The sequence below is a fragment of the Perissodus microlepis genome, chromosome 1, assembly GCF_051167445.1.
Source record: "Perissodus microlepis isolate ML-2025 ecotype Zambia chromosome 1, ASM5116744v1, whole genome shotgun sequence".
Taxonomy (NCBI): Eukaryota; Metazoa; Chordata; class Actinopteri; order Cichliformes; family Cichlidae; genus Perissodus; species Perissodus microlepis.
This window is the reverse complement of record NC_140461.1, coordinates 20,355,878-20,615,314: the sequence shown is the minus strand read 5'-3', so window position 1 is coordinate 20,615,314 and position 259,437 is coordinate 20,355,878. Positions and strand designations below refer to the sequence as shown.

The following is a 259,437-nucleotide window of genomic DNA, read 5'->3' as shown; positions in this document are numbered from 1 at the left end:
CTTTGCGTTGGAGTACAAAGTCTCACATAAATGAAATTCAGATGATTGGTAAAAATGATATGATACACAAACACGAGTGTCATCAGGCTGTCATGTCTGCCTTGTTCCCCCTCTTGGTGTGTAGTGGCACGCCTTGGGCCTGCGTCGCCTCGCCTCTCCTCTCCTCTCCCCTCCCCTCCCTCCACATGCAGTCCAGGGACGCTGGCCGTCTGGCTTACTGACAGGCAGAGAGGGAGATGAGCTGGATTGGGCTGCGTATGCCCCCTTAATGCAAGCGGAGAAATAAAGAGAGACCAGCAGTCAACAGCTCATAAGTAAATCTCTTTACGAGTGAAAGCGAAACAGACGCCAAGACAGCGACTATGAAACTTTCAGCAGGGCATCATGGAGGTTGAGAGAAAGGGAACGCCGTGCTGTGTTTTAGTGCGTGAAGAAGGCACAAAGAGACGAGAAATGAAGAATGAGGGGATTTTGGATGTCTCAGACTGCTTTTGTTTGAGTTTCCGATTAAGTGCCGCCGATATTAACATTTTAGCTGACGTCCTTCAGCAATTCTGAAGCAGTAGTCTGTAATTAGGTAAACAACTTTGCAGTGCTGAAGGATCAGCATCGTATTAGATTGAGGTGCTTTTCTTCTGGCGACTTCAGAAATTTTAAATAAAGGCATCAGTCAGATACTGAGGCCTCTGCTCTCTGTCTAAGGATATATATGATTGCTTTTTTAATACATATATATAACTTTTTCCGCCAAGTAAAACCATCGCCCAGCATCCACCTCTGATTACTAGCTATGCCTGCAAGTCCATCATTCCCCTCGGCAAACAACAGGGGGAGCACTGACAGTAGACACTGATGGTGTTTATTGGAAATTAAGCAAATTGGATCATTTGCTGCTTGGATGCAGTAGAATGATGTTCCTCCTCTTCGAATTTACAAGTAAAGTACCTAATAATGCCAAGCAATTAGGAAGGACTGTCACTACACAACAGGGACTGGAGTGATTGCTAATGTGGATTAGGCTGCATTATCCAGCCAGTGGAAGGAGTAGGGTCGACACTGAAAGGTGGTGTTATACGAGCACCAAGGACAATGCCTTAAATGCCACACTTCAGCAGTGAGAAGGGATTTGTCTCTAATTAATTTTCAAAGATTTCTGTCGTCCGCGTTTCTGAAGGCCAGCCCTGTAGAAGCTCACTAGTGGAGTGCCCTCCAGTAGTTAAAGCCCTGAACAAATGTTCAGCATCATTAAAAAATATCAAGTACCTTCTGCTCTCTCATCTCTCTCACTGCATCAACAGTAGTTCTGCTTGTAAAGTGATAAAAGAGTTCAGGTTTCAGCGTATAGTACAATGCAAAGACAGCGAAAATAAGTAAATCAAACACAGATGTTTTTGAGTTTTGGTAGTTTCTCTTTCAGCTTGTTTATAATGTGGCATTTGGTACATGAGACCAACTTCGGCCCATTCTGAGGGAATATTTCAAGCATTTTTCCTCTGTTTCCTAAACTTTGCACCATAAACGTGACACTCTTTCATCGGAGAAAAAGCTGCAGGACAGTTTATCTGAGCTCTGCCATCTGACGAAAGGGTTTAGTGGCGACGAGGGATGTGGTTCTGGATGACAGATTTTAATTACAGGAACACAGGGTAGTGACACTCGAATGACCAGTCGCAGCTTAGCATCAGCCAATCACCGCTGATAACCAGATGATGAGCGCAGAGCGACCAATTAGCTGTGAAAGGGCAGCAGTGCCACATCAGCTATATTGCTGCTATGCTGCATGATCTTCATTGTAGGTGCAAATCTCAGAAGACAGACCGGAGAAGTCCTGTCACAGTGGTTAGATGTGTGGATCTCCCAAGTCACTAAGGAGGTATAAGCATCTGTAAGGCAGGTAGCAGGTGTAAATTATGTCAGTGTTCACTAGATTCCTCATGTGGATGCCTCATTAGTTCGTAATCCTGCTTCAAGATGCGGGCTTCTGACATTGTTTGTCGCAGTATGCATGGGTAGCATAGCACCAACACTAGAATAATTACTACAAGGAGAAAAAAAATCATGATTTCAATCTCTTGTATTTTTTTTTCACTTGGCTAAAGTTCTTGAACCAAATATTTGCAGTGCAGCCTCGACTAATTTGCTCGGCTATCATTTTTTGTGCAATGTGTATACAGCAATCAGCCACAATATTACAGCCATGTCCCTGATTTTGGTTTCTTCCCCCTAATGCAGCCAAAACAGCTTTCAGCTCTTGGTTGGGACAGTGATATCCAACAATGTTTGTAAGGGTGCTACATAAATACTGACACACAGTCTCCTAGCAGAACTCTGCTTTCTAACAAGACCATTTTCTGTGGTCAATAATAATAATCAGCCCTTTTGTCAGGGCTGATTATTGTATGCTTGGGCTTGTTTCTTGGGCCCAGTTGAGCATATTTTGTGTCACCTGGTGGCATCTCAAGCACATTACATAGAATTAGGTCCATGATTTGTTGAACAAAGACTATTGGACTTTATCAAATGCACTGTTTAGGAGTTACAGACATTTTATGCATAGTCCCCTGTTTTCAAAGCTCAAACTAAACTAGACAAACTAACATGATTTTAAAGTTAAGGATTTTTGTAGGGTATATAAAGCACCCTAAGGTGACTCCTATTGCAATTTGGCACTATAAAAATAAAATTGATTTCAATAGATCTTTTTTAATACTTGGATGAAAATCCTTTGCAGTCAATGACCGCCTGAAGGCTAAAACATATGGACATCACCAAATGCTGCATTTCCCTCCTTGAGATGCTCTGCTAGTGCTTTACTGCAGCCACCTTCAGTTGCTTCCTGTTTGTGGTTCTCTCTGTATTTAGTTTATTTTTGTATGTAATAACTGTGTGCTGCTTGCTCTGTTGGGTTGAGATTAGGTGTCTGACTTGTCCATTGAAGCTCTGTCTGATCAATTTTGCAGCATTTGGCTGAATCTGAGCAGAGAGTATAGCCCTGTACACTTCTGTCAGCAGTCACATCGTCAATAAACACTAGTGTTTCCGTTCCACTAGCAGTCATATGTGCCCACACCATAACATTGGGTCCACCACGTTTGATAATGTGGTGTGCTTGGATCATGAGTTTTTCCCTTTCATTCCACACTTTTGTTTTGGCATCATTCTGGTTCAGGTTATTCTTGGTTTCATCCAAACAGTTTTCCCAGACGTGTGCAGGTTTTAATCTGTCCTGCTTGTTCTAGATCGTAACCAGTGGTTTGCACCTTGTTGTAGACGCTAAGTATTTCCATCATGAAGGTATCTCTTGATTGTGTGACATACGTACCTCCTCCAGAGTGATCCTGACGTGGTTAGATGTTGTGAATTTGGTTTTCTTAACTTATGTTAACTATGAAAATAATCCTGTCATCAAACACTTTAGTAGTGTTGTGTGGTCTTAACTCACTAGAACCTCCTTGGGCTTTATATTTAAAGTTACAGTGAAAAGCTATCAAATATAAATTCAGCATTTAAGATAGTATGTCTGGTTCATATGTCACGACCAGAGATGGGCAGTAACGCGTTACTGTAATCCGATTACTTTTTTCAAGTAACAAGTAAGGTAAGGGATTACTATTGCAAAAACGGTAATTAGATTACCGTTACTTTCCCGTAGGAACGCTGTGTTACTGCGTTACTAAAACCGTGATTTTTTTGCGAGAATGTCTCATGACAGCAAGTGCGACGTTCGTGACAACAGCTGTGTGCAGATCAACAATGGATAATATATCGAGTGTGGGAGAGAGTATGAGCGTGCAGCGTTTAAAGCGTGGAAGAACTGACCTTACTTTGAGTTTGATTCCATAAAAAGTGACAAAAACATTAGTGTCCGTTGTGCGTGGGAAGAAAACTTATTTTTACAGTGAAAAAAACCCCCTAAACTTCCAAGCAAGCACCGAGTGCACTACGACGTAATGGGAAACTCACAGAGAAACTCGCGGATTCTTCCACTGACCGCTGTGGCACACCTGCACCAGGGCAAACCTCCGCCTACCCCACTCCTGCTTTACAGGTGAAAATAGAGCAACAGGATCGTTAAGTCTTTGACTTTATTTATTTTCTGCTGTGTTTCACTTGCATCTATTTGAAAGAGTGAGTGTAAACACAAAAAATATATATATATTTTATGTGCTGGAATGTGCAGAAAATAGGTTTAAATATTAAACAAATTTCTTCCAGTCAGAGAATGTTGCATATAATTAAATTTTTGCTTGATGCATAAAGTTAAAAGATTAAAACTAATAAAACAAGTTTTAAAAAGAGACTTTTCCATTTGATTACATTTTGTATGATGGATTATGCAGAAAAAGTAGAATTGGGCTGAAAGATCTATCACTTTATCACCTATTCAGGTTGTAAATCGCGTTTTTAAAAAGTAACTAAGTAATTAATTACTTTTGAAAATAAGTAATCAGTAAAGTAACGGGATTACTTTTTTGGGGAAGTAATCAGTAATTAGTTACTGATTGCTTTTTTCAAGTAACTTGACCAACACTGGTCACGACATAAGAAGGGACCAGGAGTCATCAGGACATGAAAGTGCTTGTCAGTCATTTGTGCAATGTTAATGTTAGATTTTCTTTAAAGTTTTGGACCAAACTCTGGATGTTTGTAGATTACCCCTTGGCATTACATTTAAATGTAAGTGTAATTATAGCAGTAGTTTTGGTGCCTAAATCGTCCCACTTTCTCTTTTTCTAACATGAAAGTCAGTTGATATGTCAGCAATTTTCACAGGAACAACATATTCGAGTCGCTACTTGTGTTTGGTGTTGGCATTGTGAGTTAAGAACGAAGGGTTTACTGCAAAGTATACAACAACTTTTAACAGCCAGCTTCACTGCTTGATCACTCACGAGTGAAGCTGTTGTTGCAAGTGTAGTTAATATCCTTAACTGCGATCATATTTGCTTTAGACCAGTGGTTGCTTCACAACTGGAGCCAGGCGTTGTGGTAAGAGTGTGACGCTCAGGCCAACAGCAGCACACAGCAGAGGCCTTTGCTGCTTTACACAGAGCGTAGAGTAGAACATGAACAGCTTCTTGTTATTTTGTAGTCGCAGCCTGCTGGTCTGTAGATACATAGGCATTTGGGCGAGTGGCTGTGAGTAGTGCGGTGTGAATGGTAACACCCAGGACAAATTACATGGCGAGAGAAGAGGGGCCTCTCTCCTGCTGAGCCATGGTGGCATCACAGGGGCGGAAAATGACAAATCCTTGAAAAGGTCATACAAGACGCCTGCACCGTGATACGAGCTTACAGCCAATCTGACAATCTTAATTCAAATCATGACATTCCCCCAAAAAGTAGAACGTTTTCATCTCGTTTTCATGTCAGAACAGCAGCCTGACCTTTACCATGTAAGAACTTCACCGAGTTTTAACAAATGCTAATCAGAGTCCTTCATTAACAGGTCTCTTATACCCCCCCCCTCCCCCATTAGCAATTTATGCATTTCACACTCAGATTCAAAAGAGTAATAGGGTTTCTCTTGTATTCTATTAATACATCTGTCTGGATTGAGCCATCTGAAAATGACATGATGGATTTGAAGATGGCAAAGTGGTCATGATGAGAAGAGAAATGGACATCCTGTAGCATTTAAAAAAGCTAGTAATCTCAGTTAGTAAAAGTAGGGCTCATTTCCTGTTTTTTCCCCCCATAATAGTCATTTTTAATCTTATAAACTGGAAGAAAATATCTGTCAATGAGTTTTATGCTTCAACCAGCTCTATACTTGTACGGCTACTGTGCAGTACTGTTAGGGTGTGTCCCACAGCCTAATACTACTACACAAAAAACATCATCAAATATTTACCTGCAGGGTTAAAAACCTTACTGCTGCTCACCATCTCTTTTTTAAAAACTTGTGTTTTTTTGTCATAATAAACAATAAAAATTAGAAGTAAATTCAAATAATTTTTACACCAAACTTTGAACTTTTTGTTTGGGAAGAAGCACATTAAGGTGTGCTCGTTTTAGAAGCTTTGACAGATACCAAAAAGCTTTCACTGGCACTTCTTGCCTCTCCTTGCCCTGCCATTACAAAACATTACTAAGTAACGCCCCCTGGAGTGATTTGGTCTGTAGTTTGTTGAAATTATGGTCCATTAAGTACCAGTTCATAATACATTACCTCCATGTGACAGCTGTACATGCCCAAAATGTGGACAGGGAGTTCTGATCTGAGAAAATGTGCTTATAGCTTAGTTGGTTTTATCCTGTTTTTTGTGTTTTGTTTGATTGTTAGTTTTTTGTTTATTGTGTTTGGGCCACACACAGAAATCTTAATAATTTTTACAATAATAATTGTAAAAAGTGAAATTTTGTTGAACTTTTGCGCTCAAACGAAGCAGCTATTCAGATTCTGCATTTCGCTAACACATGTAACATTAATGTTACAGACTTATTTTAATGCTTCAACAGCGTATACAGCTACAACAGTGTATGGGTATATCCATAGACAGTATTAAAGATGTGACGTCACCCTTTTGTTTGCGAGCAGATGCACTGTTTGCCACGAGGCAAGGCCGGCAACTGTTTGGAGTCCCAGGCTAGTGGGGGCCCCCGAGGGCTAGCAACCTTTCAACTACGGCAGTGTCAAAGTTTAGTAAAGCGACGGTAGGAGAGCTTTGACTTCCCTTAGGAAAAAAAATATGGCCATTTGTATTATTATTTGTTATGTTATAGGACTATTGTTGTTGACAGAATATTTGAAGTATAATGATGCTGAATGCTGAAGGGGGCTGTGAATTTTTGCCTGGGGCCCCAACAGAGTCTAGAATCACCACTGTCTGTGAGGTCCCAGTTTGAAGCCTGCCAACTGACCATATTAAAATGTGCTAACATGCCGCTTTTGAAGTGAGAGAAAAATTTGCGAGCCAATAAACATTAACCAGCATAATTCTCCTTTATGACATCGCCTTTAAAATGACACAAAGTTAGCAAATTAAAATAATGTTATTTTAAGCATGGCCTGTAAGTAGTGGTCATGCTAGTAGTAGGAAATTGTTTGCAGAGGTAGGGCAGAGGGCAGTCTATAGAAGTGGTCAACAAACCTTTTTGGGGAAAAAAAACCCCAAAAACAAACCTTTTTTCAGTTTATGCCCGACAATATTTTCACGGACTGGCCTTTAAGGTGTCACAGATAAATACAACAAAATATAATTTATTCATAACACACGGGAAAAGACCCAGGGAAACCGAGTTAACGATGAAAACGTTAAAAAATAATGATAAAAACCCTGAAAACCATAAATTTCACACCCGAGCCTCAACTCTCACGGCCTGGTACCAAACGACTCGGTCCGTGGCCCGGGGGTTGGGGACCGCTGGCCTATAGGACTAGAAGTTATTTTGCAACCACAAGTGTCGCCCTCTAATTGTCATTAAAAAGAACGCAGGGTTAAGGCACTTTAAGCTACAGCTATCTTTTATACTGTCTACAGTAAATGTCAGTCTTATACAATCCAATACAACAGCCCTGCCACCAAGTGTTTTAATTCCCAAGGAGAACAAATGTGTACACCTAATTACGTTTATTGCTGAGACGAACGATCACACAGTGTAGTTCAATTTCAGTTAACTAAAGTAAAAGAAATTAAAGATCTTGAAGTTGAAGATCTAAAATCTTGACGAGTTGCTGTCTAGGGAGATTTTCACACAATATATTCACCAGTGTGCTCTGATTTTTGTTGCACTGAAACAATCCTGAGCTCTTGATGAAATCTAAACATGGGCAGCAATACCAACAGGCTACTGTGTGGACCAGAGGAGATAGGGCAGCAAAGCCCCGCTCACAGCTGGGTGCCCAGATTAATAGGCAAGATAGACGTAGTGTATGTGTTTACTCATCACTCTGATTGCGTCTGTCAGGGACAAAGGCTTTGTTTAAACAGGTTAGGACTGTACAAGACTGAATGCAAAGCTTTATAAATGAAGATATGCTGAGAAGCCCTGGTAGCGGTATAATGACTTCCATCATAAGACACACAGCGAGCTCATCCCTCACATCAGCGCAGCTTGAGCCACCTTTGCATTTGCATATTTAAATCTACTTACAGTATCATACACAATTCCCCATCCTGCTCACAAAAACTATCCAACCACTTCAGAGGAAAAAGGTCTTTTAATATATGAAATGCCGATGGTGCTGTGTCAGTTGGTTAGAGTTCAGGCTTTACAAGGAGCAGCACTTCAGCATGTGACCCGGTGCCGCGCGTATTGTCTGTTTCATTGTAACATTTCTTTTACTGAGGTTAATGAGCTTGACACCGGGTGCCCTCAGCCTGCTCAACAGAGTTACCTTGCACCCCGCCCTCTTTTCTCTCTGCATGCCATCAACCCGCAGCCTAACATCTCCACAGCTGAAAACAGCAATTTCACTTAGCACATGCAGCCAAGGGAAAGTTATCAAGCAGCAGAGTGCTCACCTGTGCTTTTCAAGGCTGTTCTGCAAGGTCATGCAGCCGGGAACGAGCTTGGTCTGTCAGTAGGAGCCTCTGAGGGATTAATCGTCCCTGCACTGTCTTATTCATGCTCTCTGACAAACTGATCCATGACTTTTCCTGCTTGCTAATCATCAGAAACAATTTTAACACCGTGCTGTGCTTTTCTTTTCTTTTCCGATCTAATTATATAATAACAACCAAACGCGAGCCAATTTAAACGACCTATCTTGAAATGTGTGGCCTCATGCATATTTAATTGAACATGATTGTAGCATTAACAGCTGAATATGCAGCCGGCCTTTTCTCACATTTGTTCCAGCCTTAAGTGAAAGTGCCCTTAAATTAAAAGGCTATAGAAATCAATACAAGTGGCATCCATGGGAGAGCGCACGGCTTTGACAGTCTGTCTCCTAATGCATCTCTCACCACATATTCTGCTCGTGTTTCTAAAAGCACTTAATGTGCAATAAGCAGCTGCCCACCTCAGAGCCTGCCAAATGCTGGAGATGACTTGTCTGAAGAAGCTTAAAAGTTTGGGCTAATGCTATGTTAATGGATTATCTAGCCCTGCCTCTTTGTGAAACCGAAACTCGCTGTGTGGAGAAGCACTGTCAAAACGATTCTTGACGTAAACTGGCGTGCAAAAAAAAAAAAAAAATCCAAATCTGAGATCGAGCTTTTATGTGATGCAACAGCTTTGACCAACATCTTACAATCAGGCAAAGTGCTTTTTGAATTCAGTGAATCTGCTTCACATTAATTCATTATAGAGCACATCATGGACCTTATGTTACCTGGCTGATTGCTCGTGTATTTAAGCAGTTGTATTAATATATTTAAAACCACATCAAATAAAATTCACTTCAGAGAGAGCAGAAGGCGCGATGGGGACAATCTAAGCTTCCTGACACACACTGAGATGGAGGTCTGAGCTGTCCACTCTGGGTCATTTCCACAAAACAATTTGATACAGATTTCTTACTGGTGGGAGATTGCCTGTTTTCTTCCTCTTAAAGGTATACTTCCTTTCTCGTTACATATCCCTCATCTTGCTTCGGTTGGAGGCTTTATCCCTGCACATACACTCAAACGCGGAGATTTGTAAGAGCAGAAGAGTGAATCTGCAGCGCCAGCGAGTGAAGCTGCGAAGGACTGCATGAAAAGAACTCATTAAAAACTGTGACTCATACAGACGCTCACAGCTTGCTCCCGAGTTTAGATAATTTGCGAGTAAATCCAAGGCTGTTGTCCAACAACATATTTCTAATTGTTCCTGCACTCACGCACACTCGTTTACACGTGCGCGCGCGCACAAGCGCGTACTGTATGGCACATAAGATCTTCCCTCACGCAGTTAGAGTCAAAAATGAAAAATAGATGAGATCTTTGTCACTCAAATGGCTGTGGGCTTCTTAAGTGCTGTCAGAGTACGGATGAGGCCAACATGCATTATGGAAGACAGTGCCTGGCTAAGCACCTCGACTCTCCGCCTGGTCCGAGGCACAAAACTGTCTAATGGAGTTGAAGACATGGTTGTGTAGCAACCTTAGATTCTATAATAATATCTAAAGTTAGAAGTTAATTAATCTCAGAGGTATATCGTGGGCTTAAAGGCCTCTCCGCACTGTCTGGTGCTGCTAATTCCCTCCATCTGGGGTGCTGAGGAGCATTTATGGGAGTTTACCAGATTAGTCCCAGAAACAGGATCTTTAAAGGGAACTGCTTGTTCTCTTCAGATTGGAGATCTGTCTTCCTTGCAGGGCAGTGTGGGGGATAGGCTAGTAAAGCTCTATTCTATGCTTATGTGACTTGTTTGACTAGAGGCCTAAAAATGGAATGTGCTGCACGGGGAAAGCCTTTTATTACTGATGTGTAAAGCAGGACATGTATGGAATTCATTTGAATTTGTGCAGAGTGCATGCCTTTCCAATTACACTTGTAGTGGATTTTCTTCCAGATCGTGCACATCCAGAAGAGGCTTAGGTCAGTTTTAGATACACATCTATGTAGATTAACCAAATACTGTGGTATCAAACATTTTGGAATTAGGACTTATCTAAAAGTTGTTCGAGCTGATTAGGTGGCAGAGATCAGTGGCCTGTGGCTCACAGCCACAACTCAGTGTGGCTCACTGGAGCTAAAGTTGCACGCAATAATAGATGAACAATGATATTTGTTTCTTTTGGTTCAATAATATCGTGTCCTCCAACTTTTGGCAAGATCTAGACCTGTCCTGATAAGACCAAGGTCATCTGTTAGGAGTGTCTGCATAGGAAATGAGTGCAAGCTCCCAGCAGACTCAGCAGGGAGGCTGGAGAGTTAATAGTCGCTGCTCTGGTTTTAAAATCTGTCTGCAGTCCTTGCCGAGTTCCCTATTCTCTGACCACGGCTGGCACACAGAGCGGATACCGTTTGAAAAAGACACACGTGAAGCAGGGGGGCTGGAAGTAAGAGACAAAAGTGATAGTCAAAGTGAGATTTAACAACACAGAATAGGGGAAGGTTCATGTGGCACCGTCTTCCAGCCCTTTCCCCCAATCATTTTCAAATGTTCCCTTCCGAAAAGCGCAACTTTCTCTCTTTATTCACATACCAGAAATTCAAATTACATACAGTGCTGCAGACTGGATCCAGAGTCAACTGCATTAGTTAAGTGAATTTCCCCATGTGCCATTTTGGGTGTGCGCGAGAAGCCGTCTTACCTACAGTTTGTGTCAGTCACAGCTGGCAATGACGAATTATTAAGGTGGATTTGACATAAAATGTTGGACGTAGTCCCCCTCTACCTTTTCTCCACCTATTAGTCTCTGAGAGCCTTACTTGACAGGGAGTGCCATCAGCTAGCATCAGCTCAGGCAGCAGAGCTTTCTCTCCTCCCCCGCAGATGCACCTTAGGCCTGCAGTGGTCTCCTCCTCTTCTTTGTTCCGCGCATCTGTTCAGCATCAGATGACAGCACTGATTAGCCTCACTCAGGGTCTTAATAAGACAACCGGAGTACAGAAAGCCGGCACAAGGTGAACACAGACACACAAACACACAGGATGTACAGCTGTAATCACTACATGCTCTTTCTACACTTTACCTGCTCCCATACCTTTAACCTAACTATGACTCTGTCCTTAACCCTAATGAGGTCTGGAATACGTCCCTCAGTATTGGTGAGCTGTCTATTTTTCCTAATCTCAGCATCTCGGTTGGTAAAGTCCACCCTGCTCGGACAGAGAACTACTTATTATAATTTTCTCATAATGTCGACCTCTGGACTGTATCCAACAGCGCTTCGGGGAGAAATCAGGCTTTTTTTATTCATAGCGCTCTGAATTTTTATTTGATTTGTTCTCCTGAAATGCAGACGATTTGAAAATATCATTAATCTTCTTAAAAGTTAATCAGGTCACTCTGCTGTGATTTCTTTGAAACTAAAGTGATGCTTTCTGTAAATAACAAAAACTGGAACAGTAGTGTGTTCCTGTCAAATGAAAGAGTAAGAAGCCAAGTGTGACTGTTCCAGGTATTCATACACTGCTGCTGGCCTGCAAATTACACCTCTCACTGTGTCATCATTTCCTTTTTATTCGCAGTTTTCCTGCAGTTATTTGTATGTTTGCTAACACGACAAAAGGGGGCACGAAAATAAGCAACGTCTACACCAATTGACCGGCCTAGCTTGTTTCTTCGACCTTAAACCAATGGCGATATATTAAATTCAAACATAATACACAGTCTTCCACAAGTGTAACATGCACAGTGTTGAAGAAAAACAACCATTTAGCTGTTGTTCTTGCTTGCTATTTTTTCTTTTAGTCAGATGTGTATGTACTGCTGGTACGAGTGGGTGTGCAACCTCAGCTCTCGATAGTGCTGTGTTTCTGCAGGGTGAACTTCTCCCACTCGTCTTCACCATCTCCCCCTCTGCCTCCTGGCGGATGCTCCTCACTCTGATATGTGTGTCCCAGCCCACCTGTTCAGGCCTCATTACTGTCAGGCCTGTGTTAATAAATATCCAGGTGTAGAGCGCTCCTCAGTGCCTGTACTTCATCACCAAGGAGCTCAGTCTGCTGGTCGCCCCCTCCTCTCCTGCAGCAGGGCTGACAGGAACCATGATTACACTGTAAGCACTGTAGTTATTCACCTTCTGCCCAAACTCCGACACTGCACTCCATCTTACGCACCAGCACAGGGACACGCACACATACAGCACTCATGTGCACGTACACACCTTCTTACAGGAACACACACACACACTGACAAACAAACACTCGCAGATATTTGCTCTTTCATTCCCATTAGTTTTTTCCCCTCCAGTGCAACGGGGTGTGCAGGCAACATGGACGACATGTTGCCATTTGCACTGTACGAATATCCCTACAGCAATGTTTGGTGACGGCACCCTCACAAAATCATTATTGTAGTGTAGGTCCACCGCGCTGAGCACTTAATCATGCATAACATGAAAAACATGTTGTTTTGAAATACAGTCCAACACCTTCCTGTAACTCTGTAAAAAAAAAAAAAAATAGGTTGTGTATTTTATAATCAGATTTTTGCTGTTTAAAAAATGTCATTCTGAGCAAGTAATTGTTATGTCAAGAAGTCTGAAATCTCTTGAATGTTGCATGAATCAGTTTTTAAATGTGTGATGTTTGTTCTCTGTTAACAGTCTATCTGACATTTTAGTTTTATGTTAGCATGCATTTCACCAAGATTCCCATTGTGTGCCATTTACAGTGCATGTTACTGTGCAATTTTTGTCTATGATTGACTGCTAAAAGTCTTCAGGTTAATTCAAAGATTTCTTTTTCCCGGTGCACTCAGACTATGTCAGCATGTTTCAAACACAAATCTGCTTAATTCAAGTATTTTATGGAAGTATATGTCAACAATCACTGTGCAACAATGTGGAACAAGAAGGGACACTGATACTGTAACCAGAACCAGGAAAAAGTAGCCTTTTAAATGATTTTAACCTTAGGTGAAGTTCACATAGACTATATGGAAAAACAAATCGGGCGTCTCCAAGTGAAAAAGAATCACGCACCCAGCCATGCAGTCTGCCTTTACAAACATTTGTGGGGAAAAATGGGTCGTTCTAAAAAGCTCACTGAATTTGAGCACGGTGCTATAGCAGGATGGCACCGTCTGTGAAATTTCTTCCCTTCTAGATATTCTGCCATTCACTGTAAGTTCTATTCCTGCAAAGTGGAAGCATTTAGAAACCACAGTGGCAGACCACAAAATGTTACAGAGCAGGGTCACAGAGTGTTGAGGCACATTGTGCTTAAAAATCACCAAGTCTGCTGATTCAATAACAACAGAGCTCCAAACCTCCTCTAGCGTTAACATCAGCTTGAAAACTGTGTGCTGGGAGCTTCATGGCATGGGTTTCTATGGCTGAGCAACTCCCATACCTCCCTCCTGGATCACCTGTTGAGAGAAAAAGAAGAGAAAACAAGCAAAAAAAACAGAGCAACATACTAAACACAACACCATCACGTTAATCTAGCTAAGTGTAAACAGCAGTAAATACTAAATATTGAATGTTGTTGTGTAGCAAGCAGGACCGACAGCGCATAATGTGCTTGGAAATAGCAGCCAATAAAGGTGTAGTTTATGTCTATGAACAGTGAACACCCGTGTGCACACCTGTGTGGATCAGCGCGCTTGTATTCAAAAGGTTTCCCCGTGTAATGGTCTGCTAGAGGATGTAGAGAGCCATAGCCCCGTCCCCCAGGGCATGAAGCAGGCATGGAGGAGATCCAGCCTCCAGACATCCAGAGGCACCAGAGTGCGAGAGCCCAAGGAGGACCACCGGAGGGACATCCGTGACTTTTGTTCATAATGCTCATAAAGTCTATTATAGATAATAATAGTCATTTAAGTTGTATACATGCTATTTGTGAAGCACAATAACTTTTTTGCATTGACTTTTTGTGATGTGGTGATGTTTGTATTTTAGTGTAGTCAATTATCAGAACTAATACATCATCATCATAATATTGTATTAATGAATTAGCCATTTCACTCTCAAAATGTAAACTTTAAACTAAAAGTTTGTATGAGAGTTAAATGCTCTCCTCAAAAGGCGGCTTCGAATTACAGAGCATAACTGTTGAATATAAAAATACGAGTGGGTAATTCTTTTCAGCATAAAAAGTATATGTTTACTGTTAGGAGTACTTTTATTTAAATGAGAGAAAAGAACACTATTGTATATATTACTTATAACTTTATTATAAGTAGTCTATAACTTTACTGTTAACTTTACTAAACCTTTAATGAGGACTCGCTTTTAAAGTACAATCAATACATTTTTAACTTTGCTTCCTTGCTCACACAATTCACTGAATATTACAAAACATCCCAGCTCATTTCTCCAAAAGTAAGTATTAATCTTCAAAACAATCCTGGCAGCTTATTATGCAATCACAACTCCTCTGTGTGTTTTTGTGCAGGCCCTTGTCTTGTTGCATTTATGAGGTCAGTGTGTCTGAGTAAGTGGGTCAGCCAGGCCTGTGTGAGGGCTCTAGTCTCAGCAGCTCTAAGCAGCCGGCGCAGTGATGGCGGTGGCCTGGGAAATGACAGGGAGGACGCAACCACTTGACTCTGGAGAAGCAATCAGACTCTAAGGGGTTTAATGCACTGCCTTGGGTCTGAGCCACAGCAATTGGGTTTGATAGCTGTGTCATTATGTGAGGAGGACGTCTGGAGGTCTTCAACGGCCAGGGATTAGAGGGCGGACACAGAGGCGGAAAAAAGAGAAGAGGAGGAGAGCGGGCGGTGGGAATCCCTGTGTCTGCTACTTTGGACGTAGGCCCCCTCTCACCTCCCTCATCTCCCTCTTCACTCAGTGATTTCCTTCCACAAAAGTGACAAATAAAGCAGGCCTTAGGGACACAATACTCGAGGTCACTCCCACATTGTGTTTCTCTGCTTGTTATACACCAGACATTTTAATTTGGTGCCATGTGCACAATTGGAGTTTATTTTTCGCAGCAACAGCTAATTAAGAGAATATCAGTGACAGTGTCTAAAGCCTTTTCTCTCTTTGCTTATACGCACCTCTTCCTCCCGTTACCTCTCAGCACAGTCTTAGCGCAAATCTGAGAGATTCCGGGAGAAATGACAATTACTGAGTATTTGACACGGAAATCTGACACCTCACTATAATATCGCTAGGCAATTTTGACAGTCTCATTTAGTGCTTTAAACCCAATGATATAACTTTCTCAAGGAACGTGTTCACAAACAAGTTGCGACTGTCGAGTGAGAGCTCACAGAGCAGCCTGTGCTCATGAGTCTATGAGTGAGAGCGAGAGTGAAAGAAGTCAACCTGTGATGGATGTGATGGCAGATGCTAGGGTAAGAGTTGTCATCAGCGTTCCCAGCACCTTATGGAAGAGTGCCAGGTACGCGGCTTTGATTGGGCCTACTGTGGCTGTGCTGTTTGCCACAGCACCGCTTTGATTAGTGCCTCCATGAAAATGTATGCCCTATGCTCAAAGAAAACTGGGGGAGTAACTACCTGTCAGGAAATCCACAAACAAGGCTACTTAGAGCATGGGGAACTGTATATTTTAAAGTCTAATATTTCGTTTCGTTTCATTGTGGGGGGCTTGCCAAATCCCTGCTGATACCCCACCCAAGCAAAAGGTCCCCCGATAAAGAGGTGGTACCCGATAAGGAGGAGGTACACTGCTAACCCCCAACCCGCTTGTGCGTGCACACACAGACACAGACACACACGCACACACAAAGATGAGAAGGAGAAAGCACTCTCTCAACCACACAACAAAGGCTGTCTGCCAGATGCTGTGAATACCAAAAAACCCCTGCAACACAAAATATATAAATTAATCAGAGTGCAGGTAAATAAATAAATAATGTATATGAGGAGCTAATTAAATGTGTTTATTCCTGTTATCATATGCTGCCCTCATTTCCACCACTTGAAGTCATGAATCATTAAGTGGCTGCTAAATTGGTCTCTGGGGCTGTCCTAGTGGCAGGGGGCGGTCAGATCCTGTCTGGCAGAAGGCAGGTGTGCAGCGGACGGACGGATGGCCTGTGCTCCAGTAGTCCTCGGACAGTGGCGCCTGACAGAGGGGAAGCAGGCATCATGCTGGGAGGTGAGCGGCCAGAGGAGAGCCTGTAGCAGAGCGGCTGACAGGACCGCCCGTCACCACGCTGGCTCCGCTTTGATTAATGAGGGCATTTGAAAGACAATTAGTGGGAGCAGATTTGCCTTCAACTACCTTATCAATCAGAACTCTTTTAATTCAATGTGTAGCACCCTCTGCACCAAAATGAGTGTGTAAGCATTGTGCATCAGGGCAGGAACAGCCTGCCAGTCAACAGGAGGTGGGAGAGGAGAGCCAGAAATACAAATGACAGTTCTCCCAGGACTTTAGAGACATACGAAATGGGGTGGGTTGTTCAGCTTGTAAATGTTCAAGTGAAGGCCAGATTTGTCCTGTACTCTGCTACTTATTTTACCATCACATCTGCAAGAAATCATCACTCATGATTCGACTTCCCTTCTAAAAACCAGTTGGTTATTATAGCTGGTTTTTACATGTAGTGGATTAAATGCTGCTATTTTGTAGGAAACCTGGCATTACAAAGAAATGTGGTATCCTTTTGCCTTTTATTAGCTCTGTTCATGTCACGTCTTTAAGCTAAGTTTTGAAAACCCAAGGTTAAAAATAATAACAAAAATTAAAGGAACAGTTTAACACATCAGATCTCAATAGGAAAAAAAAGTCATGCTGGATTTCTATACTGATATCGACTGGGTAATGTGTTAAGAATGAAAGGATGCCACATCTTTTCATGGAAATTAGATTAATCATCCTACACAGGGCTAAATTCAAAGATGCCTGGAAAATCAAAGTGGAAAAAATGATGCAGCAGACAATTCCATTTTGACGAAATTTCACTGCAGCAACTAACAATGGTACTCAGTAGTTTGTATGGCCCCCACGTGCTTGTATGCATGCCTCATAGCATTGGGGCATATTCCTAATGAGACAACTGCTGTCCTGGTGGATGTCCTCCCGGGGCATTACTGAGCTCCTGAACAGTCTGAGGTGCAACCTGGTGCCTTAGGATGAACTGAAACACAAAGTCCCAGAGGTGCTCTGTTGGATCAAGGTCATACCTAATAGCAACCAGGGTGCCGCTGGCTAGCCTGTAGAGGTTTGTGCCTCCCTTCAAGGATATGCCGCACCATCGATGACCCACCACCAAACCGGTCGTGCTAAACAATGTTACAGACAACATAATGTTGTCCACGGCTTCTCCAGACCCTTTTACGTCTATCACAGATGCTCAGGATGAACCTGCTGTTATCTGTGAAAGACACAGGGCAATAGTGGTGGACCTGAATATTCAGGTATTCTATGGCAAATGCCAATTGAGCTACATGGTGCCAGTCAGTGAGTACAAGGCCCACTAGAGGACACTGGGCCCTCAGGTCACCCTTGTGAAGTCTGTTTGATCAGAGACATTCATACCAGTGGCCTACTTTTAGGCCTTTTAGGCCTCTGGCGGTGCTCACCCTTGTCCTCCTGCTAATGGGTTAGGGTCCTGTTTAGGGTTAAGGGTTCTACGGTCCTGTTTAGCTCTCCTGTGCTTGGAGACACACAAACCTTCTGAAACCTGGAGGTTTGTGTATTGCCCCATGCTACCACAAGTGACAGTGACCCTCAGAAAAGGGCTCCACCTCTAAAATAGTTCATGTTGATGGTTGTCTCATTGTTGTCCTTCTAATGCACCAACAGCAACATATACTATACTCTGATTAAAAAGGTGTTCCTTTAAACGTTGCGCAGTGTATGTCAGCCAGCACAAATCCACCAACCCTCCAATTGCAGAACCCTCTAATGGTAGAATATGGTATATCATCTTTAGATGGAAGCTAGCAAGCTAACCTTTTTCTGTACTTTATTGTAACAGCAGGTAGAACAGCCACACTGATCATTTTATTCGAATTTAAAGAATTCGGACTGTTTTTAACTCTGAGTGGAGCCTCAGTGTTTCTTTTTGGGAACTGAGGGAGTCTTTGGAAATGGCTAATAGCTTCAAACTGGTTTAATGTTTACAGTGTGGAGAATCAATATAAATGACTATTTAACAAAAAAGCATGATCATTACCTAAACCTAACCAAAGAGGTTTGGTCCCCTAAAATTAGAGAATGAAAAGAAAGCAAACAAAATAAAAGACATAAGCATGTAATTTATGCCTTGCCAACCTCCTTGCCTCCTTATATTGACGTAGTTGGACTTTCTAACAGAACTGTTAATGGTCAGCATTCAAAACTACTAAGCAGTGTGGCGAGACATTGATGCCAAAGGGCACCTCGTGAGTAAATCTCTTGACGACAGCAGCCTCAGACGAAACCGCATTTATGTGAAGAATTTGACGCCCTGGGATGAGAACACATTGATTATTATGATGCTGCTTGTCAACTGAAAACCTCTATTTTGTTGACCTATTCATCAACCCCGAGCTCAAAAGACAATTTATAATGTCTGAACCCATATTTCGGAACATGATGTTGACATAATGACTAATGCTGTTTGGTGAGTCTGATTTTAACCCATCATAATTACTTCGTTGTTGCTTTAGAAGAAAGCAGGATGTTTCATTTATATTTGCTGCCATTAGCCAGAGAAATAATGGTCTCAACCAATCTTTTTTACAAGGTTTTCTAATTGTTACGACTTTCTGAAATTAAAATATCAAACCACTTATGAAACGGTGGCTGCAAAGGTCATTATACAGGATATGTTTTTTTCTCCACTTCATGGTGGCTCAGAAGAGAGCTAAACAAATATGTATGCAGACTTCATCTCAATGCCGCAGCATTTCTTTTTATTCTTTAAGCCGCCTTCTTATACAATTACACTTGTCAATCAATTGAAATGAAATTTTTGAACTACCGGAGAAATGATGTAGATCTACCAATGCGCTTAAAAGTCTAAAAGATATGTTTTCATAAAGCTGAAAACAGGCAAGTGAGGAAGTGTCTCTATTGATCCACCTCCCTGTAAATAAAACAGGGGCAATGGGCAAAAAGAAACAAACAACCCTGGCAGAGGGATGGGGAGAAAAAAAATCAATAGGTTCCCTCACTGGTGGGTCTTCTCTGGTCAAACTATTCTCTCTGGGTTTGACTTTCTGCAGACAGGAGGAAGCACACAGCCAACATTCTCTTGATTTCCACATTTCTTTTATAATAGGACTTCACTGTGAATGCAGCTCGTGTGCATTTAATCCACACACCTACCGGAGAAGACTGCAGAATTGTGCGGTTCGGGGTTTATCACACAAATGTTACTGTGAGTTTTCAGAGGGGCTCGTGTGATTCTATGCTTATATTTTAAAGGAGCACGTGACCAATTTCAAATATCAAAATCAGTTTCCGAACAGCGTGATCTGTGAGAATAGTTGTGAAAATGCTTGTTTGAGTTTGAAACTGTTACTCAAACAACTTAGTTGATTATTTTTAGAGTAGGTTAATCATTTAAAGACACTGTGTTGCATTACTGTAAATCTAAGATACTTGGTTGTGCAAAACTCTCTACTAATATTACATAACAACTGCAGGTAGGGTGAAGATAACATGGTGAAATATATAAGCTATCTTAAATAAATACAAACAGTGAACAGACCTCAAAGTAAAATTCCATCCGTCAACCCTTTTTTTATTGTTAATGATTGATTAAAAAAGAAACTGCACAGTGTGTGGACTGAACTTTTTGAGCTTCTGGACTGAGGCATGCCAGAAAAAAAGTTTGAGAACCTGTACTAAATTAAAAACTCAAACCCCCGAAAAAGCAGATCAAATTACTTCGTCCATCTTTTATTTACAGTCTGTGGATTCCCAAGAACTTTTTCAGTGAACTAAAAAGTTTCTTCAGACCCCATACAGCAAAAGCAACGCTGTATATAATGTAAGAGATAGGAGATTTTGTGCTGCTGCTCATTGATATTTAATATTTGCAAATGATGTCACTCAGTCAGTGCATGACAAGACAGAGGTAGAAAAACGGATATGCAGGCTAAAAAATTATTGACTTTTTCTTTCTCATTTGTGATGGAAAAAGCAATTGCTGAAAGTCCGTATTCAGCACTGCAAGCCATAAACCCAAAGTGCCTGAGCGTTGTGCTGTCCTCTCCACATGTGACTTTCTGAATACAAGACACTGTGGCAGGTCCTACAAGGGAGAGATGTATGAACTATGCACAGTTTTTCACCTAAACTGAGAAAAGAAGCACTGTGCAGTCAGTCCTTGGTGTGTCCAGACAAACAACAGATCATTACATTCTTACAAGTGAGGCTCCTCCGGTAAGTGAACTCTGCTGGATCCCTCTTGTGTCTGACCTCTGTAACCCCATCCATCCTTCCATCCAATTTCCAAACAGCTCATAACAACCCCCTAGTTTAGGGTCGCTAGTCTAACCAGGGCTAACACAGACAAACATTCACACTGACATTCACACCTACGTCCAGTTCAGAATTGCCACCACACATTAACCTAACCTCACCTCACCTGGAATTAACCTAACACAAATGTATTTGGACTGTGGAAGGAACCTAAATTACCTGGAGGGAACCCACACAAACTCCAAACAGAAAAACCCTCTCACTGCTAAATTTGAACCCAGGACCTTCTTGCTGTGAGGCCAGTACACCTTCCTTGGTTGGTATTTTTTTTCCCTCGTAATCCCATCCAAGGGGGGGGAGATGATGCTTTATAGTTTTGTGTCACAATCATAACATCATGGATCTAATTGGGGCACAAGATCTTGGTTTATTTGCCATCTCCCTGTCTGTGTTAAGTGTGTGAGCTTTGTGCCAACAGATTGTTTTCAGTGATGAATGAAATTATAACCAGATCACATCATAAAGCATCAACAATTAAGCCATGAGTTTAGAGCCTTTGCTGAATATAAAAGAACGCGTGACATCATCTTGACGGGGCAAACGCATTTAATCGTCCTATTTCCGTTATCCCATTTGATGTATTTGGCTGCAGAGTGGGTAAAACCAGGACAGTTGTGGACATTCTCCTCTGCATGCCTCTTTTTCTTGTTCCAGCTTAGTGGGCAATAAGCAATGCTGCCTGTTTCCCATTAGCAGTTTTATTTCACGGGAAATTTGCTTCCTGCTTGCTGTAATTGGTATGTAGGCACCTCCTGATGTGGGCATTAGGATTTTTAATACAATCTTTTACACAGGTGGGAATGTGCATATATTACCCTTTTACTTTACTTCCACAGTATTTGATTGCCATTCACAATTATTTACACTTATATTTTGTGAAACAAACCTGGAGATTATGGCTAATGTTTTTTTTTTTTTTGTTCAAACGCTTCACAACGGCGATCCTAATGCTGAAAACTTTTTTTTTTCTAGAAAAAAGCAGAATGGTTTCAACAAAAGACACCGCTGTTTAAATCTCAGCAAAAGCAGACTTGTAGTAAAAGGCAACACACTGAGACGCTTCTCCCTAAAGACACAGTAACAACAGAATTGGCAACAACAAAAGGGCCGCATGCAACATGTTCTTTTAAGATTATTTGTCCGTGTAGCAAGAAAAAAGGAGTTACTTACATCCTGCTAATTAACTCTACCGGCACCCTTTTAATTCATAATATTTCTAAAGGTTTTGGTTACTGCAAATTGATAGTCAATTGTGTGGTTGGAATTCAAGACACATGTGGTACTTAATGACAAAACTGCAGCAAGTCTTTTATCCAGCAAAGGCCAGAGCTGGGTGCCATAATGATATTCATTTTCAAACAGGAGAACATTCTAATGGGCAATTAAGATGATCAAGCCTGCCAAGATACACGTGAGGAACGGTGTGCCGGTGCCAGTGATTACGTGTCCTCCACCCCTGCCTCCTTCCTCCGCTGGCCCGGGCTTTGTCTTATATGTGTGCATAATAGCAGGAAGGGAAAGAGGGAAAAGGCTCCAAAAGCACAATATAATTGAACTTTCCACATTATTTCTCACTAATATGTGCTGCCACTTGGTCTCATTAGTGGAATGATGTGCTCTGCCATTCTGGAATGAACTCTTTGCCCAAGTAATTAAGGCTCCTAAAGTTTCTAGTCCTTTGTTTAAAGAATTCGTCCTTGTGCTCTCCATGCCCCATCAGCTGCCTAATTAGCAGGGCCTTTGTGTGATTAAAAATTCTCACAGAGATTCCGTTGGATATTTTCCTCTGTTAATGAGTGTTTGTGGACAGCTGGGAATGAGCGCGGGCTCCCTCCTCGTCAGACCTCCTGTGCATTGGGCAGACCTCTGTCAGAGCCCAAGAGTGAGAGCTGTCATTTTCGTAATGGGGATGGAAATTGGTCAAAACCTACCAAGTCCCCCACAGGAATGGAAATGCCTTGAAATATAAATGAGGATGAATATTCATATTTCTTTGACTTCAATAAAAAAAAAAAAGTGCTGAGTATTAATATACATGTCTGTCAGTTAAGGCAGCACAAGGAACTCGCTGTGCCGTGTCTGCCCATTAACGCAGCCCTTGGCTTCATTTGCTATTATCCTCAGGTTCTTTTTCTCCCTAAAGTTAGGGTCAGCCCCTTCCACTGAGAATTGCACATTGGAGGCTTTCCTTTTGTTACAGTTCTCCCACTTAGTGGAAAGCGAGAGAGAGAGCAAGAGAAGGAAGGCCCTGAAAAAGCCAGAAAGACATTTAATGAAGCCCAATCGGAAGTAAAGTAAGCAGGGGTCAAATCCAAATGAAAGGAACAAGCCAGTTATGTGTGCACTTGGAGGACAGCAGAAGTCCAGAGGGAGAAAAAGGGGAGAAAAGCGGCGACACTGAGAGGAACGGGAAGTAGTTCACACCGGTTTAGCTGTCTGGGACAGAAGCACTTCAGCCTCGCAGCCGATTCCCTCCAAGCTGTCTTCATTTGTCTCATGATTCACTCACAATGCAGCGACAAAAGAACATTAATGTAGTTGTTCATACGATAGCTCATTTCTGCATATATATTTAAATAATCAGCTGAATCTGTTTCACACATTGCCCCCAAAATTTCAAACAAAATTTGAATTTGCACACTTTGAACCACAGTCAGCATATTTTTTAAAAGATCCGTGTAAACACAAACAAGTATAATGTAACTATACACTTCTCTTGTACTCATAGTGCTACTGTATGATACGACATCTCATAGAAGAATTTTGATTATTAACCTTTCAATGTGATTTTCAGACTCATTGAGGATGCACAGAAGTGTCCAAAGTGAAGGTTAAAGAGATTAGGTTGATTATCAAATAATAAATCAGCCAGCGATTTTCCGGCCTCACATGATGTATTTGTTGATGTTTGGACCCTGTCTCCCTGCCATCTTATCATATTAAATTTGCATGTTTTTTTGATCTATAAAAGGCCTTTGATGTGTTTACTCCCCTCTCCCCGCATTAACCGCTATTTATGTATACCTGTAGACCTCTCACAGGAATCCTTCCATGGTGAAAAGTTGGGTCCTATTTGGATGGAGTTAAATTTCCTGGATGCATTGAGCTCTGGGTAATTTGTTTGTTTTTAATTAAAATCTAATGTAGCTTTCTCAGGGCCTGGAAACAGTGCAGCTCTGCCCAGTGACTGGGGGATATTTAATAAGCTGCAGTGCTGAAAGTTGTTTCATTAGGTGTGAAAAGGGCTGATAACTCAATAGCCACCAGCCAAACATCCTCTCTGTGTTGGTTTCCTGCCTCTTTAATCTGTTTTTTATTCTGCTTGGCATGCTGTAGCAGTAAAGGGGACTTCACAAAAAGGAAAAGACATTCATCACCATCGGGCCTCCGACAAACCAGGGTGACAGAGCGAGCCAGCTAGTTTGGCTGCGAGAGGAGATGATCAGACTGCAGAGCACCACAGCTACAGCACCTTGTGTGAACTTAGGGATGAAATTGTGTGTTTATGTGCTGTCATTTCATTTGTGCATCGTGTCCTTTGAGTATAATCAATAATTGTCTCACTCACAAAGCCCCATAGCCATCAACATGTTCCCCCATCTATTTCCCCTTATTTATTCCATCCTTATCTTTATACACCAACATGGTGTCAAGTAATAATAATATGTGGATAAAGGCTGCAAAATCACTGATATTTAGAGATATTCAGTACAGCGCCCATCATAATCAGTCATCTTTTAACTCTTTACCCCTTGAAAAACTATTAAGAGTAACCCTTGAAGCTCTTTTCTGAAATGAGTGGGTTTTGTCATATTTCAGACCTGCTTATTAAACAAAATGACTGGGTTTGCATCAGAAGTTAGTCAGGGTGGGCTCTGCCTGCAGCTGCCGTTGGGAAAAAAAATATCCTAATGGTCATCAAACCACATCATTGCTGATATATACTGAGGTGTCAAAACTTGTCATTAATTATTTCACTTCAGTGAGGTTTTCAGGCATTCATTTATTCACAGCTCTCTTTAGTTCGCACCACAGCATTTCAATCAGGTTGAAGCCATTACATTTTTCAGCCATTCTGTTGTAGATTTGCTGTTGTGCCTAGGATCACTGTCCTGTTGCATGACCCAATTTCACCCAAACTGTAGCTGTCATTCAGACAGCCATACATTTATTTTACTTTAAGATTCTTTAGTATATGTATAAGTTCATGTTTGCCTGTGGCTTTTAAACAAGCATAAATCGTCACTCCTCCACCACTGTGCTTGACACTTGGAGGTGTCACATGTATGACAGAAGCTGGACTCTCAAGGAAAAATTCAATTAAACCAAATAAAATACACATATATATTTAGATGGAAGAAGTAAAAAAAAAAATCTAAACAATGAGTTCATAAACTCCCCGAGCTCCAGAGGCACAAATCAACACAAGATAAACAGGCTAGAGATTGGAGCAGTAAACAGTCTTGAGACACAGATGATCTGACAAAGGCCAAAGGGAAGACTACAACCATAAATACACAGAAAGTAATGAATGTAGAGTGGAAACACTTGGGGAACAAAACACAGCTGAACCAGATCAGAAAATGAAACACGGGGAGGTAACACTGAAAACAATGCACAAGAGACAACAACTGAAAATATAACATGTAGTGAAATGACGGAGACCTAACACAAAGACAAATATTTGGCAAGATACGAGAGATTTGCTGGGACACCCACTCCTGAGAAGATTGTGGTATTTTGTTAACACACACCTGAATGCCCCAGACCACCAGTTTTTATACAGGTACTCACAGGTATGATTCAAATTTTCTATCATAACATAAACTGTGACAAAACGTGGTTAAACCAGCAGGTGTGTAACATACACTTTTTATGCAAACAACTGGTACAATAAAATCAGAACAGACAACATCAAAACATCCCAATCCTGCGTACACAGTGTACACAGTCATCAGTTCTCGTAGAGGAGCTTCTTTGCCATGTTGAGCCATTAAGGTCCTGGGCATTTAATCAATGTGAAAATCTACAGTAGAGGTTTTTTCCCTCTACCTGAAAAATGTTACAGGCCAAGTCTCTTTCTTCGTTCCATACTGAATGTATAACACAGTCCCTAATTTGCTGCCAGAGATCTGTGGCATACTTGAGTGTTCCCCCTCCCTCATGCACTCACTCCTTCAGGGAGGACTTCTGAAGCTTACAGTAATAAGGCGACAAGTATGCCTTCGTGTGTTGAACTACATCAAGCCCACTAATCCTTATAGAGTGATGCCGCCCACTGATTTAGATTGCCATTATGTGTTTCATAAACGTTCCACTCTGAGGTTTTATATTCAAAAAATCTGGGGAGGTGGAGGTGGAATAGACAATGTAAATGGTCCTTTCATTACCATTCATCCCTCCGCATGCCAGAGTTTAAACAGGGCAACATAGATGTGCTCACTCAATGGCTCTGTTCCACCTGAGATGAAAGGCTATTTACATCCAGCGATGATGATGATGATGATGGTGATGGCAATGGCTGTAGGAGCTGGCATCGTTTCCAGGCGACCGGGTTTCCCAGCTCGCTGTCATTTGCCAGGCTCTAAGAAGCATACTGCTAGAGCTTTGCGGAAACTGTGGCCAATACACCTAATTGACCAGAGGCACTGTGCCTTTAAGTGAAAAGACAAGTAGAACACCTGAAGAAATGAATCTCCTCCTCCTCTGTAGATGTATGTGACCGCACAGAGCAATCCCAGGTCGCCGCTTTATAACTGCGAAGCCCTATAATTGTCTAATTTGAGATACAGTGTAGCTTGATCTGTAAATGTGAAAACCTTGGGAAAGTGGACCACAAGAATAACTGTAAAGCCAGAAGGAAAGTTTTTTATTTCATGCAGCCCTGATAAGTTGATTGCTGATAAGTGTTATTCATTACAGTGAGCAAGCCAATTAAAAAGACAGTTTTATCTAATTTGATAGTTAGACATAATTTGAAAGAATTTAGACTGCAAACTCTCAGTTAATAGTGTGGTTTAATTTAATTTTACACTTTCTTTCCAGAGTATTGGATTAAAAGGATTGAAACTTTGTCTTCCAATTGCACAACTCCATTGGGCTATTTAATTAGCCATTTTGCTGCTCAGACACGTGCATAAAGCAAAACCCCATACTCCATATCCCAGAAAATAAATGAATAATTAAAATAAATGTATGCTTAAAGGCAATTAAAGCAGTAACTGCTTTAGCAGCTACATTAGTACCACTTGTCCCGGAAAGTGTCTGTGAGGAGAGTAAATGCGCACACGCTAGTACTGCCTTGTGGTCTTCCGGGTGGAAAATGGCTCCACAGCAAACTTGAGGTAAGAAAATGGAACAACTGAAACAGGTTCCTCTATTTTTCATGAATAAGGTCACTTATCAGTGAATGTAATGTCACCAAGTTCTCTTCATCAATTCAATAACAGTGTGAAAGTGGGAAAAAAATAGTTGGGTCATTTCTTTGTAATACACCCCTGGGCTTTTTATTATGACTTCATTTCCCGTTGTAATATTGGGACGTCTCTATAATTGTAAAAGTGTAATAGACTCTAATATAATTTCATTTTGAACCCTGAATGGTCTATGCCATCTCTGCTCAATTTGAGTAGAATAATGATTTTTAATGTCCACACATGGCTTCCTGTGACCTTATTCAATCTCTGGGCTGATCAGGAAATATATTGATTCAATTACAGTGCTGATGACAGGCGAACAGAGGAGAGGAGGGAAAAAAGGTCAGCATATATTTGAAAATGTAAATCTTAACAATGTCTTTTAGGTTTGCCGGAGAGAAAAAAAAGCCATTATCAAATGCCATTTGGCTCCAGTGGCATGTAGCCTTCTGCCTTTTTCTCCCACACCGATGGGAATAGTTAGAATATTTAGGATATCCATAGTGGATTTTTCCGTTGTCAGCATGTGAGTTACATTCAGAGCATGTGCCTCTATTTTGCTGTTTGCTGTGATTGTAGTGGAATATAATGGTTCGCATTACTTCTTGAGCATTACATGTCCACAACTGGCCTTTTGGAGACTTCCTAATGACCTTGAGGTAATGACTTTACAGTGCTTTTGTATATACCACACAGCTCTTTTGCTGCATAAGCTTCTCTATAAGTAAGTTAGCTTAGGCTGTCTGGACTCAAACACTGAACAAAACCCTCAAATTCATGCCTTTTCAAATTACATGCACACCACACCAGGCTCTGCTAATTATTTGTTTGGTCATTAAAAACTCATTAAATTTAAACTGTTCATTTGCATACCGCTGTGTGTTGCATCATAAATTATTAATTGTAGATAAATAAATGATTTCAATTAGAAAAGTAAGTAATGTAACATATGCGCCGGCAGAGATCTCGTGTTCGTCTTTCTTTTGACATTGAGGGTTTTGTTTTTTTCTCTCTGGCTTCAGATAAACAAAGTGCCGCGGCTCCTTTTTCAATTGTCCGCATCAAAAGCTCGTCATGAAACAAATGAAAAAAGTTATTGTTGAAAGGGAATGACTGAACAAAATGTGAACTCCAGAAAGAAGATTTGAGGCAGTGCTGACGATTGCGGATCACAGCCGCTTTGCCGAGATGAACATGCTAGTAAATTCTTTCAGCAGACAAAAGTGGAAAATACTTTTCTTTTCTTTTTTTAATGTTTTCTCCAATTAACTCCCCCCGCCTCCTCTGTTGTAACTGTTTGGCTTTGATGAATATGAATAAATTGAGTTTTTCTCTTGCTGACAAATATTTAAGCAAACCAGCCAAAGAAAGGCAATTTTCTTTAACCCAACTCATTACTTCACATCTGTATGTGTTTTGTGGTTGGATCATCTTGTCTCAGGGCTCAAATAATATCCCATCTCATTCCAAACAATTACTCCGCAACCCAACTCTCGTGCTTTTATTTTGTGTGTGCATGTGTGTTTTATAACTGCTGCTGTTGCTGTTTGTGCTGTTTCACTTACTTTATATGCCCACTATTTTCCAGTTCCAGGGATTGGTAAATGTTCACCCTTTTTCAAATCACTTCATTAATTAAATGGGATTGGGAAAGGTTCTGAGCTAATGGATTAGACTGGGGCTGGCTGGTTCAGGCCTTTTACCAGAGGTCACATTTCATTTGCTGCCTATGTCAAGCGACCAGCAGCAGGGCCTCAGAGGCAATCTAATCAATGTCTGCGTGCCATAGCCCTTGAATGAATCCATTAAAGTTATGTGGATGCATCCTGCACAGAGGAAAAAAAACGTCTCCAGATACCTCTGATAGAAATTAGCCATGAATTAGGAGAGAGGCTGGGCTCATTCTGGATTCCAGCCAAAGCAGAATTAATAGGCCATCAGAGCCTCTTGTGTGTTAAATCCCATTTGTTCGCCCGTGGTTTATGAAAGTGCCTTCTGCATTGCTCCTGGCTTGGTGTGAGACCCCCGAACACCCACCACAAAACTTCGCTCATTAAATAAATTTCTGGGAGGAGACGAAGCAGGGAGGGCTGCAGATCAGGGACAGAGCTGCAATCTGGGCCTGTCTTGTTGGAGATGATCATTCTGAGGGGCCCGGCTGAGTCGGGGTTGTGATTGCATTTGGGGTTTGAATGGTTTTAGTCTGCAGCCAGGAATGGAGCTAAGAGGACTTTAGCTGGACACTGGGGGAACAGCAGCCGTGTGGGCTTCTTCGGCACCAACTTTATCTAAGCAGTGTCCACTAATCCCGCAAATTGATCCTCAGTGTTTCTCTGTTTAAGCAGAGGAACAGCTCTGACCAAATCTCTTTGGAAAAGAACGTCTGAAATGCCTAAACCTATCAGAGGGAGAGGTTTCACCACTTCGTGGCACACCATCATTATTTTCTGTATGCCTGAAAACATACTGCATCATATGAGATAATTACTGGACATATTTTACTTAAAGAGTAACAGCTTTTGGCATGTCTGACTCACAAGTCAGAGTGTGCAGATTGTTGCTTATAATGCACTTGCGCATTGTTATCTTCATCCCTGTATGCTTGTTTGTCTGTGCAAGTGTACACACTTCATTTTAATTTCTATAAAAAAATTCAGTTGGACCAAATAACCAACATTATTACAATTCTAACTCAGTCAGACAACTACCATTTCCATCTGTCCGTCTTATCCATTTCAGGGCCGCAGGAGCCTATCCCAGCTGTCATGGGGCAAGAGGCAGGGTACATCCTGGACTACACACCAGAATGTTGCAGAGCTAACACAGAGAGACAGACAACCATTCACACTCACATTTACACGTCCTTCTTGCTGTGAGGCAACAGCGCAAAACAGAAAATAGAGTTTAGTAGTTTAGCTCTAAGATCCTCCAAATATTGTTACAGGCACAAAATGGGGTGTGATGAGCATTTTTTTTTAGCAAATAGCTACCTGCTTTGAAAGAATTGCTGACTAATACCAACCAACCACAGTCCAATCAGCTCTCCACATGCTGAAACGGTGTGCATGACCTAATCGTAACATGATATGGAAAATTATGCATGTACACGGCTGTGTGGGACCACAACATATGAATTCAGGATACTTAGATAAAGACAAACAATAAGAGAAGACAGAGTTGAGCAGTGTAAATGTCAGTGTTCATTTTTCAGCATGACAATGGTCTCAAAAACTTTGTTAATATGGTACAAAGCATACTTGGATAGATGAACACACAATGGAACACAATCAGTCTTAGACTGGCCTTCTCAGAGCCTGGACCTCAACATTATTGAAGCAGTGTAGCATCATCTTAACAGAGAACAAAAGACAGTCAACATCCAAAGAAGAGCTCTGAATGTCCTTCAAGAAGTCTGGAGAACTATTCCTGAAAACTACTTACACAAATTACAAGAAAGTTTGCCTAAAAGAGTTCAGGCTGTGCTAAAGGATACAGGTGGTGATACAGAATATTAACTTTCAAATTTGTTAGACTTGTTGAAACTCAGTTTTTCCCTTTTACACTGTATTTGCATTTGTATCTTTGCATGTTTCAATAAATCAGTGCATATCTTTGCCATTTTCTTTACAAAATATAAATAAAGGAGAGAAGGCTCGTAAATTTTGCACAATACTGCAGCTTCCAGGTGAAAAGTGAAGCCAGTTACAGAAGAAACGAGAAGTGCCTCACTGACTAACTACATTAGCTGCATTTAACAGTAGTTACATGTTACATTTTGAGGGTGTCCTCACTCTATACCCAAGGTGTTCATGTGTGATTGCAAATCCCGCCACAAGCACAGATCTCTTAATGCCCCAGCCATTATACTACAGCTAACTTACTGTATAGTCACACATATTGACATATTAAATATTCAAATCAACCTGGGCCCATGATGCCTGTATTTCAAAATATTCAGTTTGTGTTACTCAAAAAAGCAAATAAATACCAATTCTTTTTTTTTCATTTTCAGGTTCGCGTGTTAGCTTAATTAGCTAGTTAGCAACAAATAACACCTGCTGGTTACAGATGTCAGATTCACTATCTGAAGCCTATTTTTGTCTGCTGAATAATTACTTAGAATAATAAGTGATAAATCATTTTAAAAACCGTAAACTGCATGTGTGCCATACGAGAATGGAAAGTTAATGAGTGCAGAGCCTCGCAGACAGTCGAGTGGGCAGGATGTTTTCAGTGGCAAGTTAATTACGAGTCTTGTGATGTAGCGTCACAGACGGCAGATGTAGTGATCTGCTGGTAAAAAGCAGGTAATACTAACACGGTTATTGAATGTCATGATGTTACAAAAAAAAAGTTGCAAACTTGGAGGTTTTTAAACTGAAAGTTTGGAGTCAAAAATGAAAATAAATAAATAAATGTAGTTCCACGTTCATCTGAGCCACTGTATGCAACAAAAGGCACACATACTCACCTTGACAACACGGCAATAATCTCCAAATGAACTGTTCCCAAACAAATCAAGCATTCAACCAATATAACATGGAGATGTGCAACTCAGAGGGGACGACTCAAACTGCTGCTGCACAGAGAAGTTTGCATACTGAAGCCACAGGAGAGCCATTACAGCTCAACCGTTCTCTTCACTGCACTGATAAACAACAATTCCCAGAGTCCCCTAGTCCTCCATTGTCCGAATTTACATGAGGTTTGGGGACTTCGGCACATGCGGGTGATAGAGGTCAGAGCAAGTGTGTATCCACAAACACACGCAACACAAGGTGAACGAAAACTTCCCCTAAAACGCCACTCGATTCAGAAACTTTTAAATTGCTTGGATGCAGAATTACACCTGAATGTACACATATACTGTACTGATACCTATGAATGCGTGCATGAAGCATGCACATGGTGCGTTCATGTACACATGCACACGCATGCCAGTGCAGTTATTTTCATGCTGTTGTAGACACACTATATGCAAATGAGATCTAAAATGGCTCTCATGCTTGCCCTCTTCCTCCGGTGCCAGAGTCACGCATCATTGTCAGCAGCCAGCAAAACAAGATGAAATAAAATTCTAAGCCGTCCTGGCAGTCAAGGACACCATTCCCTCACCGTAATAGCCTGTATCGCCTAGCCACTCCATGTGTAGCTTTTCTTCATTGCTCTGGGCTTTTATTCCTGGCAATAAGCTCTTTATCACTCCTCAACACAATTCATTTAAAACCACCGTCAAGAAGCAATCAAACCTTAAGTAAGAGGATTCAAAGTCAGTGTGTTATTGTTAAGCAAAGTAGCATTACTTCATTTACATAATGCACCCAGACAGAGATGCCAAATAGGTAATAATAAAGAACAGCATGCAGGAAAATAAACAGTTAATATTTGTTCTCGATGATGGGGCCCCAAATTTAAATTCAACACTTCATGCGCCTGTGTTGTTTCCTCTTCTCTTCTTTCTCCGGATTGCCTCCGTCCCTGCCTCTGGAATGGCATTATGTTTAGGTTAGTTGTCTTTCTGCCTTGGACACCTATGATTTAGCAATTCTTGACATATCCATTACGCCACACAGATTGGCTGTTGTCCGTTCCCTGTGTCTCGGAAACCTATAGAAATGACATCTACCCTTCCATTTTTTTCTCAAATGTCCTCGATTCACAGGTGGTGCATTTAGAAAGAAGTGGATTCTAATTTCAGGAGTGTTCTCTTACTATTAACTATAGCTACAGGAGGAACATCAATCTTGACAAGGTCTTTTTGAGCCATGTCTAAAAATGCAATGCCATTTTGTGTTTTTCACCTGCTCGCCACAGTCTGACCGTAGAGGGGCATTTCGATTGCCGGTTTTAAGATTAACTATCTGCTTTATTTTTCTCTCTATAACAGTGTTTGGGAAATGGTTCACATGTCATCACTGTATATCTTTTGTATGTTGATTGCTTAGGTAGAACAACCCATCTCATCTCTCCCAGAGCAGAAAGTCAGTCAATTTTATAACAGGTGCAATCAGTGTCATCATCAGCACCATCATCTTCTTCATCCCTGCAGTGTTTACTTTACTGTGAGCTTCATCTTCCACCTCCAGCACCTCTCTCACTGATGTTTGCTCGTGGATTGATCTTCATCCTCACATATTTGCAGTTCTGTTGAATCTTAATTTTTAAATTCATGACTTTCTACAATAATTGATCAGGTGAAAGAGGAAGTTCATCAAGCAGCAACTGCATCAACCTGTGAAAACAGACACACACACAGCTTAAAGTGTCCTTACTGATAATGCTATAATTTTCCAATTTCTGCCCTTTTTTAATCTCCATGTACCGTACTGTGCAAAAGTCTTGAGCCACCCTTAATTTATGTTTTGCAAAGAAAATGGGAAAGAGGTGCAAAAATGCAGAAATTGTGCAAACTTTCTTGTAATTTCCTTTAAAGTAATCTTCAGGGATATTTCTCCAGGCTTCTTGAAGGGCATTCAAAGCTCTTCTTTGGATGTTGGCTGACTTTCCTTCTGTTCTCTGTCAAGATGATCCCACACTGCTTGAGCCCCAGGATCTTGGGAGGCCAATCCAAGAATGATAGTGATCCCTTGTGTGTTTTTCTGTCCAGCTATGCTTTTACTGCACAGACAGTTTGTTTGGGATCTTTGTTATGCTGAAAAATGAACAGTGTTTGCCCAACAAACACTTTCCAGATGGTACTGCATGGTGGAAGCAAATCTGACGGTACTTTTCTGAGTCTATAGTTCTATCAGTTTTGACAGGATCTCCAACACCACGGCTGAAATGCAGCCCTAGACCATGACAGAGCCTCCACCATGTTTTACAGATGGCTGTAGACACTCACTGTCGTACCTCTCTCCTGACCTTCTCAGTGCATACGGAGGACAATTTCACATTTGGATTCATCACTCTATGTGAGTAGTTGCCACTGATTTTCACCCTAGTCCTTGTGTAACTGCATACCTCAGCCTGTTCTTTCGATTTCCCTTACTTAAGAATATCTTCTTGATAGCAACTGAGACCATTTCTGATGAGACTTCAGTGAACAGTAGGTGGATCTGTTGGAGGACCAGATGTATCTCTCAGATCCTGTTTTAGGCCTTTGCTGGATTTTTTTCCTATTTCTTAAGGAAATGACTTTGATAGTACTCCACTTGGCCAGTTTCCTTAAATGTTTTAATGACACACTGGACACAATGCCAAGATATGCCAAGTTTTGTGGTAATGGATGTTTGGGAATCACCTGGTTGGTGTATATCTGCCAAACTGTGTTATCATTGGCATTTTTGTAGCTTCAACTAAATAAATTGGAATAAATAAGTGTTTTTGAAACAGGTTGCCCAAATACTTTGTAAATACTTTGTCATCCCTTGAGTTGCTTGAATGATTCATAGTTCAGTCTAAAGTGGAACAAACAGAAGAATATGTTCAGGTAAAAATGTGCATGTACAAGGAGTGAAAATGAGTTTTAAAAAAAACAGCCAATTTCCAAAGAAAATTTTCAAAAGAGCCTCAGAAAGTCTGAAGAACTATTTCTTAAGATGGTTTCAAACAGTTATAAGAAGGTCTGGCTCCTTGGAAGCAAAATCTAAAGAGATATATAAAGGGGGTGGCTCAAGACTTTTGCACAGTACTGTGTTAAATGATCCTTTTCCATAAATTTGTCTTCTTGAACGATGACCTTGAGCTTGAAACTTCCACTTCACTGTATTTGTTTCATTTAATTGGATATAATAAGACGGTCCTTCACAAACGCAGAGGTATTTAGAATTAAGTCACAACTTGTGAAGCTGTTTTGATTGAAGTTATTATCCACCTAATAAATTGTGGTGTTTGTTAATCATAGTTATATGTGTGATGGTTTAATTCCATGTCCACTGTCCCCTTGTTCTACTGCTTTCCATTTAATATGGCAACTTCATCACCAGGGAGATTAAAGCTAATGCCTAAAGGAGCACAGCCCAAAATTGAAAAGAATTAACTCTAATTAGCACACTGACAAATGGCTAATACGGTGGCAATTGTTATATTTTTATTATATAACCTGTAATCGTACCCTTGAGAACCTCATTTTAAGTTATGCTGAAATGAGGTTGAGGGTTATTTTAATAAAAAAAAATTCATTTTAATTTAGTAAAATTAAAAACGCAGGGTTAAAAAGAAGCATTTCTTCTGTCACAGCTCTACTCTTGCCAGGGTCTTCACCCTTCATGTTGCATCCTTTAGCAAGTGCGGCACAGTACCTAACGATAGGTAAGCCTACCACATCAAGCTCAGCATCATTACACCGACACCACAACCCCAGCAGGCAGTACAGCACATAAAAGACCCTGCAAACGGTCCCGTCAGCCTGTAAACTCAGCTAATTAACAGTAGCTTCATGCTTTTTGTACGTTGCCAGCTCTGCGTGCTTCTTCAAGGCCACAGGATGTAAGCCATGCAACAATCTGCAAGCCAATTGTCACACACCGAAAAAGTGAGACGGGTAGTAGTGAGCAGGGATTTACTGGCTGTGATAGTTATTGAATGGAGTATTTTTTTTTCGCTTTTGTCACCTGCTGCTTGCCGTTGTCGCTGCCCTCGCCAGCGTCTTTCCACACACAGACAGTAATGAAAATAATAATAATGATAAGAATAGCATCACTTCAATCTCACTTTCAGTGATTACATTGTTCCTCCCATTTCCGTTTCTGCTTAAATTATATTTAACTTCATCTGCTGTGGTCCGCAAACAGGATTACTGGTACTTATCTGAAATGAAAGTGCATTTTTAACGCAGTTTAATAACGAGAGTGGAAAATCCAGTCCATAGCAATAAAGCTGAAACTAATTCATTTCGATGGCTGTCGGCACAGAGTGTTTCCATTCTTCCTCGCATGCCCATTCTTACTGTTTAAAACTGTAAAAGAAAGGCGGCAGAAGGCCATTTGTGTAATCTGCCGCTGCCTGACACGAACATGGTGATCACAGAGCCACTGAGGAATCTTCATCCAGCTTTTAAGAGGCTCTTCAAAGAGCCACTAAAAGGCTGGCTTAAAAGCAACCGAGATCATCAAACTCTGCAACTTTTCTTAAGAGTCTTGAGCAGAGTGGAGGGTGAAGGGTGTGGACCGGGGGGGATGGAGGGCAGGGGGGAGGAGAAACTACCGCATGTCCTCGTGCATCTAAAGTGGTCAGCAGTTTGAACCTGTCCGTGCCTCCTGTTCCATTATGGAATAGTAACACAGGGGCCTGTTTGTTCGCCAAACACAATTAACAAGGTTTCTGCTGCACATCAATACTGCTATTTGCATAGGGTATTGATCTGAAGTCCTTATAATCACAAAATGTTAATTGCACCAATTAATTCTCAATCTGTTTGTGCCCTTGTCTGGCCGCCTTGAGCCCTGAAGGTCAGTGTGAAAATGAACTGCTCTTTGATTCTCCTCCAGGAAAAGATTTTTCCCAAGACAACACACTTTGCTACTCTGAAATCAAAAGGCCCTACCATCCTTTATCATTATTATCATTCCATGTGAGTAGCAGCTAATGGGTTTAAAATCTTGTGATCTGATTTGTCCTTTTAAGCAAGGTTTTTCTTGTCTCATTCATTAACCAGGGCTGGCTCCACTTCTCTGCAGCAGAGCTGTGGCTATTTACACCTCAAAGACACAGTATCCCCTTTATATTGACTAATAAGTCATTTTCTGAGACAATGCATTGCCCATTTGATTCATAGCCTATACACACTGTGTGTGAGTTTCCTCTGTCTCTGGTCCTGCTACACCATGTTATTACATGTTGAAGCATGACCTCCTGGTTTATTGTCTGTTTGAGATGATCAGAATAATAAGTCAGAGCTGTCTATTCGCTTCTCTTCTGTCTGTAATATGTAGGTAGGCCTCGCTCCTTTCTTCTGTGCCACACTCATATTTTTTCTACCTAAACATCACAGCGTATATATCACTCTAATTATCATTTTAAATGGGGTATACATGCATTTTGTATATACTGTATACATAGTGAAGATAAACAAATGTGAATAATAACACTACACATTTAATATGACTTATTTAAGCCACAAGAACTAATTATATTTTTTGCACTGGCTGTATTTACCAGTATTGATTGCAGTCTCCGTTAATTGCTTTTCCCTCTATCTTGATACAGTCAACAACAAGAACGCAATTATAGGTTTTGCAACGTGTTTCGCTCGCTGATATCTGTACATAACAGTGCACAAGGACCTCTCTTCCAGTCCCCGTCATCCATGCCTGAGCACAGCCAAATGAAAAATGAGCCACCCTGTGTGAAAGATGAATTTCAATCCACTACACCTGTGCCACCCCACCAAATGAAAGGACTGATTGCCTCCAATTGCATATTTAAAATGCTTAATTCCTCCATTAAGGAACCTATTTACATGAATTAGGGACAATTAGCATTTTCAGACCCACTTCAACTTTGTTCGCCCCCATCCATTAACATTTGAAAGTGTCGGCTGCCAGACACAAGAAAGCCCCTCCATCTGATTTGTGCTGACCCCCTATGATGGCTGCCTGAATGGACTTTTTTATCTGTACCACTTCACTAAGGAGGAGGGAGGGGTGAAGAGGATAAACTGGGGGACTATAGTAAGTCACCTCATCGTGGTTAATCAACAAAAGCCAGTGAATGAAAGACAACAAAGTGAAGGGCAAAGGGGTGTCTAATGGAGGGCAGCTAAGGTCCAGGTCTTCAGCATTACACACCTTTTATCTAATAGATACTACATTCATTTAATGCAGTCGAGCTCATGTTTTGTCCCTCTAATAGTGGGTTACACACTGAACAACGGTGGAACGCGGACCGTTGTTCAGTGTGGAAATTATGAAGAAAAAAGTTTCTAAAAGAGAGGAGGATGAATTTTAGTGTGTACACCTCTCAGATTTGTGAAATTACTGAACCTTGTAGCCAAATCCAGTCGACATAATGGAAAATGAGGCCTCTGTGAAGACTGTTTGTGCACAGCCTTGAGTATTTCCATCGGTCAGCAATTACAGCTTGTGATTCAAAGCGCTTACACATCCTTAAGATGAGCTTTTTGATGGAAGAAAAACTGCCATCCTCTAATGAAGATGACAGAGGCCGCCTTATTCTCCAGAGAATTTATTAGAAGGGGAAAAAAAGTGGGGCGTCGCATCATGTGAGTCACATGTAATGCGTTTTATTGTTGCAAGAGAGGAAGGGAGAGCTTGAAAATACATTAGTATCTCTTTGAGTTGCATAAACCTTTGTGTGTTTGTTTTTGGTTGTGTACTGTATGCACGTGAGAGCGGGAGAAAGCGAGGGAGTATGATTCTGCAGACATGTACGCTATGTTTTTATGGGTTATGGGTGCAGTAAATCATATGATTTGCTCTAAATCAACATCATTTTTATTATAATGTACTTTTTGTTACTACAATGACGAAAGGGGTTTGAAATATCACCTACACGTTATCACATTTAAGCAAAGAACATTTGAAGATTTGGAAATATCGAGTCAATGTCACGTACTTGCATTTAACTTTTCTTATACTCAGGCTTTATGCTACTTTTTGCTTCATTTCATCCATTACTGACTGTTAACCTAACAGGCTAATGCATCATATTGACTACACTCTGTCTCTCTGCTTGTCACACTGGGCATTTGCATATTGAATTGCATCACATGACACAGATGGATGCACTAAATTGGCACAGTCAACAAGAACAGAGGAGAAATTTCTTCATGAATTACATTTCAAAATGAGCAAAACACCACTAGATCTGCAGCTTTGTCAGGACTTTCTGAGTTTGGGTCAGATAGCAGAGCTCTGTGTGCCACATGGTCAGATCATGTAGGAAGTTAACATACAGGTGGTAGTGCTGAGTATTTCATTCTCGGGGAAAATTGTTTAATGTATACAGTTTGCAAAAGCAGAAAAAGAGATATTCTCCCATTGACCTCAAGTGGTATTAAACCAAGAAAACACCAATGAAGTCCACGATTCACTTTAACCATCTTAAATTCAAACTTGATTAAAAATTCAAATTAAATGTAAAGAGGGAAAGTGCAACAGAAGCAGGCTGAAAAGGCCATCCGTTAACTCCATGGCAGAGTGGAAAGAAGGTTGTTTTCTGCTCAGTAGCTTCCTTAGAAAAATGAATTTCATCTGACCAGAAGTTTTGCTAGCTAGAGGGATTTGCTCTTGAGCTGAATTTGTACAGTAAAGGGAGTGGGTCGACTTGAACTGGCCTCCTCGCCGGTTCAAATACCACTTTGTACAACAAGAGGTAATGCTGAGATGGCTGACCCTAAGTTTGAAACACTCTGCTCAGCTGCAGGAGTGTCTTTGCAAACACCATGAAGAAATCACACTAGCTGCGGCAGAAGGAGTGAAAGCCTATTCATGCAATCATATGTAAACATCATCACATGCTATGAAATGTACAGCGGGAAACTTTTATGCCCCGGCCACCTGTGTTGCCTTTTTCCTTTAAATCTTGATTGGAGGTGCTGAAGGTGACTAACAATCAGCTTCTGCAGAACATCCGCTGGATTTTTGTGCTCGCTGCAGCTTTAGTCGATAGATTGCATCTTGTATATTCCTTTGCTTGTTACATCCAGTATGACTTCCCGAGGCTGACTGATCTAGCCACATTCAACCTGAATGTTTGAGTACCTCTGTGGGTTGGGTGTCAAACCACATTAAATGGCCTTAAGTTATTCTATGTGAAATTAAACTGTGGACGGCATTGTCGCCTCACAGCAAGAAGGTCGTGGGAATCCACCACTGAATCTATTGAATCCACCAGCTGACTGGGGGTGAGTTCTCTCTGAATACTCTGGCTTTACTCCCCTGGTCCAAACACATGCATGGGGTTAGGTTATCTGGCAATTCTAAATTAGCTGTAGGTGTGAATGTGAGTATGAATGGTTGTCTGTCTCTCTGGGTCAGTCCTGTGATAGAGTGGTGACTTGTCTAGGCTGTACCCTGGCCCAATTTTTATGGGCCATTAATTGCTGTAGCTGTTTTTTATGTTGATATATATATATGTTAATTGCTGAATCTCAAAAGGTGCACCACATCACCTTCTAGTGCTATATATATATCTGCTCTATCTGTCTATGTCATTCCCAGATTTGATGCATACATCGTGAATATTTGAAGCTGTTCCTGTGGCCTGGGCCAGGTGTTTAGTGTATGCAGAAATAAAAAAAAAAAAACAGCTAACCAAATATACTGAGAATCTAGTTTTAAAAAACTAATTATGTGTGGGGTTATTTTACTTATTTTTATTACTGTTTGACCACCGATATCAGATGGAGCCGCCATGTGCCACTCTCATGAAACACCTTGCAGTCCTTCCAATATTTAAGGGCACGCCAAAGGACAGGCAAATACCATCATCTCACTGGATTTAGCAGCCTTATTGTACTCCCTCTGCACAAACTCCTTCTATGATATTTCAAAATTGGTAACTTCCATACTCTCCAGCAATTCATGACAATATAATTCTTCTTCCCTTACACTACACAAAGAGCCCCTGATATATTGATTAGGACTAACATGATTGGTCCCGTTTTATCATCATAAATGGTGCATGAGATAGTGTGCAGATAGCATAAATCTCACTCCTGACAACAGATGCCAGTTTAAGTCCACACTACACAAGTTAATGCTATAATGAACACAGCCTCTTTGAATGCACATATTGTCTGTATTGCTAAGGACAGGTCCTACTTACTATCATAATTGTGCTATTGATTACACATAACTCATTTTGTCTGATTATGATTACAATTTCACATTGACTTTCCGTGTGCGATGAATTCACTTTCCTGGTGTCACTCTTGTTGACTTGTATGATCTATGATTCATCGATACCATCGACTCTCCCAAAGTTCATCCATCCATATGTGACTGGCACACCAGTGTTTTACATAAAAAAAAAAAGATTGAGGGGAGGCAATCTGCATGTCAGCAAAATGTCACCATAATTGAGCTCGGCTGATGTTATTGTCCCTTAACGAAGTTCTGGCTGTTTTATAAACAGGGCTGGGACAAGAGGCATCAGTCACAAGGGAGACTGTTAACATCACCAAGGACAAGAGCACCTCATAGGGAGGGCCACTCTCCCTCATATCAATTTAAATACATTGATTTATTTATCTATCTTCAAGGTGTGGCTATCTATCTATGCATTGGCTCACTACAGCGATGGCAGATGTGTTTACAGTTTACAGAACAAAAGGAGAACGTCTACTATTTACAACAGCAAGAAAGACAGCACACCGAGGCTAATTGGAAAGGGCCTGTCACTGATTATAGACACACTAATGCACACCGTTTGCGTGTGTGTTTGTGCGCGCACGTGTGTACACATTGCCCATCTGTGCCCTGCGTGGGTGCATGGCTATTTAGTCCGCACACACCTGTGTAGCTCTGGCAATTGCTCCGCTGGTGGACACCGCTGTGACAGTGAGCTGCCCTCAGAGGTCTCTGGATATCCAGTGTAAATCCAGCCCAGTGGAGCTGTGAAAAAAGCTAATAATATGTTATTGCAGTCTAGGTCCCCCCGTCGCCTCTCCATCAGAGCACCACTGTCACCTTACACATGGACCACTGTGTGATAATGGACAATAATGCGGAGTAGCTGAGAGTGAGAAGTCCAATCTGCCTCCTAAGTGGTAAAAGGGCTGAGAGGAAAGCACAGCCCATATGCTGCGTGAGCGCTCCTGACTCTGAGGCCGTGTGTCATCTTATCATGAACCTGTGGCCACCCCTTTCCATAAGGCGATCACACTACCGATTATTATCTTATTTCATCAATCACAAAGGTTCCATCTTAACGAGAGGAGGGCCTGCGTGAGATTTCTCAATACAAAACTCACTAATTACTTCCTCTTTCCCTGAGAGGTAAGGCTAATTAGCGAATACAACTCCTCAGCTTTGTTTTTGTTATTACCATTTCTTTTTTTTCTAGTGATGCAGATACTTAAACCAGCAACACTTAGGACCATTGCCTAATTGTTTCATCATGATGTGTTTATTCATATTTAATGTAGAAGCATTTTCTCCTGCAAAAACACGGTCATTAGCGAGAGCTCTGCAAAGAAATAAATAAGCAGATTTGTTGTGAGAGGGTTTAAATTTCTCAAAGAGAATCTAAAATGATGCTATCAGTTGTGACTTTAGGCATGTTTGCGGCTAGTGAAGCACCGCTGCCCGTAATCCGGTGAGCTATTGTTGTGATTTCTTTGTTTAGAGCAAAGTTTTAAAAAATAACCTTCAGAACATAAATAACAAGTCCGTTTTAAAACCTAAACATATTAAACATGCTTCCTTTGATCAGGCTAGTGTATCTGCTGCTGCTTGCAGTGAACCATTTCCCTTTAGAGGAATGTAAAAAAGCACAGTGGTAGTGCTTTCAGCCAGACTGAGGCCTCTAGTGGCAGCTGAAGGTAACATCCTCGCCAGTAAAACTTCTCTTAAACTTTCAGTATGACTTCATTAGTTAAAGGTTAACGGCAGTTGTTGAATTGGTTAATCTTCTGAACTTTTATAGTCTAGCCTTTTATACCTTGCACCTACAAAATACAACTAATTTTCCCATCACTGTACCTCTTCAATGGGTGCTTTGTGATTAACACACTGCCAGCTGTCACACAAGCATCACAGCCGCATAACTCCTCAGGTTAGAGTGCATTTAAGACAGCAAATTACGGTCTGCCTTTCTAATTGTAATTTATTTAATGCTGTGAGGGCGCAGGGGGCATTTTATTTTCCGTCCGATGATTGAATTTCTGCCTCCTTTCCCGAGTTGTATTTTGGTGCGTGACCATGAGCTTTGTGGTTTTTCAAGCCTCATGGGACCAATTCCTATTATTTACTTGACTGTGACCCTGTAACGTGACCCTTGAAGTCTCTCATTCTCCAGGAGCCTTCTTTTAAATTGCTCATCTAATGGCGACCTGCATTTTTACTGAACTGTAATGAATGTTCCAATTACGCTGAAGGTGATGGAGGCGATTTTCGTATGATGGAAGAGGTGATTGGATCTCCCACACTCCATTTCACTATCTCTCTGCTCTTCAGGCATTCCCACAGACCTGTGGTCACCGCTAGCAGTTGGGAGGAAGCTAAGCCTCCACTTGTGGTAATGCACCCTCTCAGTGCACTGCCAAGCCGTGCACCAATGAGGTGACTACAGAATTAAGTGCTTGAAATAAATGAATTCATTCTGGCAGAAATGTGTCAAATGACCTTTCCGCTGCTCATTACACATGGTCCACATTACACCAGAGAAATGCTCCTGTTGTCTGGGGCTCCTTTGTCCCCCCCCACCCCACCCCCCACCCCCCACCCCCATCTGCCTTGTCAAAGGGGAATGGTAATTAATTGAAATCATTTCCATGTGTTAGGTTGTGTGAATCCCTCCTCAAGGTGTGTCAATGGGTCGATAGATATTTGGAGTGTATAGTGGAGTCAGGTGATAAGAACTCCAGTCATACTGTGCTAAATGACTGCCAAAGCTCCATAAAACCAATTCAAGGGCAGATGAGTTTGAGGGCAACAAGTAACAGAAAAAGAGGGGAAAAGGCATTGTCCCCAGCGGACTGTATTCTGACAGCAGACGATGGTCACTATCCACAGAAATTGCAGTGTTTTGGATCATTCAAGGCTGGGCACATATTTCATTTTCCACTCTTTTTTTCCTTCTGATTAAAAGGTTGTTTGTGAGAACCCAAGAGTCTCCTTGGAGGTGGCATCCGCCTGCTTGACTGAATGCGGGGCATTTCACCGAGCTCTGTGCACAAGAGAAGGGAGCTTATCCAAATGCAGAGGCTTGCCTGTCTGCCTGCCAAAGAGAGATGTGGCTTTAAGAGGGCCATACATGGCGTTGATTAGTTTTACTGAGCGGTTATGCAGAGACCAATAAATTAAATATGAATAAATTAAAAATGTACTCTAGCAGAAAATTGCTTGGAAAACAACCACCTCCCCATTAAAATATGTATAGTAATGCCTTTTATGTGAAGTAACTTGGGATTAGATATCACTGTAAATTAACACACCATCCAACCGTAGTGAAGAACTTTTCACTTTTAACAAGGACTTATAAAAGAGGTATTTACTCCAGTGTGTTCAGTAATTAATTTGATATTCAAATGAGCTTACAGTATGCATTATAATTGCAAATATCCCAAATAAGAGTAGTTTTAAAAAGGGGGTAGTGTCAACAAAGATTGATGAGGCATGCTTTGAAATTGCCATCTGTTTCAAATGTTTACTTGACGCCGGCACTTCCCCTCCCCTCTTCTTCTGTGGAAATAGAGGCATCATGGCATCCTCCCGCCATCCGGGCCATATGTATCTGTTATTTTACGAGGGGAGGTACGCTGCGGTGTAATACAGCCGCATCTCCGCACACATCGCAAACACTGAAGGGGATCGAGAACATCGGCATGTGTGATGAGCTCCCGCAGATAACGTCTCTGCAACATTTCCATGACATTGTAGCTGTGTTCCCTCATTACCACAATGTCATAGCAGCATTGTGAGGATGTTGGGTTGGGGTGAGGATGGAAGGGTGTGTGTGTGTGTGTGTGTGTGTGTGTGTGTGTGTGTGTGTGTGTGTGTGTGTGTGTGTGTGTGTGTGTGTGTGTGTGTGTTGGGGAGTGGGGGGGGTCAGCAGCAGGTATCGGGCTTCTGCAGATGAGCTGATTAATTAAAGGGAGCTCTATTAAGGTTATTGAAATGAACCCTCACCTCCTCTCCTGGAGCAACTCCCTCTACACTCCTCAATGGAGAAAGGTGGATGAAGAAGGGGGTGGGGAGGGGTGTTTGAAGAATCCTTGCCTCTTTTGACATTAGCCAGCGTGCACACGTCACACAACTACTCGCCACAAGTGCCTCTTATGCACCCCACCTTTGCAGGAGTGACACTGTTTCTACCCCAAAAAATGGGGCTTCAGAGTTTTAATCCCTCCAGCCCATCAACCCACCCACTTTTACTTCCATCTGTCGGGAGCACTGCTGGAGGGAAAAGGGGTGGGGGAGGATTGGAGGGAATGAGGGGGGGCATGGGGCGCATCCCTCGTTCCATCCCGACGAATTTTCTAATTTCCTTTGCTTCCATGCTTTGTCCCAAATTCACGCCCCTAACCTATCCACCATACAGCCTCTCATTCTTTCCCCTCCTCTCCCACCTCTGTGCTCTGTTGTTTTGGCAAAAGGAGTGAAACTGGAGGCTGCTGTTTGCTTGAAACACCATGACAGTGTTTTAACAACATCTGACTTTAGCAACATAGTTATGACTCTTCCATGCGTCCTTCATGAGTTTCACTCTGTTAGAATTTGTCCCAACCGGAGACACATATAAGCACTCCTATATCTTGCTGTACGTCAAATATCCACACCCCACTGCTGTCCTCTTTTTCTCAACTTATCGCCACAATCATAAGGCAGAACCCAAAAGGAAGTATGTCTCAACATTTTATTTATTTTTCCTCTATGGACCACGCAGATATAAGCATACAACATATTAATTAGTGCCACATCACATGGGTGTCACAGTTTTAATGGGCAGTGGCTCAAGCAATCAATTCTAATTACAGAGCTTCATGCACAAAACTAGGTAGCTTCAGGGACGACACCCTGTGTCAGATTAACTTCAGGGAATTATTTCAGAATCAATTCAACAACTCACTACCAGCTACCATCTGCTGTTCAAAGCAGTGAGTAAACCAAAATCATGTTTTCAGGAATGACGCAGTCCTTTTGGCAAGCAGCTTTAATCAAAAATAATTCACATCTCATTTGCATATCTACTCACTATGTTAGGGAACATCACCTGAGATTACTGTAGAATGTCTGCCTGGATAAAATTTGACTTAAAAAAAAAAAGAGTCCACTCATTCAAGAAAAAGTGCAAACTACATTTACACATACACACTAAAACACAGAGCCTGTGCATGAAAACGGGGCCCCATTGTTGGCACTCATTCACTTCAAGATGCAAATGGGTGGATTTGAAATTCACCCTCTGTGTGTTATGCTTGGATACTTTAATGTTGTATCTATGCTGGGGATTATTCTCTCTGCAGCGGAAAAACCTGTGCTTGAATGGCAGTGCCCTCAAAGTAGCTCCTACTGCTTTCAATGGCCTCCAAACGAGATTAGACCCGTGGCTGCCCCCAGTCCCAATCCTCTGCATTCAGATGGAGCGTAACCAGCCTGTGTGACAGTTTTTCTGTTTTGACACTGAGAGGGTGCAGTCACTGCATATCGGACGTTTTGGAATTGAGAGGTCAGAACAGAAAGAAAGAAAATCCCTATTGCTCACTCTTTTTTTTTGTTTGTTGTTTTTTAAATAATATCCAGTAATCTGCACGAGTATTTTCTCTCCTATTTAGCAGCTATTTATAAAGAAAATAACCTAAAAGAAAAGTGACAAATTAAAAAAAAAAAAGACAAATATATATACCTAAACAGTTTACAGCAGCTAAAATGAAGACTTAGGGAAGAGAGAGATGTCAAGATAAAACATCAAAATCTTAACTAACCTTGTTGTTGCTGTAAGCTAAAAGTATCAGTGTTACACATCAGGCTCATTCAGGCTCCACATTTGGCAGCAACTATAGAAATGCATGAGTCTTTATGTTAGCTGTTTGACGTTCTAAAACAATTGGCTATTTAATACAAATAATTTCTCCAGGAGTTTCTCCCCATGTGGGAGATTATCTCAGACGGAGTCTCTTTCTTTTGGCACACGGCAGTCCTGAAGCTGAAACTGAAGCTGAATCAGCTGCAGTGGTTTTCGGCCTCTTTGTACTATTTTCACAGTTATGTGACACTGTGTTTGCTGCTTAGTGTCCGGCCATCACAAAAAGGCTGCACCATTCCTAGTATTTACATTCACATTACTGTTAAATAAGAGATCTCAATTAAATAACAGAATGAAAAACAAAACAATAAATGTATGTCCAACACAGCCACAAAAGGTCAGGTTTGTTTTTGTTTTTCTCTCTCTCTTCATGTTTTATAATGGGATATGGCTCATTTTTTAGTTTTATTCTAAATGGTTTTCAGTCTTGGAGCTAGCTGGTGGTTTGCAGGGACCAGCTGTACTTTACTGGGGGTAGAAAGTCTCTGGTCGTCTGCCTTACTTGGGTTTGGGGGATTGTTTCTGTCCTGAACTGAGGTCCTTCTTGTCTGTAGGCCTACGCTGCTTTGCACTCGGCTGTGTGGAGAGTTTAACAAGAGCATGAGACTGCAGGCATAAGACTCATATTAATCTTACATAACAGAATTAACTATGACATCCATATAAAAAAAACAGCTGCATGGCTACACCTTTATTAACATCTTCTAACATCTTTAAGAGGTGAATCTGGCACCATCTAGTGGTAGTTAAACATGAAAGCCAATATACAGAAATTCAGCTATAAAGAAAACATTTTTTAAAATCCAAACGGTAAATCAGTAGACATTTGTAAACTGACATTTTAGATTAGACATGTATGCTACTGAAAATATACACTAAAGAAAACTTTAAATTAACCAAAAAACATAGGATGTAGGAGGTTCAACAGACCTGTGTGGTTGCTGGCTGTGCTGGGGTGTCAGAGCTGTTTATTTGTTTGTCCTGCTGATGACTGCCACTGCTTTCTTTAGTCTTTATTCCACCGTCCTATGATAACCACAGGGAAAGCACAAAACATGGACTTCATGACCACACATAATGGCCTATAAAGTTTAAAGGAAAATTCAGGTTTGTCTTGTTTCATTTTAAACCTTTGACACACACACACACAAACACACACACACTGAGACTCAATTTAAGTGAATTATTAGCAGTATTAATTGCTAACAGGAATAAAAAGAAATCAAGACACTGATGACATTACAGTAACTTTTAAAACTGTGTATCAGTGCTTCTAAAATGTTTTTATATTTAAAAGAAAACATGGAGCTTTTAAGGAACCAGGGACATTTTTTTGGGTGGGAAATCAGAGTAAAACAAGCATGTGACAAACACATCACACCAGCCATTATGATATAATACAGATGAAATCTAACAACTCTGTAACTCTGTTGTGCTGATCATAAACCTACAGTGATGACTCAAGATAAAACCCAATAATTGCCAAAAGGGGAAAGTGGGGTGTTTAATAGTGAGTGATACAAAACCTACATTAATCACATATAGTACTTAAGTAGATAATAAGAGACCTTAAGAAACACACATTTGGGGTCCTAAAACACACACATAGGCAAGTACTGTGAAAATGTTGAGAGAGCTGTGCTAAAGAGAAACACATTACCAGTTTGGTGGATGTGGAAGATATGTCAGAGCTGCTGTGTCTCATGCAGTTGCTGTTAGTTTCTGCTGAAAATGCCGGGTGGACTGGGACTGAGTCCAGGTTTGCCTCAGAAGTGATGAAGGGTGAAACTTCTGAAGTCTTATTTCCTGTTTTGGAATTTTTTTTAGCAACATCTACATTAGGTAGATTCACATGCCTTTGGTTTATCACTGTCTCTGATCATCTGTTTCTTTCTAAATGAAAACAAATGCCTCACATTTAAATATTACATTACTAAGTCAATATCACTGCCTTGGCCTTATCTGGCAACTTTTCCAGATCCATTTGTACTGTGACCTGCGTGTCTGCTCAGTTACATATCAGGAGAACTCAAATATAGTAATCAGCATATTAAACTACAGCTTATCAAATCATAGCAACAGTACTGATAAAGTGATCAAATCAAAATCAAAATGATCAAGTGATGACTTGGGAGATTTAATTTAATCTTCATTATTACTTTCTTCCTGCTCCAGGTACTGACGCATCATCTCCAGCACATTGGGTGGTACAACAGGCATAGTAGAGTCACCCTGTTTGACAAAGTGCACTATAAGACTTCATGCGACTTATCTGAAGTTCATGAATGCTGAAAGTGCCTTACTGTAATCCAGGGGTTCTCTAGTAGCTGATTAGCAGACATTCGGTATGCGGGGTCCACCTTCAGTAGGCAAGTCAAAAGATTTTTAGCTGTTGAGACAGACTCAAGACGATCAGTGAGTGTTCGTAATACCAACCTGCCCAGTAAAACTGCACATATGAAGCATTTGCACTGCTACTTTACATTACCATAAGAATGTGATTAAGATCATGAAGTGTTACCTGCATCACTGACTGAGGCCCAGATGGGTTGAGAAAATTTGACTCCAGTGTTCATTATCTTCTTAAGTAGGTTTTTCCTTGTTTTGGAGACAAATGGAGGTTCTCCACACAGTCTACAGGGACACATACCTCAGACATGTGCACTCATGAATTGCGTGTACATGTATAAAAATAGTATGTGTGCGCCTACTTACAACATATACATAATGACTCCTATGCTCCACACGTCGCACCACTGGGTATAACCTCGACCGCTCATCATTTCAGGGGCTGGAAACAACACAAATGCACAAATGTATGACTTGGTCTGCATGAGCTACAGAAATTTGTGGTGGAAAAACACTTTGTTAAATGATGTTTTTTAGCACCAGCAGCGCTGCTGAGCCCCATTTCAATAAGTTAACACTATAATAATGTGTGTGTTATGTTTTGTCACCATATTTGCAAGGACACATACACATGCAAGCTGAGTGACACACAAGGTGAAAGTGCAAAACCACAGTTAGAGGTAGTAATGAGCCATAAAAGTTAGAGATGAATAAATAAATGTGGAAGAGGCTCCTCTTTTGAATATATTATTATATATTTTTAATATATAATGATTTATATCTTTTGTAATGTATTTTAAATTATATGCTGGATCTACAAAACATCCTTTGTGCAACCATGAAACACTCCAGAGACATATTTATATGCTGAGAAAGTAACAAAATAACAGAAGGAATTTGCAGGCATATAGCCCAGCACATAATTGAACAATTATACCAAACAGGTGCTAATGAATCAAATCATTAACGTGGCTAAACCAAAACCATTAACTGTAACAGAAACAGCTGTGTAGGAAGGATTAAAGTGGCTGATACCCTGACATAATAAAAAGGTAAGGATTCTGAAACAGTGACAGTTCGAGCTAAAAATCTTTAACCGTGAAACAAAATGAGCACAGCAGGAAGACAGAAGGTGGTCAGCCTGCAATGCTTGGTCTCTCACAGGCCAACATTTTGTGGCAAACAGGTTTTTCTGGACGTGTAGTCCAAGATCATCTGTAGAACCACACAGAAACGGTTACGGTTCAAAACAAAGAGGCAAGCCAAGGAAATAGAGTGCAGCAAACAATTGATGCATTAAGTTAACATTGCAATCTGAGGATTTTCCAGCATTGCCGTCATGGAAGACTTCCAGCCAAATAGCCAATCCTCTGATGTAAAGACAAAGCCAAGTTAACTCACGTATGCAGAAAAACACGAGATGTGGAGTGCAGAAATGGAAGAGCAGGTGCTTTGGGACAAGTCATAACCTGAAATATTTGGCTCCAAGAGGAGGCGGTTTAGTCGTCTGAGTGTTAACAAGGACCTGAGAAGTCCTGGCATTAAACATCATCAAGAATAAATTTAATTTGTCCCAGACTGAGTACCTCAAACGTACAACCAAAGTTCTAAAGATAAAAATTCTCCTAATATCTTTGATAATAAAAGGAATGAAGGGGCACAATCCCAGAAAACGCTGATCTTAGTATCACAGAGTAAGTCAAGGATTACCAAAGAGAAAGTGGCAGCTGAGGAAGCATAAATTCACTGAAAGACTGGCAATAACTTTATTCCAACTTTTACAAACAGTTAAAGTGAAAATCTGCCTGTAGAAGAATCGGTACTTTTTAAAGGCATAGGGACACCACAGTTTGTATCCCGTTAAGTTAAAAGATAAATATTACTTTTGAAAGCATGACCACTTTACTGGTTTTTTCACAAGGACTTATAGCTTTTACACTGCACTGTAGATATAAGTATATAATAGCATATTTAGTCATAACATTTAACAATATACTTTTTATATAAAAACAAAAACAGCATTTTACAGTCCATTTATGAATTTTGCAGTCTGTATTTAAACTTAAAAATGTCATAAAAATACTTTGACGCCCTCAGTGGTAGAATCAAAAACAGGAGTGATTTCTGCTACTCTGTTCATCCGCACTGTCATCGTGTTGGTCAACTAGCATGCTACAGGAGATCCAAATATCTTACCCATATAGATAAGGGTCCCACAGGCGTGTGTCATTATGTTTTCGATCCCGACACCACCTGTCTTCACCGATAATCCAAAGTCTGCCACCTAGGTGGAGAACAGCACTTAGGAAAAAGGTGTCACAAATAAACATGATTCAGTCATGCTGACAAAATCCATATTAGATTCTTTGTTAAAGGTGCTTCAGTAAGGAGCTAGGCAAGTAACATCAATACAAGCCGACACTATACAGAATTTTTCTAGAGGAAAAAAAAATCGCAATACTTGCAAAGTTTTAAAAAAAGAAACTACTCTGAAAAACAATTTATGCTCTGCTATGACAAAACTTTCTAACAACATGTACTATAAGTGTGTTAGTGTATGTGCAGCCAAAGACAAAGACAATCCTGGCCTTGTTTTAACTCATACACCAGGTATCTGCTTTGTCTGGCTCGCCATCAATACAAGCAACATGCTGTGCTCAGCATGTCATCTGTTTAAAGACGCAGTTTAGACTCCATTTGTAAAGGTGGACTATAAAGGAAGACCAGAGGGAGACTATCATAATGAGATAGTATTTAAAGCCTTTACTAACTATAGAGGAGACAGTGGGCGAGGAGAAGGCGCCTATTCGAGGCTTTTTCTCAGTGTGGCAGAGAATGGATAAGATGCATTGATGGAAAGCTCTCAGTTTGGTTCAACATTTTACCTTGACATCGATTTTGTCACCATCCTTATCAGGAGAATTTTTCACAAGAATGTTCTCAAGTTTCAAGTCCCTGTGTACAATATCTGTAGGATGTGAAGAAACAGGAAATTTTACACGGACATAAAAGCTTCAAATATTTTTATATATATTTACAGGATTATATTTACAGGATTAGGTGCTGCAATAAATATCTCAATCATTTTTTTTAAATTAGAAGTAGACCAGTGGTTGCTTAATGATGAGACCAGTGATAACTATTTAACTTTTCATGAGTCATAGATAAAACATCAATCCCAACATAATTATTGTAATATCACCTGTGCAAAAGGCAGAAACAAAAATGTGGCTGCATTTTGGAGGTTACCTGCTTTTTCTAAGTAGTTAATGCTAGTAAAGCAGGGGGCAAATGTCCCCAAAGGGGGTTATAAATACTAACTTAACTAAGCAGATTCATGGGCTGGGCCAGTGGAACATGACAAAACCTTTATGTTAATATTTTGACTTCTTGTGTTGAATTATAAGCCAAGAATTGAAGAAGCGAACAAGAGAAAAATACATATGTAGCCTTTCATCAAGGTATAATTTTATGGTCAGTCACTAGAACAAATTACATGTTCCATACATGCTAACACAGTTATGTTTTTCCTGCTTACAGCAGACCAGGCTGAAGGGCCTTGTTAACTTAGCACAGAGAGGGAAGGCAGGAGGAAAAATACAATTTGCCCTGGGCAGTCCTATTCAGTGCACTATTTGAAGCAACCAATTATACAATGCAACAGTGCTGATGGTGTGTGAAAGGTAAGTTAGAACAAATGATGCGCCCAAAACAAACACCTGAAAATGTTTTTTTTCTTTTGTCTATTTAACATTTTTTTGGTATGGTAATTATTTTTCTTTAAAGTGCTTTCTGTCACCTGAACTCTCAATTTCTTTTTTCAGTTACGTAACAATTATACACACACTAAAACAGAAGTACCAGTTGTTAAATACACTACTTAGTTCTGCTTTTTTTCTAGTTACTTAATGAAATACTAGTGCAAAGAAATTAATTTCGAACTATAAACTACACAATATAAGGTTTGGTGCATTTAATTCCATTAAGGAATAAGAACAATAAGGAACAATACAGTTCACAGATCCACACAGCAAGCAACTACCAGTGATGCGGGAACCAGAGACCACTGCTGAGGTGAAGTGGGCAGCTTATTTGTTAAAATTTTCTCAGCTTCAAAGCGAGCAATTAAGGAGACTACCAATAAGAGAGAAGCATACCACTGACTGACATATGAGGGGTAATTCATTGGAGGCAGGCAGTGGGCAATTACTTTTTCCAAGGGGCAACATGAGAAACTGGGACTGTTTTGGACAGTCGCACCAATAAGATGAACTAAACTCTGCTCAATATTAACTTTATATCTTCAGAAGCTTATTGGCGTGGCCCACCCCAACAGTCCCAGTTTCTCATGTGGCCCATGGGGAGCAATAACTGCCCACCCCTGCACTAGAGTGTTTCCTAGACAATCAGAGCCTGGTATGTCCGCTAGCGACAAGCGAATCACTTCCTGTGTGGACGCCCCTTAATGTGCCGATGGTACTGACAAAGGTCAGAAAAAATGTGATCTACAAATTTAAGCCAAGTTATGCAACTTGTCATTTGACAAAGAAAGGTTTCTGGAGAGCTCATTCAAGCACTTTCTCATTACTATCATTAATAAAAATGAAGCTGAAAAACACCACCACAAAAGGACTTTCTATGTGAAAAACTCCTGTTAATTAGTATTGTTCCCTAGTTTGTTCTACATTAGTTATTAGCCACATGAAATGATGCCTCATTACCAAGAACTGTCCTAAATTACCTCTAACCTCAGATTTTACCAAAGGGGAAACAGCATTTCCAAATAAATGGTTTAATTAAAATGTTTATTTCCTGGCAGCTGGGCATTACTGCCATTTTATCAAAATAAGACACCTTGCTACAGTGACTGAAAGCCCTAATGGCAAGGAATATCACATCATTGAGGGCAAAAACAATTTGAATACAATAATGGCATTATAGCACCAGTATAAATTAACTGAAGCACAATTCATTCAAAACACAGGCTGAACTACATTTTCGACAGTATAATTAGCATAGATTAGATCAATCTAGAAAATGACGTTACCTCTTTTATGAAGGTGCACAACAGCATCAGCTAAACTACAGATTATATCCCTCGTCTCGTCCTCTGTGAAGAACTTTTTCCGCTGCAACAGCTCCCTCAAATCACCCCCTTTGCACAGCTCAGTAACCAAATAAATCATCTAGAAACGAGAAGATAAATGCATCTTACTATACAGTCAATTTGTGTGTTCATCAGTAATATTTATGCAGAGCGGCATGCAGTAATAGACACAGTGATATGTTACATGCATTACATTCACCCACTCACTTAATTATGCTAATTTTGAGTTTGTGATTTAAAGGATAGCAACGCTTACCGTGGTTGAGCGGTAGACTGCCTCAAGATGTATTATGTGCGCATGATTCATTTGTTTGAGAAGGTTTATTTCGTTATCCACCATTTCTACTTTCGAACTTCCTGCCTAATGCAACAGAAAGTCAAATCACAGCTGGATTTGTTACCCTCCAAAAATAAACTTCCCTTATTAGTGCAACTTTTTAAACACATTAAAAAACAGGCTTCCTCGAGGGATGCCAAACACACTCACCGGTGGTCTGCAAAACGTCTTAATGGCCCATTTTGTCTGTGTCTCTATGTGGGTGGCTTCATAAACAACTCCAAAGGCACCTTGACCCAATTTATTTTCAAATTTATAAATTTCCTATGGGCACAAAAATACGAGAAAACATTAATACATTTGTAATATCCATCTGTTCACCGTCAGTCATATACAGCAGAGGATTTCCCCCGAGCAGGTGTTGAAGACCTCAGGATCATTTCACTGTTGTTTTTCAAAAACATTATGTCCTAACTTAAGACCTGAATTGCAAAGTTGCGAAGCCCTCTGAAGGAAAAAAAACACACCAGTCTCTGGAGCCGCAGAATATAGTATTTTTAATCAAGTTACAAATGATTAAGTTGCTGCTGCAGTTCGCTCAATCTCAGGTCTAATTAAGTTGATTGTTATCTGTGTGCACGCAAGGCTGAGCACTGGCTGCTTTGGATTTCGAAAAGTGAGCAGTGAAATTAACCAATGAAGGAGGCTATACAGCAGCAAAGTGGAGTTTGGTTTTCTAATGCTGCACATAGTGTGTAAAACAGACGTCATCAAAGACTAGGTTTTACTTTGTCAGTGGGATCGTGTTACAGGATCAACATACCCTGATGTCTCCATCATTTTTCAGCCGTATATCTAGCACATTCATCTCCGAGGTGCATCTACTGGTCCGCACAGACTTCAGGTTCATATCTAGTCCACTAACATCTGCTTTTGTCATCTACAGAAGGAAGGAGAAGGCAGTCATAATCTTTCTTGAATTGGCATGTGTATAAAAAAAAAATTCATTCTTAACTGACGAGTAGCTGTAATCCTTTGGCTAATCAATTTTTTTAAAATACTAAAATCTGTCAAATTTGTCAAATATTGGTATTACAGCAGGTTTTTCTAAAAAAATAAAAAAAGCAAAGTGATTTTTATATTGTTTTATCTTAAAATCCCAACATCATAACAAGATTATTTTTCATCTTCTAGTCAGTCAAGAAAAGTAATAGCTTTCCTTCATGATCCAGTTTGCCATCATTCCTAATCATTACAGCCCAATCAATCCTTGGCAACCATATTTCTAAACCCTAAGGCATTACATGTGTCGTGGTAAGAAGGCTTAAAAATAAGGAAATGCTGAGAGACACATAAATATTCTCCAATGCAAGAAATTATCACTGCTAGTTTCAAGCAAGTGTCAACGATTACGTTGATTTTTTAAGCTTCATCTACTAATGCTGTAGACATTTTTAAAAGTTTCCTAATGACTTTAATTCCAAAAGTCTGGTGTTCAAATAGTGTACAGAATTACTAAAACTTTACTTCTCCCAGTCTAAGTTGTCGCCTTTTTTTCTGGTTTATGGTTTATGACCAAACTCTTGTCTCTGTCTGAGCCCATATTCACTTTAAGCACAATTTACCCAGCTTGAAAAACAGTCTCTAAAGCCAAATTAAATGTAAAGCAATTATCAAGTGATGACTGGGAGCGATGAAGTGGATCCACCACACGCACAGCAATTAATTATTAACAAGGAAGTGGTGTCTTTAACCTCTTCACTCTGATGCATTATTTTAGCCCTGACAGGGCTCTCATAACAGGCCTGTCTCTCCCATTTTCTCCTGTCTATTTTCCAATCAAAATGATTGTGACAGCCTCTGGAAATTCCAGTCACCTCAATCATAGCTCATTTGTGGAGACAGCAGCATGTGATGAGTGTATCACTGAGGACTTGAGGAGACTGGAGGAGGGTCTCAGCTCCTCAGGTATCTCCCAGACAGAGGTGACTGGTCCTTGGCCCCAGATCTCTGATGCAAAGGAAATAGGATATCAAGTTCATGTTCAGGTTAGGGTGAGAGGTCTGACCTTAAAAGGGTCACAGACACAGGTCTTGAATTGCTTTAAGCCTTGTGTGCCTATCTAGAATATCTATACCTGTGATTCTAACAATTCAATTGAAATGCATGACTTACTTAAATCTGTTTGTTTTTTTAAACTTAAAGTCAAAAACAATTCTACTCTTCTTGTGCCCCACCACAAACCCAAACTAAGGGCCTTAAAGGAGCAAAGAAAAGAACCGAAGAGAATTAAAGTAAAGACAAGCACTGTACCGCCACCTCTCCCATCAAGATTTTTTTTAAATGTAAAACATAAATGCATCTGACAAAAGCTACAAATTGCCTCCATTGAGGAAATTCACTGAGAGGTTGTGCTCTTTAGTGAAACAGCCACTGACAACACTGAAGAATTGCTAATGGAGTGGCAAAGACATGGTCATTTAGTGGCTTGCAAAGCATGGCCACTTGTGTTTGTTGCATGACCAAATTGCTGGAAATACAATTGGGATTTGAACCACTCTGCAGTGGTGGGGAAGAAGTGTGCCCCTGTGCCACCTGTGTACCTAAAATGTTTTCCATTAAGGCTACGCCTTCCTTCCAGCTACCCCTACATCAGTACTTACAAAATGCGAAATTTTGAAACCTCCCTGAAGGCTAGACTCCTTATTTTCCTTTTCTTGACTTGATTAAGAAAGTGCTGGAGTACCACCAAAATCTATGTATGGATCTTCTTTCCAATCTCTATAGCACTGACCCAAGAAAATACACATAATTATTAACTAGAGCCAGTGAGGAAGGAATTGCAGTGATGGCACAAATAACAAGTCTGTTTTCAACCACAGACACACTGACGGGTGAGCAAACATCAGTACACCCTTTTATATTGAATTTGGTCTCATCTCCAGGTTCAGGAGGTAGTAATTAGAGCCCCAGGTCAAGCCCCTACTTGTCCCACCTCTCCATCATTCTGTCAGACAGCAATTTCAGCTTATTTACATAGCTAACTAAATATACAAATGTTTTCCAAATATAAGCATGCTATAACAAGCAAAGAAAAAAGACACATAAGGGTTCATTTAAAACCTTTTCCTACTTTTCTCTACTTAAAACAGCTCTTCTTTCATTTATTCATGATCATGTACATGTAGTTTTTCTAACCCATCAGTGTCAATCATATGAAGCAAGGACTCTGCTGAACATAAAAAGCAAGAATAGCCCCTTGCTGTGGGAAATGATATACATAATGATTTTTGTGATCTTATAGACTAAACAACAGATTTAGTTATCTATTAACTGTAGTCAGTCAATATTGGAAATAGTTGGTATAGATTAGCTGCAGCATACTAAAGGTTGATGAGATTGCATGTAAGTGAAAAATGTTGGTAAGCACACAGAAAAACACTTAGCCCTCTCTGTTTACCCAGACCAATAACATATTACACATTTCAATTATTGTTTGGGGCCTTTAGAAGTTCATGTTTCTCTAATTGCATAAACTGTAGGAATAAGTTAGACTCAAGCTCTGCAGGACTGCCTCTAGCTGTAACGAGCAGCTGCTTAAATATCGCCTGAAAATCAAACAAAAACAAAATCTTCCTAACTGCAATTAAAATGTACACTGCCATCCGTTTTGCTCGGGCCCCAATATTACATTTTACTCATGTGAAACTTAATCATTTATTGACAGCTTGGCTTTGATGACAAATGATAAACTTCACAGTCCTAATGAAGCGTGGAATTACATTACCTGATGAGGCAAGAAATTGCATGTTTAGAATGCGAATATCCCATCTACTAAGTTATGGAGTGAATCCTAATATTATGCAGAGATAATCAAAGCTTCTGGTCTAAATGCACTACACCAACAACATTAAGCCATTAAGGCACACACCAGACTAACTAAAGAGCAGTAAAATGACACTGTACCTGGCAGCTGATGGACAACAAGACTGACAAATAAAATGGAGGTGCAACTAAGTTGCTGCTCCCACACTGCAAACAAGAAATGCATGCAGCTTTCCTATAAACAAATCATTTTAAAGCCCCCCCCCCCCCCCCTCAAAAAAAAATCCTGCTGTGTTCAATGGTCATGTTTGATAAGTGTCTATTGGCAAGAAAACACGCTTTGCCAAAAGGAAGCAAAAGATCAAATTCTGCCATTTGCTCAGGGCTCTCCACATGTTGCTAGGAGATAAGGGCCAACAAATTCAAATTTTCTCATTGGTTTAATCCTGGTTAAAGCTAATCTCTGCCCTTGCTGGGTTCAGCCTTGGGAAGCTAGGGTGGCAGACGTGTAGGAAAATGTAGGCCAGTGCAGAAACAAGAACACCTCAAATTTACATCGATGAGAAGCCGGAGAAAAGTCACATTCATATTGGAATACACAAATGGCCCCACCTGTCAAATACTAATGTCATAACAGCTTCTACAGTATTCATCTGTTTCAAAAAAAAGAAGCAGTGGGCCTCTTTATGGCCAAATAAAGTTTTAGGACACTTAAAACTACTCCCTTTTACACAGACTGTTTCACATAAGTCAATATGACAACAATAGTACACAAGTGTTATTAATCACATCATTTAAAGCTTTTCTTATTAGTAGCATCTATGTTTCATGTCACCTGCTAAAAAAGTGCTAGCATTTAAATTGTTGTTTGACCGATTAGAATTCAGCAGGTCATTTACATGGATAATGCCGAGTAGAAACTGCAAAGTGACTTTATATATCCAGCTAAAAAAAAAGTCTTTTTTAAAGAGAGACCAAAGAGAGACCAAAAGGGCAGCAGAAATTGCAACAAATATAACATAAAAGTTCTATAAAGATATTTTAAGCAGCCCTTGATACTTACAAAACATGGCATTTCGTTATTTTATATGGAACCCATTCATAAATGCTGTTTACTACTACTAATTACCAATATAAGCAGACATTAGACATTTAAAAAAAACACACAGAAACGTCTGTAATCACTTTTTGGCACACAATACTATTTCATGTCAAAATGGCTGCAGTTAAAAGGGAATGCCGGGTGGTTTAAAATAAGAGGACAATGTTAAGAGCCAAGAAACATAGTCACTATAACCGCACGAAACACGCATTCAACATCGACTACCCTAAAGTATTGAATAACCGGGTCATTAAAATGAATGTTAAATTATTGTCCTGCTCGGTGTGTAACCTCTGTCATTATACTGCCAGTTAATCTAACACAGAGCCTCAATCCTAACACTTGACGCTTGTAACCAAATGTGCTAGTTAGATAATAACGATAGCTAGTTGAAATCTACAATAACAATAATTATAATAATAATAATAATTGTGATATCCCAGAAACGGCAGGGAGACATTCGGTATCTAGTAATGTAAAATAAAAATCAGCTACTCCTCGCATAAAAACAGCGCAGAAAGCTTTAAAAAAGTGACTTTTTTTTTAATAAGGTAACGTCTCCCACGGTTACACGTTGTCATGGCAACGAAACGTGAGGTTGCAAAAACGTTTCCTCTTGAGAAGACAGCGTTAAATAAAGGCGACCCCACTCATACACGTACGGCTGTACCGTGTGTACAGTGCTGCGGCTGTAAAATTCACCAAAAGTTTCTTACCTGTTGGAATGAGACATTTTTCATTCAGCAGGTTGGGATTCACGCGAAAACTTTTTTTTTTTTTTTGGCGAACGACTACGGGAAGCCAAGAGGGACAGAAAGGGAGTTAAAACTCCACTGAGTGAATAGCGACTGCTTCAGGGGCTTGTAGTAGTGTGGTTTTTTAAATCTGATGCTTAAAGAGAACCCTATTAATAATGAACCTGACAGAACAAAAGAACAATTCATACCCGGATATTTAAGCATAAGGAGACATGTTTTTTCTTTGCGGCATCTTGAATTTTTCTTGGTTCTTAGTCTCCATCTAGTGGACACATGGAGAGCTTGTCTGGTGAGTTTGAGTTTTAGATTCATTTTGGAATAATTATTCAGGGATGGGCAATTAATGTTTCCCAGGGGGCCGCATGAGAAACTGGAACTGTTATAGAGGGCCGCACCAATAGGCTTATAAAGAAATAAAATTGAGCAGAACTGAGTTTGGTGTATTGGTGTGGCCCCTTGGGAAAATGATCTCACATTATGTTTATCATTTTAGATAAGTAAGAAAACATTTATATTAATTTTTGTTTGGAGTAAGATCCTAAAAGACACAAGTGGTGAGTAAAGCAAACTTTAGACAGACTTCTTTTTCTTACACTCTGAAACTTGTTAACTCAGTCAGATGTTAACACGAGCACAACAAGCTGACACTAGTGCAGCCTTGCAACCACAATGTGGTTTCTACACTAATATATAGAGCCAGAGTTCCTGTCACATCAGAAAAAAAGAAAGATCTACTCCAAACTCAGAGCTATAGTCATGTTTTATTTTTTGACATTTCCTTTGGTGTCGGTTGATTTTCATTTGACTCTTTTAAATGTTATTTGAAGATTGTTTGTTTGTGTTAATTTCCTTTTACACTGAAATCTCAAATGGCTTCGTGAGACTCATAATTTGTAGTTGTGTTGGATCCAGGTTCACCCACTTTATCTTGCATTTAGAAATATAAGAATGTTGATGTAAGCTATTTTCTACCCACAGAAATCATGTATTTGAGAGGATATCGCTACAAGAAGTTAGAAAATAATAGTGTGTATACCCCTAACATCCAGCTGTAATACAAACCAAGATAGGGAATCATAGTTCTATCACATACTGTTCCTGTTTGGAAATAATAATTAAAAATGTAAATTTTACTAAAATTTAACAAACTAATTTAACAACTACATTTAAAATGTCATTTGAAATGTTTGAATAAAGCTGGTATTCTGAAATGCTTAGCAGATTAGTTCCACATATCTGGTGATGAGTGCAAAAGGCTTGAAGTATCCAATAAGCAGTTTTGTGTGGTAACATGTAATTAGTAACCACTGACTTCCTTCGTTAGGCAGACTTCTGCCTTTTATCTAAGGCATTATTGATCATTTTGGCCATGGACTTGGAGCCACTGTATTCTCTACAGTCTACACAGTGCTTAAGGACCATTACATGATAAATGAGCTTTGTAAAAAGCTTGGATATCTTCAACTAATTCTCTGCTCCAAACACCTCCTGGAAGTGGCAGCACTCTTTCTGAGCCTGTGCATATCTGCTGAGCGGTCCTGCTCGCTGCTCACTAAGAAGACTGGAACGCCCATTAATGTGCCACAGAAGAATAAAGCAGTTACACAGTAACCAGTGACCCAAGCACTTAAGGTGACTGAGTAAGTCCACATTCACAGTTTTGTTTTATTTTTTTACTGCCTCTATGATGTTTAAAATGTGTAATATACTGAACTGTTGCAAACTTACAAAATAATTCAGTAAAATAAAATCCCCAGTATGTTTACTTTATCCATTTACAATTTACATAAACATGCAAGGAAGCACACAGAGGTTATTTGATTTACCCAGTTAATGGAATGCTTTAAGATCCAGTATGAGTCAGAAGTGTCTTCATCCCTGTGCTCCTGCTCAGATATACTCTTTCTGGCCACAAATATAACTGAACTTTGGGCAGGGAATCTCCAAATCAGTGTGTTGGAATGCAGACCACAGCTGACATGATACCACATGGATCCTCCCACATGGATCCTCACACTGATGGGCTGATTTAAGAAATGGGGCTCATTAGTTCATGAAAGTAAGTCATCCAGTTCAGCTTCAGTAACAGCTAACACCATCAACTACATGTACGGTCACTGACCCAGTGCTGCTTTCCCCTTGGGCCTCAATGATCTGCCACAGGGCACTCTTGGCATACAGGAAGGACATTTGGTCACTTCACAGGCTCCCTCGGGATACACCTGCAGCTTCCTCTTTGACACATCAAAAGAAGGCGTGGAGATCAAATGCAGTATATCATCTACCAACTGATCAGACTACAAAAACGATGAATTTTTAGAAGCATGGATTTCTTTATTGTCCACAAACTGCAAAAATTGTGAAAATTGCTGAGAAACTCGGTAAATCATTTGGCAAAGTGACTGGATGAAAACTGTCTCGCGGTGACCATTGTTTTATAGTATAATCTACAACAAAAACAAGTCGAAAATATGAGTGTTTGTTTTAAAAGTAATCAAATCTTAGCCAATAGCATAAATATAAGTGGAGGGTGAAGCAAAGTAAATGAAAAAGCTCTCTGAGAGGCAGTGAACACAGCATGATGCCAGCTTAGTCAAATTATGGAACAAAGATTACTATATTTACTGTGCATGGTTTCTCAGAGAGGGCAAACAAGCTAATTAATTTAGGCCAGAAGAGAAGAAGATTGAAATTTTATACCCTTCTGCAAACCATCATTCTATTACAGCCTGTAAGATAAACACTGAGTGGTGGTAAAATGTGCACATCGCTGATTCCAAACCCATATGAAACAGACTGTAAAGGAGGTTTTCTTGAGTCACATTAAACTGATATAGTGTATTTAGTTTAGGGCCAACAGAAACAATATGGAAAACCCATGAGAGTCATATATTATACATCTTTGTATGCTATAACAATATTACTGGTTTAATGAGTATATTTACATAACGACAATGGAAGCATACTCTCCAATAAAATGTTGGAGAATCACCGCAGAACAGCTGGGGAGAATACGATGGTAAGAGAAAGGGAGTCAGTATTTCCCTGCTTCACAAGGCCTGTGACTCTAAATGTGGCACAGTTGTTGGAAAATTGTTGCCTGTTCTAGTGAGTCAAACTTCTGCTGTGACGGTTGAGTCAGAAGCAACATGAAAGCATGCATCTGTCCTGTCTTAAAAAGTGTGAGGACACACTTTGGCCATCTTAGAACTAGTTTTAAACAGCACATCATACATGGGTATTGTTGCTGACCATGTATAGTGTATACATCTATTAAAGTCTGCTTCCAGCTGGATAACACACCTTCTCACATAGCTTAACTCAAATCAAGCTGGTTTCTCGAATATAACAGTGGGTACACCGTGCTCAAGTGGCCTCAGTTGCCATACTTCAGTCCAATAGAGTACCTTTGGGATGTGGTGCATCGAGAGATTCGCATCATGGACGTGCAGCCGACAAATGAGCAGCAACTGCATGATGCTGTCATGTCAGCCTGGACCAACATCTCTGAGGAATGTTTGAGCATTTTTAACAGTATGATATCTCATTATAAAACAAAAAGAAGAAGAAGAAGAAGAAGAAGAAGAAGTAGAAGAAATAGCTCAATGCTTACTGACTGTTTCCTATTCTTTTTCTAGAATAGAATGACGGCAGCTGTTTTTGTGGTCAAAAACATGAATGTCATTTCTTGTTAGCTGAAGGTGAGACTCTTTCTGTTAATTCCAGAGAGGGCTAAATAATTCTCACATCACTGTGCTCTAAAACCCCTCTCCCAGTATTTATATTTCATTACATACATTTAATCTGTGATGGGAAGCATATCAGATAGATTAGATAAACGCACAAACATGTAGTAATTTTCCAGAAAAGAAAGGTTGAGATCGGCGTTTGCTCATCTGCTTTTCCAGCCCCGTTGTTCCTCAGCGGAGCCAACTTGATGATGTTACAAGAGCTAAGTGAGCTGTTAAAACTGTCCCTCATCCTCTCTCCAGTGTACACAGCCTATCACTGTGCCAGCTGCTCAGACATGCTGTGAGTTGTCTCGCAAACACCGGTGTCCCCTGTGAAAACTCAGTGAAAATCTCTACCACTCTTCAGTTAGTGCTAAAATTTAAGGATTTGGCAGAAAAGTCAAGCAACACAATACTGACAAGCAGCCTAAAACAAAGGCAGGACATTTATACCTCTAAGATTATTATGCACAACAGATGATTTGATAAATGTGCTTGTGTCACACAATAAAACCACATCTAATTATGCTTCATCCCATTCAGAAACATCTATCATCACCTTTCGTGAAGCGCCTTTTTACCCCTTACCCCACTTTGTGAACACATTACCTCAACGAAAACGTAGGATTTTCACATTAATACCATAAGTGCTACTAAAAAGTTCACACCAGTTCAAATCTCAGTGACCTCGACCTTAAGTTTTCCAAAACTCTTGTCAACGTACATACACACACAGACACATCAGGGGAAGCTTAGAGTTCGATATCTTACCCAAGGATACTTCAGCATGAGGAGAAGGAGTCGAGAACTGATCGACCTTATTTTCCAATTGGTACGCAACTCACTCTGCCAAGTGAGCTACCGCCACCCTTAAAATGCATCGCCCGGGAATCGAACCCAGCTCGCAAGAATGGGAATCTTGCATGATACCACTACACCAGCGATGCTCGAGGTGCACCAACCTTAAAGACTCCTTAAGGTGGATGTGAGGTCTGTGCAATTGTCAGCTCTGAATTTCAGAGTTCTCATAAACAGAATCTATGGCTAACACACACACAGCCACGTTACCAAGACTATAAAATGCCAGCAGATGTTTCCAGGTGTAACGTGCCAGTTAACCTCAGCAAGGCACACAATTTAGATCCCCTCTCTGCCCCCTGCAGCACTAAAAGACTCCAAACTTCCCTGCGTCACTTTCCAGCTCGCGTTTTTCTCTCACTGCATTTCTGTCTGCCCTTTTCATTGTTCACCAAAGGTCACAGAAGTGTCTCATTATTATCATGTGATGTTTTACGTGAAGACTGAAGACTGAAAGGTCACAAGCCTTGTTCACAAATAAAACATAGCAATAGGCCTCCTGACCAAAATAGTGTACATATAACAATTATTGCTGTGTGTGTGTGTGTTGGTTAAAAATAAAAAAACAGACTGATCTCGAGAGGAGGATAAGCAGTGTAATGTAAAAACAGAATTTTCTTCTTTGTTCTTAAAGCACAGACTTTTTGCAGCAAACTACAAAAGTCACAGAAGTCAAACTGCAACTTGCACCAAGAGGGGGGTTGTTATTTTATTTTTACAACGCTAACACTTTAATGCATCACCAGGGGGCTTCTGTTAAATGTCCTTCTCTCTCCAGGAAACCCTTAAAATCCCTACGATGAATCTCGCCTTCCATTGTCTGATTAAAACTAAAACAAATATCCAGATGCAGAAAATCCTATGTTAAGTGAATTCTATGACACTTAGAACTCTTGAACTTCTACTTTTAAATATGAGGATTGTTTTGTTTTGTTTTTAACTTTTAAAAAAAATTTTTTTTACATGCAATTAAAACATCGCAACTTTTTTTTCTCCACAGTTTGTGTGACGCGAGGCAGGATCCAGCAATGTCTCCTGGGCCACGTTGAAGGGTTACATCACGTCTGTGCTGCCGAAAGAGTCCAGCAAGTTACTTCTCCCTCTCTCTTTAATGCTCTCCAGACAATCAGATTCATTATTACATGTTATGGGATGTGTTCTGATGGTGTTCTGTTTGGAGTGGCCATGAAAGAGCCTTTTAACCGTGCAGACTAGGTGGGTGGTGCTGTCTGCATGACTCACTTCTACATACATCAGGGCAAAGAAGCGATGGGTTTTAAGAAGCATTTCATTACGTAAAACTAAAAGCTAAAACTTCAAATGATGCATGTTAACTGATTTATGACTCGGGAATATTCAAAACAAATGTGAAAAGAAACTGGTAAAACTCATCTTGATGTGCATTTTGCCCTGCTCGCGGGCTTCCAGGAGCTGCTAACCTTTAGTCTGATTGCTTTCTTACATTTGACAGATTGAACTGAAGGTTTGGGTTACAATCATAGGTACAGGCCGATGATAGTGGCTGCTTTGAAAACAAAAAACTACTTCAGAGCAAAAAGACTGTCAAATCTCAAGGAAATAAGTGTGACTAATTACACAATTTTTAGTTCTTTAGTCTCATCTGATTAATTCTTAAAACTTCTGTCCGTTCACAAAAAAATCTCTCTCTACTTTATGTTGCATCAAAGCAGTTTGAGAGATTATTCAACCAAATATATTTTTTTAAATGTCACGAAGGTTTTAGAAGTAATAAAAGAGTCTTTTCTGAATATTTTTGCAGTTTCGGCTTTGTAATTCTGAGCACTCTTACCACCCTTCCACACACCATTAATGAAGCTATAACACACCCATAACCTCGGACTGTATGTGACATGGCAGTGACAGGATTTTGATATAAAGTTAACATTGCTTCGTTTTGATCCAGCATTTAACCTGCTTTGCAGTTTGTAATATGTCCCTGTATACGTCTTTTCTCCCCATTCCCCTTCCTTAAGAACCACTTCTTGACAGTCACCCTTCCACTGAGACTGTTTCAGATGAGTCAGGTCTCGTGTCTGGATTTTTTCTTAACAACACGGCTTTCATCTGCTGTAGATTTTTTTTTCCCCTCCACTTTCCCATTTTTTGGAAATCACCTTGCTGTTGCTTTTTTATGCCTTTTAAATTGCGTTATTGTTTGCTTTTATAGCTCAAACTAAATAAAATTAGGGGGAAATGTGTTTTTCTGACAGGCTGCTAGTAACAAAGTGCTTAAATATACAATTTAAATGTTTTTTTTTGCTAAGTTATCTGTTATGTGTAGACACAACACTGATTAACCCTTGAGTTAGGTGCTTTTTTTATGCTTAAATGATTCATAGGTCAGTTTTAAGTGGCTTAGCAAACATGCAAAATGAGGAGAAAAGCGGCCAGTGTCCAAAAAAAGAACTATTTCTCAAGACCACCATAAAAGTTACAAGAAAGTCAGGCTCCTTGGAAGCAAAATATAAAGAAATGACAGGGGACTCCGGACTAACATGCTTTTTTTCATGAATGCTTTTTATTGATATTAATATTTGTGCATTTATAATTACAGTTACAAAAAAGGAAAAAAGAAAACATTTCTCTTGAAACAGTGACAGCAACTATGGCAGTTTTCCCTTACGTCTATTAGATCTACTGATGTCAAAAGGAATAGCATTACATATACTATGCATTCGCTACTTTTGTACATCCATCGCCATGAGTCACACAAAGCGTATATTAAGCTGCAGAAACCAAGTACAGCATAGTTAAAAACAGGAAATGTGCTACAGCGTTTTTTTTTTTTATAAAATTATGCATTTCCTTTCGACAGTAATTCTCTACACACAGCAGCAAGTACATTTTTATACTCATCAGTAATCAAAGATAACAACACCTTAGACTTTCAGTAAGCCTGAGACATCCTGATAAGAGAAGAGTGGAAGATTTTGCTCCAAGAGAAATAATATGCAATATACATACACAAACTTATCTGCTAGCTAAATGTGAAATTTTACATTTCATGAACTGTTTGCTCCAGATATTAAATTCTCCAATAATAAAAATGCCCCGGTGAGCTCTAACAGTGCTTACGGTGCCCACGATCTCTCACATCCTGGCTTCCTCTAATCTAAACAATTTGCTGCTGCTTTTCAAAAAAAGCTACTGACACACATAATTATAACAACAATCAACCTATGTTGATTGCCTGCAATCATTCATATAGTAAAATAAAAGTTTATACAGTGACACGTGTATAAATGATTTGGAAACTCGTGAATATGGTAAGTACAGAATTTACCGACAAAGTTTCAGAGTACTGCGTATAATCAGGGCTATGATGACCTGAAAAAGTCCACTTAATAAAGATGCAAAGTGCGATTAATAAGCATCCAACTACAGCATCCTCTGTACAAAAAAGCATGTGATGAAAGATATATAAGGTATTTTATGTTAGCAGAAAATAGCAAGCAGTGCAGTGTATCAGGAGCATATGCTTAGCAGGCAAAATATGACATGATAAAGGAAGTATTACAGCATCACCTCACTACATGGCTGTAGAAGCAACAAACCGAGATCCACAGAGGTATGACTGCGTAACCTATACAATGTGACCTTCACTTATTTCCATTTTCGCACTCAGCCCCTCCGATGAGTTGCATGGATAATAATGACTCCTGCATTAGTTACTAATCTCAATCCTATTTTCGCATGTTTAGCTGCCATCAGATGGCAGTACTGTCATATCACTGCAAACCACAAGGTTGGCTTGCTTTTAGAAACACTGGTGCATTCCCTCTGGCTGCTAAATGAAAAAAAAAAACCAGCATATTTATAAACAGAAATAACATGTTTGCTGCCATGGTTGCGCACTATTAAGCTCTAATTAGAAATTATGCCTCCTCGACTTGAGAGACTGCCTCCTCTTCCTCTTCCTGTGGCACTGCTCTCTTCTCTCTGGCCAGGGGAAGCCACTCTCAGTGGTCCTGTAAGCCTCGTCGTACTCATCGCTGTCTGAATCCACCTCAGCCATGGGGAAGACTCTGCCCGGGAAAACTTCCTTCAGGTTGGAGGTGAAGAAGGCCTCGAGGCTGCGGCCTGCTTGGGCCACCTCAGAGTCAGGCTGCAATGACGGACGGGGGGGGGACGGGGATGCCATTACAGTAATTATAGTAAAGTAGTGACCAGTGATGATGTCGAGACTGATTAACCGTATATACACAGAAACAAGCAGAATTTAGATTTTTAACTTACGTAATTGAACTTTGCACAGTTGCGGAACATGAGATACATGTCGGCCACAAACTCATCGGGTGAGCTGTAACACTGGGTATTCCCCTTGCTCAGCTTGGCCCTGATCACAGACAGGTCCATTGGCCTCTTGATGATCTGGTAGTAATGGCGTGCCTGTGTGAGAAAGCAGTGGCATTTAAGAGTCTTATATTATCCCCCCAGCCACTTTGGTTCTCTAAAACCAATTCCAATTTAATTATCTCAGGAGCACTCTGCTCTTCAAAATGCATCACATTAATGTTGCATGAGCTCCATTATGTATCATTGTGACAGACGTGTTTCTACCTGTGCACAGGGTGCATGCTTGCATCGCAGTCTTAAACTAAGTTAGATACTCAAGACCCATGTTACCTTTGATAGCATTGTTTATGGGTTACAAAACAGCTTAAACACAATGCACAATGAAATGTTGCATAAATAGATGATAGCCATGAATAAATAAGCTGATTTAGGCATGAATGACAATTATAGAATGCCTCAAATATCATATAAAATGAGCTTTGTAAATACTTTATGAAGAAGAAAATGTATTCAGCACAATTTTAAGGCTCTAAGGATTCACTCACTTGGGCAAAAACTGAATGTGAGCAGAGCTGTGTTACATATAAAACCCATGAGGGAAACTTTAGACTGGTAGTAAAACTCTTAACTACCATGTGTCTGTAAGTATAATGAAAACATAATTATATTCTGCGAAAATAAATTTACTTTACTGTAAGAAAATGTTGATTAGCTTACGAGTGGACTGACGGGCTCTTGGAATGGCGCACTCAGGATGTTACTGAGGATCAGAAGTGTCAGCCTCTCACATTTCTGCAAAGATTCAACCAAACATGAATGAAAACTGGCGCGACAGAAAGAGAAGGATCGCAGTTAAAGAAAAACTAAAAAAACACATTAGTTATTGCCACATACATTTTTTATAGCCATTTTGATAAGTACGTAAACACTCGTTAGTCATGATATTTATGGAGATTTTTTTAGCATTTAGATGAACCCCCTCGGGTAATATGAGTGACAGCTGTGTTACCCTCTATAACATATCAAATTGACTGCTGTAAATAAGTTTGTTCTTATGAATTGACCTACTTTCTGGTCACATGGAGATAGCAAATTTGCTGATGCATTTTCTCCAGATGCTCTCTCATTGTCACCGTTGTATTCGACATCTGGCTGTAGAACATCTCTGCACAGGGTGCACACCCAGTCACCTCTGAATGAGGGAAGACACATTAGGTTAGCAGTACCAGCTTTATGTAAACTGTTTAACAGGAGGTGTGAGGATTGTGCTGAAATTTCACGTGAGCTTACGAGGGGAAGGTCGGCAAAGGGGGGATATGGCAAGAGAGGTGGAAGACTTTTGGACAGCGATCACAGCATAGCAGGTCTCCTCCGATCAGACAAACGGCACAAAAATCCTCACTCTCCAACTCTGTGCCGTCTTGCTCAGTCTGGACTTCCTCTGTGTCTCCGGGAACAACGGGATTTGCAATCAGGAGCGGCCTCTGACCTGGACCGATCTCCTCATCCAGGTCAGAGCGAAGCGGTTGCGGGTCATCGGTGGTCAGCTCGGGTTCAGAGTCTACATCGAGCTCAGATGCCACGGAGCCCTGAGAGTCTGGAGGCTGATCGGAGACCACGTCAGAATCAGTCTCGCCCTGAAAAGTGGGGTCGTATACAGGCTGGATGTCGGACTCCGTTTCAGCATCACCTGATTCTGTATCTGCATCCAACCCTCGGCCGTCTGGTCCCGCATCTGATTCTGGATCTGCCTCATACTCCAGACTTGGCTCTGAGTCACCACACAGCCCCATCTCTGCAGACTTCTGCTCAGCTCTACACTCCAGTTCAGCCTCAGATGAAGACGGTGCATTCGGGTCAGAATCTGGTGATGCATCTGAGTCAAGCTGTGGGTCTGAATCAGTCTGAGAGATGACTGCTTCCTCTGACACTGACCTGGGATCAGAGTCAGAATCCAGATCCGGTTCATAGAAACTTGGTGCCACATATTCAGAGTCAGCGGAGAGCAGTGTGGATTCTTTATGAGGAACAGGTACCCCTATGTTGCTGTCGCTGCAGTCTGACTGTGCGGTGGACTCATTACAAGTTTGTCGCTTTGGTGCTGCAAGCACGCGGGTGGCCCCACTAGTCTCAGATTCTCCTGTTATTCCCTGTGTTTACAAGAGAAGAGAAAGGAAGGGATTTTTTTCATATTACAGTTTAATCTCTTAAAACCCTCATGCATAAATACTACAGAGGACAACAGCTAGCCAGGGTCATCCTAAATTACCCCTAAAGCTTACTAGCCAACACACTTTAGCCATAACCAAGTAAACAAATGAAATAAATGGTGTGGTGACAGCTAATTATATGCCTGCTATTGTGCTTTTAACCCTTTAAACCCTAACCTAATTTACCCTTTAAACCAGGGGTGGGCAACTCCAGGCCTCAAGGGCCAGTGTCCTACAGGTTTTATGTGTATCCTTGATCTAACACAGCTGATTTAAATGGCTAAATTACCTCCTGAACATGTCGTGAAGTTCTCCAAAGGCCTGGTAATGAACTAATCATTTGATTCAGGTGTGTTGACCCAGGGTGAGATCTACAACCTGCAGGACACCGGCCCACGAGGCTTGGAGTTGCCCACCCTTGCTAAAAATGCTAACTGTGACGGGTTAGGGTTTAAAGGGTTAAAACAACTCCCTTCTTGTTTTGAATGAAACAAATGCACCACACCTGGGGCATTACATCCTGCCAGGTTTTCTGCTGAGGGACGGTTTCGCTCTTATCCGTCCCACTGGCAGGTAGAGGGTCACTCTGTCTTCGTCCGTGTGGTGGGAGCTGAGACACAAGTATTTTGAGACGCTCGAGGCAAATGACTGGAACCCTGGGCCTTGCAGAGTCGTTCTGAATATCACTATTAATTTAGAGGGATGTAAAAATAGGTTAACAATCTGTTTTCATGATTTGTGCATGGACTGATCTTTCATTTTTTTAAGACAATACATACCTGCTGTTGCTGTTACTTGAGAAGCTGCATTTCTTGTTGGCATCAAAACCAATCTCTTCATTTAGGTAAGTGATGGGGTGATCTAAAAAGTACAAAGAAAGTCAAGCAGTTGAAAATGTGAGTTTTTTTTTTTAATTGACTATGTAAGAAAAAAATCTCAGTGTTTTCAACCACCTGGCTCTGTCTTATAGGACATTAAAGGAGGTTCAGTTGAAGTTTCCTTGGCCACACAGAGCACCCCATCTGATGCTCTCCTCTGTCTGGGATCCAGCACGTAATACTGAAATCAAAATAAGCATTAAGTAAAACTCTTTTAGTCACTAACTCCAGCAGCAAAATATGCTGTTAAACCAAATAATGGCTCCTGCGGGTTTCTAAAAGCATGCGATTTTTCAAATGACAGAAACTGTCAAAAATGATTGGAAAAATGGGCTCCTCATTCCCTCGCTTATCTCCTGAGAAAACTGTTCAACTAAACGCCTCACAGATTTTATTATTTTTTTCCTTTTTTACAAGAGTACTGCACAGATTTAGTATCGCACTCTCTGTCAGACGTTGGGAATTTAACTATTAAAACTGATTTAGCAGAACCATCGTTTTGTATTCTTTCTCCCTCGCTCATTTTCATTCTCCCGCCTTATCAAATTGAGCACCTCCAATATATGCATAGCACCAGATCAGAGGTGTGGGTGCGCCGTGCCAAGAGCAGCTGATTTCGCCTAAGCTGCTAGGCTCAAGCAGAGATGAGAAGTGGGCTTTACGCGTGCACAGGTGTGCTAAGCTCACTTCTTTCTAACTCTGCATTCCTTTTATCCTGCTCTTTCTGCACCTCCAGAAGGCTTTGCTCTTTCTTCACGTGGCAGATGAATTCTTAAAAGCGCTTGAAAAACAGCAACCTAGTGACAACTGAGCATCTTAGTCCATCGATGCAAAGTGGATCTTGGTATTGTTTTCGCCTCTAGTTAGTTTTGTAGTTACAGTTTTTATTGTGGAACTGTGTATCACCAGAGATGACAGTGCTGAACACACATGTGGCGAGTGCACCTCCTAACTGTGATCGGTCCTATTCTCTCTGACAGCTCAGCCTACCCACGTGCAATCATATTCTGATGCGGGGTTACCTTATTTGCAGCTCCCGCTTCTAGGCTACGAGCCCATCCTGTGGGCCTTTCGGCGTAAGGGCTGGCGGATGGGGCTGCCAGTTCTGTCGGGATGCTCTGGGAGCGCCTCTTCCTCCTCGAGCACACCGAGCCAGTGCTCAGCCTGCTGCTATGCTGCATATCAGACACACACTCGTGGGCTGTCACTGTCACCTCCAGGGATGTGGATCTCTGTCAAAAAACATAAATATATCCACACACACAACTGAGCTGGGGTTTCAAGCAGCCTTGCATGCACAGGTGCACCTGTTCATGCCATTAAAAACTGAAAGGAGACAAAAAAAAAAGTGGATGGACACACACGGGCACACACCAAATGAACAAAAACATCACTCAGAGCCTATTCAGGGAACACCTCAATCCTTACAAACATGTTGAATATATTAGTGTTATTGTTGGAGCAATGAAAGCTTTGGATATCACACCAATTATCATATGTAAATTCAACCCGAGAGCTACAGTGTGGCCCTTTGATTAAGCCACCACTCTCACAGTTTCTCTCATATATTACAGTTTACTGATCCAAGTCTTCCAAAAGGTTTTTTTCAACACTTTGGCTTGTGTCTCTTTTTCCGGTACACCATCACACATTTTCAGGCCAGGCTGACACCAAGCACATGCTCCTTAGTATCATGCGATTAAAACACTCACCTGATCTATGCCCCCTGGGAAACGTATGCAGGATTCAGGCTGTAGAGGAAAATAGACTATAATCCTTCTCTCTGGAATCACGGAGGGGTATGGGAATTTATCTCAGTGCAAACCAGAGCTAAAAAACTGGCAGCTCACACTATTCCCTCAGCGACTCATTAATGACAGGTTAAGTACACAAATGACTGTGCCCAAGTGGCTTTATATCACTTTCAGATGCTGTGACTTGAAAATGTAAAAATAACATATCTTTGTGGTAGTAATCACCCATCTTGAGAATTTTTAAAGAAGGGCGATTATGCGGCTGCTAAAACCTCTGGCATCAGTAGTGATTATGATGAACAGCGAGCTCCTGGATTTAAGCATGCATTGAAGTGCTCGGCTATAATTGTCAGAGCAGCTCTTTTGTTTTCCCATCATCCCTTCTTTTTGAAAGCAAGAGCAGCTTTCTGTTGCGCCATCTGTTTTTGAGGCTAGCTGTCAGCTGTGGGAAGTGATCGTTCTGGCATTAATATAAAGTGTTGCTTTTGGTTTCAATTGTTAATGGATATTAATTAAAACTGAACGCCGCCTCAAACGCTCCAACACTCGTCTACATGTCAATATTTTAAAAATATACAATAGCCCTTTCAAAACGCGTAAATCGCGGCTCTCCGAGCTTTTCATTCGACTTAAACGTCCCGTCATTAAGCAATTTCTAATGCAGGCTTTGGTGCCTTTGTGTAAGCAAGTGTTTGAACGTCTTTGTTTTCACAGGAAATAGGCTTGACCAAACAGTAGCGGGTTCTGAGAGGCACATATAAACAGCTTTGTGTGGTTTACCATAGCAGGGTTAAAAACTTCGCTTGAGCCTCTAGAAACTTTGCAGAACCACGTGTGAAGTGAAAAACCGAAGGCTGAGGTGCATAAAAATCCCACCGCATGGCTCGCTTTCATCTGAGGGCCAACTGTCAAACAATGTTCGCAACTCTGCTGCTTTTAAGAAGCTTTATGAAGCTGGATTTAAGCAGAATTTTGTTGTTACAACGAGGAGCGTACAAGAAGCACACTGTACATAAAACGCTATTTTTAGCTGATCGGCTATTCTCAAGGTGTCGCCATGTTTGATTTGGCAGATTTTTATGTTGGTCGCCCTTCCTGACACGCCAGCAAAGAGATTTCTGTTTCATTTGTACAATCTTTTGCTTTAAGACACATTTTTTGTTTGTTGTCTTTTTCATCTTATTTTTTTAATATATTGTAGCTTCAGCTCTTTTTTTAATGCATGTGCATATGGGTATATATTATATTGCAATATCCTCTGTTGGTGAGGTTCCATTTTTAGCTTAATTTCTCACCCTGGCATCTCTGTGGTCTTTGACGGTCAGTGCAGAGTTGGTCCTCTCTTGCTCTTTTCTCACACCTGATAAACACAGCAGCACCTGCTGCTGTTGCTGCTGTTGGACAGGACTCTGCACCCTCCTGCCCTGTTGTAGCTCTTGATCCAACATCTCCCTCCTTTCAGCAACCGCTATTTGTCCACAGGTCTCCTCCACACGATGCGTTTCCACCCGGCTCTCTTCACTCATCGGATCCCTTTCCAGAGCCGTGTAGCTGAGCTCCTGTTGCAGAGATCTGCTGGTCGATAGCTTCCCCCGACGCCGGTTTGGTCTCCCACGCTCTGCACTTAGCCCAGCCTGGGTATTTGGAAGAACTTCTTTGCGGTGTTGATGATGAGAAAGATAGGACTTAGACTGAGAATGTGGTTGTGAGTCAGCAGCTTGTGGCTGAGATGCAGATGCTCGGCTGCGGCTGAGCTGATTGTGCCTTCTGTTTGGGACAGGTGATGCAGGTGGAGGACGCTGCAAGGAACTCTCCTGGTCCCAGAACCTCTGGATCTGCTGGTTCTGGTGCTGGGAAGCAGAAATATGAGCTGGCTGAGCACAGCTGGAGTTATAAAGTGTGGTGTCCAGCTGGCTTTTGTCCAGACTGGGAAGATCTGGCTGCGAATGAATGCCATGAAGGCAGCACATCTGAGGCTCACAGCAGGCTTGGTACCCACAGCCCGGCTCTCGTCCTCTGTGAAACACTGGTGGCAGAGTCAAGCAGGTAATGGGCTGGGGTCTCATAATACTGGAGCAGGCCAACCCTGGGGGATAAGCGCAGTTTCCCCCCTCAACAGTCAGCTGACCTGCAGAGTAACAGAGTCACAGTGAGAGCCCGGTTTCAGAGAGAGTATTTCACATGTCATGCATCAAAATAATGCTGATTAATTATCAAACAGATATACATAGTTACGGTTCCTTTTGTGCCTACTTAACTTTTTTTTTTTGAGTGAGGAGGTTTCTCCTAGAAAAACATGTTCTTAAAAAAAGTCTTCTTGCATTAACGGATTGATTTTTACCTAAACAGGAAATTTGTTTCGTCCAATAACTAGCATCCCAGTTGAATTTTATCTTCACAGGACTCCAAGAATCTGAGTGGTGTGACGCCTCAAGCAGCTGCTGCATCTGGAGTGAAATCTGCAGGAAAGGAAATATGAAAAAGATGAAAGATCAATTTTATTCATTTAGGGTCAAATCACAACAACGGTCACCTCAAGGCACTTTAGATGGTAAAGACCATTAAATGATAGCGAGGAAACCCCGACAATCAGACAGCAAGAACTCGGTGACAGTGGGAAGAAAAAACTCCCTTTTAACAGGAAGAAAACTCCAGCATATATTTGTAGATGATTATGCATTTCCTTTGTTCCTTTCACTAAAAATATGTCATTCAGTTTTTTATAATAAACTAAATCAACACAAAGGATAAAACATGCTTGTTAAAGTGGACTTCACATAAAGGTTTTTATGATAGGGCAAGAGGTGGACTACACTCAAGACAGATTTCCAGTTGATTCACATCCATGAGCTGTCTGATTTAGAGGCACCAGTTAACCCAAAGAGCATGCTTTTGGACTGGGACAAATGCAAAAAAGTGATGCGGTGGCCAGCTTGAGGTCCACGCACAAGGCCCCAAGCTGCCCACTACACCACTACGTGACAAAAGAGTCAGTGGACAGATGTGTCTCCATACAAATCATGAGACCAGAAAGACAAATGGATGTAAAGTAAGTTTAAAAGAACACTTAAGTGGTTTAGTTTGGACTTCCACAAAGAGGCTTTCCATCCATGGGCGAATCTCCCAAAACAGTGGATCCTGCACTGCTTATCATGCAGCTTTTCTATTTTTAAACCCCACCTAACGGGTAAATGTCAAACTCCAGGCTGCCAGTACAGAGCACACGGAGCCTTCTTTCTTTCTCATGATGAACTAAAGCCAGCAACACAACTTCAGCAATTTTCTCAGGCTGCTCCTTCAAAAACACAGAGGGCACTGTACAGCACAGCACAGACCGAGCAGTAATCTCTAGCAAACTGACCTTCAAGTACAATTGGAGTTCCCCTTTAAATGTAAATGTGTGGCTTCTTTTTCAAAGATGATAAAAAGAGACTTCACACTTGTTGTTCTACTTTACAAGAAATTAATTATCACCTCTCTCACAGGACCGGACTTTGTGTGTGTGTGTGCATGTGCGGGACGACGTCTGTTAACTGTCTCATATGCATACCAGAGCTCTGCTGAAGAGCACCGGGCTTGTGCAGTGATGGGTCATAGCCCAGGTGATGAACTTCTGAATATGGTCCAGCTGGCCACATATCTCTATTGCCCCTTGCAGCTGGTCCTCCAGACGCTGCTGGAAGCCCTCTGCAATCTTCTGTAGAAAATTTAAAAAAAAAACAAATGTAAACATGAAGTTTTGTGTCCTTACTTGCAGAAGGCAAGCCTTGTGATTGGACTGCAGGTTAATCAACAGACAGCTTTTGACAGATGTAGGTGCTGGGATGTCGGTTTAAGCAGCTGCGACAGCTTATCATGAGCTAGCGACGGCATCGTGGCAGTTACAGATTCTTTGCGTGTAGATTCGTGGCCGGCAAGATGATTAGATGGAAAGAGAAAGTAATTACCTCCAGTTGCTCTATTAATAGGTTGGCTCGTTTGTTAAGCTCGTTCATCATAATCATCTTTGCCATTTTAATCTGGTTCTCTGCCTTCCTGTGTGCAATCTTCACTCCATGAAGCCTGGAAAGACAGAAAGGGGGCAAATGTCTCAGTCCCTCCCTAACCCATCATTTGTGGGCAAAGTTGCTCAGAAATTGGACTTTAATGACAGTGTGGGTGAAAACCAACCTCTCCTCTATTTGTTTAGCGCTGTTCTCCACTGCAGACCTCTTCTCCTCCACCTGAACCATCAGACTCTCAAACAGCCACTGCTGATCCTGTAGGGCCTTTCCGATCTGCACCACCCTAAACACATGAGAGATCACAGCATCCACCAGAAAGTTCACTAATTTATTCTTTGAGCATGACGAACACCAGAATTGAATTTGTTTCCCCCGAGGACAAGACATTATGCAGGTGACCTTCGCGGCACCTCCTGCTTTCTAACATCACAGAAAACAAAAAGGTATGAATACTTAATGAATGTTAGGCTGGCCAAGGGTAGTGTATGCAGATATAGATGATAAAACTGACAAGGCAGTTAAAGAGTGTTACTGCTCACAGGAAGTTTTTTTTAACCTGTGGTTAGCTCTTCTCGGCAGTGTCCTTGTGCTGTGCATCTGAGGACTGACCTGTGGTTTTTGTGGGAGGACAGGTGACAGCTGCTACAGCACAGAAGGTCACATGACTCGCAAAAAAGCTCCAAGGGCTCCTGTCTGTGAGAGTGGCACATGAGGAGGGACCAAGGATACGACCCCGGGCCTGAACGACATACAGAGAGAGGAGGGGGAGGGAGGGGAGGGGGGCAGAGCAGCAGTCAACAGACAGTTCACAGTCAGGCCCACAGCACGCAGCATTAAAGTAAACGCATTAGAAGAAAAGAAAGACTTGCAGTGTCATCAGCCTGTTTGCTCAAAGTTTGCTCAAATGGCATGCAGGATCACATGACAGCCTCTAACTGTCGTCTTGATAAGTTATGAACACTTTTTATTATTCCAAAGTGTCTTTTAATGTCATCAGTATAGGACAGATATGCTGATGTGAAATACTTAAAGAGCTGTAAATCCTTAGACGTCGCCTCTAAAGTGCCATGCTGACCAGACCAAGCCTCAGTTCTTTAAGTCGTTTATTCTCCTGCTAGCTAATGGTCTGAATATAAATTCTACTTGTACCTTAAACCTGGATTCTTTTTTTTTTTTTAAATGTTGAAAATAAAAGTCAGTCGGTGCACTTACTGTTGCATTAAACATACATGAAAAGAATCTGAAGAAAACTGAAGAAAACTGTTACCAGTTTTGTTGACAAGCATTATTAAAGCTGACCTAGTGCTACACTTTAACACCAAAATAATGACAGCATACAGTTGTGGCACCCGAAGGAAGCTGAGGTTGCAATGGTATGTGTTAAAGAGTGTTTAGTGACAAAGATGTCAGTGTTTCAGCTGCTGTCCAACTGGCTTTTGAAGTACCATTAGCAACATCTCACTTTTAATACACACACTCTAAAGGGCTTCTCACCTGTACCTCTCTCTCTATATAAGAAGCTTTTGGCGCACAGAAAATCCATCTAACATTAGCTGGATAATGCTAATAAACGTACCCTACTGCTCTCTGGTGGCCGGCTCACCTCAGCCAACCCCCCTCCTGCCTGCAGATCATCAGAGATCTCTGTGGTAGAGAGCTGAGCATCACCTTGTGTGCATCAGCCTGATCTGACTGACCACATCCTGTCTATCAGCGCTGTCACACGGTTTTTCTCACAAGTACACAAACCAAATGCTAACCCTCCCACATCACAATAATGCTGTCTGGGACGTGTTCATTATGATTTGACAACTTGTGCAAAAGCAGCTGGCAACAAAGCTGCCAAACATACGCGATGGGCTTAAAATAGCAAAACACTAATATTAGCAAAAATGAAATCATCCGAGCACTGAGACACGTGTTAAAGACAGGTGCATAGAAATACATGCAGCTATCATGCATTAATCATTGCAAAAAGACACCAGCCCTGCTAACTATATAATAATGTGTCATACAAGTCTGTAAAGCCAACAAATCAAACTAATGTCTTGCCTTGTCCAGTAGGAGGCAGGGAGCTGGAGCCCCTCTGGTGCAGTTCTGGGAACTGGGTGGCACTGGGCCTCTGTTGCTGGTGTGATTCCATGTACTGGGAAGCGTTGGGGGTTCTCAGATGCTGGTGCACATCTGTGCACTGGTAACACAACCACTTGTTGCAGAGCGTACACAGACTCTGTGCAAGAGTCGGCTCTGTGCACTCTGAGCAGCTCTGAAAGAGAAACTTTGCCTTAAGTCATACAATGAATACACAAACACATGACAATGTGTTAAAAAGATGGGGTGGCACATGTCAGAAAAAATTGTGCTGCTGCTTCATTTAAGGTGGAATCACACTTTAAGGAGCTGTTATGCGTTTGCATGCTTGCAAATGCCTCCGAGAGTCTTTGTAGAGCAACTCGGGTGGATAAATATAAGTACCCAACCAAGAGTTTATCTAACACAATAAAATATCTAACACTGAAATCTAAAAAAGCTGGTTTTCATCAATAAAATGTTCAAATGCTCTCTCTTGTTTACGTCGTCTTTAGTTTCAAAATAAAAGCACAGAAGCTATAAGAACAAAGCACTTTCACTTTTATTAATTTATCCTTGCCAGGACATTTGTCATCTATAGTTGATCCTGCCTAATTTTGGAGCCGTGAACAGCACCTCTGGGATAAAATTCGCTTTTGAGACTCTAGTCCAGAGACAACAGTAGGAGTATTCCAAACATCTAACAAGACTTTTGGGTTGAGAAGAGGGCAACACAAACATAAGAAACATGCCAGCTTTATACAGAAAGTGCACGGTGCATAAAATGCCACATGAAAGAAATATAATTTCCTGTTGTGTCAAAAAAGAAATTAAAGATAGGAAACAAGATTCAAAAATGCGACAACTTACCTTCTCCATTTCCGTGCTTTGCGAGGGGATGTGTTGCCTTCTCAGCGGGAGGGAGTGAAGAGGAGAGGGAGAAAGAGAGAGAGAGAGAACTGCCTGACGCCTCAGCAGCAGAAACACTGAGGCTTCTACCTGAGGCAGGAAGCAGTGTACACTGAGAGGTGGCCCCAAAGGAGGCGGCTTACATGACAGGCTCACTGTGCTCTCTCCTCCCCCAGATCATCCAAGTGTAGGACCCCTCACTGCAGACGAGGAGAGAAGTGTCATGTTCATATTCATTCACTGCTCGCTGGTGCAGCCAACAAAAAAAAAAGGGAGGGAAAATCTAATCCTTTTTCTTAAATAAGCCTGTGCATAATAATTGGGAATTAGGGAGATAACATAATTATTTTTTGTAGGGCAAAATATCCCCGGAAGCCTTTCCAAATTAAAGGAAGGAAGACCAAGTGACCTACAATGAGCAGGGAAGGAGAAATTGTAATGCAAGCACCTTTAGGTTCTTTGCAGCAGGCAGGATTAGGTGATGCAAGGCTGAGGTTTTGTCAGGCTAAGTTGAGCTGGGCTAGGATGGGCCAGCTGTGGCCTTCTTCCCTTCGTCAGCACGAGGAGGGGACAAGTCCCAGAGGGGCTACACTCTAACGTAGCTCACGGAAACGGGGTCAGGCTCTGATGGGACTAGGATGCACTCCTGCTATTCCTTCTAAAACTACAAAATCAATCAGGACGTTAAAATGAACAGAGCACTGTACAATGAAAGTAAAGAAGTACAGATGTGAACACAGAAAAGATAAATATAAATATAGCACTTGCATGTCTTTCAAAGATACAGTTGCAAGATAGTGTAAAAGCCGAGAAACGAAACCAAAGAAGAGGTTACTGCTTAAACCAACCAAAACTTAAAATAGTTCCACATCAAATACCCAGAAGCTTTGAATTAAACCAATGTGGCATCTGGACCTATGAGAAAATCTGCCTAACAACAACCCTTTACAGCCTGACCTAAAAATCTGACAACTTTCTCATCCTTGGATACTTCAGCGGGGGAGCTCAGAGCAATCCCATTCCCCATTGTGAACTCAAAGACCCAATTTGAAACACAATTAGCCAGTCGTGGTGCACCCTGTGTCTCGTTCACTCAGCTCTGTAGCATTTTCAAACTGCGCACTCGCTTTCTCTGCAACCTGCACAGCGTTTATCGCTCACATTGAAACCTCCCGCCAGCTTCCCTGCTCTGCTAAGCTGGCACTAGATACGCATACCATCTCCGGAGACGTCACAATTATAGAAACCTGCGCTATGATCTCTCCCTTGAAAGCACCTCCCGAGTAACATCTATTAACACTGAGGTGATGAGGTCACAGAGAAAGCGGGATTATCTTCAACCACTCTGAAATTATCATGCTGTTTTACTATTCCTCCCCTCAAACAACTCACTGTTACCAAATCCATGAACAGGAAAGAAACGTCTTCACTTTTCACTCACCAGATGTTAATCAAGCGCAAAGTCTTCCTTCACGAAAGGCATCACATGTGACAAAAACATCCCGACCTTCTTACTTAATTTAATTTAAAGATAGAAACAAGTCTTAAACACATATTTTCCACATCATGTTTATCTTTTGAATGTGGGCTAGTTGAACCGGTATAGCTGATAGGCTATAAAATAACATGACATTTATTTTCAGTATTATTTATTTTAAAGGGGTGTTTATAATTTTTTTGTCACCAGGGGGCGGAATAAGCAAGCAGACGAACAACTCTCACATATTATTGCTCTTTAGCTGCAATGGCTACCTCCTTAATAAACTACTTTCCACATATGCCAACAACACAATTTAATATTCAAATGTAATATTACTGACATCGGTTCAGCCTCAGCATGTAAGCCATAAATCCAAAAACACTGAACTAGCAAAAGACTCATAAAGCTGCACAGTAAAAATTCCCAGTTCGTCATTACACTGGCAATACTGTTGATATTACGGGTAGTCTGTAATTAAGTGTTCTGTGCAAAACTCCTGAACCACCCCTCAAGGGGTGAACCTGTGTTGTGTTTACATAACAGGCAACTTAGCAAAGAACCAACAAGGTGATTCTCAAACAGCTATTAGCCGGAAAATTGGCAAAAACCATAAAATCTACAGCAGATGAACAGTATCTGAAAGTCATGTCCTTAAGAAACAGGAAAATATCCAACAAAGCAAAGCCTCATCAGAAATGAGCTCAGCAGAAGCATGTCATTTTTAAGAAAGGAAAACAGGGAGAAATGAATGAGGTATACCAAATTATACAAAACTGTGCTGAAAATCAGTGGCAACAGGTCTTATGGAGTGATGAAATTTGAAATTTATAGTCCAAATATTGTCAATAGGCATAGTGGAGATCAAGAGAGACTTACTACAGTGAGTGTCTACAGCCATCTGTAAAACACAGTGAAGGCTCTGTCAGATTTGATGGGATTATGAATGCAGAAAAGTACCATCAGATTTTAAACCACCATGCAGTACCATCTGATTGGCAACAGCTTCGTAGCTCAGGATGACAATGATCCAAAAAAGCAAACCCTTTGAATGCAGTAAGAGCATACCTGGATAGAAAAACATACGACTGAACACTGTCAGTCGTGGACTGGCCTCCCCAGAGCCCGGGCCTCAACATTTTTGAAGCAGTGTGCAATCATCTTGACAGAGAATGAAACAAAAGGCAGCCAACATCCAAAGAGAAGCTTTGAATCTTCAATCCTTATGAAACCTGGAAAACTAATCCTGAACACTAAAGGAATTGTAATTACACTAAATTACAAGAAATCGTCCCTAAGAGAGTTCAGACTGTGTTGAAAAAGAAAGGTGGTCATGTCAAATATTGACTTTCAAGCTTGTTGAAATTGTAAAATCTCAGTTTTTTGCTTTTTTTTTGCATGTGTTTCAATAAATCATTGCACCTATTTCCCATTTTCCTACCAAAATATAAAGAAAGGGTAGCTCGAGAATTTTGCACAGCATGATAGGTTAACCACTGCATTTCATTTATAGTAGTACATGCTACAACATTAATATATAATAATATATATGCAAAACATAAAATAATATTTTATTAAAATTTGTTAACTAACAGGGTGCTGCAGCTACTCTGCAGCACTAAGGATGCTGGGAGCTGCGGTCCTCTAGCAGGCTTCTCAAATGCTAATTTGGATTTACATTAAACTACATTTCTTTACATTGAAGCAAAAGAAAACATTTGAAATTAAACTTCACTGAAAAAAGTATAATATTAATATAATATTCATAGCAAAACTTACAGAATAAGGAGCTCAATTCACGCAATAAATAAGAGGAAAAACATATCAAGAAGTTCATCACAGCGGGTGGCCTCTAAAACGAAATTGGCCTATATGAAATCCAGAGCCGTGCAGAAGTTATTTTATGTGAGTCAAGTCACAGGACATGTCACAAACTAAAAAAACAAAAAGTTTCTGCACACCACTAAGTCATGGGATGTATAATTGTGAAAGAATAAATTTTTTACCCTCTTTATCTTATCGAGGCGTTAAAAAATTAGTTTTAGCTTAATAATAAATACAAGTTCATCAAATTATTGCAATGAATACCTGTTTAGTGTTTAGGTTACATTATGACTGAACTGTAAACAATGTAAAACAGCACATCCGTATCTGAATAGCACCCAACCCTTGTGGGAAACTTACATTAAGTGTGAACAGTAATGTTTTTGTATTAGCCCACTGCATAAGGCTGTGGGAATTCGGGATTTCCTGTGATTTTCCTTCTGGCGTATTACGCGTTCGGCTACCTGTTCCATCTGTTTATGGATGTGCTGTCAGCACCTTATTAAAGCTTTTTCAAATAACAACAACGAGCATGTCAGAGACATCGCAGAGTACCTGCCCCTTCAGCCTGCCTCTGCATCAGCAGCCAGCGCATCACTGAGCGTGATATTATTTTTTAGAAAGTGCGCATGAGATTCCGCCCCTATCATGGCATCATGGTGCAATCCACAACACAGAGAAGGACAGCACGCAAACACAAAGTCCGCACACGGATACTTTCCACCACTAAGCATCTACAAACTGTGCCTGTGTACAAATTAAATCCCCTCACGAAGCGCACGGCTCGTGCAAAACATCCTGTCAGGTAAACATGAGTGTGCGCGCGTGTGAGGATGTCACAGTGTTGTTTTTGGTCCGGAGGAAACGAGACTGTGTGCCGAGAAACTCCGCTTCTGTCAGCCTGCCCATCACATCTTGTGCCCTGCGTCTGCACAAAGAGAGTTTTTCCTTTCTTTTTCTTTTTTTCTTTTACCTTGACCCGAGCATCTCCGAGTGTTGATCCCCCCTTCGGATGTCGCTCTTTGGCCCGGACAAAATTTTGGAGATTCCAAGTCTCGCAGTTAATCGTGAGATTTTATAGTCCTGCAATACTTCTGACGTTTCTCAAGGCTGAAGTGTGACACTTGGCGAGAAGACTGCAAGTTTACAATAAGAGCCTACCGTCACTGAGCGATACAAAATATTAACGTGTAATACCTTTCGAAACTTAAATGCAAAATTATGTATTATGTATGTATTTTTGTAATTACAAAATTACAAACAAATCAACAACGTGACCAAAATTTAAAACTCCACATTTTTCTGAAAACGGGAATCGTGTATCAATTTCTGAGTAAAAAAAAAAAAAGTGCGATAGTGATAAAATATTACGCATTTTATCGCCGAGTTATTACTGCAGCATCATTTCAGCTGTTAAATTTCGGAGATTAGCTGAAATTCATAGTTTAATTGTGTGTGGTCTCTGAAGCGTTTTCTAATTATGTTTTTTTTAAAGTGTTGTGCATTATCATAATAAAACATGATAGCGTTTTAAAATCAAGCAAGCATCTGAAAATCATAGATGGCTTTAGTGCCTGACTAAATGTACAGAAATTCAGCGGACATGTGAATGGTTCATTTAAAATCTCAACACTCAAATCAAACATCAACATCAGTAACATGTATGACTTTAAAAGTCATCTAGTTAAAATAAAATAAAGATATGGAATACTTTATTATTAAAGCAGTGAAAACATTCAAATATTTCTTTTTTAAATCAGTCAAGCGAGTGAAGCCGTCGTTCATAATGGTCACAAATAGAACATTAAAACATTTTCTCAGACAGCTTAAAGAAGTAGCAGGTATATTCCCAATTTAAGGCATCACTCTACACACTCATCCTTTCCTGGTCTTGAATTATTGATACTATAATCTGCAGGACCAGTTTTATTGCAGCCACTTGGCCAGTTTACCCCATTTGCCCTGCTGCTGTGGGCAATGTAGCAGCACATATCCTTGGTGTCCGCAAGTTAAAGTTCAGCCATAATTTTAGCAGTATGTTGGTGGTTTTAGGACCTTATACTTTTACTTAATTTTTAAATTAGATACTTTTTTGAGTATGTCTTTATGCCACTGTAGCTGCAATCAATTTTAAAGGAAACTATTGCACCTTTTACTTTTTTCCTAGACATATTTCAGATGAATATTAGGAAAAATCTGTTTAAAAATAAAAATGTTTAAATAACAGAGCCACCAACCTAAGAGTTGGATTCGGCTGCAACATTTAGCTTCCTGACACCGTGTTGTTACATGAAGATATTTTGGGTTTCATTCTGTTTATTAAGTGTTGCATGCTGTGTTAAGCAGCTTTGACTTTATTGTGCTACGCTGTAAAAGAAAACCAATATCCTCATATGAGGAGATACTTCTTCTTTCTTTTTTTTTTACATAAACTTCCTGTTCAAAGAGGAAGTTTGGTTTACATGGTAAACACAGGTTCTAATCACAAATAACTAGAAGAAATCAAAATACAATCTCAGGTTACAGGAAGTTAAAGTGGTAAGACGCTGTAATGTCAGCTGGACTGGGGGATTTTAAAACTCCCAGTTATTACACCTATGAATGATAATATTCCACAGTAAAATATTAAATACTAGTACATGTGTGTATTTACTACATTCTGAAAGCATAATTGTAGGTTCACTGTTATTATAACTTGATTTCACAACTTTTGCTCAAGCAAAAAAATTCTTTCATGGCCAGCTCTTTATCCGAAAGTCTCTGCACGACCACTTCACATCAAATGTCACTCTTAACTGCGATAAAGACACTGGCAGGAGAAAAGCACCATGGCACCTGGAATCAACAGCGAGCCGCTCAGTTAGGAGAGCTAATAACAGCGTGGCAGCGACAGCCACCGGAGTGATGTGCACAGACGTAATTAGGTTACCAGCAGCATGTGGTAGCCGGTGTTAGACTACTGCGCCTTTTGGGATCTTCCCAACCTAATGCACAGCTTTGGGAGCGGCTGTCATTGAGATGTCAGCGATAAAAGGAGGTGAGTTTTCATCATCAGGCAAAATGTGAAATATATGTCTATGTCTGACTGGGAAGTCTGTACTGCTTTGGGCCTTGTTTTGATAATGAACGAATACAGTTTAATAAGGTTAAAGAATAAAGAATAGAATAAAGTTTAAGTTCAATGCTTACACTTGGGCACTGAAACAATTTTAATGATCACTTTTAATAAAAGACTGTAAAAATCTCCAGGAAGAGTTCAAACCATCTTCTTCATTGTATTGCATGTACAGTTTTTGAATAAGCTTTAGGTCAAACAGAGAAAAACACTGTCGTAAAATAATGCAAAAAGGAAAACATATCTGTACATCTACGCCCACCTGCAACCCATTTCAAGTCACATACACTCACAAACTCCGATAACACTCTTCACAAGCACGACTAGACATCAGTGGTTACTCTACGACTCACATGCTGTGTACCGTCCTGCTATTGCTATCTCATACTATAAACATAGGCTGAAGAGTATCACAGCTTACAGTGAAATAATATGTACATGCTTTTAGAACATTTAAAACAAAACAAAGGATGAAAATGGGAGTCATCTTGACGCAGAGACTTGAAAGATCAGATCGTCTCCTCAGTTCTTTTTGTGGAGAAACTTCATTTTACTTCCTGGAAATAAAATACATGAATCTATTAAGCGGTGTAAAACGAAGCCACGAATATTCGGTATAAAAAAAAAAATCTGATTTCTGGCAAACATCCATGTTTAAGTTCTTATTGGTGAAGCCTATCACAGCTAGCTCGTGTCATGTGAGATATTTACAATAAAAAATAAAGTGAGAGTGAAAGTGTGCAGAGGTTTGGTAAAAGCTGCTGTGTAGCTCTGCCTGTTCAGATGACATTAGCATATGCAGAATAAATATTTGATATTTCTGTTTATAACTTTCCAGCTCCTAAAATATGTCTGCTTCTGAACTCACCAAGGCCTCTGAGGAACTTGTTGACTCCACTCTGCTCTGTGTCTGGCAGCTCCTCCAAATATTGATCTACCCGCTGCTCAAACAGACCTGTCAACACAACAGCAGAGATTTTTCTTTAAAAAAAGAAAAAGGAAGGGTAAAGAATGAGAATATGAAACATCAATACTTCAGGGAGCTGCTGTGATTCAGTGAGAAAGCATGCTGTTGAAAAACTTTCAGCCACTAGAGGTCAGTGTAAGTGCAATGCTTTCTTCTGCACAGAGAGCACTAGGAATGCAGGGGTGGAAATGCACAAAGAAAAGCAAACAGCTTTCTCATGAAATGTTTTAAGGAAGAAAGAGCATTCATAGACCCAGCTGACACTCAGAGAACAACAGTCTACCTTTAGCTCGTGTCTTTCTGAGCTCCCGGTCTTGGATGAACCCTGCGAACATCTGAGACTCCATGAAGACTCCCAGGAAACGTCGGATGCTCTTCGATGCCACTGATTTGCGGAAGGCCTCTCTTTGGAAAATGCGCTCCCCACGCTCATTCTGAGTGATAAACAGGGAGTAATGTCCAATAGTCTCCAGGAAGAAGCGAATGAACGCCTCCGACACCAGGCTGTTCAGCGAGTTATACTCTGCGGGGGATAAAAACGAAGGCGTTAATCGATAAAATATGCCCACAGCTTTTGTTAAACCTTGAAGTTCAAGAATTTTGCTGTGCTTGCAAAGTAAAGTTGTCGAATAAAGACCAAACCTCAGTCATGTTAACCACAAAATTGAGACATAACAATAATGATGTGACAGCTTTGTGCTTATCCTATGTCAGAAGATGTCAAGTGAAGCACAATGACACTGCAGGAAAAACCTGAAATCCTGCCCATCAGAGCACCCAGAGCTACAACTGTCATTCAAGGCTAGTTTACCACAGGTCAATATTTTTTACTTATTTCTTCTCTTGATTACTCATGTTGTTATTGTTTTTTATTACTTTCCACTAATATTAGCACAAGAAAGCTAATTGTTGTAGTTTCATTTTTCCCTTCACCTACAGTCCAATGAGGCTATACTGTGGGTTGCACAAGTGTGTTGGCTTTCTGGACTAGTGAGAACTGGTTATGAGTGGCACTTGGCACATGTAACATAACCACACAGAGTGTTAGCTGTTGGTCTTGGAGGGGAATTTGGAAAGCAGAGATAAAACTGTCTGAAGTAGCCTTAAAAAAACACAATTGATTTGGCCTTATTATGTCAAAATTCTCTTTGTTTCTGTGCCATAAAGCATGTTGTGACAGCCCATTACAGGTAAGCCATTCATGATTCCTTGATAAAAGCCTCATTTCCACACCAGGAGTCAAAACCTGGCCTCCTGGGTGAAAACCGGGAATCCTGACTGCGAGGGCACACGGGAGCTACACATAGAGACATTGACACATTAGAAACAACTGCACTTATGCTCCAGTCAGCTTGAAATGTACACTACTACCACCAGAAACAGCATTAGCTCATCTCAAAGATGAGCCTTTCATGACTCACTGTCAGCAGAACAGAAGACGTCATTTCCCAGCCAGTTTCACAGACTTGTAGACCGCGCTCCCTGTCGCCCTAATTAACAAGAAGAACATCTGCCGCGTTACCGAGAGATGTTCAGTCGCTTATTCACCTTCGTCTGACTCGCTGTCAGAGTCCTGAGTGATGATGTCATTCCTCTGCTCCAGCGCTTGCTCGAGAGCTGCTTGAAGTTTCCGCGGCAACAGCGATGCCTCGTCATCCATCTACAGACAGTTGAAAGTGCTGCAGTTACTACAGATGAACAACAGTGGCGTGGAGACGATGCTCTGCAACCTTTTACGAGCATGACTGTCTAATTTTTGGAATAAGAAATGTTTCGATCTTCCTACTCGACCTGATACAGTCAGGTTTTTTTTTGGTTTGTTTGTTTTTGTCCCTTACTCATGATAGCTCGTCTGCTAACTTTAGTTAGTTACTGCTGTGTAACGCACATTATTGAGACATTTTGCTGTGACAGATGTTTCACCACAATTACATGTTGCCACAGAAAACCAGGATACCCAGGAATGATCTCTGCGGTTCCTCTTAGTTTTTTTCTCTATTTCTTTGCTGTTGTCCTGCTTTCTGCATTCCTCTCTGTCTTCCTGTTTGCCTGGGAAGGTGTGTTCTATGTCTCTCTTTCCGTCCCTTCCTGTGTTATTTTGTTGCTTTTTTTCTTCCTAATATTGCTATATTTTTACTTCCTGCCTTTGTTCTTTTCCCACCCTCATTGTTGTCTGATGTAGTTCACCTATGCATTATTGGCTTTTTCCTTGTGACCGATTACCTCTGTGTGCTTCATTACTTCATCTAGTCATTACATTCCTATCCTGAGTTTTGAACTTTTATTATAATTGTTGAATTTTTCTGAGTTAAGTCACAATTAAAGCTGCTTTTACTTATTAATATATTGTTCCAGAAATAAGAAATGCCAATTAATGTTTTTGAGCAAACGACTGAAGAACATGTAGGGTGTTAAAGGAAATTTGCCATTATCTTTACATTACTACTTGGGGCACAGTGGTCACTGCTCATGCTAATGCTAATGGTTTTCTTTTTAAATGCATAGACCAACCTGTCTAATGAAGCGGTCAGTTCCCAGGTCGACCATTAAAGCCTAAAAAAGAGAAAAGGAGGATATCATTATTTGATTAGCACACATGAGAACTCTTTGATGAATTATTTAACTTTAAAGTCCACTCTGCATAAAATGGTCAAATCTACGTGCTACAGCACAATGTTAGATGTAAACATACTTTGGACAAATGTCGCAATGAATGAATCACAAACTGGAAGAGTGACAGAAACAGGTTTCTGGTATCGCGAACAACTCGTTATTGGGTCGGTCTTAACTCTGATTAACATGGTCGCTTCTCAGTTTGATACATTAATGCGGCCAATGCTGGGAAAAAACTGGGTGTAGTAACACTTTTGTAACAAACTAATGGCCATTTCATTTCACACGGCTTCTACTGCCAAAATATTTATTTTATACGAAAGAAAGAATCAGATGGAGAGCACAGATGCCATCCGTCCATCCACATTGAGCCATGTGTGATACAGACCAGTGTAGTAAAGTCTTGCCACACTTCACTTCACCAAGATTCTGTTTTGTAGAAAGACTTGGTATAAAACCTGTAACCATTATTTTTACTGATCAACTAATTTACCCCGGCTGGAGTGCACATCTCGCTCAGCTGGTAGATGCCCAAAAAAACCCCCAAAATACTCGTTTTAAGTCAAAAAAAAGTATTCATACTTGAGAAGCAGGTACACAAAGTTGTTTAATAAGGTCTGAAAGTTGCAATCTGAAAATTAGACCTCAGTTTTCCTTTTTTTTTAAATCATTTGGACGTCACCTGGCTAGTTCCCTAGTATAATAAAAACGGAGGCAGAAAGAGAAACAGCCACAGTTGCCAGGTCATAATGGAATTACTGTGAATCTGTACTGTTTTAGTTTGTCATCCAAATCCCTTACATTCAGGACTCTACGCAGCAACATTTACACATCGCTGACATCAACATGAAAATTGAAAAATTCATGGTCTAAATATAATGTACTCACCTCTTCTACAGGCAGCTCTTTGAGTTTAGGCATCGAGCTGGAGAGCAGCCCCACCAGGAACGGAGTGGGACAGCAGACGATATCCAGCATGGACCCTGGCAGCACCGGGATGAAGGTGTGTTGCCAGGAGAAGGGGTAAAGGAGTGCCACCACAGCATGCATGCAGCTGGACAGGGTGCTGATGATGGGAGACAAAGAGGAACGCAAACACATCAATCATGTTTAACCAGATTAATTCAGACAAGCTTGAAACAGGGAGAAAAAAAACGCTGAAAGGGTTGTGCAGTCAAGCATTTACTCAAAAAGCACCACCTGCTGTGGTCATGCTAAGTTGAACGTTATATTCTTCTTTAAAATGCAATGTTTGGAAAATCATTACTACTAAATCACTAACTGGGGCCACATTCCAAAGTATTGGAGCACAGCCGATGTATTTCCATCACTACACTCCAATTCTCCAAGTTAAATGACTATTTGATCCTCTTTTCCCTGAAACTGTTGCCTTTAAATGAGCCATAACAGTACAGCTAAGTATTCGGACTCTTTGTTCTTCCTGCAGCTCTTCTGAGGTGCAGCCAGATCCAACAGACTGTTCTTGAGCTTCCACAAATACACTTGTTTTTCTTTTCTTTCCCCCCAAAGTTTTTACGTTATCACAGCTTATTATCACAGCTTCTGGAAAAATTAATGCCTTAATTTATTGCACTTCCACTTCTCGCGCCAACAGTTAACACCATTTACTATAGACCACAACGAGGAACCGTAACCCCACAAACTGCATTATTTTGAGATTGCCCCACTCTGTCTGCAGGGGTGGCGTGACTCTGACATGTTGCTATGGTTAAGCTGGAGTCTTGTTGACGCAATAACAAAACGCAGCAACTCGGTTTAACTTCAACAGCTGTGGTATAACATGAAGCTCACAAATAGCAGCACGTCTTTCTCACGATCCGTCGCTTGTTGACAGTGGCTGACCCCGCCCCCCCTCCAGACTCCCCTCAGTCTTCTACATACTGTCCAGTCCATGTACACAAAGAGAGTGAAAATAAACTGTGGGTCCAATCTCTCTCTCTCTCTCTCTCACACACACACACACACACACACACACACACAAACCACTAAATCAGTATAGCTCAAGACCGAGACCAGTGATCAAACATGGTATATGACGCACGTTATCTGAGATATATACATTTCATCAACAGCAGGACAGCAAACAAAAATTCCTCCCTTTTATGTGACCTATTTCTGTTTCAGCGCAGAGAAACTTTACTGAGCAATATACAGAGAAAACTGACAAACTCCCACAGCTTTTTTTTCCACAATATCCATTCCAGCTACATGTCTGCCAGAGATTTTTTTTCTGAACTTCCCATGAGTCAAATTGACAAGATTAAAATGTTTTCTAGACAGGGTAAAATAAAATTACATCAGAGAAACCCAAAGGCTACAATAACCACAGCATTCAACCTTCTTCTTTTTTTTTTACATTTCACTCACAACATGAAGCACTTGCAGCTTTGCTTTGGCCAGTCTGATTTTCATTTGCCTGAGGAGGGCTTGATAATTCCTAACAGATCCCGTCTCCTGGGTTTGACGAGTTCCAACAGGGAGTGATGGGGCACAGATCTCCGAAAACCTTCGCCACAGGCTACACACAGCCCTGCACACCACTGATACCAAAAAGGATCAATTACACTCATTCCCCGACCGCATACTCCTGGGAGAAAATGAACTTGCAACGTAAACACTCCGCACTACCAGAGGTTGCCACTCAACTCTGGAGAGCGAGTGGGACATTCCCGTTTGATCTAGACCAAAGCTTCAGGCATACGCAGGTCATAAAATAAGAAGAAAAAATGCTTTTTGGCCTCCATATACATTGATTGGTAAAGAATAGTAAAATGGAAAAAATAAAACAGTTTGAGTTAAACAGTAAAGCCATATTTTTCCTTGGTACAGTGTAGATAAGTACAGAAGCTGGATTTTAGCCACTCAAAATTGGTGGTACCAGATAAGATTATAGGCCTTTTTATGGCTTTTTTTAGCCATGACATCAACATTGCCACAAAGTCAGTCAGTGCCACTTTATTCTAAATGGGAAATTCCACTGAATTCAATTTCATTTATGTAGCACCAAATCACAGAAAGTCATGTCAAGGTAACACCTTTCAGTAATAGAGAGAAAACAAACAACCCTCTTTGAGCAACCACTTGTTAATAGTGGGAAGGAAAAACTCCCTTATAACAGGAAAAAACCTCAGTCATCTGCTGTGACCGGTTGGGGTTGAGGGGAGGAAGATCAGGAAGAGGAGGAAATCTTTTCAAAACCACTGAATGAATTAAAAAATCTTTGGTTTGTGACCATCAGAAGTATAAAACTAGCAGTACTTCTGTCTCAGATGTACTTTCTGTACTTTCTAGTGCTAATTAGGAAATTTAACCCTACAAATCAAAATGAAGCAACTGACAAATAATCCAAGTCGGAGGTGGGAAAAACTGCAGTTCTTAGAGTGTCCACTTGAGACAAGTCGTCACAGACGCTTGTGGTAAAATTCCCAACTAAACCACATTCTTAAGCAATTTTACAGCTTTGTACAAAAATATTTTTGGTCTCTGTGGATAGTTTCCCCCTTCATAACAACTGTACTGCATTTGGACTTTGTTAAAGTTAACAGTCCAGCCTATTTGAATCATACTCTGGCGATATAGCTCTAGCACTCCTGCTAGGCTTCGCTCACAAATTTGAGTCACTGAACTGGACTTCTTGCCCGTGTTTGTGTTGCAGGTGCCTTTTGGACCATTTTGAATTAAATATCATGACTAATACTACTATGTGTTCATTCCAGATCATTCAAGAAGTTTAGTGCTTCAGTATTGAGGAGTAAAATTGTAGTATTTTATTTATCTGTTAACGCTAACTAGCAAGTACCCGTGTCTTAGCATTGCATCTCTAAAGTTTATAGATGCAGCTTTCTAAGGCCTCGGACAGTGAGTGACTGCTAGAGGCTGCTGGCTGAGTCTAGGTGAAACTGGTTACAAAGACCATGATGTGCCCAAAACCTCCTTGTGGTAGATTTGGTTGCAAACAATTTGCCTTGGCCACCCTCAGGACACTAACCGTTTCTGGTTTGCGTAACACTATTCAGTTTAACTCTTGCTTGAAAATAGTGTCCAAGTGTTTGCGGACAATTTGGCATCTACTATGCAAACTGCAATAAGGGCAGTCTGCTAGTGACCGAGGGAACTGTAAGGAGGTTTTTCACTGAAGTACCATAGCCCTCTCTGCGATTCCTAGCAACCTCCAGAAACCACTCACCAACCAGTGACAGAATACACACTTCACTGGTTGCCAGGCAAACCGACCACTCTGTAGGCCTGTGTAAAAGGGGGTCTATTTTACCATGACACACTTGTTTTTTCTGTCGTGACTGATCGTTACCATATGGTGGTTACCCGGTCTCTAGGCCTGTGTGACTGAGGCCTAACCATGCTTGCTAGCTTGCTTTGCGGATAACTTCCACCCTTGATTAAAGTCCAAAAACACGTGGGTGACATCACAGTAGGCATGTCCAGCTTTTATATGCAGCCTATGTACAAAGTAAGAAGGCATACGTTAGCATTTAGCATTATTGAGAACATGTTAGAAATTAAGTGAGTTACCCTAACGTAGATACAAGAGCACAAAAAATCTGTTTTTGCCATTCAATGACACCCAAAGCAACAAAGTATGTGTCAATAAACTTGCTGACTTAAACATATGTAAATATACATGAATTTCCATAGTTTAATACCTTTTTACTAATAAAAACTACACCACAGAAATTAATTTGACTCATCTAATTTGATGGAATACATCTATGTTTCAATTTATGATGCCACTCTCAAGAAAAGAAGAGAAAAAAAAGATCCTGAGAGTTCAACAGAGGTGACGTCTGTTCGGAGCTGTTGTGTGTTGAGGTTTGGGAGCTAATCCTCACATATTAGCTCTCATGGGTCTGCTGGTCCTGGTTTAATGTGTGTGACGATGAATTGGCAGATACTCCAGGAAACATAGGCTCGGGAGGCTTAGTCTGTGAAGCCCAGAAGAAGAGTAGGATAAACTTCAGTATTCAAGAAAAAGAGAGGCAAGGCTGTATCATCACATCCTTTGCAGCTCTGTGTTGTATCAACCAGTCTTAGGACGGTTTGGCAAGACGAATTCCACAGACAGGTCTAGAGAAGACCAAACCACAGCTGTCACTTGCCAGCTGATCCACAAAACCACTCCTCAGTGTTAGGCCTCCTTCAAAGCCCCTAATAACACCTAGAAGTCACACCAAGTCGCAACAGAGTACATGCAGAACTGTATAGCTAGGGAAAGCTCCCAGTGGTGTATTTTTATCCTTTTAGCAGAATGTTCTCTGCTTGCTCCTTTAGCCCCACAAATGGTTTTCCCTCATTTCCTGTGCACAACGGTCTCCAGCCACGGTCTCAGTCAAACAGCACAAACTATTTTACACTGAGAAATGGCCCCCTGATGGAAAACTCCATACATGTTCTTATTAAAACCACAATAACATCCGAGTTTAATCAAAGCTGTCTGGAGAGCAAATGGAAGTGTGCAGGTGTCTTCCGTTACATATGCTCACTGATGTAAAAATCAGCTGGTCAGACTCATGTAATAGCCACATCTTTCTCCACTGAAACATTTCACATATTTACAGTGCGTCGATGAGTTGAATACCACATGGGAAAGCGTATGAGTTGCTAAAAGTGGTTTTGGCTTTGTACCAGCTCTGCAGAACATGGCAGAGAAAGCGTCTGAGAGCAACCGTGGACTAAATGAAACAAGCACGCTGCAGTACCTGCTGATTTGAAAATGCCTACAGCAACAGCAATAATTCTACCTGTCTGAGCGCTACAGTCACCACATTGATCATAATATTGCAGATCTGCAGCTGCAAAACATGTTGGCGAGCTCCACGGCTGCAGTTCACTTTCAGGCAATTTAGTGCAAAACCAAAAACACGACGCCTCATATGTGCTTTTTTAATATTTTTTTCAATCGTGTAGTTTTACTATAAGAGGACACAGGAACGGCTCTATGCAGAAACACAAACAGCCTGCTGCACCACAGAAAAGTGAGCTTGATTAATTCACCATGGCTGTGAGAAAGGCTTTCAGCTATTGTTTTGTTTCCCTTCACAGTTCCCTCCTCTTTTCACTCTTTCCTCTAAAAGCCAGACTTCTCATATTTCATTAAATTCTTTTCTCTTCTTCACTGCCCGCTCAATTACTCTTACGCAGCTCTTTCAGACATACACTGATAAGTGTATAAAGTGATAAATCAAATTAAAATGATACAAGTACGATTTGGAATTTGCCCTCATGTTTATTATCAGTGCATGGAGAGAAATTTGTGCCTGGTGTATCTAAAAACTGGCCATTAAAAGCTTGCAGGTTTAATGTAATTTTTTCATTTGCACAAAAATGCATTGTTAGTTATTTTAATTAAATATATTTATGCGCAGCTGCACAGAATCATATTACCATATTATTAATATCTGTAATCTAATATACAGCAGGAGTATTTCTCTGCTTATGTTTAACAATAAATCCAGACATTTAATTTGGTAACCGTTCTCAGCTCTACCCTGAGGGCTGACAGTGACTGTTTACATAAGCCTGCAGGACTGACAAAATTCATTCAACATCTGCAGGTCACTTGAGTAAAGCAATTACAGAGCAGCACAGCTAATGCTGAGTGTCTGTGATTAGACATCCAACTAGTTTTTACAGGCATCAGAGGGTGAATGACTTTGTCTTTTCAGACTTTTGTGTTGAAGGAGGAAAATTTCTGGAAATAGCAGCAAAGCTCTCGGTTCATTTTTACGAGACTTGATTGAACGCTGCTATTGCCTAAAATAGCTTTTGCTCTCGGTTCCTTCGTGTGTTGGGTATACATTTGAGGGGAAAGAAACATATATCACGGTTTGCTATGGATTATGTGCCAGAGACGGAGAGGGAGTAGCTCTTTTATCACATGAGTCATTAAAGCTGCACAGAGATCATGTTTTAAAATGAAATCAAAAGACAGGAGCACTGCATATACACATGCATAGAACCATAGACATTAAACATGGACTGGTTTGAGCAGATCAAACATTAAGAGGTATCTGTCGAGAACGCTGCCTTATTAAACGTTGTGTATGTTATTTTTGTTTTGTGTAACTTTTATGTCTCCTTTCTTTACATTTTAACTGACCTTCTGCTTCTCAGTTATTTAAATTTGGGAATAAATCTGAAGTGGGTATTATACTTCAGTTTATATTTCGGAGTTTTTAATAATTAGGTACAGTGTCATAAAAGTTTTTGCCCCCTTTCTGATTTCTTAGTTTTTTGCATTCTTGTTTGAGTTAAATTTCACTTGCCTTATCCAGGCTTGATAACTGAGAGATCCTTTAGGCAGCTAAAAGATCTCAAAAAGCAATAAATCAGACAAAAGGGATTTCCAACGAATCACAGTGAGAGCCATTATCCACAAATGGAGAAAACTTGGAACAGAGATGAACCTTCCCAGGAGTGGCTGTCCTACTGAAGTTAGTCCAAGAACGCATTGACGAGTCATCCAGGAGGTCACAAAAGAACCAGAGGAACATCTAAAGAACTGCAGGCCTCACTTGCTTCAGTTAAGGTCAGAGTTCATGATTCAACAATAAGACAGAGACTGGACAAAAATGGCATCTATGAGAGAGTTCCCAGGTGAAAACCACTGCTGACCGAAAAGAACACAAAGACTTGTCTCAAAAAAAAATCCTCTGGATCATCCTCGATGATCTTGAGTTGCATTACATCTGCTGTAAAACCAACAGCACTTGATAAAAAGATGATCATACCAACAGTCAAACATGGTGGTGGTAGTTTGATGGAGCCGCTTTGCTGCTTCAGGACCTGGACGACTTTCCATTATTAATGGAACCATGAATTCTGCGCTCTACCAGAAAATCCTGAAGCCGAATGTCCGGCCATCAGTTTGTGTCTTGAAGCTCAAGCACACTCAGTTTATGCAGAACAATAATCTAAAACACACCAGCAAGTTTACCTCTGAAAGGGTCCAAAAAAACTCAAAACAAAACCAACAAAGGTTTTGGAGTGGTCACTCCAAAACCTGGACTTTATTAGGATTTATATGCTTCGGTATGACCTTAAACAAGCCGTTCATGCTCAAAATCCCTCCAATGTGGCTGAATTACAACAATTGTGCAAAAAAAGAGTGGGCCAAAATTTCTCCACAGCAGTGTGTAAAACTCATTGCCAGTTATTGCAATTGCTTGACTGCAGTTCTTGCTGCCAAAGGTGGCGCAACCAGTTAGTAGGGTAATTACTTTTACATATAGGGCCAGGTAGTTTTGGATAGCTTTTTTCCATTAATAAATTCAATCATCATTTAAAAACTGCATTTTGTATTTATCTGGTTATTGCTGACTGATATTAAACTTTGTCTAATGAACTGAAACATGTAAGTGTGAGAAACGTGCAAAAAGAAAAACAAGAAGAAATCTGGAAATTTAACCTTTAGATGGTGGTAAATAAAAAGACACCTGGTCACCAAAGTTCAAATAACCCTGAGGGGACAAGAGCAGCTTCACATAAGTTCATGACAATCCATCTAAGAGTTGTCAAAAATTATAAATGTAAACTTGATGTTTGGAAATGTCTGAGGATCACCAGAAGGTATAAGACTCTATTCTCTGGAAACCATCAGTATGCTTTGTTTATCACTTGAGCTAGATATTACAAAGATCTATCAACATTGACTGCTATTTACTAAAATATCATAATAATACTCTATCTCGAGCCACTTTGTGATTCCCACCCTATGACTCCTCGATGCTATCAGCTCCGCTAATGAGCAGCTCAGACAAATTTTCTCCGGGGACGCAGAGCGCGAGGTCACTTGTACGTAGGGAGTGAACGTGACATCGTAAGTCAAATGGTGACAGTTGAGCCACAGATCACAGAGGGCAGAGTTGCACACACAGGAAGTGCATTCCTTCCCCTCGCAGTCACTGCCCCCACTGATGTTTGTTTAAACTGGGCTCTGATACATGAAGAGATTACTTCTCCACTCAAATCTCCTCCCACTCCACCCTTGACTCCAATGCTCTTAAAGTACCCCTCTCTTTTGTGTAAGAAGAGGACACTGAGTCCTTGGAGACTTCATATTTTACCTCTCCTTTGAAAGCGACCCGTTACATCTCTGATATCAAAACTCCACTGCTGCTTGACTTTTTCTTATACTTACCAAACATCAGATATCAGAGTGAAACTGTTACACGCGCATCTGTCAGGCTTCAGTTGGCAAATCCACAGCATAACCCTGCTATTACGCGTCTCTGTGTTTAGAAGAGGGATTCCAATAGGCCGCATGAGACTAAGGCAGCCCTGAAATTTTCTAGATACAACAGATTGGACACTAAACAGCACTTATCCTGCAAGTTCCTCTTCAGAGTGAGTGTGATGTGTCATCGCACAGATTGGAACAAATTGAGAATTTAATTTAATATAGATTCACAGCTTACTGAGTGGTCACGCGGCTGATGTAAGTGATCTCTTGTTGTGCGCTGCACTCAGGAACGCAAGCTTCTTTCCAACTATCCTTAAACTACTTTTTGATTTGAGATGGCAAGGAAGCAAGGAAAACCAAACCAGTCTGTCAGGGCCTCTTAAGCCAAACTTTTTTCCTTTCGGCTGCTCCCCTTTAGGGGTCGCCACAGTGGATGATTTCGTCCCTAGCATCCCTCTCTGTCACACCAACCATCTGCATGTCCTCCTTCATTACATCCAGGAACCTCCTCTGTATTGTTCCTCTTTCCCTTCTGCCTGGCAGCTCCATCCTTTTTCCAATATATCCACTATCTCTCCATGCACATGTCCATCTTGAGCCACATTAATAAATCTAACACAACTTGGAAAATAAGTATAAAAAAAAGATTTGAAACTAGACCATAAACTCAGGAACACTTTTTGCTGAGGTCATGAAGCACAGGAGCTGACTTGTCTTTTCCCACAGATTTCAATGTACCCAGACGGCTGTTTGTTTGAGGCACTCTTTCTTTTATATGCAGCCTTTTGTAAAGGCACAGAGGGAAAATGCCTGTTATAGCCCACACTGAAAGAACACAAGTGTGTTCCCATTTCAGTTGCCAATATAATCACAGTATAAGTAAAACGTCTTTCAGCAGCTCCCTCATTTTTCATCAGAACTTTGTGTCTGGTCTCAAACCAGGGATCATGTTTGTGTGCGTGAGGCAAACGTGTTAACCGCTACACTAGAGAAATGCATCTATATAGAAAATGAAGGATGAAGTCTGAGTCTTGAGGCTGAAGTCTGAAATTTTGGTGTTGTTTTTAAAACATTTCCAGGAGAATTTGAAACAAATTCTACTGGGAAAGAAACAAAATGTCTAAAATTACCTATCCAATGAGATGTTTTTTTTATATACAAATATAAAGTATGCACAAATGGTTGCACAGGTCAACTTTGCAGACCAATTCTTTAACTCTAACACTTACCTGAGTTTATCGGCCACAAAGATGACTCTCCGCTCCAGCAGCAGCGAGGCAAAGACGCGAATCACCTGCCGCACGCTGAGACACTTGAACAGACTTTCAAAGTCCACGTGCTCCAGTCGGGAATCGGTGGGCCGCCTCAACTCAATGACCTGAGTGATCACAGAAAGCGTGAGTCTGATTTATTGAGTGCACTTTGCCAAAGTGTACTGAGCTAACGGTCGTAAACAAAAAGCAGTTGTGTTTTGTTGTGCCTGTAGCTCTGACCTCATTTCCTGCACCGGGGAGGAAGGTTTTTACTTTGATGATCTTCCCTGGAGCGGGAAAGGGGGACTCCATCAGACTCCTCATGAAGGGATAGACCAGAGCTGCTGAGATGCCTCTCCGTCTCTCTACCTCATCCAGGATCTGAAATGAGGGTGATGACAATTAATGGAAACATACTGTTGTGGCTTTAAGCGCTCATGGTTGTCTAGCTCTCATTTTCTGTTTTGAAAAATAGCAAAGGCATCTATTTCCATGCCTTTGTGTGAGGAAAATTCCACCCAGTGTGCCTGTCTGCCTGTTTTGGTCCGAGCTGCCTCCTGTCTGGAAAGTTGATTGGGGAATCGCTCATTTTGGAGGTCATATGATATCAACCCTGTTGCTCTCTCTTCACACACATACAGCTTCCTCTGAAATCAAACACTGACCTCCTTCTTTATCATGATAACTTTTTTTTTTAATAAATCTAATTTACATTTGAAACTTCGCAGGCATTCTCTTGCTCTCTTTGGGCATCTGCTAAGGGTGCTTAAATATCACAGGATCCAAAACTAGTTAAAGTTTGGCTCTAGTAAATAAACACCAGTACAAATTAAAGGCACGCACCCATACTGATAGTGTGTGAATACTTCATCAATATGGGGAAGTTATTCTACTTTTACTCAGTTACTACAGTCTCATTGGGCAACTATATCTATATGCACCATATCCTTAAAACATTCAACAGTCTGGGTTGAAATAATAAAGGAATCAGATAAGGCTGAAAGAGTCACACAGAGTGACTGCTCTGTTCTGCGTTAGCACCAGTGAGAAAAAAGCAAGAGAAACAATTACTCTGGGAAATCAGAGGGTTACAAAAAAAAGGAAAAGAAGCTGAAACAAGCCTTACTGATAAACAGGCGTTCAGCACAAGGTCTGCTGAAAGTCATTTCCTTCAGCTGTGAGACAGGTTAACCACAGCTACAGCACCGCATGCAGAAATTTGGCTTTTTGTGTGTGTGTGTGTGTGTGTGTTGTGTGTGCATTTACTGTGTGTGTGGCTAGAGGACAAGACTGAACTCACTGTAGAGAACAAGTCAAAACAGCCCAGCCTGCTGATGACACAGTACACCTCAGGAAGGCGAGGTCCTTTCCCAGTCGGCTGTAAGAGAAAAAAGAATAAACTCTTTACCAGAAGAGACCCATTCAGAGATATCCTTAAAAAAATAATAACTATAAATGCACTTGAAGGAAGGGCTTAGCCCTATACCCAGTGCTGTCCAAAAGTCTGGAGTGACACCTCTTTTCTTTATATTTTACTTCCAAGGAAACACATTTTCTTGTAATTTTTTAAAGTGGTCTTGAGCAATAGTTCTCGAGGGTTTCTTGGCTGTTTTGAGCCCAGTACTCGTGCCTGATGATCTTCACAGGAATATTTGTTTTTGCTTGTTAAGACACTTAACACTGACCTATGAATCATTCACGCATAAACAAGGAACCTAAACTCAAGGGATGCACCAGACATTTTGTTACTTGCAGCCTGTCACAAAAACACAAAAACATTTGTTCACATTTCTTTAGTTCATTCTATTAAAGAAAACGCTAAAAGTAACTAAATTTAAAAAGCAGCCGTGGCTCTGTCATGGTTTTGGGCTGCACTTCAGCCAGCGGTGTTGCTGGAATTAATTACAAAAGTACAGAAAAGTACCATCAGATTTTGATTTGTCAAGCAATGATCCTAAACACGCTGCATACTTGGATAGAAAAACACACGACTGAACATAATCAGTCACGCTTGGCCTCCCCTGAGTAAGAACCTCTACGTTATTGAAGAGTAATCCAACAAGGGGCGATTCAAGACTTCCAAACACTACTGTATATAATTACAAATACATAAAGGGACCATAAAACTACACGGATGATAACGTGAAGATAAGTTGCTTAAATGTTGTATGTGAAGTCTTTGACTCAATCTGTCATCTGAGGTGAAAGTCTTTCATGCGGATAAACATAGGTGGTTTATCTGCTCTGTCTGATCCTATCTGCTGTCCTCTGCGCGCTCAAATAGAAACACCGGGGGCACAGACACTTAAAAACACGGACACAAATGAACACAGGCCACACAGACGAATCCACTTGTCCATATTAGGAATACAATTTTCTCCTCTAGTTTCTCCTCTGCCTTTCCAAATGGATGATTAAATCAACTATGTGGAGCTTGATTCAAGTCCTCAGGAATGCTCGCCTACTGCCAACTGCTGGACAGACAGCGGGGAGGAAACAAAGTTACTGGAGGAGAGCAGCTCACCTCTCTTCCCCATCTCCCTATCTGTCTCTGTCAACCGTCATTAAAATCTGCTTCCATCAAAAAAAATCTCAGATCAACAAAGCGGATCATGCATAAGAAAACACTTTGCTGATCTAAAATTTACCAAGAAATCTGACTGTTAAACAGCACACACGCTCCTGGTAAGCGTCTGAGACCGTGCATGCTGCGTGCACACTTTTTTTCTTTTGTTTTTAAAGGCAAACGGCAAACAAAAATCGCCAGCACATTAGCAGAATCCCACACAGTCATGCTCTCCACCCGCAAGCTAAATGGGAGGCTCAACGAAACACTTCAAAGCATTCGCCAGCCTAATTACGGAGAGGAAATGCTCCAGAATGACAATGTTTGGATTTTTCATGGTTTCTTTTTGTCCTGCCTCGCCCGAGAAACCGTTGTTAAATTCAATGAGTCAGTCCTAACTGGGTTTTTATCTTCAATTATTATATTTTACAACATTTTCATGGGCTTTTTATGACTGCGTTCTATCTTTTAAGGCAATATTTCTTCCCAAGTGTATTCAATTGAAAATGCAACAGAGCTACACATTTCATTAAACATATACTTATTCAATTAATGTATTTTGTAGCCACTGAAATCTCACCTGTGTAGTTTGGGTGTTTGTTGCTCTGCTAACACTATTTAAAGTATTTACTGGGCACACACACACGCTGCTCAGCTGCTGTAACAGTAAGTGCGATAATCTTTATCCGCATCTATTTTTTCAAGCGTTTCACACCCAGTTTTGTTTTTCATGTTTTATTTTTGACATTATTATTCTTAGCGATTTCTTTCCTTTTCGGACAAAGCACACGGTCACATCAGCAGCGCCACAGGAAAACTACACCGAGTGTTCAAATAAAAGCGTCTGTCACAACAAACAGGGGCTCAGCGGGGTGCGAACAGGGAGATGAACAGCGGCTTACCAGCAGGCGCCTGCAGTACCCAAACCTCCTGCTGCCGTCCTCCCCAGTCAACATGAAGGAGAAGGTCTCGCTGAGGCCAAAAACAAATATATGCACATGAGGAGCAACGCAAAGACACGGAGTCGTGAACACAACGGCAGATACTTGTGATAAAACAGAGCATGATTGTATTGGGCCTGGCATGGTTATACATTCAAACGGTGCAGCAGGTGGAGTGCACAGATAAAAGGGTGGAGGTGTGTGAAAGATTATCATCATTATTATATTGTTGTTGATTAAATAAAGTACAGTATCATTTATTATCAGTTATAATGTCCACTGTGGCTTTGGGTTTAGTAAAAATCCACCTTTTACAGAACGGAGCCAAATGGAAAAACTTTTAACATGCATGAGACGTCATTTCAGAAGCTGAGCTATTCAGCAGAGGAAAACCTAAACCTCGCCTTAGAGGGTGAGGTGGATGTGAAATTTCTATAGTTTCTGTTTTTTCTGTTGCCCAACAGACAGGAAAGGAAAGGAATTTGACACTGTGTGGAAGACTGCTGGACGTACCTGCTGTACTCTGAGACCGGACTCCAGTCTTTGGCATCTGGGAAACAGAACTGGGGAATGGCTTTGAGCCTCTGTTCTGCCTCCCTCATCTGCTTGGTGGGCCTATCCAGCTGTGAGGTGAGGAGAGTATTCCAGTCAGCTCATCCTCCTTCACATAACTCTGTCATCCTTTATTAAAATCCCCCATGGATGACCTACAAATGACCAGACTAACTTTTCTCCTGTTCAAGGTTAAACTCCCTCATGTCCTCTCTAATTCAACTACACAGAGAGTGCTCTCTGGCCGTGTGAGATTAACTTCTCCCAGTGTACACGTCAGCTGAGAAGTAATTAGAAAAATACTCTTTCAGGGTTTTTCCTGTGGTGTGAATGGATCCTGGTTATTTTTAATTATAAACAGACCTACAGGGCTTTAATTTATAAGCTGTAATAACCCACACAACTTCAAACAGCCTGCAGGGTCAAATGTGAAAAAAGTGTTTCAAGGCTCAAAATGGGGGGAAATTTTAGAAACCCTCTACACGATCTTTTAATAGTAAGAATAATATCATTGCAGTAAATGCTTTTATAAGTCACGTAATAATAACACTCAGGAGGTTCTGAACTATTTATGCTTTGGAAACCATTCAGTGGTGACATATCTGTGCACAGTTTGTGATTTCTAAAAACCTAGTGACGTCGGTTAAGGAATTTTATGGTGACTGACACATTAGACTTGATTTTTTTTTTTTTAATTTTTTGCTTGTTTGCTTTGTTTCAAAGCAATTTGCGCTCTCTGCATTCTTGCTACGCCCCACGTAAAAGTTGTCAGAGGCGACCAGCAGCAGGACCCAGTTGCGGCTTTTACCTTGGGGAATTGGTAGGTGACCTCTGGGGAGTAGGAGTTCTTGGTGGGTTTCTTTTTCAGAGAAACAACCACAAAGTACTCAAAGAGTTCTCTCTCCTGCCACTCGATGAGCTGCAGCTCCAGCGTTCGATAGCTCGGGGCTCGTCGCAGGATGGACTGTAACTTTAATAACCTCTGGGTGTGAGCTGAGAAACGGAGCAAACATAATACATGCAAAATTGTCAGTTTTTTGAAGAGGATGAACTCTGAGGCTCCAGCAGGTCAGTCAATTAAACAGAAGGTATCTGAAAAATGTGCGCTCGCTAACCTTTGAACCTGTCGTCCGAGTCGCTCTCGCTCTCGCTGTTGTCATCTGGAGACACACAGAGAAAAGGGGTCTTTATGGGTCAGGGTGCTTCTTCACAAACATGTGTTTATGTCGCAAAAGGGACACAGAGGGAACGCTACGTGGGTGGCTGAGATACAAATATTTACTCGCTTATCTGGCCAGAAGATGAAGGGGAATATAGAGAAGCAATACCTCTCAGAGATGCAGTCTCAACATTGGACATGGAAAGCTTCTTCAACCTCTTCTTCCCACGTTTAGTGCAGTAAATGGAGTTGATCCTCTGGACCAGCTGTAGACGGAGGAAGGAGGAAATTCTATCAGGAACTTAAGGTTTTGTTTCTCTTGAGCCTAAGTATAGGAAGCAGAGATGTGCACGGCCAAAGCTAACAGTGTGAAATACAGTACATGTGTGTTAAAGGGTGCAGACAAATACAACAGAAAGGCATTAAGGGGAGTTCTTGAGAAAAAGGCAAATTTAAACAGTGATTACACGCATCAAGGCACTCTATCTTAAAAACATCTTATTCCAAACTGTGGAATTACAAGTGATCCAGAGCTCCACTGACTCTGACTGAAACCTGAGATGACCTGTGAAGTGGGAACACAGAGTGAACACGGTCGGAGCTCTGCGAGGACTTAGTGTAGGTGTTTTTGTACAATTTCGCAGTGTGTACCTTGGGGATCCTCCAGTGCCTGTGTGAGGGCAGGGTATCGGTTGTGCTACAGAGGCTATCATCCAGCAGGCCGCAAGGTGAAGGCGATACACCAATCTGGGGGAGAAGCAGCATTTCGTCGTGGCTGTAGCGTTTGGTCAGCTGCGACATCCGATGGCTTTTCCTGTCGCTCGGAGCAGGCAAGTGAAGGGACTGACTGCTGGGTTTGGAAGGCAGCTAGTTACAGAGAAAAGAAAGCAGCAGGTTTGGTACCTTTCATTCACTTGTAATAACACTTAGCTTTAAGCAATATCTTTATATCTCAGTTACATTGCGCAGTGATCTGCCTTCCTAGTTTTTCATTTCCTGTCATAAAGAGGTGTCCAACATAAGGCTCGGGGGCCAGAATTGGCCTCTAATATGGCCTGCTCGACAGCTTTGGAAAGAGCCTGAATTTTGGACTTCAATGACAGAAATTTCCATTTTTTCATAGAAATCTGTCATTTTAATGGTGGTTTCAGAGTACAAAGGGGGAAAAGAACATATTCTGTCAATTAACAACAATTTTTATTTGATTTTATTTTCTGTTTAATAATTACAGGACAGTCTGTGCAATGAGCTACAAGAACATTTTCGGTAATTGTAACAGTTTTTTCTTACAATTTGAACCCAGTGTGGTGCTGACTGATTTTATTTTTTCATTTACTATAACAACGTTTCTTTATTATGTAGAAAAACTGACAAGTAATTCAATTCAGTTTTATTTATATAACACCAAATCACAACAACAGTTCCCTTAAGGCACTTTATATTTTAAGTTGACCCTACAATAACATAACAATAACATTTATTTTTTAAATTGCACTTATTTTTCTTTTATTAAAATATACCAGGAATTAAATGTGTAGATTAATAGCTTTGCACTGACAGAAAGGTCAGTTTCACTGGTCCGTATGTGGGCCACAATGCTTTAATGTGTTAGTGTCAATGCAAACAAAACATTAAAGCATTTAAGTAGGAGAATACGATTTATTGTGAAGCAGTCACAGGGAGTGGCATTCAAAGGAACAACTCAAAAAAGCATGTCCATCTTCAAAGCAGGGGTTTTTCCTGTACATGTGATAACTTGAAACGTTTGTCATCTTCTCAGCGCTACTCTGGAAATGACTGACTTCTCTGATGGACTTCTCTATCAAAAGTAGCGGTTCAAACAGTGTTTACAGCAGTGTTAAACAATGCTTGTTGTTACCACATGTACCCCTTTTCTCCCTTCTACTTTACATAGTGTGAGGCATGTGCCTGGCAATGAAGTGAGCAGACTAAATCAGCAGATGGCCCTTTCTTTAAACATCGCAAGGTCTAAACACGTCAAGCTGTTTCCTGGAGTGACTCAAATGAGGTGTGAGATTCTTTAAAGGACGTTATCCAGGTTTCATCCATGACACCCCGAAAGGGTTACCTGAGGCGGAGAGTTCAGCTTCCTGTCCATGACGGACCAAGAGCGGTTGTTCTCCAACAGACGAGACGTACGGCCCAAACTCCGCCGCTTCAGGTCGACGTCCTCATATGGATTCTCCTTCTCTGTGGGAATAAAGTGAGTGTTCACGATAGAAGTACAGCTGGCAACAGTTTGTGTAAGCAGGCCGTTTCTGAGAGAGGACAGATGAGGCCGAGGGGTCAAAGAGGGTAAATAGAAGGCGATTAAAGGTGTCAGAGGTCCAAGAAAGCCTCCCTAGGTTATTTCAAAAAGGGATGAGTGATGAAAGGTAAGTCAAAGGACATTCACAGCCGACTCAAGTTAATTCCCAACTGAGTCACTGTCCAGATATGCAAACTGTAGTGAAAGAGCAAAAGAAGAGTACATCATGAGTTCCACAAAGACCTTTCCAATAACCACTGGTTCTTTCAAGTATACATCAGCTAAGTATATCATTTTATGTTTGTTTTTTGCATAAGACAATCTAATAAGGCATCTGACAAACAAGAGTTCGAGTCTCATTTGGCAAATTATTTTAGGCCTGCAATAAGCATAGATTTTGCTACCGCTCCATAGCTGTACTTCAGTCACTAAATGATGGCAGGAAAGCAAAGAGCATGAACATTACAGAGCATAGCATGGCTCTCGCTGATGTCACCTGGCAGGGGACCAACTTCAATAAAGACAGAACTTGTGTAACACCACAGTCCGTGTCTATTCAGACATGTGCTCTGAGAATAGCTTTTTGGCAGGGTCTGAAAAAGGTTGTGAGAAAGAGAAGAAACCACGGCGAAGAACAAAAAACAGAGCCAGATGGCGTCGAAATGCATGAAGGGAACTTTTAAAAGAAAGAAAATCAGTGTTATCTGGCAACAGAAGTGCATCTGGTAGCTGTGTTTTAAAGAAAAACCCAGTGAACCCTCCAACAATGAGAGTTTTTTAAGCACCTAACTTAAAAAAATGCTCCCATAGCTTTGTTCAGTTACCTATTTTTAGGTCAATGATTTAACCTGTACACACACACATCCATGCACAGACAATGTACACTGGATGGGGAGCTTCGGGGCGTTATGTTGTGCCACGCAGTCAATTAGTTGAGTGGAGTTATTTTTATGTGCATCATTAAAGCTGCGGGGCAGAATCAGAGGGCTCAGTCTGACCCCACATTGTGCCGCTGCGCCATTAAACCGAAGCTATACTGTAATGAGAGCCTGCTGGGAAAATCATATGTCTCTATAGCTGCTCATGCACTGGAGGGTACTAATCTGCTCCTCTGATTACAAACATCAGGATCTCTCCCTAACACACTCCCAGACACGCAGCATTACGCAGGGAGGGGACACACCTCAGCTGCACACTGTGATTGTACGTTTCTGCGTACGCACAATGGACGCTCTGGGCAGGGCGAGGCTCAGAACAAACTACACCAACAATGTCAGAATCAGTTTACCGTCTAAAGTGGTCTTGTACCAATGCTCAACCACTGAAACAAAACTACATCAGGGACGGACGCTATAGAAGAACCTCTGGCAGGACCGCAAACCGTACAGCGCCTCCGTCATGAAGACAGTCTCTCCCGTGACCACGGCGGCGACGTTTTGTGGCAGAATGTACAGTATTTCAAGCACCATAACAAAATTACAGCTTGCTTTATGTGTCTAAGGTGCATCTGTTTAATCACTCGTTACACGTAGCAGACAGTCGCCCAGATTCATCCGCAGTGGGGTAAGAGCAGACAGCTGAATCATTGTGTCAGTGGTGCAAAGGGTGTGATTCATCAGCCTGTAAACAGATCAATCACCGGCACACTATTTATCAGCTACGCTAGTTAAAAGCACTTACACGGTTCCCTGATGTCACAATATATCATGCAACCGTAGTAACACTGTAGCGCAGGTCAAAAAAGGCCAGCGATCTTAAGATAAACACCTAACATCAAGCACAAGTGCCAACTGACAACAAGTGAGTGGGCGTCCTTCCAAGAAAGTCAAAGAAGTCAAAGTTCTCATGGGAAAGAAAAACATTTATTTGTTTATTTCATTTTTTTCATTTCTTGCATAGTCAGTGTTCATGTATTTTCATACGACATGAAAAAGAGACCTCACATCTGGGAACCATCGCAGTACTTTGTTTTATAGGGTCTTTTTTCTAACCAGCGTTATCAGGGTACTTCCTCAGGTTAAGAGGAACTTTGAGTGATGCAGGTATACTGTAATTGGCTAAAAATCTGAATGTAGCTATTTAGAGAGCAACTCTTAAAGATGAGATGGAGTCCAGACTTTAATAAAGGGAAATAAGATGCAATCTTGATTAAATATAAAACTCTGCACTCACAGTTCCCTTCGGTTTGCTAGTGGGCATCCACCCCATGCAGCAATGTGGGGAGAAAATGAAGACGCTGACCACAACAAGAGGTGACGCTGAACTACCAACCACTGGCCTGCATTACATCAGCCTCAAGAGTTTGTTGAGGGGCGAATGCAATCAGAATAAAGGCTTGGAAGGAATTTGGAACACAGGGACATCCCCAGTGGGTACTTACCCACAGGTACTCCCCAGAAATTGTTTCGTCTGAAAGCAGCTCTAATGTCAACTTTCTTTGCATTTGATTTTTATAATTACAAATTGCAAAGAGAAAAACGTGTCAAGAGCAAATATGAAACACATTATGGGAGACCTAGACTATATATATATAATCTAAACATCCACCTAAACATCAGCAAAAGGGTTTTTTTTCTGTTTCTTTCCGTACACGCTTACTTGTTGAGTTCAGAGAATATACGGGAGGTTGTTGTTCTTTGTAAAAGATGGCTGTACCGTGTAATAAGATACACAAAAACCCTCATTTCCTACCAGTGTGACTGCTTCTCAAATGAAACTTTAGTTTGAAAGCTTTTGTTTGAGCGCTTCAACTCGAAGACAACATCTCTGTCGAGAACAGGCAAAGATCGGGAAAAGTGCGTCTCCAACCCGCAAACTCTCACCCTCACAGTGCCGGATGAACAATGGGAGCTTTGTTGCGAGTCACATGAAAATCCGTCATGCCTTGACGCTCTATCTCAGACCGCTGCACATCCTCAGCCAAAAAGAAAAAAAAGAAAAAAAACAGAAGAAGAAGGAGAAGAAGAAGTGCACTGACTGGGAAAAAAATGGTTATGCTTGTATATTTAAAAAATCCTACCCTTATTTAGTCATCACTGAGCGTTTATAATAAAAATATTGCAGAGTGTGTAAACTGTTTGGGGATTTTTTTTGTTTGGTTGGGGTTTTTTTTTTTTTGCACAAGTTTCATCATGAGCTTGCACATCGCACTGACACATTTTCACTGCATTAAATATGCACCGAGGGAGTTGGCAGCTGAACTGGGCAAAGGGCCTGGGGTCATTTGCTAGTGGAAAGGAATTTTGGCTCCTCGACGCGTCCAGCATTTCATACACAAATTATCTCAGACAACAAACCAATGATTTGACTTCTCTCCGGCGAGAAACGCTTCATGAAAATGTAAGAAAATGATGCTTAGCAATTTTTAGAAAAGCAAATCTGTGACCACACAAAAAATTCCATCCTTACTCTAACATTTGGTGAACTGCCACTTACTGATTACTGATTACATCTATCTCCATCAATAAAGGCATTTCACTGTGGGAGTTCCCACTGCTCCTCTTCGCCCTGCTGATGCCAGATAGCAGAGTGAAAATGCAGATACCCAGTCAATCTCTACAATAAAATTCAACCCATGCAGCCACATGTTATCCATTAATCTTATTTTCAAGCTCAGTGCTCACTGACTGCTCCCACAGTGGGATTTTTTTTCCACACCCCACACATTTCTACATGAAGCAAAAGTGCAAGGGGGGGGGGGGGGCACCACGCAATCTTATTACAACTTTAAGAGTCACTAAAACATCCGACTTTGTCTGCCAAGGCTTCTGTTACAATCAGACTAATGATATGCATTCAACACCCACTTTATTAGGTACACCTTGCCAGTAAGAGTTTGGAGCCTCTTTCACCTTCAGACCTGCCTTAATTCTTCATGTGATAGAGTCAACAAGGTGCTGGAAACATCTCTCTGAGATTTTATTCCATATTCACATGACAGTATCACACATTTGCGGCCACACATGAATCTCCCGTTCCACCCCATCCCAAAGGTGCTCTTTTGGATTGAGATCTGGTGAGTGTGAGGGGAATTTGAGTACGGTGAACTCATTTTCACATTCAAGAAACCAGATTGAGGGGATCTGAGTTTTGTGAAATGGTGAGTTATCCTGCTGGAAGCAACCATGGTCAGCAACAATACTCCAGTAGACTGTCTTACTCTGTTCATACTAAGGCTACATTCACACTGCAGGCGAAAGCACATCAAATCCGATTTTTTTGAACCTATGCGACCCATATCCGATCATGGTATGACAGTGTGAACGGCACAAATCCGATCTGGGTCACTTTCATATGTGGTACTGAATCCGATACATATCCGATGTTTTAGAAAGCGACTGCTGTTTGAACGGTCATGTCGCATTAAATCCGTCTTTTACGTCACTGACACAAGACAGACGCCAATTATCAGCGCCGGAGAAGACATCGTGAACGCTTCCTGGCCATCCAGTGTAGATGTCAGTGAAACTGTTGGGAAGACAACGTGAACATTTTATTTGTACTGTGAAATCTGCAGATTCTGACAGAAATCTGTCCTTTGAAGCACCGCTCCTCTCTAAAACAGCAATAAGGATCATTATTAGGTTATTTACATTGTTAACAAAATAACTATATAACTTAAGTGTAACTATATAACTTATAAGTGTAACTAATAACAAAATAACTTAAAGCAAAAATTGGGAAACATAAAGTCCGAAGTCTTTATATTAAGGGCCATTAGTCAAACATTATTGTTTGCTCTGGGTCTAAACAGAGCGCGTTGTGTGTGACGTCTTCTTTTGCGCATGCGGGCCGCTTTGAGCGTTCACACTAGAGCGCGTTTGCTGTCGCATTTTATTTGTAGTGTGAACAAGCAGACAAAAAAATCGGATTTGATCAAAAAATCGGAATTGAGCATTAAGACCTGCAGTGTGAACGTAGCCTAAGAGGTCCAAAGTGTGCCAAGAAAATATCCCACACACATTACATCACCAGAAGCAGCCTGAATTGATCCAAGGCAGGGTGGATCCATGTTTTCATGTTGTTTATGCCAAATTGTGAGCCTACCATCTGAATGCAGCAGCAGACATTTAGAATCATTATACCAGGAACCATTTTTCCACTTTTCTATTGCCCAATTTTAGTGAGCCTGTGCCAACTGTATCCTTTCCTGTTATTAGCTGACAGGAGTGGTTCCCAGCCTGGTCTTCTGCTGCTGTAGCCCATCTGCTTCAAGGTTCAATGTGCTGTGTATTCAGAGATGCTGTTATATATAAATTTCTGTTAGCTTCCTGTCAAATTAAAACAGTCTGGACAAAAATCTTCTCTGATTTTTGGCATCAAGAAGGCATTTTCACACAGAGAACTGCTGCTCACTGGATATTTTTGTCTTTTTCGGACCACTCTCTGTAAATCATAGAGATGGTTGTGTGGGAAAATCCCAGTAGGTCAGCAGTTTGTCAAAAACTCAGACCAGCCCGTCTGGCACCGGCAACCGCGCCTCGTTCAGAGTCACGTAAATCACCTTTTATCTCCATTCTGATGCTCAATTTGAACTTGAGCAGATTGTCTTGGCTATGTCTACAGATCTAAATGCATCGAGTTGCTCTCACGTGATTGGCTGATTAGATATTCACGTAAATGAGCAGTTAAGCAGGTGTACCTAATAAAGTGGCCAACAAGTGTAACTAGTGGAGCTAAAACTTTTTCACATGATTTGGGTGTCCTTGCCTTTGATTTCCTTTATAGTACCTGTATCATTATATGTTTGGAGCAAACCGATTTGAAGATTATAATTAATGCCTCAGCTGTCACATTACTCTTACAACAAAATTGTATTTCCTTCATAATTCACATGTAACCAGTGTTACATATTGGACACCTGTTGTAAAAAAAAATTACCATGGACAACTTCCCTAAAGACCAAGATTGCGTATAATTGCCTTCTGTTGTCTCAATATAAGTTCAAAATACAAAAATATTCAGTTTACTATCACAGAAGAATAGAAAACATGAAAAATAAATGCAAATTCAAGACGCAAGAACCAGAAAAATGTTGTATGTCTTACTTTGAAAGGTGACTTATACAGTAATACAAATTACAGATCAACGATCTGAAGATCAGTTAATGTTTACATCTTGTCTTGTTTACAGTGTACTGAGCCAGTGTGCTTACCTACTATGTCCTCATAGGCATTCTCCTCTAAAGTGCTTTTGGAATTGGGTCGGCTCCGTGCGTCTGTGGTCAGTGCGCCATTCTCCGTGGGCGAGGACGGATATGAAGACGGCAAGCTGGCAGCATCCTCCGACTCACACGACTCTCTAGAAGAAGATAAACAATTTGAAACAGACCAAGGTGCTGAGGCAAAATTACAAGGAGGACAAGTCAACACGAGCCAGTGTCTTACTCAGAGCATGTCAACACGTGATAGAGGACAGAAAAAGTGCAGGTCGTATTAAAATATAATCCAGACAGCTGGCCCTACTTCTAAAATGCACTACTTGTCATCTGGAAGAACAGAAACAGGTGGTTAAAACACTCCTAGTGCTGATAAGCGCATTAAAGTCAGCGTTTGTCCTTTAAAAAAACCCTAAATCAGAAGAATTAATGTTGAAATAAAAGGATCATGCTCCGGTCACCGAAAAATTCTAGATAAGTCCAAAGTAAACATGCAGATATCTTACTATTCCTGCGTGTTGTCTGCACAGTGTAAAGCACATGCCACATGTCGAGGCACTGCACAAACTGTTAGCGGAGCTACATTGGCGCAGGGATCTACAGTACGGTCAAGTCGCGCCATCGACAGCTTGTGGCTATAAGCTCGGTCTGAAATTGCTTGAACCACAGGAATGTTAAACACAGAGTCACAGGGATGAATGTTTAAGGATTTCATGCCCGTTTCACACACGGGGATGATCTGGACAGGCCCCACGCTCACAAAAAAACAACTGAGGACTTCTGATAAAGAGAATTATGAATGAGTTATAGGAGCAGACCTTTTTTATGGGCCTGCATAAATTTCTGGATAGGATCTGGCATTTCAAATCCTCTGTCAAAGTATTATTTTTCAGTGGCAACCTTAACAGCTGATTCAAGAGCTAAAACAAACTCAGGACGTGCAGCAACCTTGCAAACGGACACACTGATGAGAAGCCTGTTGAGCTTCATCATCAGTGAAGCAATTAGCCATAATGAACAAGCCTAATTTCTCACAAGGCAGTCAAACATGTTTGATGAGTTATCCGCTTAAAGGAGATGAAGCCAGAAACTAGGTCCAATGCCAAATTATAACATAACACAGAAGTTTGTCATTTAAACTGTCAAGTTTGCAGAGTTTATTAATGTACAAAGACTGGGAATGGTAAATGTGCAGTGAATGCAAAATCTGTAAACTACCTGTATAGCTCCAAGATGCTTTTTTAAATATTTTTGGGGATGTTACATGTGGTATGCATGTAGGTGGAATATGCAAGATCCACAAAATATTACGTTTTTATTACGCTGTAAGTGCATGCCAGGTTTCATACTTTCTCCCTAGCCCTTCAAAAACTTCCTGTTTTAAAGTGGTTCGTCCTGTTCACTCAAAACTCCAGACTGTAATAATAAAGCATCGTATTGTGTGGTAATGTAATACAAGTTTCCTGTGCTTATACTTGTGTGATTACAGACACAAAAGCAGGCATTTGATTTTTGCCTCACCTATCCTGGATTCTGATGGGGGCACTTCCTTCGGTCTTTGCCGTTCGTGTCGTGCTGGGTGCAGGGGTCGAGGGCAGCGGCGGCGGAGACTCAGAGGCTCTGTCTGGAGGTAGTCCATTGGTCGACGATGCACCCTTCTGGTCTCGATTGGCGTCGTATTCAAAAGTGCGTTTGGGTTTAGGTAAGGGGTTGACTGGTGTGCTAACAGAGTTCTTTTGGCTCGGTGGTTCTGGGCTCTCGGACCTGGCTGAGCTCACACTAAACCTTTGTCTGAGTTTAGAGAGCTTGTCGGGCACCAAAGCGGTGTCCGGTTCAGTGTTCACTGAACAAATGCTGCTGCGCTTACTGGTACATGTGCTGTCCAGGTCGTCCCCTATCACAAAGGACTTTTGTCTCGTCTTATCCGGCGCGTAGCAGTTACTCAGGTAACGTGGAGGGGGTGGGCTGGGATTCTCCTTCAGGGCTTGTTCGATCTTTTGTATCCTGTTGAGGACTGCTGACGTCTCTTTGCGAGTAGACAGGGAGCGCACGAACGGTCCCGTAGAGTCTGTCTTGCCGATCCTTTTCTGGAAACGTCCGTTTTTGTCTGGAAATCCTTCCTCCTCCTCCGTCTCTGTGAAGGAGCATTCAGAGAATGCCGTGCTCATCCTGCGAACCCCCTTAAAGTCAAAAGTCTTCTCGCTGCAGGGAGAAGACAGCAGGCTCGGGCAGCCCTCGCTACTCCCTATGCGCTCCCCTCCTCTTTTGTCCAGACACAAGCTCATCCTAGGCAGAGACACCCTTCTGCACTCCCATTCTGAGATCTTCTTGCGGATTGTGGCAGGGGGGACACCTGTTGCTGAAGAGGTGAGAGAGAGGGCGCGCTTGTGGCCTTGGTAAGAGGAAGGTCCCAGTGAGAGCGTGCTCCAGCTCAGTGTCCTACCATTAAGTCCATCTCCTGGAGCGAGATCCCCTTGTTTCTCCTTCTGCTCCTGTGCGCCCTGACTTTCCTGACAGGACTTGGTTTGAGCTGGAGGCTTGTAGATGGAAAGCCTGTTCTCCAGGCAGCTGATGCTCTTTGACTTGGTTAGACGCCCCTGGCAGTCAGGCTCACTTGTGAGAGATGCACCGCTGCACAGGCTAGCTGTCTTGTTATTCCATCCACCACGTAGCAGAAACCTGCCGTCAGTTCTGACGTACCTGCTCTGCTTGCCAGAGTTCTCACTGTCGCTGAGGAGCGGCTGCTGGCTCTGCCGCTGGCTGGCAGAGAGAGCAGGACACGGTGATGTAGACTGGCACCTGAAACAAGGCGGAGAGAGGTGTGAAGAAAATTTACATTTAAAAAATATTTCAGACTGACAGATGGTAACAAACCAGTGTCATAAAAGGTGCCAACAAGTCCGCGTGCAAATGTGGAACAGATGGGAGAAAACTGTAAAGAATCAGCCGAAAGATTTGAAATCATTTCCGAGATCAAAGACAGCATGAAAACCTGAGCCACGTATTTAGAATAACCACAGGAAAGTATTCTGTCTCTGGCAGCGCGGGATTCAAATACAGGCCAAAGGAAATACAGACTACATTAAAACGCCACTGCGGATTTTTCCACATAATCAAAAAAACTTGAGGAGAATCAGTTTGGACCTCACACAGAAAGGAGCGTGCCAAGCGAGATTTATCTTACCTGTGAAAGTCTCGCTGCTCCTCTCTGGTGCGCAAAGCTTTTGCTGATCCTTGCAGCTGGTACTAGGTGCTACTGTGTTCTTGCACTTACTGCAGACTCTGCAACCGTTTACCTCACACACACTATCACACACACACACCTTTTCTCACGGTGCTCACCCGCTTTAAGATTTCCACAGAGTGCCAAATTTTCCACTTAACTTCAGGTTAACCTACCACTCATAGCACATCAGGAGCTTTGTCATGAGCTGGAAGGTGACTAACTCTTGTGAAAGTGAAGTGTTGGGAAGATCTGATGTCATAGCCATGGTTAGAATAACAAGAGCTATGGGAGGAGGAAGCTGAGGGCTGTGGACTATGATCCAACAATGCAGGTTGGGACAGATCCGACTTCACGCCTATCTGCCCATCCCTGGTTTCACTCTTCCTGCTCCAGGGTGGAGAAACTTATACAAAAGCTGGGGGCTTGGTTGCTGAAGCCATGAAGGATGCATCTCATCTTACTTGCTTTGAAGGTGTACTGTATGAGAAATGAAGACATGACCTCACATCTGCAGAGTTTTAATGGTAGTTTCCAGAGTTACTCTGGAGTAAACTGAATGATTAATAACACTAACACTATTTTCATCATAAGGCTGAAATGTCAGTGGAGACAAAGCAAATACGACCAAATATGATTCTATAGTTCTTAAAAAGCAGGATCCCACTGACATCCGGTCCTTCACAATTTACAGTAATTCTCATGTTTTAATATATGAGGACAATCAGACCCTATTCAATTTAATTTCATTCAATTCAAATCCATTTTGTTTACAGCGCCAAATCACAACAACAGACCCTGTAGACCCTACGATAATACATACAGAGAAAAACCCCAATGAGCAAGCACACTGGCAACAGTGGGAAGGAAAAACTCCCTTTAAACAGGAAGAAACCTCCAGCAGAACCAGGCTCAGGGAGGGGCGGCCATATGCCGCGACCGGTTGAGGTGAGAGAAGGAAGACAGGATAAAAGACCTGCTGTGGAAGAGAGCCACAGATTAATAACAAATGTGATTCAATGCAGAGAGGTCTATTAACACATACTGGGTGGGAAGAGTGAATGAAGAAGAAATACTTAATGCATCATGGGAATCCCCCAGCAGCCTACACCTATTGCAGCATAACTATGGGAGGATTCAGGCTCACCTGATCCAGCCCTAACTATATGCTTTAGCAAAAATGAAAGTTTGAAGCCTAATCTTGAAAGTAGAGATAGTGTCTGTCTCCCGAATCCAAACTTAAAGCTGGTTCCACAGAAGAGGGGCTGAAAACTAAAGGCTCTCCCTCCCATTCTACTTTTAAATACTCTAGGAACAGCAAGTAGGCCTGCAGTGCGAGAGTGAAGTGCTCTAATAGGGTGATATGGTACTACAAGGTCATTAAGATAAGATGGGATTTTTTTAAGACCTTGTATGTGAGGAGCAGGATTTTGAGTTCACTTCTGGATTTAACAGGAAGCCAATGAAGGGAGTTTTTAGGACACCCTGATAATAATGAATTACAGTAGTCCAGCCTAGAAGTAATAAATACATTTTCAGCGTCACTCTGAGACAGGACATTTCAAATTTTAGAGATACTGCGCAAAAAGAAGAAAGCAGTCCTACATATTTGTTTAATATGTGCAATGAAGGACATGTGCTGGTCAAAAATGACTCCAAGGTTCCTCACAGCGTTACTGGAGGCCAAGGTAATGCCATCCAGAGTAAGATCTGGTTAAAAATTGCATTTCCAAGATTTTTAGGGCTGAGTACAGTAACCTCAGTTTTATCTGAATTTAGAAGCAGAAAATTAGAGGTCATCCAGGTCTTTATGTCTTTAAGACATTCCTGCAGTTCCTGCAATTGGTGTGTATTATCTGGCTTCATGGATAGATAAAGGCTGGTGTCATCTGCATGGCAGTGAATGTATGTATGCTATGCCTGCGATGATACTACCTAAGGAAAACTACCTATATTAGGTGGTTTCTGAAAAAACTGCAGTAGTAATGCAAAAACAAAGTGAGGTTTATGGCTAGTGTAATCTGCAATGGCTGCAATGTTTAAAAAGAATTTCAACTTTCTTTGAAAAATATTGTCCTTTTTATTCTTATTATTACATTTTCTACAGTGCGGGGGACAACTGCTGCAACACTGAGGGGATCAGATTTTTAGATTTTTATTAAAGGATCAATATAACGGGGCTATAACATGACATGGTGCAGTTTTATTTTTTGGGGGGCACTGTCCAAAAGCCTCGAGCCACCCCTCATTGCCTCATATTTTGTTTCCAACGATCCGGACCTTCTAGGAACTTTTAAAGTGGTCTTGAGTGATAGTTCTCCAGGCTTTCTTGAGGTCTTTTAAATTTTTCCTGTGGACATTGGTTACTTTTTTCCAGTCCTTGTACCTAACAACTTTCAGACGAATGCTTTTATTTTGTTAAGCTACTTAACACTGACCTGTGAATGATTCAAGCATAAAGAACGCACCTAACTCAAGAATGTTATGACTACACCTAAGAGAAAACTTAGTAAACAACCAATTTTATATTGTGTCTTTAGGCACATTGTTACAAGCAGCCTGTCACAAAAACACATCATTTGTTCCCATTTCTTTAGTTGAGTCAACAAAAAATACCAACAATTACAGTTTGACAAATATAAAATAGTATTTAGACACCAACAAGGGGATTCCCAGAGAGCTTTTAGCCACAAACTTGCATTTCTCAGCATGCTGTGTATTTTCCTAAAAAAATTGAGGAAACTTGGCAACTGGAGGACAAAAGAAGCAGCAGTCCTAAAAAACAACAACAGATGAACAGTATCTCAAAGTCATGTGCTGAAGAAATAAGGAAAAAATCCATCAAAGGCATAACACAGGACCTGAGCGATACATCTGGCCCTTCAGTTGATTCATCTACTGTTCAGCAAAGCCTCATCAGAAATGGTCTCAGTGGAGGGATAGCCGTCAATTAAAGAATTCTTAATGAAGGTAAACAGCAAGAAAAGGCTGAGGTATGCCATACACAAGAACTGGACTGAAAACAAGAGGCAACAAGTCTTACAGGTTGGGGATCTTCTCAAAATTGACTGAATAATAATGAATGCAAAAAAGTACCATCAGATTTTGAGCCACCAAATGGAAGCATCTGTCTGGCAAAGGATCCATTTTTCAGCATGCCAATGAACCCAAACCCACTGCCGGTGTAGTATAAGAATATCTGGATAAATTGGCCTCCCCACAGCCCAGACCTCTACATTAATGAAGCAATGTGGAGTCATCTTGACAGAGAACAGAAAAACAGCAGCAAAATACAAAGATGAGCTTTGAGTGTCCTTCAAGAAGCCTGGAGAACTATTCCTGAAGACAACTGAAAGAAATTACAAGAAACCTTGCCTAAAAAAGGTCTGGCTATGTTGAAGAATAAAGGTTATCATACCAAACACTGACTTTCAAGATTGTTGGAAATATAAAACCTCTGTTTTTGTCATATATATTGTATTCCCATGTATGCTTGCACATTTGTGCACCTATTATGTCTGCACCTATTTCCCAAACCAAAAAAAAGCCAAATAGACCCCATGGTTTCATGAATACAATCCTTTTAAAGCACTGACGTTAATCAGCAGTCAGCATGTGTTGCGGTGTTTCAGTGGGGAGCTGCTGAAAAGAACTTGTCTGGGAAATTAAATTCCTACTGCTTTCCTGGCAAAACTCCGATCATAAATTCTGCCAAGGACTACGTCTGCTACAGGAACCTAGTGAGGGAGCATCTCTAAAGCTAAGTATCAACTGGAATGTTTTAGTAGCAACCAGACCAAACACTCAACAATGCAATCCTAATACCACTAGCAGTGCAGTTTATTGAGTTAATCATGACACTATTAATTTTCTCCCTGGGGTTTAACTTTGGGAAAGATTAGTGCTGTGTTTCCATGCCTAACAATGATTCCACAATGTGACAGTAAACAAGCAAAAACAAGATGATCTGGGAGAAAACACTCACGCTGGCTTCATGCTGGGCTTTCAGAACATCTTAAAGAGAGAACACAGCAAACTTTCATTCATGTATACAAAGTGCACAAACTGCTATGTCTTCACTCTGACATGTCTGAACTGATTTTCACCCCTCATCCAAGAGGCTTTTTCAGTTCTAACACGAAAAGGTGGAGAGTCCCAGGTATTTAAACCCTAGTGGAGATAGTCCCAGGAGGTGCTTGTTGACCCACTATTAATCATGTGTGCATCGTATGCACAGCTCTCTTAAGGTCCCACAGCATTTCATTCAGGCTGAGGTCATTGTAACCCTTGATTTTATTCTTTTTCAGCCATTCTATTGTCAATTTGCTGCTGTGTTTGGGATCCTTGCGCAGTTGCATGACTTAATTTGGGCCAAGCTTTAGCTGTCCAACAGATGGCTTCACATTTAACTCTAGAATACTTTGGTATGCACAGGAGTTCATGGACGACTCAGTGACTGCAAGGTGCCCAGGTCCTGTCGCTGCAGAATGAGCCAAAATCATCACCAATCTCCCACCGTGCTTTGTTTGGATTTTCACCAAACATGGAGCTGTGTGTTATAGCTAAACATCTCTACTTTGGTCTTTTCTGATCAAAGCACAATGTTCCAGAGATTGTGGTATTGTGTTAACACACAAGGCTCCAGACCAGGAGGCTGCAGAAACATCTGCTTTTATAACGGTGTTCACACTTGCTGATGATCAGTTTTTCAAGTGCATTTGATTAACAGCACCTGGTTGTTATTTACTCTCTTCATTCCTATCAAAACAGTGAGGGTGTACTTAGCTTTCACAGGTCTGCACAGAATCCTGTGAAAACTTCCTGTCTTCACACGCCACTTGACAGCTTCATATTAGTTCAGTTGTAAACATAAAATAATATGAGTATAAGAATAATATTAGAAAACCAACTGACCTGTAGTCTGACTTTGAAGACCTCTCAATTAGACAGTCAAAACGTTGTGCTGAGCTTCATCTTTTCTATCAGATTTTTGCCTATTCAAGGCTTTGGGTGCTTTAAGAGTTGTAAAAATAAGCCCAGTTTAGTCAGCTTCAGATGGACTGGCCACACATACAGTACTCTACAAAGAGCTGAATGCCAGTCACAACCTGGCCTCTGGCTCTTACTCAGGCTTCCAGGGCATTCCAACCACAAGCCACTTCCCGTTACTGACCAGGATGGAGAATGCAGCCTGTTCCCTAAACTTATAGCTCCGCATGTGCCGACTTTACCAGCTCCCTGTCAATTATCAGTGTGTAACACCAAAATATGGCAAATGTGTATCAATGAAAACAGTGTAGTAGTCTTCACTGTAGTCTTGGAGGTCCATGTCCATTCAGAGTACAACATCAGACGAAGGTCCCGTATTTGGACAAGTTTCCAATTTCAACTCATTTTAATCGAGACTTTGCCCATGTGCTGTTGCATATTAAAATGCTCCCCTCCTGGGGCTTCACAGTTAAGCACAAGCATAATTTGTCCTAGAAATTTATCCTTGGTTAATTTCATACGTCGGTGAGAATCCATTGAATAGCACATAAATCTTCTCCATCTGTTAAAACATCTGGCTGCATCTCACGAGCTTTAAATATGATCTTAAAGAGTCTTGTGTAAGACGAGTCCCTGAGGACCACCAGCTGCCAATAATAACAAATACTTTTATTAAAAGAGACGCAGGTTAAATGGACAAATGGGGTGCAAGGGGGATGATGAGAAAGCTTTGTGCTACTGCGATCAGTGTTTTACTTACAATGACTAGTTGCGAATGTTTACTATGGAGAACAGTGTGTACACAGTAATACCTAAAATTAGTTATACTAGATTTACCCACTGAGACTTGTACCCTCATAGAAATCCCAGCAACACCACCTTAACTGTGCTGGATTTGTTTGATAGTAATAAACATTCAGTATATTAGATTAGCACAAGAGTAATCCCTCTGTTGTGAATGTATTTAGCTTAACAGTACAGACATACGATATTTCTCTCATTTTAATTTGTGCTCGCACTCAAAAGTCTGCAAATGTTCTCCTCTCTGTTGTTCAAGACTTACTCAGTTTCACTCATGAATTAAGGATGCAGCCACATCAGCACATAAGTATAAACACAAGGAATGTCACACACTGCACCGGGGATTCGATGCAGTACCACAAATTATGCTTTATGTGGTTTGCCATTTGCATTAGGCCTGATTGAAATGAGCAGCTACAGAAACCAGCTCCATTAGGTTACATTATAATTCTATGTAGGAAATGCTCTCTTCTGTGTGTCTTGCTTCATCAGAATGAAAAATGAGAAAAGGAATAGAAATCAGCAACATCCCTGGGAATCATTAACTATATAAGAATAATAGAAACCATGGATTTAAAAAAAAAACCTGCTGTTTAAAATCAGCTATGGCAGAGTCGTGTAACAGCTTCAACAAAGACAAAAGGGTCGTTCTTCAAATATGTCCAATTTTCAGGATACCTTAAAAATTTATTTCTTTTTCTAATGTTTACATTTAGACCACAGTATCATATAAATTTATGAATTGACATGACAACATGCCAGTTTTTTTTTTAATCTCTTTTTGTACATTTACTTAAAGACCACGTGTGGTGGTTTTTTTGTCACACTGCTTAAAGGCATTTATAAAATATTATTTCTACAGTCTCTTCAGCACATGAAGAAAAAGAAGAATGCAACAAATCAGGAGATAATAAAGCTGATTTATTATTTATTAGGTTTGTTAAAAGTATGCATGTGCAGCCATTTATTTGCTGCAATACTGAAAATGTTTGAATTCTATAAATTTCAATTTATCAACATGTGAAATACGACACATTTTATTTGATGTGACAGGAAATGCGAATGAAAACATGTGACTCAGAGGGGCTTTTGACAAATTTGACAGGATCATAAAGAATTATATTTTACAAAGCATTTGTAAATTAGTTTTCCCGCAGTATGTCACTGTCACTTCTCGACATGCTGACACACGTTTCAGCTCAGTATTCAGTTCAGGGCTGAATGGGGCACTTGTCCAGGAAACAGGATCATACTTGCAAAAGCTTTGGAAGCCTTATCATGACTGACAATCATTAGTTGTTTTTTTCCATGAGTGAAACAAATAGGAAAATATGGATAAATTCGAGCAGTGGATTTGTTTGTCTTTCAAGTCGAGTCATTTGGTCACTTTGAAACCACTTAATGCTCCCTGAAATGCACATACCCAAGCCCACCCTGTCCAACATGTCACTGACCTGTCAGGGACGTCCCGAGGAGCTTTACCTCCTGCTGCACGAGGTGCAGCCTTTGAACTCTTGTTGGCAGTCATGTTCGTCTGCAAACCACCCGCTCACCTACAACACAGGGATATCAAACATTTAAACATGGGTTTTATACTGAATATTAAACCATTTATATTGTTTGTATTTGTCGTGAATATTTTCAGGATACAGAATCATAGAGCTAAAAAGCTTATTTTAGTTGCTGTCTTATTCCCAAGGAGTCGCCACATCAGAAGACTCTGCAAATTTTCATACTGGTCCTGCTGCAACCCTCCCAGGGACTTGTGTCCCCTGCCGGTCTCAAGCCAGAGATCTTTTGCTAAGTGAGCATATTAACCACTACACTAAGGAGCCACATAACAAAACACAAAGCTAACAGAAGGCAACACTAACTCTACTGATACAGCACCTCTCATGTACATGTGCAGCCAAAAACAAATGAATAAACAGATACAACATAGCAGTTCTTTCATCTGTTGTGGTTATGAGTCTATATAACTGTAGTATCAATGTGTCAATGTAAGGTTTTGAAACAGCAGCTGTTACTATTATCCCCCATCAATGGTAGCTTTACTACTATTGCATCTGACAACTTTTCACAGCTCGGGCTAATAAAGAAATCCTACAGAGTTTTCCATTTCACCCCATCTGCCATCTTGAATCTCCAGTGTAAACACTGCAGATGACTTTCAATAAACTGAACGTAAGTGGCATAACTGACAGAGTATGTAGACAATATTGTGCTGGAGAAGCCCCAGAGCTCCTGGCACAGCTGTGGGGTTTTTTACGTCTAGAAAATGTGCCTTTCGGGATCAAAGCATACGGGTATACAGAGCTGCCAAAGAAAAAGCTAAACTTCTATTTAGCAAGCTCTTCATAAACATTATGAATCATATATAAATACATATATTCACATGTGCTACTCTGCTGATACTAACATTAAAGGTTGAGTTCAAGCGAAGTCCAGAAAACTATTTTAGCTTACTTATTTCTAGACTTGAAAAGAATACAGATTTTTTAAAACAAAGTTAATATTTAAAGACTCTCATAACGCTTAAACTCATATTTGAAACCCATCTTTTGTGCATGGAGGTCAGGGTGGATAGATGGGTAGGCAAACCCTCTTAGCAAATAAAGTGCTAATTGCTTACTCACCATATTGTACACACAATACTATAGGTCTATTTTTGGGGAAGGAGTGGGGCTCTTTAGTTATTATTATGCTAGCACAGGAAAGCTGTGAGAGAGAGCAGAGGAAGCCACACGGCAGATAGGCCTGGGCAGATTCCAACCAAGGTCTCTGCAAGAGTCTTACGGGCTATGGATTACCCACAGTACACAACAGACATTCAGGGTCTGCTATTTGAAAGCACATCCTAATCTTTCCATATGCTCTTCATGCTTTGCCTAATTGTAATCAATGGCTCATACTCAAGCAGTATGTCTGGTATCAGACAAACATATTTACCACCTTTCACGTCTAAAATAAGTGAAAAGAACATAGCAATGAAAATACTATTGAGCGTGTAATTGTTTTCATCCTAAACAACCCTCTCTTTATAACACTATGAAACGCTGATGTAGCACTGAAACTGTTAAGTTGTTCTTCCTAAAACATTTACTCAAGTTTGTCAAAGCAGTTAGTTAAAGCCTCCCTTCAAACTGAGGGCCAGTGCCCCTGAAAGTGCAGCAATGAACCTTTCAAAAAGGCTCAAAGCAATTGTTCTGGTGCATGAGGAGGTCAAATGGAGATCCCTAGAGATCAGAGTTGGAGGATAGGAGGGTGCTTGGCAGCATGACTTGTTTACAGGAAGCTGTTGTATGAAGAAGCCAGCCAACCAGTAGTGGAGCTGATTCCTATAGAGACAGATGAGAAGAGAGAGGGAGCATTCCTGCTGTCAGCTATTTCCTGTGGATTGTGGACTGGGCTAGAACGACGAGGCATGCATCATTATTTTCATCCAACACAAAGAATGATTTTGCCTTGTATACGACTCCGCCAGTGCTGCTGCTCCTCTGTGAACCATAAAACCGCAGAGCTCAAAGTAAAAACAGAACATTAATCCCAAAATAGGAGGGAAAATGTAGAAAGTTGCATCTATTTCCTGTCATCCAAATAGTTATGTAAGATTCAACATAAGCATCCACTCACATGCCTCGGAGGGAGACAGAGTCATCAGTCAACATGCTGTTTGATCTAAAATTAGAGAAATTCTCAAATCACATGTCCGGCATCGAAGACTATCCTAATACGCGTGTAACTATCTAGACTGATTCACGATGGACTAAACAACGATAAAAATATAACAAATCATGCTTGACAGGAAAAAAAGGGACGTTGAGAAAAACATTCAGAGAACTTGAGAAATAAAATCTTTCATCTTATTCAAAATTTGACTAAGTTAAATTAGGAAACATGAATCCAGAGACACTGGCAGCTGTGTAAATATGATTTATACCTGATTAAAATATGGTGAGTTTGGAGATGATATTCACTCCACTCTCTTCTCTCTGATTTGATCTCTAACACCTTAAAGAAGCGCAGAAATAATTTCTTTAACGTCATTACCTTATGTAGCTAACTTAGAATCTATTTTAATCTGTGTGAATTTATTGTTTTCATTTTTTTTGGGCTCAGAAAGCTATAATCACAGAAATGGGTCACAGAGGCCCAAGATGGACATTTCAGTGTAAACACCAAGGCGTTAGCCAACTGACTTCCTGAGGTCTGATACCATCTCTCTACACAAAATTACTGGCTGTAAACAACCACTTCTAAGAAAGCTCTAGAGTACCTTTAAAGTGCATTCAACCACATTCAATACAACTTTTCTCTTGAGATGTCAGAGCCAAGGGCAAGCTAACGGTCAACAACTGACGAAACACTTGACATCGCAGGGTGTTAAAATCTTTGGGGTTTTACGGGGTTTGGAGGCAGGACACAAAAAGGCACACTTTAGCCTGAGGTTGCTGTCCTGTTGTTGTAAAAACACAATTCTTCTGTCTCCATCTTTCCCCCTCCGTGTCCACTCTTTTCACCCACACGTCCCCGTCTTGCTTTTTCAGATGTTTCTTTCTAAAGGGTTTGTTAGGAGGAACTTGGATATGTGAGGATGGAGGAAGTCTGATAATGGAAATGGGGCAAATTTGTCATTAAGCAACATAACACAAAACAAAGCTGACTTGACTAATGGCACTGTTCTGTATCCGTGACTCACTAAATAATCCATACGCAGAGCAGTGACTGACACTGAGGTTCTATCCATGAATATGCTGTAGCGGTATTTTTAAGCTCAATAAAATAAGTATTATGCTGTATTGCTAGCGACACTTGAATGCCTCTATCTTGCTAAGAATCAAAACAAATCTTGTTTTCCCATGCCTTTTCTGGAACGTTCTCCAACATCTGAATTCCGAGGTATCTGGAACACAGCATTACATCAGGGGTGTCAAACATAAGGCAAAAGGAGAGTATGAAACTGCTGAATAAAGCAGCAGTCTAAAGATCACATGTAGGCCTGAACCAGCCTGCAAACTATCTCAATCGAGCTCTCTGCAGAGGGGAAACCGAACAATCTCACAAACCCCAGTAAGAGGCAGCATTAACCATTAAGCTAAATAGCCTTGAGCTGGATGACTAGACAAGAGTTTGTACTGTTATTCATCTTTTTTCCAATTTTTCCTATGAAGCAGTGCATAACTGACAACTGACAAGATGAAGGGTCATTTAAAAGCTATATACCATTAAAATAGATTTTTTTTTAAGTAATAATATTTTAATTGTAACTTGTAACCAAGTTACCAGTCAGCTTTTTTTTCTTTCCTTTTTTTTTTGCCTGTCCCGTTTGGCTCTTTTGCCATCAGAATTATTGTCTAAAGGCGAAGAAAGATGCCCAACGGATTTACTTCACCAAATGGACCATCCCAGCCTTGCCGTAATGGTCTATTTGATTCACCTTTTTTTTATTGTTTATTTTATTTTATTTTCACTTGCTAAATACGGGACAGACTTGACTGGGCAAAAGAAAGGGGAGAAAGAAAGAGGGAAAGAAAAACAGCGGGGAAGAGGGACGGGGATAATGGGCAAAAAACAAAAACCAACAAAATAAGCAGACAAAAAATACATATATCGATCACCTGGATCACCTGTTGAGAAAGAAAAAAGAGAAAACAAGCAGAAGAAAAAAAAAGAGCAACATAATAAACAACATCACGATGATCTATGGGAATATAACAGTAAATACTAAATATTAAACATTATTGTGTAGCACATAAGATCGACAGCGCACAGTGTGCTTTGAGGTAGGAGCCAAAAAGGGTGTAGTTTGTGTGTGTGAGCACCCGTGTGTACACCTGTGAGCATGAGCGCGCTTGTATTAAAAGGTTCCTTCATGTAATGATCTGCTAGAGGGTGTGGGGGTCACAGCCCCGTCCTCCAGGGCATGAAGCAGGTATGGAGGAGATCAAGACTCCAGACATCCAGAGGCCCTCAGAACACAAGAGACCAAGGAAGACCAACAGAGGGGCAGCCGCGCCACTATCCCAGAAAGAGCTGAGGAGAGCCCCAGATGAGGGGTCACTCAGCAACCGCAGAGCAGAAGCCAGGGGGGGCTGCAGTGACGTGCCCGTGAGCTCCGCCGGCAGCCAGCTGTGCCAGAGTGACCGAGCCCCAGGCCGAGAGGCCGAGGGCTCCAGTCAGCTTTTCAATGTGAAGTCCTTTTCTTACTGTAACACTGTATCATGGGCTCATTACAGTGTCATTTTTTGTTTTTCTTTTTTTAATTTAATATTAGGCCTCAATTAGGTAATTCCCAGTTTAAAATGCCAACTTTCCATCTTAAGTAAACATGGGTGGAAAATTATTTAAATTTAATAAGACTAATAAAAGTTCAGGGACTGGACTTTAACATCTCTAGTGATGAAGTCTTTTGAAAAGCTCAACAGAAAGGAGATTCTGCAGGAGATGGAGCATAATGGTCCACTGCAATTTGCATACAGGCCTTGTAGGGGCGTTGAAGATGAAGCCGTGGTTTAATAAATTTCCTGTATCGTCGTCTGGAAAGGGCCAAAGCCCATGCTCTGCTCCTATTTACTGACTTTTCTTCATCTTTTAATTCAATCCGGCCACATCTGGATTCCCAATATGCAGGTGATACGATGATTGTAAGTCTTCTTTATGGTGAAGAGTATTCCCATGGGCCTGTTGTGGATGAGTTTGTTTCTTGGTGTGATCAGCCATTTTTGAAGATCAACACCCTGAAACTAACAACATCCAGTGCACTCAAAGTCACATTGTTCGGTTTCTGTGACCAATACATTTTGTCTGTTTGTCGCTAGCCAACTTATCATCCTGTTTTACAACACACTGAACCCACAATGCACTCTTCTAGCTAGTTAGGCTAGTGTAAGCTAACTCCTCAGGTTCATCCTATATATGGTCACGTCCTGCTTAAAAAAACAAGTCCTATGAGTTTGGCATTTTGTCTACACCCAAAATGCCGCTAGCACATCCATCCTTTATTTACACTCTATTGTCTCGCCTAACCATGTCGACTAACACATATCCGCATTTCCAAGCAACTGGCCTGCTTCCTCTTCTTTCAAATATTAGCTTAGCAAAACATCCAGACTTAGTCAGCTAAAAGTTTTGCTTCCTTATTTTCTTTTTTAAGCGCTACTTCTTAATCCCTTTACTTCAACCTCAACACAGAGATTAAAAACTATCTGGCTGTTTTTGCCTCTGGCATAAAAACAAATCCTGTAAGGCAACGTGTCACTTTTGGATATTCAACACCATCGTCTTAATTAGCTAGCTTTGCCATTTCAGGGTTTTTCCTGGTTCTGTCATGTTCATGTCCAGAAGTATTATGTGATTACATGAGAGGCATATCAATGACACATATGTTCCCCCAGCAACAGGAGCATATTGATGAAATGGGACCATGACAGTGTCTCCATTAGACTGTTTGGCCTGGAATAAAAGAGCTCTTTGTGCTCAGTGTGTCCTTGAGAGGGAGAGATGGTTAAAAAGTAAGTCTTTTATCAGTCTGTAGTCTATGTGTGTGTGTGTCTTTTAAAGAGAGTCCACATGTCCTTGGCACTGTCACTTTTGACATATTATCTGATACATAGTTCTCCCCGCAACTTGCAGGAATGTGCTAATATTTGCATTATCCGTCAGACCTTGGCTACATTCAAAATATTAAAGTCTGTTCTCAGAGGGTGAAAGGAAGCACAGCAGAGGGGCAGAAACACCTGGAGTCAAAGCCAAAACCTTTGTTCTCATTCAGTGTAAGGCTACACAAATACGCACCTGGCTAAGAGCAATCTTCACGAAATCGCTTAACTTTACGTAACATTTTCATGTTATTATCAAGACTGGCAAACTTTAAAAATATGCATCAGAAGCAGCAGACACAACAGCTTTCATAAACAGAGCTGCCTGCCTCTTGTTTCTCTGCTTTTCTGGTTGACCCGGTTCTCTATTTCTGCTGATCAGCAACCTGACTTCAAGGTTTTTCAAACCACTGCAGAGCTCACAGACAGCCAAAAACAAATGGGGAAAGGAAGGGTGAAAGTCTCTGCGAATTCTCAACTCTTTCCAGACGTCACAACTTGCTGGCAGACATGAGTGCATAAGCCCACACACTGATCCACACCATTGTTTCAGTACCTCCTGAAAGACCAGTTTTGTCCCCAGCGGACAAAGTCCGTTGAGCCAATTTGAGCTGAATCATGTCAGCAGAGCAGCGTGGGAGTTGAGGTACAGATACATATTTTCAGAAGGGCACCCAGGATTTGATATTCAACAGGATGAATACACATAAAATCATTTTCACTACACGTGAAGATTGTTTTTAGGCATTTTATAAGCCAACCATGATGGGAAAGCAAAAATTCCCATCTGAAACTGAAAACCTGAAGTATATATGTGCATTGTGTTCATAGTGTGACTCTCTGGAGACCCATTTGAGACTGACGGTCTCTATCTGTCTATGTAAAAGAAAACCACCAAGGTCAGTGCTACTGGCAGTTGCACATACCCATACCTATATAATTACACTACCACATGTTTTGCCATGCTGCCACTGTAGCTCGATTGTCCAGGTGGAACCAATACTTCTTTTTTTTATCTCTGTTTTTTTCAGGGTAATCATGGCATATTTTCTCCTTGTGGAAAAGATGAAAACCCCTTCTGTATAACCTAGATATGAGCATGCACAGCTGCAGAGGCAGGCATGTGGAAAACAGGCTTATGTCCATCTGAGCTGCAGCGGGGAGGGGGGGGTGAATCTGTCACAAAGCTGACCTCCAACAGAAAAGTCTTTGACTTTTCCAAGGACACAAAATCTGCTCTTGTTTGCCAAATTCTTAAAGCTTAAGTAAACAGAGAAAGAGATTAGCTTTACTAATACCTGCGTGGTTCATTTGTTCTCCTATGAGTCATTTCTCAGAATCTATCAGTTTTATGCAGATTAAAGGAACAGTTGAGTCTAGAAATCTCATTTTTCTAAAGACTGTTTCACGGTGTTGCGCAGTTTTGGAGATCTCAGCTGTAGAGATGTATAACTTCAAGGGTTCTTTCCTTGTAGTACTCAAAGAACCAAAAAAGTGCATTTAAAATATTCTGCAGCAATCTCTCTTTCCAGAAATCACAGCCCTGTTGCTCAATAAATCCACAAACCTTGTTTTTTACCAATACACACCCACCGAGACTACCACTCTGCATGTTCATCTGCCCACCACGGGAGACTCAGTCTAGTGACAGCGTGACACTAATCACTAATCAGCCGTCCATCCTCGGCTGAACCGTAATGTTACCCAATTACTAACAGACAGCCAAAAGAAAGCAGTTCTTACATGAAACCGTTCATAACAAGCTATATAGATTTCTTTATTTTCTCCCATGTTGGACGAGGGCCAGCAGCATGACCACTTATTCATAACCCAGTTTCCACTGTTCATACACTTTCTTTTCCCATCACTAGTTATAAAAACTTAAGAACAGCTGGCACTGGATTCTTTTGGCCATAAATGTGATGTTTCCCCGAACTTCACCGCACAGTTTTAGTTAGAAACAGAACAAATATGAGCTGTTTGTGGAGCACTTAAAATATGTGGATCAAATTACCCCCTTTTTTTCAGGCTTCACTGATGAACAAATCCTGAAGAAAACAACTGGGCTCCCATTGATTACACTGGCATTAGCACTCTTGACTTAAAGTAGCCAGTGAGTTAATTAATATAACTGGACGTGATCTCATTAGGGGAGTCATTACGCATGTGATGACTGAGACAGATAAAGACGTTCCTCGGCTTTAGCTGTTTTGAGTTCAATAATCTGGAAACTCAAGTCAATATGTGCTGATTAATGGCACTGGGAAAATTATGCTCCGAGTCAAATTCACTAGCAATTCATTAAAGATTATAGGCTGTCTACTTTAAAAGGAGGCTTTGTAAATGCAGCGCTTGCACCATTTATTCTGAGTATCAACAGGTTGTGACAAGTGTTTAAGAAATGAAAACACAGCTGAGAGTGTGTGTACTCCAGACATCCAACCTGAGCGCTGCTCGTATAACTATACATGACAAATGTAGCCCCTCGAATAAATATAGTCAGGACGTCTTACGGCATGATAATGTCTACATGATGATGTTTTGTTACCCTGACATGGCATGCAAAATCCTATTAAAACATTACGACCCATTAACTATACAGGCCAGGGGGAGCTTATAAACGGTTACATATAGAGGTTAAGTTACACAGTAGCTTGAGGCTTAATTTTTACTTCACATGAAATAGCTTGAAAAATATTTTGGATTTTTATTAAAAGACAAACAGAAAAAGGCTGCAACCAAAGTTTTTCTAAAGCTTTGTGGAAATCCTGCACTTGTCATCTTTAATAAGAAAAAAGAAAAAAGCACTATTGAACCAGAGGCACTGTGAGTGGGTGAGAGGAAGTGTAGTCGTGTTGGCACTGCAGCTGGAGAGAGCTTGAGAAACTTCCTAGGAAACCTTAAGACACACCAGTAGATTTCTTTTGGTAAATGCAAAAGGGATTAAGCTTAAGGCAGTTTTACACTGTGCAATTCTGGGCAGCCCCAGAGGAAAGACGACTAATATAAATGAATCGCGATGGCATCTTTGGTTTGGCACCTGGAACGGTGAGTGTCACTACGTCACGCTGTAAAAGAGGTCCATAGCTGGCAGCTCTGAAGGTCTTGCAATCAGTGTTAGCCAGACAAATTTTTGACAACAGAACTGCTGCTGTGACTGTAGTCTACTAACAAAACACCATGAATGGAGCATCATATGAGGTGCTGATCAACCTAACACCAACGCTTGTGAAAACCAGAACACCAGTGATATAGCAGCTCATCCCACTCATGATCCATCACAATTCACGGGTTATTGTCCAGTACAGAAAGAAAGTGATATGTTTTGCTTTACTTCATGAGCTAATGAGAGGTCAGGCAGGCTCTCAAACACTCATATCAAGGATGGAAGGTGGAAGTAAAATGTACTAAAGTAAAACACTGGGATGCCAATAAATCTAGTTTGTATGTTGAGGCCGCAGCATGGTGACCAACAGTATGACTAAGAGTGTGCCTTAGACCTAAATCAGTGGGTAATACTGTACGCCTGAAAGTTAATCTTCTACCTATGATTTTTAGACCTAAGTCAGCATAGCGTGACCTTCAATGAACTAAAATCCCACGGCGGAAAGCAAGGTTAATATAGTTTCTTAGCTGAGCGACAGCAGATCGATGAGATCAGTGTTTATAATCCTAGAAAGAAACACACACGTTATTGTTCTGTGCTCTCTCCACAGGTGTGACATCTGCTGTGTTTTTAAGCCACGTGAATGTGAGAGCTGAATTGGTTAAAACAGCCACAGGCGAGCCAAAGGCACCGGCATCATATGTCTCCTTTCTGCGTAGATATAGTCACCTAAGATTAAATGCTTTCATGAAAGGCAATGAAAAGCTTGCTTTCAAAAGAAGCTTTGTGACTTCTGTGGCTGTTTGAGGGAAGCTAAGGGAGATGGTCTTGTGATCTACAGATTTATGACTGGGAAATCTGTCAAAACCGCATGTTGGAGAAATACACCCCCCAGATCTGAAGAAATGTGGTTGAGGATCCCTTTAGCATGACGGTGAGGAAAACTACAACCTCAGACCCTCACGATTCTCAGTAAATCCCAATGAACCTATCTTGAAGACAAAAACAACTCTTGATTGTGATGTTGAGTGAACAACGGCCCGTTTAGGCTAGACGCACTCCTGTTAGAGTGAATGGAGAACAGAGAAGAACTTCCTCAATAGCTTTGTGTTGACAGTCCCATCCAGTGAGAGGGGAAGGTCATTGTTTGATCTGCACAATGGAAAGGCTTTTTTAAGGGAGGAAAAAGAAAGCTTAAAGAAAACCGCTCACAGCCATAGGGTTTGCATTATGGTGAGTGAGATAAGATCATAAGGATTTAGGCTGTAATCTGTTAAGAAAACGCATATTCGGGAACCAAAACATTCAAGAAAGACAGCCACACAGCTCTCCATACTTAACCTACACAAACCTCGGTGTAGTGAAAACACTTTTCCCAGCGTTGTTCTAAAAAAAAAAAGGTGCTTTTAGAAGTTTAAATTGCCTGAAACAATTGTGATACATGGGCCAGATTTTCCCCCTTTATCCAAGTAAGTAAATGCACATGTTTCAGTGAATCACAAAAAAAAAAAATAAACCAACCCTGGACCTGCATCTGCGCCAAAGCCAGGTCAGGCAAAGTTAAATTAAAGGCACCAAACTAAGAAGTAGAGCTGAAAACACGTACATGATCATTTTAACCCACAGAGGTGTGATTGATGATACTTTTTAAGGACTGCTACATTACACGAAATGCAAATGATCTCCAAATGTGTGGCGCAAAAAGCGTTAACAGATAAAACTGCACATGCACAAGAGTGTAAAGGTTAAAATACGCAGAAGGCATGTTTTTAAAAGTATTTGGGTTTTTACCCTTCCCTGGCCAAAACAACAGAAGTCACCCCCCTCACCATAAGCCTGAACTCCAGCAGGAAAAAGGACACAGGGTGCTCAGTTCAGAGTCGTGTGATCTGGAGTCTTGTGCTGTTTTCTTACTTATCTGCTGGTTTGACTTTAGGGATGTTTGACCGATAATAACTAATTACAAAGCCCGCAGAGTTACTGCCCGCATCCGCTGGGACATTTTTCTTCATTCAAAGGGTCAGCTGTCGGGGGGGGGGTGAAAGCAAAGCAGTCTGCCGATGACTGCACTTCATCGTTCAGCATGCCATTGACCAAATATGGTCACATGGAGACACTTTAACGCACCTTGCAAATTTTTAAAAAGTTATTTTCCACCCCTGCTTTGTCCCACTAGCTCCTTTGTGACAAATTAAACTTCCTGCCGTAGCTCGTCGGTAATTTTTTTGTTTGTTTAAAAAAAAAAAAAGCAGACGGCTTTTACCTCCGAGTTTCCCCTCACATCCATGGCTGCTGGTATTTTGAGATTATAATCCCTTTGCGACGCACAGATCCCGTTCGTCTACACAGTGAAAAACTTTGGCTGGCTCTGCCGGATACCTGCCCTTCTCAATAAACTGCGACTCATGTCTTTCCAACTAAAACCGACCAGAAAAAAAAGGGAAAAAAAGAAAAGGAGGAAAAAAGGAAAAAGCCCTCCTGCCTCCCCTCTCCTTTCTCTCACAGACTGCTGCAGAGTACAGAGGCTGGGCTTGTTACCTTGGAAACGGGTTGTTTGCCCCCCACTTTTGCTGGGATTTGCCCCCCCTCCGCCTCCCTTCCTTCTGCCCCTTTGCCCTCCTCCCCTCCCCACCCAGGCATTCAAGCCTCTGGCCTCTTGTTTATTGTCAGGACGAGTTGAGGAGCGTGGATGAATATTCAGGAGCCGAGGGCTGCTGAAGGGACCAATCCGCGCTGCCAGAGCTGGCTGCTGGGCATTGTCATGCTGAAAAATGCTCCACAGCACACACAAAGATGCCATTCATATGTCCAAAGTGAATGGGAAACACTGACCGAGTGTTGCCCACATGTGCAAATGCATGTTGGCCGTATAATAGCGTTTCATTAATGATAGAAAAAGATCCCTTATGACATGTTCACCGTTAAAGTGCGTATAAACATGAAGACTCCTCATGTTATTCATTTGTCCTCCAGCAGCTTCACCAGAGTGCATTCAAAGTCAGTCAAACACGCTTTATTTTTAAGGCACCTTTTCTAACGTTTAGCTCAAAATGCTTCGTGATGACTCAAAGCACAATCTGGTTCTTATAGGTGCTGTTTAATAAAAACTGCCAAGCGTCTGTTCCTCAAACCAGAGACTCCAGCGGTGTCCTCTAAAGCCAGCTGTGCACCAGGACTGTGCTGTTCCCTGAAGGGAGAGTACACCCCAGGGTGGAGGAAACGATGTGCAAGAAATGAGACTTGGAACAAAAATCATCTCTTTTTAGTCACCTTCACATTAAAAGGAAATGCACAGATCCACCCATCTTGTTCTTCCGCTTATCAAATTCTGAGTTGCAGGAGGCCCTGGAGCCTATCCCGGTCACCATAGGGCGAGATGCAGGATGTGCACCCTGGATAACCAGTCTACCACAAAGAGACAGACAACTACTCACACTTACAGCTACAGCCAACTTAGAATCACCAGTTAACCTAACTCCATACGTGACTTTGGACTGTTAAAGGAAACTGGAGTAGCTGGACAGAACCCATGGGAACATCACCCAGAAAGGCCCCCAGACTGGACTCTGGTCTGGGACCTTCTCACCATCGTGTCCCCCCTTCAGACACTCAACTAACCAAAGTTACTGCTTCTATTAATCAGAACAACAGTTTTCAGTTACACTAACATGATAAATTCAACTTTTAAGTTAATGAGCTTTATTTATTGGGTAGCACCGTATGCAGAGCAGTTACAGTTTACTAAAAATTGGGTGTTTTTTCAACCCTACGCAGACCTATAAAAAAATCATCAGATTTGTGATGACTGATTCTATTAATCATCCATCTCTGACCACCTCATGATGAAAACAACTGTGCTTTTCTAAAGAAAAACCCCATTCAGAATACCTATTGCAAGTGAAGTATGAGTATGGCGTGATATCACTTTGTAATGTTCACTTAAAAGCAAAAAAGATGACTAAGAATCCCTGAAAATCTGTTTTATTGCTGACCTCCACCTTTAACCTTGTTGCACAGATACAGGTGCACTCCAAGATCCCATGACATCACTTGTGGGTGTGGTTCCAGGTGTAACAGAGGAGAGACCTGGCAGGAGACACCAAATCAGACTCACGGGTGATGCTTTAAGCCTATGGGCAGTGATTTTTTTTTTTAAAGCCAGGTGTTACATCAGCAAAAGTTACATCAGTAATTTATACCGTACAAAAACAAGAGAAAGACACACTCATTTCAGCCTGTAGTGCGGTGTTATGGTGAGGTCTCGCATCCAATTAAAAAAGGTTTGCACTGGACACAAATAAAGGAATTTCTAATATATGTTTTGTTCTTTTGGCAGAAGTTGATGGAAGTTCAGAGAAAACCGTTTCCAACTATTTCACAAGAGAGTTCCCTTTGTCATCCATGGTTATCTGTCTGTACATTTCTGCCCCAAACACTGAAGGAGCACCCATCCATAAACATTCTCCTTTCAGTCTCTTGGGGTGTCTTATCATCCCACAAGCCTGGGAAGAGAGAGGAAGTCACAAAACTCAGACATCCGTGATCGCGGTTCATTACATGAAGTCAGCAGGAAGCCTACAGATCAGTGACTGTGCAGCTTTTCTTACAGAGACCCCGTCAAATCCTTTCAAGGTCTCATAAAGATCGTCCTTCCTGAAAACACTTCAAATCCGCACATTTTCAGCACAAAAGACAGAGGCACTAACAGCTTTTTGTGGGATTTTTTTTTTTTTTTTTTCACCACAACATAATGTGGAATTCATTGTTCCACTGATCACAGTGGCATCTGGACTTCTCATTAAAAGCCACATCCTCTTCTCACAGGACACGGGAGCATCAAAGCACAGACTCACAAGCATACATGAAATTTTACCAGACAGGAAAGGAATCCCAATTAAGACAGATTTCTAAAACTTTATGTAAATCCCTTCGACCTCAGTTTCGGGACTGACCACAGAGCTCTGACAGCAGACATCGTATTCATTCGTTACACACCTCCCGGAGCTGCACTCATGAGGGAATAAGCAGTAATCTCATCCAACATGAACAACAGATACGATTACGCCTCATCTCTGTGAGACTTTGGCCACTCACACGCCAGAGAGAAAATCATTACTAAGCCTTTCTTTTTCCTTCCTGAAGTTTCAATGAGAAGAGAGGACAAGAAGTCAAAGACACAGCACAATTATCCCCTAAATAGTGTAATAAACACCTTATTGAGTTTCAGAAAAGGACCCAAGGTAGCTCTTTAACTTCCCGATTAAGTTGACGTGTCTTTTCAACACCCTGAGATGCAGCCTGACAGCACAGAGGGAGAAGATGCAACTTGTCGAGTTGACACAGCCTCTTCACTTCGAAAGAAGTGAAGAAATGGGCTGGAAGTGTCTCTTTTAACTGTATCTGACATCACTCTCAAGAGACTCTCACTTACTTTTCTTTGTATTCGCACATGTTTGAATGCACAAAAGGCCAAATGGTACTGTGGCTGTTAGGATCAGTCCATCGTTCACCTTAGAAAAGCTAGGTAGTATCAACCACCTTGAGGGTTACAGTAAATAACAGTTATCAGCTGGTTCTGTGTTACAGAAACCCTTTAAGAAAGGGGTGTCAAACATGAGGTTTGGGGGCAAGAATTGGCCCAGGAAAAACTGTAATCCGGCCCACTGAGCGGTTTTGGAAAATATGAAAGAGGGCATAAATATTAATATCTTTTAACTGTATTTTTAAAGGTTTTATTGCTGATAAAGACCTCCCCCACAGCCGTTCACCCTTTAATAAGTAGTTAAGACACATTTAAACAATTAAATGACAGAAAAGTTGCTGTTTACTGTCTACTATAGAAATTTCAGTTGAAAACAAAATTCATCAATCAACAAAAACTACAGGACAATCTGGGCAGCGTCTTAATAAATGTCTTAATTTTACACATTGATCGTGTAGAAAAACAAGTGTTGTTGAAACTGCACTTCTTTATCTTATATCAAGATATCACAGGGATTAAATGCTTAGTTAAACACCTGGTGTCGGTGTAAAGGTCTCAGCACAAGATCAAAATGGGACACATGTAAAATGAGTTTCACATCCCTGCTTCAAGGGGAAAAGGGGGATTGCAGTCTATGAGTAACCATGATCACTCTTTGATTATCGAGGGGGGAATGTTTAACCGAAGCACAAAACTTCTCTCAGTCAAAGTAACAATAAGATGTTATTGTTTCTAAAAATGCTCTGAATAGCTGCAGCTTTCACAACATGATGTGCTGGCGGAGCAGCAAGCAGAACAGTTTAGTACAAGGACATTCCTTTATCTCATGGCATTTCAGCTTCTGACCACACAGCAGCCACAACATCAGTCCGAACTGAATCAGAAACCTTGAATGCAGCGATACGGGGTAACATTTCATATACTGAGTATGCACATATGTATATACATATAATATTTATGTTGACATAACCATCTCATTCCGAGGATCTGGCTTTCTTGTGGGTACAAAAATAGACTCTAAATAACAAAATCAGTGCATTTTAAGGAGACTTGGCTTGAGGTAACAACAGCAAAATGAATGTAAGTCAGTGTAATGTATTGTGGAGATATGGAAACATGACTGTCTGTGTGTGTGTGTTTGTGTATTAGTAGGGACAGGTTTGACAAATGCCTGGGAAAGTCATTTAAAAAATTTAACAGGAGCTTGTTGGGGCATGAAATAAAATAAACACAGATGGATGTAAAAGCCATCGATTCTGCACTGGATCAAATTCAAAGTCTGAGGCGACCCCTGTAGGCTCGTCGATGCAAGTGCAACAGTAAAACTGAGAAGAGCTACTTTCCCACATAAACATTAAACACTGAAGTTATCATCTGACATCGATCTAAATCACAATCTGCGAACTTTTTTTTGAGTCACACACCTTAATTATATCAAAAATGACTAAGGTATCGTTCCGTTCAGCTGTTTTTCTTCACAGAAACTCTCTAAATGTGCTGCAAAAATTACAGCTTACTTTTAAAAAAGGAAAGTTTGGTTAGATTTCTATACAAAGAACATTTAAGGAGGTAAAACAAAGAAACAAAGCCTACCTGACTTTCTTTCTTGGACCTCAGTTAGGTCACTGATCCATTCTTGCACAGAGCCCGTGTCGCTCTCTCGCTCTCTCTGTGTATGTGTGCAGCTTGAAAACTGCTATATTTTTTTTTTTACTGGGGAAAATAGTCTTCTCGGTAGAACTGCATGCAGAGAGAGAGAAGGGAAAAAAGGAAAAGCGGACTGCACAGGAAACGATGACGTAGCTGTATGGAAATCACTGAGTTAAATGAAAAGAAGATGGTTGGAGTTATCAAACATCTGCACTTTAACTGGTTTGAATGGTTGTATAGGACTTTTCTCTGCGAAATCCAAATTTTCATCATGACACGGTAACTTAATGGGTTACTATGTCAAGATGAGAAGTAAAAGAAGAAGAAGAAGAAAAAGCCTGTCGAGTTTTTTTTATTGACCAAGCTGAATCCCAAATTAGTATTTTTCCATTGGTAGAAAAACTGTTGCCAACACAGAGAGGACAAGTTATGAAAACAGAGATTTACTAAGCCAGAAAAGCACCAGACAAAAGAACACTTTAAAAAAAAACCCCGAGGTATTTAAGGCTGGATTACTAACATGTCAAAGTTTGGGAGATGTTTGTCTCCACGGTTCCCAGAAATGCATTCAAGCAGAAGGTTTCTCCTTTTTTTTTTTAATCTATTGTTTTTCTTAGTTTGGTTGACTTGTGGATTTAACCGATTTAAAGTGATTGTCAGAGTTTAGAAAAATCATATACACGCTGTCACTGAAGGGAAGCTTCCCAAGTAACTTTGAGACCGGGGTGTTTCCAGGATTCTTGCCTCGTTCTTGCCACAGGAGACCAAGAACAAAGCTCGCGGGTGGGGGGGCTACAGGAAATCTGAATATTTAATCACAACCAAAAATCAGTGCAGAAATCTGGTGTAGAAAATCTGACATGATTCACACCCTCTCACAGCATCTAAACATCATTTTGTGTTTTGAAAAGTCGGGGGCGGGGGGCTGAGCTATTAAGACGTTTTACTTGAGTAAAACCTGTAATCCAAATCAAGCAGCTTAATAGTGCACAAGTTGTGTAACTAAAATAAAGTACCTGATGTAAACATACTCAATCAGTTGAATGGTACTTTACATATATATATATAAATATATATATATATGAATAAAAGCTTCTATTGGTCCTATCCATGCTGTCATCTGATGCTGTTGGGTGTTATAAGTACCAGTGTTACAGGGTTACATGTGAATTATGCTTCCGGGTCAGATCTACATCGTAATTTATGCCATTACCAAAACCCTAAATCAAGCTTTCCTCCAACCTCATATCTACAAACGCCCCCTCTTTGAGATGACTTGGTTACCAGTTGTATTGTTTATTAACAGACGTATGTTGAAATAAAAGCTAAAATGATGAGGAGCCTCATATGGTTCCTGCTTTTTTGTGGCTCTTTTGTGATTAACATGTGACAAACATGACCTGAACACGGGCAGGATTCTGGTGTAGATACAATGATCGTCTTTGTTCTAAAGTAAGTTGGTATTTTATCTTTGTCCTGGGACCTCTGCAGCATGTCAGTCAGCTCAAAAAACAAAAACAAAAAAACCCCAAATATATAAATCATAATAAATGACAACAAACTAGTAGTTAAATGTGTTTTCTCAGGGCTGACCTGGGGCCAATGTAACGAACAGATTACAAGTGCAAGAATCACAAATATTACAGTACTTTATTTCAAAGTTAAAGGTACCACATATACAATAGTTAAGAACACTTTCAAATGTCTCCCAGCGATGGCAGTTCATCCACTCTGCCCATGTACACACCCAAACTATACACAAAATAAATTCTGTCACAGAAACCCTGCCTGTTAGACAACAAGGACACCGACTGTGGACGTGACGTTTGACCAAGCGTTTAAACCCCCCCTAAAAACCTGCTAAACCAAAAGACGTGACGCTACATTTAGGCAGTTGGAGAGGGCACAGATTTTAAAGGGCCACTAACAGCCGATAACCAATAGCACAGCTACTGTAAGTTCATTATGACATCGAGAGGAAATCACATTGATTTCTGCAACAAGGTTCGGGGAAACTACTTGTTCAGTTACCAAATTTAATTTAGTTCATTAAAATGATTAATTTCACACCAGTTATGAGACATTAATAATCATGGTAGGAAGGAAGGATCGTAAACACATTTAGAAAAGATTTATTTATAAAACATGCATTTTTAAAGCAGGAGTATTTTACATGATTTTTTTTTCCTTTTTGCTCCCATGGTGAGAGCAGTGATCGTGTTTGTTTTAGGGTGGAAACTATCGACCCCGCTAAATGCCAACAAGGTAACAGCCAGTTATGACCAACATCTGGATGTTTTGTTCAGAAATCAAGTGTAATCAGACTTCTTTGGACTAAGAGGACTCTTAGCTCAGATTCATACGTCAAAGAATAAATTGTGTTTTAGGTCTGTGTATTTAAACTGTGCAAGAAATTAATTCAGAGTAACCTCGTGTGTTGCCTGCAGACTAAACCAGAGCCGGGAATGATTTCTTACCTATGTCCACCTCTGATGCACCACACACGTTTAGATTTGATTCAGAAATGTGAGAAACAAAGCGATATAATTGGAGGGGGTCTATCACAGTGTTTTTCTGTTATTGTTGTTTTTTTGCTCCACCATTTACTTAAACACGGTTTTTAACTGAGAACAACATGGCGGTCAAACACAGATTTCCTCTGTTCCTGGACCTGCCTCCTCCAGCGCTGCTGGGCATGCTCCACTTTGTTCAGGACGTTGGATCGAGAGTGTGACCGGGACAGCACGTTGTGAGCGTTGGCGAACGGCTGCTGGTCCTGAAAGCAAAGTTAACACAGTGAGATTAAAAAGTCTGACGTACGTCAAACACGAGCGTCTCGCTAGTTCTTTTTAAAACTCAAATGTACATTTTAATGACCGTCTTGAAAACAACAACAACTAATAAAAAGAACACAGTTAACACACATGTAGATGTCCTCTGTTCTGTTTGGGATGTGTATGTATGCTGACAGCTGCTCAAGCCGGGTTAGCAGTGAGAATCTAGTCTCTGGTGGAGTGTTGTTATAGCTTTGTATTTTCTAGTTTCCTTTCACATTTACTTTATTTTGATTGTTTTTAATTCAGTTTGGTTTCTGTTTAGTGTTTAGTTTTATAAGTTTCACTGCTAGTTTAAGGCTTTTAAATTGTTGCATGGCGGCAATGTGTCAGAGGCAAGATTTAGAAAATCAGTACAGGTAAAACAAAACTTTTGTAAAGAAGTTGATTAACAGTCTTGTAAGACACCCAGAGTCCCAATAAACATGCCCATAAACGCCTCATAAGGCAAGTTGTAATGAAATTTTACTAAACTAACAAACACTAAAACGAAACCCTAAAACTTTATAATTTACTAAAACATTATTTTAGTTTTCAGAGTTCACAAAATCTTTTTTTCTTTTAAAAAGGCTATTGTAGTTAGCTAAAATGTATCCAGATGTTAGTTTAGTTTTAGTCAACTATAATAATCTTCTTTACTGGATATTATTTAAGTAAAAAATGGTTATGGGATTATGTTGGGAGGATGGGAAAGGAAAAGCCCTGTCTGACTAAAAGCAAGAGCTTTAGTCAGACAGTCTCTCAGTATCGAGCACTAAACATTACAAGCCCACCATTTCCTCTATAATTAATGTTGCAGGAGTCCTTCCGCTTTTATTGGTTTTGCTTGCAAATTTTCATCTAATTCATGTTAGAGCACAAGAGAAACATATGGTCTGAATTTTGACTACAGGCTTTGGGATAAACAAGACAACGCAGCACCTCAGCTGTTTGTTGTCAGCTTATTTACCAGAAAAACAATATACTGACAAATCTTTTAGTGCCAGCATTAGCTTTTTGTACAGTATAAGACAAACACCACAATTCTTCTTGCCTAAACTTTGCCTCCCACAGTCAAAGGTAGTCACTGCTTTCTTCTCTAAACAGTCTTTCAGACCGGAAATTAAATTAAAACAACCAAACTGTCTGCTCTTACGATAAAATTTGAGCATTCTCACTGTGCCTTTTTATCAAAAAATTAAAAAGAGAAAATAACAAGAAGTCAGGAATTTACTGAACTGTTTCCTTTTTGTTTCTTTCTCCTACTTGATACTGCATATGAGCGTGTTCTGGCTTTTAAAAAGTACAGATTAATGAAAACACAAACTCAGGCTGATTGTTCACTGTGTAGCAAGCAAGCAGCATGAACAAATGTAATAAACAGATTAATGTTTGACTTTGAAAACTGACACGTTAAAGTGGGAATCCTTTCAGTCATGTCGATTTGGTGACACCTGGTGGTATCAGACAATGTTTGAGCTCACAGATTTCGATGGTGAGGACGACTAAAACCAAAATATCTTTATCTTATTTAAAAATAACAACATAATCAGCCTGTTTCCATCAATTTGTGAATAACTCTGATCTGACTTTATGTCTCCTATGGTATCAGTTGGTAAACAGCTGGGAATATTGACAGGAGTTGGTCATCTCTCTGAGGAATTCGTTTCCTTCCTGCCGAGTGAAGCTCTTCGTTCATTTTAATCGTTTCCACAGTGGAAAAAATGCAGAAAATGAGCATCAGCTCATCCTGATGAACGATAGCAGTAAGTGCTAAGCTTACTGACCCATACACTGCATTTCCTGTGAGTATGTTACAGTAAGGGTCAACTCATATTTCACAAATTTAATTATTTTCACGTGAATCTGCAGCAGCAGGAAACCTAAAGCTTCACCACTACTTTTTCACATCATAGGTTGTGTTCTCACCCGCTGCACCACAACCACACTTCCTGTCCCAGATCTTTGTCATGCCCATGTTCTTATAAATAATCAGGATTTCACCATCGGTAATGTAGCAGCTGTCATCAGGTTTCTTTTAACTATGTTGTGAACAGAAGGTAGTTACAGCTTGTTTTAGATCCTCCCTGCTCCCGTGTTTGCCTGCGATTGTAGTAACTACCATGTTCTCCAGTCTTTGCTTGAAACATGCGTTCAGATTCACTTGAGGCATTTTCAGCACAGCACAGCACAAAAAAAGGGTTTGAAAATTAACAGAGGCACTTGTAAACTTTTAAAGTTTACCTACAAAGGATGACTCCCATGTGACATTTCGGCCAATGGGTCCACATAAAAATCCTCATAAAAGGAGCAGAAGAGTGGCGCAGCAGCAGTGAAAAGAAACCATACAACAATGCTAGTTTCTCAGGTGGAGTGCTGTAAAATTAAAGGGACCACATACCCCAACGTCATCGTCGCTCTGTATAAGCTGCGAGTGCCCAAACAGGCGCCTCTTCAACATGGGCTCCAGGAGAGTCAGGTAGACCATGTAGAGCAGCAGCAGACCCAAAATGGACAGGTACATTATGATGGTAAACTGAAAATAAGAAACAATTACTGTGGGATTGCTCGTTTCCTAGTTTAGAAAAACAAAAACAAAAAAAAGTCACTGAAACAATCAGGTGTCCTCTAAGCTGAACAATAATCCATTAAGTCACACACAGCCTGAGTCACATGATAGGCTGGCTTCTTGTCCATTTTGCTTTAGACAAAAGAGAGGCGTCACAATAAAAGGACTATAAGACTATAAAACTAAAACTCAATCATTAGAAACAGCCCTGCGTCACAGCAAAGAAAAAACAACCACGACTCTTTGATCTAACTTGAACTTACCTTAATGGTCCCCGAGCTCCTCTCTTCATATTTACACTCACAGCGTAAACAGTACGCCTCCACATCTTTCCCGTCCACTGGCATGGGATCAACCACGTGGAGACAGTTGCTGACGAAACATTAAAATTAACAAGCTTTCAGCTTTTCAGCTAAACAGACCAAGGACAACTTGCATCATTGAGAGAAACACAGCGACGGATTTGTTAGCATACCAGTCCTTAAGAGAGACATTTTGTTTGTAGATTTGACCCTCGACTTCTCGGTACGGCGGACAGGTGCATTTACAGCGGATGTCCTCTGAATTCTGCAACAGAGACAGCAAATGTTTATTTTTTTGTTTGTCAAACACATTTGCACAATATATGGTACACAAAAGCCTACACATTTCATTATTATGCAAATCATCCCAAAATAAATTTAGAGGATTTTTAAGCCCAATACTTATATTTGTTCATTTAATAATCTGACATTCTGATATATCGGATGATTTCCTTTTCTTTCAGACAAAGAAAACACAAACAGATTCATTAACATTTTTTCGTGTGGTTATTTATTTACTCGTTTACATTCTGCCCAGCTCTGCTCACATTAGCTGATTGTTGTGTTTGTGCTGTTTCAATCAGTGTTGCCAACAGGGAAGATGTTTAGTGCCCTCTGATGGGCAGACTATACAACATCAACACCCATAACATGGCAGAAGGATGTTGCTTGTCTCTTTTTTATTTTTTAAATTTTATTTAATAACAGCTTCTATCAGCCATCAAATTAGTAAAACCAGGAGTGTGTTTGTTACGATTGATCTGTTAATGAAAAGTAAACCTGAGTAAATGATGACTGAGTGGACGATGCTGAATAAAATGCCGCGATGCTGTTTTTAAGATAGATGGATTCAAATGGAGAGCCTGCATTGACGCAATTAAACTCTGGGGTGAACAAACTCAGGCAGTTGAACTCTGGCTTTCTCGAACTTAAAACTCAAGAGTTGCCCGTGTGAGAGGTAATCAACTTAGACTTTATGGTCAGACACAGTTTGTTGAACCTGCGTTCGCAACCATAACACTGGTTATTATAGTTATGTCGATACAGGTTACAGATGTCACACGCATTCAGTACAGTCACGTGACAATACCTGCATCTTTTGTTTTTACTCACTTTTTTTTTTTTTAGATGGAGTGTCATTATTTTATTTAGATATTTAACTCCTTCACTTTTCTCTATTTAACTGTGTTCCTACTTTACTGACCCCTTTCGTCCTGTCGTAATGTATTTTATCCAGCTTTATGTTTAATGTTTTGGCCGCTGTTAACACAGGAACTTGCCAACTTCGGGATAAATAGCCTCTTTTTTCTGTTCTACTTCCTCACCATCAAGCAGCAAACATAGCAGCCACATTCGCGCTTTAGTTAACTTTTCTGACATCCAGCTGTCGAACCGACAGCGACAAGTCATCGTTTAGAGGAGATTTAAAGAAAAGCCATTTCATTTCATCCAGCCATCATCACCATTTCCTCCACATAGCTAGCTAAGTGTGCTAACGTCAGCCTTACCTTCGCTGTCACTTGGCTCAGCAGCACAAAACAAGCCAGGAGGAGAGCCTCGAGAAAAAACACCCACTTCATGTTTACAGGAGTGCAGCTCGTTAACAACACAGGTCCAAATGTTTCCACGAACAGCTCCAGCAGTGTGAAGCAAACCCTAACAACTGACGAGATTAGCCATCAAGCTAACTAAACAGCAACAATCGTCAGCTTCCTAGCAGCTGACTTGTAATTTCCGGAAATGGCGGTTGTCTTCCGCACACAGTACTGGGCGGGCCGTGCTTGGTTAATGACATAATTAAACGATGTCCGGCGGGCGGGACATTTCAGATAATGCCAAATAGCTGCTTGTTTGTCGCCCATCAAAGGTTGTTCGAAATATTATCCAACATTTAAACCAGTTACTTTCAATTAATTGGGTTATATTTCTACAAAAACAAACAAACAAAAAAAACAACACAATAAAAGTAAACTGAACCGCAAAGGACGTGACAATAAATCGAACGCACCCTTCGGTTAGACACGCTGGTAAACCGCAGGTGTATCAAACTCTGGTCCGGGACACACCAGGCGGGTCATTCTTCTTGGAAGACAATTATTATATTATCATTGTAGAGTCTTTACCTTACATTCTAAAGTGCCTTGTGTTTTGGCGCTATATACATAAAATCTCAACTCAATTAAAACGCTAAGGTAAATAAACTAATCGACCATTTATTTTTATAATTTCTTTATAATTATCTTTTTTAGCATTTACACTTGTGCTCAAGAACTATTTTGCATTATAAATATTTTCGAACCACTTTTTTCATATAGATTCTTTTCGAATTCATGGGGTTGATAGAAAATGTCCTGCAACTGTAAAATGGCCTTTATAACTATGGAAGATTGGTTTGTTTCAGTGATGAAACATCTTTTATTATCCAAGATAAATCCAAATTATGTGCAACCTTGTTACTCTAATTACTCTAGTTTATCCCTGTCTCCATATCATTTTTGATAAAATAATCATGTTTTTTTCTTGCAAGCATTTTATCTCAAAAGTTCTACCTACTAACTCAATAATAATAATACTTAATAAAGACCAACTTTATTATTCCTCTGGAGGTGTTAAACATATACAAACACATGAACTTGTACAGAAATAAGAAAAAGTGGTTGAAAGTGGTGGAAATCAGTTTCCGATCTTTATTTACAGCACATTCGATGTACAAAATCATAAAAATATACATACTTGTTTCATCTAGGAGAGGTAAATATAGTTTACTTCTATTTTACAGAACTTTTCATGTATTCATGGCATCACAAATTGTTCCGTTTCTCTGCAGAGTAATTCGTTGTCTTTGGTTGCTAGTGACCTAGCTGAAGCAGTCATTGTCTTGTGACTAGTTTTGGAAAGGAAAAAGTATTTTTTAAAGAACAGCAGTGCTCATCCAGACACCTTAGAAGACCAAATACGTGAGCCAACAGCAAACGCAGCCATGCTATACCATTAAAGTGTATGTAGCTGCTACAAAACATTAGCGTTTCACCTAAAACTTTTTACATCATATACAACACATTCATCAGAATAATTGCTTTTGTGGCAGGGCTACTTCTTTTGCAGTGCTAATTTCCCCAAGAAAACTTGTGTGCGCTATTTGTTCCTGACATTTTTGCAGTATTTCTGTCAGTATTTCATGCCTACCTGTGCAGGCCATGTTAAAAAACTCAATGTTAAACCTAAACCTATATACAGTGTTACTGACATTCAGCATATATCTGTTCGTTAATCATATTTGTTTTTCATCCAAATGCAATTAAAGAGTCCCATAATGCCGCCATGTACAGTATTTCTCAATATTCAAATACCCAATTTGGACTTGGAATTTAAATCCCAACTTTAAAATTTAAAGGGCTGTATAATGTCATTCATCTGCTGTTAGAAGTATTTTCCAAATGAGATCTCCTAATTCCTCTCCGAGGAAGCCCATATAGATCTGTGGTTTGTACCACTTCCTCAGTTAAAAATTTCACTTTTCCATTGGGGTCGTTTCATCAGGTGCGGTCCTCTTGTCCAACACGTAACCTTAGAATGCGCAGGGGTCAATTGATAAAACACATAAGAGGGTCCAGTTTCTAATTTAAAGTTATTATGAAAAATCCTGGAACCTTGTGGCAACTTTTTTTTTTTTTTTTAAGGACGAAGGAACCTCAGGACTTTGGACCGCAGGAAGCGAATGAAGGATTTGGGGAACATTTCTCTCGATTCTTGCGCTGTATAATTGAAGAAGTTTTGTGGGTGAGCCAGCACGTCAAACAGTGCCTTCATGAGCTTCTTGTCCTGAGGGGGAAAAAAAAAAAAAAAAAAAAAAAAAAAAAAAAAAAAGAAGTGTGTTATCCAAAAGAATTCCTTACAGTATGTAGTCTAAGGAGCTTGGAAAGAAAATAGTCTGGACTTCTTTAAGCTGCTTGAAGACGTTTCACCTCTCATCCGAGAAGCTTCTTCAGTTTTAAGGGTCAAATGGTGGAGAGTCCCAGATTTAAACCCAGTGGGAGTTTCCCCCCAAAGAGGGACAAAGGACCCCCTGATGATCCTTTACCTAATCACATGAGCCAAGGTGTGAAAACGGGTGTAGGTCACAATCAGCCAGGGTTTGGGGTGAGCTCATTGTGAAACCTGGCCCCACCCTATCATGTGATGTCCTGAGGTCAGATGGCCCAGGATGTGAGTGGGCGTTAAGGCGTCTGGGAAGGGATCTCAAAACTGGATTATAGATGGCAGACAGTTGGTGTTGTAAACCACCGCCTCTGTTCAAAGATGGTCGCTCACAGTGGACATAGAGGGCTTCTTTCACTCCTCTTTCAAACCATCTGTCCTCTCTGTCCAAAATGTCAATGTTCACATTTTGGACATGTGATTAGGTAAAGGATCATCAGGGGATCCTTTGTCCCTCTTTAGGGGGACACTCCCACTGGGTTTAAATCTGGGACTCTCCACCATTTGACCCTTAGAACTGAAGAAGCTTCTCGGATGAGAGGTGAAACGTCTTCAAGCAACTTAAAGAAGTCCAGACGATTTTCTTTCCAAGCTCCTTAGACTACGATGACCTGGATGACTGAGAACCTTCACAGACTTACAGTATGTAATTTTTACCCATAGGAAACCACAGTGACACAGGTGTCACTGTCCCTTTACACACAGAGGGAAGTTCCTATTAAAGTTTCAACACTTACTCTCTCACAGTTTTCTTGACAATAAAATGGGTCGGGGCTCTTATGGGTTAATGTGAGCGGTACTCTGTATTTCTACTTGTTCCCAAAAGAGGGTGCTACATGGTCACTGGAGCCAAACCACTAACACAGTGAGGACTCAAAACTGGCCAGCTGATCTTTGTCAAATAAAGTCTAAATGGTCAGCTGAAAATAGCCCATGAGATAAAACAGCTAAAACTCTTAATGAGCAGGTTAAATAAGTCAGGAATGCAATGCTTTAAAAGATGAAAGTAATGGATAAATGTAAATATATACAGCTTACACTAATGGTTTTAGGTATTTTAGACCTACTCAGGCTGGAGACCAAAGTGCTCCCTGTTAAACATTTGTATAATATAATTATAAAATCCCGATACCTTAAGTATTTCCTGGTGATGCTCTGAAGCATATAATCTTCCATCTCTGACGATGTCTTCTATCAACTCCTGGTAGTCCTCTGAAACAAATAACGTTCATAAATAGCTTAGTAAGAAAAAACAAACTAGATTTAAACAATATTCAGAGGTATCATCGGTTTATTCTTTCTCAATTCATCAAATTTAAAAGGGATTGTTCAAAAAACAAACAAACAATTAAAAAAAAAAAATGTAGAACCCTACAAAAGATTTAATGGAAACCACAGTTTCTACAGGTAGGGGCAGATTTTTTTTTCTCTAAAACAAATGAGGCACACAGTATTCGTTACCCCTCCCCCCCCAAAAAAAAAACAACAAAAAAAAAACAACGGACAAAAACCCACAGACATCTTTTTCCAAGTTGTCTCTGATAATCCTCAGGGAGGACACCATGTACCAATTTCAAATAACTATGGGTCGTAATGGCACCCAGCACACATCGTCTCTTCTGGGCCATTAAAAAAAAAAAAAAAAAAAAAAGATTCCTGCCAGGCCACAAGGCTGCATGAATGAAATGAAAACACTTTGCTCTGCTTCTGAAAGATAAATGCTGAATGAAAATGAGGATTTCAATAATTTATATTGGAAAAATGAGAGACACAATATAGTGTGCGCTGGTTTGGTGGGACCAGGTTGTGAACTTACATGGAATTACAGTACTAATCTTATTTCCAAGACAAACCATCTCACCATCATACGTCACATATGGAACCTGGAAGCCTTTGCCGCTGTTTCCCTCATTGGACCTGAACTGTATCCAAAGCCTCTTGGAGCGGGAGGTGAAGGCGATGGGACGTTCGTACGTCTGACACGTCTCATAGGTCGTCACAGAGTTGGGGAGAGCTGTGAGGAAAGAAGCACAGAGGAAAGGCCTTAATACGTAACTACTGATGAATATGAAAACCACTCTTATGACATTAAGAGATGTTTTTCTACCACTGTGCCGATTCATCCTGCTCTGCACACACAGACTATATTGTAAGCAGACACTTGTTTTCATAACTTCTGAGGATTATAGCGTCTTAAAAAAGGGATCATAATCTTAACTTGAGCCCAAACCAAAGCAAATCCAACCTAAGACCCCTTTGTTATATTTTATTTGTTAGTTAAATGGCACAAACACAGTAGAACGCACAGCTTTTTCTCATCACCAAGTAGTCTCCACATTCATCCTCAATAGGCAGGTAGATTTCAGGGACAACAATAAGGATCCTGCGTTTGGGGGGAGGGTTAATGATCCAAGTGCACTCGATATTCGCAGGATAGTTTCCCGGGTAGTTGGGAGATTCGATGTAACCTGTAAAATCCCCGAGCTCTCCTCCACATCGTCGGTCTGTAAGTGACACAAAAATTAAAAATATCTGAAATGGAATCCTAATATTGGAAACTGAAACCCCGCCACACCCCCTACAGATATACATACTTTTGCACTGCATGATGTTAGTGGAACCATCATAGTCGGTGGTGGTGTTTCCAGGGCAGGTGACACAGTAGTTCTGACCAAAATCCCCTTGATATGTGCCCATAGGGCAGCGAATGCAGCGGTGTGTGCTGGTGTTGTAGTAATGTCCTGGAGAGCACTGCACTGCAGGAGCAAAGGCCAGCGATAGAGAGCTGTTAGCTGATTTAATGCCACCAACATTCGGGGTACAAAAAAATCTTATCCTACATTATACCTGAAAAATCTTCAGTTAAAACATTATACATAAAAAAAACAAAACACAACAACAACAAAAAACTCTGCGCTTGAGTTAGAACGGAAACTCTCTGTGCCTGGTAAAAACCATACAACAGCTGCAGAGGGCAGCAGAGTCCCTATCAACACCTGCAAATGCTACACAATGTTTTGAAGTCACAAAAAGAGTTAAAATCCCTAAAACAACAGATGGTTCACTTTATTTCACAAGTCTGGCAGGCTTTCATAAACTTTCTCAGCTCCAAAAGAACCATTTAAACCCTTCGTTTATATTGAAGCTAAACTAAAGCGAAAGCTAAAATAAACCAGGCAGAAGTTATTAGGTTTTATATCCAGTGACATAACTAAAATCTTTCATACCTTTGGTCTCACACTCCTGAAATGAGACAGCCCCGCTGCGCCGGGTGCCCAGGTCCCCTCCACAGGAGAAGCAGGAGGTGCGCCCCACCTCTGGTTGGTACGTTCCAGGTTGACAGAGCAGGCAGGGGATGAAGCCATCGTGGGAGTGCTGACCAGGGGAACACTGACCTGAACACACACAAACATTCACTGGGTCAAGTCACACTGTTAGAAGCAGGAAATGCTCTGTCCACTTAAAAAACACAACAACAACTTTGCTTTACTTTTATTTAGCAAAACTTAAGAAAATACTAATGAAAAATGCTGTTACATCTCCACCTCTCACTGTGTGTAACTCCTGGGTGACTAGTACAAAGTGGATGTGTGATAGCTCGTCTTGTTTAGTCTGTCAGGCGAGATGTGACTCTGATAACAGCACAGGAGGAGAACAAAACATGGTGGCTCCTTGAGCTTTTTATTCAGGACTAAAAGAAGTTAATTCATATTCAAGCTTCTTCAGATTTACACAAAGCAAAACAACTGCCAGCGAGATCTTTATCGAGGCACCACTGCTTCTTTTGTACCTTCACAACTTTAGATTTAATTTTCTGCGGCTGTTGCTTTTTTTTCTATTATTTATTTGATATAAATATCTATAAAATATAAATTTTTTAGTAGGTAGTTAAATAACACACAGTCTCTTTTTTCATTGTTTATTTATTTGTTTTTTAATTTGGTGCAGTATGACTGGCCGTGAGAGGGGTCTGTGTCAGTAGGGAAAGCTGAAAAACATTTTTTTAAAAATGCAGTTAAAAGTCTAAAATTCATCCCTTCCTTCACACTCTCCAAAGCTGCGCAGTGGGTCAGTCTTTGGCAGGCTGATTCTGGCCCCTGGGCTTTACGTTTGACAGGAAGTTGCTTGGCATTTACATGTCACCATAAAGTAAAAAAGAGAATTTACTATTGCTTCTGAAATCAGCTGGAAAGTGTAATTATTTGTGACCCGCTTTCTGAGCCCTAAAGGTGACTAGTTTTTGCACAAACCAGATTAATACTGGCTCAGGTGGTAGAGCAGGTCATCTACCAATCAGAAAGTCGGTGAAACAATCCTCGACTCCTCCTGCCTGCATGCTGAAGCATCCTTGGGTAACATACAGAATTGAGTGTGTGTGAATGTTAGAAAGTGCTTAGCTACAGATAAAAGCACTGAATGGGTGATTTGGTGAGTTGATTTGACCATTTTAACTGCTTGTAAAATTAAAAATTAAAAATTAGCATTAACATTTGGCTGTAGGATCACTCAATCTGTGAAAACACCCATTTGTGAACCTGTCTTTAATTTGAAACTTGGCACCTGTAAAGTTTTGATAGCACATGATCAAAATCTGTCCACAGACAGACACTCAGAAATCTTCCAAAGCACTTAAAGCAGCCCTCGTGGTAGGTTCCTGTCTTGTGACATCTCCAGGATTTCAACACATACAAAGTCAACACACAAGACATTAAATGTCAAGTTGCCTGCAGTAAAGTATGTTTAAAGGACACATCATAAAGAATTAAGACAAACCAGTTTATAATACAGTAAAACTATAACATTTTATTGTTTGATGTTTTTTAAATGTTAAAATATGGTGTTTTACCTCCACACTCTGAAATGTTTCGAGCTCCCACCACTTTGGAGACTTCTCTTCCTTGAGGTGTAGGACACACCTCACAGGACATCTGTCCCTCCTCGTCCTGATACGTTCCAGCTGGACACAACAAACACCGTCCCTGATCGCCATCGTAGTAGGTCCCAACACTGCAGCTCACTAAGACACAGATGGAAAAGGACATCAAGAGAGATTAAAGTTTAGCCGTTCTGTGACATACTTGTAGCGAGACACTGTTGCATGCCCGTCTCTAGTGCACATAAAGCAAATGTCGGCCTACAAAGTTTCTCCAAAGAGTTGCTAAGCATGTGCTAACAGTTTTATCTTTGTGCTATGCCAAGTTGAGGGGGGAAAACTCATATTTTTTAAATACTAAACACACAGAAATATTTTTCAGACAGTAATTCTGTGATATAGAGTCAATTACAAACAAATGTAACTGTTTGAGGATGAGGGAACATTTCCGCAAAAACTAAAAACAAACACTTAAAGATAAGCCATCCAAAACATACGTTAACGTTTGAACTTGTAATTAAAGTCAATTTAGTAGACAGATCAGGTCAGGTGGCACTCATGGACAAATAACCACACCATAAGAGTGTGTGGGTAAAAAAGAACAATGCGATAAGCAGACATGAATCAACAAATATAGCAGATTGCCCCGTGGTTACACACAATCAAGCAGTCCTAACCACAGCGTAGATGTACACAATAAACACCGCAGCTACAGTGAATGATGAGACCATTAAAGAAACCCAGATCACAGCTGCCTCTCAAGTGTAATCAAAGAGGATCATGTAAATACTTGAACTTGATAAACACAGTAAAGAGCAGTGAGCGCCAGCTTTAAGAAGGCAGCTGAGCCCGAACAATTATCTGTTGACAGCGTTTTCCTGCCATCTTAAAGGTATCACTGAGCTCAGTGTAGATTATTGTACCAGAGAGTGGTGCATTAGGCTGTACGGTTACAGACCATCTTTATATGGCACCACACAATCAGATGTGAACAACGCGCAGGTAACATATCAGGACTGCATCATGTAAAGTAGTGATGCTGTTGTGATGCCTATATAAAGTTCTAGAGTCTTCAAATAGAAAACAGTAGAAGAGCATGTTCGTAAAATGTTTGTGAAATATGCCCACTGGATTCAAATGTCAGATTTGTGTCACTAAACAGAGTACGGCTTGATACTAACAAAAGGATAACCTACATGATGCCTAAAGGAGAGATAAGTACATTTATCTTAGCTACAACTGTATGATAAGATGTCAGCTATGAAAATGCTTGTGCATTACATTAACACAGTGTAACTATTGCAGGTTTCAGGTTCAAGTCTCATTTTAATTGTATCTTCTTGTAAACTTTTGCTTTTTAATTACATTCCCTTATTGTTGGTTATTCCCTTTAAGTCAACTTTTATTTGTCTGTTTAACATTTATCTTTATTGATCTGTTTTACATGATTGTTTTGCACTTTGTTCAGTGTTTGCTGTGCCTAAATGAGCTATACAAATAAACTGACCTGAAGTTATGAATTTTATTTGCTTTGGACTGCATGAAACACACAAATTAAAAGTCCAAATGCCATTAAAGTACATTTGCAAACCAACCTAAAACAGCCATGCAAAAACAAAATCATGGGGACAAAAGAACAACAGCCTCTCCCAGTGCTGCCTTTACTGCATCCACACCTACACCTGTCTTAATACTTGACACAACATGGCTGTGCATCAGAGAGGAACTTTAAATGCCAACGTAAGCACCCTCAGCTCTTTTAAAAAGCAATCACAGCCGCAAATCAAAGGGAGAGCTTCCCTTTTATCGTATAAAAGCGCAAACACTTGATTAAAGGGGCTAAAACACTGTTTTGCTTTGGTTCCTCCCATTCAGACTGATGCCTGTAATTAATTTGGCAATTACTGTGTCTGTCTGATAGCCGTAAGAACTTCACTTGAAAACTAAAGCTGAGCTCACACAAGAATAAATCAATTAAACTCCTGAGACTTTCGAGCAAAACGTGCCTCATATGTAGCCTTCAACCGGGCTGAAAGAAAAGAACCAATATCAGAGAGAGCTCGACACACAAAAGCTTTCACACAGATCCATTATACGTGGCTCTGCAGACTGTTAGGTTTTCGTTGGGAGAAAGAAAATGTAATTCTATCAAGAGCAGCTCATTTTTGAAGCCTTTTGTTTATTCTAAAAGACCACAAGGAGCCATCACTGCATTGTCCTCTAACAGCTTTTATTTGACAGAGGGAAGCTGTGAGGGAAGAGACAGAGTGAGAGTGAAAAAGAGAAAAAAAAAAAAAAAAACTTGAAGCCTTTCAAATGCAAAGAACGGTTCTATAGAGTTCTCGAATTGATGGCCCCAAAGAGGTTTAAAAGACCTTTGACCTCTATTCAAGTCCCTGGTTTTTGCCTACTTGATGACATAGGAAAACACTGTGGTATCACAGTAGTAAGGAGCTGAACCCAATAAAAGAGGTCAGGTTTCTGAATCCCCCCATTCTACTTGGTCCAATCACTGCTCGCACCCATCAAGCAGGGGCCCAAACAGCTGATGCTAATTGATTCCCATGGTGTGGGTGAAGTCAATTCTCTTTAGCAGTTTAGTGGCTAGGGGTCATGCAAAGTGGCCCCCAGCTGGGGTGCAAGGGTAGTGGGGGGGGGAGACAGCACTTAAAGTGCCAGCTTGAACCAACAGCACTTCCTAAACATCTCCGACGTTAAAACAAACACACAAACAAGTTCACTGCGACACTCACATGGATGTGAGAATGTGTGGACCTGTGGTGGACACGTTCACATGAAGCCTCTTATAAAGTATGCTTTGGTTGTTTTCCTGCACATAAATAATGTAGAGTTGAAATAAATTTTAGACTCAAAATGATCATGTTATTAATAAGCTAACATCACATCACAAGTTATTTAAACTGAACCAATGTCCCGGAATATGAACGTTACTTCAACCAATAACCCAAACACAGCACAGAGGAGGAGGAGCTGCCACGCTTTAAACTGTGCACAGTGTTTTCTTCAAATCCACAGAAGACTGTTCTTCTCAAGGAGTGAGAATGAGCCTCAAATGGGGTTTTCAATGGAGTGGGCAAATTGAAAAGGACTAAACTGCACTCCAAACTAAGCCAGAGCAAAAGATGGGGGAGGAGGGAAAAATATAGCTCCTTTAAAGAGCTGGAGGTTAAGAAGAATGCCTTTCAGAGCCCCCCTCTCCTTTTTCCCTCCTCTCCCAAATTACATGTCTACACCCTTGCCACAACCAATAGACTGCCTAATGTTGACCTGAAAGCAAAGCGGGGGACGGAAGGAATAAAGACACTTAAGATGTGAAATAAATCATGTCAGGAAAGCTTAACAGCAGACGTAGCTTAAATGTTAATGATGAGACCAAAGAAAAAAAAATTACAGGGAGATGAATGGAAAGCAAAACTTATGACTTTCCCTCAACAGACATTATCTCATGAAACTACAGAGCGGCTATAGTTTGACACATGTTTTTGGCCATCAGCCATATTCCTGAGATCTGGGGATAAAGATCTGGGCCTACATTAAGTTAAAACATCCTCAACACTGACGCATATATTGAACAAAGCGCATACTGCCTGAATAAATATTTAGACATCACAATTTAGGAGGAAAGGCACCAGTTTCCCCTCGCTGATACCGAGAAGATGTCCAGCACGCAGCCAACACATTGTGAGGCCTGAAAATAGGGGCATACAGTTGCAGCCGCCAGAGAAAACACAAGCCTGCCTTGAGCTCTCCACCATCGACAGTGTGTGGCCCTATTTAAAGAGCATTTTTCTCCAGCGCAGGTTGTATATAAAATTCAAGCAAGAGGCAGCAGGAGACCTGCCATCAGCCCTAATGTTACACTTTTATCCCATGGAGATGCTGGAAGATCTCGCAGCTTGGAGGGCCAACAACAGCTTCTCTGTTCTTCCACACAAGCTCACTTTCCCCCTCCAACTTGCTCATTACAGAATGTCTGCAAACCAAATATGGCATTCATCTGGCCCACACCTGCTCCAAATCCAATCATTAAACCCGCCTGTCTAAATATATCTCACTGGCTTGGACCAATTCAATTACTTAAAGCCATGACTATGGGTCTACTGTGTGTGTATGGGGTATGCTCACAAGTGCTGCTGCCTCAAAAAACAAAGCGGTGGGAAAGATGAAAAGCATTAACGTTTCCAGTAGAAGTTTTGCCTGGATTAACTGTTTGTGCTCTGCTCGTTAACAGGATTTCTACAGTGAATAAACACTACACACATAAACTCAACTCACCACATTTTCTGCCCAAGAGCATCTGTCCTGCTACGCAGTGTTCTGGCAGCTCTGCCAGCTGGCCCGGACTCCTGGATAGATTGTAGTCTGCTCCGGCAAAGTGGAGGTGGAACTGCTCCCGGTTGATGGACTTCCGCAGGGTCCTGATGGTCTTCCTGAGCCTCTTCTCTGAACGGCGGCGCACGCAGTTCACATCACAACCCTCTGCTGAGAAAAGCACTTGATACTGCAAGAGTTTCCAAAGCAAGATTTCCTATTGTTCACCTGCAATAACCTGCAATTTCATGCCTAGATTCCCATAAGCTTACTTCATACCGCTAACGCAGAAATCAAGGAAATTAAACAAAAACACCCTTTGCCCCAAATCTAGAGCCCATCACCAGAGCCAAGTCAAAACAGGAGATACTTTTACACAGCTTGGTTTGTTTAGTGACAAACAGAGCGGCGAAAGACAGATTTAAGAATCATAATCACAGGTCGCAGACAGGCAGGCGGGCAGGCAAGCAGAAACCACAGAGAGACCAACCTGTTACCTCCTCTAGGTTCACATCCAGCTCAAACTCAGCAGTGATTGAGGAGCCGTCCTCCTCGCCGGCCTTCCTGCCATGGCGGCTACGCATTCTCTGTCCGGATGAGGTGCAGCGCAGGCTCACGTAGCTGAACTGGACATTTTCAGTGAAGAGAAACTTCCTTTCTGTGAACATGGGACACAACAAACCCCCAGCAAGCACAACAAAGAGAAAAATTGCACAGTTGTTAACAGACAGGAAACATTAATCACATACAATAATCTTTGGTCATGCACAGTGAAAAGCTAATAGAACAAAAGGGATGCAATGGCAATGAGATGTTGGTTTCCTTTCAGTGTCTGTGAGGGATGTGCCATGCTGAGCTCCTTTTGTAGAAGCAAAATAATCCTACAATCAGAATCGTGTTTGATTGATAGCTAGGTCACACACAACTGAAAAGGCATCCTGTGGCTAATTACATCCTCCCTGTCACTGGCAGACAAAGTGCTGTGCTGAGATGTGGAAGACACTCAAAACCACATCACTTTCCCCACAAATTTCTTTCACATTTGCTCTTGGTTTTTGGTTTTCTTTGAAGCATCTTTAAGGTCTGCTTCAGAGTCTTTAGATGTTGGCAGTTCTCGGTAAAGCCAAAATGTTTTTTAACCAGCAACATAAAGACAATATAACTCTAAGTCTTGTGCTTTGAGTCGGCGTGGAGCTGTACCTGAGCGCGCTGAGTTTAGGCTCTCCCTGAGTTTCTCCTGACTTCGTTTTAAGTTGCACCTTGCGGTGCCAGACTTAAAAGTGGCCGTTGTCTTAATGCGGGCAAGGCTAGTCGTTTCTCGACCTGCACGACAGGGGGACAGAAAATATCGTTATCAAGTGAAGACAAGTAAAGCGTGACCTACCTGTTCCTGTGTTACTGTTTTCTTTGGCAGAGCGGAAAAAAAAAAAAAAAAGATGTAAATCTGCGATGTCCTGTACTTGCCTAAGCAATATGAGCCACTGTTGTTCTTTTGTGCGTCAGCCAAGCAGGGCAGAGGCATTCCACAGGTCACTGTGTAGGAATCCTCCGTCCCTGAAAACACACAAGGCCGTGACACAGGGACCGACACTGACAAAAGTAAGGGCCAAAAAAACAACTAAGACAAAAGACAGGCAGCATGTATGAACATGAAGTCCGTCAACAGACTTTTCACTCAATTAAATCTACAACTGTTGAGCTTACTGACTAGTTGCACTTCCACCTGACTGAATTGTGCTGTTTGAAGACATAATATGCACTGACTATACAAAAAGCATCTTCGATGTATCATAAGCTTCTTCACCAATCCACCGTGGTCCTTTTTATCTCTCTCTAACTAACCTGTGAACCTGCAATTGTCAAAATATCCTGATTTAAATGTAGGACTTGTAGCAGTGCTAATCCTGCTGGATTAGTTGACATGTTTTGCAGCTGCTTCACTCTGACAGCCCAACACCAGCCATCTGCTTCATATCAGCAAGTAGCTCTTGTTAAATTTTTTTTTATTCACACCCCCAGTTAGCTGTTACCACAGCAACAAGTACTTTTCTTGGGGTCCGCAGAGAGTCAACAAGTAAACTGAAGAGGGCAATATGATAAAAATAAACTATGAAAGAGACAATCCATCCATTTATCTAATTCAGGGAACCTATCCCAGCTGTCATAGGGTGAGAGCTGCGGTACACCTTGGACAGGTCATCAGCCTATCGCAGGCCAACACAGAGAGATGTACCCATGCATGTTTTTGGACTGTGGGAAGAAGCCAGAGTACCCAGAGAGAACTCACTGTGAGGCGACAGTGCTGACCACGGCACCACCCAATGATAAAACCATTAATGTATATTCCACATACATGCTGTCTTTTTATGCAGCTTTATTTTATTTTGATATTCTTAGTTTATTAGTATTTCATTTCATTATTTTTTTTATCTTTAATGTCATATCTTTCTCAATTTTTTTTTTTTAGGTGCTTCTAATCTATTTATAGGTCATTTTATCTTCTATTTCTTAATGTTTTTGTTCTCTTTTTAATTTATTATAATATTACATATTATTTGCTTTGCTTTATCACTCTTTGTTCTCATTATCTACTGGTTAGTCATCTGTGAAGCGCTGTGAACTGCACTAACTTGCATGAAAGATGCCCATACAAATAAAGACTGATTGCATGACAGATGATATATAACGTAGCCAAAAAAATATCTCAGTTATTAAACCAACACACCGGTTTACCGCAGCTCACACTATACAGAGATCTGGCTCAACCAACTCACCGCTGCTGATGTGTACTTGAGACTGGCAGGTCAGAAAGCAGCGATCCCCTCCCTCCTGCTTGCTACAGTTCAAAGTAGGTTTAGATGGGGGCTGTGCAGGTGATAAACCCTCAGCCGCTAGATAAAAACCACAACAAAACTCAAACATGTTCAAAAGCAAGAAGGAGGAAGATGCACATGAAGATGAAGAAGCACAGAAAGTCCAAAATCCTGACAGCTTTGTAGCATTTTGGATGGATTACTCAAGCACAAGAAAATTAAAGAGTAAACAAATAAATAAATAAAGAACAACTCAAAGTATCTCCTGTTTTTGTCCACAAAGGTGTTTGCTGTCACATTTCATCACTGCACAATTTCCATTGAGACATGACAATAACAGACCTGCTTGTCATTCAGAGACAGGTGCTAACCTACCGATGCAGTCCTTTTTGTTCCAATGTAGCTTATAGCCGGGACGGCAAAAGCATTCAAATCCACCCACGGTGTTCTCACAGCCATGCTCGCAACCAGCATTGTTCACACTGCATTCATTTATATCTGGGATGGAAAAAAAGAAAATAATAATAATAATAATAATAATAATAATATTGGGGGAAAAAAATGGGGGAAAAAAAAGTCACTCTTTATCATTTCAGAGATCGATTTCCAAAAACGGCAATGAGCAACCACTCACATCTGTGTGCTTAATCAAATAAAACATTTAAATGCATCAAGCACTTGTGTGTTATGCTGAACTTGTTATGTGTAGTGCCCTCCACCCAACTTAGTCTCACCTCCACAGTGGGCCAGTCCGTACATGGTATAGCCTTTGTTGCACAGACACTGAAAACCACCCGGGGAGTTCACACAGGTGTGATCACATGTGCGCTTGAAGAAGCATTCGTCTATATCTGTAATCAAAATCACGCAGATGACATAATAGCAGGGCAGTTAGTTACAATCTTCGCCAGCAGGAATTTCCCATCTAATGACGACCATTTTCCTACTCAGTGAAGTGCAACAGGTACATTACACTACAGCAGATTAAAAAAAACAAAAGCAAAAATACTAGCTTTTCATAGAAACGACTTCTAAAAAAGAAATCATTGTCATCAATCATGCCAAACTCTGATGCAAAAAAAGGTAAACAAAAGTAAACCCCAGAAAAAGGTTTTACATGCTCCCTGATGTATTCAACTCTTTAAAGCCTGAACCATGAAATAATTGTCAAGTAATTCAAGTTGAATAAAATCACACTAATGATGTAGAAGTCTGAAAAACTCAGAAAAATTCAACATGATACTAATTTTCTTTTTGTAAAAAAGAAAAATCTAAATTCACTCAGTGATAAAAAAAAAAAAAAAGAAAAAGAAACAAGAGAGAGATGTTGTAAATGTCATCATTATCTCGTTCATGCAAGTTCCTGTTACTGCTCCTGCAGTTCAGGAGCCACGTCTACCTTGACAGGAGCGTTCGTCTGTCAGCAGCTTAAAACCTTTTCTGCAGTTGCACTCAAAGCTGCCGATGGTGTTCTTGCAGGAGTGATCGCAGCCGCCGTTGTTGACCTCGCATTCATCGATATCTGCGGGTGAAACAAGTGAGATTCTAAGAACGCATTTTCACGTGCAGGTTTGTTAGCGTATTAAGATACTATCCCTCGTTGTGAAGACGGCAGTCTGACCTTTGCACGTCTTCCCATCTGGCTGAAGCGTGAAGCCAGCGGGGCAGCTGCAGCGCACGCCGGTGGATGTGTCTTTGCAGGTGCAGTCGCAGCCGCCATTGTTCACGGCGCAGGTTTCTAAAAATGCAACACGCCTTATCACTGCATGCAAAAGACCTTTCTCCTAGTGGGGAATGCTGTGCTTTCCGTTTGTGACAAAATACTAGAACTTAGCAGAATAAAACGATTTCCTGTAAAGTACCCTTTAAACAATTTCGTCCACTGATTTAAAAGGTTAAATTAACGTGCAGAATTTAACAATATTGTGCGTCTAACGTCACTGAGATGTTTGGATTAGGGCTGACCCATACAGTCTCACCGGATGAGACTGCATACCTAATAAAGTACCAATCACACAATGTTTTACATGTATTGAGTGACCCAGAATCACACAACTGATGAATACTCAACATAGAAGAAAAGATTCACATGCTTTCCTTTCCAAATGGAAGGAAAATGTGAAATGTACCACACTGTCACATACGTGTATATTTCAGGTGAGATCGGCGGTGAGAAAGTGAGCATGTAGCCATTTCACAGTTTGCTCAAAAGACTGAGGAATGTATCAGTTTGCTAGAAATAAACTCCTCTCCCCACTCCTGAGGGCTTCCTGGAAGCTTCACACGTAAAAAAAACAACAACCAAAAAAACCAAAAAAACCCCACACAAATTCAAAACTGCGGGAGTCTTATTATTACCCATTAACAGCCTTCGTTTGACCCGCTTGTCCACCTCTGTAAAGGACGTGGCATTGTGGTCCAAGGACTCTGTGGTGGCTTCATCTCGCTCTGTGACACACAAAACCAGAGTAATGCTTTACTGTTATCCTCAGTGAGTGTTTACGCCAGCCATCAGGGTGCAGATGTGTTTTGACACTTGAGATGTTCAGCTTGTGGTGGCTTGGTGTGTGTCAGATAACACGGCAGATCAGAAAAGTGAATCACGGAGACAACGTCGCAGTGACACGCCCAGACCTCACACACACTGCTGGCTTGGAAGGAGAGATATTACCCGCTATCTGACGGCTGATCCTTATCCTTTACAACCGCTGTGTGGAAAAATGCACGCTGCCTAACAGGAGAACTGATAGAGTGAAAGAGGGATCCTCTAATTTCATCCATTCATAAGGGTAGCCTCCTCATAACTCAAGAAGAAAAAAAATAGTGTAGGCAGCTCCTGGACTTCGCCCACCCTGGGCTGAAATCTAGATCTATTTTGCTTCATACTGAACATAAATGAGTATATATGTATGTAAAAATAATTATCGTCAGGTTAAAACATTGTATACATGTTTTGTGTTTCTTTGTTAAAGCTTTAAAATGCTGTAAACATCATCTAGATTTGAAAGCATGACTCCAATTAAGTCATAAAAAACGTTCATCTAGCCTACAACGTTATTTTATTATTGGGTCAGTTGACACTTAGAGCATGACTGCCATCTTTTTTTAAGGCTGAACCATTAGATTAATGTACTCAGATGTAATGGCTTATTATTTGGCATCTTTGGAAAAATGTTTTATCACTTCGCAACCTTGCACGCTGGTTGGAAAATGATGTGAGGACATTAAAGATAATAGAGGATATTTGATGTGATGTGTTTTAGATGACAGAGTGGTCTAATGTGCCTGCTGGATGGCTGGCTATGGAGTGGGAAACATTATCTTTACCAGGCAGGATTGGAATGACAAAGATATCTTCACCATATTAACAGCTCATGGAGATAAATTTTTGTCTCACCTCCTTTTTATGCATGTACACCTACCACCTGCTCACCTGATCCTAAGCATGCTTTTTTTTACAAAAAACAAAACAACGTATATACAGTGTGTATGCACGGGCATATACTGTCCTCTCTTCCTCCAAAATTCAATAACATATCAATCATAAAAAAATTATGTGTATCCCAGCATTTCTTTCACTGCAGCATTGTGCTCACTGTTTTGCATTCCTCGTCTCAGCTCAGTGTCAGCCTGCTTACCTACACATGAGCTCCTGTCAGGCTGCAGAGTGTACCTGCTGTGACACCTGCATACGGAGCCGTTCTCAGTGTCCTCGCAGGTGTGCTGGCAGCCTCCATTGCCATGGTTACAAGTCACTGTAAGGTAAACAACATGCAACTATTAATGCAAATAATCAGTTCAACATAAGAAGCCCGATGCACTTGCGAGTGTTAGCGTGCACGTACAGATGCAGTCTCTCTGGTTCTTGGCCAGCTCAAAGCCTGGACGGCACTCACAGGCCACACCCCCTTTGGATGTCTCCTTGCAGATGTGGGCGCAGCCGTGCTCCTTATTCATACAGTTGAGGCCCTCTGGATAGAAAGAGGGAGAGAGGTACACAATGAAACTCTCCTACAGTGACTGACCAGCTACACACAAAGGCGCACATACTGAGAGATTAGTCTGGAAACTTGAAAGACACTGATTGTTCTCACGCCCCTACACAAGCCAAAAACATCCACTGCTGCGTTATTCTTAGCGCCTCTACAGAGGGAACAAGAATCTAAAGTTCATTCCCCAAAAAAACCCCAAACAACAAAAAACAAAACAACATATTCAATGGTGATTTGTAGCAGCATTTATATGGACGGGTCACAGCTGAGCAGATAGGTCCACTGGGATATAAAAGGGTTGTCAAGACCCGATGGAGTGGAAAGTAGTCACATTTGAGTCGACTTCAGTGAAGGAGACAAAACAAAGGCGCTTCAGACAAATCTGTGACACAGACCGCATAGACCAGAGTGTTGCAGTTATTGACTTATTTTGTTCTGTGGGACACAGAGATCCTTTTTCCCACAGCATGTTGCTGTTTCAGATGAAAGCTCAGTGACAGGAGCCAGCTTGAACCTGTCACCCCTCATTGTGTCATCAGTCTCTTGGAGAATCTGCTACATCTTTCTCTTTCTTTTTTTTTTTTTTTTACTAGTTTTACACAATTAGGGCACACAGGCATCCACAAACACACAATCTTTTGTAGATGAGTTAGCGACTATTTCAAACTTTGTGTTACATATACTCACCCACAGAGCGGTGGATGCACGTGTGCTGGTTGTCGCTGAGGAAGAAGCCCTCTTTGCAGCGGCACTCGTAGCTGCCCATTGTGTTGACACAAGTGTGCTGGCACCCACCGTTGTTGAACTGGCATTCATCCACATCTACAGGACAGTGAATCGATCACATGAGTAAACAACTTACAATGCTTCAGGTGGGAGGTATTCACTTACATAAACCAACACAGACCGTCTTCAGCGTTTTATAAAGCATGAGTTTACACAGCTGAGGACGCAAGCTCCCCGTCTACCATGAAAGATTGCTTATTTAGTTTAAAGCTAATCTTACCTAGACAGTTATGTCCATCATGTGCCAAATGAAACCCATCATAACAAGTGCAGCGATAATTGCCTGGTGTGTTGTTGCACTCATGCACACAACCCCCATTGTACTCCAGGTCACATTCATCAATATCTGAGAAACAAACAACATATAAAGGTTGGGGTGGGGAGAAAAAGCTAAAAATGCTAAAACATCTTAGGCTCTGAACAATTAGAACAAGGTGTGGCTGCAACAGGAAGAAAAGAAATCTGTGGCTAAACATTTACACAATGCTTACCTTCACACTGTTTTCCATCGCCTTTAAAACCTGCTTTACACGTGCACTTATAAGAGTCTTGGGTCGTTTGACAAATAGCGTCAATGTGACAGCCATCACTTCCCTCTGCGCATGGATCTACAGGAATGCATTATCATCAAAAACACGTTAGAAAATTAACAAAAAGCCGACATATTTGTGAGAATGAAGCCGGAAAATTCAGATTTAACTGATAAAAACGAAATAATAGAGTATGAGTCGAAATGGGGGGGAAATCCTGTGAAAACCTGAACGTTAACAACATGCCAAAAAACAAAACTTTTTGGAAACGTTTATGCACACGGAGCGCGCAACCTGCCACGGCAGTGCTGTTTTTTCCTATAATACAAAGTTGTTAGGAATTAGGAGAAAATGCTAAAAGTCGCTGCTGGTGAAACGACATGGAGCGCACTCCTGGGAAAAGCGTGCGTAAAGTCTCCACGACTGCAAAAGACAACACACACACACGCTCACACACTCACTACAGTCCCACCTCGAAACTCTGGAAGCGCTGCGTTTTGGCGACTATTTAACAGGAGCAAAAACAAACAAAAGTCCCTTGCAGCCCAAACAGCTCCCATGGTGATATGATCCAACTTTAGAGGTCTTTCTCAAAAGGACGCGTACGCACTGAAGTCGCGAGCGAGCGTCCGCCTCATTTTCATTCTAGCCTGTCAATCCGCTTCACAAGGCGCTTTTGAGAAGAGAAAGGAGTGAGTGAGTGAGAATAAGAGCGTGCGTGCGCGCGCGAGCACGTGAGAATGGAAAAAACGCTTTTGAAGCAGAGTTGAGTCAATAGAGGGAAGCCAAAGAAAAGCGGAAGCGTCAAGTGTGTGTAAAAAGCATCACAACGGCAGCGCGCTGCAGAGGCTTCTATTTTGAAAAAAATAAATGCCCGGAAGTGTTATAGTAAATGCTAATTTACAAGCTCCTTTGAGTGGCTTTAAAGTCTAAACAGCGTTTGGTGTCTGTGTATGGTAGCACGGAGGCGAGCGACAGTCGACAGTGACTGTTGCTTAGCTGAAAGCGATTTACTCGTAGGGCATCGTTTCGAAAATGACGACCTGTGGTCGTTCCAGGCGCCGGTTGCCTCGGTAACCCTCTAATAAATACGCTAGAGGCAGAGCAGTTGGAATTACTTACTCATGGGCTCTGGTTAGAGGTAACCTAGTGGTAAATATGCTACAAGGTCATGTGTCAATCAACGATATTCTACATTCTCATTGGTAGTCGCCTTACTGCTCGCCTGGGATTTGAAATAAAAAATGTTTGTCCCGAAGTCCCACCCACTTCGGTGTTTCGCCCGGAGTCGCTTAATGTCTTTGCCTTTCAATGATCTCTAGTGGCCTTATCGGTTTGAATCGCTTCCAGTGTGGACTCAGCTGCATATTAAGTTCTCTCAATTTTTACATATGTAATATAAAATATTTGACATAACATAAGAGCTTACATGTCAGATAGCAAACCAGATGTCACTGGGGAAACTCTGTGTTGCCATATGCGTTTTTGTTAGGGACACACCAAGTCTTGTTTAAACTTTAAGTTGACTTAAGTTTTAAAATACTTACAGGCTTTTTTCACTGCCGTTGTAATGTTTTACGTGCACTACTGTGTGTATATATACTACGAGTGCATTAAGCTAAATATTAGCTAACTAGCTACTCCTGGAAGCGAACGTTAATTAAAAAAGCGTGGTTGCTAGGCAACGAACGATTTTTAGTTCTAATTGATAATCGCTACACGAAAGACGCCTTGTTTACCAGTCAAATAAATAGTTAACTTTAAAGTCAGGCGTTGTTGTGAAAGCTACAGACCTGAGTAAGAGTGGAGTACGCACACTTGCTTCAGCAGGGCTGTTAGCTTAGTATCGACGTTTACATGCATTTATGAGCTTTTACCATCGGACAAATAAGCTAACGATGGTAGAATTTGCTAAGATTGCACCATACTGATTTTTACAGCCGTAGTTTTCACTACTGTGACTTAGGTTCAATTACCAAAATGCAACTCCAGTTGTGCAATATAAGTGAAATCCCAATCTAGCCAATAAACAGGAACACCTTTAACCCCTGCAAACAGCAAAGGGACCAAAAGCTCCATCAGCGTTAATGTAGCTCTTTTCCACCACCTGCTGGTGCAGAAAAACATGACAGGCCGCTTTTTTTTCTATTTTTTTTTTATTGTAATACAGATCTACTTTGTGGTACAGTATAAAAAACAAAACAAAACATACATTGCATGTTCAAAGGAAGCGCACAAAATTTCTGAAAGGCTCTACACCAATTATCTAAAAATTTCAGTTACAAAAGTTTTTGTAATAAATAAACATAAATTACATAAGAACCATAACGGAAAGATCAAATAATTCTTTAAGGCACATCTGATATCCCAAAATGTACCTCTTAAAAAATATGGCAACTCCCTAAGGACAAAAAAAAAAAGCTTATTTTCCAGCTTAAAAGGAAGCAGCATTTCTCCTTTTAATAAGAATCATAAACATGTTCAGCATTTAACAACCCTGCCGCAGAAGATAATATATTAAGCAACTTTACAGAGCATTGCCTGTCAATTCTTTTAGTTTGAGACCACTTATAATTATGTAAAACAAAAAAAAGCAACCGTTGTCACTGCAGTATTAATTTGAGACAGTATGGCAAAAAACTGCAATCTGAGCATTATTTTTGACATGACAAAGACAAGAATGATCGTGAGACAATGACTTAGGACAATTAGAAAAAAATGCAACATTATTGCTAAAATAATGGATGCTTTTCACAAGCCAATTTTGGTTGAGCAAGGATCTATCGCTTTACACCTGAAGTAGCAAAAGCGACGGACGGCCCCAGAGCACTTCTCACATTCAAAACGTCTGCATAGTTTGAACTTTGACAGTCGCAGCCATGACAAACACATTTCATTAAAAGCAATTTTTTTGAATGGTGATAATGGGAGCTAAAATGTAAAGCAACTTCAAAAGATGAATCACACAGGAGGAGGAATGTTGCTGCTCACTGTTGTGTTTAGAGAAATGTATCTGATCAAAGAGATGTGAACATGTGGTAAAAAAGCCCGTTCTTTTCTTCTTGTTGTTAAAGTACATGTTTTAACAATGTTGGGACACACAAAAGCATTTTTTTTTTTTTTTTTTTTTTTTTTTTTAAAAACAGACGTAGTGGTTTTCTATTCCTGTTATTGTTTAAAAAAAAAAAAAAGTTTCGATGTTCCAACAGCCAAAATATTGTATTTACAAAATCCACTAAAAAACAAAATAAAAAAAAAATAAAAAACAACAAACAGGGATGTACTGCATGCATGGTCGAACCACATCTATCAGTTAATGTGCACACACTGCTGAACAAATTTAAAATGGAGTGTTTCAAACTTGTGGCATGCTAAAGCTGTATACATGTCCAAAGATTACGTGTTCTCATCTATATACACATATTAAAAGATCATTAAATCGATAAAGAACAGTTATACTAGTGATCCCCGGTGTTAGGAAAAAGCCATTTTTGTATTAAAAATAAAAAATAAAACAAAAATTCAAAGATTCATTTGCACTAATAGACAAAACATAGCAAAATGTTGAAGTCACTCCACTCACAAAAAAGCTGGTGTCTTTCATTTACACACAATTTGACAACTAATGAAAAACAAAACAATCCTGATATGTATAAAAAAGGTGACAAAGTATTTACAGAAGGATGATCATGTCATAAAAACAAAAATTATAATCCAGAGTCAAAAGCAGAGCCTTAGCAAAATTTGTCTCCTCATCCTATAAATAACACTAATGCCCTTAAGGTTTTTTTTCCCATTTGTGCTTTCTATAAAAAAATAAAAAGGAAGGAAAGAAAGAAAAATCAATTCTTTACAAAAAATTTTAAAAAATACCTATATAAAAAGGAATATTACAAAGGAAAAAAGGTCTACGTAACTGTCTATGGGAAAGAGGAGGAGCAGAAATGAGAGGTCTACCACTGGAGACAAATCCAGGTGGATGCCATGGATAACCCCAACAGGGAAATTCAACAACAACAATAGCATTCACCAGGTTTCTTTTATGTCTTCTGGGTGTTGTGTGTCCGGCAAGTGTGTGGCCACTTGCGTGGGCGATGTCAGTGTCTTCTGTTTTTTGGAACTGCAGCAGGGCTTGAAAAGCCGGGGATCAATAATCACCTCTCCAAACCGACCCTTGTAGACAATCCCACAGCACACCTTTTGTCTAAAAAGTTAAAAAAGGTGAAAAGTTACTTAAACAATGCTTAATCTTTTTTTTCTTTTTGAAAAAGATATCAATTTTTTTTTCTTCAGTGTAGTCAACGAGTAGCTTGCCTTTTCCAGTAGGAACGGTCCAAGAAGGAGAAGATAGAGGGAGCTGAGCGTCTTTGCTTGGACTCTATGTCTGAGCCATCATCTGACTGGTTGCTGTAACTGGGAGACTGGGCAGGAGACACGCTGGAGGTCGTGCTGTGTGCATCAGAGTCTGCTTAGAAAAAGGGAATATATTAAATATTATCATATTTACATTTGTTTGGTAAGGTTCTGTTGAATTCTAAATATTTTAAGACAGTAATTTAACCGATCACTTATTTAACAGAAAGTTAGCCACCATTTCTAAAACTTTTACACTTCATGGTTCAATGACTGTTTTTGACACAAAGTCATCACTTTTTGGATTTTAGAGGAATGAATTTGCCTTTTTTGTCCTACTACACAGTCACACATGATTATATTATTATTAGTTTTTAAATAAAATTTGATCAGTGAATGACATTTATCCAGCACCCAAATTGCCAATTAATTCTAATTAACTTTCAGCACTGAGATGAGCCTGAAGCTAAACAGTGTGCCGTAACCCAAACAGCCACCAGATGATGCTAGCAGTTGCTTTTAATTAGCCAGAGAAGACAAACATAACAAACCCAAGACTGATGGACAGTGAGAATGAGCTGCAGCTAAAGTGTTTAAAATCAGTTGTTTGAGGGCTAAGAAAAATGTATTCTGCATCTGTCAAGATTACTAAGAATAGATCACGGTTTAATGTTTTTAAAATGACTCACTCTGTCTCTTGAACTTGTGCAGCTTCTTTAGCTTGCTTTTCTTCTTCCCATCTCCATTTTTTGTTTTCTTGGGTTTTGTCACCTTAAAGCCTGGACCTGCTCTTGCATCCACCACCTGAATTAGGTTAGACACAACAAGTCAGCAGTCCATTGAATGGGACAAATATGCACTAACAGTACCAATAAGTGGATATAACTTACATGGTTCCAATTTTTCTTGGAGCCAAGAGGCAGCTTTTTCCACCTTTTCACCAGTAAGACACAGGCGTTGCAGATGTCTCCAACACGATCCTCAGAGAGCCTTCAAAGAAAAAAAAAATACACAAAAAATACACAAAAAATATATATATATATACACATTAAAAAAAAAATACATGAGTCATTAATAAAGTATGCAAAAAAGAAAAAAAAAACTCAAAAAACGAATGCACAGATAATTCAATATGAATAAATGCGAGCTCTTACCCAAAACACAGCCTGAATGTCTCCTCATATCGACTGCTGTCTGTGAATCGAGAACTGGAGGACTTGGTCTTGCAGATGCAACAGCCTTCGTTACTCCTGTAGATCTTTGACTTGTGAAAGCCAAACATAGTCTATTTCTTGGTCGGTGTTAGGGTTAAAATCCTGAAAACGGAAGGAGGAATAAAAATATGAGCACACGATCGGTAATTGTTCCAGTCCCACCTTTTCTAAGCACCGTGGATGTCTGCAGACAGTTGTGCTTTCTACTGCTAAAAGGGGGCGGTCCCTACACGCGCACACATACAGATTTAAGAAAACCCGTCCACAACCTCACAATTATAATAAATCCTGCAAGAAATCACTTTTTAAACTAATCGAAACATAAAACTAATAGTGCGCAAACATCTGAAAATGCCCAACTACATTTGGCTAAAGCCGTAACGTTGAGGAATTTAAAGTCAAGTCACGGGAACACCAAAACACCAAAAAAACAAAAAAAAGACAGCACGAACACTAAACGCACGCTATATCGCCATGTTATCGATCGTCTTATCACATAAAGAAGATCTGAGGATCATCCACGCGGATGCGGGTCCGAGTCGGGATCTTAAACTTTCAAACACAGCTCGGTTAACGTGGGGAGGTCACACGAGCAGCGTTTTACACTCGGTAGCAGGCATTAATACCACTTTTCCAAACATCACTGCATGGATTATATATTTTACTATCTAGCAAACGTTAACAAAGTGAGATTGCGAGCGATTACACGTTGTTTATCAGGAGATTGGTGTGCGCTGGGAATCCGAAACAAAAAGCGGGCTGTAAGCGGCGCTTTCTGAAGTGAACAAACAAAAAGCTACCGTGCTATTCGTTAAAATGCGCATCTCTAAATAAGTCATACTTATCAACTCATTGCATTTAGTGAATGTCACTGAAATTTTAACAAAATGCAAAAAGTTGCAACGGACACATCCTTCCCTTTAAATTCAAACTTTTGCCCGCTAGAGCGCCAAATATGGTTCATTGTTGTTAGCCCTTAGCATTCCAGCTAGCCTACTTCGCTACCAGCACCACGCCACGCTCTCGTTCACTTCCACGTTATCCCCATTGTCGAGACTGTTAGTCTTAAAGGTTTGGCGCGTGACATATGGAAAAGCACACGTCAGGTCACCACTGCACCACATTACGGCTACTCTTCACGTACATAACGAATAAATAAAATCTCATAAATGTAATATCAGTAGAAGAGACATAAGACTGCACTTACCGAACAAAAACTTTGAATCTTCGCCGTGTTCCTTTCCCGCACTGCGCATGCTCTTACTACAACTGCATACAGCTGGTCATTAGAATACATTTGCATAAAAAACCGGAATGAAAACGCAGAGCTTACGTGACCATATAAGGCGTGCAGCCGTTGGGTTTGAACCTGATTCCAACCAATCGCTGACCCCTTCGCGTACTCGCCGGAAGACATGAATTCTGGGAAGCGTAGTGAACAAGCGAGGCGTTGTGCCGTTGTTAGATGTGAACGGACTGTCTTGAAACTCAAAATCCCACAAGGCACATGGCCGAAGCCTTTAAAGAAAAACACCTCTTTGATATGGCGCGAAAGAGTTTGTTTACATTTTCTCAGCCGAGAAAAGGCATTCAGCGGAAATATGAATGTACAACAGCCATTTAAAAGCTATCAAATCACGACTGCAGGACCTAAAAAGCTCATTCATCTAAATTATACATCTAAATATGCATTTAAGCTTCCCTTTATTGCACATTTTAGTTAGTGTAAGCACTTTACTTGAATTCAGGGCAGTAAATAAATTCATTATAATTAATAAATATACTATTATCACTATTTGATTAATCAACAATTGTTAAATGTACCATTTCATTAAAAAAAAATCTAATTTCTAAAGCCCAAATTTATATATTTAAGTTTTTCTCTAGCAGCTTGTATAACTCCAGAGCTCCTGGAGCAAATAATATAAATGTGTTAAATGAAAAACAAAATCACCCATTTGAATGCATTACAGATGCTTTATTCTTAATATATTTTTACACTGTACACTGCTGCTCACTTAGTAAACACTACATTACACCGCTATATCAATAAATGTACAACTGTATTGGAAAACAAAAATATATATCTCCCAAGATGCTTGTGTGTCGGGTCGTACACAGATGGGTACAACACAGTCATTCCAGACGTTGTTGGCACAGGTAAGAAGTCCATCACATACCAAGTCTCATATTCTGCACAGTAAAGTGAAATGTCTATAACGGAGGAGGGCCTGGGATCATCTCAAGATGCCCTGATATGGAGTTTACAGGGAGTTTAATTTCTCTCGTGGATATTGCATAGCAAGAAAACATGATGCGAAGGAAGAAAAATAAAAATCAGGAGACGACGGGGGGGAAACAGTCCTTTTGCTCCTCACATGGGAAGCAGGAGATCATTCCCATCACAGGAAGCCTACTCAGATAATCACAGTTTTTTTATGTTTGCAGAAGACAGCAAATGTAGTGTAAGAGCTGTAATGATGGCAGGAGAAAGGGGCTGGTTGGAGGTGTTAGCATGAAGGTTGTAGTTGTGATCCAGGTCGCACAAAAAGCAGGGTCGAGCATCTCTTGGAGAACTTTGGGGTTACTTTTCTTAATCGCTGAATACAGGCTTAAAACCACACATACACACACACACACAACAGGGATCTTCATCTCTGCTGAAGATGCTCCTTGTGAAAGATTTTGCATACTTGTACTTCTATCAGGGAAAGGCCTGAATGTAACAGCCCACGTGGTGAATCACCTAACGCTCTACAAACTTCCCTGTCATACACACACTTACAAAGCATACATCCACATCATTTGCTCTAAGCTCTGCGTTATGACAATGAACTCGGAGTTGATAACAGAGCAAGCAACTTGACCAATTTAACAAAATAATACTGTTTTTTTTCCCCTCTGAAAATATATTAACAGTTTTGATCCCCCGCTTTCCCTTAAATATAGCCGTCGCCAGCAGTTCACGATAACGGTGAAAATATTCAGTTTTCAGTAAAACATTATAGCACAAGTAGGTCAATAATGTGTAAATCATGGTTCGTAATAGAAAACATATTTTTAAACATCTAATGGCAACATCGTCAAGGATAAAAATAACAACATATCTGGAAAGGCTCATTGCACTTAATATATGGCAAATGTTAACAGTAGCTTTAATATAAGCCAGAAAGTCTCCTTTGTTCAAGCCTGTTCCTGCATATAAAAGGTTCAGTTATTCTTTTTAGTGGTCCCCAGTGATCGTCCTGGTCAAGTCCAGTGGGTGGGAAACTGGTTTGGCTTTAGATGCCGACACCTTTGACGAGTGAAGCCTCCAGGGTGATGTTGAACTCCTGCAGAGTCTGCAGTACTCTGATCAGAGCGTTTACCAGCGAGCGGTCCTTAATCAGTGCAGTGTCCTCATACATCTGAGAAGTGATCGGACAATCTGCGAGCAGAGCGATCCAGTGATGGAGCAAATGGTCCCTGACAAAAGATGACACATGTGGAGTTAACAGAGCAGCTTAACACGTGATGCAGTTTTCCAATAAAAATCACAAGCTGTGGTGGAATAAAAGCAAACTACATTACACTATGCTTAAAACCTCTACCAAGGCTGTCAAATCCTTTCACTTGAGATGCTGAAATAAGCCTAGTTTTTGTATTCTACTGTAAACGTGTTGGGAATTATGTTCTTTCAGTTCAAAGTCTGATCAAGTGTCACAGCACAGAATCATAGAAAAAGGGTAAAAAACACAGCTGTACATCTGCAGAGGACTGAAAACTCGTACATAATAAACTCTTAACAGAGAGGAAGCTCCAGAGAAAACTATTCAAATGAAGGATGCGTCGAGGATTCTCAAAGCAGAGACCATTTGCACTTCAGTCCATGCAGACTGAGACATCAGTGTATCAGTGTCCAAAGACTTTACAGCAGGAAAGACCGTTTACTGCATCCACTCTGAACACTCAACTTCCTTTTTGTCCACAAGAATATTAACAGTGTTCTAAATGTTTATTGAGTCTTTTATTTAGCTTATGGACTTTTTCATCTCATCTTTTGTGCGGATGTTTTCTTTTAACGCTTATACACGCTAAGAAGCCAAACTAACATAACCTCTCTAATTTTGGCACAGTCACATGTCGATGGGCCCAATTACTCTTATTAATTAATGTGTATTATCTCTTTTTAGATGAAACATTAGCAGCATACGTGGTCCTTCCTACCTTGCGCCCAGACAGACGAGCATTTGGAACTTCCCGTCCTTGCCGATGTTTCTGGGAGCGTTGTTGATGGCGCGCATGAAGCGGCAGAAGTGGCGCACTCTGGTTTGCCAGTTTTCATCCGGGGTCACCTCACGCTGCTCAGCACTTTCAAAGTAAACTTGTGCCTTTTCTGTGGTGTTTTTTTTTTTTGTAAAACAAAGAAGACCACTCAGTTAACAGTTTTTAACAGTATTTAAAACACACACTACACCTGAGAGGTAACAGCAAAACATTGGTCTACTTTAACAACAAAAAAAATTGTGAGGCCTCTTTGTTTCTCTATTGAAAAATGCTTTAATTTCAATCGATCACCATCAACAGACATTTCCAAAGTACTCGTACACCACAATGTACTTTGCAGATTACTGCAGTTGGTTGTTGTTCTTTGTTGGGACACAGGCTTTTTACCGTTTGTCATTCAGTTATGCAGGATGCAAGTACAAGCTTGAGTCCTTACCCAAAAAGTCCCAGATGAAGACATTTTTAAAGAGTCGCGGTGATTTGAAACCGTGCTGGAAAACTTGCTCGAGAGCCCAGACGAGGCCGTACTCCCCACAGAGCAGGAGGGTCAGGCTGCCTCTCTGTGGAGAGCAAAAATACATGCATGCATTTAGAGCTCATTTCAAGTTGCCTCAAAATTGCTGACTGTTTTTTCCTGAAAATGCCAATTTAATGGATCAGCTATCCCATTAAAATGCCAAACCACCTTCCAAATATGTTGCAGGAACAGACAATGGAAAGGATCATTACTCCACAGCTTTCTCTGTGGTCATATTTAAATGAATGAGAACTCCAAAACATTTAAATCATCATTAAACTAAGAGACCATATACACACACAGTATAGTAGGACACACGGGAGAATACAAAGCAGACTTCAACGTTATTGTTCTGTTGGTGTGTTAAGGAGGTAGAGCAAAAGTGAAGGGGAATTCCCAGTAAAAAATCCTTTGAAACTATAATGAATGACTTTTAAAGCCTGTAATCAGCAGCTAAGTTACAACACACTTTAAAAATCTTCAATTGCAGTTCTCCTTCTCCACCTGCCCGAGTATGTAATAATTATCAGCATTCAAGTTCTATTTTAGTTCCTCCAGAAGAGGAAAATTAACAGACAGCACTCTAGGTCAAAATAATAATAACAAGCTAAATAAGATCATTAAAAAAAACAGCACAAATCCCTCTTTGTTATATTTTAACTATAATACAGGCAGAACAGTTACTGAGGGGGGCTGGGGCCACCGGAGCAGACGGCTGCTTTTTTCCCCATTTGTGATGAATAATAGAAGTACATGTTTGGGCCTGTCTAGACTGCCGTCTCTCACCTCCTTCTCTGGCTTGTGGAAGTGCTTTACAATCCCATTGATGGCCTCTCCCACTCCCTCCTGGATCTGACCTGTGTTTAGCTCTGGATGAAAGAAAAAAAAAAAAAAAAAGTTCAACAAAGATACTGAGAGACAACACAAGCAGACACATGAAGGTAACTCCCAATCCAGGTTTAAAACAATTTGTCGTTGTGTTTTCTCGTTCAGGCGTTTTTGGGTCGTTTCTTTTTTTAAGGCAAGATTTTAATCATTAGCAGGTGAGGAACAGCTAAATCCCACATCAAAGGGGTTTTTTTTGTTCTTTGTAGAACAAAAAGCTCTACAAACTCACTTGGTTTGCTGTTTGGCGAGATGGTAACAAATCTCCTCATCATTCCCGGGGACTGCTGCATGGGGGGTGTGCGGCACATCCGTTCATCGTTCTCCGAGCTGGGGGTCATCAGCTCTCCCACCAGGATCCTCTCCAGGCTGCCGTCATCCACGCCCTTCCCCAACCAGCGGCCGCACGGAAACCTGCGAGATGAGCACGCCGAGTCGATTTTTTGACAACCAACTGGCCAAATCGGTATCAGTGTTCATTTTTCCACCAGGCGGTAATGCTTACTTGTAAGTGTGCCCCGTGATCTCGTTGCGGACCACAACACACTCCACCAGCCACTTCGCATAGAGCCCTGTGTTATCATGACCCATCTGCACTGTGGTGAGTTTGCCCAGGTTCTGGCACTGAGACAGAAGGACCCAGATTAATGTCAAACACCCAAACAAAAAAAACCCAAAAATCACATTTAGACTACAGAGTTTCTAAGATAAGATACACAATCTTTTTTCCAGAAGACGTGAAATTCCTGTGTTAGAGAAGCCAGAACATTAAATAGAATATATATCAAACCACTTTAAATAATCCAAAATAACTCAATGATACACATTTTGTTAGCTACACCTACAGAACTTCTTGTTAATGCAAATATCCAAGTATCATATGGCAGCAACTCAATGCTTTCAGGCAAGTAAACATGGTCAAGATGACCTGCTAAAGTTAAAACTGAGCATTAGAATTGGCAAAAAAGATGATTTAAGAGACTTTAGCTGGTCTGAGCATATCAGAAACTGATCTACTAGATAAGGTTTAGAGCACAGGTCTGAAAAAGAGAGACTACTGAGTGAGCACCAGTTCTGTGGGTGAAAAAGCCTTGTTGACCCCAGAGGTCAGAGGAGAATGGCCGGACGGATTTGAGGTGAGAAGGAGGAATTAATAAGTCATATAGTGATATTTTTACAACAAAGGTATGCAGACGAGTGATTTTTGGACGTACAACATGTCGAACTGTGAAGCAGATGGGCTCCAGCAGCAGAAGACAACAAAAGAATGGAAAAATGTTGCCTGGTCTGACGAGTCTTTTGCTGCAATATTCAAATGGTAGGGTCAGAATTCGACATGAGCAACATGAAAGCTTGGATGCATCCAAACTTGTATCAGTGGTTCAGGCTGCTGGCGGTGGTATAATAGTTAGAAGGATATTTTCTATCTTGACCCCGATACCAAGTGTGTACAGTGATCCCTCACTATAACACTGTTCACCTTTTGCGGCCTCGCCGTTTGGCAGATTTGTTTTTTTGTGTGCAATTTGCATGCTTTTTAATTTTTTTACAGCACATTTTTAATCAGTCTCCTCTGTGCCACGTCTCCTTTACAGTACAGAATGCGTTCAGCTTGTCAAATTTACATAAATCTTCGATCGCTAGCAGTGTTACTCTGAAGTGCTGTACTGTATGTTTGTAAGTGTTCTCCCCAACATACACAACAATGTCAATGAAACGTTTTGCACCGTCAAAGGCACCTGCGGTAGTGAGGGGTTTTACAGCCTTAAAACATCTATAATAAAGTTGGCTACTTCACAGATTTCACCTATCGCGGGTTATTTTTAGAACGTAACTCCCGCAATAAACGAGGGACCACTGTGTTGTAAAATGCACTTAAACTGACTACTCAAACAGCCTCCACAGTCACCAGATCTCAATCAAATATGGGGTGTGGTGGAACGAGAGATTCACATCAGAGATGTGCAGCTGACTAATCCGCAGCAACCGTGTGATGCTATCATGTCATAATGGAGGAAAATCTCTGAGGAATGTTTTTAGCACCTTGTTGAATTTATACCATGAAGATTAAAGACAGTCTTGCAGACAAAAGGGCGTTCGACTAGTACTAGGCAAGGTGTGACTACAATACAGGAGGTTAAGAAGTAAAATTCTAAATAAAAAAGCTGAATATAATACAATAAAGTAAATAAGCTTAAAAATATAAATAAAAAAAAATCAATCAGAATAAAAATCGCTTGCTAAATATAATAAAAACAAGCACAGCAAATGTCAGGTGGCATTAAAGTGACTGAGTATACAGAGAGTGTAAAGTGTAGTACACAGTGCAGGGTTGAAATATAGCTAACGAGATGAGAGAGCAGATAATTCTTTGCTAGAAAAACGTGTTGCATGTGAAGAGTTATTGCACGAGGTATGAAATATTTCCTGTGTCTATCTTTATTGAAGTGGAGCTGAACAACTCTGTGTTTACATCTCTGGCTTCTTTGCACAGTTGGAGGAGAAACGTTTGAAACAAAACACCATTTCAGAGAAAACAATGACGGCAGTCAAATTGTTACCTGTGCAACTCATCCAGCAGCACAACTGATTAATTTTAGCATGAAGTGCTGTGAAACTGGACATTTTTCCTAGATTAAGCAATTTAAATCAGAAGTCTCAGAGTTTGTGTGCCCAGGGGTCTTTCATCAGGGAGAGTTTCTAGGGACTCGTCATTGTAATCCAGATATAGCTGGTTTGCCTTTGAGTCACATGCTTGCTGCCAATTACTCAGGCTACACAGCACTTAGAACAGTTTGGGAGAAATTACATTTGATGAGTTATTTATGACAGATGATCAGCTTCTACTAGAGAGAGCAATAACTTTTATTAGTGCGGTTCACATTTGTATACATGCATTTTTTAATGATAGACCACTGTTTTATTATATTATAAGTGGATTACTTTGTGGACCCTTCAGCTATTGCTTGCAGATATCAGCCGATATCAAGTCCCTGGGGTCCAAATTTGATAACCATTGATTTAGATAATATGGTTAGTAACAGAGTTATATTTCTTTCCATCTGTGCTGCTTTCTTCCCTAATTGCAACACTTACTTTTTTGCAAATTTACTTACTATATTATCCAATTAAGAACCCAGTTGTAATGCAGTGGAATTAGCCTTTATATGAGAATTAATACCAACCTCAAAAGTAATCTCCAGAGTATTTCTGGGGACCTGCAGGACTCCGGTCTCCGCCAGCTCACCAGAAACACACACCCAAGGGTTGGCTGTGAACATGGAGCCACCCAACTTCTTACTCGGAACAACCACCACGTGGTAGGGGATCACTGAGAGACAGAGGGAAAAGAAAGGTTATACAATGAACTGAAATCCAGAAAAGCTGGTTGTTCATGGAGTACAGGGTCAGGCTCACTGATGGTTGTGAAGACGTTGGTGAAACAGAAGTAATCCACAGCATTAAAGGACAGGAGGTGGTAAAGAAATTGCTCCTTCTCATCGTCACAGCGCAGGAAGGCGTAGCGCTTGTATAGCTTCCTAAAAAGAAGAAGATTGTTAGAGAAATTAAATTATTTCTGCTATGATTACAATTAAAATATAATAATGCCTTGGTATATACGAGAAGCACAAGCACAAGTCATTTTTGAGGTAAAAGGATGACAAAGTGCACACTGTTTAGCATTAGGTGAAATAAATACCACTGTAAGGTCAATAAAAGGCAGACAGAAATCCCCTGACCCACTTTAGTACTCAGATATCAATTATGAAGAAAACTGTGAATTATTTATGTAGAGAGGAACTATAGCATGATGCTCTGAAATTTCAAGAGACTTAATGCATTATAAATGGTTAGATCACATCTTCATTTCATATGACACAGACATTGCTTCACAAAACAAAGAAAGAAGGTCAGATGAGCACACACAGCAGGAAGAAAAACAAATCCAAAGATCTTTAATCTGCATCAGCGTGACTTGTTGCAGTTGTTCTGACAAATAGTGACCCTGCGATAAATGGAAGCACATATAAACTCTGCTGTTTGTGTCCTTTTGCTCACTTTGTAAGCTCGTGATCTGAAAGCAGCTGCTTCAGGTGTCTGGAAAGGAGCTTCTTCTCCATAGAGAGGCGAACCCAGGCTCGGGCCTTGCCCACATCTGTCTTAATCTCGCTTATGTTCTGAATGTGCCTGCAAATAAAAAATAACAACAGATTTAGAGATTAGAGGGAGGAAGAACTGATGCTAGTTATCAGACATAGAAAAATTAGATTCCTGCAGTGTCACAGACGTGCAAGGATAGACAATACTTCAACATACTATCAACAATTCCAGTCAATTTTATTCATATAGAACCAAATCACAACAGAAGTCTCCTCAAGGTGCTTTATATTGTAAGATAAATACCTTACAAAGGCCCAACCATCAAACAATCTCAATGAACAAGCACTTTGAGGACAGTGGGAAGAAAGAACTCCCTTTTAACAGGAAAAAACCTCCAGCAGAACCAGGCACAGGGAGGGGCAGCCATCTGCCGTGACAGGTTTGGAGTGAGAGGACGAAGAGAGCCAGAGATGAATAATAATTCATGATTAAATGCAGAGTGGTGTGTAAGCACATAAAGAGTGAAGAAGAACTAAAAGTCTGATATCTGACATGAATATATCTTGTTTGCTCTCAGTGGAACAACCAAGGTGATATGAATGGATTTATACAGGTGAACACACAAGTGTGTTGTCTAAATTTAACTGTGTAAACTTAAATTAATTTCCGCCAATCTGGAAACCAAGCTGCCATCGCCTGATGATTTACTGTCTGGGGGCAATGGACAAATGTTTCCAGGCTCCTGGTGTAGCTAAATATTTTCTGGATAAGAGATACTTTATATCAGGCCGAAGACCACCTGCTCGGTCCAATCATGTTTCCAGTCATTTCTTTATATGAAAACCATTTTTTAAGTGAATAGAAAGCTAAATAGCTAATACACAATAGCATTTTTAGAAATGCATTCTTGCTCTCTGTACAGACCATTTGATTGTGTGTAGCCAAAGTTCACACTCACGTAGTTGTTGCAGATTTATATGCAGAATCTTCTTAAAGAGATTCAGATTCAACAATTCAACTCAAAGAAAGAAGCAGAAATAAACAAATGTTGACATTTAAAAAGCTTCAGCACCCTAAAAGAATATTAAACTATCAACATTGTAGCCTGACAGATAATTAAATACAAAGTGTCCTGAGATGCTGTGACCTGGCTCTGTGTAAATCAAACTGTAACTCATGCTGTTACACACAGACCGAAGTCTGTCTCTGTTCACCCCATGTGATGTTTCCGCCGTGGCCGTCTCGCCCCCGCGCCATTGCTCCGAGCCACTATCGCGTCTCTGACGTCCAGACACATTTCCTTCCACTCCACCTGTGCCATACGCGCTTCTTCTCCACCTTCCATCCCCCTCCCCGTCTCCACCCTCCACGCCCAATCACGTCAAGTAACCCAGTTTTCTGTGCTCGTTATCGCCATAGCAACAGTGGGAAACACCTACTACATGAAATGTTATTATTAACGCACTGCAACACACGCGAAGCTTTAAAAATGTGAGATTAACTCCCTGTTAGGATTAAATGAAGTATTATGATGGTGGTTGCCTCTTTGCCACCGTGTCTGTGACTGTGCCGTCAGACGTTTACGTGAATGCGGAGGAGGGTCCGTCCACCAGTGCGGAGTCGAGCTGCATGTTTGTGCCCCAAGTTGACCCCTCCTCTCCTTTCCACTCAGTCAGACTGGCGGGGGGTCTGGTAATTAGGCTGGAAGTAACACGCTGTTACACATACACACACACACACACACACACACACTTACGCTGTGTCGTCTTCAAACAATGCAACCCCAGACTCCTCAACCCTGGCTGGTTATGGTGGGTAAACATGACCAAAGTGATGCAGACACACACATACATGCATGTTGAAGCATGTAGATATAGAGCTGTCGATGATGTTAAAACTCATGGTTTTTAAAAATAATAGACTGGATGACAACATTTTGATCAAATTGGGGCAACAAGGCTGGCCTGAGGGTCTGGGATGGTGATCAGTGAGGGTTTTTCTGTATGTCGTGTCCTCTCTCCATCTATGCAGTCGCATATCTCACGGGCTCCACAAAGGTGAAACTGCTTTTTGTATAACACGACTACTACGGACAAAATACTCACCTTTATGCATTTTTTGTTTTTAATATGAGAGTCTACACATGTATACATGAACTGTATAATTATGTGGGATGCATATTTATAGGTTATTTTATTTAATTTTGTCCTTTATTTGAATTTTTCTGTACTGCCTTTTACTGCCTTTGCAAGCCTGGATTTTTCTAACAGCTTACAAATTATCTTTATTTTGTTATTATTATCATTAACTAAAACATACAGTTATAATATGCATAGCAGAGGTGGATCTGGATGTTCAGTGCAGTGGTAGGAATTAAAAAATAAATAAATAAATGATTAGAAAAATAACATCACAGCATTTAAGCAGAATTACTTCATGCTTTTGTTTATATCGTAAAAGTCATAAGAAAATCCTTCTCTAAATATAAATGCTATTATATTAAACTAATGGTATTCCTGCAAATACTGCTGGTTTTATAGTATTTTGTTTGGAGAGACTATAGTAATAATGTAACCCACAGTGAAATCCGCAAGTTTTATGTGTGTCTTATTTCAGGATATTGGAATTTTGGACGCATGAGGATACACAGGATTAGCCCAGATTATTATGATAGGGATATAATAACAATATTGTGTTCAATGGTCTACCACAGGGGGGCAGTATCAGTCTAAAATACATTGGTCTGAAGGTGCCCATTTCCAGAATATCTTTGAGTATGAAATGATTTCATTCCTCTTTTATTCCGTCGCTGAGGTGCACATTTCTGCAGATGCCTCACCTCATGTCCTGGATCAGGGAGATTTTCAGGGGAGGCATAACCGATCCGCCGCCGTCAGATTTACGTCTCTCGGTGTCATGAATGAACCCTGGAGTAAAAGAAAGAAGCGTAACTGAAGCAGAAGCCATCGGTTTGTTAAATGACTGCGATCATCAGCTGAAAGGATTTTTGTTCTTACCTGGAGGCCCTAAACTACCTGGAGTTGCATTTTTCTTCTCTTTGCTGTCCTGGTAGTGCAGCAGGTGGGACCACAAAGCAGATTTACCCTTAAAAGAAAGAGAAAACCGGCATTAGTGCTACACTTCCCCCGAGAGCACTGTATGTTAAAACGGGTGTGCATGCTGACTGCAGTCATTTCTTTTTCTTTCCTGACCTGTTTAACCTGCAGCCCGTGGCTCCAGATCCTCTCCAGCAGGTCACAGAGACTTGCAATCAGGGTGTTTTCCTCAACACCGGTGATGCTGACCTCTCCGTGCCCCAACTCCACAGCCTCGCGCCCCATCTTCTCTACCAGCATACGTTTGGTCTGCAGAGAGACAACAATTCAAACCTAATATTTGTTTCTGAGCAGCCGAAAGAAATACCTTAAAAAACAGACGATTCGTGTAGGTAGAAAATGCTTTATTTTGGGGGTTTTTTTATGTTTTGAAAATTGGTCATAACTCTAAATAACACTGCATTAACAGCATTTAAAGAGCGTTAAAGTAGCCAAAGAGAGCTTCATCCCAAACTTCAATCATAACTGAGTTTTATACGTGATGTGAAACCAAAAACTGGTGATAGGCAAACCTTGTTCCTGCACTCCTTTAGCAATCCTTCAACAAATTTCCAGTTAGTCTGAGCGATGACAGACGGTGACAGGTTGGACAGTTTAGGCTGTCTGATTGTTGTGCCCAAGTTTCTGGCTTCCTGGATGTATTTCTGATGAAAGACAGAGAGGATTTAGTTAGCGAGTACAATAACGTGTGCTCATGTCACTACATCTACAACAAACAGCTCTGTGGTTAGACACAGAGCTGGTGTCGCTGTGTATGGGAATATTAAATCGAAGCACGTCCTATAGTTTAAACTACAAGGATCAAGATAGGTCACAATTTTGGAGAAAACTGATAAAATGAAGCTGCATTTTAATTACGTCACTGCTTATCAGTTCCACCTCCTAAACCCACACCTGACACACACAAAAGTAACACTGATACTCAAACAAAGCTCAGCTGCTGTACGTAAGGAAAGCAGATAGAGGAAAAGACCACATGCGTGGACAGGTACTGCGCTCTACGGACAACCAACACATACCACGTCCACAGTCACCGACTTTAGACAGGGCTTGAAGGACTGCGAGAGCCAGTAGTAGTCAAGAAACAGCAGGAGCTGGAGCTCCGGAAACAAACACTCTACATGCTGCGAGTGTGAGGGCGTGAGTGTAAGGCAAGCAGAAAAAGAAAAGAAATGAAATGTGTGAGAACAGGTGTAAGAGCAGACATTGATCGGAAGAGCAAACAGACAAGAGATCAAGCAAAATGACATCAAAGCTCAAGCAGTCCATCTGTGTGAAGGAGCTGATGAAAGAAAACACTGTGGGGGCGCTCTCACCTCTCTCTGGTCATTGTCTAAATAAAGGTGCTCAGCGTGCTGCTTCTGCCGATCCCTCCTCCTCCACTGAGCCGGAGCGCTCCTCTTGGCCCATCTGTAACACAGAAAAAGAAACAAATGTAAAACAGCCATCAAACCCACACATCAAAGGTTTATTTCAAATATACACTAATCACAAGGGGACAGAGACAGTAGTGAGCTACAAATACTCACTTGTTGCTGGTGGGTCCAGTGGAGAGCACATCAGACTGCAGTCGGGGGAAGAAGCCCTGCTCGTAGCGCCCCTGGCCGATCTTCATGTCCAGCAGGTGGGGGTGCAGGGCAGTGTGGTCGATCTTTGAGACTCTCATCTCAATGGCTTTCTCTGTGGAGGTGTGTGAGGGGTACACAAGTCAGCAGAGGGATTATATCATCATGTTTCAAAGTCACCCTACTTTTACTGCTGAGATGTGTGTGTTTGATTAAATGTCTTCTTTCTATCTTACTCTTGAATTTAAAAGATGATCCGGTGAAGAATTTTATAAGTTATTCCAGCATCTAATACAAAAAATCATTTAGGATTGAAAAGATAAAAAAAAAAAAAAAAGAAAAAAGAAAAACAGTCCCAATAAAATGATTTAATGGATATCCTGACTTCAAAATTCCAGGAACAACTGGAGTAAATAGAACAGGTTCATTGTTATACCAACCCTCAAGTTATGTTGTGAAATTCAGATAATGACTAAGAACTTTTCATTTCAAATTTAGAAACCAGATGACAGCAGAAAAGAAAACATAAAAAGCACCCACAGAACCAAGAGAAATGACAGAAAAAAGGCTCAGAGCAGATGTTTTGTTGTCTTCAAAAGAAGACAACAAAATGGCAATAAAAAACAAAAACAAAAGCCAAAAAAAACAGGGGGTGTGAGATATTTGAAGCTGCGAAAGCGCATCATGAAAACGGTGGAAAAACACTGGCTGGGTGAAGTTGGAATTCACATAAATGTAATTTCCTGTATAGGATTCATCATCAACCCTTTAACCTGTACATGTTACATTATAGCTGCAGGAAAGGCTTTGTTAACCCTTTGAGATATACTTTGAGTAATTTGACCCGATTTAAAATTAAAATGAGGAAAAGAGACTGTCTTTTATTTACTGACAAAAATGACTTTCGATTATGTATTGGAGCCTGCTTCGAGTCCTTTTGAATTAAATTTGGCCATCACTGATGTCCAGTGATGGCAAAACAGACGTAAATCATGACATTAAACCTCATAATAAGCTTCCTAAGTTACTCAGTAAGGGCTAATTCTTGCACAAATATCTCAAAAGGGTTAGAAAACTTTTTTCTGCGACTATATCAGTAAAAATCAATAACAGATCACCAAGCTTTGGAAAAACTGTCACGTGTGCAATGCAGTGAGGATCTCATAGAGGAATTTTTTATTTTACAGTAATATGTGGAAAGTTCATGGTAACATTTGCTTCATCTCTTATTCACCCCTTTCTCTTTTCACATTCTCCAGACTCAGCAGAATGAGCAAGAGCATCCGTCCATGCTTTTAAAAGCTTTCCTGCATAAACCACTGCAAGTGTGACTTATTCCAAATACAAGGTTAAAGGAAGTCTATAATTCCTCTATGAGCCAACCTAACTTAACACATTGCACACATAATTGAAAGAACCACCACCCTAGATTGGTTGAGATAATGAGAACAAATATTACGAAATTCGGTCTCGGCCTTCTCCGGCTCAATGACATGAGGTCCAGGAGCGATAAAGTCAGCTTTTTCAAGACGCTTTTTAAACAGGGTGTCTGCAAGCAAGACAGCAACAACCAGTCAGGTAACTAAAGACAGCAAACCTCCAGAGGTCTGTCAGATTCGTACATGACTACACTGCAGATTATTGAGTTCTGCAGTTTAAATGCTTCTTTAATTACAATCACAAACATTCAGAGGTTCATTTCTTTTAATAGTTTTAAATTAAAGACACTCCAGTGAAGCTGTTCATTCTCAATGCATAACCTGCAACTTTTTTAAGTGCAAACCTATCAAGAGTTAAGAGAGCCAAATTAAAACATTTGGAGCTTTGAAAACAATCCCACCATACAGATTAATGTTCCTCCTTTTCCTCCTCACCTGCTTCTTCGATGTTTGTGCACTTCTGATACATAGAAGTACGCAGCGTGGGCGTGCGCACGTTCAGCATGCGGATCTTATCCACGCGAGCATCAAACACCCTCAGCGTGTGCTCCTTCTCCTCGTCATCGTGACAGAGGATCTTACTGTCGATGAAGGACGCAAACATCTGCGTCTCCAAGAAACGTGACAGGAAGGGCAGGTAGGGTTCTGGTTGGTCAGACAGGAAGGAGGCCTGCACACAGACACAAAGGTACAAGATATAAAGATTACATATGGTCATGTCCAAATTCATGGGCTGCATCCTCCTGAGGACCCGGCCTTCGCGGTCTACGTGGGCCGGGTCCTCAGAAGGTCGGGTAGGCCGGAAGTAAACGGCCGTGAAATTGGACGGTCTAGCCTTCAGATTAGCGTCACCGCTGTCTCGGTGGAGTTTAATAAACTCAGCCGTCTGCTCCTTGCTATCTAAAATATAACAGGACACTGGCGTAAATTCTCGACTGTCTCATACTTCTGTTTAATCAGTTTTCTGTTTGACGTTTAGTCAGCTGTGTAAAAACCAAGGAGGAACCCACCCGGGGGATTAATAAAGTTTTAATTTATCTAATCTAATCGAATAACCGATTTACTCATGAACAAACAAAACACTGAAAAAAGCCCAACAATAACATTTTTAGGTTGTCTAAGTGACTTATAAATTACGTTTAACCCGAGCAGCGAAAGTCCGCGGTGATCTGAAAATGGTGTGCCGGGAGTTGTGCCGTTCTCGGCCGCATCAGTAACCCTCGAGCTCCCGGCTAGCTATCGAGCTGGTGGGTAGCAGACGTCTCCGAAAACGTCGAAGCACTTTTGCAAATATGCGATATCTTGATAAACCGAGCAGATATTTGATGTTTACACAGCTACTTTCTCGCCTGAAAATATGTTAAAAGTTTATTTTGTGACCCAGAAAGATTAGTATGAGTAATTTTAAAACTTAGTAGCGGCCGCCATTGTTGGAAACTGGAGTTTGGCTGGGCCGCGCTATGAATTCTGGGATATGGTAGGCCACGAAGGACACACCCGACCCATCCTTCAAATTCGGGGAAAAGGAGGACGCATTTGTCGGCTGCATTCGGAGGAGTCTACGAATTTGGACAGCCTTCGGCGCGTCGCTGTGACGTAATCGGTCTACAAATGCGGCCTCAGGAGGATGCAGCCCATGAATTTGGACACGACCTATATATTATGCTAAATCATTACTATGCTTTGCTAACAAAGCAGCTATACCACTTTACCTTGTCAAAGTTCTGCATCTGGTCTCGATTGGTGAACCAGGACTCTTTGTCATGACTCGGCTGGATGACAAACACCTCATAGTCTGCAAACATCTGGGTGAACCGGTTAGCGAAGACCTCGCGCACCTGGATGTTGAGCTGGTGCATTTTCAACTCTTCCTCGTCACACTGAACCCGCCCATCCTTGTTGCTGCTGGCATCCTCTCTGACCTCCAGCTGATGTGCATCAACATTAAGAAACATTGTTGTAAATGCTGGTTTTGACCGATTACAATACAAAAGAACACAAAGTAAGAACGGTCCAAAAAAAAGGAAAACGCTCATTCAATGAAGAAAAGAAGGAGAAGCACATCTATTTTTCACGTCACCTCTTGTGACTTTTATCACATTTATAGTGATGAAGAAGTAGGGTCATGGGAAAGATAGCCAAGGACATGAGTCTTGATTTATGACCTCATTTTAACTGAACATGTCAGCATGTCAGCTGGACAGATGCCAGCGCCAGGCAGCTAAAATAACAGAGCAGGGCTGCCACTGTGCAGGAAAATATCCAATCCACTGACGTGACCTGGAACGCCATTTAATCAGGGCCTTGTTTCTTTAATAGGAATTCAGCCGTGCCTTTAGATAGGAATAATTATAAGTAAGGTCAGACCTTGATGATGTGCAAATCCATTCAAGGAAAGCTAATGTTGCCCACAACAGCATAAGCTGCTTACGCTGTACAGAGGCCTTCTCGAAGCATCCATTAATTCATCCGTCAGTCTTTAGACTGAGTGCATCTTATTCATGTACCGCAAAGCTGAAAAATAGTCACACGACTCAGAAATGAGTTGGTGTATTTAAAAGGAAGAGAAAATATTTTAAAAAGCAAACCACCTCCTTTTGTGTACTGACAAAACATGTGTGTTTGTGGTGTAAGAGGGCGCCCCCTTATGTTTGCTGTCCCTTACTGCAACAATGCTGCTAGTAACTGATGGTTATGGATGCACTTTAACTCAGATTTCACTCATCAATATAAATTCTAAGAGTTAATTACCTACTTATAGAAATATATTAATTCCAGAAGAAAATGTATTTTTACTGCAATGATTTTTCTACCAAGACGAGGACCATTAAATATTTTAATCAAGCTGAGCTCCTGTCCTAAAAATTAAAACTTTTCAAATGAATTTCCAGTTGTCAATAAATTCATTAATATGAATATATTCGTAGACCTGGTGCCCAATCTAAAGCTCCTATTTTTACCTACTTAAATGATCAGTCTTGGTGATGTAACTAAGCCCAGTGAGTCACACGTGGTTATTTTTGCAGCCCGTTTTAATTAACGACATTACATCATTTCTCACCTTGTCTAAGCTGACACCTGTCCGCTTGACCAGAGCCTGCAGTCTGGCAATTGTCTCATTCTCTCTCAGCAGGTAGGAGTTGAGGGGTGAGGCCAGATTGCCGTTACGCTTGTCAGAGACCATATCAGCTGCTCGGAAGCCCCGGTACTTGGCCTGGCTGTCGCTGGAGTAAACGTTTCCCTCTGGAGACACGCCGAAGGACATGAGCACCTCGGAGATCTCCTGAATGAACTCGAGTTTGTTGGGAAACTGTGGCAACTCCTCTGGCAGTTCAATGAAGTGATTATCAATGTCCACAAAACACAAGTTTGCCTGGAATAAGAGAAATAGCAGAGTAATGATTATATTACATTTAACAAAGCTTTACAGACAGTTATAGTATTGTAATATTATAGATCCTGTTTTTATACATTTCATTCAGTTGGACATTCCAGCCCCCTGAATTAAAAAGGTCACTGATGACTGAAAATATAAAGCTGACACGATCAAAAGAGCAATAACTGACTCCGAAATACTCTGCTATACTTAGTACACTGTGTAGGTTATACGAAGAAAAGGTCTAGTTCAATTCAGTTCATTTCCAATTCAGGGTCGCGGTGGGGAGGAACCTATCCTAGCTGCCATAGGGCATGAGCAGGTTACACCCTGAACAAGTCACCAGTCTCTCGCAAGGCCCTGACCCAGAATCTGGTTGTTTACAAGATATTAATCATCAGTGAAAGGGATGATCATCATTCAGCCATCCCACAGCCCGGTCACGAACGGCTCTACTTCACCTAGACCAACTGAAGACCCACACTGCTATGGCATTAGCACGTCTATGCTTTGCACCAAACACGAACTTTTATGTTTTCTCATACTGAGCAGCATTATTATTGCAACAACACATCATCACACCAACATAAGGCTGAAATGAAATAAAAATATCAAGCAGCAAAGCACAAATCAAATCAGTGCAGAAGCTGCAACACAGTTTGTGAGATAAGAACAAATAAAACCATGAAATTAAAGATTTGGTTTCTGGAGCGGTAACACAGTCAAATATTAGACATGACGAAGGTTTGCACTCAGTAACTCAGACACTGCTCTCTGAATGTACCTCCTGTGGCAGCTCTAGCTTGGTGCGGTCATCCTGCCCATTGGAGTGGAGGCCCATTAGATACGGCACAGGAGCATCGAGGAAATGGAGAAGGGAGGCGGGCAGGATGGGAACGTACACATGCTGCCACTGGAAGGGGAACATTAAGGCTGTGATGCTCTCTGCCACCGTCATCAGCCTCTGGTAATCTGTTACACACAAACAGACAAAAGATAAAGATGGGTGTTTGTAGCAAATACAGCTCTGACATCAGGTTCATCGTCTGATCTGATATCCGATCAAATCTTTAAAATCTTGGTTGATCGTTGTCGTTTCCCCCATTAGGAAATTTACCAAATGCTGATGCTTTTATGCATTTACTAAACAAAATATATTGCACAACACTTCCCCCATATCTGAAACCTAAGCAATACTCGAGCCAGTAAACAGCGTATGACAGAGGTTACTCAACATGACTGTTTGAATGTTATTTTAATAGGATTACATTGTTATTGCCTTGTCTTCTGTTTGCTCTCAGAGTTTGAAATCCATCAGCTGCACCACATGACGAGACAGCTAATCCCGCTATGTTTGCAGTAGCAGTGTTATATATGACCTTTCATCTGCTTGATCACTTATTGGCTGGGGTTAAAAGGTAAAACTTGGCTGATGGTGGCAGTTTGAGGGCAGATTCAGTATCGATGGCACATGTGAGTGACCTAACTGGAGTGCTTATACTTTGTTACAAAATTCTTGTGTTATTCTCCGTTCTGTATTTACAGGAATGAGCTGGATTGATTACCAACCTTTAAGGAATTAGCTGTTATGACACACAGAATGTGGATCCTGTCTACCTTTATGGAGCAAACTCGCTGTACCAGAATGACAGGGAATGACTTCTGAAGAGCACAGTTGATGTATCCTGAGCAGCCCTGGGTGCTTTATTATCAACTGAGATCTGAATCACTTTAAGTATGGTATTTGTTCCTTGTTGCAATGCCACTCTAAATGACAGCCTATTACACACAGCATTTTTAAGGCACCAAACTAGAGATAAACTGGCATATTTCTCTTGCCTGATCACACATTAAGTTTTGGTTCCTGTAAGGCCCCACCATTTCTTTTGAACACAAACTCCACTGGAGGGCCTTTTGTGGCGTCTTTTGGAGGATCCAGACTCTGAAGTGTGACACAGCTTGCCAGCTGGCACTCTGGCCAACATTAAATTCCTTTATCATGACTCCACACAGCAGCACTCCTCCGAGTTCAGGCTTTTGCACTTGAGCCAACTGGTATACATGTAAATATGTGTCCAGTCCTCCTCATCTGCATTCCTCTTCTATCCCGCTGACACCTACTGCAGATTTGGGAGCAGCTCTGCCTCCCCCGGTATGGTGCCAAAATAAATACCTTTCCTTCATTTGGTCATGTGCTGGTCCATGAGAAGAGACTCTCACCCCAGCCTGGGCCTCTCCCTCATCCCTCTTCTCAGCAGGCTTCCTCTCCCAGGATGGGGACATGAATACTAACATCACCCATCTCCTTCTTAAACTAGGCCACTGACAAGAAACCACTTGAACAAAGGGTCAAGCATTGTCGCTTACACCTAAAGCTGCATGACCTCACCAGTTTAGAATTATCCACACTGAGCAGTGGTAGAAGCTGTGACGGAAGAGTTCGCCTAGTGAGGGTAAATTATGAAGTACAGCAGGTTTAAAATATACACGACATAGAAGTGAAACTCAGCACTGTTCTGATCGAACAACTTCCTGCAGCAGTCTCAGATTGTGTCACTAACAAAGGGCACTTGCTAGTTTTGAGCCATTACTATATTAGCAGTGATTAACAGGGAATAAACAAGATAAAACACTCTGTGCTTTCTCTGCAGATGTAGATTAGTTTAGAATAAGGAAGAACCTTTGTGACATTTTGGGCTGACACAGATCCTAAAGATATCATTTGCTGCCGATTTTATTTTGTTTTATGGAAACAAATTCAAATAAACTCTTTTGATGTCTTTTGGGTCTCCATACCATCTTTAAATATTTAGCTAATGTCACACAACAGATAACATCGGTCACTCATTTTGGTAAATGTCATTTTATTTGCCAGTAGGCACAGATCAGTCAGCAGTGATGATATGAACCTGAAGCCTGACTACAGTTGTGGTCATGGGCACAAAATACCTTGACATTCATGGGCATGAATGTCAAGGTATTTTAGACTTGTGATTTCTTTTCCCAGGGTGGAGTGATTGTACAGCATACTACTTAAAAAAAAATGAACTGGGTGCAAACGTTTGAATTTATTTGGATTATAATTTATTTTTTTTATTCCCACAGGGTCAAACATACGTAATGTCAAATGCAAACTGCACTTCAACCAGGCGCTCTTGGTAGCTATAAAGAAGAATACTGGGTGGATATTTAACCGGTCTTCTTGGCAGAATTGGTTCCTGGCACAGAGTCAACTGACGATCCCGGAATCTGCAGTTGTTTAGAAATGGCTCCAAGAGACTTTCCCAATGTGTAAATCTACATTTCTCTTAGATCTTCACCAATTTCCTTGGACTTTCTCATTGTTCTGAGTATTGCTTAATCTGATGAGTTCTGTCAAACAATTCTGTTGCTGGCACAGAGAAAATATATCGTAGTGTACTGTTGTCAAACATGACGACTAACAAGAAGTTAATAGACCTTGGTCTTGTCAAGTTTAAAAGCATTTTAGAACCTTGTGCACCATTTATTAAAAGATTAAGGTGAATGCAAGTATACCTTTGAACCTGTATTCATAATCTTGACCCTTTAGACTGTAGATTAGAGAAAATCCAAAATAAATTAAAACAATGTATACTGTACAATCATTCCACCCTAGAAAAAGAACAGTTCAAAGAAATCATTAAAAGCTTGCAGTACCACGACATTCACGCCCAAATTTATGTAAACTTCTGACCACAACTGTATAAGAGAGAGATCCTAGATCAGATGCTCAGTTTTTACTATGAATAGCCTAGAACACTAAATATTTTAAGTATAAACTGATATAATTTTCTCAATTTAAGTGACTCGGTCCCCTCACAACAACAAAGACTACAAGATTTTTCATGGAAAAGACTGAAAACGATGATACACTGGAAAGCTGGCATTGTTTAATGATTATTTGTGTGTTGCTAAAAGCCCAGCGTGATTCTGTATAATAGTGCGGCAGCCTTAAAACACAGAACGTGCAGACAGGGCCGCAGCGTCATATTTGTTGTTTTTAAACTTGATTTGTTAAATAGTAAATGGACTGATTTCTTACATAGTGCTTTTCTACTCTGACTGAGCACTCAAAGCACGTTCTTATTGCAAGTCACATTCACACAAACATTCATGCAGTGCTTTACTCTATGCTTCAAGGACACTTCAACATAATGACTGGAGGAACTCTGAGCTGGACTCTACAACCTTCATGATTTAATCTACCTCAGATCTGTGCATTTCTCCTTCACACCTTTTTGTCCCTCTGACTTCACCTGTCCTGTCACACTCGACTTCAATAACCTCATGTCAGAAAATGACCAAGAAACAAACATAAAAAGTGCCATCTTAATTGTAGTAACAACACACATAGTAGTGTTAGTGTCTGGGAAGGACAGGAAGGAACAGATTGTATTTGAACATCTTGTCCTCTACAGCTTTGTGGAAAAGATGCTATCTACGCTGTTTTTTTCCTTTAATCAGAATTTCAGCGTTATTTTTAGCACATGCCACACACTGTCGTCTCCTTATTTGCAGAGCATCCCCCGCCTCGGTGTGTGGTGTCCCTTCGTAAAAATCCCTCAGCTCTTCCTCAGTGGCAGATTGCCAAGGCTTAACTCTCCACAACACCCTTCACATGTTCTGCAGTGATGAGCCTTATGGGGGTGAAAAGAACCATGATGTCACTTCCAACCAATAATACTCATCCTGCATCACTTCTCTCCTCCCTGTCTCCGGGTTGCCTAGCAACACCACAGCTTTCCCCATTAAGAGCTTCTCCCTCCTGTGGGCCCTGCAGTTTTGTAAACCATTTGCTTTCGCTTGCAATTGTAATGAATCCCATCAGAACATCAGATCCATCCTTAAGGGATCGCCAAGTTTCTCTGTGCACACGCACGCACTTTCTCTCAATGGTGAACACTGAACAAAAACTACATCTTTCTAGCTAACAGAGCCTATAAAATTCGGTAATTTAATGTGAGATGATCATTGTGGACTCGAAACTGATTTGTATTACTACTGAACATTGCTGAAGTAGTTTTTTTAAATTCCTCAGTTGAGCATTGTTTTTCTCAATTGAGCATTTTTCCCAAGGACACAGGATACATAGATAGACTAAGGAAGGTTATCCTGCACGAGATGGAATAATATGCTTAAAACAATTGTTTCAAACACCAGATTCCTCTGAGCAAGGCTTCCAAAACCTTGGAAATTTCTCTGTCAAACAATCCCCTCTTCCCTTCATTTCTGACAACATTTCTTACACCTGTAATGTGAATAGCAAGGTACTACGCTGCCTACCAGGGAATTCAGAACATTTTTCTAATAACTTTATCTGTATGGCAGCCAGCTGTTTATAGTAGAAACACATCTGATTTCTGATATGGACAATATGTTGTGCAAATGAGTTCTGACCAAGATTAACACAGGCCTTATTATTATTATTAGACCATATAATGTTTTACATTTTCTTCCTGTAACTAATAATAACGACACAGTGAGACTAAATATGCCTGAAAAGACTAGAATGAATATACAGTGTAACAACATTTTTGTGTGATTAGCAATCTAAGTATTCCGTTTCCTTTGTTAGACATCCTTCAAGCTCCCCAGATAATACCTAGTCTCATGGGATGACAGGGACATGTCCCCCAGCTCCAGAGAGATCTCTTGAGACACGACTTTACTAACAGGATCACATGACCTCACCACCCGCAGAGAAGCAGATGTTTCATATCATTTACAATTAGTTTGTCCTTTCAGCTATTTAGAAAACATGTCCAATTTTAATGAACTGTACGAACTAATGTTAAATTCAAGCCTGACTACAGTATGACTACTACTTATGCACGTGGATGATGAACATGTGTTTAGGCCAGCAGACCAGCTACTTACGCTGTGAGTAGAGCAGTATCTGCATCTCTAGCAGGGCACACGTGAACAGCTGAAGAACGTTCTCCACCCCCAGCAGATTAAACATTTCACTGATGGCAAAGTCAAAGAGAGGCAGCTCTGATGTGCTTGGCCTCTGGCACACCACAGGCCCGTAGACGCCTGAGAACTTGAGGGATCGCCCAGAAGGTGGCAAGGGAACCTCGTAGAGGATGTTGTAGATGTAGCTCTCTAGGGGAAGGGGTGGGGGTTGTGGGGAAGAGACAGCCTGATGAAGCTGCTGCAGCACTTTGCTGCAGGCCTGAGCGAAGGCCATGGGTGTTATCAGGCAGATGCACTTTGACACGTATAGCGTGTCGCGGCTTATGTCGTACGAGTTAAAACGCTGCAAACGAGAGATGGCGGGCGCGGCGTGGAGCATGGGACGAGAAGTGGTGTGTTGGCGTCTCTGGTCCTCGGGTCCTTGTGGGGAGGTGGGAGTGTGCAAGATATCATACTGCTCTGCGTTGTGCATGTGGTAAAGAGTCTGCATGGCACTGCAGATCTGCTTACTGGTCACCTCCTCGAAGAAGGTGAGGGCAAAGCCATAGGTCCGAGAGCCATCCTCTCTGGTGATGATAAAAGAGTGGAACTGAGGCTCCCGAGAGTCCATCTGCGTCCTGAACGCCAGACCCTTTGGCATACAGAGCTGCAAAAAGGATATACAGGAGAGGATTCAGAGAGCTGAACAAAGACAAAGGGCTCATCATGGAGATGAAACTGTAGCTGGATAGATTCAAATTATTTCCTGCAGATCAAACAGGCATGATATAATGTTTTCATTTCCGAGCTTTAGAGACTGCGGTAAGATCGCTTTCCTCCTCTCGTTGCGTGTCTTTAATTCAAATTAATAATCTCCTGACTCACAGACACAACAGCAAAAATTATTTAAAAGTTAAAACAAAATTACTATAGAATATCTTCATATCATTGAAATGGTTCACTGCATTCAAAAAAATACTTATACATGCTTTACATGGAGAATTGTTGATTTGCTCCTTAACAGATCTGTCTTATTCTTAAGGCCTATCAGGATTTTTCCAAGGTCAAAAACCATAGGGGTCCAAGTGATTTGATCATCACATCAATTTTTCACTGACAGTTCATCACTACCAGTTATTCCACGGTATGTTTACCTAAACCCTCAATGTTTTTACCACCCTGTCATATGCCAGCTACATCCTTTACTCCCATTAGAGGTCCCTTAAATCGATCAGCTGAGATCAGTTGAGAAAAAGTTTAACCTGGGATCAGCCCACTTCATGTAGACGCAGGCTATTTTGTCTGTTTCCTATCTGAATGACTTTTTAATGTCTCCCACACAGCTGCTTGTTCCTTCCTGTGTGGATGCCCTATAAGAGTATGTGTTACCTAACAGAAATCTCTCTCTTGCTTGTTATTTATGGCCATTTCTATTTTTTCAATATTATATCCAAGTGAAATATTTTTATCGCAGGCCTGGTGATTTGCCTTTGGTAGAAAGCCAAAAAAATGTTTAAAATTTAAGGGTTCTTAAGTTGTATCAGCATCATACCATACCATGCCCACTGCATCCTGGTCAAAAGGATTCCACTCGACATTGTCTGGATAATGCGCTAGGACTTTGGATTTAAAGGTTCTCCGCAGTGGACTCTGCTCAAAATTCTCACCTGAAAGTCAAACAAACAGAGAGTGCAGAAAAAAATAAAAAAGGAAAAAAAAAACAGGAGACAAACAGTTAAGAAACCAGATTTCCAGATGCAGACGCAAGAGCAGAACAGTCGGCTTAAAAATGTCAGCTGCAGCTCCAGAGGAAAGAGCACATTAGCATATTTGTCTTGAGAGGAAAATTGTATTGCATCAAATAAAGCTGCCAGCCTCCTGCTGCAGAAGGTAAACAGGAAAATACACTCAAACAGCAGCATTCGATAATTCAAATTAGATCGTAAAAAAATAATGAAATATAGCCAACTTTAACATATCTCGATGCTTCCTGACAGCTTTATTGGCAATACAAAGGGACACGGAAAATAATCAGTCATAGAAGCGCAAATTGAGTTGATTCAAACCCAGAGCTAAGCAGAAGTGATGCACATACCAAGGCAGTACTGAAAAGTCATTCAGAGCGTAGGGGGAGAGTAAACACTGACCAAGCAATGGCAGTGCAGGCAGCACTGAATTTGTGTGTGTGTGAGAGAAACAGAAGCAGTGATTGTCAAACATCAGCTCGTTGTTCAGCTGCTGCTGAAGGAGGTGAGGGAGACGGAGGAGGGGGAGAAGAGAAATCAAGAGTGTGCAAAACAGAAAAGACGTGTCCCCACACCTGTACAGAAAACAACTGAAAACACAGCTGTGCAGCAACAAAAGAGGGCTGCCGAGGAAATAAAGTGTGCCGGGTTTAAAGGGTTTAAGGGTTAAAGCTGAACTTAAGTTAGCAGGAAGAGAAGTGTGTGTGGTGGGAAGGTTACCTTCATTTCCCCTTGCCAGTTTTCCTCTGGCCCCATCTCTGAATTTAGTAGCTTCTATATACTGGCATAAAGCTACACAACAAATACAAAAAAATAGAATTAAAAGCCTGCTTCTTAATGGGTAGCGCATCACTTCTTATGTTGTGTTAACAGATCACGCAGCTGAGAACAAGCTGCACACTCGGGGGACATTATCGCATCTGGGGACAGGTGGGTATGTTAATTCAAGCCAACTGGAGGGGATATGACACTAGGATGCTGTGTTTCGCTGTGTCACAGTTTCCTCTTCTTTACTGGATCATGCAAATCCATACTGCTGCAACAACAGGGATTCACAACCACCAAGTTAGCAGCAGCACTCTCAGCCAAACGCTACCCTTAACTAACATGCACACACTGACAAAGTTAGTCTACTACTGTCTAACTGTTGAAATCTTTACCAAGTACATCCATGTCTGGTTTCCCAGACATGGATTATTAAAGGCCTCCGCTTAAAAAAAATAAAGTGGGCTAGGGTTAATCCATGTCTGGGAAACTGAGCCATACAGTATTAAACTTTTATTCATGAGTACTCCAAGCAGAAAGGTGTAGCATTTTTCTTTTTTTCCACGAATGTAAGAATAAGGCTGTCAATTACTAACAATTAAAAAATGTAGCAAGTGTTATCTCTGTGGCCGGATACAAAGAATAAATAACCACAATAATGAGTCACAGCTTTGAAGTGGGTGACACATTCATCATTAGCATTACACAGTCCACATACATTGCACTCAGTACTCACCGAGCACAGTGAATGTGGATTAATCCAAACCTGCAAATACTTCCTAACAAAGACCCTCTCTGAAGTCCTTTTGGGAATTATTTCCATATGTGTGATCCGCTCTAAAACATATTCAATTTCATGCTGGAAAACATGTCATGGTTTGGCAAAATGCGCCAATGTTTAGATGCTATCAGCAAAGAGTCATGTGTTAGATTACAATGAATGAGCACCCTTGTTTTGCAGCTCTGCAGCTCAGTTTCGATTTTTAGATTTTACACGCACAAAAAAAAGACCCTCTGCAGTCCTTCCAGCCAGTTATCATTTCTGTCTTTCTCGTGCATCGCATTGAACAAACATCAATGAGAGCAAATTACAGCAGCATGTCAAACCCAAAACATGCCACTGACTGTTTTCTAGCGACATCACCTTCAAAATAAAGCTTTTATCAGGCTACTGTGACCTGTGAGATCCATGAAAATCACTTTACACAGCTTTTATAAAATGACTCAGTAATGACACGTGCACACAGACAAGAAACGATCGCTTTCTCAAGTCTGGAGGATTGCATTAATTCGCTCTGCTGCACATTAGCATTTTACCAAGAACCCTAGCTAAACTTTTTGAAAATGATGGATTAAAGTTATATCAATAGGAAACATCAGATGGCAAAAGTATCCGCTGGATTCAAAAGTCTCCTTTTTAAATCGGACATTAATAAAAGTGTTGACTGACGCGACAAACAGGTTCACATTAGAGTCCTCAGTACAGACACACAGATCCTGGCAAGGGAATAAAAGTCTTACGGATTAAGTGCTTTAATTTCTTGGTTACTTTCATATCCAAACAGCCCACGGGGAAGAAACTAGGCCAGGAACACATCTCAGACTACAAAAACCCCAGCAACTGAAGGCAGTAAGATTATTAATTAAAAATAATTACATATGGTGATAATTCATAACAACCTTATGTAAAGCACTTAGGTGTCATTTGATTTTCCTTAAGCAAATGTAAAATGCAGCACAACTGATGCAAAATGGCATCTGCTACTCATGAGGATGTAATGTAGGTCAAACTCAACGACAGAACGCAGACATGGAGCACGATGGATTCAAGCTGATTGTTAACCCGTTCAGTAGTACAACAAACATCTGGAAGCATCTGGCTGTGCAGCAAATAAGAGAAGAGAATAACAAAATCAACTTAAAACAAACACCTGGCTCTTAAGCTACTACAGAAAAGTTTGTTGACTGTGAAACTCAAGAGCACAGATGAGCAATGCCTTATAGGAAGCCACAACAAAACACTGCAGAGGTGTGTAAAATAAAGCAGGCATAACAGTCCTTCCCAAAGAAAACACATATGAGGGTCTAACGTTTCATTTGCAAAAACATGCAGAGCTTTTACTAAATAAAGGCGGCTTTGAAGGAAGAGTAATGTTACTCAGATTAAATTCCAAGAAGTAAAAGTTAACCCTGTGAGTTCTAAGTTATCCCTACTTTTGACTCTAAAAGGGGCATCCACACAGCAAGCGATGCACTCATTGCTCATCACTTTGTCGTTGATGATCAGTCATTAGTGGACATTCTAGGCTCCAGTTGCCTAGGTAACCCTCAAATGTAATTACCACCCTGTCGTAAGTCAATATGCAGTATCCTGCACTTTCACTAGTAGAACTTGAACTTCTCACATCGAATTTGATTAAACTTTAGTTCAGGTCCCGCCCATTTCCCTTCACTTTCACTTGAAGTCGTAGAAAGTCACTGACTTCCTGTTGTCTTTGGTTGGCACATCACTGCTAGTCGTTTCCTGTGTGGATGCCCCTTGACTATATGCTCTCAGAACATGTACATTTTTAATTGTTTTCCCAAATTCAAGTCAATCCAAGTTTGTTGCTTTTCTCCAAAACTCTGGGTTAGGGTTAAGATCATCACTTGTCATGACCTAGATGTCACAGTGGAAACAAAGAGTCTATGGCAAATTTACAAAGCTTACAATTCTAGAAAAATCTCCATTTATGTAAATGCAACGGCCATAATTAAATGCTATTTTTAACATGTGGCTGGAAACAGCCACAGTTTCACAATATTAAATTTGAGCTTTATCAAAAACTAAAAATATCATTCCCAGATTTGCATTTTCCACGGCTGTCCACATAGGATGATGTGGCTGTTGTGTTACATCATGAGGCTTAAGTGAAGCTGCCTGAGACAGGTGTTCACTTCAGCTTCATCTTTATAATTAAAACTAATTACAAGCCAACTGCCTCACCTGGAGAAGCCATTTGTTAACATAAACACCAACAGACGCTACAGTGTAAACATCATCTTCCTTTGTCATATTCTCCAGCTCCATGGACTGTGATGTAATAGAGTGTGGACCGGTAGCAGTGGGAGTAGAGCGTCACTGAGCTCCTCATCCTGCGAGCCAGGGACCACCCACAGCTCTGCATCCCTCCTGTGATCACAAACACACACACACACACACTCCTACTATGGCATGGTTCACTAGGCTAGACATAAAGGGATGCACCTCCCTGACTGTAAAGCTATATTCAAACACGACTAAACTCCCTGCAGCACAAAGTGTTGTACAGACTGCTGACACGTCAAAACAGCTCAGCAGCAATAACGTCGACACTCATTCACCTAGCGGGCCCGGCACTGGCAGAACATGATAGCTCACTCACAGCCTAAACTCCCCGCCATCACAGCTCATGGTCCCCTGTGTGCTTTCTGTGAGTTTAACAAAAGGATAAGTTCGATTTTTTCCCCCCACTTGTTACAGTGTGGGATGATTTCTAAGCCGACACACCAAAGTTGCTGTCTTATCGCATTCAATTTAATTGTTAACATGACTTAAAAGCTATTAGCCAAAAACACCAGCACGGTGTTTCTTAGTTAGTCTGGAGGTAAGAAAGTGTTTAACTCTGGAACACTAGTTTGCAGTTTTGTAACACTATCACTAACGTTGCATATATTTTACCCGAAAAAAAGATCGTTCCCATTAAAATAAAATAATAAATAATAAATAAATAACAGAACTGGGAAATTGACTATAAAACTTTTTGACCAGTGGAAATTACCATTAAGTGATCTTTAGTCATCGCATATGTGAAAAATCCCCCTATGCTAGTGTTTTAGGTTAAGAAAAATGTCGAGATGTTAAGGAATTCCCATAACAGTAATTGACCTTTTAATAAAAACACTATCATTACACAGTAGTACAACATACAAAAAAAAAAAGACAAGCTGACCGCATAAATAAAAGACAAGTTCTTTTAACTGTCAACACATCATCTGATCACATTAAACTATGGTCAATTCACAGACTGTATATAAAAGATGATAACCTCTATTATATCACCCATTGGTTACTGTAGCCCTAGCACTTTCCATCTTTTGTAACATCTATATTTGTAAATGGCTGTGTTGAGTAAGGGAAGAAACCAGCAGATACAACACCCTCTGTGGTGATTTTACAACTAGATGTTCTTTTCGGAAACCAGACGAGCTGCCTTCACTGACCCAGAGGCGCAACCACAGCAGCAGTCGTCTTTATTTATTGTAGAAAGATGTCTCGAACCCGGTATTGTCAGACTGTCAATACTTTTAATATAATATCTACACCAACATCAATAAAAATATCTTCCCTGGATATAATATTATACCAGGACAGGCTTCATTTTTTTTTTTCCATAGTAAAGTTTTCAACTTGTCATACAAAGGAGAGCTTATCACAGTGGCTCCGTCTTTAAGGTAATTAAGCTGAAATTCAATAACCACTGAATTTTAACTCCCACATGTTGAACACTGCAGTAAAACCACCATCACTCACCACTCAACATTGTTACACTCTTGTACAGTCGCCAGTAATAGTGTTATTAGCTACAATGTAACTGCTAGGTAGTATTCATTCCCTCTTCCCTCAGGAAAACTGTCTCTGACAGATTCAATGGTCAAAATTGGTTCACCTTTGATAATGAAGCTGAAATATGGCACATAACCTACAAATACCAGACAGGCTAATATCAGCAGCTTAGCTACAGAGTGGCGAGAAGATGCCGTAGGGCCATAAAACCTGGTCTAACACCGCAGCAACCTGAAATTTCAGCACACATCTGCTAGCAGCCAGGGGATTGAACTGCGGAGAAATTTGACCTGGTGGAAAAACAACCTTTTACACAAGAATGTGCAGGTTTAATTACTCTGCCATGACTGGGAAGAATGTAAACCTTCATCATTCAGCAAGTGGAGTTTAAAAGCCATTCTACAGTTGTGCACAAGGATAAAATATTTGCTATTTTAAATCAAGATAAATGTGAAAATAACACGTGTTCTTGGATATTATGATCAGTGGGGAGTAGGCTTCCACTTTTGGCGTTTCCATTTGAAATTCTATTTTAAAGAGACTGTAAATGTAATTTAATATTTAAAAAAACAACAACAAAGAAACTTGGGTCTCTTCAGCTTTGCACCATCAAGTTGCAGATGCTGTGAATGTTCTTGTAGCTCCAGTAGTTCCAGCCCATTGGCAGCAGTGCACAGACCTCAAAGCTCCGTAGCTACATGCTACACGCCAATATGCACAGCGGGGGGGATATATGCGGTTAACCTCAAAGCATTTGCCTACAAACTTCTACTTACAGCCTTTTATTTTTTTTACCAGAACAGTTTGATATCTCCAACAGTGAGGTTGAGACAACTCATTTCAAATTTTCAGTCCTGCGGACAAAAAGTAGCACTTTCCTTCTGCTTGATATATTAAAACAAAAACTGAGGTGTTATCAATAATAGGATCAATCACTTGGCACAGCATCGCCAGCTTATACAGCCAGTTCTTGTATGAGGTCCCCTATATTGAGCGCCATATAATTTTAGCTGTACACTTTGCCCTGGAGGATCGCGAGGTTTCTAATAACTCTTCAAACTGCATCAAAAACTTCACTGATGCATTTTCAAACGGATATTTTAAAATACCGGCCAGGTCCAGAAATACACAGCTCTGAGTGAAATATGAAAGACGACATTTTGCATTTAAAGCTTTCAGCTTTCATGTTGAGCCATTCAACCTCATTTGTTTGCCGAGTCGGATTCGGGGACAGAGAGGGAGAGAGCGAGGCTGCCTGGGAAATTCAAAAGAGATGTTTAGCATTTGAATAGGTGGAGCCTGTCTGCATGTGTACTTATATCCTTCAGCTCCCTGTGCTTCCAGCGTGGCCTGTGAAGCTGCAGGGTCATACATATGCTAATCAGGTCCTCCCTAAGCTGCCAAACACCACGCTGTAAGAAAGTTTCGGTCATTCTTTGTGGATTGACTGTACGTGAATCACCACTGGATCATACTGAGAAAGAGGAACCGGCATGCAGAGTTTCATTTAAATCTTTTCTTATAAGATGCCTTCAAGTCATTTAAAATGTTTCTCAAATCTAAATATGTGCAGTTTTCTTGTTCATAACGTCAACATATACTCATTTCGGATATCACCTTTTGAGGTCTTTTAAGGTCTGTGACATACAGCTGTGTCGTAACATTCAAATTTTTAAGATTATTTATTTAAAGTTGTGACTACTTCGTCTTCTTCCTCTTAATCCATGATTTCTTTCATCTTTTTCAGATGGCCAGATCTCCTTAGGTTAAAGCCAAAACTGTTTTTGCCATCATATATTTCGGGACAACTAACCAAAACTGTAAACCCCCAGGTATACCTGTAGCACATGTTTAGCTGACATGATCATACATAAGCCATAACAATGGAATTTCCACACCATTTCCTCTTTTCAACTCAGACTGAAACAGCTGATAAGGGCAAGCCCCTAACCTCGTTCTACAGTAAACAGCAGCAAGATGCAGTAAGTAGAACAACATCAGTGAAGTTTGACCTCAGAGTCCCGGTTTGCATATCGAAGCAAAGTTTCAGTCTAGTCAGAAGGCCTTAAGAGAAACCTCATCACGCACGCAGAAGCATTAAGTATGCAGGCGCAATATGCAGGTGATTTAAAAATATGCAAACCCAACCTGCAAATTATATATTCATCTGTGTCTTTTCGCTTGTGTCCAAAATGAGCTGTTACCCACTCTGGGTAATTTTAGTGTCTTGAGTGTTGAGTGAAGAACAACACAGCTGTCAATTACACAATAGGGCCGTCTTAATTTGTAGCTTTGCTGCTACACAATGGTACCAAACCACAGTTTGAAGAATGGAAATCAATCACACAGCACAGCAATATCCCCACTAATACATGGCTGTCATTTTCACAGTGTGTGCTTTGTTGCATGTTTTGAAAAGCTCTACTTCGGAACTGTAAAATGTAGCTTCATTGTATCGATGGGAGGCCAAATCGCCGCATTAGTATGGACGCTTCAGACAACTCGTGCTTGGCGCATGGTTGGGCTCAGTTAAAATGCAAAACAGGGCACGTATCTAATTTTATTTTGCCAATTCAAAGTGAATTTTGTGCTAAAGACGCAAAAAGGAACTTAATTTAAGGAAGTGAAAATAGGAAGTTGGAGGTGCTGAGGCTCTGAAAACTAAAAGGATTTTTGGTTAGGTTATTCATCTGAGAAGAACAGACGCTTCTTTCAACCACAACAGCAACTCTGCGGGGCTCTCACTACCTGCTGAGTCATAATAAATCACACAGATACGGGAGAGAAAATAAATAACAAAAGAGATTAAAATCAACTCTTCGCTGAAACTGATCCCTTTTAATCACTGGACTGAAAGGACAAGTTGAAAAAAGACAAGTGCAACTAAAGACTAAAAATCAGGTTTAAAAATGGCTTCACTAATTGGAATGGTGCCTCAAGTGAGAAGAAGCCTACACCCCTCAAGTTGATCACTCTCATTCAGCTTACAGCTAGGTGACATTACAGCTCAAGAATGTAAATATCGTGTTAAAAGACATCATGTGAGCTGACTGGACTGGCATTTTTCTTTCAGCATTCGGGGGTTTTCCCTTCAGTAGAGGCAGGTGCTCTGGAAACCCCTGACAATATTACCGCAAGAGAGAGAAAAATGATGGAGATCTCAGAATTTAAAAAAAAAAAAAAAAAAAATAGCACTGTGGCCATGCTGTCATCGTCCACAGATTGTATGGAGCCCTGGCTTTCGAGGAACTCTTCCTCCACAGTTTCACATGCACATATATTCACAAAAAACTCTATTTCATCCACAAGCCATGCTCATGCAGGTAAACTCATAACAAAAAAAGGACCTCGGTCTCCAATCAAAGCAGTATCAAGGTGTGTAACTACATGCTGTCCTCTTATTAGATCTTTAAGCTATTTATGTAATAGTCTGTAAAGAGCTGGGTGTGCTACAAGAGGAGGAAGAGGATGGTTACATGTTCAGCGAGGGTCTCTGGTAGATGATGAGAATGTCAGAGGTGGGATCTGACCGGTAACCTTTTGTGTCGTTACCTGAGTACCTGGTCTCCTCTAGTGAAAGCCACGAGACAGTAGGACAGCCTCGTCACATGCAATTAGATTACACTGGCATCAGTGTTACAACAACACCAAGCCTGATTTCACTGTAGGCAAAGCGTTTCCTTATGTAAAATGTGTATACTGCGTAGCGTCAGCATCAATTCACACGAATACACCCGGAGTGTGAAATGCAGCAAGGACTCTATCGTCAGCCTTTGAATTTAAATGCATGTCAGCGCTTTAAACGAGGCATAACCAGCCAGTAATCCCCTTCGCTCCTCATCGAGCATTACAAACAAACAGGCTGGGAGAAGATGAGCTAGGCCTGGCGTTGGGTTCGCTCTTGTATTTACCCTGAAAACATACATTAACCGAATTCATAGATGACATGCACAAAAAAAGCATTACGGTCTCATTATCAACGCCGACTCTTTGTTATGATACCCGTTCATTCCTCTCTTCTTCTTCTTATTTATTTTATTTTTTTTGCCCCAGCATCAGCCCGACATTTACCCAGATGGCTAATGTGCTTACCGGACAGTTCGTCGGGTTCCAGCCCGCTTTCGGTGTCGAGTCCGCAGATCACAAAATAATCTGCGAACCGGCAGGAACCGGAGCTGAAGCCGGTGGTCATTTTGAGACTGGTCCGGTGGTACCCTTATCCCTAAAACAGGGAGCATATTAAAGGAACTCGGAGAAGTGATTTCTCCGTGCCATTACCGACGATACGCTGCTGCGAAGCTTGAAAATCACTACCGACACTGAGCTAACCTGATCAGCTCGCAGCAAGGGACATCCTTTCGAGCGCCTTCACAATAAACCTTTATACAGGGGGAAATCGGCCTTCAGAATAAAAGTCAAGAATAAATAAATAAATATATATAAATGTAAAATTTTATATGAGAAAAAAATATAACAGCATATTTTATATATGCTAATCATATTGATTATGAGGAAGTCTATAGTACGAAACAACTATAACCCTAGTAGTATTTTTTTTAAGAATAATAAGATTTCCAGTTAGCCACACTTAAGTTATTTACAGTGATCAAAATTGATACTAAACCATCACCTTGGCGCATGGATAATATTCATACCTAGACATATAATCATGAACGAGCGATGGTTTAAGTCTAAAAATTCTGTCATAATTTAATATTAATAATATTTCAATTGACACAATTGAAATTCAGTTACGGTATTCATTTAGAGCAATTTATTCATTTAATAATTTATTTATGAACCCAGAGACGCTCAAAGGTAGTGCCCTTGGGCAAGGAAAGATATCTGGCATTGCCTCCCAGAAAAACTGAAAGAATTAAAGTTATGCATCCATCATCTGAACCAGCTGCATAAATGTGCTACGCCAAGGTTGTGGTTTCTAAGCTTTCATCTACCAGAGATTTTAGGTGTACTGCTCAAGAGCCAAAGTGTACTCATGCATCGTAAAAAGCAATGGATTAGTTGTACTTTTTCATGGAAGCATCAAAGTGTGGTCTTCTAATATTCTATGATTTTAAGTTGTTGAGTACATTAGTGAAAGAAGTCCGTGTGAGTATTGTGTGAATATGTCAGGGTGCGAAAATATTTGTAGAGTAACATTACAATGAACTGTACTGCAACAGTGGATGCTAATACAAGTAACTAAACAATAAAATGTAAGTTGATTTAATAAAGAACATCACTGCGTTGTCATTCCTCTAAGTGTTATGTTAATTGTTAAATCAAAGCTATATGTTTCCATCTGTTATATTTTAAAAACATTACCGCTGCTACACATGCAAAACTAGATTACACTTAATGGGTTATTTTAACCAAACAGGCCGTGCTGCTTTACAGTTATGTTACAATGTCACCACCTGGTGGCACTAAATAACTAACGACTGCTTTCTTTGTTGTATATTTCAGTATTATTAAATATGTGCACTGTACAGACTATGTTCAGAACTCATATTGTGTAAAGATTTTAATGACTCAATAAATACATATTTAAAAAAACAGAACAGAAATTTGAAATCTGTAAACACTTCATACTGCAATACATCACTGCACAGTACAGAATAATACTGCTTTTTGAAATATTGCAGAGGTATACAGAAGAAGTATCACACATTATCACTGATTGGGTAAGACGATGGGGGGGATTAACCAGTTGGTATAGTAGGTTAAGTTGAAATTAGGTGTAAGGTTTAAATATTTTAGAAAAGGTTACCAACTATCATTTGTTGGCATATTTAGCATTACAGGGGAATAAGAGGTTACTCATAGCTGCAACAGGAATCATTTCACAGCATTTTGCTACTTTACTTAACGAAGGTTCTTTATCCATTGCAGATGTTTCAAAAACGGTAACCAAAAAAAACATTTAACTACTGTAGCGCTGTTTCCTCCTTTTACATCAATTAATGTTTATGCAGTCTTTTAAAATCTGGGTTTGAGAGTTTAATTTTCATACAGTAGTACAGTAGATACACTGTCCATTAAGACATAAGCAAAAACATGAAATCTCCTGATGCACAACTCTAAATGTGCATTTTTAAGAGATCTAGGTTAAGATTTGTTACCTACATGTACATTCACTGCGTCTGTTAACTGTCCAGAAGGTTTTTAGCAGCAGGAGCAATGAGTTACCTTGGTACACAGGCAACAAATCTAGAGGGAAATATAATCTAAGCTTTTTGTTTGTTTTTTTAAATAACAGGACATAAACAGCCATTCAAAACACTTTAAAGAACACAATCTAGCAACATAAATCAGGCAACACAGCACATTTCCCAAGGTGAAGAAAAGGAAGCAGTAAAAGCAAGGCAAGGCTCAGACACTGCACAGTCTGTTGGCAGTCTTATTGAGCTCAATGGTCAATCATCCATCATATTAAAATCACTAGTTAGATATCGTAGGGTGGAGATGAATGCAGATGATCACAGTACAAAAAAAAAAACAAAAGAAAAAAAAACCCAATCTCAGCCTTTGACCATTAAAATTTACAAACCAAGACAACTGTGTTGACTTTCAAGAACTGTTCAGTGCACCAGCAAGATCTACATTTACTGTTTAAATAAAAATACCAGCTAGAGATGCTGAGTTTGACACCCTGCAGTTTGGATGTCCTGTGAAAAAAATATTACATTGGCCTAGTCTGTACTTTAAATACTTTCAAGCGTTCAGTAGCAAAGTAGATTATAATATGGAAACATGGATGAAAGAAAAAGGGAAGTTGTCTGGCAGAAGATGCAGGCACACTTTTAGGAAGATCACTGAATTACTCACATGTCAACAAAACACAAACTTACAAAGATCAGTGCTTACGCGTTTCCTTTTCTCTACATATTAATGTATGCCCAAACTCTGCATATAGTCGCCAGAGCACAGACCCTGTGTCAAAATGCACTTTGAAAAGACTAAAATCCCCTTTGAGAAGTAGTGCGAAAATTATTGCTATAGTGCTAATCAGATTCTATTAAGTAGACAAATGCAGGAGAAATAAATATTAAAACGGGAGTGGGTGTTAAAGGTGCTACTAATAGGATGTAGCAACTCTTCTGCTGTTGTCCAAGTGCCTGTTTGTTGAGTATTTAGAAATAAAATGTCCAGAATAATCTGAACAAGATGCTGATTGCACTGTTTGATGACAGAGTTCCTAAAAAGACAACACAGGCACGTTATTCCCCATGAAATAAGGCCATGTGGAACAACTGTGACCTGCACTTTAGGAAAGCATCCTGCAAGTAGCACCTTTTATTGTCTGAAGAAGATCATACAATTATATAACAAGCAGTGCATTAAATAAAAACAACAAAAAAAACAGTTTCTAATATTTATACCATGAGTCACAGAAACCAAAAACAACTTGTGCAAGCAGTGGACTGTTTGTACTTTACTTGACATCAGGAACAACCCACCACTGCATGCATTTTTGTGGTTGATGAGTGCTTGGCAATTCCTCCACCGCCTACGAGACGGATGTGGAGCAGCTTCAGTGACCGCTGCATGTTCCTGAGGCGAGGTAAGGGAGATGTTGGGATCAGCCAGCAGATGAGTTGCTGAGGTGAGGTCACGGGCTCTACTCTAGTTTCTGCTGCAGCTTCTTCTGGAAGCAGACGGGTAAAATCGAGAGCACAGCTAGTACACCGAGCACAGCCAGGGAGTTCCAGGAGACAGCTTCGCCCGCCGTGGTGAGTTTGTACAGTGTTGTACCTGCGTTGATTGCTACAAAGGATGGTGGAGCCACTCCTGTTGATCAGTGTGGAATGAAGGTTAGTCATTGGTGGAAAACATTACCGAAATGGATCCAGCAGTAGAGAGAAAAACAGTCTTACCAAGAAAGGTACCGATGAAGAAAACCCCCAAAGGCACATTGATGACAGGTGAGGTGATGTTGATGAACCAGTTGGGTAGAAAGGGGGTTATCCTCAGGAAGATGATGTAATTGATTAAATGATTTCTATGTTTGTCAACCTGCCATTAAAAATAAAATATAAGAAAAATCATGAGCAGAATATTTCTGAAATTACAAACAATAAATAAATGATCAGCTTTTATTAAAATCATGTTGGAAGACTGCTGTGCTGTGGAATACTGGGGATATTAAAGTTCATCTCATTAAGCAATCATTAAAACATATATAGCACGATAAAGAGAGAAATCAAATTTAAAACCCATCTCTTCGCATACAAAGTCTTGACTAATTCAGTCCAATCTTATCTTAAAGACCTCATAGTACCATATCACTCCAATAGAGCACTTCACTCTCACACTGCATGCTTCCTTGTGGTTCGTAGGGTATTTAAAAGCAGGAGGCAGTCTTTAGTTTTCACACCCCTCTTCTGCGGAAACAGCTACCAGTTTGAATTCTTTATTTTTAAGATTAGGCTTAAAACGTTCCTCTTTGCTAAAGCACATAGTTAGGGCTGGATCAGCTGACCCTGAATCCTCCCTTAGTTACCCTGCAATAGGCCTAGGCTGCTGGGGGCTTTCCATAAAGTACTTCTTCACTCATTACAAGCTTACAAACCACTTTGATCATTAGTTATTATTAATCTCTGGTCCTCTTCCACAGCAGGTCGTTTGTACTGTCTTCCTCCCCTCAAACCGATTGTGAAAAATGTCCACCCCTCCCTGAGCGTGGTTCTTCCTGAGGTCTCTTCCTGTTAAAAGGGAGTTTTTCCTTCCCATGGTTGCCAGGTGCATGCTTAAAGGGGGTCGTTTGATTTTTGGGGCTTCCTCTATATTATTGTAGGGTCTTTACATTATAGTATAAAGCATCTTGAGGTAAATGTTGTTGTTGTTGTTGTTATTTGGCAATATATTTGTGGGTCTTTAAATGCAATTCAAAACCAGTACAACTAAAGCAAAGCACAAAGAAAATGCATAAATATATGAAAAGAACAAAAAAACCCAAAATAAAACAAACAAAAAAAGGTTCTTTCCTGTCAAAGCTCTCACCTGCTGAGACCATTTCTGTGCTCGCTCTGTGAGATATCTGTAGACCACCGGTCTGCCCACCAGATATGACAGCATATAACAGAAGGAAGCACCCAAGCCAGAGCACTGCCAACAGACAGAAAATGATGAGTGACTAAGGAAGATAATACAGAAAAAAAATCTCAAAGCTGGAAGCAGAAACGACTCTTCTGGTAACTGACTTATAAAACGTTTAGAGTCCTTCACAAATTAAATATGTATCTCTAAATACGGTTATTAACTATAATGCAACACAATTTCCATATTCCATCGCTTTCATAATGCTAGCAGCAGAGGTGAGGTGTTAAGAAAAGCTGCATGTAGTTTCAAAGAAAAGATCTCTGGGTTTTCACACTAACCAAAGCCCTTCTTGGCTGTAACAGCAAAAACATCATGGTTTAGTGTGAACACGGCTAAACCACTAGTGTGAATGCATCGCGTTTTTACAGGGGAAAAAAAAAGTCCACAAGAAAAAACAACCAGCCAAGTGGTCACAGCAGACTATGATGCAACATAGTCACACGCAGCTGTATGCTGTTCATGCAGGTACTGAGGTTAAACTGGTGACAATGTTAAACGTGACATTTTCATTCTATCCTTGCATGTTTAAATGTGGAATTTCCCTTCAAAACTATACAAAAAGCCATGTGATTACACTGCTGTCTGCTCTACATTTACAGTTGTGGTTGGAAGTGTTGCATAAATTCATCATGGGCATGAATTTCATGATCATTTTAGGCCACAGAGTGAAATTATTGTACAGCATACATCTTTAATGACTTTAAAAACAAAAATTGTGTCCACGAGTTTTAATTTATCTTAGATTTTCTTCTAATCCATACAGGGTTGAAAATATACATACAAGCTAAAGCTAAAAAGTGGTGCTGAAGGTTCTATAGTGTCTTTGAACGTGACAAAGTTAGGGCCTATTGATTTCTAAGTAGTGATCATGATTAACTGGATCTTTGCCAGCATAAAAAGGATTGTTTGGTCAGACCAAAGCACTGACAAACATCATGGCAATGGTGGAAAAAAAATCAAAAGAACTCAGTAAAGTTCTAAGAAGGTGAGCTTTGGATTTACAAAAGTTGGGATTGTCTCTTGGAGCCAGTTCTAAACAACTGTAGATTCCAGTTGTACAAGTTAATCAGACGAGTCACCACTTTACCAAGGTCTGGAAGAAGGCCTTGAGAGGATATTGGCTAGGATGTTCAGGAACAACCAAACCAAGGCTCATGAATTGCAAACTGTTGAAAACCTCAACTGAAATTTGCAGCTGCCCACATGGACGAGCCAAAGAGCTTTTGGAGAAAAGTATTACAATCGTATGAAATAAAGATTAAGCTATTTGGTCACAATGATAAGAGTTATATTTGGAGGGAGTAAAGGTGAGGCTAAGAACACGATATCAGCTGTAGCCTTAGTATCAGGCTCTGGGGCTGTTTTGCTGCACTGGTATTGGTACATTGGAAAAAGTAGATGAAATGATGAATAAAGACTACTTCCAAATTCTTCAAATTCTCTTCTAATCAACAGCTACAAAGTTGAAACTTTGACACAGTTGTGTGTTCCAACAGGACAATGATCCCAAACACACCAAAACTGGTTTTATAACAGATAAAGTTCAACTTCTGGAAGAGCATTCCCAAAGCTCTGACCTCAACCCTTTTGAAAATGTTTGGATTGTGCTTAAAAATCAACTAATTTAAATGTGGTAAGATGGAAAAGTTTGCAAAGAAAAGTGGTCAAACATTCAGCCAGACTTATGCAGGAGGCTGATGATGATGGTTGCCAAAAGCATCTGGTTGTGGTGCAGCTTGCTAAGGGACATTTAATCAATCACTTTTTCCCCCTTCTTTAAAGTCATTAAAGATGTAACCATAACTGTAAATTATAATTCCACTGTATGAAAAACTTTAAGAGATGTAATCATCCATCTATTTAACAAAAGTCTGTGGCTTGACATCCTTACATAAATAAACTCAATGTTTTTTTCTTACAAATTTCATACTGTTCTTACTCACCAAGCACACCAAGAAAAGAGCCAGAGGGAACGGATAAAGATATCCAGACAGTATGCTGAGGAAGATCGATCCAGGGATTGCAAAAGTCTGGAGGCTGGTAAAAGTGTTAAGGTGTATTTCTTTAAAAATGAGCTCCACACAAGATTCCTCTTCCCACATAAGCCCTAAAAGAAAAACCCACTACAATGATGGTAATACTTTGTCTGTAGGTTGAGCAGTTAAAATGAGATTGTGTGCACACACTAGATTTATCCTCAGAGACATCCAATATTGGATACAAAGTTCTGCTTGCTTGACTTTTACAGCAGACTTAGAGCTGACACTCTGAAAGAAGTCATAAGTTTTACATGTGGGAGATACCACTGACAGTTCTGAAAGGTCATACATGGTCATACTTTGTCAGGAATGCCAGCTGAAAGATTCAGTCACAAGAAACTAATGAAGCTGTAGCCAGAAAAAGACAATAAAATAATAACTTCAGTTAACACAAAGTTAACTGAATAGCTAGTGCAAACTATCAATGCAAACCAGACAGCTTTACTTAGCCTGAACCTCAGCAAAGTAGTTCAGAGTAAGTAGTAAAGTACATATTTTACATAAAGGGTGATGTTTTCTCCAAGGATACAAAACATATGTTGCAAAGTAGGCCACCAACACCTGGGTGTAGTAGGTGTCTTTGTATTTAGACAATACTGTTCCCAAAGCTTTAGCATCATCCATGTCTTTGGGGATCTTGATTTTCTCCATTTCATCACTGAAAAAAATAAATAAATAAAAAAATCTTGTGTCAGTCACAATTTACTTAAAACCCTTTCCAATCGTTTTTAATATATAAAAATCAGCAAATGATTATGTAATTGGTTTGTGAATTAGCACTACCGGTGAGAATAGTGCGTTTCTTCGCAGGTATGTTCAAAATTGAAGCTGTACAAGTACAGAGAAAAACTCTACGTGCATGTTTTACTATTATGGGTCCAACTCTTCTAATGAACGATGTCTACCAGCAGTTAATAATAATTTATACTTTACTGATCCCCGTGGGGAAATTCCTCTCTGCATTTAACCCATTCGCTTAATGACTGGATTTGTCCAGTTTTCCATTGCCAATTTCATGTTGACATATTCTCTTACTGCTTCTAAATCATATCTCAGCAGTTCTGGACTTGAACACTATGTCAGAATTACTATCTCATTTTTAGCCTTTTCATTTACCTAACAAAAACTGCCAAAATCCACCAGTACAGAGCTCCTAATAACTAAGTATATCAGGAGTGCACCGGTGCCTGGCTGTCTTGGTTAACTCTTCACTTGATTAACTATTTTACTAGCAAGGCATTACAAACACAGTCAAGCTCACCTGCACTTAAAAATAGTGGAGGCTTGAGTTCAAAGCAACCCCTGAGGCCATTTACTGTATCTCCACTCTGCTATGCCCCTCTATTTTTCTTTTATTTACATTTCTAAACAAAGAGTAAAGCCTCCCCAAAGAATTTAAAACAATCTCCAACGTCGCAGCTAAACACTGAGGGAGATTATGCTTTTGAAGCAGCCAATGGTCTCAAAAGACATTTTTAAATGCATTTGTTTTCATTAACATTTAAGCTGAAATCCTAACTTCATTGAATAAAGATCCAAACATTATGTGGTTTGTCTCCTTTGCCCCAAATTCAATTTAATTGCACAGTATTTGTATAGCTCCACTCAACAACAGTCCCGAGGGCACTCAGTAAGGAAAAGACCACAAAATATTATAGAGACAATCCCAACTAGTTATAAAGCAATTTCTGTCAGTTTTTTTTATACAGAGTATTTTATGAATAGGTACCGAACAAAACTACTAGCAGAAAGTGTAACTCATCATTAGCTGGTGAGAAAACAGTCATCAAGATAATGACAGCTTTGCCTTCAACACAAGACGACCTACAGCTCAAGCTGTGTTGTACACAGCAAGATGTTTATTGTTTGTTTGTTTGTTTGTCTTTTAACCATGACTCATCACCATTCAGTTTTCAAGCCTGTGTGCCACTGAATGGAAATAAAGTTATATACACCCTACCTGTGAAACAGCAGAAATGAATCTATTAAACAGAAAAGCAATGTCTAGTAAAATCCACTCCTTCAGATCTGAGAAGTGTTTTGGGTAAACTGTACTTCATGCTGAAACAACCACACCAGGGCAACTTACTCAGAAAGCTCTGGGAAGTTCCTGTAAACAAGGTACATGACTGAGGCAGAGCAGGTGAAGATGGACACCAGAATCAGCAGAGACATGCGTGCTGAGCCCCCTGCGCTATGCTGAATCTCTGTGGAGAGAGAAAGTAAGTCAAACACCCGGTTAACATAGAGTAAACTATAATCAGATAAACATCCTACAAGTAAGCTTTTGTATAATTAGCATCACTCATTTAAGCCACTACGGGGAACCGAATCTCTCTCTCTCTCTCTCTCTTTCTATAATGTTTATGCTGAAAGCATCATTAAAGAGACAGTCTCAGCCATAGCCACAAGTGTCTCTCTCTCTCTCTCTCTCTCTCTCTCTCTCTCTCTCGAGAGAGAGAGAGAGAGAGAGAGAGAGAGAGAGAGAGAGAGAGAGATGATGCTTTCAGCATAAACATTATAGAAAGAGAGAACTGCAATATCTAACTGTGAGATCTTAATATATGCAGAGAGGAAGTGCTTTTTTTTTTTTGCTGTTTGCTCATTTAAAACCACACTACTACACTGCAGCACACTATGATGGTCTGCCAACACATACTGAGTCTGATGTCACATACATATTTGATGATAGCTTATGACACTGATGATAAGCTGACACCTGAGAGTAAAATATGAATGTTATGGTCTTTAATTGTTCAATTAATATTTAAAATTTGTAAGTTTTTGATTGAAGCTGACTTTACCATCAGCTTCAATCAAATACTTGGCACTAATAAAGATTATGCTTAAAAAGGTGCGGTTAAATACATTCTCAACAAAGTTTGTGTCACATAAAAACACAACTGAGCATGACGTCAGAAAGCAGTATTGCCATCTGGTCACTCCTGCCATTAAGATGCATCTTGTCTGATCCAATCACAGTTGGACAGATGTAATCACTTGCAGCACATTCAGAGGTGATCTGGGACAAACATAGCACTTCATCAGTCCACACATGGCTTTAGAATGAGCGTGGATATCACTTCCCAGCACTTGTGCAAATAAACCTCATAGCTGTGTGCCACTTTTCCTCTTTAACAGCAGGACACAGCTATGCACTTCTGATGCCTTGTCTGGTGGAAATTAAGACTGAGTCTATTTGAGGCATACATTTTATTTAAAAAAAAAGATGGACCTGGCCAGCAGGACACCAGGCTCCAAAGTCAGCTGATTTTCCAGCAACTCATTAGCCCTTTCTGACAGAGTGTGGGTGGTTCCTTATTCCTTCATTATTTTCCACTTGGCACTCCCCAGTTTTATCTTCTCGTCCAATATGGTCACTTCCAGTTCCAAAAAGCCCATAGCCAAATGCCAAACTCAAGGGTTTTACTCTACAAAGCAATGTGTTAAGTCAGCATGGCTACGTCCACTTTATGGATCCAGGCAAACCGAATCAACCAAAATATATGACACACTCAAAATGCATCTCTATACGTTTTTATGTTTGTTTGTTTTGCTGGTCGTTTAGACAAGAAGGAACAAAGTTCATAAGAAAAAAAACACTTCAGCTCTGAACTCATGCGAGTCCTTGACTGAAGGGAAACACTCATATGTAATCCACGCGCCATGTGTACAAGGTAAGTACAATACCTGTGAATATGTAATAAAGTTCACATACACCCTGTAACCTTAGCTACTTTTGACATTGCTGAAGTACATTTACTCACTATTTGCACTTTACTTTTTCCATTTACAGTTCATGCAAATCGATACATCACACTTAATATAACTGCTTTTTGACATGAGCTTTTGAAATGCAGTTCGAATTAAGTTTAATTAACAATGCACAGTTAATTAAACTTCATTTACACAAAATGGATAAATATTACTTTAACCCCCCCCCTCAAAAAACATTGAAACTGAAATAACTTTAGAATTACTTTCTGCACATTTTTCTGGAAATAAGAGCTTTTATGATTAATCTTATGGAGTACTTTTTGTCATATCCTTACTTTACCGTTGGAGGAGATGAATACTTCCCCAACCGTCTTTGTTAACCAGCAGTTTATCTTTTCGCTGATAAAAGATTTAGTAATTTAAACTATTAGGTTAATGTAGGCATGCTGACTAAACATTTAAGTTATTACACCTTAAATGAGGCTGAGGTGGATTTTTGGCTAACTTTGTGATGTGTTGTTTATAAGGTTTGGCGATACAAAGTACAGCATCGAAATCAAGCAGGGCTAACTTTAGCTAGCTGGTTCAGGCTGCTTCGCAATACGCAACGGTCTCAAAGTTAAAAGGACGCAGTCGAGTGGTCATATTGCTTCATCTGTCTCTATTTGCTTTCCTCTTCTTTTTCGTTAACATTTAACAATTAGCTACCGCCACGAACCTACCTTTCAGGACTTTGGAGTTACTGGCATTAGCCTTCACCTCTTCCTGTGCCACGGACAAGCTGTCCGTGTCTCTGGTTTCTCTCCGCTTTTTGGCCATTTTCTGAGATAACGTTAAGATTAGCGGTACCGAGATGTAGTGGAGTAACAACCGGCAATTCGATCGAGTGACACCGGTATGTCGACAGCCTGATGACACGTTACACTGATTGACCTTTTACCTTACATTCAGGAGCAAACCTCCACCATTTACAACAGCGCCCCCAGCGGCAGGCTCGCCACATCTGCAGTGAAGTCTACTTTCATATCTTAAAGACATTTTTTATTGATTATTATTCAGTTTTATATTTAAAGTGTTTCATATTGGAAGAGAAACACCTAGGAAGTAGGTTAAATGTGCGGAGGTATTTTTTTTTCTGTTCTCAAACTGATCTCCCTGTTGGAGCTCAGTCTGGGGGGGAGTTATTTTTTTCTCCTTATCTTTCCTCATGTTGTGCTTTTTCCATGTTATACCCCTCTGACCTGTCTTCCCCATGTGATGTTTGTGTAATGTATGTATGGTCGGTAGGGTAAGACGGCGCTGGCACGGCTGGCAGCCTTAACCCAATTTCCCTCGGGATGAATAAAGTATGATCAATCAAAATACAAATTTAAGGTACTTTACAGTTTATACTCTTCACACTCTGTATCTGTATCTTACATGAACAAGCCTTTAAAATAATAACATCATATATTAAATTCTTTCAGACAAAATTACAAAGATGAGGGTGCAGACAGCCATATAATTTATACAGATGGTTCTTCACTATAGAAAATTATAGAGAAACAGTTGTCAGTCGGGATTTTATTAAGGACTTGCACTCCAGAAGTAAAAGCAATCAAAACATAAATCCAAAATAAACACATACATCACAATAGGAAAACAAAACAAAAAAACATACAGATGTACATACTGCACATACTTTATTTTGATTCTATAGACCAACTATATTTAAAGTTGGGGTCAAAAGTTCACAGACACTCATCTTAGGCATGTATTTTTATAAGTTTCAATCAATCAAGCCCTTTATTTATCACATGCAAAGTTTATACCTGCAATGAAATTGGAATTTGGAGGAAGTATTACTTCTTCATGATTTCATCCTGTTTGTGCAATGTACCAGTACCACTGGCAGCAAACAGCCCCACAACATGATGCTACCACCACCATGCAAGACAGCTGGCAGAGTATTTTTAAGTTTGAAAGCCTCACCAAGCATAACTCTTTCAAATATACCTCTTCTTTTTATTGCTAAATAACTCAATCTTTGCCTCGTCTGACCTAAAAAAAAATTCTCCGGAAGGGATTTGGGTTGTCCATGTGGGCAGCTGCAAATTTCAATCAAGCTTGAAGGAGTTGATTTTGGAGCGAGGGTTTCTTTCTTGTTCAGTACCCTTTGAATCCACGCTGGTGTAAATCTTGCTTGCTTATGTCTTCAAATAAAAATCATAGCAGTGAAAATCATTGCATATGATTAACACCTTTGGGTGGGATCCCAATGTAAGTTTCAAGCAAAGTTCACAAATCATCTGTGTGGTTTTTTTTATTCTTTTAGCTGCTCCTTTTAGGGGTCATTAAATGATACCATATGCATCCATTTTACTCTATCCTGCCTGGGAGCTCCTCATTCAACATAATTTGTACAACATACCAACTGTCTTTCTTCTGCTCGTGCACAAACTTGCCACTACAACTTTGTCTCCATCATTAGAGGTGACTTATTGAGAAACAAGGATATCCCTCTGGCATACTTTTTTCCCAATGAAAAAATATTGGATCTTATGGTCTTCCACCTCCAACTCAACATCCTGTCTTTTTGTCAGTTCCACTGTCATCAAAAAATACAATATAAAAGGTCTCACTTCAGTCTTGTAAACCTTCGCTTTCATTCTTGCTATCCTTTTGTCATGCATCACCCCTGACACTCTCACCATCCATTGCTTTTGATGTTTGGCCCCAGGTATTTGAACTCATTTAAGCTTCCCTCTCATTCACATCCATGCATTCTGTCATAGAAACTTTATTTCACACTATCAAATGAGAATGTAAATCATTCTAAGCTTTGTAACTGGGACTTTCATAATGAATAGCCTTAAATGACCTTTATTTATGTAAAGAAATCAAGAAATAAAAGGCGTTAAAACTAAAAGTTTTTTCGATCGTTTAATAAATGCAGCCAGTAGGTGGGTCAGCTTCCTAATTTTTTTGAATTTCAGTAGATAATATGATACCATGTAGCTGGAAACTACACCTCCCAGAGCTCCACGGGCGCTGCCGGAAGTTCGTCTTGCACAAATTTGGCGCTGATCTATCCGGGTACTTCATTCACTGCTTCCTTTCGCGCCGGGTAACCGGAGAGCCGTGCGTCCATGTGCGCAGTGACTGGGAATTGATAGAGCTGTGATATATTGAAATCCGAGCCGTAAACAGAGTTTTCGTGATGGATCCCGACGCTTTGGTCGAGGCCCTTAGGGGTACGATGGACCCCAATCTGCGGGAGGCCGCGGAGCGACAGCTGAACGAGGTAAAAGTTAAGATGAAGGCAGTTGTGGCGCGGTCTTGGTTGGGTCGGGCCTCGGCCGTTCACAACATCAAGATGGTGCGATCACGCAGGCTGGGCTCTACTGCCTTTAGTGTGGCAGTTCAGGCGTTCATCTCCCCCTCGGCTAGCAGACTGTCTGGTAGCCCAGACTTTAGTTGCTGTTTTTTGCGTGATAAACGCGATGTGATCAGTCCTTTTTGTGATTAGGTGATAACACGCTCGTGTGGCAGTAACCAGCGTCACTATTAGCCTCATCTTCAGCCAGCTGTGCCGCTAATGCTACAGAAGCTAACGGTTGTTGCCCTGCCGAAGTGATAAGTGTGAGCTGTGCTCGTATCGTTTCTGTACAATTTCGACTAAATTCAAGGCTGACACGGCGGAAGAACGATTCGAGCGGCTTGTTGAGTGGCAAAAGAGGCCGGCCAAATGCAAGGCAAGTGGAAGGCAGGGTATTTAACAGCGGGATACTGGTGTCTAGCTAGGTGGCTAATGTCAGCTAGCTAACTTCGCTACTTGTTGGATGAGCTGCTGTAGCTCCGCTACATAGCAGCTGCTCACGTGTCACTGGCAGTCCCTGAACTGTTCACAGTATTTAACTACGCAATAAAATTTACATAATCGGTTATTTTAGTACAGTTTGTCTTGGCTTCGCCCGTTATAGAATCGTGGGCTTCACATCTACTGCGTGAAATGTGTAACGAAATAGGTTTTCCGAGGTCCGTATGAGCTAAAGTTCAGAGTTAGCAACTATCCTGGTCGAGGCAGCATCCGCACTGTGTGACTAAAAAAATGTCTGGTCACACTAACAATTAGATTTATTTCTGATATACGGAAATTAATCTGTATAAAACAACTGGATACATTTTTAAGGTCATTTAAGTCGTGAGTTACTTTTCTGAGAGCGTATTTGGTTTGTTAATGGGGATTAAATGCGGGACAGTCCTGCCATCCTGTAAAATTAAACCACCATCCCTGGCACTTCGTAGCAAACTGATTTGCTGGACTGCTTTAGGTGTTTGTAATAAAAGTTCTTGCTGCAAAGCGTCTTAATTTCATGTGCCATTGAGGACCTAACTGGTGTCGTATAGTGATGGAGTTGGACGCATTTCCAACTCAATAAGCATAACATGGAATAATCATTTTTTGTTGTTTGGAAGTGCACTAGCTTGCATGGGCGTACCGAATGAAATGGTTGAGTTTGTTTATTATTCAGGCGCTAATGTCTCAGTTATGTATTATTGGCAATGCTTGGGGCTAAGGTTTTGCTTTACACCCACGTAAGCGTTGTTAGTGTTGCTTCCCTTGAATGGCAGAGCTCGGAGTATTTTCACAAAGCTGGCTGGACCTCTTGGAGTTTTTTTTTGTTTTTTTCTCTCAATAGAAGTCATGTCTTCTGGAGGAGGATGGAGTAAATCTGTGGTTTCTAAATGTGGTTCTTTGCTTAGTCATAAACTCTCACTGCTTTTCATGGAGAATTGTCAGTTGAACAGTGAATGAAGCTTAAGATAAATCAAATTCAGTGACCCTTGAGCTGCAGGACATTAATGTATTTATCAGAGACTGATCATGCTTTTTTGGCTGTACAAGTTAGCAGGTACCAGTCTGATGTCGCTTCTGTTCTGGTGATGATTATTACTTCATCATGTTTTAGGTTGGAAAAATGTCTTGTCTGATGCTGTAAAACTGACTCTGGCTATGGGATATTTTTCCTCCCCCTGTAATAAATTATTTTTAAAAATCCTTCAAAGATCATCATATTGCAGATTTGTAACAATAAGTCATGTACTTCTGTTTCCAGTTACTCAGCAACAGTGATGTATGATTATCTGAGTACATGGAGTGTGTGCTCAAACTGCAGGTTAGACTTGGACCAATTCAAGTATACTTAAATGCCAGCTCAAAAAGATTAATTAAAACTAACTTGAAGTCCAGCACACATGAAACAGTACTAAAAGAGAGATGATGGGGCGTTGGTTAAACGGGCTACCCGTATGCTGAATGGCTACTGTAGGAGCCTGGGTTTGATTCTAACCCAGGCCATTTCCTCTGTGTCACTCTGCCTGCTCTATGTCTCTCCTTTCCTGTCAGCTCTACTATCTTGTCTAAAATACTAATAATAATGAAGGCAAATAATGACTCTTTAAACAAAGAGAGGGGAGATGTTTTGTCTTTATAACCAGCTTACATATATTTTTTTTCAATGCTTACAGGGTCACGCCCGGGTAAATTTTGTGTCCACGCTGCTTCGCGTCACCATGACTGATCAGCTGGATTTGCCTGTCAGGCAAGCAGGTGAGTCAGAACTTTCTCAGCAAACAAATAATTATACAGTCGTAGGATTTTTAAAAAAAAACAAAAAAAAACAAAAACAAAACAAAAAACCCCAAAACAACAAAAAACAGCCAAACGTTTTTGCATTTGTTAATAATTATTGTTAATCGCAGTTGTTTTCTTTGAAAGAAAAGTGACTCATCATTGGCTTTAATGTTCTGTTCATACGTTTAGTGTATTTTCTGAGTCAAACTGTTTTATGACTTGAAACCAAATCCACAAATAAAAGACATGATTACATTTATTTATTTTAAGCATCTGTAAAAATGTTCTCACTTCAATTTCAGTTTATTTCAGTCCTTGAGCATGATCAGTGCTCAAGGACTTGGTCAGGAAAATTAATTTAATGTTTTGGTTTATTTTAAGCTGTTATTGCAATCCATCAATGTATACCTTAGTGTACACTGAATCCACCTTGCTACTGTTTGACTTTTTTACCGCTTTTAGCCTACACTTTACTCTAAATTTGTCAGACTGCATTAAATAAGAAAACATATCTATAACCTGCGATTCCCAAGTTAAAGAGGTCGATTATATAATTTTTTTTTTTTTTTTTTTTTTTTTTTTTTTTTTTTTAAGGGAGAGTTATTAAGTGATGATCTGTGATTCACACTTGTTTTTGTGAGGCTAAAGTACCACGCTGAAGTGCATTGCACACGTGGAGTTGGTTAAATATAGCTTCAGTCAAATGCTGCTCTCTGAACATAGAGCTTTCCCTCCACTGACACCTTCCTCAAAGTTAAAATCTGGGCCAGAGTTGTTACAGAAAGTGCACACATAGCATCTTAATTATTGTGCACACACCTCCCAAGAATACATGGCTCTTCCAGCAAATTAAGCTGCTATAGATCTGTGCTCAGGTATTATAAATTACTTTTTTAGCCATATGGGGGAAAAAAAATGTCAGACATTATTTTGCGGTCCAGACTGTACAGAAGCTTTGGACTAATATCAACAGTAAAGCTGATTACAAACTAGCGTCTTGATTTATTGTTCTGGCATGTAGTCACTTTGGTTGGCCAGATTATTGTTTGCAGCCTGTCTGGTTTGATGCTGGTAGACTGTCCAACACAACAAAAATGCTTTTTAAATTTTTGAAATATGAGTGGCGCTGCTTTAGTGGTGATTGACAGTTATTAGATAATTTTTTTCCATTAATAGATTGATCAGATGCATTGATGGCAGCCAGCTGTCTCTGGGCATCGTGTTTGAATGTAGATTTGAGTTGTATTTGAATACGTGTTGACAGGATGTGCAGCGTGAGTTGTGTTTCAAGATTTGTTACCAAGTAAATACAGAGGGTGAAAGTATATTGTGTAAACACATTTTCCTCGTGGTCATAAATGTAATTTATGACACATTCCTAGGGACTTTGTTGTGCAGTGTAGTCATCGGTGAAAGGGGGCGGAGGGCTGTGCTCCATCAGCATTGATGGGGTGGATTATGATTGACTCGCAGTTGCTGTAGGCATTCGTGTTGACCTCCGCTCTCTCAGATGCCTTTCCTTGTGAGCCACAAACCTCATAGTGAGGCCCCCACACTATAGATGTGAACCCAGCTGACACCCTGGTGCTACATTCAAAACTGACCTACAGAGGGAATTTATTTCTGCAGCATAGGCTTTATTTGGTGCTCAATTCACATTGCTGTGATGTACGCGGCCATAATGATGATGGGTGCGAGTTTAGGGGTTGCATGAAGTTGGTGGCTTATTTTGATATCCCATCACGAAGAGAAGTATGATTTTAAAATCTTGCTTTCCATTTTATTTTTCCTTCTGGTATTTGAGACTGCTCTTTTTTGGTAAAATCTGTCCGTGTCTTGAAGTCTTAGTTTGTGTATTTGTCCATTTTATACCCATCCTTAAAAGTCCAGTTTCACTACATCTCAAAGATAACCGAAAGAGCCTCAGGGAGCAAAACTTCAAACAGAGTTTCTTTAAGTGTCTTCTTCATTCTTCACGTGGTTTCCGTGCATTCATTTGGAAGCTGCCTAACTATTTGTGCTAAAATGTAATCTTTTTTGTGATGTTGATCACTGTTTGTGTGTGTTGCATTTCTGGGCTGTGCTCTGTAACCTCTGTGTTCCCCGTCTGTCCAGGTGTGATTTACCTTAAGAACATGATAACCCAGCACTGGAGCGATGGAGACGGTTCAGGCACAGAGACGCCTGTTAATAACATCCCCGAGGAGGACAGGCAGTTCATTCGAGACAACATAGTGGAGGCCATCATCCACTCCCCCGAGCGCATCAGGTAACCACAAACCCCACTGGATGAGTAGAGCGAGAGGAGGAGCTGAGGAGAGTTTGTCACTCTTGCATTAAGTTACCCAATCTGAAAGTCGTCTGTTGAACTTTTCAGGGTCCAGCTGACAACATGTATTCACCACATGATCAAGCATGACTACCCCGGCAAGTGGACGGCCATCGTGGACAAGATTGGCTTCTACCTGCAGTCAGACAACAGTGCAGGGTGGCTGGGCATCTTGCTTTGTCTTTACCAGCTTGTCAAAAACTACGAGTAAGTCAGAGTTTTCAGTGTTGACCTTTACATGGTCTTATACCACACGTCCTGGGTCTAACATTGAGCTTGTGGGCCTTGTGTATGAAACAGGTACAAGAAACCAGAAGAGCGTCAACCACTGGTGGCCGCCATGCACATCTTCATGCCCATGCTGAAAGAACGCTTCATCCAGCTGCTCCCTGACCACTCTACTGACTCTGTCCTCATACAGAAACAGATCTTTAAAATCCTCTATGCCCTCTTCCAGGTATTCTTTGGTTTGTTCAGTAAAATCATTGTTTATTTTTAATTCTCCTTCTTTGACACACATCTTAATATCTGGTGACACTGGAGTAAATAACTGGCTTCCTTGTCTCCTTCCACAGTACAACCTTCCTCTGGAGCTCATCAACAGACAGAACCTGACAGAGTGGATGGAAATCCTGAAGACCGTAGTAGACAGAGATGTGCCTCCGGTAAGTAGGGAAAAAAAGATTTCCAGTTTCCACAAGGTGTTCACATTTACCTGCTCCGCATGCTGACTGCGATACTGGTTCGTGTCTGTGCTGCAGGAGACGATGCAGATCGATGAAGATGAGCGGCCTGAGCTTCCATGGTGGAAGTGTAAGAAGTGGGCCCTCCACATCTTGGCTCGGCTCTTTGAGAGGTAAAAATCCAATAATTGTTCCCTTAACTTGTTCAGTATATCATAGGAGCAAGTTTAACACACAGACTGCATGTTTAAAAAAAAAAAAAGTAAATAAAAACAGACGCACCCACTGGGTTTGGACTCAGCATTTTTGAAGCGACATTGATGAACTATACTTGGATTAGTATAAGTTAATCCTACTAGACAGCAGTCACCAGAGCTGCTTGTGTTGCTACATCAATCTTCCTCACCCTTCACTTTAAGCGTTACAGTGTCCCAAAAAAAATTCTCACCTCCAGTTATTATGAGGAAAGAAACTAACCAGTTTTTTTGTACCAGGCTGTAAGTGTGCTATTTAATGGTGTTTTAATACTTCAGCCCTATAGATTGCCACTCGGTTTAACATTCATACTCTGTTTGCAGGTATGGAAGCCCAGGAAACACAACCAAAGAGTACGCAGAGTTTGCTGAACTTTTCCTAAAGGAATATGCAGTCGGTGCACAGCAGGTAAGAACTTTGGAAGATGAAAGAGCAGCAGCATCTCACCTTTTAAATTGAACTTTGTTTTTTGGAGTGAAACCCACAAATGTAAGGAGTTTCTTTGCACACTTTGCCTCTAGGTGCTGCTGAAAGTGTTATACCAATACAAGGAAAAGCAATATGTGGCTCCCAGAGTACTCCAACAGACGCTCAACTATATCAACCAGGGCATAGCGCACGCTCTGACGTGGAAAAACCTCAAACAACACATCCAGGTAAAAATTCAAAATGCTTAAATGTGCTAGATATTTCACAATTATGTATAAGACTGTTAGTGGTTTCTGGAACACTTTGAAAAAGAGCAGTGAATGAACCTTGATAACTGCAGTTTAAAGTGCATCTTTCCATTTGTAATGATTGCAATGAGAACTTTGATGTACCGTTTCTGTCCAAGAACAAACCTGACATCTGTGTTGATGCTCGCTGACTATTGTGACTTTGATCTTTCAGGGCATCATTCAGGACGTGGTTTTCCCCCTCATGTGTTACACAGATAGCGATGAGGAGCTCTGGCAGGAGGATCCATACGAGTACATCCGCATGAAATTTGGTAAGCTGAGACGATCAATGCCTGAAATCCAAAAGAGTCCGTGCATGAGTGATGACTAACAATTACTCCAATCTGTGCTGTCTCTGTCAGATGTATTCGAGGATTTTATCTCTCCAACAACCGCAGCCCAGACGCTTCTCTTCACTGCCTGCAACAAGAGGAAAGAGGTGAGGCCATTTTTGTTAATTGTATTAAAAATTTGTACCCTTTTAAGAGGGAGGAAAAAAGAACTATCCCTATAATCTGTATTTGAGGTCCAGAAAATAATAAAATGTTCTTCTTACTCTGTTTAGGTGCTGCAAAAGACTATGGGCTTCTGTTACCAGATTCTCACAGACCCCACCTCTGACCCCAGGAAAAAGGACGGCGCCCTTCACATGATAGGCTCTCTGGCTGAAATCCTGCTCAAGGTAAACGTCTCTCCACTGGCCTGTTTTCTCCACTTATCTGGCAAATCCTGTTTTCTAGGCACAAACTAAAAGACATTTAGTTCCACTTTCACTCATGTGTTCAGTTGCAGATATTGCACTGATGGTGAAAACTGCTCTTTACTCGGTTGTGCTTTATTGCAGTCCATTTTAATACTTTCCTAGCTGTGGGCAAAATATCAGCGCTGAAGCTGTGTAATTATCAATCATCTGAATTCAGCCTGAGCATCCTCTTTCTGCAAACCACTGCAAGTGTAAACTGTTTTGATTGCCTCGTGAAACTTACTTTTTTTTTCTTCCCCGTTTTATGCAGAAAAAGATATACAAAGACCAGATGGAGTTCATGCTGCAGAATCATGTCTTCCCCCTGTTCCGCAGTGAACTGGGATACATGAGAGCCAGAGTAAGTGATCACATAATCCACATAATCACCAGTCGTCAGATTTGTGTGATAATAGCACAGAATAAGTTTATGTAGGATGTGTTTAATCAGTGGTCCTGCCACCTTTTCCCATAGGCTTGCTGGGTGCTGCATTACTTCTGCGAGGTGAAGTTCAAAAATGACCAGAATCTGCAAACGGCCCTCGAGCTGACCCGCAACTGTCTAATCAATGACAATGAGATGCCAGTTAAGGTGGAGGCCGCTATCGCCCTACAGGTTCTCATTAGCAATCAGGAGAAGGGTGAGATAATCTATTCATGGAGCCTGTGATACTAAAACACTAAAGTTCAGTTCCCATCTAACAACATTTTTCCTTGTGTCGTTTTTAGCCAAAGAATACATCACCCCCTTCATTCGGCCAGTGATGCAGGCACTCCTGCACATCGTCAGAGAGACGGAGAATGACGACCTCACTAATGTCATACAGAAGATGATCTGTGAATACAGTGAAGAGGTCACTCCAATTGCAGTGGAGATGACACAGCATTTGGTAAATGCAGACATGATGGAGGCTACATTGTCATGGCACAATCTCACAAAGATGCCACATAAAACTGCTCCTATAGAGCAATAAATGAGGAGAGCTGTCATCCCATAAGGAAAAAAATGTTGTATTCATTTTTTTTTTTTTTTTTTTTTTTTAAGAATTTGAAGATTAATTGCAAGTTTCTCATGACAGATAAAGTACCAGTGGCCTGATTTTTAATAAATATATAATATCCCTGGGAAAGGAAGAATCAAGAATCAGTATCGCGGTTAAGTGTCTTGTCATGTTTCTGACTTTTCTTCCCTTTAGCTTCTTTATTTTCCATCTCATGCACTGATGACTGATGCTGAATGTTTGCAAAGTGACTGCGGTTCCTCTTTGCTGCTTTTAACCGAAAGCTACAACAACTTTTTTTTTTTTCCCTCTTTCCTGTTTTTGTTGCTTTTCCCTTTTCAGAAGTGATTAATATGAAGGCTCCAATCTCCTGCCTGATGATTCATGTGTTGCTATGAGGTTCACTAGAAAGTACTCTGCTCATCATAGACGCAGTCGTAATGCTCTTTCCTGTTTGCTCTCTGGCAGGCCATGACGTTCAACCAGGTGATTCAGACGGGCCCTGACGAGGAGGGAGGGGATGACAAGGCTGTGACCGCCATGGGCATCCTCAACACCATCGACACACTGCTGAGTGTGGTGGAGGACCACAAAGAGGTTAGCATCATAGCCACTGTAGCCGCTGCCCACATGTACACCCCTCCCGGCTGATCGTTCATCTCGGTGCCACTTCCTCTGTGGAAGCGGCTCTGGTCTGCTGCTACAGCGTTCCTGCCAACACACTCGAGCCACCCACCAACTCCTGGGAACACGCTCTGTTCTCACCATGTTCAAAATGACTCAGAGGCTGAGGCAGACGCTAGAAATAGAGCCGGGGCACGCTGCCACCATGTCTGCTGAAACGCAGGACTGCTGCTCAGTCAATAAGCACTCTGGGTTTTTTAAATTGCGTAATGGTTCTGTAATTCAGGATTGTCAACATGCATTGCTTTGCTGCACCAAAGTGGTATTATTTTATTTGACCTGTGGATTTGGAAAATGGAAATGTAACCAATTCAATGGCTGTTGGTGCATTAGAGGACATAACAGCACAGATGGTATTGACTCAGATAAGTGTTGTCCCAGGTTACAGTTAGTACAGTTGGGGAGTTCTAGTCCAAAGTTTCCAAGTGGATCTGGAAATTTGTGTTTTCAATTCAAATTTCCACATATAACAAGGTTTGGATCCGAAAGACTGTTTTCTTTGATCCTGTTGTGTTTTCTATTAAATCATTTTACTTACTACTCGTGCTAAATTAAGAGCCTTATGTGACGCAAAAGCAATATAGTTTTGATCTCAACAGCTGCATCTTCTTTAGTGAACCTGAAAGTGAATTCTGAATTTTCTTTGATGTTTTGTGCTATTTCAGATCACCCAGCAGCTCGAGGGCATCTGCCTGCAGGTCATCGGCACTGTGCTGCAGCAGCATGTACTGGGTAAGTGAGACCGGTTCTTCCTGTGTTTCCACATTCCTCCCGCATGCTGGTCTTAAACTCTTTGTGGTAAACAGATCGTGTTTACCCCCAGTGATGCACTTTCGATTTTACCCCCAGAATTCTACGAGGAGATCCTGTCCTTGGCCCACAGCCTCACCTGCCAGCAGGTGTCACCGCAGATGTGGCAGCTCCTTCCACTTGTGTATGAAGTCTTCCAGCAGGATGGCTTTGACTATTTCACAGGTACTTTGATTTTTCCAATGAATTTTTCACACCCTGTGTAATTTTGTCTGTCTGTTCAGCTGAGTGAATAACTGTCTTTCTTTCAGATATGATGCCTCTCCTTCACAACTATGTCACAGTTGATACGGACACCCTCCTCTCTGACACTAAATACCTGGAGATAATCTATAGCATGTGTAAGAAGGTAAGGTGCTGCAGTTGATTCTACATAATGTGAGATGGGCTGTTTTTTTTGTTTTTGTTTTTTAATTCTGGCTAAACTAGTTGCTGAGCGCGATTTTGGTGTTAAACCATCCTGTGTGTTCACACAGATCCTGACGGGAGATCCAGGTGAGGACCCAGAGTGCCACGCAGCCAAGCTCCTAGAAGTGATCATTCTGCAGTGCAAAGGCCGCGGCATTGATCAGGTCAGTGTCAAATAAAAACTGCATCTACACGTCAGAACAATGAGCTGTTACATTAAAAAGAGCATCACCACTTGGCTGTGAAATAAAATGTGAAAGTAGATTTTTGTTGTACAGTTCCTGCTTGGGATTTTTTTGTATTATTATTCATTTATTTATTTTTAAACTTCATCCTGCCCTTGAAGGTTGTGCCTTTGTTTGTGACGACTGCATTGGAGCGTTTGACGCGGGAGGTGAAGACCAGCGAGCTGAGGACTATGTGCCTCCAGGTGGCCATTGCTGCACTGTACTACAGCCCTCCTCTGCTCCTCAACACTCTGGAGAATCTCCGCTTTCCCAACAACACAGAACCAATCACAAACCACTTCATAAGCCAGTGGCTGAAAGACGTTGACTGCTTCCTGGGGTAAGACTGATGTTTTTAATACTGCGAATCGCAGCTTAGGTGTGCGCCAGTTAGCAATTGAAGATGCACAAAACACATTTGCTTTTATTTCCCCAACTGACATTGAATAGTAATCACTGTTAATCAGCACGAATGACTACTCGTAAATTTAAAACAGGCTGTTAGGGCCATTTCTAACAAAGCCCTGCACTTTTGTTTTCTTTATAGCTGCATATATGTTTATTAGTTTTTATTATCCATTTAGCTTGTCACTGATCTTGTAAAAGAACTTTTTAATAGTATAGGTACTTTGGATTTTGGATTAATAAGCTGTATTTCTCACTGTGAAGAAGAGACTGGGAATGAATCACGGTGTTGTCTACAAGCAGCATCAGGCTCTGTCTATGACGCTGTTTGCTGATTTTTATGGCTGCGTTAGTTCTTGTTTTGCTGCATATTCCCCTCCTCATACGGAGTTGAGATTACATTAATGGAGCTGGGTACTGAAACTGCAATAAAAGCCTCCCAACAAGGGAAGGGAGAGAGCTTTTCATTTGCTTGTGGAGAATTTCAAAACGTCAACAAACAAAGAACTGTTGTTCCAGACTCCTGAACCTTTGGGTCTAGCTTTGTTCCTGTGGTTCACTGATGCTGGTGCTCAGTAAGTGTAGAACAACATGGCAGTTAATGTAGCGGCCTGTTGTCACATCTGACCGATGGCTCTTTTTTAGAAATGTCGGGTCGGTGCAGCTGCTGCGTGACTGGAGGGATATGCAGATGAGACACTGAGGAAAAAAGATGGAAAGTCACCTTTTAGGAAAAATATTTGTCTTCTCCAGAATTAACTGACTATTTTTATTTTAGTTGATTTAAAGGTTACCTTGAAATCACTATTAACAGTCTGTCTGCTGGCAGTGAAAATATTAGAGTATAAAATTAAAGTGACTGGCCCCAAGCGTCTTATCTCAGTATATCTTGTGTTGACTGTTCATCCTTGTTGAATCTCAGAAGATTCAGCACCTTTTAATGCTTTTACTCCTCTCTCAGCCTCCATGACAGGAAGATGTGCATTCTGGGACTGTGTGCTCTCATGGACCTCGAGCACAGGCCTCAGGCCATCAACCAGGTGGCCAGCCAGCTTCTTCCAGCAGCCATCTTGCTTTTCAGTGGCCTCAAGAGGGCGTACGCTTGTCGAGCAGAGCATGAGAACGAGGAAGACGATGACGAGGAGGATGGGGAGGAAGAGGATGATAATGGTAAGATGAAGATTTTTATTTATTTCTTTTAAATGTGTCTAAGCGTTCAGCGTTAATCAGGGAGGTAATGTCTAAATGTGTCATCTTACGTCTGTAATTATAGCGGAGCTGGGCAGCGACGAGGATGACATTGACGAGGAGGGCCAAGAATACTTGGAGATGCTGGCAAAGCATGCAGGCGAGGATGGAGACGACGAGGACTGGGAGGAGGACGACGCAGAGGAGACGGCACTCGAGGGCTACACTACAGCCGTAGATGACGAAGATAACTTGGTGGACGAATATCAGATCTTCAAAGTCATTCTACAGAGTAAGACCACAAGCTGCTGATGGCCTAAAAACAAACCACTATATGCATGTGTTTGTTTGTTTTTTTTCACTAATTGATGTCACCTCAATGTGGTGCAGATCTCCAGACCCGTGACCCAGCATGGTACCAGGCGCTAACACAATCCCTCGACGAGGAACAGGGCAAACAGCTTCAGGACATCGCCACACTTGCAGATCAGAGACGGGCAGCACATGGTGAGGCCCGGCTAAGACTACCCAAGTTTGCCAATTTAAATCTTGCAGTGCTCTAAAGTCTGAAAATAAAGTGCTTTTGTATGTGCTGCTTTTTCTTTTTCATTGTTGTTGATGCAGTTGTACCTGTAATAAAAACTACTTTAGCATTCACTGCCTCCATCTAATTGCATTTCAGACTGATATACTGAAATAAGCCATTATTGGCTCAGAAATGCATGGCATAAAAAAAAAAATCTGACGCTTGCCACACGAAAGAAAACATGTCTAAAATCCCACTTCAGTAATAAATGGCATCTTCCTCGCCATTGCAGCTTTGATAATGGACCACAGTGATGGCCAAGCAGTTTGTTCCAGACTTTCTTTGGTTAGACCATCTTTTCCTTCTTCATCGGGGCCTAATAGGAATGCATAAACAAATAAATATTAAAGCCTGCCCAGTGGGAGTAAATCAAGGTACCTGTCATGGTAAAAAGATAGATTTTACTTGGTTGTTTTGGGTGAGCTGCATAGCTGGACAGCAGTAAATCTTGAGCAAACAACTGTTTTCTGCTGTTTTATTTTATTAAAAAATATATTGCCCGTCTTATTACAGAATCCAAGATGATCGAGAAACACGGCGGATACAAGTTCACAGCGCCAGTGGTGCCATCTACTTTCAACTTTGGAGGCACTGCTCCAGGAATGAATTGAGTCATCTGTTCTACTTTTTATTACTCCGTGACTGATTGTAGTGAAGTGAAAAAAGAAAAAAAAAAAAAAGCTTGTGTTGTTCCCTTAAGTAGTGGTTCCAGAACTGGTTCTTCTCAGTCATTCTTCAATCTGTCAAATGGGGGAAATTGCACCAAAATGCAACAAGTGGCTGGGGGGAAAAACGAACCAAGAACTTGAGCACGATGCAGGAGATGATGATGATGATGATGATGAAGAAGCTCTGAACAGCGCTGTCTTCTGGAGCCCAGCGTGGAGGGGGATACCATGACAGCAACTCTTTTTGGCTTTGTTTTTTTTTGTTGTTTTTTTTTCTCACTTACACAAAATTTGGGGGATTAACCGTTAGAATTGATAATGGGACTAAATATTTCATTATCACTGTCATGGCCATTTGGCCTAATAAGATTATACCTCTGGTAGTGGTGAAATCAACGTTATCTTCAGCATAAACAAAACTCATGTTTATGTACATACAAGCCAAGGTTATTGTTTATTTTTCAAGTAGCCTTGAAAAAAAGCAACCAGAGGCATTTGTAAGGTATCAACAGCTGTATTCATATGTAGCATATTGGATAATTCATAGCACTATGTGATGCCTGATCTCTGTAAATTAATAATACTAGCACTTTCATATTGTTCAGGTCTCCTAGCCCTCTGTATCAGACTGCAAATTTTTTTTAAATTGAAAACTATTTAAAATGAAAACAGCTGTAACTTTGTTACTTTGCAAGTGATTTCTGTAATGGCAGGTTGTAATAATCTGGTTACAGAGGGGATCAGTGGGCGACTTCAGGAAAAGAGAATGCTCTTGGTGTTCACTATTGGCTGCAGGACAAGTGTGAGCACTGACAGTGCAGTTGGATACATCTTTGAAGCATGTACAATTGGACTTATCGTGAAGGTCTCAAGCTTTTGGTTGGTGTATGGATGAACCATCTATATATACAACAACATATTAAAAAAAAACAAAAAAGATAAGGGAATTCATGATGACGAGTGTCTCCTTATCAAGGCTCGTGTCTTTACCTGCTTTAGAAATGTGTTTCATGACGAATGAGTAAATAACGTTAAACTTTGTTCCTTGGATGACTACCCCTCAAAAAGCAGCGCTCTCAGGTGATCACAGATCAGAGTTCTTTCTTTTTTTTTTAAATTAAGTATGTGCACGATGCTCTGGTAACCACTCAAACAAGGTTATCCTAGGTAACTCAAATGTGAAAAAAACCCATTTTACTTAACTAAAGCAAAAATAAAAACTATACTTTTGGGGGGATGAACTGAAATGGTTTTGTGACCTTGCAAAAATATAATAAAAATGTAAAAGCCAATATTCTTAGCTTTAGTAATTGTTAACTTGGTAAAAATATTACTTGAGCTTGCCTGATGAGGCGTTGGCAGAGGTCTTTATTGAGATTCTGGATGTCTACAGGATTGTGAATTAGCTTCCTTTAAGAAGTTTTGTGTTTTTATTCTAACACCTGATTTTCCTAAATCTTACCTTCAGTAAAATGAAGCAAATCAGAAAGTGGGTTATTTGATAAGGTTTGTCAGATACAGTCCAACAGCACCAACTTGGACCAGAGGTGGTGTATTAAGTACAATTACTTGAGTAAATTTTTATTCATTACTGCTTTTCTCCACTAAATCCTGGAGGGCGGCATTGTACTCCAGTAACTGTTTCGAGCGCTTAGGTTGTTAGCTTAAGCTACCCAAAAGTCAAAGTCAACTTTATTGTCAGTTTTGTAATACTGGAGGGCGTGCGACTAGAATAACTCAAAAATGAGATCCAGATAAATATGAGGTATAAATATTAACTATGGACTAAAGCCAAAAAATCAAAGTGGTGTAGCTACATATTAACAAACTAATTGTAAAAGTAAATATACTTTGTTTACTTTTACAAAGTAACAAATTTTGTTATGTTATTTGATTTTCATTTGGGTGGTTATGCTTCTTTGTATCTAAATGCTTCTTTCAACACTTTCCAAAACAAGTATTCATTACAAAATTATTTTAGATTCCCTCTCTTAGAGGAGGAAAATCATGCCTGTTGTTGTTTTTCTTTTCTTTTGCTTTGTTTTCCCAAAACAAGTTTTTAATTCTGTATTTATTTCTGATAAAATGATCTTAATTATTGAGGCCCCTAACCCTTGAGTAGTTCAGGTCACCCCATGTGAAAAACAAAATACTGGAGTAACCTCTGAAGACGTCCTTGAGCGTTGCCCTCGAAGTTGCCTGGATTTGAAGTATTCTTTTGGGTTCAGGTTACTTTATCTGTAACCTTAGCTAGATTTGAGTTAGTGTAGCAGGTTACACTTACCTAATGAGTGAAAGATCACCTGTTTAATCCCAGGAGGAGACAGAAATCTGTTTGAGGTTGTATCAGGAAGAGCATCTGGTGTAAAACCTAAGAAATCAAACACATGGGAATAAGTAGATTTGGTCTGCAGGGGGAGTCATCCTCACCAGCACATTTTCAACACAAATTAGAATAACACAACATAATGAAGAGATAAAAAAATTCACGTAGTATCAGTATGAACGTCCAATAACTTGACCTGCTTTTGTATATCATCAAAAGTATATGTGGAATCAAATTGCAGCACCGAGTCCAGGTAGGCAGTTATAACCAGAGATGACGCGTTACTGTAATCTGATTACTTTTTTCAAGTAACGAGTAAAGTAAGGGATTACTATTGCAAAAACGGTAATTAGATTACCGTTACTTTCCTGTAGGAACGCTGCGTTACTGCGTTACTAAAACCGTGATTTTTTTGCGAGAATGTCTCATGACAGTGACGTAAGCGAGTGCGACGTTTGTGAAAACAGCTGTGTGCAGATCAACAATGGATAATATATCGAGTGCGGGAGAGAGTATGAGCGTGCAGCGTTTAAAGCGTGGAAGTACTGACCTTATTTTGAGTTTGATTCCATAAAAAGTGACAAAAACATTAACGTCTGTTGTGCGTGGGAAGAAAACTTCTTTTTACAGCGAAAAAAACCCCTAAACAAGCACCGAGTGTGCTACCACGTAATGGGAAATTCACAGAGAAGCTGCGTATCCTTCCACTGACCGCTGCGACACACCTGTACCAGGGTAAACCTCCTCTACCCTACTCCTGCTTTACAGGTGAAAATAGAGCAACAGGACCACTGAGTCTTTGATTTTATTTATTTTCTGCTGTGTTTTACTTGCATCTATTTGAAAGACTGAGTGTAAACACAAAAAAAATATTTTATTTTATGTGCTGGAATGTGCAGAAAATAGGTTTAAATGTTAAACTAATTTCTTCAAGTCAGAGAATGTTGCATATAATTTAATTTTTGCTTGATGCATAAAGTTAAAAGATTAAAACTGATAAAACAAGTTAAAAAAAAGAGACTTTTCCATTTGATTACATTTTGTATGATGGATTATACAGAAAAAGTAGAATTGGGCTGAAAGATCTATTGCTTTATCACCTATTCAGGTTGTAAATCGTGTTTTTAAAAGTAACTAAGTAATTAATTACTTTTGAAAATAAGTAATCAGTAAAGTAACGGGATTACTTTTTTGGGGAAGTAATCAGTAATTAGTTACTGATTACTTTTTTCAAGTAACTTGACCAACACTGGTTATAACATGTAGAACTAGGAAGTGGAGGTGTTATGCTCTCCTCCTTTAGGCTCTCAAACTTTTTCCAGCATGCTCCCAATCCAGCGGCCGGGACACTCTACAAATCATTAACAATTAGAAAAAAGGGGCCAAATCGGTTAATTTTAATTGTAGTTAAAAACAAGCCAGCTCTCTTCTGTCTGGCTGCACATGTTAAACAGAAGGCTTGGACAGTAGGCGGGAGGAGCAAGGTTACTCAGAGCTGTGTCCCTGACGTCACCATATCAGGGATAACGGCTCTTCTTGACATCACAGAGAGCCGAGACTGGAAAAAGAATGTCTAAAAGTGTTTAAAGCAGCCTGAAGTGTGCGTTTTTGTCTCACGTGGATTTTTGAAGTCATGAACGACCACATTTAATCCAAACACCCACCAACGTAGAGCATAGCAGGCTCACTTTAAAGTTACTTATTCATGATTAAATAAACTGTTGACGTGTCACTTGGTTTTAATTACTCAGGTCAACTGAACAAACTTCCATTAGCAGCGGGACGCATAAAAAAAACTAAACAACATGTGGCGCTATCACACTTCTCCCTTTTTTGCGCCTCTAGCGCAGCGCTTCTCTCTGAGAGGCGGATAGTTTCAAACCCGCAAACATACGCAGAGAGGGAGACGGACGGAGAGACACACAGACACCTCCTGCGGTGCTGCTGAGGGACAAAATGTGGCTGCGAGAGGAGCTTTTGAAATCCATATGGCACGCATTCACTGCCCTGGACGTGGATCAGCGTGGAAAAGTCTCCAAGTCTCAGTTAAAGGTGCGTTTCGGTTCTTTTTTTCTTCTTCCAGTTCAGAACCTCCTCTGCAGGACACTAATACTTAAACTCTGCCGTTATTTTCACTCAGTAACGTAACCGCTGAATAAATGACACTTCCTGTATTCACTGTTTTTTTCTGACTTTATGTGTGATAAACGCGGCTGAGTTGGTTTTACTTAGTTAAAACTTAGTGAAAGTAAATCCGTGTACTTTCACTCAATTTTATACGTGTTTCCCTCAATCACAAATTATGCTGAGTGCAGGGATTGTTACAAACTTGGGTTTAAACATATAATCAAGGTCTCTTACTGTCAAAGAAAATCCAGTTTCAGGCTGCTCCACTGCAGAAAGAGGTGGTGTTTTACTGTAAGACAGCCTGGGCCTAAGTTTGTTTGCCTGGTGGCTCTGCTGTCTGTGCCCAGCCTGACAAAGACACTGTCTGACTTCAAGGCTCCTGCAGGGTTTTTCATCTCTAACATATGGACACTGCAGCACAGCCAGGAAAACTGAAAAAGTCCCTATTTATGGAGATGTATTTATACACAGTGCTTGTTGAACTATTCACACGAAGCCATAAAACCTTTTGTACCCTGGTGCATTAACGCAGTCGTACTAATCACCAGGGACAAGCTTTGTTCTGAGGAGTGAACATTCATCTTCAAGAACTGGAATTAACGCTTGGTCAGCAGTGCTTGTAAATGTTAGAAGTGTTTTGCATGCATATCTGCAAACATGAGAACCGCGAGAGTGAACCCAAGCCTAACCTTTAATTTAACCTCGCGTGTGTTATTTTGAGGAAGTGTAATTTGACATATGTTGAGGTAATGTACTGTCCAAAAGCTGGCCTTCATCTTTGTATTTGCTAGGAAAATAGGAAATAGGTGGAGCGATTTATTGAAATGTGTGCAATGATACGTGGAAATGCGGAATAGGAAGCAAAAACATTTTATAAAATTCATACAAACTTAAAAGTCAATATCCGTCTTGGACTTGAACTCTCTCACGCAGCTTTATTGCCATTTATTTTACGAAGTCTTCAGGAATAGCTCTCCAGGCTTCTTGAAGGACCATTAAAGCTCTTCATTGTTTCTGTTCTCTGTCAGGATGATCCCACACTGCTTTAATAATGTTGAGGTTTAGGCTCTGGGGAGGCCAATCCATGACTCATAGTGTTTCATTGTGTCTATCCTATCCAAGCATAACCACCTTGGTTTACTGCACTGGCATTGTGTTTGAAATTATTGTCATTCTTAACAATTAATCCAGTGCCAATCAGATGCTTTCCAGATGATATTGCATGTAACAGATTCAAATTTGATGGTGCTTTTTTCTATATTGATAAATGCAGCTCACACAATGACAGAGCCTCCACCCTGTGTTACAGATGACTGTAGACACTCACTGTTGTACCTCTCTCCCCTTGCCTCCTCCATACATACTGATGATGGTTTGAAACATACATTTCAAATCTGGATTCATCGCTCAATAAGATCTGTTACCACTGATTCTTTTGGAGTTTCCCTTCATTAAGAACGGGTTCTTGATATCCACCCGCCCACTGAGACCATTTCTGATGAGGCTTCAGGAAACAGTAGAAGAATCAACTAAAGGGTCTAGACTGGAGTTTTTCTTTTCTCTTAAGGACATGACTTTCAGATACTGATGTGCTGTAGATAGTTTTTTGGGTCTGGCACTGACAGGGATCTATTAACAAAGTGCCTAAAGATATTATCTTAAAATGGGTTCTTTGCTAAGTTGTCTGTTAGGTGTAGACACAACAGTGGTTCACAACACATCGAGTTTAGAGTCTTCTTTATGCTTGAATGAGTCATGTGTCACCAGTAAGTGGCTTAACAAACAACAACAAACAAAAATTTCTTCTTAAAATGGTTTCATACAAGGACTGAATGAAAAAGGAGGGAAAAAGCAGCCAATATCCAAAGACCTTCAGAAAACCTGGAGAACCTTTTTTTCAAGACTGCCATAAAAATATCCAAGAAAGCCCGGCAGCATCTGTTCCTTTGTTTATTGTCCATTTATTGTTGTGTTTTTCAGGTGCTGTCTCATAATCTGTGCACAGTGATGAAGATCCCACATGACCCTGTGGCCCTTGAAGAGCATTTCAAAGATAACGATGAAGGGCCTCTCTCCAACCAGGGCTACATGCCTTACCTCAACAGGTTTATTCTTGACAAGGTGGGAGCAAAGAGCCTTGGTTCAAATGTTGTTCTCAGTATGGATACTTGAGACTTCTAAGAGATGTGAAAACTAGAAGTTGGTCAGTTAAACACTATGACATGTTAACACTCTCTCAGTGCTCGCTGAATAACAATGACTGTGAACACAAGCTGATCACGGGGTGGCGCTATAGCTCATCTGGGTTAACCAGGTGAGGCTTCTGCAGACTCCTGGGTTTAAGCCTGCCCCAGACCACTTTCCTGTGCATCATTTGCCCTCACTTTCTCTCCCTACTGTCTTCTCCAGTCAAGACAGTAATGCACCAAAATAAAAAATCTGGAATATGCGGTGTTCACTTTAACATGACGGGTTTCTGACTCACTCGCTTTAGCATCTTGTGCAAGAATGCTGAGACTTCTGAGACAAGACTCGGATGACAAATGCGTCATCCAGTTTGATGATACAAATTCTTAGTATTCAGCAGTTTTTGACCTTGTTTACACTTTAAAATGTGTCTCACCAGCAAACATCTGCTCCACATAGTCATTTACACCCGTGACTCCAAGCTGTCCAGCTGATAAGTTGTATTCACATTTTGTTACTGCTCACTTAACACCAGCTTGAAGGCCCTCCATGCAATAAATTAAAATCTTAATAAGCTGCTGTACATGTGCATACATCTCAAAGCATGACATGTCTAGAAAAAGGACATATGGTCAAATGTGTCACCCCAACATTGCTCATTGTCTTTGATGCTGTGCGCTTGTGAACTGCTTACCCGTCATGCATTTTAAAGCTAACTGCAAACAGGCCCTTTGATGCATCGTGTTGTCGACACTAAGAAGTGCCAAAGCTTTTATTTACACTGGATATCACACTTTGTCAGGAACAATCCTCAAAAGGCTTTGTAGGACGAAAATTAAAAACGCAAAAAAAAAAAAGTAGTCAGTTACACAATAAAAATAGTAAAAACCTGCCAACACACACTTCACACACGGTTTTGTGGCACTGAAAACGATGACTAATCATGGTCTGTTTTGCTCAGTGCACACAGAGTAGCAATGTGTTTTGTTTTGTTTTTAATCAATGCAATAATGGTTTAATGAATGTTAATGAAATCTGTGAATAAAATGAGTTTCATCCTCACGTACTCTTGGCACAAGTGGATCCTTGTGTCTTCGCTCTGCAGCTTAGCAAGCGGCAAACGCACGACAAACGTGCATTTTATAAAAGTTTGATAAAACCGAGCCAGGAAACTGCTTTGTTTCTCTCTGTTTTCTCGCTTTTCTCTCGTAGGCTCTGACTTGAATAAAAATGAGGCATTTAATTACATCACGTTTGCACCTCACATCCTGCAGACTCGAGGTTTTGAAAGCTCTAAGCAGTCTCCTGCTTAGCATTTGTAAACACGAAACCCTTGATCCTTTGTGCTTCTGACTTTGAATTTGACTGAATTCTGCATTTTTAATCTCAGGTATGTGGGGATTTCGACATAATGGAGTTCAACAGGATGTGCTGGACACTTTGTTACAAGAAAAATATACACACAAAACATTTGCTCATCTCAAATAATGACGCTTTCAAAGTGTGGTGCATTTTCAACTTTCTGTCAGAGGACAGATACCCGCTAGTCATCGTCATGGAAGAGGTGAGGATCCCGTAGTCTGAAATGTTTAACCATTCCCTCTACCAAAGCTCTGAGTTTCAAGTAAAGCTTCTACATATCTCCTTAGATCGAGTACTTCCTACGAAAGCTCACGGAAGACACGGGGACTGTTTGGAGTAAAGAGAGCTTTGCAGAATATAAGCAGCGTCAGAACTCGAAGAACTTCCTCACTGCCTGGGAGCTGATTGAACTGGTGGGAATGGGTTACTTCAGCAAAGGTTTAAACCGCCAGATCCTGTCCATGGGCATCAATGAGGTCTTCAATGAGCTCATACTGGACGTTCTCAAGGAGGTCAGAGAGGATGTTGATCTGTTATACTGTGTATTTCTCATATTTGCAGCTTCAGATTTCCCATCTAAAATCTCTCTGAACCGTGAGCTTTTACGGTTTTGCTGCCACTGAGATAAAAATGTCAGCTTCCTCAATGCAAATTCCCTCATATCACACTGCATTATTCTTTAGGTGGCTTTGCAAACTCTGGCTACACTAACCCACTGACAGCCCTTTGCAAGAGACTGTTTAACCTTTCCAGTGTAGCTACTGTATTCATATGTTCTTTCCTACACTATGTTTTGAAGGGATACATGATGAAAAAAGGGCACGTCAGGAAGAACTGGACCGAGCGCTGGTTTGTCCTCCGACCCACCTCACTGTCGTACTATGTGTGTGAGGATCTCGAGGAGAAGAAAGGAGACATAATTCTGGACCAAAGCTGCTGTGTGGAGGTAAACAGCTGAGCTGCATGTCCTACATGTTCCTTAAACGAAAGACTTTAAAATGATGAGCATACACTATAGATGAAATTTCATAGCAGCGACTAATATTTCTTTCTCCTGCAGTCGCTGCCAGATAAAGAAGGGAAGAAATGCCTTTTTATTATAAAGTGTGCTGACAAAAGCTTTGAGATCAGCGTGTCAGATAAAAAGAAGAAGCAGGAATGGATTCAAGGTACTGACTCATCATTTTCCGGCCCTCTGTAACTTCCTCATCATAAAAAGGTCTCATCATCACTGTCTCTTCATTTTCTTTAATGTTGCCTCTGAATTTTTGAATGTCAGTGTCTGACTCAACGTTAAATCCATAATGACTAAATGTCGTGGGAATAATTCAGCCGGTGACTCTGTCTTGTGGCAGCTATTCAAACGTGCATCCAGCAGCTGAGGCTGGGGCTGCTGTCTCCTCACCGCGAGGCCCGGCTCAGGCGCTGGGAGCTCCGGCAGAGGCAGCAGGTGGAGGAAGACGACCTGGCAGAGAGGATGAGGCAACTCCAGGCGGCCAATGAGAGCAAACAGAGAGAGCTGGAAGCCATGAGAATTGTCTGTGCTTAAGTCAACTAAAAACTCTAAAAGCCCTGTCATGCGGGAGGAAGAATTATGACTGCCTTGGTTACAGTAACATTTGCTCTTCAATGAACAGAGCCTAGAAGATTTAAACCTTTATAAACCTAACAAAATATATATTTCATATATTTTTCATGCTACATAGATTCTTTTTTGGGGGGTTGTTTCTGGGGTCCTGAAACTAATCCAGGAGAGAATGAAATGTGTTGAAGCACTGCTACAGTGTAACTTAAGTTCCAGAGAAAATCATGGTGCTGTCCACTTCCTATTTATTTCCATGTATTCGGTTGTTTTTTTTTTTTAAGAACACAGAGAGTTTAATGTGACACTCACAGTGAAAAAGGGAAACAAAACTGCTATGCAAACTACTGTTTGTGAACATGTCAGTCATGGACACCTGCATCCAGCAGCAGGCCTGGGCGTATGATTCTTTTAGAACTTTAGAAAAGTTATACTTTCTCACTTCTGCTTTTACTCTGCCAGATGGCTCTTTTTTTATTGTTTTGCTAAACACACCCTGGTGTTACTTGACAAAATATACCTATCGCTAATTGCACTAGAAATAGATGCTAGCATTACTTGTGTGAAGTTCAGCTTTAAGTAAAACCAGTCAAGAACTTCCCTGCAGGCTAATGTGGCTTCCAGTCGAGCAACTCTTTCCTCTTTTTGGGGGTTTTGCAGAAAATGGAAGAGGCTGCGGCTAAAGCGGCGCTGGAGGAGCAGAGGAGGAAGCAGACTCAGTTAGATCTGCAGGATCGCTACAGACTGGACTTGGAGAGAGAGAAGATGGTAACTAGTGTGCCTCTCACAACACCTGATTGCATTGTGACACAGTTTTATGTATTTTTTTTTTAAGTAAAAAGAAAAAGAAATGTGTCCGGTAAACGGTGACTTTCTGTCTCTTGGTTTTGAGTATCTGATTAAGCCGTCTGTATTTTAAGGGAAACAAAGGCTAAAAAAGCTCAAATTATCCATCGCAGGATGCTGACTCATCTTTGGTCTGAGTGTCAGATGAGCCAACAAGTTAATCATCCCCCCAAGTTGAAAAACAAGACAGACAAATGCCTTTGTAGAGCAATAAAAGACTATTTGTTTTGCAGTAGAGCATACTAACAGTTGACGTGTAGATAACTGCTCTGAGTGAAAGAGCCCATTGATTAAAAATGTGGATGACTGTGCGTGTGTTTGTGTCTTGACTCATTCAGGTGCGTCAGCAGATGGAGGAGCAGGTGGCCCAGAAGTCCAGTGAACTGGAGCAGTACCTGCAGCGCGTCAGAGAGCTGGAGGACATGTACCACCGGCTGGAGGAGGCCTTAGAGGATGAGAGGCAGGCCAAGCACGATGAGGAGGCCATGCGGAAGCTGCAGGCCAGGTCTCGAAAACACGCCCACACACACACGTGCTACACGGCATGTGGATACATACAGGAAGTAAATCTGGTGATGTCAGCTCCCTGTTTGAGCCAATGTGAACCCGATTAACTGACCTGAAGTCTTACCAAGGCTCCTACTAGTTTTTAACTCAGTCACTTTGTGGTTATGTGGTCGATTTATTTGATTTTCCATCCATCCGTCTGTTAAAAGTGAAAACAATATCTTAGGAATGCTTGGTGTGTGTTCATGTGTAGCCTGCTGGAAGAGGAGGCAGCCAAGAGGGCAGAACTGGAGCGGATCCAACAGCAGCAGCAGAGGGCGCTGTCTCAGACCGAGGCAGAGAAGCAGGAGCTAATGGCCGAGCAGCTGGCCAAGGAGAGAGACCTGCAAGCAGCCGTGCAGCAGCTGGAGAGGCTGCAGAGGGAGCGGCAGGGAGCAGTGAAGCAATATGAGGTCAGCTTTCAGAAGACAGAGGCCATGTATCTCACAGAACTGTGTATATCCTTACTGTCTGATCAAGCTTCTTTAAAATAAGATTAAAAAACATAATGCCCTACTTACATTATATGTTCATGCATGACTTTGACCCCTAGTAAAGGCGAAATGGAAAAGCTTTTGATAAGATTATCTTCTTCTTCCTCCTCTTCTTCTTGCTGGTCCCCCTAGGGGTCTCCGCAGAGGATCACCTGCCTCCATCTGATCACTCTTTTTCTCTTCTGTCACATCAACCCTCCTTCACTACCTCCATGATTCTTGCCTGTGGCCTCCTTCTCCTTTCCTCCTGCCTGGCAGCCCCATTGTCAACATCCTTTGTACAATATATCCACTTTCCTTCCTCTGCACATGCACATCTCGAACTCTGTCTCCTAACAAAAAACAGATTCACTTGAAAATCTTTTTTATGAGAACAGAAACAGTTAATCATATAAAACACCTCTGTTTTCCTACCTCACATACAGGAAGTGACGAGGAAACTTGAGCGAGCAGCTAACAAGACTAAGACTTGGAAAGACAAGGTGGCCAAGCACGAGGGGCTGGTGCGTCTTATCCAGCCAGGTAGGAGGGCTCTTCGTTTATAAATTTAATTTCCATTTCCACCGGCCAGAGGTAGCATCGTCTAAGACTTCAGTCCAGCCTGATGAATGACTGGCAAGCTCTCACATTGTAGAGAAGTATGGAAAAATCTGGGGACTCTTCTCTGTGTTTTGCAGCAGGACAAGACATTAAGAATGGGTCGTGTTATGAGAATGGTTCTCTGAACTGTTAATTTAGTCCGAGCCAGAGGTCTGAGTCGTTGTCAGTTTTACGGCACTCTTGGTAATAAAAAAATTACCCGCGGCATGCCAGACCACACCGAAGTAAGGCCGCTTAGCCAAGGAGCCCTCGATTTATGACAGCAGCATTTATTTGTAGTGTCAGTGGACTGAATGTCGAAACACTAAAAAAATGTTGTTGAAATAATCTCAGGTTGCTCTTTGTCAGTTTTGTAAATGGATGGTTCATTAATATTTTCTGAAAGCCCGTTATCAGAAAGAGGAATCATTCAGTGGTTATGCAACAGACTAGCAGAGCCAAGCTCACACTAAGCTGTATAAAATGAGTTTGACGCCCCTGGCACAAATGTTTTCTCTTACTCGGCAGAAAAAAAAGAGGAACACCAGCGATCGGTTTGTCAGTACAGCTCGCTGTAATTTTTTCATCTCTTTTCTTTTGACCCTCTCTTTTAGGTCACAAAGAACCGCAGAGGATCACTAACTGGGGTCCTGCATCGTTCACTGACACTGAGCTGGATCTGAAGAAGAAGTTGTGGCAGGAGCGTAAGAACCAGGGAGCTCAGACTCAGTGATTTATACATGGATAATTCAGTGTTTGTGTCCGAAGTCACCCGACTGTTCACTGCTTTGCTAGTTTCTGTATAAGAAACACTATCAGTGATAGCCTTTTTTTGGAGGCCAGGTAATCATATACCTAAAAAACAATAAAAATAATAAAATGCTCACAAATTGACACAAATGTTGACGGTAATGGCCCATTTCACAGATAAATCCAGATTAATTTGACTGTATCCAGTACCATTAACTGCAAATGATGACATTTTAAATATATTCTACAACACACTTTTTAATTTGTTTATTTTGCAAATTACTGGCATCCTGTAGAGCAGGAGTTTCAAACATAAGGCCCCAGAGACAAAGACTCCAATTCAGAGCGCTGGACAACTTTGGAAAGAGTGCATAGATTTGGACCTTTTAACTGTGTTTTCATAAGTTTTAAAGCTCAAGATCAAAGTGGACTATATGTGGCTCACAGTGAGCATTACTGTACTATATAGTTCATGTAATAGTAAAGAGTTGAAGAAAGAACCCTGCTTTTAAATACGAAACTTTTACTTATCTGCACATAATAAAATAAAATGTAATCTTTGCCAGGTCACAAAATTAGATAAATACAGCCTGAGATGAACAACAGCACATGAAGATTACATCTTGTCATTATTTATTTAGCAGAAACTAGTCCAAAATGCACTTAGAGGAGTTCATGGTCAGCTCGATAACTGCCAGATGTGCAGGTCCCTTGGTTGTAGTGCAAGCCTGAAAGCCTCCGCTTTTATAGAGGTGCTCACACTTGCTAGCGATCAGTTAATCAAGTGCATTTTACTTTCAGCATCTGGCTGCTGCTGGTTCCTATGAAAGCAGTAAGGGTGTAGTTAGTTTTTCACACACTGCTTCTGCATTTTGGCTTAATTTTGTTAAATGAATAATGACACGATGTAACAGACCACGTGCCGTTGTGCATCTGAGGTTGTATTTGCCTCATTTTAAGACCTAAGGAATATTATTTTTAGTATGTCCCGATATGTAAAAGGGTGTTTTTTCTTTTTTCCCTGTATGTATCATAAGTCCTCTGTGTCACCTCCTGTCATGCAAAGGTATGCGTCCTCATTTTATTGTCCAATGATTGTGGGTTTGCTTTTAGGATGCAAACAAGTTACTCTTCTGCTCTACTTTTTATCCCAGTGTCTACAATTAAAGACTAAATAAACACACTTGAACATGGCAGACAGAAAAAGTAGGTAAAGTAGTGAACAGGCAGTGAGTTCTTTCACAGCCTCTGACTGTAATGAAATGTCACAAGTCTAAAGGCGCTTGATAACATGAACTCACCAAACCACGTGAAAAATGTAAAAAATGGTTTACTTCTCTGAGTCACTTGTAGATGTAGAGCTTCGAGGAATTTTCTTCTGTAACAAAAAATCAAATCCAAGCCTCAGAAGTTTATTTGTTACCTTGGAAAAAGATGTTCCAATTTAATAACAACCATCTCCTGAGAGGCGATTAAAAGAGGCGATGAGCTGAGATAATTTGATCACAGGTTAACATCCACCTTTTTATTTTATTCATTTGAGTTTTCCGTTTTAGATTTTATTTAGATTTTATTCTCATCTCATGTGCTGTATTTCATGTTAGTACTTTGCTTTTTTTTAATATTTCGACTTGTTAGAAGACTTATTGTAACATAAAAGGAAAAGGAGGAGGATATGTGGGCAGAAATGTTTGCTATACTGTCCCAGGTCATTAACTCTAGATGAGTTAATTGTGTCTGTTATAACCAACAAATTAAAGCATTTTTTTCACGACTGTGGACGTGGCTGTTCTCATTTCACAGTTTGAGAAGAGGCTTTCTACAAATAAATGTAGAAAAGTAACTAAAGAACCCAACAAGCTTTCCATTTTCTACTTGATTGCAGTCATACTGAACAACATCCAGCAGGTGTCAGCAGATGAACACGATCCTCAGTCATACGCTGAGGAGGGACGGGAGCTTTAAGCTGGGACTGCTCAGGCTTAAGCGGAGCCGTGCTCCTTGCACTCCTCATGGTTGTCGCTTGTAAAGAATAAGCCTGCTGTCATTGTGAAAATGTTATTTTGGCTGTTAGAGAAACAGCAAAACTACTCAGGGTGAGATATTTAGTTGTTGAGACTACTTAGAAAAAAATTAAAACGAATTTCCTGTGACACCCCCCCCCCCACACACTTTAAAGGAAATCACGGGAATTTCAGCTTTGGTTTTGTATTCAGTTAGTCTGGGCTTGTATATCGGACATATGTCATATTATATCATGTATTTGTATTAGGTATTGCCATAGTGATTCTTCTTCAGGGTGGGATTGGGAAGCTTTACTGGTGAGTGAGCCCGGAGCATTTCCAGTTCTTCCACGAATGTTGAGCAGCCTGGTGAACACATCACCTGGGCATGCCTTCACAGCTTTCAGCATGAAAACAATAATAGGGCGTGGAAAATAAAAGTGAAATAATACGGCCCAAAACCGTATGTAGTTTCAGGCATCCCTGATTCAAAATAGAGATAAAGTTGCTGAACTACTTGAGTCACTACCCAAATATGAATTTAATTGGACTCTGAGCAAACTACTGCCAAAGGTAGCAAAGACATTAGTTTAATAACATGTCGTTCTCACCCAGCTGCGATTCTTTAAAACCGCATGGAGCCAGTGCCTGACTACACAAACAAACAGTACACAATAACAGAACCCATTTATTGTTGTTGTTATTTTTTTTTTTATCCCTACCCTTGTCTTTTCAGTTAGGTAGCATCATTCAGACTTCTTGAAAAGCAATGCAGATTGGATGCACTGATCTGATTTGCGGCAGATTGGGTGTCACGGAGCGGGCCGACTATCAGCCGCAGCATCACTCCAGAAACTTCCACTTTGGCTGGTGCAGACGCTGAAATGAATATCAGAGAGAATGCTTTGGATCAGCGCTTGGCCTGGTTACCTGTCTGATCGTGTAACAGGTCTTGTAGGTGCTTTACAACATGACTTCATTGTTCCAGTAACCACTAAAGAAGATGAATCACTTGATGCACGTGACATGCAGCGGTGAGGTCTGCATCTCGGTGTCAAAACACATCAGTTTGTGCAACAAAGAACCACTGTTCTTACACGTACTGCTCACCTTTGTCTTCTTCATCCTCATGTTTCAGTGAAAACAGAGACAGCATTGCAGGAACATTGTTTCGGCATCAAGCTGTCATTTCGGGCACTTGTTTGTCTCTCGTCTTGCCAGCCAGGCAGCTCGCCTGCACAATGCACGTTTATAGTTTCCAGTAAAAAAGCAACTCGCCTTCATTTGTCCTTCTGAAAGGAAACGGGGAGTTCATTTTGAGTTCAGGAGATGAGATAACGACCTGCACACCGGTCTAACAGTCAGCACCGTGCACATATCTCTATACTGGCAGGTCACTGATAAGATCAGGTGTAGAAACAGATCAGTCAAGGCTCTGAGCTAATAATGTAAACGGGATTGTAGAAAAAAAAAAACTAAACACAACACAGACTCTGCTTTTATGGGTGTCTTGCATGATGATATACGATTAACAGGGTTTGCTGTGTGATAAACAGATTTGGTGTCCACATTTGTTTTTAAGAGGTATTTATATCTCAGAATCTGAGAAAAATGTGCTGCTTTTTATTGCAAATACTATTCTCAGAATTGTGAGTTTCTGATTTCCGTAGCTAAATTGCACAAGCCCTCTGCATTCCAAGTAAAGGCTATCTCTAGCTGTCTCACCCTCAAGCTCATGTGTTCGAATAGCACCCTAATGCCCATAACCAATCCATCTGATTCCTCTCCAAAACGTCCTCATAGAGACTGATTTGAAACTGGAACATTTTATGGGATTGTCTGCTGGTGAAAAAATGTCTGGCAGATGCCTGTTTTCTGGGTTAGATGGCTTCCCACAGTGACCTCAGCCCTGAGCGCTTCTATAGCTGAATGGGCTCAGGGTTCAGCTGCAGAGAGAAACTGTGGGTCACTTACACAGGCAAGTGAAAAACATCAGGGCCTCAGATAAATCACTCAAAATGGGCCAAAGAAACAGTCACGAAAGCAAACACCAGCCCTTAACGATACAAATCAAATGTTTATTGTGCTTTTCTATTCATGGATGAGTAGGCGGTGTCTGGATAAGATCATTGGAGCTCGGTTGATTCATGCACTGGATAATCTAGACCCCCATGTGCTGCCCGCAGTTGACATCACCCTGATTTCCAAGGGTGGGACTCGATGATGTGTGTCAAGCTAAGTGAGATCAGCGTTTGGAAGTGCTCTGCTGAATTTTGGAGCAGGTGCCCGCAGAGAGGCCCGCAAGTTTGTGAAGCGGAAAGGACCCCCAGCAGCGGCGAATGAACTCTCAAGTTGCCTACATGACATGACATTCATGTAAAAATTGCTACATAGCAGGCATTCATTGCAGCCACAGGGCTACATGGATATTAGCCTTGGAGGAGCAATAAAATAAATCAGGATCATCTGTCACTGGGGTATTTTGGGGCCTGCGGAAAGGCCAATCAGCTTATTTCTGGAGATGTTTTATTGGACAAGAAGCATTTACTGCAGCTGTGACTAAACACGAAGAGCGCGATCCAAAACCAACAGATACGTGCAATGTTTAATTTATAGACCACTTTTGATGTGGAAGCAGCACACTTCCAGCCAACCAAGACTAATCACAGTGAACTCAAGACACATGCAGCCAAGTTACACAATATCACTGTTACACAGCAATGCATTTAAAACACTGCTGCTTGTAGGGGTAATAGAGGCTTTCATCAGTAATTTGTCTCAAACGTTGAGAAAGAAATCACTTGCACAGGCAGTAATGTACACCACCTCATGCTATCGTTATATAACAGCTTGGAGTTTTCGTCCTAAAATAATCCAGTCTTAAGGAAGTAAACCCCCCATTTTTATCTCTGGAGAAGATGATTCCTATCATGCCATTCCACACAATCTTGCTGGATAACTTCCGCTGCATCCCAGTATTAGCGGGCCAAGGTCCTAATCCCCTTACCCAAAGCAAAATGCTAAATATGATGTGTCATAGACTCTGTCCAGATGTTGGCCTGCTGCAGCTCTGCACCTGCTGCCAGTACAAGCCAGCTGGGAGATTGCATTGCTTGACAAATACTCACCACTTCCCTCCAAAAAAGTGCCTCACCACTCTTCTTTTGTCCTCAGCTTCCTCTCTGAATCAAACCTTCGAGGGACCACAGGAGTCCTGTTCTGCACCGCCAACCAGGCGCCACAGCGCCTGAGCTGGGGCTCCTGCCCAGTCCCATATTCATTGTTGGCAAGTAAGACATAGATCATCATCATCCTTTCCAAGCCCTGTTGCTGGCTCAGATCAGAAAACATCAGTTGAAGGGGTGTCTGATTACTGCTCATTGATAGGACATCCTTTATTGAAGATGAGGTGCTCACACGAGGACAGAAATTACAAATAGTTCTTCCTGTATCCTGTGACTCTATCCTATGTGTGACACGACAGCAAATGATGAGCAGCTTTGTTTTTTGTTTTTTTTTACCTTGAACTCACTGCTAAGGTCAGCATTCAGTACTCACTGTACTTCTAGAAAACCTGTTTACAAACCTATGAAATTCATCATGTGATTGTGGTGTGTTAGCACTCACCTTATTGACAGAGCTGACGCTCTGAGATCACAGATAATAAGTCATAAAACCAGAGTACAGAAGAAGTTAAAATGCCGAGTGCTAAATGAAAAGCCAGAAGATGACCAAATCTATTTTTGTTCATCCTGAAGGGAACATACTGCGAGTGCTAGGACTCGATTGCCATGTGTTAACAGTTACATGGAAAGTTTTCACAGGACTCTATTAAATTATGTGAAAAACTAAGTGTGCTCCATGTTTCAGTTGATTTTAGAAGAGCTTTTAGTGGGAATAACTCTCTCTGCATGCGTCTCTGACACCCCACTCTTCCTTATAATGTTGCTTTAGTTCATTGAGGCTTGATTTGTTGATGCACAGGTCCCTCCACAGCATTTCAGTCATGTTGAGGCCTCGACTTTGATTGGACCGTCGCAGCACCTTGGTTCTTTTCTTTTTCAGCAATTCTGTTGTAGATTTGCTGCTGTTGGATAACTCAGTTCAGACCAGCTGTAGCAGTCAGACAGATTGCCTCACACTTGACTCCCGGATGCTTTAAATAAAGAGTAGTTCTTAGTCGACTCAATGACGGCAAGGTGCCGAAGTCCTGTGGCTGTAAAACAAGCCCCAAATCCTCCACTCTCCATTATCATGCTTGTAGATTTGTATGAGGTGTTTGTACTGCTGTATTTGGTTCTCTGTGCAATACACTGTGCATGACGGCCAGACGTCTCCATTTTGGTCTCGTCTATCCAAAGGACATTGTCCCAGAACACTTGTGGTTTGCTGAGATGCAACTTTGCAAACCGAAATTGCGCTGCCATGTTCTTTTCGGAGAGGGGACGCTTTCTCTCAGGAATCCTGTGAGGGGAAAGTTTGACCTTTCTTTTTTTCAGCTGTAATCCAGATAAATATGAGCTTCAGCTAACAGAGAAATCATCACTAGCTAGCAGATGGCAGACAATCCAGTCTTACACTGCTGGCTGCTTAGCTTCTACATATAAACCCAAAAATATTCCTTTGGTAAACATTGTCTGAGAATACAAAACAGTTACACAATAAAGTAAACTCTGAGTCATTGTTTTTCGGACACTTATGACAGATGGATGGTGTAAATGTGAGGAGACATAAAAAAAATTCAGGCGATTTATATCTGACCTGACCTGATTAGACTGGGAGCTCTAACAACCAGACGATCCCCTATGAGCCAGCACTTGGCGACACTGGGAAGGAAGAACTCCCTTTTAAGAATAAGAAACTGGCAGAGCCAGACTCAGGGTGGGGCTGGCATCTTCTTCGACTGGCTGGTGAGTGAGGGGAAAGGAAAAGAGGAAAGGAAAAGAGGAAAGGAGAGCTTCGGGAGTCTGGAACAAAATAACAAATTTAAACACTATTTTTTTTAACATGGGGTGAAAAGAATCTGGCTGAAGCAAATCAAAAGGCTGACTCACTTTACTCCATGGTTACACATAAATCACTTGATTTAAAACATTATTTTCCTCTTCGATGTCCTAAAACCCTGACAAAACAAACCAAAAATGCCCCTGCGAGATTGACTCCTCCAACCTGCATATCAAAGTATCTTTGGGCAAGATACTGAAGCCTTAGCTGCTCCTGATGCACAGATTGGAGTTTGTCTATTTACTACAATGTCACCTTGATTCAGTGCAAACATATCCATAATTAAAAAAAATTGTATTGCATTGGTAAAGAAATACCCCCATTTGGCTGTGGGCATTCAGTCTTCCCTCTGCTTGCATGGAAACACAGTTGTCATAGAGATTTTGGCCCCGGCTCTTCAGCACTCTCTGGGGTCTCCTGGGTGTTTCCCTGTCCCTTTTCATTTTCCACTCCTCCTTCTTCTCCTGCAGTTCAATAACCCGGCCTCCACCTCCTGTTCGCCTCAGCATAATACCCACTCAGATAATGATGCAAATAATAAAATAAAACAAATAAACAAAACAAAAAGACTAATAAGATGAGCTTACAGAGAGTTAAATGTGCTTTTCTTGGAAAATGCAGTTGATTGTGACCTTTTACTGACAGTGTGAGTTCAGTCTCAGCTCGAGGCCAAGCGTACCTGAGCCAATGTGGGTGCCTAGTTCATACATTCATTTTTGGCAAGACTGTGGGATTACTCAGGGTGAGTTTCTATTTATTTATTTTTTTCACCAGTCCCAGAGGCACCACTTCCATCCAGACAAGGCAGGCAACTGCTTGAAGTCTAGGGGGCATGGGGTTAACAAAGTTTAAACTAGTGCAGAAATGGCAAAGTGCAAAGTCTGCATGTTGCACAAATAGGAGAAACCTGACTCCCTTCAAGGGGGCCCCACCTGACTGCACTCTCTCCAGCTGAAAGTAGCGTGAATGATTCTGTTTAAACAAACCTAATGACAACAGTGAAAGCCGTTCTGTGAAAATGAAGACGAATTATCCTTCTGGGACCGAAGAAAGACAGAAGGAAAAAGAGGAGGAGAACAAAAGCAACACAGCAGTGAGTGGAGCGGATAATTACTATTAAATATAATGCTGAAAGAGACACTCGAATAACATAACTTTTACTATCTAGCTATCGTCTTCTGCTTAGCTGTGATAGGGCGAGAGGATTCATCAGCTAATTTGATCCCATGCATCTCCTCACACTGCAAAAACTCAAAATCTTACCAAGTATATTTGTCTTATTTCTAGTCACAAGATCTCATTACACTTAAAATAAGACAAAATCAGCTACAAAGCAACATTCCAGTAAGATATAGGAACTTGTTTGAAGACAGTGAATCTTGAAACTAGAGAATTTTCACTCGTTTCATCATCAAGATATTTTACCTTGAAATAAGGGGAAAAAATGAAACGAGTGAAAATTCTCTAGTTTCAAGATTCACTGTCTTCAAACAAGTCCCTATATTAA

At 40.7% G+C, this 259,437-nt stretch overlaps 10 protein-coding genes and 1 non-coding gene across 23 annotated transcripts; 2 read left to right on the top strand and 9 right to left on the bottom strand.

Moving 5' to 3' along the window:
• Positions 1–45,821: 45,821 nt before the first annotated feature.
• Positions 45,822–60,546, bottom strand: stk33 (serine/threonine kinase 33). Its single transcript, XM_084934702.1, has 15 exons — positions 60,382–60,546; positions 56,616–56,748; positions 55,562–55,678; positions 54,949–55,062; positions 54,718–54,822; positions 54,402–54,540; positions 52,240–52,322; positions 51,551–51,638; positions 49,721–49,796; positions 49,527–49,639; positions 49,309–49,394; positions 49,165–49,237; positions 48,666–48,811; positions 47,936–48,031; positions 45,822–47,581 (listed from the first exon to the last, which is right to left on the bottom strand). Exons 2-15 carry the CDS (start codon positions 56,622–56,624, stop codon positions 47,504–47,506), a joined length of 1,323 nt encoding a protein of 440 aa, XP_084790828.1. The 5' UTR covers positions 56,625–56,748; positions 60,382–60,546; the 3' UTR covers positions 45,822–47,503.
• Positions 60,547–65,030: 4,484 nt separating this feature from the next.
• trnag-ccc (transfer RNA glycine (anticodon CCC)) lies at positions 65,031–65,101 on the bottom strand. The gene has a single exon. It is a non-coding gene; the product is annotated as a tRNA-Gly (tRNA).
• A 2,423-nt stretch (positions 65,102–67,524) lies between these two features.
• trim66 (tripartite motif containing 66) lies at positions 67,525–85,557 on the bottom strand. Of its 4 annotated transcripts, none has more exons than XM_084934563.1 (21): positions 85,429–85,531; positions 81,603–81,818; positions 81,298–81,354; positions 81,116–81,152; positions 80,228–80,441; positions 78,785–78,914; positions 78,342–78,458; positions 78,119–78,233; positions 77,722–77,868; positions 76,513–76,630; positions 75,467–76,299; positions 74,130–74,168; positions 73,440–73,649; positions 72,493–72,598; positions 72,319–72,400; positions 72,045–72,225; positions 70,620–71,479; positions 70,398–70,521; positions 70,047–70,121; positions 69,270–69,422; positions 67,525–69,138 (listed from the first exon to the last, which is right to left on the bottom strand). In XM_084934563.1, exons 3-21 carry the CDS (start codon positions 81,333–81,335, stop codon positions 68,902–68,904), a joined length of 3,816 nt encoding a protein of 1,271 aa, XP_084790689.1. In that variant the 5' UTR covers positions 81,336–81,354; positions 81,603–81,818; positions 85,429–85,531; the 3' UTR covers positions 67,525–68,901. The 4 variants fall into 4 exon arrangements, with proteins under 4 accessions (XP_084790689.1, XP_084790680.1, XP_084790672.1 ...); XM_084934554.1 differs by lacking the exon at positions 85,429–85,531 and adding an exon at positions 83,700–85,415; XM_084934546.1 differs by lacking the exon at positions 81,603–81,818 and having other exon boundaries at positions 85,429–85,557.
• A 2,064-nt stretch (positions 85,558–87,621) lies between these two features.
• Positions 87,622–142,166, bottom strand: dennd2b (DENN domain containing 2B). 3 transcript variants are annotated; one of them, XM_084934591.1, is made up of 20 exons: positions 142,057–142,166; positions 125,732–125,830; positions 116,786–118,063; positions 115,262–115,407; positions 108,928–109,049; positions 107,490–107,705; positions 107,008–107,104; positions 106,795–106,839; positions 106,488–106,672; positions 105,641–105,750; positions 105,089–105,158; positions 102,921–102,998; positions 101,861–102,001; positions 101,597–101,745; positions 92,039–92,216; positions 91,049–91,090; positions 90,086–90,197; positions 88,821–89,060; positions 88,439–88,525; positions 87,622–88,127 (listed from the first exon to the last, which is right to left on the bottom strand). In XM_084934591.1, exons 2-20 carry the CDS (start codon positions 125,803–125,805, stop codon positions 88,093–88,095), a joined length of 3,405 nt encoding a protein of 1,134 aa, XP_084790717.1. In that variant the 5' UTR covers positions 125,806–125,830; positions 142,057–142,166; the 3' UTR covers positions 87,622–88,092. The 3 variants fall into 3 exon arrangements, 2 of the variants coding, with proteins under 2 accessions (XP_084790717.1, XP_084790710.1); XM_084934584.1 differs by lacking the exon at positions 142,057–142,166 and adding an exon at positions 137,245–137,501; XR_014800750.1 differs by lacking the exons at positions 87,622–88,127; positions 88,439–88,525; positions 142,057–142,166 and adding an exon at positions 137,245–137,511 and having other exon boundaries at positions 88,961–89,060; positions 89,959–90,197.
• Positions 142,167–143,744: 1,578 nt separating this feature from the next.
• tmem9b (TMEM9 domain family, member B) lies at positions 143,745–149,548 on the bottom strand. Its single transcript, XM_084934739.1, has 5 exons — positions 149,306–149,548; positions 147,971–148,062; positions 147,759–147,867; positions 147,328–147,462; positions 143,745–144,889 (listed from the first exon to the last, which is right to left on the bottom strand). The coding sequence occupies exons 1-5, from the start codon at positions 149,375–149,377 to the stop codon at positions 144,734–144,736; spliced, it is 564 nt and encodes a 187-aa protein (XP_084790865.1). The 5' UTR covers positions 149,378–149,548; the 3' UTR covers positions 143,745–144,733.
• Positions 149,549–150,401: 853 nt separating this feature from the next.
• On the bottom strand, positions 150,402–171,158 carry scube2 (signal peptide, CUB domain, EGF-like 2). Of its 4 annotated transcripts, none has more exons than XM_084934637.1 (23): positions 170,895–171,158; positions 169,063–169,179; positions 168,792–168,917; positions 168,473–168,607; positions 167,639–167,764; positions 167,432–167,548; positions 166,152–166,241; positions 165,415–165,531; positions 165,193–165,315; positions 164,528–164,644; positions 164,169–164,291; positions 163,755–163,871; positions 162,445–162,534; positions 162,181–162,303; positions 161,471–161,638; positions 160,945–161,151; positions 156,622–156,792; positions 155,003–155,170; positions 154,370–154,531; positions 154,082–154,279; positions 153,637–153,789; positions 152,908–152,987; positions 150,402–151,619 (listed from the first exon to the last, which is right to left on the bottom strand). In XM_084934637.1, exons 1-23 carry the CDS (start codon positions 170,962–170,964, stop codon positions 151,473–151,475), a joined length of 3,045 nt encoding a protein of 1,014 aa, XP_084790763.1. In that variant the 5' UTR covers positions 170,965–171,158; the 3' UTR covers positions 150,402–151,472. The 4 variants fall into 4 exon arrangements, with proteins under 4 accessions (XP_084790763.1, XP_084790752.1, XP_084790745.1 ...); XM_084934626.1 differs by lacking the exon at positions 170,895–171,158 and adding an exon at positions 169,574–170,449 and having other exon boundaries at positions 160,945–161,148; XM_084934619.1 differs by lacking the exon at positions 170,895–171,158 and adding an exon at positions 169,574–170,447.
• Positions 171,159–171,272: 114 nt separating this feature from the next.
• On the bottom strand, positions 171,273–175,989 carry sinhcafl (SIN3-HDAC complex associated factor, like). Its single transcript, XM_084934714.1, has 6 exons — positions 175,876–175,989; positions 174,609–174,770; positions 174,345–174,444; positions 174,144–174,258; positions 173,416–173,566; positions 171,273–173,305 (listed from the first exon to the last, which is right to left on the bottom strand). The coding sequence occupies exons 2-6, from the start codon at positions 174,734–174,736 to the stop codon at positions 173,128–173,130; spliced, it is 672 nt and encodes a 223-aa protein (XP_084790840.1). The 5' UTR covers positions 174,737–174,770; positions 175,876–175,989; the 3' UTR covers positions 171,273–173,127.
• A 636-nt stretch (positions 175,990–176,625) lies between these two features.
• Positions 176,626–211,297, bottom strand: dennd5a (DENN/MADD domain containing 5A). 5 transcript variants are annotated; one of them, XM_084934525.1, is made up of 25 exons: positions 211,037–211,297; positions 202,315–202,386; positions 201,407–201,516; positions 199,832–200,516; positions 194,718–194,905; positions 193,619–193,930; positions 192,270–192,485; positions 190,993–191,227; positions 190,578–190,667; positions 189,083–189,233; positions 188,870–188,963; positions 188,573–188,677; positions 188,066–188,197; positions 187,650–187,802; positions 187,455–187,542; positions 187,277–187,364; positions 184,396–184,524; positions 183,754–183,875; positions 183,522–183,667; positions 180,842–180,960; positions 180,569–180,750; positions 180,238–180,320; positions 179,371–179,494; positions 178,875–179,043; positions 176,626–178,133 (listed from the first exon to the last, which is right to left on the bottom strand). In XM_084934525.1, exons 1-25 carry the CDS (start codon positions 211,134–211,136, stop codon positions 177,950–177,952), a joined length of 4,077 nt encoding a protein of 1,358 aa, XP_084790651.1. In that variant the 5' UTR covers positions 211,137–211,297; the 3' UTR covers positions 176,626–177,949. The 5 variants fall into 5 exon arrangements, with proteins under 5 accessions (XP_084790651.1, XP_084790630.1, XP_084790644.1 ...); XM_084934504.1 differs by lacking the exon at positions 188,573–188,677 and having other exon boundaries at positions 211,037–211,296; XM_084934518.1 differs by lacking the exons at positions 188,573–188,677; positions 190,578–190,667 and having other exon boundaries at positions 211,037–211,295.
• A 1,153-nt stretch (positions 211,298–212,450) lies between these two features.
• tmem41b (transmembrane protein 41B) lies at positions 212,451–222,749 on the bottom strand. The gene is made up of 7 exons (XM_084934492.1): positions 222,525–222,749; positions 220,175–220,292; positions 218,615–218,743; positions 217,990–218,083; positions 215,948–216,052; positions 214,822–214,960; positions 212,451–214,735 (listed from the first exon to the last, which is right to left on the bottom strand). The coding sequence occupies exons 1-7, from the start codon at positions 222,619–222,621 to the stop codon at positions 214,566–214,568; spliced, it is 852 nt and encodes a 283-aa protein (XP_084790618.1). The 5' UTR covers positions 222,622–222,749; the 3' UTR covers positions 212,451–214,565.
• A 2,133-nt stretch (positions 222,750–224,882) lies between these two features.
• Positions 224,883–239,164, top strand: ipo7 (importin 7). The gene is made up of 25 exons (XM_084934481.1): positions 224,883–225,085; positions 227,314–227,395; positions 229,535–229,688; positions 229,797–229,955; positions 230,049–230,205; positions 230,324–230,413; positions 230,510–230,604; positions 231,010–231,094; positions 231,208–231,342; positions 231,578–231,677; positions 231,768–231,844; positions 231,971–232,087; positions 232,419–232,508; positions 232,623–232,788; positions 232,877–233,037; positions 233,617–233,745; positions 234,498–234,564; positions 234,682–234,807; positions 234,894–234,991; positions 235,119–235,214; positions 235,397–235,617; positions 236,644–236,852; positions 236,956–237,162; positions 237,261–237,377; positions 237,970–239,164. The coding sequence occupies exons 1-25, from the start codon at positions 225,002–225,004 to the stop codon at positions 238,065–238,067; spliced, it is 3,120 nt and encodes a 1,039-aa protein (XP_084790607.1). The 5' UTR covers positions 224,883–225,001; the 3' UTR covers positions 238,068–239,164.
• A 3,089-nt stretch (positions 239,165–242,253) lies between these two features.
• Positions 242,254–252,697, top strand: swap70a (switching B cell complex subunit SWAP70a). Its single transcript, XM_084934468.1, has 12 exons — positions 242,254–242,502; positions 244,558–244,698; positions 246,155–246,328; positions 246,414–246,638; positions 246,926–247,072; positions 247,187–247,295; positions 247,482–247,663; positions 248,369–248,476; positions 248,893–249,059; positions 249,315–249,513; positions 250,020–250,116; positions 250,788–252,697. The coding sequence occupies exons 1-12, from the start codon at positions 242,407–242,409 to the stop codon at positions 250,904–250,906; spliced, it is 1,764 nt and encodes a 587-aa protein (XP_084790594.1). The 5' UTR covers positions 242,254–242,406; the 3' UTR covers positions 250,907–252,697.
• The last annotated feature ends 6,740 nt before the right edge of the window (positions 252,698–259,437 follow it).

Coding starts and splice junctions, on each gene's coding strand:
- stk33 (XM_084934702.1), bottom strand. Junction 54,823..54,948: donor AGACGTTTTGCAGACCACCG/GTGAGTGTGTTT, acceptor CTGTTGCATTAG/GCAGGAAGTTCGAAAGTAGA. Junction 49,640..49,720: donor GGAGTCATTATGTATATGTT/GTAAGTAGGCGC, acceptor GTGTCCCTGTAG/ACTGTGTGGAGAACCTCCAT.
- trim66 (XM_084934546.1), bottom strand. Junction 78,915..80,227: donor CCTGCCTCCTACTGGACAAG/GCAAGACATTAG, acceptor TATGTCGTTCAG/GCCCGGGGTCGTATCCTTGG. Junction 72,226..72,318: donor TCAAGTAACAGCAACAGCAG/GTATGTATTGTC, acceptor CTAAATTAATAG/TGATATTCAGAACGACTCTG.
- dennd2b (XM_084934591.1), bottom strand. CDS start 125,805: ATGACTGCCAACAAGAGTTCAAAGGCTGCACCTCGTGCAGCAGGAGGT. Junction 106,840..107,007: donor TGAGACTGCATCTCTGAGAG/GTATTGCTTCTC, acceptor GTGTGTCTCCAG/ATGACAACAGCGAGAGCGAG. Junction 92,217..101,596: donor TTTGTGGCCGATAAACTCAG/GTAAGTGTTAGA, acceptor TCCCATCATCAG/CACCCTGTCCAGCTGCATGC.
- tmem9b (XM_084934739.1), bottom strand. CDS start 149,377: ATGAAGTGGGTGTTTTTTCTCGAGGCTCTCCTCCTGGCTTGTTTTGTG. Junction 147,463..147,758: donor GGAGCTCGGGGACCATTAAG/GTAAGTTCAAGT, acceptor TCTTATTTTCAG/TTTACCATCATAATGTACCT. Junction 144,890..147,327: donor AGAGCGACGATGACGTTGGG/GTATGTGGTCCC, acceptor CTTTGCTTTCAG/GACCAGCAGCCGTTCGCCAA.
- scube2 (XM_084934619.1), bottom strand. CDS start 169,661: ATGGGAGCTGTTTGGGCTGCAAGGGACTTTTGTTTGTTTTTGCTCCTG. Junction 165,532..166,151: donor CAAACGAAGGCTGTTAATGG/GTAATAATAAGA, acceptor TTGCATTTTTAG/AAACCTGCGCCGTGAACAAT. Junction 164,645..165,192: donor AGACGAACGCTCCTGTCAAG/GTAGACGTGGCT, acceptor TTTTGATTACAG/ATATAGACGAATGCTTCTTC.
- sinhcafl (XM_084934714.1), bottom strand. CDS start 174,736: ATGTTTGGCTTTCACAAGTCAAAGATCTACAGGAGTAACGAAGGCTGT. Junction 174,259..174,344: donor CCAAGAAAAATTGGAACCAT/GTAAGTTATATC, acceptor AACCTAATTCAG/GTGGTGGATGCAAGAGCAGG. Junction 173,306..173,415: donor GACCGTTCCTACTGGAAAAG/GCAAGCTACTCG, acceptor TTAACTTTTTAG/ACAAAAGGTGTGCTGTGGGA.
- dennd5a (XM_084934525.1), bottom strand. CDS start 211,136: ATGACCACCGGCTTCAGCTCCGGTTCCTGCCGGTTCGCAGATTATTTT. Junction 192,486..193,618: donor CAGGTGTCAGCTTAGACAAG/GTGAGAAATGAT, acceptor GATGCACATCAG/CTGGAGGTCAGAGAGGATGC. Junction 191,228..192,269: donor AGATGCAGAACTTTGACAAG/GTAAAGTGGTAT, acceptor GTCTGTGTGCAG/GCCTCCTTCCTGTCTGACCA.
- tmem41b (XM_084934492.1), bottom strand. CDS start 222,621: ATGGCCAAAAAGCGGAGAGAAACCAGAGACACGGACAGCTTGTCCGTG. Junction 214,961..215,947: donor CACAGAAATGGTCTCAGCAG/GTGAGAGCTTTG, acceptor TTTTAATGGCAG/GTTGACAAACATAGAAATCA. Junction 214,736..214,821: donor CTTCATCGGTACCTTTCTTG/GTAAGACTGTTT, acceptor ACTGATCAACAG/GAGTGGCTCCACCATCCTTT.
- ipo7 (XM_084934481.1), top strand. CDS start 225,002: ATGGATCCCGACGCTTTGGTCGAGGCCCTTAGGGGTACGATGGACCCC. Junction 231,845..231,970: donor CCTGCAACAAGAGGAAAGAG/GTGAGGCCATTT, acceptor TACTCTGTTTAG/GTGCTGCAAAAGACTATGGG. Junction 236,853..236,955: donor GGAGGAAGAGGATGATAATG/GTAAGATGAAGA, acceptor CTGTAATTATAG/CGGAGCTGGGCAGCGACGAG.
- swap70a (XM_084934468.1), top strand. CDS start 242,407: ATGTGGCTGCGAGAGGAGCTTTTGAAATCCATATGGCACGCATTCACT. Junction 244,699..246,154: donor ACAGGTTTATTCTTGACAAG/GTGGGAGCAAAG, acceptor TTTTAATCTCAG/GTATGTGGGGATTTCGACAT. Junction 249,060..249,314: donor ATGCGGAAGCTGCAGGCCAG/GTCTCGAAAACA, acceptor GTTCATGTGTAG/CCTGCTGGAAGAGGAGGCAG.